The 239717-nt window shown below is 42.7% G+C and overlaps 10 protein-coding genes and 1 long non-coding RNA gene across 32 annotated transcripts; 4 read left to right on the top strand and 7 right to left on the bottom strand.

The window, feature by feature from the left end:
- Positions 1–2267: 2267 nt before the first annotated feature.
- Creba (Cyclic-AMP response element binding protein A) lies at positions 2268–37609 on the bottom strand. 2 transcript variants are annotated; one of them, XM_076824937.1, is made up of 8 exons: positions 37208–37609; positions 31538–31752; positions 8705–9041; positions 7366–7682; positions 6711–6983; positions 6483–6626; positions 3910–6154; positions 2268–3697 (listed from the first exon to the last, which is right to left on the bottom strand). In XM_076824937.1, the coding sequence occupies exons 2-7, from the start codon at positions 31601–31603 to the stop codon at positions 5969–5971; spliced, it is 1323 nt and encodes a 440-aa protein (XP_076681052.1). In that variant the 5' UTR covers positions 31604–31752; positions 37208–37609; the 3' UTR covers positions 2268–3697; positions 3910–5968. The 2 variants fall into 2 exon arrangements, with proteins under 2 accessions (XP_076681052.1, XP_076681053.1); XM_076824938.1 differs by lacking the exons at positions 31538–31752; positions 37208–37609 and adding an exon at positions 9275–9416.
- Positions 37610–40195: 2586 nt separating this feature from the next.
- LOC143376039 (uncharacterized) lies at positions 40196–44982 on the bottom strand. Of its 3 annotated transcripts, none has more exons than XM_076825842.1 (5): positions 44799–44982; positions 43308–43382; positions 42917–43223; positions 41646–42106; positions 40196–41551 (listed from the first exon to the last, which is right to left on the bottom strand). In XM_076825842.1, exons 3-5 carry the CDS (start codon positions 43134–43136, stop codon positions 41006–41008), a joined length of 1227 nt encoding a protein of 408 aa, XP_076681957.1. In that variant the 5' UTR covers positions 43137–43223; positions 43308–43382; positions 44799–44982; the 3' UTR covers positions 40196–41005. The 3 variants fall into 3 exon arrangements, with proteins under 3 accessions (XP_076681957.1, XP_076681958.1, XP_076681959.1); XM_076825843.1 differs by lacking the exon at positions 44799–44982 and adding an exon at positions 44421–44560; XM_076825844.1 differs by lacking the exon at positions 44799–44982 and adding an exon at positions 44090–44231.
- A 187-nt stretch (positions 44983–45169) lies between these two features.
- Positions 45170–46992, top strand: LOC143376040 (uncharacterized). 2 transcript variants are annotated; one of them, XM_076825846.1, is made up of 3 exons: positions 45170–46528; positions 46589–46625; positions 46699–46992. In XM_076825846.1, the coding sequence occupies exons 1-3, from the start codon at positions 46487–46489 to the stop codon at positions 46986–46988; spliced, it is 369 nt and encodes a 122-aa protein (XP_076681961.1). In that variant the 5' UTR covers positions 45170–46486; the 3' UTR covers positions 46989–46992. The 2 variants fall into 2 exon arrangements, with proteins under 2 accessions (XP_076681961.1, XP_076681960.1); XM_076825845.1 differs by having other exon boundaries at positions 45170–46625.
- A 9-nt stretch (positions 46993–47001) lies between these two features.
- Positions 47002–85421, bottom strand: Uif (sushi, von Willebrand factor type A, EGF and pentraxin domain-containing protein uif). 6 transcript variants are annotated; one of them, XM_076825837.1, is made up of 36 exons: positions 85119–85421; positions 70483–70558; positions 67776–67809; positions 64198–64279; positions 63569–63735; positions 62679–62819; positions 62369–62598; positions 61907–62260; positions 61361–61735; positions 61121–61289; positions 60522–60884; positions 60261–60443; positions 60004–60180; positions 59736–59938; positions 59031–59654; positions 58837–58960; positions 57002–58777; positions 56656–56873; positions 56322–56574; positions 55393–56234; positions 54429–55312; positions 54097–54344; positions 53886–54017; positions 53645–53810; positions 53311–53562; positions 52310–52851; positions 52018–52230; positions 51768–51923; positions 51566–51689; positions 51293–51355; positions 49979–50169; positions 49167–49804; positions 48454–48803; positions 48167–48369; positions 47982–48095; positions 47002–47921 (listed from the first exon to the last, which is right to left on the bottom strand). In XM_076825837.1, the coding sequence occupies exons 2-36, from the start codon at positions 70552–70554 to the stop codon at positions 47887–47889; spliced, it is 10698 nt and encodes a 3565-aa protein (XP_076681952.1). In that variant the 5' UTR covers positions 70555–70558; positions 85119–85421; the 3' UTR covers positions 47002–47886. The 6 variants fall into 6 exon arrangements, with proteins under 6 accessions (XP_076681952.1, XP_076681953.1, XP_076681950.1 ...); XM_076825838.1 differs by lacking the exon at positions 85119–85421 and adding an exon at positions 79849–80080; XM_076825835.1 differs by lacking the exon at positions 85119–85421 and adding an exon at positions 71085–71166.
- A 14705-nt stretch (positions 85422–100126) lies between these two features.
- Ndl (serine protease nudel) lies at positions 100127–114221 on the bottom strand. Of its 3 annotated transcripts, none has more exons than XM_076824931.1 (25): positions 113948–114221; positions 113576–113702; positions 113281–113445; positions 112063–112950; positions 111038–111703; positions 110645–110851; positions 109222–109385; positions 109021–109148; positions 107640–108053; positions 107227–107525; positions 107004–107148; positions 106674–106804; positions 106080–106346; positions 105801–105957; positions 105557–105726; positions 105372–105485; positions 105064–105250; positions 104382–104711; positions 103961–104149; positions 103743–103890; positions 102744–102906; positions 102487–102663; positions 102174–102411; positions 101867–101983; positions 100127–100617 (listed from the first exon to the last, which is right to left on the bottom strand). In XM_076824931.1, exons 2-25 carry the CDS (start codon positions 113679–113681, stop codon positions 100320–100322), a joined length of 5868 nt encoding a protein of 1955 aa, XP_076681046.1. In that variant the 5' UTR covers positions 113682–113702; positions 113948–114221; the 3' UTR covers positions 100127–100319. The 3 variants fall into 3 exon arrangements, with proteins under 3 accessions (XP_076681046.1, XP_076681043.1, XP_076681045.1); XM_076824928.1 differs by having other exon boundaries at positions 112048–112950; positions 113948–114218; XM_076824930.1 differs by having other exon boundaries at positions 112048–112950; positions 113588–113702; positions 113948–114213.
- A 1363-nt stretch (positions 114222–115584) lies between these two features.
- On the bottom strand, positions 115585–128657 carry LOC143375865 (uncharacterized). Its single transcript, XR_013086994.1, has 3 exons — positions 128558–128657; positions 128227–128480; positions 115585–117614 (listed from the first exon to the last, which is right to left on the bottom strand). It is a non-coding gene; the product is annotated as an uncharacterized LOC143375865 (long non-coding RNA).
- On the top strand, positions 120756–185448 carry Cdase (neutral ceramidase). 4 transcript variants are annotated; one of them, XM_076825407.1, is made up of 15 exons: positions 120756–120947; positions 128925–129102; positions 130618–130761; positions 131963–132139; positions 133190–133317; positions 133394–133592; positions 135341–135547; positions 173823–173945; positions 174524–174718; positions 175275–175505; positions 175679–175774; positions 176900–177070; positions 179210–179325; positions 181524–181692; positions 185211–185448. In XM_076825407.1, exons 2-15 carry the CDS (start codon positions 128956–128958, stop codon positions 185259–185261), a joined length of 2154 nt encoding a protein of 717 aa, XP_076681522.1. In that variant the 5' UTR covers positions 120756–120947; positions 128925–128955; the 3' UTR covers positions 185262–185448. The 4 variants fall into 4 exon arrangements, with proteins under 4 accessions (XP_076681522.1, XP_076681523.1, XP_076681524.1 ...); XM_076825408.1 differs by lacking the exon at positions 120756–120947 and adding an exon at positions 124395–124642; XM_076825409.1 differs by lacking the exon at positions 120756–120947 and adding an exon at positions 124815–124838.
- Positions 140009–152691, bottom strand: Cpr6 (cuticular protein 6). The gene is made up of 3 exons (XM_076825431.1): positions 152627–152691; positions 146770–147033; positions 140009–142620 (listed from the first exon to the last, which is right to left on the bottom strand). Exons 1-3 carry the CDS (start codon positions 152633–152635, stop codon positions 142336–142338), a joined length of 558 nt encoding a protein of 185 aa, XP_076681546.1. The 5' UTR covers positions 152636–152691; the 3' UTR covers positions 140009–142335.
- Positions 185449–193177: 7729 nt separating the features above from the next.
- On the top strand, positions 193178–211890 carry LOC143375857 (pyrokinin-1 receptor). Its single transcript, XM_076825411.1, has 3 exons — positions 193178–194660; positions 207084–207307; positions 208518–211890. The coding sequence occupies exons 1-3, from the start codon at positions 193817–193819 to the stop codon at positions 209109–209111; spliced, it is 1662 nt and encodes a 553-aa protein (XP_076681526.1). The 5' UTR covers positions 193178–193816; the 3' UTR covers positions 209112–211890.
- A 7447-nt stretch (positions 211891–219337) lies between these two features.
- LOC143376070 (NADPH-dependent diflavin oxidoreductase 1-like) lies at positions 219338–222306 on the bottom strand. The gene is made up of 4 exons (XM_076825908.1): positions 222166–222306; positions 220565–222028; positions 220219–220482; positions 219338–219857 (listed from the first exon to the last, which is right to left on the bottom strand). Exons 1-3 carry the CDS (start codon positions 222252–222254, stop codon positions 220257–220259), a joined length of 1779 nt encoding a protein of 592 aa, XP_076682023.1. The 5' UTR covers positions 222255–222306; the 3' UTR covers positions 219338–219857; positions 220219–220256.
- A 16-nt stretch (positions 222307–222322) lies between these two features.
- Positions 222323–233139, top strand: Trbd (ubiquitin thioesterase trabid). Of its 8 annotated transcripts, XM_076825905.1 has the most exons (10): positions 223959–224137; positions 224376–224529; positions 224668–224767; positions 225711–226767; positions 227250–227528; positions 227737–227938; positions 228017–228294; positions 228373–228602; positions 228680–229115; positions 229198–233139. In XM_076825905.1, exons 4-10 carry the CDS (start codon positions 226043–226045, stop codon positions 229274–229276), a joined length of 2229 nt encoding a protein of 742 aa, XP_076682020.1. In that variant the 5' UTR covers positions 223959–224137; positions 224376–224529; positions 224668–224767; positions 225711–226042; the 3' UTR covers positions 229277–233139. The 8 variants fall into 8 exon arrangements, with proteins under 8 accessions (XP_076682018.1, XP_076682015.1, XP_076682020.1 ...); XM_076825903.1 differs by lacking the exons at positions 223959–224137; positions 224668–224767 and adding an exon at positions 222323–222441 and having other exon boundaries at positions 224376–224638; XM_076825900.1 differs by lacking the exon at positions 224668–224767 and having other exon boundaries at positions 223958–224137; positions 224376–224638.
- Positions 233140–239717: the final 6578 nt, after the last annotated feature.

Below are 239717 nucleotides of genomic sequence, written 5' to 3'. Positions count from 1 at the left end.
TGGACGAAAATAATTATCGGAAAATCCTTTTCAAGTTATCCCCCCACCACCAATCCTTAATTTAATAATTATGTTTAAGTAGTTTTGGGGATATAAAAAACTGATGCAACTTTTGTTTAAACTTCTTTTCAATATCTCTCACCGTTCTCGAGATATTCCACGAAAAAAAAAATTCTGCATTTTTTCAAGGGGTGATTTCAGCCCCCAACACCGCACTATGGCACCAACAAAAATAGGTTTGTCTTACGCATGAACTACTCTACTTGCACACAAATCTGCATCATTTTCTGAATTTCCGGGTTGCCTAACTTCCCTTGTAAGTAGAAATGGCGCTTATGGTGTAGGCGTTGGAATTGTCTGCTCTCGAAGCTGGAACGAGGTCTGCAAAATGGGAAGAAGAAACGTGGACGAAGAGGCTATACCAACTATTTAATAGGCTCTTCGCGTAATCAAGGCGCGAATCGCCTTCGTCGACGTGATTCTGTCCCAGGAGACTATCAGTCCGAGCGTGGGGCTGGGAAATTTGATGCGAAAGCAGATAGCTTGATAAGAATCGGTGCCTGAAAAGAGCACAGATCTCTGTTGCACTAACTGGGAAGGTAGTGGAGCTATTGTTTAAAGAACAGAATTCTAAAATACATCAGGCACTATTATTTTTCAATTTACACAGGAACAACTCTTAAAAGTTTCAGTAGCCTTAATTCCCTTCAGGGACCTATACACAGTAATCGCTCGTTATGAGTCCGTTCTTACCGCACGTTGAGAGTCCAGCGACTATCCCCACCATTTCTTGGACACCTGCGGACGAGAGTGAGAGAACCGGACAACGAGCGAGAGGAAACGAAAGGGTCGACACAGCCACTGGCCGCGCGGAACCATGTCCGCAACTCGCTATGAGTTCGCCGCCAGCCCCGCTCGACGGACTCATAACGAGCGATTACTGTATAGGTACTTATCAACACCAATTCACGATTTAAACCTTTGACTATGAAAGGCGTATATATACGCTCTCACAAGTCTATCAATATATACGAAAGAAAAACTGAATATTTTTAATTTATTTGCAATTATTTATTTCCTCAACCCCTAAGAATGGTATCAATCTCCGGATACCGTTTTGGTCAGTAGGTAGTCAGTGGACAACCAGTTGCAGCGACTGATATGCGAATAGCGCGCCGTCTGTATCAGAGATGGGCAAACAATTGTTTTAAATAAAAATTTGTGTGCGAAATTTCTATTTAAAATAATTTTTTGCCCAGGTCTGGTCTGTATTGATGGTTCTCTCCGAGAGTGCGCCGCAGTCAAAAGGTTAAATTTCCAGGCTGACCAAACTGAATCAACAAATTCTAAATGCGAATGAACTGCACTCGAGGCAGAATATCCCGATCCATAAACCCACAGAAAACCCAGAGCTATTCCCACCGCGACCGATCAAATGACCGGTCTTTAAAACAACTTATATTTCTTAATATAGAATGAAGATAATAGCTAATTTGACGGAGAAAAGGGGATGAATATTCAAAGGATAAAATAAAAATTAAAATATAAAAGTGTAAATCAAAATTGTAGGGTTTTAGTTCGGGCAAAATAATAATATCGACGTGGTTTTGTCGATCGCTCGCGTCAGACTACTTATTAGCTGCCTGGGCCACGTTTAACCCCTCCACGTCTCGAAAGAGCTCACCACTAGGACGAGGAAAGGTCGCGAAAGGTTTGTTTTGACGCGCTAAAGTCACGCCACACTTGCAATACCTTTCGTTTGCAATGACTCTCAGAATTAAGTCTTCGAGAGAATACTATTACAAAAAGATATAAATCATTCAAACGGTCAAATGACCGGTTGCGGTAGGTAAGGCAGACTACATTTTTCTCAGAGAACAAACAATAAAAAAAATAAGTGAATATTGAAAAATGTATTGTACGCATATTATAGGAAAACTCGCGATGTTTAAAGACGGTGCAATTACGTTGTATATAAGGAATTCTAATTTAAATTTTAAAAACGATCATCTGACCGTGGTAGGTTTAGTATTAATTTAGAGCAGCTAGCTCCCACTATTGCCATTACTTTCATTTAATCCCGTACATTTTCACTAAGGAAAAAGTTGTTTCAAATCACCCGACGAGTCACCCGTTTCAAGGAACTCCGCCATTTTCGGGACACCCTGTAGATCAGAGAACGAGCCCCAATTTGCGGAGACTTTGGTGGAGAATCCAACCGCTCTGTCCTCTGTTCGTGAAATAAAATTCGAGAAAGCCTGCGGCGATCTGATTCAAGTCACATGCGTTTATTCCTCGTCGTACACAGCGCTCCAAGTTGTCGTCGGGCCACGTGCGGTATCAGCCACGTGGCGTCGCGCACAGGCTGCTCGTGACAATAGGATAAATCGTACAGCCTCACGACCACAAAACACGTATACTGCGTTACACGTAAAGACTCCGCGGATAAATACACACGCGATATACACACATATGCGGGGCACGAATCGCTACGTGAATGGGGCAACGAATGATAACTTTATTACGATAATGTAGTCGACACGAATGACACGGTGTGCGCGCACCCTTTCTCTCGCTCGCTCTCTTCCCTTTGTGTATGCGTGTGTGATACGTTTCTCCCGTATTGTATACATACATTATCTGCTTATATAGAAACGTCTTATGTATACATATAATATATAACTCTCTCTCTCTCTCTCGCTCTCTCTCTCTCTCTCTCTCTCTCTCTTTCTCTCGTTCTCTGTATAACCATTTATATAAAGCTTCGTCTATAGAATATATTAAACTCTCTGTTCACGGTAAAACTGCTTAAATTGGCATTTTTGTACACGAATTAAAACGATCCTTAATCGGTAACGGAAGTACGAAGCTTCGTCGCGCGGACCTGGTGCGCGAGAAACGGTTTGGACGAGGTTAGGTTGGATCACGGGACCGAATGGACGCTCGAGTGCCAGAAATCCCAAGATGGAAGCGAACTGGGTCTTCTTCTTCCGCAAACGTTTAAAATACTAAAGCGAACGTCGCTGCAATTTATCAGCATGTCTCATTCGTCCAAACTGTTCCGCGCGCTCACTCGGGAATCACACCAAGCTCTCCGGTTCGATTCGTTTGTACCAAGTTTCTGCTTTTATAGACTCTGTGCGCAGCGCTCCCGATGGACCCGATAAGTCGATTAACGGATTAAGCTCTGCTCGAAATCCAATTGCACTGTGTGCTCCCAGCCACGGGATCGTTCACGTAGGAAGGGGCGGGGGGGGGTGGGGGGTGGGGAAGAGAAGTTTCAGCTGACACGTGACGAATCTGTTGACACGTGACGCAGGCGTTACTGAGCGGCCTCGAATCGAACTTCCTCAATGGAAAAGAACGCGACGCAGCGGAGAAGCGAGCGCCTCTCTCGACAGGCGCTGTTGACACGCTCGCACGGATGAACGGAGGAATGAGAGACACGCCATGAAAACACGATCGGCGAAATGGTCCCTGTGATTTTCGCGAGATAACGCTTTTAAACGATCTAAACGCGCGTCGAGTCGAGTCGATCACGTGGGAATACGAATTCTTTTGGACCGCTTGTGTTTTACTGAAAAAATATCAGTCTATTCCTCGAAATTTACTCCGCAAAATCGCGCACTCTTTTGCGGCGATTCGATATTGTAAATGGCATTAAAGGAAAAATCGATCCTGACATTGAAGATTTGTCCTTCTTCGGTGCAGGGTTGCCAGGCGTACTGAATAAATGCCGGCGTGCTGGCGTATATGACGTCGTACATATCTTCTCATTGGTCGCACGGTGTAGGAGAAGGGGAACACTTGTATTTGGTTGGTGACGCCGTGACGTCATACCAACGCTAAGCCAATCCAAACCAAGTGACGTCATATATACCAGTACGGCGTACTGGACTGCCTCGCAACCCTGCTTGGGTGACTCATGAAACGCCAGCTCACAAGGTTCTTTTTTCTTTTCGATTGTTTTTAAGATACAGCCACCTTCTTCAAAATACTGAGTATTGTGGAAGCGGGTCCAAAGAATGGTGTACTGTTTTTATTCCACGCGGTCGACGTCGATGCACGCGATGACTCATGTGATTGCGTTTGCCAGCTACGTGAATTCGCGAACCGTCAGGTTCGTCAAACTCGTTCGGTGCCATTAGAAATTCGTGTGAAAATCATACGTATCGCAGAATTTAACGGAACACCGAATCGACTCGTGCAATTGGCGAGAATTCAAGCAGTAAAGATGCTCCGGACGATCATTAACTAATGGCAACATTAGCTTTCGAGACAGTCTCTTTAAAATCTGCCGCCGATGCTTCTCTTTGATTCTAATCGATAATATTTGTACCTAAATAGAAGCCTCGAGAAGGTAAGAAGGCGATCGTGCGCTTGCGACGTCGTTTCGTGGAATACGATGCAGCGTAATTTTGCGCCATAATTCGCAAGAAAACTCTCAAAATTGAATCATACCTGTCGAATGAATTTTTCCCATACAGCGCTTCGTTTTCGGGAAAGTTGACTTTGATAGTCGCTGCGTGCACGCTTCGGACAGTGGCGCCGCGGCGGACTCTGCGCGAACGAATTTCGCGTGCACGCAGTAACGTTCCACGGCGGTTTTCTCAAATATAAAGGCCCAAACAAGAAAATGTCACTCTACGTTATCGATCCAGTTTGTTGCACTGCACCCTTGCACCATGGTAATTCAATAAAATATTAATCGCACGTTCTGTGGCGTGCTCTTTAAAAGAAAACAATGGACGTCACCGCTATTGCACCGTTTGCGTTAAAATCCTAATGGAACGGGCTCTTCCTTGGACGCGAAGAGAACGTTTCTTTTGAAAATATAATGTACAAATCTGTGTCTGAATTATCCCTAAGCTAGTAGTAAATAGATTCTTATACATATACATATAATGCTCTGTCGCGAGAAAATAGGCTCATACGATCTGTTAAATTCGTTCTAGATAAAGTAATAACGCGCCCCTCTCTTTCCAAATTCTTATAAGCTATACGTATTATAGTTACACGCAAATATAAACACCCGTGCAAGTACACTCACTATTGGACGAATTGAAGAGCTCCAATCGCTCCCGCCGACATAAATATTCCATGCACACTCGACTCTAGCTCGAAGTGCACGACAACACTGTAAAAATCCTTTGATACTTAACAGTAACTGTCGCGTTTGTCCATTCGCTAAACCCTTTGCTAATTTTCATCGAAACGCCCACCCTCTCTCTCGTGCCAATTAACCTACTCCGCATCTTCAGCGTCGTGTAAATTACTTCCGCAAGGAATTAACAAGTACCGATCGATCCCAAATAATAATACCGAACCCGAAGATCGAGGTTTCGCCGCACGTCAGGAAGTAATTTCACGATTCTCCAACTGAAGAGAACGTTAGAATATATATCTCTGGTCGCCGTTTGATGGAAGCAGTATCGAAACTAGCGAATGAAGGCACTCCCGGCTAATTTACACCGAATTTCCTCGATTTCCCTCCAGTGGAGCTGGGAAGACGGTGCGATTCGAAGCGAAACCGCGGCTAATCTTAGGTAAAATTGGTCGTTGAACGGCGATCCCGCTCTAAAATACTTACTCCGTCCGCCTCTGCTCAAGGAAGACGGCACAGGAATGTAACAGAATTGCACGAGCTCCCTGGAAACAGGCCCCCCCCCCCCTCCTCCTCTCCTAACTCGGATCTCTGACTCAGTAACAAAGAACGAGGCACGGCGGAGACTGATTTCTTTCGAACACCCGCCAGGCGAGCCGCACTGGCGGATCGAAACAGGAAAGTACGATCCTAACTCGACGCTCGACGATCAGGAACATTGTTGATGAATTCTTGGGTGACCCAACGCGTCCCCAGTCTTTGTGGAGTAGCCAGACCACTCCTCAGTGTCGGCGGAGTGTCTCCACGAATCGATCATTTCAAAGGTTCAACACGAAGAATGTTCGATGACGAAGGAAACAAGGCCTAGGAGTTCTGCATTTCTAACAACGTCTGCAGGCGTTGCAGCTCCTTCAAGAGTTCGCGATTCTTGTCCTCGAGAGCGGTCAGCCTGTCCCTGTACGAGGAATTCTCATTCGTCAGCATGGTGACTCGTCTCTCCAGGCCGTCCATGTACTCTTTCTTCTTTCGCCGCGACTCCTGCGCGGATATCTGGAACACGAAGGAAACGATGAAGCCACGGGGGCTTGCCTCCCTTTTCTTCCTTGGTCTCAAGTTTCTAACCACGTTTGACGACACTTGCGAGCTAACGGGCGAACGCGGGACACGTCAACGCGCTATTCTTTTCTGAGTCCTAGGTTTTCGGTATCGGAGCGTCTCGAGATCTCTTCCGTTTAAATTATACTGTGTTAGAGTTGCTATCAACAGCAATTTATCCCGCCGGGGAACTTCGAATATTCTTCCCAAAGCTTTTCTTTCAGAAGATCTTCAAATGTCGCTTCGAATAATTAAACTGCGTGATTCAAACCCCGGGACTCACCTTGTTCTTGATTTTCCTGCGGACCTTCTTCAACGACTTCTCCTCCTGCTTGGTCAGGGGCAGCTTCGTGGGCACTGGATACCCCTCCGCGATCAGGGTCCTCTTCTCCTCCTCTGTCAGCGTGAGGTTCCCCGTTGACCCCTTCTGCAAAATCGATTTCGAGAAGCACGTTACACGTTTGCATCTTTAGCGTCTACATCATCGTCCTCTTGTTCTGGGCATACCCACCGGCTGGCATGAGATTAGGGGCGTGTGAATCGGCTGCCGGGTGGTGTGGTTGCTGTTTGTCACGTACAGCCTGGGCGTCAACAGGCCCCTGAGGTTCTGTGGATGCGCGGAGCCCTGAGAATCCCGCCGTTCCGGCGAACAGGACGCGGAACCAGTGCCCTCGCTATCGGAGCTGGCGCTGCTTGGCGGTGTCGGTGGCAGACCCTGACTCGGCGAGTGCAGGTTTGTCTTTTCGTCGCAGTCCACCTGGCTGTACTCCTCCACCTCCATACCCTGGGGACACGGCATCGACCACTTTAGAGCGTAAAGTTGCGTGCCGCTAGCCAACTAAGAGTATTTTAAGCTGATCGAATTTAAACACAACTAACTGGCCACAAGAGTATGTGGGTAGATCAAGTACCACCATCTAGCCATTCTTGACCTACTAGAATTTTGATCCCTTTTAGGAGTCTTTTATAGCTTTAGGATATGTGAGGAAGTTGTTAGTAAAAATAGTGCAGCTGAACTGATGTTTGTCTTTGTTTATTCTGTTACCAAGTGATAGTGATACTAGGGTGTGGTTATGCATTATCTCGAGGGATTAAGATACTTTTATTTTAGAAAGCATTGGGGGCCACCTAAGCGAGACAATGGAAGGGCAGAGGCAATAAGGTACCTGATAGTATTCTTCGTCGTCCTCCTCGCTGTCGCTGGTCTGCGACAGGTGGTTCTTCGAGAAATGAAGAGTCTGAGGGAACACCATCGTTATTGTGGTCTTGTCGTCGACTATAGCCGTTTGACAGGACTCCGATGGGCTGCTGGGCGCGCTGAGCGGTTCCCCTTTGATCTCGGCGCACCCCATGTCTTCAGGTACTAGGTCGTTGCTTCGCTTTAGGATAACGGCAGAGGTAGACGACGAGGAGGACGCCGACAGCTCGTCGCGTCCTGAGGCTGTGTTCAGCGAGATTGCTGGGAAGCACTCCTCCTCCATGTCTGAAATCACAGATCCCCATTCGTTCAACACCAAGCCTCAACTTCACAACGAAACTTCAAGGTTCACTCATCGATCACTTCATACTTTGGAGCCTTCGGTACTGAATCGTTTGCTTTGGCGAGTACTAAACGTTCCCAGAACTTGTTCAACACCTGAATTTCGGACAACGTAAAGCGGCATGCTTCGATAATAAAATGACTGTGATCGGTGAAGAGCAGCTTCAAAGAGCAGAGGAAAAATCGCGCAACTGTGGTAATCAGATCCAGCCATTACATGCTTCTGATACACCGTGACGCGCGGGCCACGGTGTCGTCTTCGGTGGATAATGGATCGATGACGTCTGTGCGGCGTATAAATCAGACAACAGTAACACTACGAACTTACTTGCGCCCGCTGGTTCCTTGAAATGGAGAGTATTATCAATCTCCCCTGTCCTGTAACGCTACACTCTGTCATTATAGGTCCAGATAGAGCAACCATCCGCAGGTGACGCTCCTCGCGATATGACATCACATCGCGGATGATGTTTCATTATATTATTAGTAATAGCACTATTTTGGGTGTAAGGGGTCTGGCTCAAGATCAGATGATTGAAAGCAGGGATGAAGGTGAATATATCTGTGTTTCAGGCTTAATATAGTCAGAACAGCAACTACTGGCTATTCCAGACTCACTTGGTGAGTCAACCTCTGCTGTGTAAATCACCCGTTCATCTCCCATCTCTTTATCTCCTTTACCTCACAAAACGCAAAACTGATAGCACATGCTCTGATAAACTATCATAACCTAAAAATGGATATCTTGAGGAATTTTGCAGGTGGGGCGAATATTTCTTCACCAACTACAATAACCATTATGGCCACCTGGCAAACCTTCAGTACCTAACAGGCTCCTTCAAAGAAAAGTAACTCGTTCATCGAATTTTTATCGTATTAAAGTTTGCATTTCTAGAACTTGCAGGGATTCAGATTGAGTGAAGGACCTTGAGGATAAGGGTGTTAAGGTGTTTCCTTGCGTTTACCATCTATCCTGCTACGAATGTCCAACGATTTATGGTGGTCCAGGTTGCTGGGGTCCATGGAGGAACTGGTATTCGAGAGGGATTGCCCAACCGTGTCGGCTGACGACCCCGAGTTGGGGGTGTGGGGGTTAGCGCCTGGTGTCGCAGGGCTAGGGGGTGGACTGGACGCCAACAAACTGTAGCTGTGCTCCGATTTTATCGGTCGAGGGCCTCCAAGAGCTGCGTCCGTCATCAAACGATCCCTCAACACCACTCCTAGCGAGGATTTGTCTCGAACGCAGAGCACGTTGCCCCATTCTTCTTCCTTCGTCCCCATTAAAACGTCCTGACCGAGGGCCTGCAAAAGGGAAAAATGTCTAACATTCACTTGAAATCTGACATTGTTTCAGCGACATGGGAGATACATAAAGCTAACATGTTACAAGCAAACAAGACACTTCGATGACATATTCTTCAACTACTGGCAGCTAAAGATGAATGATTTAGGAAAGGACAAAGGAGGCTAAGAAAACCCCAGCTAAGATCAGTTATGGAGGGAAATATAGTCGAACTTGACCAATTTCCCCTTACGTTATATTTAATCCAAAGAAGCTGCGCCATTGTACCAGGTCGGTCCTACTCTCGGTGACCACAGTACTAGCAGAGGTAACATCATGAATTCTAATGAGGAAGATTCGAGGCATGAATTCGGAATAGGTGTTTAAGCCTTCTCTCTGAACTTACAATCCTACGCTTCTTTTTCCCAATTCCCATGCCTCTTTCTTCTTACTCCTAAATGGCTGAACGACCCTTTCTTCTCATCTAATTGAAGTTAACCACAGGATCTCTACATTCCGCAAACTCTCCACCTTTCCGTTTACGGTGCAACGATACCATCCACGCGTCCAAGTCTATGGGATCACTTTTCTTCTATGCAAGCTCCCATTTTCTCCCCTAGATCGCCTGCTAGCTAAGAGACGCGCAGCGATGAACGGGCACCTTCCTCCCGCCATTGGAGAAAGGTCCCGTCTGCTGTTCACGCTCGCGCTCACGTTGCCAAGCACAAGGTGGACGAACGGTGCAAATCAATGGACGGCGGGGTGAGAGCAATGTTCGAGGCTGTCAATGGCTGCCAGTTGTCTCGAGCGAAGGTGTCAAGGACCCCGCTTCTAAAATTGTACGAAGCGGTCACGGCGCGCTGCGTCCACCAAGGAGAAGGGCGTTCTCGCTCGTCGCCCGGTCAAGTTGAAGGTCGAGCAGTTCTCAGAGCCACGGACAGGCTCGCCCTTATTCCGCAGGGGCCCATGGATCGTCGGCCCTTCCACCTGGATGAGCCTTTGCTCGCTAGCAATGCGGAACTCCCAGCCAAGGTCAAGGCTCGGGGGGCCTTTCTACCTTCTCTGCTTCTCCTATGGAGTAGAGGCGCGCTCCCTTGGGTGGTTTCTTCCTCATTTTCGTGGTTGGACCTGCCGTCGACCTCGAATTGCATCTTGAACCTATCGCTGCTTCTTTCCTCATCATCACTGTTGATAGAGTGTGACGACTCTGCTGGCTTCTTTCTTCTCTGCTGTATTCAATGGATTCTAGGTGTCTCCTTAAGGTTTGCGGGGCGCGGAGGAGAGGCCAGGGACTGCATCTACCATTTAGGTAACACGGTGGAAAGTTCAAAGTGTTTGCTCAAGGGGCTTATTAAATTTTCAGTGAATTGAATTGCGCGGAGCTCTCTGTGGGGGTCCCTCCGCTTTAGGTTGCATTAATGAGCCGCTATTAGCGATTTCTTTTCCTCCTTGTCACAGGTCGTTTCTCTAAAAGACACAACAAAACCAGCGACGTGCTGCAAGCGGGCAATTATCTCTGCCCTGGACAATTAGCAGGCAACAGCCTGAGACATCACGTCCAACGTGGCAGCCCTAGTTACATGCCCCCTCTCTGTCTTTGTTCCGCAGCAATTTCACAGGAAAGGTTCCCCTATAAAGAGGCGTGTCAGAACATTCCCCAAACAGTTAGCCGCGTTCCCAAGTCGGAAGCCGGCGAGCGAGACAACTGGATCCGCGAGATCTGTTGCGCTTCAGCAATGCGGAATTCGAAACCAAGGTCGCGACACGACTCTTCCTTTTCTCCCTTGGCTATCATCCTCGACGCTCTTCCCATCCTCTCCAGCTTTTACCACTCCCCCCCCCCTCTCGCTTTTCCGTTATGCTTCAGTCGCAGCATCGCCGCGTTTACCTCGCGTTCCACGTTTCACTTCCGCCGGAAGCCTGCCTGTAACGGGTCATTTTCTTCCTCGACGTCCGCCGAGATGAGTGCGCCCTAATGGACAGACGCTTTCTTTCTTCGTCGCTTAATTTCTAAAGGCAGGCCGCTGAGTCACGGAGAGCACAGTGTTTAATTATAGTCACACCGTAGAAAGTCGAGAAGAAACGAATTCTAACTGTGCTTCTCAAAACTTTGAGCGTCCCTTGAACCGACGGTTAAAATTCCGATGAAATTGTAGCAACCTTAAGGGAGGCATCGCATGCCTCGGCTAGCGAGAGCCATGCTCGCGCATGCGCGCTGCATACGGCAGGCAGGGCAAGCCTCAGGCCACGTTCCCACACGCGAAACCGCTGAAAGAGGTAGCTCGCTAAAAGATTCGTGAATGCTTATGCAAAACACGCTCGCGCGTTTCGTTGCTGATAATTTCTCTACGACTGAATCATCGTCGGTGCGTTATCGCGACTGTACTCGCCTTCCTGCGACATTTGTTCAGGAGATAATCGCCCAGACGAGGTGGCCGCGGGTTTTCCATTCCGTCGATTACATTTTAGAAACGAACTTGTGCCTCGATTGAAATGAATAAGGGGCTAAAGTGATTGCGCTCGATTAAAATGCGATGGGCCGCGAGGGGAAATGGTTTGTCGCAATATCGAGACGGAAATTGCCAGTTAGTAACCGCAGGTTTCTACGGTTTCGCGGAGGCACTGACACCAGAAGGCTGAGACAGCGAAATAACTGTCGGAGAAAATTGCTTAGCCACGACACTGCCGGCTTTTGTACTTCCCGTATGCCTCCTCCGCGAATTAATGCTGACGGTGAAATCACAATCGGCGCAGTCCGAGTGGAAATTCACTTTTTCGAGCAGAAGTTCGCGAGCAATTCTGGGGACGACAGTTGTCGGCTATTTGATTGTTAATTAAATATTCGTTGAGGCGACTTCCTGTCATCTTTTCAGAGGACGGGTGAAGATGCCCGAAGCTGAGAGCAAATTAAGGGGTCTTCCTAGTGTGACGGTTGAAAAAAACTCAATTTTTAGGGAATTAAAAAAACAGCTTTATATCTATCACCTTTTAAGACTGTAACAAAAAAATTGTAAGCAAAAATAGCCATTTATGGCGGAATAGGAGCATCGTGAAGAAAACAGTATCCAAACAAAGGCAAATGTTCTTTCTGTCTCGAGAATCTTACAAGTGGGAGCGCGGCTTAACGTCAGCGCTCCTCTAGTAGCGAAAGAGCAATCTTCCTCGCTAGATTTTTGCTGGAATTCCTATCCTACCGCGACATACAAATTTGTCTCATACTAAAGATTGAAAATATAATTTCTAAGCGTCCGAAAGATTATAGTCAGAAAGGAAATAAAAGCACACCAAGTTTCTTAAAATTAGCTACAAGCAAACACCGCGAACACTTTCTCGCCGATTGAAACGCAATTTTGTGAGCTTATAGAGTGACTCAAGACAAAAACAACAGTATGTTTCATTCGTGCCCAATCGCCCTTTAAGGGTGTCAACACTAACTTGAAAGTCAAATAAGCACTCCCACTTTATCGCGTATAACTCCTAAAGTACAAGAGACAGAAAAAAATGTTTCCAACAAAAGATTAATGGCACAACAAGTGCTGCACACTTGCGTCACCAAAATTTTGAAGAAAAAAAATTTCGCAAGGTATTCTTTTTAAACTTTTTTTTTTCAAAATTTTGTTAGCGCAAGTTTTCAGCGCTTAGTGCACCATTAAACTTTTGCTGAAAACATTTTTTTCTGCCTCTCGTACTTTAGGAGTTATGCGCGAAAAAGTGGGAGTGCCTATTTGACTTTGAGGTTAGCTTTCGCAACCTTAAAGGGCGATTGGGCACGAATGAAACGTACCGTTGTTCTTGGCTTGAGTCACTCTATAAACTCATAAAGTTGCGTTCCAATCGGTGAGTACGAGTTCGCGGTGTTCCCTTGTGAGGTCGACTCAGGAGACTGAAATTCTCGGTTGAAAGCCAGGAAAACAATCGTCGTCCATTCGCGCACGAGGAAAGAGCAAGTTATGCCAAGCATTTCGCAGAACTGACCTTTCCACTCGCCAGTTCGGCAATAAACTTGACTGCACCGGCTGCGAGGGCGATTGCGCGCGTCGAAGGCACGCGCGATGGAATAACGTCACGGGTAATTACCGTGGCGGGTGCAAAAAACCAAAACGATCGTAAGAAAAAAGGCAACATAACCAGCCACGGAGACTGCGAATATTATTTTTCGAATCCGCAGAACAGTGACCCAGTTGTCGCCGTTCGATGGAGCCTGGTTTCGTTTGACAAAAGCAGGGGGCACCACGGCTTGAGATTGCGCACTCTCATACAATAAAACATTTCGATTAAGCCGTTACGATCGCGATTGTTGGGTCGGTAATGTTCGTTTCGTCCGTTCGTCACGCAGGAATGACGGGCCGGTGTTGGAGGAAAACAACACGCGAGGCTGGCTGTAGGATCAGATATTCAGTGTTACAGCAATTCCTCAGATTCACGGCATCTCGTGCCAGTGGAGCGGGAATAAGGTGTTCGACAAGGAGGGGCATTCGTTCAGAAATGTGCTATGTGATTTAGGGGCACTTAACTTTCAGATTTTTTAAGATTAGAAGCTCAAAATCACTGAATTTTTAAAATCGCAAGATTTTTAGTGTTCAGTAGCTGGGAACAACCATTTTGGCAGACTTAAATTGTGAAATACAGCTTGGGATCTTAAATCACCGATTTTCTAAAATTTATGCGGCGGAAATTGTAGGACTTTCGAAATTCAGAAGCAGAAGGTACTCGAAATTTGGATATTTTTTTTTAAATTTAATTCTGAACCTTGGGAGTTCAAATGTAACTATTTCCCAAGATTTAGGATCCTTAAATATTCGAACTATAAAGTTTAAATAGTGCCCAAATCACAAGTGCCAAAATATTAAATCTCAGAATTATCAAAATTTAAATTATAGGAACCCACGGTTATCGAATCTCGAGCCCAATTACCCCAAACCGAAATTAACTAAAATTAACCGAATTATGATTCAGATTCCTCAGTATCTAGATATTTCCAATATTAAATGTTCAAAAGTTGCAAATCCAAACTACAAAGTCACCGAGTTCCTGATCCTCGAAAGCTGAATGTCACCGAATATTTTGATCCTACAAACTCACTCGGTAACCACTGTTTACGAGACGTGAGTTCACCTTACGCCCAAAATCGCTCGGCCAAAATTTTCCGCTGACTCCTCGGCAGAATCGTAAGAGGCATGCGGCCGGTGGAGGGGGCTAAGCGACCTATAGGATTCTAGTTGGCGAGAAGTCACTTTTACCAGCGTGTACCAGCCTCGATGAAGTCACGAAAAAAGGTGAACGTCCTCGAGAGTCCCATCCAAACCCCGTCACTAAGGTCTATACTCCCCTCCACCGCGTTCATCCGACTGCCAATGACGCCAACGACGAGGACGAAGAAGGCGGTGGGTCTCTCTTTACTAGCGCAAGCCGACTCGTTTCAAAACCTGATCCCCTTCCTAAACAGGTACCACTCGTAGCCATCAACTATCCCAGGAAAGTCGAGAAACTCTGGAAACCTTGAAACGCTGGAGAAAAGAATTTGTGCCCTATGCCACTTGGAGAGCCGGAAATACGCTTCGTCCTGCCGATTCAATCCTGATCCACCGCAATACCGAATATTATGTCATTTTCATGGCCAAACTGCACTAGAATTGAACTTGCAACTTCATTTTTAGTATTGGAATTTTTAGGTTCAGTCACGCGTGGTTTGGAAGCTATTTACCACTGGTCAAACGGTGTTATATGAATTTTATTATGTACAGTGTTTTGTAAAATAATTTTTATCACTTTAGCTAAATAGTAATGGCTTCTTTAGTAACAGTGCACTACCCAGGGACCTTCTGCTTTGTTTACAACTTGCTTTTTCACAATCTTAAAAAATTAACGAGTAGCTGGGTGTGATAATGATCAGCAATGAGCGTAAGTGCTCGATAAGTTTCAAGAATACCTGTGTTCGCGACCTCTATTAAGATTAGAACTACCTACCAAACCAGTCAAACTGACTGGTTTTCAATATTCATTTGAAATTACTCAAATTTATGGCTTCGCACTTCAGAAACGTTTTCATGATTTTTACTGCAATACCTAAGGAATTAAATTTATCAATTTGCGTCCCCCTCTCCCCACCCCTTTTCAACGCTCTACATCTAGATACACCGCAACCAGTCATTTTAATTAAAATTCGGATAAACGTGAATGGCGTCAAATTTGATATTGCAGAATTAATGAAACCAGTAATACTTGCGATAGATGCGATAAATATGTTTGCGGCAAATCTGCAATGTACATGCAAAAAAAAACCCCACCTCCATTTGCAACAACTGTCTTCCTTAATAATAAATTTACCATTTTTAAGCATGGAAAAAGTGTATTTCTAAATAGTACAAATATGTATAATATTACGTACACATTTTTTAACAATATATAAATTAAAAAAATATGAATTAAGATTTATTTTCCTTGCATAACGTATTTTATAAATTACCAGTCATTTTGGCTGGCCTGGTAGAAATTGATTTACAATAATAATTGCTCGTAGTTCTAGTATTAAATTGTATAAGTTTGCCTTCACATTTATCAGTAGTAAAAATATAAAATAACAAGGATCTCTATCCCTGTTAAAAATATACAGCTACAAATGCCCTGAAGAATTAGTGGTCATAATTTTGAATGGCATCGGGGATAACGATATAATTAATACTATTTCATTCGTATTCCAGTAACGAGCGATTATATAATTTCTCACCCACACAGGGCCCACACTATTGCATCCGTCCCCCGTGGGGATGCCTCGGAAGGGCAGATAGCGTCCTCCCCAAAAATCGTGGCCAAGTGGAACAGGTAGACCGTTCAACCCGAGGGAAGTGAGCAAGTCACCGTTGGCTCGTTTTACTTGCCTGCTCTCTGGAATTCAGTCGAGTTCTCACGTACCCTTCGGAATTATTTACGCCTCGGTTTTCCTCCCCGGGACTGTAGACAGCAGCGGGCAACATTTCCCCCCCTGTTACAGGTTCAACAGGTAGTCGAGGCTCCAGGGGAAATACGAAGCTTTTCATATCGAAGATACCTGGCTCCCCTAAACCGATCAGCTCCTTACGAGATTTACCTTGCGGCCTGGACACCACAGGTGCGCAAGAAACTCGAATGAAAGCTGTTCAGCGAAGAAGCTCGTTGATAAAAATGCAGTCAGGCTTGGCGTTTACCTGAATTTTCATTCACTAATCTAGTAACAGTTTAAAGCTGGTTCGAACGAAGGTTCGATGTGTTTTAAATATGCAAAAGCTGTAGATCTTTCACAAGGACCTAATGCAGTGCAGGACATAAGTACAGGGACACTTTTGAAACAGAATAACTTTTTTAAAATTGATCCAAACGACTTGAGTTTTTTTTAAGAAGCTAGAAGGATTTAAGCCGATAGATGTTGTCATAAACAAAAATTAGTTTAAACTAAAACTTTAATTTTGGGTATTAATCATATCTTTGTAAGATTTTTTTTTGAATTTTGCCTGTAAGAATTTTGTATCTATATTTAATTTACAAGATTATAGTTTTTAATTTAAACTATACAGATTATTATTGGTGATTTTATTTGTTTAGGTGTATTTCATTTTTTTAGTTTACTGATTTTATTAATTTTTATTTTGATTTATGCGTGTAAGGATAGATTAGCTTAATACTTGACGTGTTTCTATGTTTTGAAAAAAAAATACAATTGGTCGGAATAGCGGAGAAAATAGTGAACTTTTTCAAATTTTTATCTGAGTCTGCAAGGAAAATTATACATGCCAAAAATTTCATCGAAATCGGTTAACGTAGGTAGGGTAGATGTACCGTTTGTGGCCATTCCACTGTTTTTGGCCATGTGCATAATTATTTTATTTTTAAATTGCTTGCAGATCATTATTATGTGGAGAATTTCACGTGATAAATATTTTGTTTAGTATATCGCCAGAAATATAAGGTTACATTTATTGCTTACCCGGAAAAATATAATATTTTTAAGAAGTGACCAAAACTGGTACAATACCTTAAAGTGGCCACAAATGGTGCATCTACCCTATGAGCTACAAACAGTTAAAAGTGGTGGAAATCACAGTTATCGAGCTACAACGTTTTCCTTCTCTATTTTTAAATTTTCCTTACAGGCTCATGTAAAATTTGAAAAAGGGACCTTCACTATTTTCTTCGCTAATCCGATCAATTGCATTTATTTTTCAAAACGCCGAAGCACGTCACCTAGTAAACTAACCCTTCTAGATTCTCAAAAAAATTCAAATCCTCTGGACCAATTTTATAAAAGTTATTCTGTTTTAAAAATTCCTCAATAATTTTGCCCGACACTGTATGTATTGGGATTAAGAGGAATAATTTTGTAGTTTTTCGAAATCTTCTTCTACCTCCGCTTGTGCAGTTCGAATGTAACCAGCCTTTTGAAATATTCTGAATAAACCCAAACCCTTCGTGTGGATCGATATCACGAATATCCGAGCACCTCCGAAAATCGCCAGAGTGCTTTTATACTCGTTCGGTGGATTTGAAACGACGCGAGCTGCCACTGGGGAACGGAAGCACGGCACGGTTTAGTTTTGTTCGTCGATGAATGGATCAGCAGCTCGCGTGCTGTCAACTTCCGTTTCCACGGGCGCTGTTGATGCAACGCCTGAGGTGTGGGTGGGGCTTTTTAATTACTGGTATTGGTAATCGGTCGAGTGAGTGTTTAGATAAGCGTGAACTTTGTGCCAAATAGGAAAGTGTTTCTACGTTATCATCGAAAGTGGCCGAGGCCATTTTTCGCATTCTTTTATAGCACACGTGCGAAGGCTCCTACTTTTGTTCGCGGCGCGCATGTTCAGCTCGGCGTGGGCGTCGACAATTCCTCGCGCCGTGACAAATATCCGCAGCGTTAAAAAAAAAAAAAAAAACAAAAGGGGGATAACAATACTCGAGTCACAGTTTGTCGCCGACACGCCGATAGTGTTAAAAGAATATGTAAAACCTGGGAAAGAAAATGCGCGTGGTCAGATAAGCGCAGACAATGCCTTAAACACGCTTCAAACGCTGTAAAAATGTCAAAATGGTCTGAGCCGTGCGAGTAACAATATATATTATAGCACAGTGTTTCCCAAGCTTTTTTGAGTCGAGATCTCCTTTTATTGAATTCAAATAACCTGCCACCCCTTCCCGGGTGGGGTGCGACAAATTTAATGAGGTAAAAAAAAAACAGATTAAAAATATGTATTACAGAATATAATTCGAGCTTACCGATATTAAAGAAGAAATTTTAAAAACCGTGGCGACCCACCGGTTGGGAATCGTTGGTACAACAGCAATATATTTACTTTCCTATCACATTCGCAACATCGGTACCAAAGTGTCTAATAAATCAGCACACTATATTACTACCATGACACGAGTATTGCAGTATCTACTATTCCCCTCCACGATGCCTCAACACTTCCTCCAAAAGAAAATTAATTACAATTTATATTATTATTATTATTGTTGTTTCATTAGCGAGTAATAGGCTCTAGCGAAGACAGCAAAAAATATACAAATCATAAGGGACAATTAATGCGATGGTAGATATAGAATAGCTACCATTATCAACGAGATTGCAAAGTTGGCGTGGCTGATTTTTGAGATTCCTCCGGTAAATTTCTCTCGAAAGAAGTAAACAAAGTTAGCACACATGTTATTGGCATGGATACGCGCAGGATTAATGCAGCCAAATTTATCTCGATGACATAGCATTCGGCTGCAGATTTAATCCACCGGCGCGGCGACAAGAGCGGTGATAAAACTTTCCAAAATCACGGTGCCCGCTCGTACGCGCCGCTGCCGATTGCCGCCAAGGGGCGGAAAGGGCACGAAAAGGGGTCGAACGCGGGTTAATGGGCCGTGGAAAATTGAAAAGTGGCTCGATGAAAGCCGCACGCGATAGATAAGCTGTTATCGCTAGCCACGCGTGCACATGCATACGAGCGTAGTTTCGCGTTGGACCGTTCGCGACCTCTATGTTTATCAGAGTCGTGTACCTGCAACGTCCATTGCTCGCGTTCGTTACACGCCCCATTCGCGAACGAGGCAAATGAATTGCCGAATGGCTAAACCAAGGTACACCGGAGTGAAACGCATCGCTTCAACTACCGCAAATGCAGTAGGGTCATTCCGAGAGAGACGCACCTAGCGGAGAGATGCAGCACTTCCTGTTCCGGCCGCACTACATAAGTGGCAGCACTGTTTCAACGCTAAAGGAGGTATTCTAGTCTAGACACTCGTTTTCGAAGGTGATATTTGGAAATTAATTCTGGAGAACCTACCTCGCCTACAGGGCAGGAATTTTGCACACATATTTAGTAGCGTTTGATCTAATTTTCTTTTTATTGTACCTCGTAAAGACAAAACATATTAAATAGAAAACAGGTGCAAAAAATGGGGGCGCCGAAGATTTTCTTGCGTAAGGGCACCAATCATCCTCGCGCCGGCCCTGCATCCTCCCCTCTGTAATATGTGTAGAAGAGAAAAAAAAGAATGAAAGTAGGGAGAAGAGGGTACGAATTAGTAGGTGCATCGCCCCCGAATCTGAAGTGCATGTCTCCCTCAGGTCTGGGGTTAGATGCACTTTTTCGAAGTTTCTTAGAAAGCGTATTTTAATATTAAAATAAAGTTTTTATATATTTAATATGTTATTTTGTGAAAGAGATTGAAATAAACAATCGAACTACATTTACCTAAATTTGCAGTTGGGTTTATTTAAGACTTTATAAGCAATCGAAAAAAGTGGCGCGTCTCCCCCGAAATGACACTATGCACAGCGGGCCAACTTCAGTCGGTTGGTATCTGCTTCGCGAACGCCTCTACGAAATTTCATGAATGTGGTGTAGGCGGGAGCCTATAACCGGGGGATTAGAGCAGACTAATTTTTTATTTGCTCCGCTCCGACATCAAAATGCTTACTCCAGCTGCCCTTTTTTAAAGAAAAATTCTTTTAACCCTTTCGGACATCTTGGGACACATATGTTTCAGTGAATGTTTATGATCATCCGTGGAACAATACGTGCCACATATGCGCGTTGTTTTATTGTTTTTCAATTAATGCGACTATATACTACTATGTTTGATTGGCCATCATGAGAATAAGCAACATAGTAACGTGATGGAAAAGTTTTGTTTTGGCAGGGTGTCTAGCTGCAGAGTCGCAATGATAGAAATCTCGTGTTTTACACGCGTAATTGAAGAATTTTCTGAAATTTTGTATCGTAGCCTTTCAGTTTATAGTATGATATAACTGTTTTGCTTAAAAGTTTTTACATTATTATGTTTTTACTTATCTTATTGAGCATAAAGTAGTGGCTATTCCGGGACGCATATGCCCCAGTAGGTATTTTCATACTTTGTTCTTGTTTCTTTATCACAAGCAGCAACATATAATAATGTTATAAATACGTTCATATGTATGTATAATATATTTATATATAATAAAAATATATTATATAACATACCTACAGAAGATCGAAAGTGTTTAACCGGGATTAACTTTTCCGGGTCACATATGTCCCACTCAAAAAACCTACTGGGACACATGTGTCCCAATTTTTAAAATTTACATACAACGTTCAAATTTGATCAGTACCTATCCACCACTTAGTACAATCGATTTCTGCAAGAAAATATAATAAAATCCAGGTAGAAAAATGTCGGGTCGAAAGGGTTAACAGGTATTTTCAAACAGTGATCTTTCATTTGCAACAAACCCCATCGTTAAAACTTTTCATTTTCATACAGAAAAAAATTAATAAAGAATGCTTAATTCTCGGGCAAAGGAAGTACTATGCCTACTTAACACCAGGCTGCCCAGCCCTGCGATATAATAATTTTTCAATGATGAAAAATTGCGAATTAGTATTTATTAAAAAAAATTCAAATAATAAAAAAAAATTGGAGCAGTATAAATTTTTCGTGCTCTGGCTCCGCTTCTGCTCCGGGCAAAATCCCATTGCTCCACTGCTCAGCGCTCCAGCTCCGAGCTGCGCTCCAACGCTCTGCCTATAACGTGCCTTTGCTCTGTACCACGTTCGCGAAATATTGTAAAAGTGTTCGCGATGCAGATCGCAAACGTGTGAAGTTGCTGCACACTACCAGTTCAGTCGACTGTACATACCACTCCCCCTCCCAATTTGCATGCTAGTTGATAAATAATCGAAGGTAATTAACACTAGAACTGCCGTCAATTGAGGCTATCAGCGCAACAGTGGCGTAAACACAATACTTTTGTTTTGAGATTACGACTAATGAAATTATTGACGTTCAAAAATCGTTGCTGTAATTTCTATTTTTGGGCACGTAGGTATAATTTTTTTAAAAAATATAATTCCTAAGGTGTATATTATTAGTGTGTACAGTCAGAGCGTTGGAGCGGAGCTCGGAGCAGGAGCTCGGAGCAGGAGCGGACCCGGAGCACGGAAAAGTTTTGCTGATCCACTGCTCCAAACTTTTTTTTATTATTTAAAATTTATTTCGTCTTATAAGAGCAGATGAATGAAATGTTTTTAATAAATACCAATTCTCAATTATTCACCATTGAAAAAATAATATATTGTACTGCCGCGCAGCCCGGTGTTAAGTAGGCATAGTACTTCCTTTGCCCGAAAATTAAGCATTTTTTAGCATATGCAGCATTGGTCATTATTTTATACAGGGGATTGGAGCAGACGATTTGTTTATTTGCTCCGCTCCTGCTCCGTTCCAGCTGCTTTTTTAAAAATAAAAATTCTTTTAATTCCTTCGAAATAGCGAACTTTTATTTGCAACAAACCCCACCTTTAAAACTTCTTATTTTCATACAGAATTTTTTTTTTTAAAGATCACTATTTGCAACAAACCCCACCTTTAAAACTTCTTATTTTCATACAGAATTTTTTTTTTAAAAGATCACTATTTGCAACAAACCCCACCTTTAAAACTTCTTATTTTCATACAGAATTTTTTTTTTAAAAGATCACTATTTGCAACAAACCCCACCTTTAAAACTTCTTATTTTATACAGAAAGAAAAATTTATGTATGAAAATAAAAAGTTTTAAAGATGGGGTTTGTTGCAAATAAAAGATCACTATTTTGAAGGAATTAAAAGAATTGTTATTTAAAAAAAGCAGTTGGAGCGGAGCAGGAGCGGAGCAAATAAAAAAATCGTCTGCTCCAAACCAAAATTCTGAGTGCAAAAACACATTTCTGTGTTATTTATAAAATACGTTATGCATGGAAAATAAACCTTCATTCCAATTTTTTAATTTTCTAATAGGTAAACAAATATATACAAAATATTATACACATTTATACTAATTAGAAATTTACAATTTCCATACTTAAAACTGGTAAATTTATTACCAAATTTAAAACCAGTCACAGTGACTGGTCTGGTAGTTCTAGTATTGAGTCATCCATACTCGAATGAATGGCGAGGTGAAATTAATATCTCGGGAGCCGACGCTGTATAGGTAAATTAGAAGTCGTGCGAAGACACTGTAATTATTGCATCTATCAGACCCAGTAGTGAAAATGTTACTGCTTCGGTAGCATACCTCGTTACGACGAGGGAAAATATTACTATCACTGTGTGCAAGAAATCCTGCGCGCATGTTCAGTGCGTTCAGGTAATTCCCCGGCATCCAAACCTCTCGCTTTTCTGAAGGAGGACCATGTCAAGAACGCTTAAAGGATGACTGAAACTTCCGACGAAAATAGATTCTTTTGTTGACATCCGAAGGATTTTTTCCTCCAAGCCTGAAGACTGATGGGAAAACACTGTATTCGCTGGGTAGTGGATCGTAACAGCCTGCAGAGTTCAATTTCTCACGGGCAGAATCGTTCCTCCATTTTTATCACTTCCCTTCCGCCCTCCCTATCCGTCATTGCGTGATAATGTATCGCTTGTATCTTCGATTACGAAAACCGTATCACTGTATCGCTTCACGCGTCGATCCGACGTTAGAAGCGTAGATATAACGCTATAAGCAATCTTCCGCACGACGTACAATTTAATATAATTTATTTACTTATTTCCCTGGTAAACATTTACGAGTGGATGGATAGTTGCGCCGCTTCAGCTATGATGTATTGATAAATTTTTATGCAAAGTTCGGGGTAACTGTTTACACTCGTGGAATATTAAATTGTTAAGCGTGGTCGATTAATTCGCCGATCCATCCCCTTCGAGGCGATTTTAATTGCGCGCAGGACTCGCCATTCCGTGCCTCATTCTTCAGGGGAAATTAGCAGCAACCAGTCCATCATGCGTCTTGCTAATTTAGCGTCAAGTGAAAAGCGAGAAAGTAGAATTTATCCCTCGTTTCACTTCGCAAACGCTCACGACTTTTTCTGCTGTTACGTTTAATTTCACGACCTGAAACGTGGCGCTGAGCCGCTCTGGCTAACGGCCAGGGCTTGTCAATTAATTCCAGACGCCAATATCGACGTGGGAAAGAAAAATGTTCCGAGTTAATTACAGGACGAAGCATGCTGCACGAAAGGGTTTTCCACGTTGTGAAACTTCTAACAACCCCCTCGAAACTAATTCCACGAAAGTTCGTCTACGAGCGATCGTAGATTGCTGTATCTACTTCCTGAGATAAGGCTCGCCCAATGACTGATAAAAAAAAAAAGGGACAGAGGAAAATACCGTCACCGAGAACGGGGCTTATTAGTCGAAATAACACCCACGCGTTTTTTGGGACAGCTATAGATGGACGATAATAGAAAGTACCACGTTTTGATGGCACTAGTTTACAGCCATTTTGCGCAGCGGATGCTACTATTTTTTTTCTTGTGTAAAATAGCCCGCTGATTCCGAAAATAAGGTCCAAAAAAATTTCTAAGGATAAGTTGTCCAGATTTCGACAGCTGAACTTTTTACCTGACTGTCAAAAAGGTAGTCCCACTTAATTGCGAATATCTCGCGTTACGAATGTCCGATTTGGTCGAAAATTATAGCAAATTAAAGATAATAGAATCACCACAAACGTGTCTCGCAAAATTTTCAAATCGGTTCAGTATTTCGGGTGAAATCGATGGAAATATGTGAAAAGTCATTTTTCTCGACCGAAATGGAGATCGACAATTCATTTAATCATCTGGGAAAAATCGAAATCGCAACGATGGGCCCTGTTTCTCATTTCTTACGTTGAGTCTGCACTTTTACGAAGAAAACAAGCTGCTAGTGAAGAAAATCTATGGATAAATACCGAAGCTAGAGACAATTGTGTGAAAACAGTCAAATTTCATTTTTCGGCGATGGTCTTTGTTGTTTGTTTATTTCATTTGTTTACATACAAATATTTCGCAGTGCAGTTGGCGTCTTCAGAATTTCACCCCTTGCTGGCGGTTGCAATTGCGGACGCCTGGATCATGGGAAATTAATAAAAATTTGCACAAAAATTATTAAAATTGCGGTCGATCAAAGTCGAAATACCGAAACTGGCATTTCTTTTCTATTTAATCGATATAAAAAAGTGGAAAAATATTTAAAAAGTAAACATACTCGCGGCAAGCGAGATAGCCATCCTGCAAATTAAAAATATGTTTGGTTTTCTTATTTCCGATAATTCAGTCGTCGGAAATTTCAACCGCCAGCAAGGAGTCAAATTCTGAAGGCGCCAACTTCACTGCGAAATATTTATGTAAAGAAATGAAATAAACAAACAACAAAGATTTTTTCTTATATTTCAAAAGTGGTGCAATATACCCCCAAAAGTTCGAAAACGTTAAGTGTTTATATCGTTATGAAAACCATCACCGAAAAGCGGCCGAATTTTCGGCCGAGACTGTGGACTGCCCCCTTAAGGGGTTATACCTAGTCAGGCGGTCGAAAAGAGGCGAATATTTGTGAATTTTTTTTGAAGAAGCGAAAGCGTATAATTTTACAAAACTTTTTGCGTTTAAAAGAACAACATTTAAAGAACATTTGGTAATTTTTTCGTAGAAAAATATTTAGGTTTATAATAAAATAAAATGCGACATCCAAGAAGCATTTTTAAAAATTTGGTTTTGCGGTGAGCACTGCCATTCGGAACCAGATTATCTAAAATCAAAAAACAAAAAAGATTTCGTTAGTATATTAATATATCCTCAGGTTGACGGAGAGAATTTTCCGAAATATTAAGTTAAAACAAAATGGCGGCTATTTAAAGTTGAAATCCTTTTTTTTTCCTGCAAAAATCACGCGAAAAAATCAGGATTTCAACTTTAAATAGCCGCCATTTTGTTTTAACTTAATATTTCGGAAAATTCTCTCCGTCAACCTGAGGATACATTAATATACTAACGAAATCTTTTTGGTCTTTTAATTTTAGATTATCTGGTTCCGAATGGCAATGCTCACCGCAAAACCAAATTTTTAAAAATACTTCTTGGATGTCGCTTGTTATTTTATTATAAACGTAAATATTTTTCTACGAAAAAATTACCAAATGTTCTTTAAATGTTGCTCTTTTAAGCGCAAAAAGTTCCGTAAAAATATACGCTTCAGCTTCTTCAAAAAAAATTCACAAATATTCGCCTCTTTTCGACCGCCTGACTAGGCATAACCCCTTAATCAGGAGCGCCAATGATTAGTGCAGTTTACCCTATACCCCTGTGCTCGAGCACGAGCAAATAGAAATACGCGTTCGACGAACGTGTTAGCATCAGCAACAGGTGTCGATTATGGGAATCGACAGGCTGCCAATTAAAAGGTTCATTATGAAAATTAGCCAATTCGATTAATCAAGCAACTCTTTGTGCGAACGTCAGAAGTGACAATTGTTCCGCTGAAATTCGATTTTCCGCACACAGAGCTGAGACAATTATGAAATTACTAGGTCACGAGTCGGATAATTATCGGCTACTGGCGCTACAATGTCGTATCCCTCGATGTGCACGAACCGATAGACGTATGAACATTTTTGCGCGGCGGTTAGATAACGTATTTATCTTTGTGTCCTTGCGAAAGCATTCGTGGCTAACTATCGTGTCAATAATGGCTACATTTTTGCATGGAACTTTCCGAAAGCGACACTCTGACACTGAGTTTTGCAAATACCAGTCGACATTTTCAACAACAAAATAAAAACCATCCGCTTGGAAAGCAGCAGATAATAATCGCACGAGTTCATCTTAATTCATCCGATTCTGCATTGCGCTCTCGAATACTCCTGCGTCAAGCTTTTACACGTGATTTGCAAGTTTCGGTAAGTAATTGCACGAAAGTCTCCCGACGGTCGAATAATGGAAACTGTTTATGAAACGGAGGAGACACGTGCGCCTCCTCTAGGGAACGAAACGCGAGCGCGAGACCAGCAATCGAGTTTCGCGTCTAAGGAAAACCCGATACCGGCAGAGCCAGCCAACATTAGAGGCCACGGTACGGTGAACCCCTCGCGAGCAACCTTCATCCTTTCCAATTTGTTGCCACGGATTGTACTGATGCGTGACAGTGGCCAAGGAAGCGAGACGAGCGCGAAGAAGGAAAGGGGAAGGCAGGAAAAGGACGCCAGCTGAATGAATACGGTTAGCTACGAAACAGGGAATAGTCCATTCATAATTAGGGGAAAATAGTGGAATACTAATTCCCAGTCAAGTCTCGTGAGTATACAGGCGGTTGAAAAGTATCTCCGGTATGCTACCATAAATGCATGGACTAGAATAGGGCAACATCGCGTGCTTGGTATTCGTTTCGCTTATGCCGAACACGGTATAGGCGAGAGCTTACAGCGTGGCGGCGTCCTACACCGTATTCACGAAATATCAACCATGTGAGGTTAGCTTCTCAGCGAACGGAGCGATATAAACGCATGCAGACTGGTTTTTCTAACTACGAGATGTTTCGAAATTCTGACGGGATAAGCTGATAAGGCTCAGACGAGTATTACGTGTTAAAGTGATTCAAGTATTGCGACTTGATGACATCCTCTTTATCAATTGCACGGTATTTATAGTAACGGTGTTGCTAGCTACGTAAAGGGATTTTTTGTAACGTGTTTTAAATTGAAACTTTAATCGACATTACATGTACTCAAATTTCGTAAAAACTTTAGAGGAATGGTAAATTCGAAATTCGTAAAATTAAACGAACAACTGATGTTGAAATTACTCTGGTATACTATTCCCTATTACAAGCTTCTATATTTGATAATAAAAATATTGAATAGAAGCACTTGAGCTCGCAGAGGCGGATTTAAGAAAAAAGGCCCAGGTGGCAAACATTCTGAGGGGCCCAATTTTGGGAAAATAAAGAGGTACATTACTAACAACGGGCCAAGAATGGTAGTACGAAAAAATGTAGCGTTTTTATACCTATACCTAATCATAATTATTTTGGGCCTTGGGGCCCTGCAGGGGCCTTCTGTGCAGGGGCCCAGGCGGCAACTGCTCATCAGCCGCCCTGTTAAATCTGCCACTGTCAGCTCGATCGATAAGTGACCAAGTTAGAGCGCAAAGGGTTAATATAGCACCAAAATAGTGGCACAGTAGTACTAGGAGTACCACTACTGTATTACTGAATTAATACTACCACAGTAGCAATATGTAACACACTGCTATAGCCCCTTCAACTCTCCTCCATCGTTTATACTATCGACAGTAAGTACAAGCTAACCAAAACAAACGAACACAAGAAGAACGCTAAATCCCATTACGTAAACGCAAACGATTAAAGAGAGAAACTCCTTATCGTCTTTGCAACTCCGTTTTATCGAAATCGAACGACAAGTCACTGTTTCGACGTACACCGACACGTGCTCACGCGATAGCCTGCGCGCGCGCGCGCCCTCGCAGTTATACGGACAGCGTACAACGGGAAGGATAATTTCGTTGTATCGCGAGTGGTGCTGCTCGTTTCCTCCTGGGCTAACGTTTCCGCTCGCGAGCTCGGTATACGGGCATTTCCGGTTTTCGCACCAAAAACCAGCCAACTACGGCATACGTCGCAGAGGACGGCCACTGACAGTGTATGACTCCGCGCTCATCGTTATCACCAAGTAGCCTCATTAGATTAGATACTTAACTGACAATTACTGAATTTATATGACTCTGTGCTTCGCTAAACGCGCCCAACCGAATAAACGAACCTCCATTGATCGCGGATCACGCGAACGAATTGAAGTGATACTTCGTTAAACGAAACTGACACCTCGCCAAGAAGAGTTTCCGCGAAGCTGCTGCCCGCGGCTGCGATTAATCTACTTTCCATCTCCTCAAACGCCTCTTTTATGCCACCATAAAATAGAATTCTCCCGTGTTTTGTTGAACTCAGTAAATAGCCGGCAGAGCGCGTAAATGCAGTTTTGTTGCCGCCATTAGGTATAATCTCTGTAGCCGAGTCCTTGGCGACTCGGTACCCTACTTCTGCTGCAATTGGGTACGTGCGATACGTCCCACAACGCTTTAAATCGCTACAGACGTCTCTTGCACAACCGTCTCTATAAATAGCAACGTCAGGAACCAGCAACACCGAAAACAGGGGGAACGCCGTTCGATCGGCGTGAAATTAGGTACGAATTTAGCATCGGAAGATTCATTCTACGGGGCGCTAGCCTGGCATTCATATTTCACTTATCATCATCCAGTTCTTCCATCATTTTCAAACCTTACTGTACACCCAGTTCCAAGAAGAATTCAATAAACGCGGCCTATTACCTACAGAACGATCCTTCCCAAGACACTTCCATGAATACCGGCGTTAAATTAGCCGCTGTCGGCTTATAATAGTAATCCTCAATCGTCCCGTGAATATCAAGCCTGCTACCGAACGCGAGTATGTTGTGGGCAGCTGAGAACCACTGTTCATTGCCAATATCTCGCGGACGATTAACTAGAGGCGCATAGTCAGTCGGTTACAATCTAACTGAAGATGCTCTACCGAAGCAAACGAGTGGAGACTTTGAGATTTCTTTACCGAGCGATTGAGAGAAAAATCGGAGAGGCGCCGAACGACCTTGCACCTTTAAATAGTCCCTGAAAAATTCGCGTCGCAACAAACTAAACGTAGAACGATTGCTCCGCGGGCATTTCACATCGAACGCCAGAGAAATGCGCGATGAAGCGTGCCTTTAGGGGCAACGACTCGAAACCTGCGGCCGCTATTGTAGCCCCCAATCCTACGGGGTCCACATGCCCGCGGAACAAGGATCCCCGCGGACTCTTCCCCCGGGGCGATCACCGTTAAGTTTACCGGCTTCGCCCGCGCTGGAAAGTACAACTGCGAGGCCTCCGCAATATCGTCCGGGAGATGACGTAATTGAGTAAAAAGGGATCGCGACCCCCCTCCCCCAAATATGACGAGCGATCGTCGGGCCTGCGGAGGCACAGATTGCCTTTCAGTTTCTATCACGAAGATACTTGTTGCCCGGGAAGTCGGCGAGCGTTCCCGCTGATCGGCGCGTAAATAAGTTATTTCAGCGCGCCCACCAGCGGGCATCGCGAGTCTGCTCCATTGTGCGCATCCTCCCGATCGTTTTTTCGCCTGGTCGCGTAATTCCCTCCGCAAACGAACAGCACGGCGTTCTTTCCATTGTTCGTTAAGCGCCATTGTTCGATTACACCTCCGTGCGGCTGATGCCTACTAGAGCCTGCGATGCGGCGATAAAGTCACCGTTACGAATAAACGAAGGATTATTAGAGAAAGAGCACTCGCTCCTCTTTTTACCCTGCTTCTTCTTTGTTTCGGCGCAAACCTTTTCGTAACGATGTTCCGGTCGCTCAAGGCTTGCCGGCCATTAAGATACGCCTGTCGTTGCCGGGCCGTGAGTAAGCTCGCGCGGCTGTCGCCCGCGGAAACCCATGGTTGTCAAGAATGATCGTAAAAGGGGCGACAGGTCGAAAGGTTGGGAAATTACGCGATGAATATTCGATAAGGGACCGTCCACGGGTCGCTAGATAGTAATTAGCAAACAGTAATGCGATTATCGACTTAAGGGGTGCACGCTAACAGCGGCCAGTCACTAATAATATAGACGTAAATACGATATAAATGACGTAACGGGCAAACAAGGGGGCATTTACAAACATTAGCTCACAGATAATCGCAGATTACTGTGCTCCAATATCACGCTCTATGACTCGCGGATATCGAGTCGTAGAATATATACCACGGGCTTACTTAATAAAAATATATTCCAAAATGCCCCCTCCGCAAAATGCAAATACAAGTTCCCGCGGTGGCTCAACGCGCTGCTTCGAGCTAAGTAAATTGTTATTCAACCTAGCGGCTTCGACGAATGTCACTTTCACCTTGAATCTTCCTCTCCAATTGAACACCAGATCGCAGTATTTTTGGAGCGACAATTGCCACGATTAAACGCTATTCGACGATCCTTTTCCCTAGTAGCATTTCTGGTTGGCCCACAGTATCCCCAAGTTGGGAATTAGTTGGCCATCAAAATGCCAACAATAAATGCTACTAGGGTTCCTAAGTAGTTGCCCGGTCCGCTCACAATCGAACGAGCCCTGTTTCACAAACTATGATGTTAATGATCCCTTTATCGTTGTGAAACGCAAATACCGGCTGCTGGTAAGCAACTTATTTATACAGGTGAATACAACCGGCCCTAATATGCTCAGCCTTTGCGCTCAAACACTAAAACCCGTCCCGCGGAACGGTAGTATAAGCGGGCTGTACTTGGTACAGACCTCAAGAATACTCCTTTCATTATGTTTGTAAAGCGTAACTGAACCGTAATAGAACAGCAGTCCCTCTGTGCGCGCGCGCGCGTTTCGTCAAATAATTACAGCAGATATTCCGCTATAATTACGTCAGTATCGTGAGAGATAAATAGTATGGTATTTAATTGTGAGAATTGCGAAATAGAAACGTTATGGAGTCACGATTTTTATCTGCGGACTATATCGGGCGCGCGTTATTACGAGACCTAGACATTTTCGAAATATTATTCCAACTATTATGTCACGTCCTTGTAAGAGACAGAATTCTGTCGTTTCGCCGTCGAAAACTGTTTTTCGAATAAACAACAGGCGAAGCGAGGCTTAAAGCGTAAGAGACATTCTCATATTTTACTCTAAATGGAGTAGCGACAGGTTCGAATTCAGGCATTAAGGGGCCCAAAGCATTGAAAAGATTCTGAGGCCCCTGGGTGATCACTTCAGATATTAAAATTCAGAAAAATTCTATGGTCCCCTGTTTATTTTGCGCGTTGTTTAACCCTGCACAGAGTATCAAAGCATAGCGCATACCTATAAGTCAGAAGCTAAGAAACAAAAGGAGCTAAATGTTCGACGTAAATCGCGAGAGTGTTCCCCTAGAAGCCAGGCATGAATAATTACACGTTAACGAGCCTGGACAATGCGCCCGCGAGCTACCCGCAGAAACAGGAAGCGGAGTACACGAAACGACGGTTTTCCTAACGCGGCCCTCGTTTCCTTTCGTTGCCGATCGAAAACGGCCACTTTCTCGACCAAGAATGGAGCAGGCGAGAGGAGCGGTGCACACTCGTCCGCCACAATGCGGCGGGCGAAGAGAGCAGGGGCAAGCAAAGGCTGGCACTCACCGGCTCGGAGAGGTAAGACTCCCACAACTCCCTAAGGTCGCTGGTTCCCACGTCGTAGAACTCCATGATCCTAGCCTTCCTCGGTCTTTCCTAATGGCTCTGCTGCTAGCGGATGGATCGTCGCGTCTGCCCATGAAGGATGATCAGCAGAGGAACACGCACACGCTCGCTCCACGCGTATCCATCGTAGCCCGTGGACACACAGGCCCGCTGATCTGAAAGAACAACCGCCCTTTATTGAAATCGTTCCCGCGGAAATCGGATTCCCTTGCGCCGATTGCGCTGGATTCCAATTAACGCGGCCGAAGGGAGTGCGCCGCGACTGATCCGGGACGGTCGTTAACTCGCTGCTCCTTCGAGAGCCGCGATTCTGGTTTATAGGTCAACTTCGTTCGAGCGAATTCTTGCGATGTTTGCTCTCTACCAGTTACGCTTCCTACGAGCGTTCGCTACCTTTGATGCCCGTGGACGTTTCGCAGAATGGTCTTTTGCGCGCGGGCGCCCCATGATCAATATTGGAAATACCATTGCTCTGTGATACATCATTCGACAGCTATGCAGGCCGATCTATTTCGACCGGGCGCGATCTATGTACGCTCGGGGCCGAGCGTGCTCCTCTCGAACAGTTCGCCGGACCCACGCGCGCCCGCAGCGACAATGCAACATGGCGGGATGGAAATCGCGCGGCCAACGCTCACGGTTTCGCATTTAATACCTTCTGTTTGTTCTACGCGGCGGGGCGATGCGGTATAGGCGTTGCGGACCGCCGCGCGCTGCAACGAGATCAATGGACCTCTCTCTATGGGTTAAGTGTGCTGTTCGGGCGAACGGAAGGAGAACCGAATGAGTCATTAAAACGAGACGCTCTATGCGGAAGAAAAGAAGGAAGGGTTCGTTCGAGGAATATTTCACGGGCCTTCACGCTGCTCCAAGGGCATCTTCTGTAATTATTGCAGGTGCAATGAGACTTGGACTTTATTCTTCTTTTAGTAGTGTGGCAGAGTTGTATTAAATAAAGGAAAGGCGCGATAATTTTAAGGGCTGATTTCACCCCTTCGGAGCAAATCTTCTTTATATACTTCAGTATGCTCTAACAGTCACAAAGTTTCATTGAAATCAGAATTTTCGGGTTGGTAATGCTTCCTTGTGAGTTAGGTCTGTGCTATCGCTAGATCTCAATCAGTGTTAGGTCGGAACTATAACTGAGTTACGTTCAAGTTGCAATTCCAGGTTGAATCTAGCGCGGAGATTAGAGTTATATATTAGGTTGTTGCAAATGAAATGGCAATTTTCTACAATTTAAACTTTCCGGCATTGTAGCTTAGCTTCTTCCATGCAGATGGCGTTTTATTTGTAGCGTTTGAAAAGTACATATCTCACATGCGGTTAGGCGTGTATAATTTCTGTTGCATTGGTCAGGGAAAAGAAGGAAATTCGAATAATTTACTTGTATGAGTTCAAATTTGGACACAGTGTGGTTAATAGGGTTTATACAAAAGCCCACTTTTGAAAAAAAAACGGTTTTCGAATTCCACTATTCCCCCAAAACCGGTGAAACCGGTTTTCGAATTTTCACACGAAAATATAATTAAAATAGAAAATAAATATTTGTGCTTATTTTAAAAATTTTCAGTTTCTTTAATATCAATGGAATTACAAAAATATAACAAAATAAAATATACTCTCTCTATACAAAACCAAATACATAAAAAAAAATTAAAATAACTAAAATCCGTACAATTTTTGAGTTCATTTAATATTTATGGATCTACAAAAATATAACACAATAGAATACACTGCATACAAAACCAAACAAAAAGAACTAAAATAACTAATATCCGTGCAAAATATGAATTATAAATCTTTATTTAATTTAGTACTTCTCTTTCGAAAATATGATCTCATGAAGATTAGTTTTACAGTACAATATGCTTGCATCCGAGGAGATTTCAAGTCAAAAGGTTAAAGTTTTTAATTAAATAATTAATTCATTTTTACATATTAATTCTAGTATATAAAAACGATTTTTTTTAAATTTAAAAGCCGGGTTTCGAATTTTACAAATTCCTAAAAAAAAAACGGTTTTTAAAAACCGACAAACCCTAGTGGTTGAACCAACGCGGAACATAAATACTGCTTTCGGCAATGGTACTGCAAGTAATTGGACCACTAGGCGTTGGTTCGAAAAATCTCGTCTTGGTGATACAGGCCTCGAAAATGTCACTCGTGGCCATAAGCCAGCAGTTACCAAAGACACTATTTTGAAGGACATGGTTGAAGTGGATTCACGTTTAACTCTTCAGGAAATCCCAGTGAGAGCGAATATTCACTATTCGTCCGTTTCCCAACATTTAAAGGCCATATGGAAAGTAGAAAAGCTGGACAAATGGGTTCCATAACTCATCGGAAGCAACCAAATTCCTCACTTGTAGATCAGTTCTTTTTAGTTTCACCGCCATAATAAGGAAGGCATATCAAATAGAAGTTCTTCTCCACCTTCCTTATTCTCCTGATCCTTCACCTACAGACTACCATTTTTCCAAGCACCTAAGTAGATATTTTTTTAATTGGAAAAGTGTTTCGAGAAGAAATCAAACTAAAAATTGCAATCGCTGAATTTACTGCCCCTCGTTCTCCGGATTTCTTTCAGAAAGGCATAGGTGCAATTATTCCGTGTTGGAAGAAGCGTATTGAAGTCGATGGTGACTATTTCGATCGATGAAATACGTGTTAAGGGAACTAGGCAGTCGTTTTCCGCGAAAAAAAAACACTTTCTCTTTAATGTATTTGTAAAAAAAATGGAAGCAAATCCAGATGTATCTCTTACCAAATATTTATTATTATCATGGAGATTAAAAAAAAAGTTGGTATGAAATATACATGTGCTTTAAAAATGGCAGTGCTGACTGTTAAACATTTTAACGTCCTTCTGTGGTTTTGCTGTATTATTGGTCTTAAAAAGAGACGTAATCCAATTTCGAGGTGTGATTCTTGTTTGTTACATCCGTAGTTCCCCGCGCAACCAATACAAACTAAATTATTTTTAATTTTTTAATTTTTTTATGAAAATCTCGAATTCTTACGGACTATATAATAGGTTGCGCGGGAAATGGCACGTGTTTTATACATCCTGTAATTTTTTCAACTCGACCTGAACCTCCGTTCATTCGCAAATACGGCAGAACTAAGAGAGCAAAAAATTCGAGAAAAACGCGTTTAAAGTTTCCGGACAAAGGTGCCGCTGCAAGTTACCGCTTGATGTTTTTAGCTGCCAAATCAACAATTTTGCGAATTTTAATATAAACCAAACGGCATTTCATTCGGAAAAGACAGTCCTTTCGGAAAATGCAATAAGAAAATCAGAAACGGCCATTTGTAGCAATCTAATGTATCCACGTGTATCCTTGAATCTCGCCATTTTTATTAAATATTACGCCGGCCAGATAAGATCGAAATTCATTTCGTCAACTGATAAAAAACATTCACGGAGAGCAAACGCTCAGAGGGCTGCTAACACCTCGCCGCCTAGTGTTTGCCCCCCATGTTTGCACAATACCGACAATTATCAGCAGCTGTTGCTATCACCTGAAAGCTGTTTTTCGTCCCGAAAAGTGGCGCCCAAATGAGGAGACGATTAAAGTCATGTTTTTTTTTTTGGCAGGATTAACATAGATTTGTCCTCGTTCCTCGTAGCCATCGGTTTCATGCAAATTGGCACGAGCGCCTCTCGCGCGCCCGACCTTTCGCTCGACGGAGGATTCCTCTTGGTCGCCTATATCAATCAGAACCGGTACCACTCAAGGAAAATCGAATGGGAGAGGATACAGCGAAACGAGCGTGCCATGTGTGCCATTTCCGTCGCGAAACTGAGCGACACGAAGGTGCGTCGAGGAAAGTCGCATTATTGGCTCCTATCGACACGTGCTCCATATGTTAGCAATCGCATCTTAGCCAATCCCCCGATCGAGATAAGGGGGAATTACGTTTTTGCGCCAGCGCGGCTCTGGCACAAGCAACACCTTGATTGCCATTCGAAAGACGAAATAAAACGGCTCTACAATCCACTTTCTAGAGCGGATGAATTATTTTGCACAACCACAAGTCTGCTGGGCCTATTCCGAGGAACCTTGGCAATAGTAATTGCTTCCTCGGTGTGACGATTAAAATGAATCGACCTGCTCTATCATTTTCGTATAAAAAAAAACGAGCGTTTGTAGGAGTCTACGTTCGTTTATCTCGTTTGAATTCCCATCGGAAGAGAAAAGGTTAAAGAGGGTTTTACGCCCCCCAAAACGAAGCCAGATGGAAGATCAAAAGTTCTGGGTATCTCGTCCGTTAGATTCAGCTCGTAAAAATCTGATCCCGAGAGTTAATTTGCGTCCTTGAAGCGGCGGTGTTTACACTCGAGAACGGGCAAGAAGCGATGGTACCGAATTGACTTTCAATTAAGCGAAATTAATACGGTGCCGAGCGTAGTCGTTAATTGGCCCCTAAACGTGATCGAATCGCAAAACACGCCTGGTACAATAGCATCTTGAAGATCAACGATCTGTAGCGGTCGAAAGCGACGGAGAACGTTAATTGCATGCCGTTCAAATTAATAGTTTGATTGTTCAACGCGATGCAGTCTGGACCCGCCTTTAAATGCGAAAGAGCGGTCTAATAAGGGGTGATCGAGGCCTGCATCAGTTTAAGGCGCAATACAGACAAATCCCTGGCTATCAGGCGCTGATGGTTTACCAATATTGCAGATGTCTTTAAACATTTGAAATCTCGAACAGATTAAGATCGAGCTCGGTTCATTTGCAGCGAGGTACGAAAGTATTGCGCGATGTTCCTCCAGGAGTGGATAGTAATGAGTTTCCCTACCCGCATTGGGCTGCCACATAACAGCCGGCGTAATCATTAACAGTTAGTTTCACATTCGTTTTACCAGCGTGACTCAACGTGGAAAATATTTCGAGTCCTTTCCCATATCGTACGCCAATAATGAATTTATCAGCCGCAGCGGCTAATAGGAGTTAACGCGCTGAGAACTTAACAGTTCCTTCAGAGTCTGCGTTGAGTCTACATTCAATGACTAAAGCTGCGCAAACATAGTCCTCCACTCTTGCACCTAATTCAAATGTAGCATCCTATGCAGTAGGATAGTAGCGGAAGACCCAGCATTCTAAACAATGCGACAGTTCGCGGAACACTATAAGGAAAATCCTGAACATCTCTATAGATATCGCGGAAGCGAATTCTCGCGAAGCGTTAACGCGCGCATATGAGCACGCGGAAAGTAAAAGGAGAATGAAAATAATTCCACGAGAAAGTGTTTAAGGTTTGGATGAAGCAGCAGCCACAGATGGGTCCGCGCGTGGCGCGACAAGTGGCCGTCCACCCGTATGCCGTCTCGTGTAATTAAATTTCACAAAAACGTCATCGACAGGCACAAGTACGGGTCGCTGGTGCATTGTTCGCAACGATGGTCACCCCTCCGCGCGATAATAATTCCATCCGATGCGATCGAGACGCACCAGATGGAACGGAGCACACCGGCTCGGTGTGACCGACTTGTTGGGTGGACGCGCGTACACGTGCACCGGGGTGCAGTGCCGAATGCCGCGATATCGCGTTGAATTTCAAAATGGGAAGAACCGGGGGCAAGAGTGCAGCGGTACTTACCAATGAGGAAAGTCGACGGCGATCTCGTCCGGGTGGAACCAGTCGAAGGGGGATCACCGCGGGGGAACCGGGCGAATTGCACAAATATCTTGAGCGTAACAGGCCACAGCACTGATCGAACGGAGCCCGCACTGTACCATACGACGCACTGTTAGCAACTGAGGCGCCAATGAGCATACAGGAACACGGGACGACTGAGATCGATAGCCAACACCCGTGCACCTACGAACGTGTCGGGCCCGCCAATAGGGAAGTCCTACCGAAACCAAGCTATCTAGGCGCGTACTCCAGCGTCTGGACGCCTAACCTTCGATCGGTAAAGCGGACTTCCGCGAGCAACGGGCGACGGGACGACACGAGCACGCTCACGACCACCGCGTAAATGGGGATCCGGCCGCACGTGCTGCTCGAGCTGAGGTATTCGGTTCTCGCCGCTATCGACCAATCAGCGTGGACCACCTGTTACCAGCGCACTGTGCCTCGGCTCTCGCGGAAAAGGGCGACCATGCGCGCGCACCCTTCTCTCTCTCCTTCCTAGGTTATGGCGGCTAGGTTTGAATTCCATTCCCCGAGATCATTTTTATGACGGAAATTACAGGAAAGCGTAGAATGCCGAAGTAGTACGAGTATCTTATTGCTTTACGACCATTGTACGTGTAGAGCTGTATCAGGCTTACCGATTCGTGCTAAATTGTACTAATACGTGAAAACGCCGGCAGGTAGAGGTACCTACTTTCGATTGTGTGTGCACGAATCGAATGGCGAGTTAATTGAATAGTATGCAGATGGTTTATGCCCGAGATAAATCATACGACCGCGGCGAGTTCGAATTAGGCGGGAAACTGAGAGAGACTCTCTCGCGTTCCTTCCCCCTCTCTTTTACCGCGTATGCGCGCGCATCTTCCTTCTTCGCGCCACGTAATGGCGGTCGCCCGGTTTGAAATCGTGGTCGTGCACCAATTTTGACGCGTGAAATTGTACCAAAAGATGGGATACTTTGTAGAAATACAGATATAAAATTTTGTATGCTTCTTATTTAATCGTACTCATACAGCAAACACCAGTAGATCTTTCTTATTGTTGATTCGTTGATCTTTCATAAAAGAATTTTACACGTTCATTACAGTTTTCGAGATATCTTTGAGTCTTCGTATGAACTTGCTGCAAATAATTTGAAAGTCCGCATATAATTCATATTAATTGTAAATACAGAGAGAGACAGAACACGCCAGGCCCTTTCTTTTGCTATCAACTTTGCGCACGCGCATCATATTTGCCGCGCAATCGGCTCCTTACGTTTGAATTGTTCGCGCCAAAAACAGGCAGGCGTCCTTCCTCGTGGAGCTTGCAGCTGGGCTTCGTACGAGTAAATTTCTAGTGCGTACAATGAAGGTATAAGAAGATGCATAGGGATAATACAGGTATCAAAACATGCTGCTACTAATTTCCATTTCTATCGAAACACAGCTCTTTCAATTATAATAGTTTTCCGGCTGTGAAGATATCGGTACAACATAACCACAAATCGTATCCGTACAAAAGTAGCTTCGGTGAATCCTTTATACTTTACCCGGCCATTCCGCGAGTATATTCGTCGTTTAGAGTATATTTAAGAATGGACACTTTCATTGCTTGGACATTCTATTAACTATGGGCGTTTTAATTAACAATGGACATTTGAAGTCACTGTAAGCACCATTACTTCTTTTATTATATTCTCTCTTGTTGGCACTCATTGCATAATTAACGATGAGGATCTTTGTTAGTGTCTATCCTAAAACATAAATCATAGTATCGATAAACTTTTTAAGGGCAGGGATGTTAGAAAGATTATATTGAACGAGTTTGTGGATGCTTTGGCATGTTGTGTTTAAATATCTAATATTATGAAAGTGAGAACAATGAGAAGGGAATTATTTACACTTTGAAACGCTTGTCTTGTTTAAGTGTATTTATATTTATGAAAATAATGCCAGTTAAAAGATATAATTACATTTATCGAATTTATACATTGTTCACGTATGCAGCAAGCACAAATGTTGTATCTGAAAGTAAAAACGTTTGAACAAACATGGTACAAGATAAAAAATGTTCAATCAATTAGATCTACATCACTGTAAAGAGTAGCTTTACACGAAGAAACGAATAAGCATTTTTGAAGGAAACATTTTCAGTTTTTATCATTAAATTCGTTACACGAGTACAGTCATAAAACAAAATATCTGGCTCCTAACTTTCTTATCACTGTTAAAGGAAAAGCACGAACGTTGCTACAGTATCTATGAGATATACATATAATATATAATATTAAATTCTTGTATAATCAGTTACATGGATTGAATCAGTGATGTATTTTTAATAGTCTTCTAGATATGCAAATTTTTCTGGCGCTCGTAGTTTATTTATTCGCATCCGATACGGAAAATTAAGTATTGCAATGCTGGTGAATCATCGTTTTAAACAGTAACTAACTAGCACAAAGTGTTTGTTTTCGATATTTATATTCGATCTCTGAATAATATTGTGATAATACTCTATGTATATGTACATAAATCATCTCACGATTACAATCTCATTTCTAAACAGAAATTTCTGTAGGAGTTATTAAATTTAGATAAAATGTTTTTCGTTCGGATGGGTTCCTCGAAGCGTCAAAGCTTCGAAAGTCAAGAAAGTTCCGAGTTTCGAGAATTCGAAATTTTGCATTTTCTTCGTGACTCGAAACTCTCGATAACCAGATAAGGAAAATTATAAAATCAACGAATAAAGGGTATTGTTATATTTTTGTTTGTATTTTGTTTAACTGTGGTCAATAGAAATTTATGCTAAAATTTTGTTCACTGCAGTTCTTAAAGCAAGATTCCACTTACAAAACAGAATCAGTATTTCAAGTTTCGAGAGTTTCGGGTTTCGAAACTTTCAAAGCCTTACAAATTTTCGGACTCGAGTTTGGAGAATTTAAACATTAGATTCGAACCCACCCCTAAGTTTTTGCATACACACAGAAGCACATTGTTTCATGTTTGAGTACGCTAAAGATTTCTTCACTCTGAATATCTACGAAAATAATTCTCTTCACTACAAAGTAAATTTCGAAGCAGATTCTTTATTTGAAGATTATTATTGTACATCATGCCATTATTGTGCCCACACCAGTAGAAAAATTATATTCTTACCAATCATAGTTCATCTTGCCCCGACCTCTATATCTTATACTCGTTATCAGGTACAATATAAGGCTGAAGAAAATATTATGTTATCTCTTGTTCTCTATAAACCTCTCAAAAGTATATATTCTCAACTTTACCCATATTTTTCAACTGTTTTATATCTCACTTTTTTTTCAATTTGCAAGGATAGCAACATAAAATACTCCGTTACAGTAAACAATATAAAATATTTCAAGTGTACTTTGAAATACTCAAACGCAAACACTGTGCAACAAAATATTTACAGAAAACATTATGCATTAAACACGTATCAACGAATACACCTTTCCTTCGGGGAATCCTTCGCAACACCCAAAGTTCAATTACGTTTCTTTTGTTTTTTCTTCTAAACGATACATCCAAGATGAATCAAGTGTAAGCGTAACATAAAAAAAAACAAAACCCATTCTGGCGTTAATAATCGCAATGATAGAAACTCAGAGAAAATAATGCTATTCTCGTATCGCGAAACGCATAACACTTGACAAAGAAAAGACAGAAGAAAAAATAAATAAAAGGCAAATGAAGGAGTGCAGCAACGTAATCTCGTGCACGCATAACGATTCTTTCAAACAGTGTACAGGGACACTTAGAACTCTTTCTTTAAAGCTGATCTTAAAAGCGCGTTGCGCATCGATGTTACGAGTTTCTCGAGTTCCTCCACTTTCATCTTCAATATCCTATTATCCTTCTCCAGCTGGTTCGCCTTCACTGACATCTCGCTCTCTTTCGCCTTCTTGTTCATGCGCGACTTCCTCGACGCTTCGTTGTTCTTCTCTCTGGACTCCCGGTAATGCGAAACGAACGGTTGATCGTCCGAGTCAGATTCAACGTAACGCCTTTTGCTCGGTCTCCCCCGTTTCCCTGCTTTCTTGTACATCTTCTCGACCTTGCTTGCGGCGGACGCCCTTGCCCCTCCAGACCTGCGCGGGGATACGCTAGCTGTCTCCATAGAAGACGAGGTTACAGTTGACGATGCTCGATTTCGTGCACGTTTTTTGTTAACTGTCTGACTCTCCGTTTTCACTGTCACGTTAGCCTGTGTAGCCGTTGCTTGCAACTTAGAGGGTGACCATGGTTTTGACACTATCGAGGAATCTGTTGAATTGCTGCCGTCTGGAGAACGCATTTCATCCTGCAACACATACCCACGCACGTGGCCAGTTATAGGGTTACATCCTACTACAACGATGTCGGTCAAGCAGTATTAATTGCATGTATCAACTCACATCGCAGAGGTACGACAATAAATCGAACGTGTCCGACCCATTGGTCTCCATTGTGCACAACATGTCCCACGTCTCCCGTTGACTTTCCGCGGAATCGAAGGAACTCGGGCAGGCGTCGTCTAAATCGATGCCCCCTACCTGGTGCCTGGATTGCGATGGTGTATTAACGTCAGCGCTATTCTGTTTGCTCAACGAAGTTGCGTTTAGAGCGGCTGTCGCCCCTTTCGGTAGCTTTAACCACGAGTTGGATGAATTGGATTGCGAAGTACTACTTTCTTTCTGGCGTTTGCTAGTCGTCTCGGACGTTGATTGTAAGCTGTTGTAACAATTGTTGTTTAAATGCTCGTTTTTCTTAGCGGTGTCCATTTTCGTGCTCCACGCTCCTTCATCCTCTACACTCGCCAAACCACTCAATACTCCCACTTCTGAAGACAAAACACTGTTACCCTCGTATTTCGTACCTGGAAGATAAAATTGGAGAGTGATCGAAACAATACCTTCGTGCATCTGTAGTAGAGTTAGGGCTGTACTTCCGAATGGCCCCAGTGGCCGATCGACGCGAGATTTGCGAGGAGGGGTGGGGAGGGTGTTTGGACCCTAAATCCAAAATTGTTGCTTCGGGAATTTATTAGTTTACGAGATATTAAAAAAAAAACTTTTAGTCTGTCTTTTGACTTATGCCGACATTACGCATTCATCTTTCTAACTTGTTCTGGATATTAGTATTAGTTGGGGCTAGATTAGTGCGGGGGGCGCGTAAAGCGATGTAAGTTTGGAGATTTGAACCAGAAACTTGGAGATGCGATCCATCCTATTATACAGGGTGGATACCTATTACTTTATTGATAGGCAATACTCTAGGGGGTGATTCTACAGGCCAAAATAAGACGAAAATATAGAATACAATTTTTTAATATCGCGCTTCGTTTTCGAGAAAATTGGCTTTGAATTTCAGCTAAATATGGTTGCCATTTAAGTGTCTGAGGGGCACGCGGAGGTAAGGGGAACGCGTCCAGCTGTCCGTAGGACAAATTGGAGGGAGAGCAGGGTGAAACCCCGTTAGGGCTACGTATATGCAGTTCAAAAAAATAATTTGTAAAAAAAATTAACAATAATTTTTTATTAATATTTCCGAAACTAATAAATTCCCGAAGCTACAATTTTAGATTTACGGTCCACACCCCCTCCCCACCCATCCCCTCAAACTTCGTGTCGATCGGCCACTGGGGCCATTCGGTAGTATGTCCATAGTTAGATATGTTTATACTGACCTGACAGTTTAAAAGTAGGTGATTCACCTGCATGAAAATCGCATTGACCCTGGAACGTGTCCATGCACCAGTCGCTTAAATCCTGAAAGTTCTCCTCCCAAGTGGAGGACGCTGGTTTCTCCTCTTCTTTTATTGTATTCGCCTTTGGCTGTGGAAATACCCATGGATCCTTTAGTAACTCTGACTCCATGGTTGGAGTTAGTAAAGGAACCACATCCATTCTGGATGATCTTTCCTCCAGTGGCTGCAATCTCACGCCACGAGAAGCAGATGACAGACGCGGCTGACGGTTGCATGGCTTCGATACCTAGAATTTATTCTCCTTACAATTTTTTTTTCAACGCCAGTTGGCTCAGTTGTGCCCGCTTTGGGGGTCTAGTAGGACACTCACGTTAAACACGCCTCCTTTCTCAAATGAAATGTTGCTGGCCGTTGGGCGTTTGTAAATAGGAGGGATTTTGGATACCTATAAGAAAAATCAACCGTTGATGTAGCTGACATGCTAATATCCACAATGCATCCTATAATTTCAAATGCTTGATTAATAGCGTGGTTATAAAATTTGTAATTTGCATGGGTGTAGTCATAGTATTTAAAAATGTAGTATGTACTGATTTCCGTTGGGTAAGTGCAAATGTTCTTTGTTTCTCTCTGTGAACCGGGATTATCAGGAACAAGGATGGAATGATGCATCGTATCTTGACGATAGTATTTGGAGCACTAACACGTTCGATGGGTTTTTATTTCTTGTATACAAGAAGAAGAGACAAATTTCTCAATAAAGCAATTGCAAATTTCGTGTATAATTAACAATTCACACTGGCGTCTCGAGTGTTAAAATTCACGGAACTTTTGCACATACCCTAATAGTGATATAATCATTTTATTGTCCCTCAGTTTCAGCTAAGAAGCCTAATCTTATTTTATCAAGACAGATCATTGATTGTGAGCCATGAGATAAATGCTAATCTATCATAATAACAGTATTAATATTCTTCCAGATAAAAATAAAATATATATCGAACAGCAAGGTGTACGCAGACGCAAAAAAAGATCGTGATAGACGTAAAATATACCATATCGAGCCAATTAGTAGATCCAAAATATTCTAATCAATCTGAAAGATAAAACAAACGCAAAAATTTCATTATAGTAACATAAAGTCTGATATACTTCGAACGTACGCCCCTCCTACGATTGTGAACGAGACAATGTCGTTTTCCTCGCCAACGTACGGAACGGGATACGTTTGCCGAGAGCGTGCACCTACAACCTTTGCGTTCCCCGGCAATGGCATATCGACCCGTTCGCGCGTGTCACATCGTTAATCGAAAAGATATCGTGGAACGGAATCGGTCGTATCGCTCCGTTATACCGAACTGTCTGTCTCTGTAAAACGGAGCGGTACGTTTCACCGATACTTCATTCCTAATACGCTTCTTATCGCGACCAGCAAAGTCGCACACACCGGGAAACGTTCCTTCTACGTTGCTATCTGACTAACCTCGTTACGTAACAGGTCGATCGCTAACTGGTCCTAAACGAATCCTCGGCAGTCAGCTAACGTTACGAACGTTCGTTCGCCAAACGTCGAACTGACGGCCGAATTTGCGCAGGAACGCAGCAGAGACTCTCGCCCCGACGCATATATACCGATGACTCGGATGTTTGTGCAGTACTTTATTTGCACTGGCGCAAAATATAGCCGACAGTCGTGCAACGTTTGATCGATCCGCCGCTGTGCCGCACGAGGCTTACGTATTCTTTTCGTTGTTTCTGAGCATTGCCAGCAGCCGTCTCGCACCAACGACGGAATTAAACCGACCTCTGCTGTTATATAATCTACTTATAGCCCAAGTTAAAGGATAGCTTCTGCACTCACCCTCCTTGAGACAATCCGTGTTGTACCTTCCACTTGGAACGCAAAAAAACTGATTTATCGACAGCCTTGACCACAGCGAGTTGTCTTATAGTTGCTGTTTCTTGTTTCTCGAGATTTCACGTATCCGCTATCTGGAGCACGAACGATCCGCACTACGACTCGACGAACGTTCTCCGCGGAATGCGAGCTGGAACTTCGGCAGCACCGGATTAAACCCCGTCACGAGACAGTGCCCATCACGTTCCTGGCTGCGTTACTGGGGACATGCTCGTCCACCACACGTCACTTTCCACCAATGGGGGAGCGAGTGGCGTCTATTCGGACCAATGCCTGCAAGGGGGACGCTGCAGTGGGATGAGACGCGACACGTCAGACACGCGAAACTCAAGAGAAATCATACATTCCAGTCGATAACCATTCGTTTTCTTTCCTTTTTCCGCGTTCTCGTGAACTATTTTGAGAACACTACTTCTACCGTCCCGTCATTATGTAATGCTATTAATGGGACTGTCGATTAATCCTTAAACGAGACTTTTCTGAATCTGCTAGATTCGAATCTGGGTAACGCTAAAAGTTACTAAATAACGACTTGTTATGTTTCTTTCGTGGAAGATGTATGATGCAATAATCTTTGGGGTAATGGAAGATTGCGAGATGCTGGATCGATTATGATGGAATACGACACGTTTTCTTTGAGGAATTTTGGTTTAGAATATTATGCTTTACTTATGGAATGTTATCGTTGGAGTATTTTGCTTCTGCAAAAAATTGAACACTGGGAGTTCCTAGATGGAGTTGATTGTACATGTTCCGGAGGGCTGAGGTTATTATTTGAGTTGTAGAAAAGAGGAAAAGAGAAGAAGATTTAGCAGGCTTTGTTTTCGATTTCGAGGAGTTAAATATTAGAAGAATTCTTTTATTTGAAAGACTCGGAGCTATCGATTTGAGGAGTAGCGAGAATTTGTAGCCATGATGATACTCGTAGCCCTCTAGCTGCGACTACGAGAGTTACATTATATACAAGGTATCTCGAAAAGAGATGATCTCTAAAACAGAGATAATTAGGAAGGCAGAACGAAGTAAATAAAGTTCCTACGAGCATGATGCCAAATCTACTGCCAATAAAGTTTAACGGTACCATCGTTACGAAGCTATAAGAAGCTCTCTAAATCACGGCCATATTGTTAAACATGAAGATCAATACGTTGCAAAAGTAACTGTCACATTTGGTGGCGCACAATTTCGTGGTGGCCGTGATCAACTTTTCCTTTTTTTGCGAGGCACTTGTGGCTATTTCGAGAAAAGAGCTAAAAGTATCAGAAGCGTTTACCAATCCCGCATATAATTAGCATAAATCAGGCTAATTTTAACCGCCGCATAACGAAACAGTGTCTCGATCAGGCTAGACATTTTAATGACTTCGAACGGAATAATCCATCGCATCGGTTTATTTTTAACCGTCACGTGAACATTTGGGAGGGACGGTGGAACACTTGCTTGAAATTTGTCAAGATATGCAGAATCGAAACGGCGATTGGTATCGATTAAACGTGTCACAAAATGTCCTCATATGTTCTATCAAGCAAAATTCCTAATCGATTGAAAACCATGTAGCCAATTAGAGGATGAATATTTTGATGGCAATGAACCAGTGACGATTAGACCAAACATAAATACAAAAAATCGCAATGGATGAGAAAGATTCAGTAGACTTCACAAATCGTGTTGAGGTAATGATATCACAGCTCAATGACATTAATGGCAGTAACGAATGGTCCAATTCATTTCAGTTATTGTTGAGAATAATGACGAAAGAATGTACGGAAGGTAGACACATAATAAAATATTTCACCCCGTGGCGTTAAAGGACCCAAACTTTTCACGAATTTCCTTGTGATAGATTCCGAAAGTTCCAACGATTCAGATTACTCCTTCAGCTCCAACGAGTCCGATTCAGAGAGCGAAGAGAACGATGTCATGTGCCCAGATTTAAACGGCGATTCTGTGGGGAATTTAAGTAAATTCTTCGAGGAGCACGTTGAGGGCGGAAAGAAACACTCACCTTCAACCATGAGCCATGATATTGAAAATCATACTCGATCCGAGGGAAAGATGTACAGAGTTCTCCCGATAAAACTGGACGAGAAAATATTCAAATCGAAACAGCCAGTCGCTTCAAATCGAACGTAGAGTCGGACAGTGGATTATCGAAATACATTTTATTAATAAAAAAAAAAAAAACAACCGTTTGTTAAAGTTTTTACAATACAAGTGGAAAACAGCGTCGTAGGCATAGTCGAATGTACACTCGCGATGCTCTTAAATTATTCTCGTTGATTTTGATTCCATCTTAAACGGTCTAGCGTGTCGCTAAACGAATGCACAGGTGATTTCTTATGTCCGATACACGAATCGAAGTTTCAAGCTCGAAATGGTCCCTTTCCAACATGGTTCTCGCGCGCCTACGTGATATTATTTTACAGCGTGTGATATATATCTATAGTAACAAAATATGATTTCGCTTATTTATAAGGTGTATTAACATACATGCACACACTTTCTTCGCGTTCGCACCGTTAATCGTAGGAGTTAATTAATAGAATAGTCCTTAACGGCTAGGCGGTATTAAATTACAAAAAATTACAACCTCGCGCGTAGTCTTTTCCTTTTTAACCTTTATGCGCGTGGACGCGCTCCCTTTTTCTCTCGCTCCTCTCGCACTCTCGAATTTCCGCGGGACGTTGATCGATCGACGGGTGCCGAAACAACGATCTCATTGAACGTATAATGGATCGTCGTTCCAGGACTCGATTGTGTCATCGCCGATCAACGTGACACCGCTTCGTATTGTACTCTGTCGAGCACGAGTCTCAGAGATTCCGCGAGTTTGGCCCGGGGCTTCGTTTGGCAAACATCCGCAAATCTCCGTGGACACGCTGTCGGGTACAATCTTTGTCTGGGAGTAATAAATAATTGGATGGATGGAGCAACGTTCCTTGTTGCTGGTGTGTCAGAGGCGGCGACAGCTGTTTTTGATCTCTACATTGGGTAGAACACTGTCGGCCTTCGTTGTCACTGGCCCTCGCTGTCACTGTCGCTTTTGTCTGCAACCATGGGTGTCCTCTAAGTTATTTTTTGGTACACAGATGTACTGCTCATTTCATATTCAGTACAAGTACTAACCTTTTTTGCCAGGGTACGCGTGACGCTTCAATCTGTCGTAAAGATCGTCCTTCGTACCATAAATACTGGCGTTGGAACGAGCCAGGCTGTTCATTTTACCATTGTGCAGACTCTCTGAAAATGGGAAGGACGGGTCTCGTTATGGCTCCCTCCTAACAGTTAAGCTTAAGCTTCTTACTACTTACCTTTCATGTAAGTCTCGTTGTAGAAGTTGGGCATCTCCCAACCGTCCTCCTCGTCGTCGTAATAGTGAGCATAAGTGCTGTGATGGGATGGCGCAATGGACTCCGCGTACGGTGTAGGAGCGCCATAGTAGAAGTTCACCTGAGAACCGTTCTGGTCGGTTGCTGGTGTGAGCATCTTCTTGGGTTCCTTCTTCCTCGAAGCCCTATTGAACGACAATTCCATCGCTTTAAATCTCCAAATTCTTCAAGAACCCTGGCCCCAATTCCTAAGATTCAACTCTGCCTACCTGACACAGATCATCCACACCAGAAGGACGACGAAAATGATGAGAATAACACCGCCAGCGATACCGCCAGTGATGTAGAAGAACTCAGACTTCTCGGTGCAACGTTTACCAGTGAAGCTGCCGCTGCATCTGCAGGACGGCTGTCCTCTGGAGTCCTTCAGGCACACTCCTTCGTTATCGCAGTAGGCCATGCAGACATCCGTGCACTCTGTGCCCGTTCCATTATACCCTGGCTTGCACTCGCACTTGAAGTCGCTTGTTTCTGGTATCAGGAGGCAATAAGCGTTCGCGTCACAGTGCATCTCAGCGTCGCTCGTTTCGCACGGGTTGGTGCAGTCCGATTTGCTGGTCTAATAGGAACAGTGGGAAAAATAAGGCATCAGCGTGCAGCGATAATTAAAAGTAAACGTCAACACGCGAAATCTACACTGCAAGCTTGAAATTGCTTACGAACTCTGAGAAAGAACGGAATACAGTATTGTTTCGAACTGAAGACGGGGTGTCTGTCTCAAACTAAGGTGAGCACTATACCCGTTACTTCTGTTCTTGCCGCGGCGAGTGAAACAGATTGTGCATGAGCAAGAAAGATTGAGTGCCTCTCTCAGTCTCTCTTATGCTGCGCGATAGGAGAATAAAAACAGGCCGATGACTCCCGGTCTTTAAAGGAGGTGTCCGTTCGGTTCCGAAAAAATCTGTAAGCATATTCCACTTACAGCAGCGGTTCCTTTGGTGCTAGTGTTGGGTGGGCAAGGTATGCAGAAGGTCTGCTGAGGCTCTGATTGATACGTTCCCTTCTTGCACTCCATACATTCGTTCAGCGTTCCGTTCAGATAGGATCCTGGTTCGCAGACAGGAAGGGAGCACTCCTCGATCGCTGCAGACCCCATATTGGGCGTAGTTCTGCCCACGGGGCACGATTGACAGGCAGCCTGGACACCTTGAGTGCGATAGCTTCCCCGTGGACAGGGCTCACATTTCCCTTCGACGGCCAGCTGCTGGCCAGAGCCGCATTCGTCTCTGCATTCCTCGCGAGACACAGCCTCCGCAGTTCTGGTGGTCTTTCCTAGGCCGCAGAGCAAGCAAGAGAAGCTGCCCTCGTAAGGCTGATAGAAACCGTGGCCACAGCTTCGGCAGAGGCCAGCCATGTCGTCGTAGTATTTCCCAGCTGGGCAACGTTCCTTGCAGTCCGCTGCACTTCGAGCACCCGGGCCTACGGTTACGCTGGGGCGTCCAGCGATCACGGGGCAGGAGCTGCATTTCAGTTGACCTGACTCGCTTTGGTAGCTTCCCACTGGGCAGGACAGGCATTGCTTCGTCTCCTCGTCGTAGTACGTCCCCACGGCGCAGGGTACTGTGATTGGGATACAGAAACGTTATTTATATATAGCAGCTATGAGGCATTAGGCTTCTGCTTGTAGAAGCTTCAGTGTAGGAAGCTGACCTACATCTACATTGCTATTAGAGATGTTACGGGCAAGTTATTAAATATTCAATTGAAGAAAATGCAGCGTGAAGGGTGACTTACCGCAATCTGGAGCCATAACGACCTGTCCAACAGGGCAATCGTAGTCAGATTCTAGGGTCAGGGACGCTGGGTCAGGTACAGTGTTGGGCAGTATGTCGTGAACGTCGAATTGATCCTCCTCCAAGATCAACCTCTCCAATAATGTCTGAACTGTCGCCCTCTCGTTCGAGTTAGCGTTCACGATCGGATCGCTATAAAATATTCGAGGCTGTTAATGATCCGTCAGCTGATAGGCTGTCTGTTTCAGCGATAGATGAAGGAGAGTATGCGCAAGTATGTACAGCCGTTATCTTAAGGCGAAGGTAATCAGGCAGCCTTTCCATTGGATCCTCGTCAGTAGTATATCGTACCGCAGGTTAAAGCCGCGCGAAACCCTATTTGACACCTATTAATTATGTACCTATGTAAGGTTTAATGTTCAATACATCCTGGAATTCTAATATATCACATGTCTGATGCCAAGTGTCTTGTTTGGTGTTTCTTTTTAATGTTCTGTTATTGTGAACCTGAGCTGTTTGGTAATCAAGATTCAACAGGGTATGGAAGATTCAAAGTATCATGCGATCATTCGACAGACTCGTTAAGGATATTCCCTCGATCCTTGGAAAATGATGTTAACCTAACAGCTTGGTTTCCAGTCAGATGTTATACAGTTCGAGTTACAGTTGTTATTCCACTATCCACTGGTTGGTACCTGGTTAAGTACCCGCATATGATCGTGTTCCATTTATACTAGTCGGTCGTGTGTGAACAGTTAGTAGCAACGTGCATACCAAGTCAATTAAGGTCGACTTAACAGTTGTCAGGATGTCGTACGTTAATTGTTTGCCAAAATTCCTTGTCCCTGTACGCGTGAAAATATTGTTGCACGCGTAGAGCGACAATTACTCGAGATCGACCATGGTCAGTTGTCTTGTAGTACTTTGACACGGAGAAAATTCTGCGTTACGTTAGAGCATCTAGCATCTATCATTCTCTGCTTAAAATTCAGTAGAAACTGAATCCGTTGGTCCCCGAGTACATTTTCCTGCATGTGGGGGTAATCAACAGATGTAGTGGGGATAGCTCTTCAGTGTCCCCGAGGGGCCCGTAGATTCTGTTTCGACTATAAATAGTTCAAGCTCGTTGAACGCGACACGTTTCCTTTTCTCCGTGTACTCTTCATGCATCGCGCGTGGAATGGCACGTTTTATGTCGTAAAATGGGTATTTAAGAATATGAGATGATGTCTGGATAAACACCGAGCCCCGGATGACGAGAACACATTTACAATGATACGTTTCGCACGTGGCGTAAATCGATAGCTGTCCTTACTTTATCGCCGGGAACGAGATCTCCACCTCGTAGGTATCGCTGCCTTGCCGCGCTTGTCTCGTTCTACGATGCAACACAAGTAACAAAATGCTCAGTACTAATTTAATTCTTCTAATGAGAATGCTGATCGAAGGTTCAACTGCAAGCCAATGGCTAAACAATGCTAACTGAATGGTTCCCGTCGAAAGGAATGTTCCACCTCACTTACGGAACGGAATAATCATAAAAAATAATATGAGCGTATGCAGATCTGTAGGCAAAAGTGAAACTTACGGTTCGGCTGGCACTACGGCGGATATTATGTACGTTCCACCGTCCTCTTCGTTTGTTTCCCTCGTGGTACGTGCACGATGGTCACATTGAACGTCGATATCCAAGTCCTTGCACTCGCGAGTTCCTACAAACGAACACTAATAGCAATTAGACACTACACAGTTAAATGAAACATTAAGGGAAACGCAAGAAAATGGCTTGCCTTCGAAAGAATACGAGCAGAAGTTCCAGTCCCTGTTCAATGAATTCACAGCATCTCGAACTTTCTTCTTGAGCACGCCTTGGCCAGCTTCGTTGCAGAGAACTGACGTGGGGAAGTTCATTTTAATTCTGAATACGCGCTGAGCTGCTGTAGCACCTGAACGAGATAAAAAACGGAATTGTGATACACTGAAATAATGATGAAACTGAAAATTGAGAACACGAGGCGGAGAAATAGGATTGAAAATTACTCGTGCAAGCAGGGTAAACCAATGGAAGGGATGGATCATTGGTGGGCCTCCAGAAGCCTTCTGCGCCACAGGTGTAGAATTTGGGCACCTCTTGAGAGAATCTGAGCCCTGTGTTACAGAAGATTTCGCAAACCTTGAACTGGCCACCAGAGCCCCAGTCCTTGCACTGTTGGGTGCCTCCAACTGGATCAGCCAGTTGGGGACAGAAGTCGGCTAGAAAAGTGAAAGACAATTGTAATCAACGTTCCACGGTAATAGTTTAACCATCAAAATCACAGAAGCGTCAACTTACACAGCAGATAAACCTTGAAGTTGCAGCTGGCAGAGTTCCCAGCCTGATCGTAAGCCACGTAACTGATATCGTAGGTACCCCACATCAATGTTTGCCCAGACTTGTGTCCGTTCTTCTCCTGAATCTTCGCTATACCGACGTTATCGGTAAAACGTGGCTCGTCCCAGGTGACGATCGAGGAACCGTTCTTGGCGATCACCCACAGATCGCCTGGACAATGTTCCACTTTCGGTGGAATTTTGTCAGATTCCAGTTGCTGGCACTTACTGCCACCGTATCCAGGTGGGCATACTCTCTGACCACAGTGGGACGGCACCACTCTTTCCACACCGCCGACAGTCTCATCGTATCCCGCCCAAGTCAGCACTAAACTTTGATAGAGTACTGGCTCAGTGCGACAGTCCCGTACTTGCTTTTGGATTTCGTTCGTCACGTGCAGAGCTCGACTCCATATTTGAACCTTGGTCAGGTGTCCCTGGAATCCAGATTCGGTGTAGCCTTTCGAGTTTTCGCTCTGCGGCTTTCCTAGGACTGCCCAAGCACTGAAAGAAATTGTATTTTGATTGAATCAAGGTTTAAGGGTTCTGGGTTATTTATCGCAAAGTTAAATGTGAAGTGACTATCCTAGATGAAACATTCTTTTGTAGAGCAAGCTTTGAAGAATCTAAACACGCAGCTTTGAAACTATATTTGAAGGACAAGAACTTGTTTGCAAGAACGATTTTTTGGTCTAGAAACAACTTTATCGAGGAAGGCTAATTCTTGTCGGTTAAAATAACAGAAGAACGGACTTCGTGTGATTAATAGTTTTGGCGATAGAAAGTCGTTTACAAAACTTGTTTTCGCGAAAATGGGTAAAGATTGCAGACTTTGACGGTCTGTATTTTGTAAAACAATTCGGGAGTACTAAAATGAAAACATAAACCCTTCCCCTTATATTATCGCGTGGACTACATTATATTCCACTTTCATTGAAATCCTTAACACAAAGGAGTACTCACTAAGCTGGCAGAGATCTGCCGCTTCCATATCCTTCAGTTTTACTAGCGATCAGTCCTTCTGTGATAAGGACCAGTTCACCGCCATTGTCTCCATTCCATACCACGGCGACGTGATGCCATTGACCGTCATTGATCGTCGCATACTCCCTGAATGGGAGATAAACGTCTTGCAAATCGTGGAAGAGGGAAACCTGGACACCGTTACTGTGCGCCTGGACCATGAGTCTGCGATTTGATGGTACATGGGTCGAGCTGAAGATAAACCATATGTTCGTACATTAGAACGTTATACTTGAAGAATATTAACTGGAATATTTGATGAATAAGGATTTACCTGACGGCGTAAAGAGTGAAGAATATTCCGGCTTCATCTTTTTGGGTGTACTGTACCCACATAGCCACGGTTAGGCTCTTCCTTGCTCCTGTGAAGAATGGAATCACTTGCGCTGCGCTACTGCGCGCTGGATCACTGAAGTATAAGTCGTAATCAACTTGAATGGCTGGAAAGATATAAAATCTGTGTCACGCGATGATCCTTCAACTCGGATACTAAAGAAAACACGATGCACGCTTACATTTCCTACAATCATCGCCAGTTAAATTGAACGGGCACTGACAGAAGAACTTGCCAGTCAGATCGATGCACGTCGCTGATGGTGGGCACGAGTTCTCTTTGCAATCGATTATATCATCCTCACATGTTTTCCCTACAGAATAGTTACACGTATCATTATACCTTGCTCCCATTACGAACTCTACAACATTACCATTCCTCGTATAAATCACCTGTGTATCCCGGAGGACAAATGCAATTGAATCCAGAGCCTTCGTCGATACAAGTGGCTCCATTCTTGCAAGCACCAGCCTGGCAAGCGTCGTACTCGTATTGACACCCGATTCCAGTGTAGTCATCGGGGCACGTGCAATTGAGTCCCGAACCAAAGTCCTGGCAGCGTCCATTGTGCATACAAGGATTCCCAATGCAACGTTCTGGCGCTGTTTCGCACTGTTTCCCGTCAGTTCCCGACGGACATCTGAGCGCCGACATTCGTCAGAAGGTTACAGATCGAGCAGCTTTTGGCACATTCATAAAATAACATGCATGTGAGGGTACTTACACACAGAAGTAGTCCAAGAACAAGTCAACGCAGGCAGCGTCGTTCTGACAGGGATGATTCTGGCACATTCCAACGTCCATCTCACAATGGACACCGGTCCATCCTTCGCGGCACATGCATTTGAACCCACCAACCTCGTCCCTGCACGTGGCGCCGTTCAGGCAAGGATAAGACGCACAGTCGTCGATGTTGATCTCACACGAAACACCAGTGTAACCCTCGCGACAGTGGCAGACGAACGCGTTATCCAGATCGACGCAACGGTCAGTGCCGACAGGGCTGCAAGGATCACTGAGACAGTCGTCCAGCGCTCCCTCGCATTGGAGTCCCACAAAGCCGGGTCTGCACTTGCAAGCGAACCCTTCCAGCTGATCCACGCAGGTCCCCCCGTTTTGGCAGGGCTCCGTTGCACAATCGTCGATCGTGTGCTGGCACTGCTTGCCTGTGTACCCTGGTTCGCAGGTACAAGTGTACCCGTCTACTTGGTCGATGCACTGGCCGTTGTTCTGGCAAGGTTTGCCGGCGCACTCGTTGATGTTCGTCTCGCAGGCAGCCCCAGTCCATCCTGGATGACAGATGCACTCGTGGCTGAACAGATTGTCCACGCATATCCCGTTCAAACACGGATTCCCCGAGCACAGGTCTATCTTCTCGTGGCACCGTTTTCCCGTAAATCCAGGCGGGCAGTCGCAGCTGAAATCAGCCACTAGGTCGGTACAGTTAGCGCCCAGCAGGCAGGTCTTCTCAGCGCAGTCGTCAGTGTTGATTTCGCAGCTTTGCCCTTCCCATCCGGGCAGGCAGTCGCACTTGTAGCGTCCCTGCTGCAGTGCCACGCAGGTCGCGCCGTTGTTGCAGGGATTTCCACTGGCCGTGCAAGGATTGATCTGCGAGGATGTCCCGTTGTTACAAATGGGCGAAGAAACACAATGCATACTCTGATCCATGAAAGAGTTATTATACTCACCGTGATGTCACAGTCCACCCCAGTGTAGCCAGACCTGCACAGGCACGTGTGGTTGCTGAAGCCAGGCTCGTCCTTGCACATTGCCCTCTCAGGACACGTGTCGTTCATGCAGTCCGACTTCTCCTCCTGACAATTCACGCCGGAATACCCGTTGGCGCACTGACACCTGTAACCTTGCGGCAGGTCTATGCAGGTGGCCCCATTGTAACACGGCTGGGACGCGCACTCGTCGATGTCGATCTCACAACGTCTACCTGAGAACCCAGCCGGGCAGAGGCACTGGACGCCGTGTCCCATGGGCACACACAGGCCGCCATGTTGGCAGACACTGTCCGTGCACTGTACTGGCTTGCATTCCTCTCGCCCAATCGCGCCTGGCCCGTCCGTGTGCATTGCCGTTGGGCACTCGACACAGGTGGTCGCACCGTGTTGCGGCTGATAAAAGTCCTTTGGACATTGGGCACACGGGGCGAGTCCTGTGTCTGAGTACATGCCAGGAGAACACTTCGTCCTGCACCGATCGCGACCTGGCGCAGCAGGCTGATAGGTGAAGGTCCCAGCCGGACAAGTCTGACAGTCCTTATAGCCACCAACAGGCGGTTCCCCTGTGTAGCTGTTCCTAGGACACTCCAGACACGGTACCAGGCCAGTGGGCGAGTACGTGCCATATCCACAGACTGGTATGCAGTCGTCTATGCTCTTGGAGCCCTCCTCCCGAGTGTACGTGCCGAATGGGCAACGCAGGCAGGAACCTTGACGGTCGCTGTTCTGATAGAAACCTTTGGGACAGGACGTGCACTGCTTCTGTTTCTCTCCTGCGAATGTGCCAGCTGGACAGTGCACTGAAATTCAAAAGTCTCTCGTTTAGTCCCGCGTTAGAAGCATCGAAGTGGGCGAACAATTTTTGAAGATAAATACGGTGTACTCACAGCAACGTGGAACGTCGTTCGTGTCCATGTTCAGAACTTCCCCGATGCTACACGTGAATCCTCGCGTGATGGACGATTTCAGGGCTCGAAGGGGTGGACATTGGTTACCAATGGCGGAAACGTTCAGCAGGGGCTCTATTACGGCGCTGGTCGATGGAACGGACAGATCGAATATCAGATTCAACGTAGAGCCGCAGAGATCGTATAACTGAGGCTGACGTATGGCTGGTACGATGACAAGAATGAAGTCCATCTGAAATCCATGAGTTCGTTGTTACTGTCACTGTGATTCTGGTGCGTGCATCTCCCATGGTGTACATTGAAGGATACGTACCTTCAGGACGTTCTCCTCGAGCATGTACGGCACTGATTTTACAAACGACACGTTCATGTTCACGTTCACAGCGGAGCAACGTTGAGTCAGAATACTGTCCAGGTTCATGTAGTACTGGGACATCAGGTCCTGGTACTGTGGGAGACAGGACCTCGATACGGCGCCATTGGCACGATACGTCACTGCTGCGACGACGTGATAGTTCGCCTGTTGTGTATCTGTGAAAGGTGTTCAATTTATGCTAATGAATAGACGACATATAAAAAGGGACATATGGTTGATCGAAACGATGTATCAGGACATATTGTAAGATTACGTGTTACAGTCGAAGTAACCGGATACTCACTCTCAGAGACGCAATCAGGGACGACAGACATAGGGGACCAGTGTTTGTTAATGTCACAAGTGAACGTCTTCACCGGTGCACCGTCGGTGAACCTGTAACCGTTCTTGCAAGTCGCTATGCACTGTTGCCCCTTGTCGCCAGGTACACACTTCAGTCCCCCGTTAGCCGGTGGCTTCAACTCCCAGTCGACGCAAGGCGTCGCTTGCACCGACACTTGGAAGTGGCACGATGCTCTGTTTCCGCTCGAGTCCGTTGCATAGACAGTGACATTTTCGAAACCACCAATGGGTATCAGGGCCCTGTCAGGCACGAACGTGATCTTCACTGGACCAGAGGCGTCTGTGGCGTTGATACGTCTTCTGGTTTCGTTGAAGTTGACGGAGTAGCTCTCTTGCTTGTCGATCAGCTCGATCACGTAGCTCTGGGGGCAGCTGAGCTTTGGTGGTGTCACGTCAGGCACAGTGATGTTGATCTCGCAAATGGCGACGTTCCCGTCGTAGTCAAACGCCACGTACTTCACTACTGTGTCCTCGAACACTTGCAATGGCGTCCTGAAACTGTGGGGCTTGACTTCGAGGCGAGCAATGCTGCCGCTGTTATCGATAGCCGTCGGTTCCGTGAAGTTCACTGGCAATAGGCCACCGTCCGCTCCCTTCTGTACCACTATTGGCTGCTGAGGGCAGTTCTGGAACACTGGGGGCTCATTGTCCACGCAGGGGGAGAAACCGTAATCGTAACCCAACAAAGGTTCGGTCACGGGTTCCTCGCAACCCATCAATTCGAACTTGAGACAGGCGTTGTCCATGTAGCTGACGATCCCCAGTATCACGAATCTCGCTTGAACGTACTTGGGCAGGGTGATCATCGCCAGTTCGCCGTAGTTCCCAGGGTCCCGCATGGTCAGATTAAAGTTCGGGAAGTAGACCACGTAATTTTCGATCTCAGCCTGCTTGTAGAAGAATCTGATCTCCGTGGGTCTTCCAACGATGTCGTTCGTCACTACACCCTTCACCAGGATTGCCTTTACTCTGTACACAAGGCCCAGGTCTACGCTGACGTAGGTGAACGCTTCCTGCTTACCACACCAGCCAGTCACCGAGTTCAGGCGAACATTCTTCGCTTCGTAGTTGGGCCTCTCGGAGGTGGCGTTGATCGCTGAATCTGGTATTCGACCAGACGCCAGTCCTAGAGGCTTCACGACTTTGCATTCCGGCTCTCGAACGCAGACGATGGGCCGAGGGTTGATGAGTATGTACCCTGGCCTGTTGCAGCCAAACTGCACTTCGGAACCCTGCTCGTAGCTTCTAGCTACCTGGTAACCATCACTGGGCCTGCCAGGGTCCTCGCAAACGGGTCCCTCGCATCGTAGATTCCCAAAGTCCCATATTCCATTTGCCTGGCATCTGACGACGTTGTCGTGTCGATTCGTCTGGCCAGCCAGCTTGAATGTGTCTTGGCAGCCGAAGAAGAAGGATGACTGGTATTTCGTGTCCAAATAATGACCGTACTCAGCCCCAGGGGTAGGCAGAGGTTTTCCACAGTCGGCTCGTGGACAGGCTGGCTGTGCACCAGATAGCCAGTAGTCTGGTAGACCTGGTTTCGGATCGTAAACACACTGACGGAAGTCAGAGGTAGCTGTATTCCGCAGATATCTGCCATTGCTGCCGCACTTCAGCGTGACGTTCTGTTTGAAGGGCACTAGGACACTCGCTTCGTCGCTTCGGATCACTGAAAGTCCCTCGTTCTTGTCATCCGGCAGGGATACGCACTTTGCGTCTGGAAAGATATTTTCATCATTAGTCATTGAATATTGGCATTGGCTATTGATCACTCACATTGACACTCCGGCGTGGTTCCGTTCCAAGCCCCGCTGGACGTGCAGATGACGGCTGACGAGCCGGACAATACGTAGCCGAAGTTACATTGGAACCTAACTAGATCTCCGAAGTGATGCTGTTGCTATAAACAGAAGCAGAGTAACAATCATGGTGCCACTTAGCGTTAACTCAGATAGACGCTGAATTCTCACCTTGGTCGACAAGATTTTGCCATTCTCTGGCGCAGATATAGAGGGACACATGACTGGTACGCAGGTCTTGTTCTTCTGATACAGATCCCCGTCCCTTTCACCAGTTTCATACTTCTCGATGTGGAAGCCCGCCGTACCGTTGGCCCGGTATAGCTCATAGCCTGTGTTGCACATGCAAGCGTAGCTGCCAGGGTTGTTGATACACTTCTGGTGACAGGCGCCGTTGTTAGTCGCGCACTCGTTGATGTCCGTGCATTCCAACCGCGTGCAACCCATTATCTCCAGCTTCAGGCATGGTGCGCCTACGTAACCCTGTATCCTAAACCTCACGTAACGCGACTCGATAGGGAATGGCAGGTTCAGGACGGAAAGGGTAGCCTCCATGATTCTGAACTCAACCGATGTACCGTCAGGATTCGTGTACTCCTTGAATGTATCTGTCAGGTTGTCTGTATATTGGATTCGGACCGCTGACGTGTAGGCTAAGTTGCCATCTGCTCTTGAAACCACCTGGGTTCTGAAGCCACGTATGATCGTTGGTGCCTTCATATCAATCATCACCCAGTTCGCCCCAGGTTCAATACTATTGCCGCACCAACCATCGCCGTTGTTCATACGAACACCCTTAAAATGTAACGATGCAACTGTTTACGCAAAATTCAAAAAGAGTTGTCTGTTGTCGTAACGGTTGCAATTGACACTTACATTCTTGGTATACCCATTCTCAGAACTGGACACAGTGATCGATTCGTCAGGGATACCGCCATTGATAAGCCCTAGATCGCCAATGGGCCTGCACTCCATAGTTGGCGTGAATCCAGGTTTGCACTTGCAAGTGAATGCACCGGGGTTGTTGATGCACTCGGTGGAAGCCAGGTCGCATTGACTCGATGCACATTCGTTTATGTCTGAAATATTGAATCCCCGCGTAAACAAGCTGCGAATTCTAGCCTGCAAGCTCCACCTAACTCACCTTCGCATGTTGGGACGTTGTCGAATTGCTGATTGGTCCCACACTGTATGATGTTGGACCCAGAGAGCTTGTAGCCTCTGTTGCATTGAACTCTGGCCTCGTCTCCGTAAAGGTACTCCCTGGCTGAGTCGACGACAAATCCGTTCTTGATCGTGGGCAGCAATGGACATTTCGCTCCTACGCACACAGGTTTAATACGGGGTACAGGTTCTGCGGGCTATTGCAAACCTATAATTACGATGCAGCTAGGTACTCACGCGAACATGTCGGCACTTCGTCGGACCAGGTTCCGTTGCTCATACAGAGAATCACGGGATGCCCAGTTCTAACGTATCCTGGCTCGCATTCAAACCTAACGATCGTACCGTAACTGCGACCACCACCGTTTAGAATAGTTATGTTCGAGTGTGGGGCCTCGGGCAGAGGGGAACACTGAGATGCTGCAAAAGAGTGATGCATAATGTTAGTTTGCGATTAGATTGGTCTATGATGAAACCGAGATAGCGTCAGTAATTCACCCAAACAAGAGGGTTTCTTCTCCCATCTGCCATCAGCCATGCACGAGATCTTCTCTGTGGGTCGACCAGACGGGAACGCGAATCCAGCGTAACACTGATAAGTGGCGAGGCCACGGTAGGTCACGTTCGAAGATCCAATGGAGAATCCGTTGTCTATCTGGGGTACAGGGCCGCAGTAGACTTCTTGGCAGTTGGGGATGTACGTAACCGACCAGTTTCCACTTGGTAGGCACTCGGTGGTGATCTTCGGCTTACCAGTCGCGAATTCTTGACCCAGAGGACAGGAGAAAGTGACTGCTGTGCCGAAGGCAGTATCCCTGCTGGAGGCCAGCGCGCCTTCACCAGACTGTAGCTGTGGGCAGTCTGTGGACGCGGAAAAGTTTCAATAATCTCAGCAATCCTGGACACTCTGTAAGTACAGATTTGTCTCGAAAGGTGATGGTTCTGGATCAAACGTCACATTCTTTCAAGACAGGAAGGTTTGCCTTATCACGTAGAATGAAAGAGAGGGACTGAGTGTCACGCTTGCTCATTCGCTACGGCAACAACAGAATAAGTGGAGGAGATAGCGATCACCTAATTTCGAGACACTACTGTACCTGCTGAGAACTCGGCCTGCCATCCAGAACTGCTATGCAACGCGTCAGAGATGAATCGAACAAGCATCTCGCCACTCTCCGCGGTGAGTGTGATCTTTGGCCGAGTGTTGGACGTGAATCCACTGGCGGGGTGTAAACGGAGCCCGTTAGTGTTTGGGCCATCGTATATCTGTGGAACATGACCACGAATTAGGATCCAAAGGTTCCTGGGTAGAGAATCTCGTGTTGGAAAGATGTTACCTGAACGAAGTCGGTCTTGTGGACGTTGAAGCTGACGAATTTCAGAGACAAAGGACCTCCCTGTGGATTCTTCACCCTGTACAAGCACTCCTGATTATTGGGATAGTCGTTCAGACCGAATGATGGCGACTGCACAGTGCCATTCCTTGCAACGATGGTCGCCTTACACCCCTGCGTGTAGCGAATACTGAAACCGCGCCTAGAGTCGCCGAGGCTGGTCTTGAAATACAGATACAAGCTGTTCCCCGTGGACATTATCACCGTTGGGTTGTCTTCCGACTTCCCTGTCAGTCGGGCAATCGGGTTGCTCATCGGTGTGTCACCATCCCTCACGAGAATGTAGTCGCGATTCATCTCGAGATCCAAGTCCTCCACCTGCAAACGTCACTTTGCGTACAACCATCCAACTAGTTTCTCCTCCCATTAACGCGTTCATAGGGATAACCAGTGACCCTCGAACTTTTAATTTTCACGTGAACACTTAGATCTACAGATTTCTAAATAATATTATTGCCAGCAGGCATCTATTGAGACCTAGTTACACACCTCCAGGGACATAATACGACCCGGTTGGGCCTGTAGGATGTAGAGACACTCCAAGCCTCCAGGATAGTTCTGAGGGTAGCCTGGCGAGGTAAGCACCTGTCCCTGGGGCGTGGCTCGCAGCACACCGCCGCAGGTTTGGGGCTCAGTTTTCCAAGACGCCCGGAAACCTTTCCTCTCCACCGACGAGTCCGTGCTGAACTTAATGATCATGAAGTTCGAGGCTGATACGAACAGCTTGTTGCTCAGTTCCTGCTTGCCAGACAGAGTCGCGAGGTTCACGGACTTCTCCTCCGTCCTGCCGCCGACCAGGATCTGCACTATGTCGAAGCTCTTCTCCGTCTCGAACTCTTGGAACTGGACACGAAAAACGTTAACACGAATCGCTCCATTCGGATACACGCATCTGTATTACATTCTCGTAGGATGAAAGCAGGGAACACGTTCAGAAAGCACGTTCTATACCTGTAGCAGGATGTTGTGGCCTTGCGGGCCCTCCAGCGTCCACTTACAGTTGCTGAGGGGTGCATACTTGTGGGGATAATTAGGACTCTCAACGACGTCCCCGCTGCTGGCCATGTAGTACTGGCAGTTCACCGGGCATTCTATCTCGTCCGAAAAATCGCCACAGTCATCTTGCTTGTCGCACTTGAACGCCGCGTTCACGCATTTGCCGTTGGAACAATGAAATGAGCCTTGAACAGAATGGCGATGTGAGGGATGCGGTAACGTGGGAACTATTCGTCAGATTTCTGTTAGACGCGAGATGATTTACCAGCTGGACAGGCGTTGGCGCGACACATGAAAGGGAGCAGGGACTCGCACGTGGTCAGCTCCCACGTTTGTCGGTCATCCGTCAGAGCGACGTCCACGCATTCACCTGATTGAGGATTCGGCTGCCTCGACGCCCAGAAACCTGAATACCAAAACGGTTAGACGCCCATCGTTTCCTGTTTCTCACATGAGGCTTTAGTCAATCACCATTTCAGTGGGAAGGAGAAATGTTTGATCTTTCAAGCTGAATTAAGAAAGTTCAAAGTCTCCCTTGGAAAATTCTTATTCTTCTATCCTTCTGCCTACTGATTTTATCTACGATGTTCGCAGTTCAAAAGTGGTGTTCATAAATATCGCAATAAGGGCTCCAGGCGTGATCTGGCTCTAAGTTTCAAAATCCCTCTCATTTGGAAATGAGCTTCCGGTATCGAACAACATGAGGAATGTTTTTGATTTAAATGGGAAAGTTCTACTGCGGCAAGTATTTTAGAGATTCCTATTAGCTCCAATTTTCATGAGGGAGCTGAAGTGACGGAAATGTTATGCAAACATGCATACAATGGGCCAGACGGGCAAATTGCAGCTTGCGCGGCGACAGACGTAAGCCACCTCTCTGGGCATTGTTATGGGAAAAGTGTGCCTTCGTGCTGTGCACATTGTGCAGTTCCGCGTTTCCGTGACCTCGTTGGAAACCGGCCGGTGCACACACGTGCGCAAACGAGTCCGACCCGTAGAAAAACGTGTCCAACAGTCTGCGATCTTAAAAGTGTCGATTTGCGGATGAGTCTCGGGGGCCCCGCGGCGCCAAGTCGACGATCGAAATTCCATCGAAATGGGATTCACCAGTGGAACCTCTGGCCAGCAGGTGGAACGAAACATGATTCTACAAACCAGCGTATTGGGAGACGAGCATTCCTGCAGCCGATTCGAGCGTGTTGGTCCGTAAATCGTCGAGGGAGGCCAGGCCCAGCCAGTAACGATCCAAATGCCTGCCGATCATGCTGGCCGACATGTTGTTCTCGCTGTATGACTCCACCACCATCAGCTCGCTGCCGTACCTGCAAATCCCATGTTGTTTCGTCCATATTTCTTTCGTTTTAGCACGTAATAACGCGGCTACAATGTTGGACCGTGTTTACGCGGCGCAACCGCTCAAAAAAAGTCGAAGATCATTAACGCGAGTGGTTTTACTGCTCAGTATCCAATGCATGATAAGATTGAAGGTGTTGTCCGCCGGTAATAGATAGAGGATAAGTGGAAGGACGTTTTGGGAGGGAAAAGGTCCTGCTGTTTGAGGGTATCTGCAATTGATGAACCCTCGAATTTGTAGATTGTTATTTGTATAGCGCCATCTATGCTGGGAATTGCCAGGCGACCACCTCTAAAATTGAAACTCTCTTTGAACATATCGGCTAATATGCACCGTCCATCTTGAGTTATTTTGAGCGGTAAGCAAAGGTGGATAATAGTTTACGGAAGTATAGTACGCAAAAAGGGGTTCTAGCGATTGATCCACTTACCTTCTGCATAGTTCCGCCGCCTTTTCCCAGGAATGCCTGATGTTGAAGAACTTGTAGCAATGTATGCCCCTCAGTTCCCATCCTGCGCAAGAAAGAGCCACGCCGTCGTTTTTATTACGTGTCGATTACATGTACGCTTAATTTGGTAACAGTTGGTAGCCTAGAAATCTACTGACGGAATAGGAATTCAAATAAACCCTGTTGGAAAGACGCGGCAATGGTCGCTCGAAGTATATCGTTTCTATTAAACAAAGGGGTTAATCCCGAAAAGGAAAGGTTTGCGTGGATTGGGTGGATCGGTTCCCGACTGATGAAGCCTTCAATGTGGCGTTCGTACCGGAAACTCGGTTTAGTGACCTGTACAGACAGTGACGGACGTTGACGACCTCGATCGTTTTTAGCGCAACTCGCGGAGTCAAAGGTAGGTCGGTGGGTAAACGGGTGACATTGTAAAAGAGAATCGGCGACGAGTGAAACGTCCTCGCGTGCTGTTGACCGTTGGAATTGAGAAGTTGAGGGAACAGCCTGGCGCATTCCTCGGTTCGTCGTCGGGTAAACAGAATTTTGCATTCCTCACAGGGAAGCTCGTTCTGCCGGGCGACCATCTGTTGACACTGGTGGCCATTTGCAATTCAAGCGCCCGTCCTCTGACCAAGAATTTGGCAATTCCTTCGGGGTACTTGAGAAACCGTGTTCCTCTGAGGGAATGGCAAAGTGATGGTTGCATCGATCTCTGATGGACACGTTGCGCATGGACGTCTGGGAGACTGGCAACTCGGTGTGGGCTACCGAGAAATCGATTGGTGCCACGCGAGATCGCCTCAATGACTACCCTACTTGTGTTCACCATTTCTTGGGAAAATAACGAAGTTTCGTCCTACTTGTGTTCGTCGTTTCTTGGGGCAGCGGATGCATTGTTTTCTTGAAATAAAATGTGCCGAGAATTATTGTATTTTTTGGAATGGAATGTCTGAAAAATCTTCTGCGTCCGTGGAATGTAATAGCTTTGTCATTGATACGAGTATTTAAGCATTTGTATATGATTCAGACATTTCTGCGGGATGAAACTACCTCTTCGTGTTCCTCGATGATTCCTCGATGCAATTTGCGTTGGGGCTCGCTGAGAAAGACGCGATGACGGCCTTCCTTTCTTTTAAAAGGTCAAACGGCCATGTTCTTACCACGTATGCTGTTCCCCTCGTGTCTATTAGCATTTCTTGCTGGGGTTCCAGCATGCGTGGCATATTTTGCGGCGATATTAACACATGTGCGATGCCTTGATACGCCTCCTCATCGAAGCTTCCTATCATTCAACGCTTGCAAACTATTCTTAGAAGGCGGGAGAGCTAGCCTAACGTCCTTTTAGCCTTCTATTCCTTTCGTTCGTACAGTACTTCCACAATACATCATTGCAATGACTTTACACCACGATTAATCAACGAAAATCTTTCGATATTAACTTACTATACAATTAAAATGGTCAACATAACGTAAGAGTAGTTTGAGGATGATTTCAGACACCAACTTCATATCGAAACCTACGGTACTGGATATATTAATTCCATCACTCTCAGATTTACGCAGTAAGATTGATAAAATGATACGTATCCAACTTATTTTGGCCAATATAGTGAGTCACACATTTTCACAATAAATAATTTTTGCGATAATATTTTCCTAGTAATCAAAATAAAAGAGGTAACAAGTGATAACGTGTTTATTCGAGCGATGCAATAAATATTTCAGGTATCTACAGTATATCTCGCATTTTGTGGCGCCCGTTAACCATTTAACCTACGACTTTGAAACGCCCTGTACAATTGACCAATATGAGCCCCGTTTATTCCCCATCGCTCAAGTTACAATTCCATCCGCGTTACTCGCGGTGCCACTAATATTCGTCGATAGTTCCATCCACCGATTACTGTACACCATGCTAAAGAACAAACATGGCGGGAGGACGCGCGGTTTACGTGCATAGACCGCCAAGGACGATCGGTCGCGAGCACGTTGCTAGATGCTCCACATTTTGGAATCCCGTTCGAGCGGTCGATATATGCGCGCTCGGTCGAGTTTCCTCGCGGAAGGTGGATAAACCGTGACGCGAATTCACGCGGTGGTATTTTTAGGATCGCGTACGACGACGCGCCAGAGGCTGGCCGATGGACGAGAGGAAGGAGAAGGATTCACGGTTTAGGAATGCCGTCTCGTTTCCTCGCCCCCTTGACTCCTCTGTGCCACCTGTGCGTGATCCCCACCACGCCGGTGCGTCGTCATTGTGTGCAGAAGGTCGAGGATTTTGGGCCAGGTGCCGGGCTGGGGCCGTGCGAAGGCACGGGTGGGAGGTACACCGAATTTCGAAGAGTCCTGGCGACTTCAGGACTGGGGTCAAAAGAAATGTGGCTTGAGGCTGGTCGAGTACTCGAGGAGGGAGATCTCATTTGCCACGTGTTGGTGAAAATAGACGAGCTACTGGAGAGATTCGGTCGGCTGCGGCGGGTCTACTGTACTTGTTCGGGGAAATGGAGTAGCTTCCAAGTTGGGGGCTTAATGTCTTGGATGGGAGAGTCCGCGAATTGGATTAACGGAGTTACAGTGCCGTTCCTAGGGTTTATGTCTTTGCTTCGGGCAGTATCTCCCTTGCCAGTTTCGAGGGTCGACAGCGGGAATCGAGCAGGTTTCATTTTTTCCTCGCCAGTTATTCAGACCTTCGTAGATTAAACGCCGAACTGAAGACCCCGCGCTCAAGGCCTCCGGCCAGAATAACAGATTCAAATAAAGTTGTTTTCGATGCCCGGCGGTATCGTCTCGATTCAACGCGAAATATTTTACAACGCACGCGACAGAACACGGTTAACGATCAAGGAGATCCGTACTGATACGTGCAGCCTACTTAATTGCACCGGCTGCAACGAGGAAAAGTGGAGCAACGTTACGAACGGCCGAACTCTTATTCTCATTGTCCGTCACGTGATTTATTCCCTGTACGCGTCTTCGATATCTTCGTTTACTTATTAAACTGTACCGGGTGATTTAGAACGAAACCGATGAGGGATGATTCTTCGTGAAAAAACAAGTCGAAAATGTGACATAAGGTTTTCCCGTCAGGGCGTTAGTTTTCGACAAACAGGAGTTTCAAAGTTTCAAGAGTAGTTGCTAGCGTGCTCCGCCTGGCGCATGCGCGGCAGTGGTTCTCGGCGCGCTGTCATGTGCACGCGCACTCTGCGGACATTCAAATTCAATTTTCTCGAAGATGAGACGACGTAGGAAATAAATGTATTCCACAATTTCGACTTATTTTTTAACAAGGAATTGCTTTTCGTTGGGCCTCTTGCAGGTATTTTGCCAGGCTTAAACACGATTGACGTTTAAAAATAGTGTCCAAGGAAAACTTGGTTCGCGGGAACGAATTTCCATATTGTGAAAGGGGCTGAAACCATTTCGAAGCACGACCACGGTCCATGCGTTTGCCGGTCTACCTGGCCCAGGTATAGGACCACAAGACACGTCCTTTTCAAGGTTCGGCCAGACAGTTACTTGCCCCGATGACTATAGAAAACTAGGGAAATGTTACTCACCGTTCGGACAGGTGAAGACATTGGTGGCAGGAACCTGCAACAAAGAAACGGATGCATTGGAAACGGTCCATGGAAGCTACTTTACAACAGTTCCTTTCAATAAACAGGCGGAGCAGGATGCGGTAGGCTTGAAGCTTTCGTTACAGTTGCGAGCTGTAAATTTCCACTCGCTGAGTTCCTCGAATCTTCCCTCAACTATCAGTGCCCGCATTCTTAAACAGCTAACCGCTTTTTCTCAAGATACTAGAGGCCCAAGAGTAGATCTCTGACAGAGACTGGAATAAGGATAGATGCTACTTTCACAACTGAAGCCAACGAAAACATAAGTAAACGCGTTGAAAAATCTTCAGAAGGAACTCAGACAGCACGTCGATGTTAGAGGGAGGGCCCTCTTGTGTTCTTCCCTCGTTAATCATTCAAAGATTAAGGACGAACCGAAAGAGGCTTAGAAAGGAGCTTAAACGAGAGTTGTTCCCCGTGGAATGGAGGCACAGTAATTGGCGCGCGGTTCCGTGGAATTTCAGCGACCTCGGGCCTTCCTGCAGCCACGACTCGCACCTCCTTCAAGAATGCAGTCACCGTTATGTCACTGATATTCCGTTGCGCGGCTGGATGGAAAGCAGTCGATGGTGCCCGTTAGGGCTTTCCATGCCCGCGTCTGGCGTTTTTCCACCCGAAGATCAGCGCGGAACCGAGATCCTCTTCACTTTCTCCCTTCCAGGAATAACAATGCGCGCGCCATTTTGTGTCGAACTACGCGGACCCGCGCCATTTCGCGCTTCGTGCTGCCAGGCCCTGTAGGAGCTACACTCTCGTCGCTTCGCAGAAAAAGGCCCACTTTCTTCCCCGTAATTTACCGCCGTCGTGCTCGACGACACTGTCGCACCTTTTGCGTAACCGCCGTCGTAATTCAAGCTGATTTCCCGCGATTAGGGGCTTGAATTCAGTGTCTGGTCCCACGTTCGCGAGCCCAGGGTTCGGACGTCTCGTCGGTTGGCTAATTGCGCTTGGTTAATTACGAGATCGGGCATGCGCGTCCTTATAGGGGCGTAATGGAGATTGCGCCTTTCTTCTCGCGGGAGAAATCTGTGCCACAAACGCTGCTTCAATCACGTTAAATGGTACTAATAAGGAGGAAAGAACGTGGTCAACCTTGCTGGGCTGCTCGACTTCGCGGGCAAGCGTTAGCCTCGATATTCTCGACAGTAATCGAATGATCGTCAGGTACACCGATGGTCGGAAGATAGTTGGACCTGGTATTTTTATAGGAATAGCCTCGCGTAAGTAATTTAATTAGGACGAATATTGACGCAGGAATTTATGGTTAAGAAAGTATAAAAAATAAAATCCAAGTGCCATTTATCTTAAAATTCTGGTTAAGGAGAGTTATATTCTAAGCCTTGCAAGTCTTTTCCCAACTCCTGACACTTCTTGCGCGCAAAGTGTTGCGACCGTGCTGCGCAGTAACATCGTCGGCGCGTCGAACAGGGCGCGCGCGTGTACCCGCGCTGAAATTCACTTTCACCTCGCCAACACACGTCCCTGTGCGACCTGGTGGGCAGTGGTGGCTCCTGCATGTAGCCAACATGCCAATTACTTCATAATTCGCGGCTCAATTTCCCAAGAACCCTAGGCAGGAGCACGGAGAACGCGAATTCCCGATTCTGGCCACCGTTCGCGAATGGCAACTGCGCTTGCGCGCCGCGTTTCCACGCGAATGAACGAGTTTAAGATTGCAAATTGCAACTGGGGAAAGAATATCCTTTCCGGTCAAAATTTCTTATAGCCCCCACATGATTCTTCACGAGTGTATTACATTTTCGTAACAGTTTCTATATTTGGGTTCTACTATATGATCCTTATCAACTTCAAAAGGTTCGTACCAGTGGCGTACCCAGAGGGGGGCTAAGGGGCCCTAGCACCCCCCCCCAAAGAAAAAGGGAAAAAGGGATTAATATAACCACGACTGAAGTAATTCAAGAGCTTTATAAAAGAAGAGAAAACTGGATTTTGTTATGTAAATAAATTTTTATAATCACTTAATGAATTTTATTGATTTGCAGTGAATATATTTTTACTCGTTCAACTCAGCTCTCCCCCAGTATCAAAGGGCTTTTGTTAATAAAATTATTATTATTATTATTATTATTATTATTATTATTATTATTATTATTATTATAAAAAAATTAAATCCTGAGTGAGCCCCTAGTTTCTCTTGAACAAATTTTGCATCTCAATAATCTCGTGTTAGGATCAAATTCGTAACTAATACCTTAGCTTATGATTTTGTTCACACGGGTATTCGGAATATTACGCACAGTGCAGGCGGACATCTCGAACATCCCTTTTATAAATACTTCCCTTGACGAGCTGCATATTAAATTTTCAAACGCGGCTGCTCGCTTCTGCGAAGCTTTTCATACCGAAGTATTTTAATCGGTATGCCAGCGAATGTCTCGACGGAGACCTTTCGAATTCTTCGCTGTGGCAGCTCGTGTAAGATCAGTTCGCTGGTATCGAGTATCCCAGCTATTCGTGGGGGATTTGTAAAAAGTCGGGAGGGAAAATCGCAATGGCTGTCGATAATATCGGGTCACAAAGTCAAAGCACCGTGAAACGATCGACCGCGAGGTGGAGTTCACAGATGAAAGAATGGCGTCAGCGATGCGATCGACAAGCCATGGCGGGATAATAATCGAACGCTCACCTGAGACTCCGTTAGCTGAAGATGGCACAAGAGGACGGCGACCCACGCGGCCGCCAATTCTCTTATCAGCATATTCCTGCAACAGAAAAAAAAAACGGTCTTCTTTAAACGGAGCGCTTAACATTACTACTCTACTTCATATTTTTAACAAACAAATGGAAGAGAAAAAAGTTAACGCAAACCTAACCCACATCTTGACACTACAGAAAAACACAATGAAAATGGAATTCAGAAGTTGAATGGAGTTAGATATTCCAAGATCCCTGATACCCTAAGATCTTCTATTCTTCTACTCTATCAAAATAAATACCTAGAGAAAACTGATACATCATGAAAGAAAAGTTCATAGTTAAAAAGTCGTTAGCCAGATGGGATCAGTTACCAAGAGCGGTTGCAGATTCATCAAGGAGCCCTGGAGTAATTGCGGAAAGTGAAATCGTCTCGTGCACCCGAAAGATCGTGAAGCAATCTTCGCGGTGCGGTGGTGAAACGAGGTGTAAAAGGGTTGAGGGAGTGGTGAAAAGCAGACGTGCGTACAATGGAATCGTTAATTGACATCTATGCGTAACGCTGGCGGTTCTCAACGATGCTTTTCGTAGTACCTGGAAAACATGCGGAAGATAAGGTCGTTCTACTCTCTGTATAGGATGTACACACCGGTTCCCATCAAATTCCTTACGGTTTCTGCGGCTGAATTGTGGCACGCCGGTTGCATACCTTGCCCCGTAACCGAGAACCGTGATAAATCTCTGCTGACGTATAGTTATTATTTAATGACGTTGCACTATGCCGTGCACCGTCGTCGATGGAAAGAGGTTAATCTGATCCGCCAGTCAGTAAAATGAAAATTTCTCCTGCGCTCGCAGAGAATGGAATACACCGGCTTATTTACAAGTACTGCACACGTGTCCCACCATTTTTTGCGCCTGTCACCTATCATTTTTTCAATTTCCCGTCGCTTAAACGTCTCTTTCTTTTAACTAACAAAACTGTTACGAGGATGCTTGTGAAGTTCGCGATACTGTTCACCTTTTTCCATTCAACCAGTGCTGTAGTCTTCGCGAAATCGTATTAGTTTGTCGATGGTAAATTGTAGTCTTTTATCCTCCCCAAGGCTGGATTAATCAGTAAGCAAAATGAGAATTTTGTTAGAAAGACTTTTTAGCCAAATTATCAGAAATACTTAAGAAATTACATTGCGTTGAATTGATCACCCTGTATAAGGGAGCCTCAAAATCTTTTAAGTGCTTAGGGCCTCCAAAGGTCTCAATCAGGCGTTGATCCTCCGTATAAACCTGATATGATTTCAATCAAGTGTCTCAAGAGATTCTTAAGCTCTCAGTCTTAAGTTTGGAATCACTTGCTTCGAATTATTCTGCTCCTTCATGTCTCACATCAAATCCAAAGTACCTTCCACTTGACCTTCCCCACTTAAAACACCCAGCCCAGGTGCTGCTTACTTAAAATTCTACGCACCTCCAACCCGAAGGCTTTGGTCTTCATGGTTCGAAATGCATGGAGAGTTGCATACCGGCGGCCACGCTGAGGAGAAGACGCGAGCGCCGCTGAATAGCCCTCGGGGAACCGTTATGCCCGTACGGTCGATTATCGAAGAGTCACGAGGTGAAGGTGGCGCGCACGGACACGTTTAACTCACATACCTAGTCCTGTTGGCCAGATTTCCGCGCCAGCGTAATCGTAATCGCGGCGTGGCCTAGGCGAGGCAAGCTTCCTGCCGATTCCGCGGCTAACGGGTCTGGCCGAGCGATAATCTCGAACTCGTCGAATCACCGCGCACCTGGGAGTGCGAAACGTGCTCCTTGCAATAAGAGGACACGAATCAACAGCTGAATCGGTGATTAGAGGATCGACCTAATTACACCGAAGCAACTGTGCCTCGCCTCTTGGTACCGTTAGCGTCAGCGAGGTGTCATGCCGTCTCATCTGCTTCTATTTAATTATTAACGTTCCTGGTGCATGAATAATTAAACTGAGAACGGTGAATAAGAATACTGGATTGTGGTTAGTGATAAGACCACTGGGCTGAGATACGTAGGACCACCAATGTTCCTATATAGAGCAAAGAGGAACAAGGAAACGATGATCCAACGCGGAATGGAGGAAGATGAGTACTTTTCCACTTTGCAACTTTCATCATAGAAGGTCTCTAGATTAACGCTTTGAGTGACGCAAGATTTTGAAAAATGCTCGCTGCTGCTGAGGAAGAACGTGGAAATAGGTTAAAATCCCGGGGTGGTGTATCCCTCGGTGTGAACACACGACGACGTCACACAAAATCTTATTCCATCCCAATCTTAGTACTCTACATACGGAAGCATTAGAACACGCTCTGTCGTCATAGTTCGTCGCCATATCCTCAGATAACTGGTAGCTCCAGATACCAATACCCCCAGAACAACGAACTCCATCTATCTACTCCAATCTCCACGGAAGTTCCACCCTAAACCAGCCTTCGCTAGCTAAAAACGAAATTCAATTCATGTACTGCGAACTGTTACCCACTTTGAGGGCGCACTTCCTTGTGGTGCATGTTTCGCCACGGTCCCAAAACGGGCATGTGTGCAGCATAATGTGCACTCCAGTTGCCTGCATCGAGGGCAACGGTGCCATCGCGATGAAAGACAATGGAGCGTTGCATAAAAGCGACCGCCTAACGGCGACGGACTCCCCAGCCGCGAAATAATAAACTTTCGCGATCAAACCATGGTTTCCGCGAGCGTCGTAGATGTGCGCCGCGTTTCCCACGAGTTCGCTAGTCAGGTACTCGGTTGCGTCACTACGTATCCATCGCAATTAGCCCCGAGCCCGTCGCGCAAAGCGTGCGTACAGCGCGCACGTGCAATCAGCGACGGTCCGTTCCTGTTGAGTTCCCGCCGAGATCAGGTCTCGTATCACGGCTGCATGCGCAACAGCCTGTTTTCAGGCTATGTGTACTGCCCATTGAAAGTTCCAGTGCGTCTTGGAGACGTGGAACTGTTTCGAATGAAGCTGGCAACTTTGTAACGATTACTTCGCTTGCTTTTATTCCATGAACTCGCTTGGCCATGTCTGAAATGGTACTGTGCCTTGGAAAAGTGTAGTGAATAACTTGGGACCTACTCGAGGAGACTGTAGAGGGATATTTTTGAGGTTATCGACCACCAAATGTGTCCTTCGTCACCTATCACAGGGCTCCACTTATTTGGTTATGGTCTTAAAATACTAGTGTTTATAGAGGACCGTGAATACGTCCCTGGATTCTTGACTCGAGGGAAGCTGTAATCGTGGGGGTTGCTACGGAAATATTTGGTTGGATGAGTGCAAATATACTTGCTACAAGTGTCAAGTGTACAATTTAAAGTTTCTTTAAGCCGGGGGGTCCACCTGAAAGCTAAGCTATGCTAGACTATGCTATGCTATCCTATGTTTTAAAAATTAGCTTCAATACATCCTTATGGAACGGTTCCCATCAAAAGCTAAGCTTCACTATGCTATGTTTTTTATGTTCTTGAAACTAATTTTTTGAAACTTAAGCTGGGGATCCACTTGGAAGCTAAGTTAAGCTAAGCTAAGCTAAGCTAAGCTAAGCTATGCTATGCTATGCTATGCTATGCTATGCTATGCTATGCTATGCTATGCTATGCTATGCTATGCTATGCTATGCTATGCTATGCTATGCTATGCTATGCTATGCTATGCTATGCTAGACTATGCTATGCTAGACTATGCTATGCTATGCTATGCTATGCTATGCTAGACTATGCTAGACTAGACTATGCTAGACTATGCTATGCTAGACTATGCTAGACTATGCTATGCTATGCTAGACTATGCTATGCTAGACTATGCTATGCTATGCTATGCTATGCTATGCTATGCTATGCTATGCTATGCTATGCTAGACTATGCTATGCTAGACTATGCTATGCTAGACTATGCTAGACTATGCTATGCTAGACTATGCTAGACTATGATATGCTAGACTATGCTAGACTATGCTATGCTAGACTATGCTAGACTATGCTATGCTAGACTATGCTAGACTATGCTATGCTAGACTATGCTATGCTAGACTATGCTAGACTATGCTAGACTATGCTAGACTATGCTATGCTAGACTATGCTAGACTATGCTATGCTAGACTATGCTAGACTATGTCTATCTGTGCTATAAAACCTAAAAAAAACATAGCACAGCTTAGCTTAACTTTCAGGTGGATTCCCGGCTGAAGCTTCCACCTCGTTTTGGGATTCTGCTGAACCTGGCGTACCTAAAGTTGTGACTATATTTCGTCCATCCTCGTATCCTCTTTCGCTGATAAAGTGATCGAGATGCCGGCAGAGGAAACGAGCCAGACTCTAAAAATGGAAGTTTATAGAGTAGAAAAGGAGCAGATCCCCCGCGGAAGGCATCGCGCGTTAACCCAGCGCGGCAATTAGACTATGTCAAATTAAGACCCGCGTTCTTCTTCGTGGCCGTTGCCACGCTCCTTTCCAACGCGAACGCCTCGATCTGCACGCGCAGCGGTTTCCATTGACGCCTGCCGTCGATCGTTTACACGTACGCCACTGGAGTCGCTTTAACGGGAGGATCGCGCGGAAAAGAAAGATCCCGCCGGGCAGGGGAGGGCTGTTCCGTAACAGAGGAAATTTTGAAACAACGCTAACGAGGGAGCGCGGGAAGGAGCGAAGTAAAAGCTAATTAAACCGCGGATAAGGCGGTTTGCCTCACGGTTCATTAACGGAGCGCGATAATCGCGGCTCGTTACGCCGAGCGCGGGGTGGCACGCGATAAAAGGAGGAAAGAAAGATGAAATACAGGGGAAGGGACTCCTAGGATCTCAGGCTGTAGGTCAGTACTAGAAAGTATTAACATTTCCTGGTACGCAAACGCGCGAAACGGTGCGTGCAAAAACCAAGCAACGACTCCCGAGCCGCGGCGAGACAGTGGAATGAAGCGACGACGCTAATGAAACGCTCATTACTGCTTCGTTAAATTCGGAAAACCGTTTTGAGGTTAGGTGCGGACTTTTTGAAATCTATCAACTTACATTGATCTTATAGTAATTTCGGAGACGAGGTAGCTAAACTGTTGAGAACGTTTGCTTTGGAAGGGTGGCTCTGGGCTAGGTCTGGGTCTAGGTCATTCTAAAATGATGAAGTTAAATCCGTTGGGGTAGAATATTTTAAAGCATTTACTCGAATGAAATTTGTCGGTGAACTTTGACAGGTGAACTTTGAGTTCTCAAATTATATGGAATAATTATCCGCCCTCGTTTCGAAGTGGTTGCCTGTCAAAGCAAAACGTACGGTCGTGCTGGAAGCGCTTGTCGATTGGGCGCTCGCGGCGTATCGTATCCACATCCTGCGGGGAAACTTATCTCTGTAGACACTGTGCCAAATAACGGTTTCAACGTAACCAGGAAGTGCCTTGGTAAAACGGTAATTACGATGATACTGGAAACATACTTTCTAACTGGATCCCAGCGCGATATAATTTTAACAGCTGTTACGTTGGCGCAGATAAACTCGTCGAGTTAATCAGTCCTCCGTTTACTAGAATGGACGATTAAAGATCTGTTCTTCCACACTACTATGTCCGTGCATTTAATCGCGAAAACGATTAGCAGCAAGAAATACCTGCGCAATTTTTTAGACGCACGAACATTCTCCGTTCGAACCTACGCGATTGGACAGTCACAGTGTACTTTCTGTGCTTTTAATCGTGAAAGTATATTAGCGATATAACGATCCGGTATATTGTTGAATTAATAGCAGCCACTGAGGGTCGCCTTGTTGCCCACTTTCCCTCTATTGCGTTCCCAGACTGTGGTCCATTCGTTTTCACTACACTCCTGGCGAAAAATGACGACAACAAGCTTATTCTGCATTGTGGTTCTGTTGCAGATGCAGGGAACGATTCGTCGATCAAGAATAAGTAAAAACTGTGGAACGAAGTTTTCTCGTACGAGGCTTTCTTTTTGGAAAAAACCTAGCCAAAAGTCCGCCGCTGGTGGCGCATGGCCGACAGTGGCTTTCCCCGAGGTTCATTATTTTCTCTCAATGGAATGCGCATTAAATTTTCATTAATCTCAACTAAAATTGCAAGTAATTACTCGCTGCGCTGAATTGTATGAAATCACTTCTACTCCGTTGGCAGCACCTGCGCCATTTTCAAATTCGTTTCACTAGAAAACGAAGGCTCCGATTGGGAAGAAGCGCTCCACGGTGTTCGGTGGTTTCCTGGCGACGGAAGGATCGCCGTGACAAGTGAAGCATCTTGTTTCTCAAGTTCCTCAGCTGTTACTTTAAGGAGTCTTGCAAGGATTTACGGCGGGAACAGTGTCTCCTTGTTCGATAACGCTCGTTATCTTATCCGACTTGGCCGATATGGTGATCACGGAACGGAGTACCGGTCGGTATTGTTCGACGATGGCTTCCGCCGTCGTAGATGGACTTTCGCGGCGACTTCCGCTCCCGGACGAAATTGGTAATCGATACAATAGCCTGCTCGAGTCGCCTGTGTCTCGATTCGAGGCACGGTCTTCGTGGTGACGTTTACGTAATCCATTACGGGTAACGAGCCACAGCGGCGAGTTTTTAATTGAATCATTAACAAAGCAGCTTCCAATCTTGCCCATCCGCAGCGCGGCGCTGCGTTCGATACTCTTACCCCATTCGGACCGAACGGCAACCAGTACTCGCTCTCAATTATCAGGCCATAAAATCTTCGCTCCGAGAAATCGCTTTTTAAATCAGGTCTCTGTATTATTATTAAGCGTCTTTAATGCACCAACGAAATAAGCAGGACAAATGAAAAGAAGAACAAGACTATGCGCAACCTAACCTCAACACAGTCTAACCTATCACGTGTCACGTGACGATCTGCATCGCGAAAGTTTCGTACAAACCAGTGAGAATGCTCAAAGTCAAGATTCAGGGACTCTAGCGCAATACTTTCGGTAGTGCTCTTCAGAAAATATACACGTGGAGGCGCGCCAAAGCCGTACGTAAATGCGCAGGACGCACAAGCCTGGGCATGTAAACACGCCGACGTCAGGCAAAGCGCCGAGGTGATTGGAATAGGTGGATTACTGTAAACGTGCGTCTTGCAGCCATCGGATGGGAGTAGTCGTGTGGCTCGTTTACGTAACAGCGAACGGTTTTTAATTTCATTCTCTGCCGGGTGAACGAACAACCGACAAAAGGAAGGCGCCTGTTCACTTTCCTCGCGGATATCGGCGCGCACATCCGCCCGGGTATCGATATCACGCTCAACCGCTAGAGCCGCGCGTAGGGTGCCGTCCATTTCGATGGAATCCCCGAGATACAGCTTCGCTTAGTCGGATGAATCCTCGCGATGGATCCGGCTGACGTGCGCCGCGCAATTTGCAAAACCGCGAGGGGTATTTGCATCGAAGGATATCGCTCGATCTAGGTAGACACGATTAACGCGCAACCGTGAGACCCTCCTCCATTTCAGGGCAACGCTTAACCCCGATATTACCTCACAATATGCAAATTCGAAGTCACGGGACGCGGGCATTTGAATGCCTCGTTACGAGGACTTCGCGCTTCTTTCGATGAATGGGACGACCTGGCCTAATTACACCGTGTAACGACCCGGCGAGCGCATGCGCGGCTCCCGTCATGGCCATGCGAGCGACCCTCTACGTCACAGGATGTGATCTAATTTCCGGTTATCATCGATGCACACTCGATCGCCGTGTCGTAGGACTTCTTCTTATGCGCGCCTAACGGGGTCTCGTGGCCCCTCGGGTGATCATTAACAAAAACGTGCTTCTTTAATGATACGCTTTGAGGCAGTAACGTTAGCGCAATTAGAATGCCGTCGTCCTCATTGCGGTTATAGAATTATTCGCCTAAGTAGTAAACACGGTTCTTTGGAGTTACTTTACTGCTTGCGTTTAACTACCTTATCGGGTTTTTCTTGGGGTTGCTGGCGGAGGAGGTCCGCCTTGCCTTGGATTCTTATTTGCAGGTGGAAAAAGTATGTTTGTCAGCTGGAAATGGCTTTACATTCTTAGCGCTTCTTATTTGAGACATTTAGCTCTGTAAAGAGCAGAGATGGCCAAAAAATTTATTTAAATAAAAATTTCGAATATCGAATAGAAGTTACAAAAATTATTTGTCACCTGTCGAATAAAGTTAACCTAGGTAACTTTTTAACTTCTATTCGTTACTCGAAATTTATTTAAATACAAATTTTTGCCCATGTCTGGGTTAGGTCTCACTCTCTGGGACTTAGAATACAGTATGTGTTGTCTTTCTCAAAGAGAAGCGCTCTTTCAGCATAATCTTTTGCATCCCTGAGATTTACTCAAGCAACAGAGATTCTTCAGAGCAGTACAGGGCTGAAGCTTTTGATGGTGGGTGTACGTTTCTGTTTTCCTTGTGGGAATTGTACGGTAAGAGGATGTTTGAGGCGACCCGCCTTTGTGCAAGGAACCCCCCCGTGGCATCTTATTACTCTGCCCTCCCCATAGACGCTTGCACGCGACGATTCACTCAACCTTTTCATCTGACGTGCCTGTAATTTCACCATGGGGTCGGTGTGTATTCAGATTAAACCCGTACTCACGCGAAACTTTCTCGCTAACAACCACCCATCGATGGCGGGTTCCGAATAAGGCAATATAAGCCTCAAATTTCGTTATGGAAACTTGAAATGAAGTGTAGGCGAAAAAGAGATCCTCGGGCGATGGGACTCGAACCCAAGGCCTGCGGGTCCTCTGCTTACTGACCAGATGCGTTACCAATTCCCCCAATGCCGCAGAGTGGGATGAACTGCACTTTTTGCAGTCAAACTCGTAGAACTTTTGATGGCAATAAGATAGAGGGATGAATCTTTTTGCAGGTTAAAGCTAAGACGTTGCAGAATAACGGGAAAGTATGGAAAAAGAATGGCAAACAAGTTTTGTTATTAAAAATCTATGTCAAAAAATCCCGAAGGGCAATAAACGTATAAAAATTTAAGGAAAACTTAAACTACACATCCTGCAATTTTCTTTGAAAATGTAAACTTTAGCATAGATTTTCAAGGTCAAAACTTGTTTGTTAAACTTTTTCAATATTTTCCCCTTATTTTGCAACATCTTAGCTTTAACCGCTAAAATCCTCCTTAGCCTTAACCTCCAACGTTACTCTAACGCGAACTCTACAGATCCCGAAACCAACGGGGCGCCACCTACATGCCAAATCCGACGACTTAAAAGTGAAACAGCAAACCGCCTTGAAATCACCATTTTGCGCTGGATGAGAGCAAGACTCGGCGAGCACGAGCAATTAGGATTCAATTCAAATCGTCTACCCAGGAGTTCAGCCAAGAATTGTGCAAGCGCATACCTTGACTCACGCTCACGGTTCAGAGCTTGCCTGCCAATGGCAGCCCGGCTATCCTCGACTTCAGCTCGACCATTTCGCCGCGATCTGTGGGATCCCACATGTAGTCATCAGTCAGCCCGATCCGTGTCCACGCATCCGGCTGGACCGTAGCTCTTCCACGCCAGGTTAATTAGATAATTGGGCTCCCATGCGACAGATAAATTCTCGGTGAATTCCAGCGCGTAATTTATCGAGGCTCCCTGGACTCCAGCTGCGTTACGTGACCGCTAGGGACGTCGGTTTGGCTTTCGTCGGGCACATGCGCGGGCGCCGATTATCCGTTAAAGACATTAACATTCAGCTCATTAGTGCGACGGGTTCGACGTGATTATCGTCGCGGCGGCGATCGGCCCTCCGTTTCGAGAAGGTGCGATGAACCCCCGGCGAACGTGCTCGAAGACCTCAAAGAGTGTTTCCTGCTTGTTTAAACGACTGTTACTGGCGTTTTCGTTTGGGACCGGTGGTATTTACCGTTCGTCCGTGAATGTCGAACGCACATGGCGTTAGAGAGATAAGTACCCCGTTGGAAATTCAGGGTCGAGGCCCGAAGCGTGCTGCTTTTTACCATGCAATGACCCGTTTCGCTCCTGCCCCGTGATTAACGAGTTTCACACGGTGATTAGAAAAATCCTGTCCACCGCAGTTGAGAAACGTTCTCTGTCAAGCTGCTTCCTTCAAAGCTGCGACAAGTGTTTCGACGATCGAGCCTCGATCGCGAGGCGAGGCTCTGAATTTCTTCTGCCGGACCAACGTGCCGGGAGCGCTGTCGAGTTGAACTGGCGTTACTGGAGCGATATTACCCAAACCAGTGATCTAAGACGCAACCCGAAGCCCTTTTCTACGATCCTCCGCCCACGAGTGTCCTCTAGCAAGAAACCAGCGTCGTGTTGCGGGTATAACACAGTTATCAGCTGCAAGATTACGTTATCCAGGTCTTTTACATTTCTCGCGGTTCGTCGAGTCGATAAACCCGCTGCTAAAGCAGCCACGTGGATTGCACAGCGAAGAAAGCCGCGCACCGCCCGGTGCAAAGGACAAGGAGACGCAGAAACGCAGGAGGAGTGCCTAGGCTCGAATGCCGTGCATATTATACAGGGTGTGTCCGGATTGCGTCGCGATGCGGTCTGACCGCATTGCACTTTTATCTTGCAAATGTATTTCGTAACCTGGCCTGTGCATTTTCTGCAGCCTTGGTCATTAGCACTTGCCTCGATATCTACGAAACCGTCCAAGTACCAACAAACTTGCCATTATGGGATCTCTAGCAAATAGCGCCGTTCAGAAGATCCCCGCTCTGCGCTAATTAACGAAAACCAAATGGAAACTGTTGCCTGTAACTTTCTTGCCCTGTCGAGCAGCGATAAGGCTCGTGAATTTACGATGGACGCGGCACAGTTAGGTCTGATAGATAGTCTGAATAGCGCTCTAGTAGCACACAGGGCGTGGCCATAGTTGCGTGGTACCACGGAACAGCTGTATCGCGATCTCACCAGTGAAAAGTCCTCGTGGACCGTAATTATTCACGCAACGGGAAGCTGTGGGCCAGCACGTTCGAAATTTATATGTCAGGTTTGGCCTCACTTGCTTCCACGACCGTAGGATTTTCTCTGCAATAAAACCCTTCGGCGTGAGTGAATTCATACGTTGGGGGGCAAGAAGGGATGGCCGATGAACGGCGGAACGAATGGTTGAATGCTTGCCTGGGGACTCGGTTCTGAACATCGAAATTTGTTACGCGATCGGAATTTCTTAGGACGACCGTCAGATCGTAACGGTACTCGAGCAAGTTACGCCTTGATCGGCGTGAATTCGTTGTTCAGCCACGATCCACAGAGGGCATGCTAGCCTGGTCGTGTCTAATTCCTTCCCTTATTTCCTTTGAACGACGAAGAAACGCGGCTCGCAAACGTGTCACCGATGATACGTACCCTGAGTCACGTGATTGATTCAAGAAAAAGCACGTGCTTGGAGTTCAGTGGACTGTTTGCAAATACTCGGAAGTGTAACTGAATGGTTCCAGGTAAAGCTTGTTACGATCTGTCAGAAAGAGGTCGTGCTACTTTTTAGATTTCTGCAAGAATGTACAATTTCACGTGGGGCTTTGTAATTGTACCTCTCTTGATTCCCTGCTTCAGATCTCACTTTTCAACATCTCCTGCACTCTTATTCATTTATATATCCAATCTTCAGACTCCAATTTCTAATTATCTCTACGATCTGAATCTACGAAAGCAAAACTTTGGTAAAACTTGAATCGAATTGGTGACCCATTTCATTAGCGATCCTCCCAAGTTTCTTTCGTTATTGATGCTGGATTCCGCAGCAGGGGAATCGAGTGCAACACGTTTATTACGAGTTCTAAGTACTTTCAAAAAGTTTTTATTCAAAAGTTTTCGATCGGCGATTTGACAGAGTTTCCGCTCTTAAACTCTAGCTATGATCTCATCTTAGGATTTTGGGACTGGGTTATATATACAGGAGTTGTGAAAGAAGGGATATGGATGACGTGGGAGGAACTATGGAAGGCACAAGGGTCGATGATGGTGACTGAATCTGTTATCGCTGTACAAAGGATTTCGCGAGGGTACCTAGTAGGGTGGCCCTTATTTTTAACCTGCGATTTCTTTTGCTCTTCTAATATGGTTCCATTTCATATAAAAAATAGTCCCTGAAAAAGATTATTGCAATCGAACAACAGGAAACTGCCGACCAGGCCTTAAAGTTTAGAATTCGTCAATGGTTTGAAGTTGAAGAATTTCTCAAAAATGGTAAGCTCTATCGAAATTTCGTTAAAACAATATTAAAAGAGCATTCAATTTTCTACAATTACTGTATATATAATTTTTTCGTGCTTCCAACCATTTTTTAGATAATATCGTTTAAATATAGAGAGGTCCGCCGTACAAGAGGGACGCGCGAAGTGCAGACTTCTCTATATTCAAACGCTATTATCTGAAAAATGATCGGAAGCACGAGAAAATTATATATACAGTAATTGTAGAAAATTTAATGCTCTTTTAATATCATTCGAACAAAATTTCGACAGGGCTTACCATTTTAGAAAAATCCTTTAAATCCAAACTATTGATGAAGTCTAAACTTTAAGGCCTGGTCGGCACCCTTTCCTGTTGTCCGATTGTAATAATCTTTTTCAGGGACTACTTTTTTATCAAATGGCACAAAAAATAAATAAGGGCCACCCTAGTGACTAGGCGCTGGCATGTGTTCAAGATGTTTGTGATGTATCTCTAGCTGGCATCCAGCATTGAAACACGCTAATTTCCTCGAGCAACGTCCAAAATGGCCACAGAGGTGCTCTTAACAAAGGAAGCAGCATGGAATCGCATTTAACGCTGAATGCTTCATGAAAAGCTTGATAAATGGGATCGAGGCCCTCTTTACACGAGCTCCTATTGCAGATCCACCTACACAACGGTCGTATATTTCCCTACCTGCCTACCCACCTATCGACCTAACCTAAAACCTGCATAATCCTATCTTTCCTGCGACTGCCTCGGACAATAATGGCACCCCGTTGCCCACTCCGTAGGGATATCGAGCTACGGAATTCCAATGCAACTTATGCGCCGCCATTGCTCGTAGACCCATTTTCCCCCGTCTGTTATTATCGGTCAGGCTGGTGGGCGCATTCTCAACGATCCACAGTCGATATCCACAGCGACGAACGGGGGGCATACCGGGAACGTGGCCAGGATACGAAATGATCGGCTCTAGTATCGGCACCGAAGGCATTTTTCGCGCGAGATTACGCGCAATTTTCTCGATTTCCATGGCCAGTTACCGGTTCACGTGGCGATGGAACGCAGAACGCCCGCGGCCACCTGGGTTTCGTTGCTCGAGGAACGAGCTTTCTCTTCCATAAATCCAGCCAGGCCATTCTTACCGCTGCTCTGTGCCGCGAATTTCATGGGTTCGAGTGGCTATGCTTGGCTGGCGGATGGTTTCTGGTCGACAAGACTCTACAGGGCGATTTTAAGAAGGTGGTGCAAGGGTGTACAGTAGCCACAAAAGTGGAGCTGGAAAAACAATTTGATGGAGATGCAAGCAAACTATTCTGTTTCAAATACTCTGGACTCCCTTCTTGGGGATCAGACGAACAGTTTAGTTTCTTTAATCAAAGTTGGTGTTAGGAAGACTTCCTGGATTTTTTTATGATGTATGGACGTGCGCCAGAGGTCTAGGAAAAACTGATTTAACGAGGGATTGCTGGGGGAATCTGAGACTTCCGTTTCCACCGTCTTGCATAGCACGGATGGATGTATGCGACAGCTCACTGGGTAGAACGAAAATCGCATAAGTTCTGCGCTGGAAGAAGCCGAAGGGAACTGAGTACCGTTTAGCATCGCTCGCTCGACCGCTCGGAATAGAACGAAAGGATAGATCAGAGAATATTACGCCTTGCCCGCCGTTCTTTCTTTCCATCGAGATCCTGATTATTTGTAGTGACTTTCAAGATCTTGTTGCGAAGAAGCAGCAAACTGTACGTTGCTCTATCTCCTTTGAGGAAATTGAAGAGGAACTGCAGACTTTGCTGGCTTCCTCTGCACTTTTAACAGAATTCCAACAGAACAGGGATGCAATTCACGCAATACACTTTTTAAGATTTTACTTCAATCCTACTCTTCCCAATTTGCAGATCACTTGAAGTCCATCTTTCAAGCACATTGCTGGGCCAGAAACGAACCTGGTAATATTAATCTACCCCGCGATCTCTGTTCAGTCCCATTAAAGAAAGAAAACGGCCGCCCAACTCGCGTGCTCCCCTCGAAACACCTCGCTCATTAGAATCCTCGGTCGTTACCTGCTCCCAATTAAACCTTAATAAAACGGGGGCCGCATCTAGCCAAGGGATCGAGAGCTCCTTTCCTCAACAACACCACCAATGGGTCTCATAATTTCCATAGAACTGCCCAAGAAACCCTCTCCTCCAACAATAACCCTCCAACTGCCTTTAAATCTCCTCAAAACACCTTCCTCGGTCTCTTTTCAAGCTAAACATTCTGGGAACCCTGGTACAGCCTTCGATGCTCCCCGGAAAGGCTCAAAAGTTGAATTCGAAGCTGCTTGAAACGGGCGCATGGAACCGAGCCACGAGCGCCGCTCAGGTGTCGATGAGGAATAGAAGCGAGGGACGCGCAGGTGTTGCTCCCCGAGCGGCAGCGGCTTGCGCGAAGGAACCAACACCAAAGAATTCTATCCCTGGGACTTACGTTTGTTGCTCCTACGTACTGCTGCTGGATCCTTGCCCTGGGCACATGAACACCACTGAAGGTCCACCGCGCGACGACGTTTCACTTCACAAAAACCGCCGGGAGGGTAGGAATGTCGCGCGAGGCACAGGATCGCGGAGTTGAGCGGGTCGGCCCCGAAAGCGTGTGCGCACAGTTTCGCGATACGGTAACTCGATAAGCCGCGGCGAAGATCCGGGCGGCGACGACGGAGACAAAAGGGAAGAGCCAGGCAACAGGCAGAAAATGGATTCAGGGTCACGGAGCTCCTTCCCTCCGGCCCACCGTTTCGAGACTGAAGACCCGGTTCTCTCTCTCTCCAGGTGAACGGCGCGAGTTTACCTGAGCAAAGAAGCCGTCTCCCGCGGGGGCACCGAGGGGGAGGAGAGGGAAAGAGAAAAAGGAAGCAGACGAGAACGTAGGCGAAGGAGGAGAAGCCGCGCTCGGCCGGTGTCGCCCGGCGAGCGAGGAGAACCGAGCGCTGGCCCGACTCCTTGTTTGTTTATCGCGTGGAACCGTGCTGGGGCTGCACTCCGCGATGCGTTTTCAACGTTTCCTGTCGGATCATGCGACGCTCTTGCGCCCGGGAAAGGCGCAATAAAAAGAAAATCGAAGCACTTTCGAAGTGACGTCGGCCATTGGGAAAGTCGAACTCCACGTTCTCTCCGGAGCGGCGGATCGATGCTCCGACGTGGTTTCTGTGTTTCAGGAACCACCCCCCTGAATGCTAGACAAAGAGTGCTCTTTCAAAGAAACCTCTATTTATTTAAATCCCTGGTCTACGAATCAGATGAAGGCTTCAGCAAGTCCTCAAGTTAGAATTATACCTGAATGATACGCAGATTGTCGGGAGCCAGCTCTAAGGCGTGCAAGCCCTCCGCTAAATAATTAATACGGTGTTATCTGGGTGGCTGTAGGCGGTGGTTGGATCGCGAGAAGCGAGCGCTGGACTCCTCGAATGGGAGACATCGACGCACTCACAAGAAAGGTCGTCCGGTGAGTTCAACGCCAGTCACGCCACGTCGCGATACGATTCACGCCGGATTTCTTTTCCTCCCCTGGACCTGAATGAAAGTGGCGATCGAACGGCGTCGAGAGTTTCGCCAGGCCTGCCATCGGTCATCCAGAATCGCGATCGCGGGTGCATCGTTGCACGTACACGCCAACAGCGTCGTAAACAGCCGTTGGCGAACGCCAGATGCGCGCGGACACTTTAACCTAGCCGATTAATTTCTGGCCTAACAGGATACCTAGCCGTCGCTCGGAACACGGGGGTGACGAGATGCGTGGCATTATAATTGCATAACGGGTAGGCGAGTTTTTAAGGGGGTTGATCGATGCGAGCTTCGCAAGCGTGGATGTAGAATGGTTAACCCTTTGGCGTGAGAGAGGGTTTTAAAGATGTGTAAATTGCGTTGACCCAATTACAGTGGGCGTCCGATTTATGTTTGCAATTTAATGGGCAGCGGGAAAGTTAAAGGAGACTGGAAGTTAGTGTGATGTTGCAATCTCAACATTCGGGTGCTCATATATTCAAGAACCTGAGTCGTTAAGCATTGTTCTACTTTGAGGGTACTCACCCATCAAATCACTCAGAAAATAGGTAATTTTTGGGATTTAATTTAAAGAAAAGTAAACGTCATATTGGTAAAAAAAAACTTTTAGGTTGTGTTTGTACATCGTTGAAGAGGTAATACAAATTTTCTTTTGTGTATTTTATCTAATACTGCTGTCTGTTGGTGGCTGTGACTACCCTGGTGATACAAAACATGTTCCGCATTTGCGGTATTTGTGACGCCTTGTAGACTTATCCGAAATCAGCAAACAGAGAAAATTCTTCCAGTTTGTAGGAATGTACAAATACATATAGCCTAAAAAGTTTTCAACACTACGACGTTTACTTTTTTTTAAGTAAAATCCTAAAAATGACCTGAGTAGTTTTGGAGTGATTTGGTAGGAACGTACCCTTAAGTAATTCTTTATGAATTTTTTGTACAAAAATACTGCGACAAATTAATTTGAGGTTTGGCAGGCCATTTTAATTTACCTTGAACTATTGTCTTGAATTTTTATGTGACAGTGAAGAACACACGGCAGATACAGAGAAAGCGTGTAAGAGTTATCTGAAACACCAAAAGGAAAAGAGATTCTTATTGTTTTATCCGTTACCGTCCCTTTTTGTATTTAAAGAAGTTTTCCCTATTTTGAGAACCTGCAATTCTGAAGCGGCCCTCTGAAAAAAGAATTGATCCAAAATTATTAAAATATCGACCAGGAAAAACCCGATTTTCGGAGTGCACAGATGGCTATTTTTTTTATCTTGGAAACCAGAGCTTTTACACTTTATACCGAGGTACACTCTAAAAAGGAGTATATTTTGAACATGCTGTAAAAATATCAAGTCTATCCGAACCGCGTTTTTTTCGCAATCACGGGAAAACCGCAGAAGAAACGGCTACACATCGGACAACTGTAGCGCCGCCATGTACACGTATATATTATATAAAAGCTGTTCACAATTTATAGTATTAATAAACATTACCCAGATGTCACAATTTGTATTCATCTCCTCGTAATTAATTTGCAAAAAAATACTTGATCTTCGAGCGATTTGACTGCCTATTAAACGCTGTAGCCTTCGCTATCGCGATGCGCAAATTAAAGTATAAGTACTCTAAACAAGTTCCTAGCCTCGTGAGCTGTAATGTAAAGCTGGGTGTGAAAGCAGCACGAAACCGGCCATTCCTTTCAATAAACTCCGTTCGTACTCTTCGGTATCGACAGTTCCAATTAAACCCAGCGTATCGATATCGCTATCGGTAAACCCCCTTGAAGCTGATGGGAGCAAAGTGAAAACGAGCCGAGGAAGACGCCAGCCATGCTCCTCGAACGGTGTTTTCTGGTTCGTCGATCTGCTTACGGCAGGCGGTTCCATTTTATTTATAAACTCCGGGGCGATGAGAATCGTCGGTGTCTCGCGTGCGCGCAACGAGTCGCTGGGTTGAACGCCTCCGAGTGCAACAGACCCGATAAGACCCTAACGGAATGCACTTTTCCGCGCAGCGCTCTGTCGTAAAAGTGTCCACCGAGTGTATTCCGTCCGACTTCCCTAGCGCTCCACCGTCCTCGGGATCGACGTCTCTCTAAGAGCCGTTAATTAAAGCTAAAAACGATCGCGCTCGATCGCGGCCTGCTGAGCACGATGCGCGCGCACGCCCGCATCCTCTTGCATAACTGAGCCGGCCTCTGCTTGCGCCCGCGGAAAAAAAGTGTTACGCCCGTTGTAATTAGAACGTATAGGAAATGAACTTAACCGAACCTTGACGGGCGTAACTCGATCGTAGATGCTCCTTTTCTGTTTGTCGCTCTGAATTCGACGTCCCCGCTGCAGATCGATGTCTTTGGGACTGGTAACCTTACACTAGAGGTGCCTTGGGATGGGCAAGCTTCGGTTACTTCTGCTTGCGTAGAATCAGGCGGGATGTAGCCCGGTGTGCATGCTTTGGGAGAAGCGTGCTCATTATGGAGGAGTCAATAAGTTTCACTGTTAAGCCGGGAATCCACCGGGAAGCTAAGGGATGATCCCGAACCCGAAAATTCAAAAAATTCTGAAACTTTGCGAATATGCTGGGGATTTCTTCCTGATTAGGACCAAATTTTTGTTTGCTGCCCAAATTCGCCCGAAGCGGGTGAAATTAACCCCTGGAAATTCGGCTATTTTCAGATTTTGTGTTACAACTCGCGAACTGTAAGAGATGGAAAAAAAGTTTCAAGACAAAAGTTACTTCTTTTAATTGGATCTAGCATTTGGTGAAAAATTATTTTACAGTTTTTGAGTTATAACACCAAATCGAAAAATAACCGGATTTTCGGGGGTCCAATTACACCCCCTTAGAGTGAGTTTGGGCAGCGAAGAAAAATTGAGTTGTAATCAGAAGGAAATTCCCTACATATTCACGAAGTTTCAGAATTTTTTGAATTTCCGGGTTCGGGATGTTCCCTTGTAGGCTAAGCTATGCTATGCGATGCTGTGTTTTAACGTAGCTTTTGGTGGAAACGGTACCATAAGAATATATTGAAGCTAATTTTTTTTTAAAACTTAGCATGGTATAGCATTGCACAGCTTAGCTTAGCTTCCCGGTGGATTCCCGGATTTAGTTGGTTTGTAATACAAGTGGACTCGAGTGAATTGCTTAACGAAGTAAGGATTGGTGTTGGAGGTAACTTGGAAAGTATGGATGTTTCGATAGTTTTGTTTAAACTTCTTTTTTTATGTCTCTCACCGTTCTTGAGATATTTCACGAAAAAGAAAATTCTGCATTGTTAAATAATTTTACTTACGTATGCTTGTTTTTTTGGTGCATGGTTCAAATCTGACAACTCAATTTTCACCCCCCTCAACCAGTTCAATTGTCTTGAAACTTTGTGGGCGTGCGTGGGTGTGATGACAATACAATTTTTTCACTAAAACGCATACAAATAAATTAGAGTAAATATTTTTTTTAAAAACAATCTTTTACTTTTAACTCCACTTGTTAGTTCTTTATTTGTATGAACACTAAGAAGCATAGAATAATTCATAGTAAATTTTTTTTAGTAGTAAATAGGTTTATTTTTTGCCTTTCGGCCTCAAAATGGGGTTACACGTGTTATGTGTGTAAGTGTTTCTGGGACTGTTAACTCAAGATTGTGCTTTCGTTTTGAGTTCTTCCTTCATCTTGTTCTTCTCTTCTTCCCCCTTTTCCCAAAACCATACATAGTAATTTTTTTAAAAATAAAACTAGCTTTTATTAAGATGTATCAAGAAGAAAAAAATAATTTTGATACCTAAATGACAGCTTTAGAAGAATTCCCTCATATTTCCCTTTTTAGTACATTCTAACAGAAGCTTGTGTTTAGAAAAAAATTGTTTTACTATAAATTTTTCCGAAAGCATAGCTCTTGGGTTGAAAGTCTCTTCTGTCCTACTCCATCGATCTCGTTCGACAGTTAATCGCGCTCGATACGAGTAGATCGCGCGCTTTCTCGACTTCCTTCCGTCGTATAGATGGTGCAGCTGCGATTCTCGACCACCGATAAAGTAACAGAACAAGACTCGGGATTCGTTTCCTGCGTGGCCGTCATAAATTCGACGAACGTGAGCTGGAAACGCTAGGAAATAGATCTTTTCCCTCGATCTCTGCGCGGAGGATCTTAATTGCACCAAGGATGTTGCCTCCTGTCTCCCTTGCTCTCTCGTGTCCTTGCGTCATCTTTGCCTGAGATTTAAATGAAGCTCCGTGACTCACGTGCGTTCCTTTCCTTCAAGGCTGCGCGCCTCGACGAGGACATCCGGTATGGAATAAGTGGGAAGTTAAAACAAGTCGCCCTGCAACCACCGAAGTATTTATTAATCGTCAGCCCTACCGCGTGAAACTCCTGGTACCTTTTTAAAAGGATCTTGTCGCGCACCGTGTGCAGCGTTTAAGGGGTCATGCTCAGTCAGGAGGCCGAAAAAAGGGTGGTCTTTGGAAATTTTTTACTCAAAAGCTATAACACATTTCTCAAAAAATCTTTTTTCCTTTCAAGGATTGCATCCAGTACCTTGCACCGTAATTTTTTCATTTAAAAATATTTATCAATAACGAAGTTATTGTCCATCACTCGAAGGTTCTCTAAAAAAAGGCTTCTGCGGTGACCACTGCTTATAATAAGTAAATTCTTTTGAATTTTTTATTTTACTTATAATAAGTAAATTCTTTTGAATTTTTTATTTTACTTATAATAAGTAAATTCTTTTGAATTTTTTATTTTACTTATAATAAGTAAATTCTTTTGAATTTTTTATTTTACTTATAATAAGTAAATTCTTTTGAATTTTTTATTTTACTTATAATAAGTAAATTCTTTTGAATTTTTTATTTTACTTATAATAAGTAAATTCTTTTGAATTTTTTATTTCAGATGATCGACTTTCGAGCAGCAGTGGTCACCGCAGAAGCCTTTTTTTAGAGAGCCTTCGAGTGATGGACCATAACTTAGTTATTAATAAATATTTTTAAATGAAAAAATTACGATGCACGATACTAGATGCAATCCTTGAAAGGAAAAAAGATTTTTTGAGAAATGCGTTATAGCATTTGAGTAAAAAATTTCCAAAGACCACCCTTTTTTCGGCCTCCTGACTGAGCACGACCCCTTAAACGAGTACAGGAATCATTAAGAATGATAACCGACGCTTCTGCACAGATACAGTTGCCGGTTTTCGGCGGGTCGACAACCTTTTTTGACTGTCCTCCGCCATTAGTACAACGGGTTCTTGAATGCTTCAAAGGACGCTTCGCAGAACAAGCTTCTTCACTTTTTCGACGTTGAAAAGCGTTTCGCTGACTGTACCGAAGGATCGTTTATGGTAATTAGAAAAAGCTGTTTACCTTTTTCTGTGATTTCTATTCGCCAGCAATTGAGACGAATCTCGTTACACTTTCTACATTATTGAACGTTCCGCAACGAGTGGGACAGCGGCGCAATTAATCGCCGATTCAAACTGGCAATTGATCTGGACGGTCGTTATCTAACGCGTGTTAATGAATATTACAAGCATTGGGACATTTCTAGAAAGTGTTACACTTCGCCCGAGCGGAAAGTGCACCGCGGTTTGCCGGTCGTAGAAGGAAACGCCCCGGGATAATTCAATCTCCGCGGCTAGACCGCTCGGTCGCTGGGATAGCAAGATCGCCTGAGAGTCTAATTTATCGCAAGGGAAGGGAACCGATATCCCTTTTCAGTATCTTTCCTGGCTGGCTCCTTCTCCTCTCCTGGTCTAGTCGTAACAAACGTTTTCTTCTTAGTAATTGTCTTTCATTATGGGGCATTAATAATTCATTGCTACGTCTGGCGTTATATTATACGAGTTAGGCGCGAGCGGCGCGGCTAGAAGTAGTAATGAGTTACAATCAGCAACTTTTTGGGGACATTGACCTGCTGTAGGATTTCAGCTCTGATTTGCGATAAGATTCCATCGCCGCACAGGGGAAATGATTTTCATTTCATCAAGGCTCTGGGATTCGCAGACCCAACTCTTCAGCCATTACAAAGAAGAAACTCAAACGTTGTTTGTATGGGGAAGAACGGACCAGAATTGGATATTTTTTTAAGTTGGAATATATTGTTTTTGTACACTGGAAAAATAACTTTTGTAAGTACTAGGTAATTAGGCCAAGACGAAATAAATTTTTTTAAAAGCCTCTTTGATGATCCAGCTGCCGCTTCATCTATAATGCATATTTTCGGTGAAAGAAACATGCTTTTTTTTAAGTTTATGATGTTAGTAGACAAGTCTCAGTTTCAATTTATTCCTTTGTAATTAAGCGAAAATGAAATGCTTCGTTTTTGACAGCAACGACTGCCTGGTACACTTAAGGGGCGACCCCACCCTGAAGCCACTAACAAGAACAAAGTTAGGGATTTTTTTGGTCGTATTAATAAAAATATAGGGCTTGGATTTTGATATAGCTTTAAAGTAATCTTTATTTTGCTAGGAATTTTATTTTAAAAAATTGTGCAAAATGACTTCCTAGAGTACTGCAAAAAAATTGACTCACACTCCCGGGAATGAGTGGATATGTGAGAAGGAAATACAAAAATGATATTTAAACTGGAATATATTATCTTCCATGTAGCGTAGGATTTTTTTTATATTTCAATTATTCGATTTTTTACAACCATTTCAGTGCAAATTTTTATTTAAAAAATTAAAGTCAATTCTGCAAACTGCTATAGTTTCCAAAATAATTCAAAATACAGAAAAGATATATAAACTGGAATATATTATCTTCCATGTAGCGTAGAATTTTTTTTATATTTCAATTATTCGATTTTTTACAAACATTTCAATGCAAATTTTTATTTAAAAAATTAAAGTCAATTCTGCAAACTGGTATAGTTCCCAAAATAATTAAAAATACAAAAAATATATATAAACTGGAATATATTATCTTCCATGTAGCGTAGGATTTTTTTGATATTTCAATTATTCGATTTTTTACAACCATTTCAATGCAAATTTTTATTTAAAAAAATAAAGTCAATTCTGCAAACTGCTATAGTTTCCAAAATAATTCGAATTTTGAGAAAATCCTACGCTACATGGAAGATAATATATTCCAATTTATATATCTCTTTTGTATTTTCTTCTCGGATGATCCAGTCATTCCCGGGAGTGTGGGTCAGTTTTTTGCAGTGCTCCGGGAATCAATTTTATACAATTTAAAAAAAAAAATCTAATAAAATAAAGATTGCTTAAAAACTACATAAAAACTCCAAGCTCTATATTGTTATTTATACAAACAAAAAAATCCCTAACTTTGTCTTTTGTTAGTGGCTTCCCCCCTTAAAATATCCAAATGGGCCCCGTCCCCCTACAATAGACTCAGTCCATCTTCTAAACCAAACAAATGCATCTAATCCATTCCATTCTATATCACAAGCTGATCCCTTCAACGCCCCCAATTCAGTAAACAGAAATTTAAAAACCGAACCACCTCACCACGACCACCACTTGTCGCCAACTCCTGGAATCTCGAAGAACGAGTGAACACGGTATTACAGTTTCTGTTTAACCTCTCCATAAGTAGCTCACCGCTCATTGCCCGGACACCGTCGTTACTAAAATTCCACGGCACCAAATTCCATCCAGTTCCTCCCCAAGCTCTCCTCATCGAACCTCCACCTCATCTTCCGCGCGGTCCAATCCGCACCCCTCCGTGGAGCCCCGCATCTCTTCTCTAACACGGCGCCCCTTGACGGCAGAGTTCGACTTCGAGGCGCGAGCGAATGGGCCTATCGTAGTCCGAGGAAGGATATCAGCGCGGCAGAAACGTGACACGAATCTCCGCGCGAGTGTTGGGCCCGCTCCGAGCAGCGACACGATTAGGCAGTTTTGGCAGGACGTCGACCCGCGCGAGAAACCGTTGGACGTGTTGTCCAGCCTGCGCGCAGGTGTGCGCGTCGTCGGTGTGACGCGCGCCACCTTGGTGTACAGGGTTGCGCGAGAGAGCCGCACCTCCTGCTGTCTCTTCCGTCGTCTCACCTTGCCTCCGTGTCCTACAAAACTCTTGGCAAATTAACGTCGGGGCATTTACGACGACCTCTTTATTCCGGAGTACATGCATGCGCGCCGCTCGTCCCCCATTGACACAGCCGCGCGCGATTCCGTCATTAGACCCCGACAGATCGGGAATCCTGAAAATATCGGACGGACAGCGAGGCATCGCCTGGGCTCCCCGTTGATTAAGAGAAAATATGGTAATCGTCTCTCTGCGTGCACTGCGAAATGCGTAGAAACCTAGCGGCCACGCTGAACAAAGCGCATCGCCATTCGAAGCGCGGAGTTATTAAATGCGGGGGGGTTGGGTCTGGCCTGCAACGCGCGCTAATCGATTCTACGTTCGTCGACGGCTGAATTCAACTCCGATCTGTCTACCTCCGTTCCGTTCCAATTCCAAACAGCCCGCCTCCATTAGCATACGGCCACGCGCCTCGAGAAAAGCAAAAAATTTCGCATTCCAGCGGCCAGCGGGCGTTAGCTTTCAAATCATATCGATTATCCCCGTTTTTTGAAGCCTACTGACGTCGTCCTCCGCGACTACCGGCATTTTTACAGTGCCTATCCGAGATATAGTGACTTAGGTGTGAAGTCCCTTAGCGGGGCCTTACCCGACACCCGGCTGGGTACTGGCCGCTAAACGTGGCCCCCACTACCTCTTGCAGGTCTGTGTTTAGGGAAGATCAGGACAAAACCGGGGCCCTATAGGTTAAGTGTTACAACTTCAATTTTAATAAAATAAAGCAGATATTGAAGATACTGTTTATCAGTATTAAAAGACACCAATTAAGCTTTGCTACTGGCTATTAAAAATTGTCTCATTGTCAGTACATATTAAATACAAATCCATTTCAGTAAGGTATATGTACCTACTGCATTACATCAGTAGCAATATAAATTATTTTATATCAATAACTTATTTTACCCTTTAGGGCCCAGGTTTTGTCCTGGTCTTCCCTAAACACAGTCCTGCAAGAGGTAGTAGTGGGGGCACGTTTAGCGGCCCGTACCCAGCAGGGTATCGGTTAAGACCGCGCTGGGTACCTCACAGCTAAGTCACTATAGCTCGTAGAGGCACTATATACGCGAAAGTCCCCTATTACCCCTATTCCGACCACTGTGCGGCGTGAGAACGCGTCGAGGGACTTGCACCCTGTGACTTTGGCGTGCTTTCACGTTCATATTTCCTGGCGGATATCGAAAGTATTCCCGAGTGTCTTCGAATGTTTGCTCGGTGCAAATTAGGCAAAACTTTCTCGCTAGTAGAGACCTGACCGACTTGAAGAGACATTTTTGAAAATCTTGCGCCTGTCAGAGTCTTAATCGCATCAGCTCTCGAAGCTAAACCTTATCCGTCATCAAATGCCACTATATGGCGTTATCTAATACTCCCCTCCCCCCTCCATCCCCACGATACTTTCCCATTCACTTATCAGTTGAAAAGCATGACTTCGCAGATAATTGAGGAGTTGAAATGGTAAACGATATAAGTGCCAAAAAAATAAAAAATAATTTTTTTAGTAGAAAAGGATGTGTGGCAAAAGTTATAAGTGCTTCAGAACACGGTGGCAAAACTTATAAGTGCTAAATAGAATAATTTATTTTAACTGTTAGGGCTATCACAAGATAGAGTTAAAATCGTAAGTGCCAATTTCGCTGTGGTGAAAAATGATGAAAGTGCCAGGAATCTTCACGGTCGTAAACTTTCTACTTCCCTCTAAATCTGTAAAGATGTTACACGCTGAAACCCTATAACGATAAACGATCAAGGACGAATCCCACTTACGCCCAAATCGCCCGAAGTCGATTTTCTCGAGAATGAAGCGCAATATCAAAAAACTGTATTCCTTTTCCTCGACGTATTTACTTGATATAAGTCGAAAAGAAAGAGTAACTTTTTCTCCTATCGCGCTTCATTTTCGAGGAAATCGACATTGAAGTTCTTGACGATGCGTTCATTCGCGTATAGAATAACCTAACGCGGGCGTTTTGGGCGTGGGTGGAATTCGCCCTAAGTTTATCTAATCATTTCCACATGAACGGGAAAGACCCATTTTTGCCAGAAGAGGGTGTAAAAGGCGCAAAGTAGAGACACAGCGTTACAGCAAAACAGAACAGAAGAAAACAAAACCAAATTGAAACTAAAAAGTAACAAAATATAAAAAATTAAAAATTGCTAAACATGACTTAAGTCCTAGGTATATATCAGTTGAGATAAACGAGGGATAAACGATGTAAGCGCCAAAATGAGCAGACATACCTCTTTTGTCTCTAGTGAAAATTTCAACTACTGACATCGTTTACCATTTCAACTCCTCGATTATCCACCAGCTATCTTTCCGAAAGAAAAGTGTCACACGGATGTCCATCACCGATCGGCCGATATGGCACGTTTTTCCAAGTGCTTACGGAGCTAGACGCGCCGAGAATCGCGCCCAACCGCCGTCGAGCGTGCAGCGGGCGTTCGTGATAGTATGGTCGAAGGGATTACGGTATACGCGGTATCGCGCACGCCGGCGCGCGAGTAGGTGACAATGACGATACCGAAATGGCACTATAAGTATGCAGAGGAGAGACGAGCAGCGCCGATGGAGGCCGCAGCCCGCGCGGGCAGGAAGCTGCCAAGTGTAACGGTATCGGAGCCCGGCTGCTCCCCGCCGTCGCGCGGGGCCTTCACGCATCGCGAACGATTTCACGTCGCCGATGAATATAGGTAGGGCAGCTTTTCACGTCGGGAGCTTTTTTTCTCGTGGACTCGAGCGGTTCACGGACCCCCGTCGTTCGAAAGTCAGCGGTCCCCAGGAGCTTTCAGCCGCCGCGGCTGCTCACGGGCGTTGCGCAACGCGGATCACACGCCGCGCGCGGCAGGACGCGACACTCGGTCGATTCCGCAGGGCGAAGCGCGTCGGAAACGTGGAAAGAAGTTTCCTCCCGCAAAGCTTCGTTCCCGAGGAAAACGAGACCGAAGATGAGTGCGCGTCCTCGAGGCGCTTCTCGGTGGTTCGTAGGAGGATACTGTTACAGTCTTACGCAATTGACGGAACGCGTGGATTATTCTAGCGTGCAAAACCTGCTGTATTCTGTTGTCGATGGAAATTCAAGTCGGTATTCTGTTCAGGTATGGAAGTCACTGGGACGCCATTGCTCTAAGCGTGCTCCGCCTGATTTTACTGAAGCGGACTTTCTCGAGGGCAGAGCTTTGTATGGAAAAATTGCGCTACACACTTTCGATTGGTTTTTAGGCGAAGAATCGTATTTAATTATAAGTTGTATGAAATACGGAAGGATCGAGAGAGGTGGCTGAGGTCGTTAGTCCCAAGTGAAAGCTGAGACTTCCTTCAGAAAAATGTGGTCGGTTGTGATTAATCAGTCGTAAGTGTATCTAGCGGTAATCACTACTTCTTTGCGGACGCTAGCGGGATACTCGAAAGCAGAGCTATGTATAATCATCCGCTGACACAATTTCGCAAAGGAAACATTGAAACCTAGAAACGTCCGGTGGCTGTGACTAAGGGGGGCAAGAAAGATGAAAAGTTGCGCGCTCGTATCGCCTTTAGGTAAAGAGCGATGGGTTTGTTTTTTAATAGCGGACGCTCGTAGAAAATGAAACTGCGCATGCCCACCGCGACAGATGCTAAGGAGGAAAACTATAATAGACACGAACCTGGGTAGAGGCGAAATTGAGCAACGAACACAAACGGAAGAAGGTTTCAAACGAAATCCAGTACATTCTCGTTATAAGCTCCACACTCGGGGCTGCCGGCGAGCTTACAACGCACAGCGTCGACTGTTCCGAGCCGCCAATGGGAGTGTTGCTCTCGACCGAAGGGTTCCCAGAAATGATGGGGAAATGAGCTTATAACGAGTATTTACTGTATCTTGATTTCCTCATCCACGTGCTAATTAGGGATTGCAAACCGGTAAATCGGTAAATCGGTTTGAAGCTTTTTTCACTGATAACGTAGTAGATATTGACGGAATTATGCGCTACATATTTTTACCGGTAATTCGCCAAATTTTTACCGGTAATTTGATAAATTACGTATTTCTCGCGATCTACCGGTAAATATCGTGAAATACATAATTTACCGGTAAATCGATTTACCGGTAAATATCGAGAAATGCGTAATTTATCGAATTCCCGGTAAAAATTTTGCGAATTACCGGTAAAAATTGTATGTATAGCAATGTAGCGCATATATATAGCGCATAATTCCGTCGATATCTACTACTTTATCAGTGAAAAAAAAACTTCAAACCGATTTACCGATTTACCGGTTTGCAATCCCTAGCGATAATGCCCAGTTATTAGAATTGGCATCCTAACCCTAGTAGCATTTATGGTTGGCATTTTGATGGCCAACTAATTCCCAACTTGGGGATACTGTGGGCCAACCAGAAATGCTGCTAGGGAACCTAGACCTAATCAAGATCTCACCCGAACTCAACCTACACAACAAAAGCAAAACCTCCGTCAAACTCAAATAAATTTAAATCCCTGAGACAGTGCACGTAACTCCATCTACTTTAGCTGATTCAAATACCGCGCGCTTTCGCTCGCAGCGCCGCGAGCGTCCCAAAATCGAAGCTACCAGTGGCTCAGACCTTCGTACCACAACGGGAGGCGACTCCTCGTCGCGCTCTCTGGACGAAACATTTTTCATCGCATTCTTCTCGCGTTACCTCTTCCCCCCGTTGTCCGTTCTATCAATCCTCTCCGCGGCGAGAGAGAAAGAGACGCGCAGGCTCGCGATATCTCACGGACGCTGCAGAAGGGAACGAAGCACCTCAGGCGGTGAAGCGAGCAGAGTCAACGGTACTTCTTGGAACGAAATTACACGTATACTCATAGTACGCCGCGTTGATTACATAATCGACCGCGCTGCACGAACGATCGGGAGGTAAGGTTCGATCGTCGTTACCGGCGGCCATCTTTTGCGGTTGCGCGGAGGCGCTCCGGGATCATAGACAGCGTGTTCCCCGCGCCACCGTCCCCCTTTTTCTCGCGCAATCGGCGTTCAACGAGCATGTAATGCGATTCAAGATCACTGCACTCTATATTATTTCGTCAGCAGCATTTCAACCCGAGAATCAATTGACGAACGTCTTCCTCACCCGGCAAGCGTGATATTCTACTTGGCAACCTTTGGAGAAGGAAATCGCTGGGTGGGAATCACTCTGTCTGCAAACGAAGAGAAGATAATGAGTTCTCCGAGTTCTCAAACATCTAAGGTCCTCCGAGGAATTTGTTCTTCCTTAAAATCAGAATGATACTTTAATTTGGTCAGAAGGAACTTGCTCCGGACCCCTGTCCATAAGTCGAGCGCTTCGGTATGCCTATACCGAAACTGTGAGCTCGGTTACGCAACCGCGTCTACCAGCGGATAAAAAGTGCGGGGTTCAGGCGCTGCGTGGAGGCAGCAGTATTGAGTCGATGCGGGACACTTTCTAGAGGAGTATAGAAGCAAGGAAAGGACAGGGAAGGGGCGGGAAGAATGTCGCAAATGGGGTCGCAGCCGTTGAAGGTAAACGACTGTCGCCTGCTCCTCCTGGCGGACTGCCTTCGGACGCTGTCGATCGGAAACGCTTGCCCATTCACATTCCCTGGGTGACTAATCCGTACGGTTATCTCGAACGTGACACATGCAGTAGCTCGGCAGAGATTTGCCGAGCGATTTTCAACTCGCACCTGTATCGTTTTCCGAACCTGGTGGTTCGACTAGATTGTATTGGATCGCAATCTTTGCTGATAAAATTCGCCCGATGCCACGCGCACCTGGCGCTGAGATAAGCACAGCGAAATTAGTGGCTAAACAACTTAACGTCGTAAATAAGATCGCTGATAAGCTTCCAATCGCACTTTTACGATGGGGGATAGGATGATTAATTTTCTGCTTGGAAATAGTTATTGGATTTGTCTTCTCATAGGCGCGGAAGTAATATACAGGTTTATTAAAAAATAGTTATATTACAGTGATCTTCCCCTTTCTCAATAAATAGTTTCGATGTTTCTATACAGCCCGACAGTTATCTCGTTAATAAATATGAAGTTGCGTAGATTATGCTTACTCCAGTGCTTAAGTATTAATAGGAATGTGTTACACGCAGCTGATGAACGCTCGGTGACAATTTGCATCGCCCTTGACCAAAGATATCACTGGCTTATCGTCTTTCAGAGGCAACCACTTCCAGTTATTTATCTTGACCATGTAAAAGTTATCTTGATTAGGGACCATAGGCTCCTCCGTGGGGACAGCATCGTTATTCACACTCCCTGACGAGTAGCCCAACGATTTGCACAATGTGGATACCTCTTCTTCCGATGTGACTGGGCTTGGGAAACATTCTGAGTGCCATATTCCGTAACTTCGACGAACTAATTCCCCAGATCCAACTCTATAATTCGAAATATCTCACGTTGCTTGCATCGACTAGAGCTTGGAAGTCAACTACAGTCAGTTACAAATTTCTCTTTAAATAAGACTGTTATATGCACTCGTCTAGATCACGTAGGTAATTTTATTCTCTGTATCGAAATTTAAAGCTACACAGATAGGAGCATAGTAAATTTCAAAATCTAATAAGTATTTGTTACCATTCTTTTTTAACAAATCTGTTGGTGACTGTATGTCGAAAGGAATAAGATAAATTGAAGACTCCTTGTAGAAAACACTAACAAGGGAAGATCCCGAACACCAAAAAAAAAATTCTGAAACTTTGTGAATATGCTGGGGATTTCCTCTTGATTACAACGCAATTTTTGTTTGCTGCTCAAATTCACTCGAAGGGGGTGAAATTACCCCATGAAAATCCTGCTATTTTCCGATTTTGTGTTGTAAGTCGCGAAGTGTAAGGGACAGAAAAAAAGTTTCAAGACAAATGTTACTGCTTTTAATTTGATCTACCATTTGGTAAAAAAATATTTTACAGTTCACGAGTTATAACACAGAGTCGGAAAATAATCGGATTTTCAGGGGTCAATTACACCCCCTTAGAGTGAATTTGGGCAGCAAACAAAAATTGCGTTGTAACCAGGAGGAAATTCCCTACATATTCACAAAGTTTCAGAATTTTTGAATTTCCGGGTTTGGGATGTTCCCTTGCAAGTGTCAAAAATCAAATTTTATACTATAAGTGAAGGGGAGAAAACGAGGAACGTCCATTTTTGTAACCCCAACTGGGACTACAGAACTGTCGAACCACAAAGAGTTATAAAGTTCAAATACTCCCGTAAGATAACGCTAAAAATTTGGTATACTGATTAAAAATAGGAAATGGTCACAGTGTTCTGAAACAAAATGCAGACTGTCCTCACTTTTTACCTAAGCATAGGCTTCAAGCTTCTGTCGTTAAGGTAAAACAGGAAATTATTTAAGAAAACAATTATATAAGAAAATTAAATTCATTGGACCCTGCTTCTTTACCGGTGGCCTAAAGGATTAAAACTTAAATTTCTCGATGAAGCTGTTTTGTGACATTCCCTGCTTTTCCCCGTGCCCTTCAAGTATAGTATTAAATTTTTTTAATTTTGGCACTTTCAGTATTTTCTACCAAGACTCTTTAATTACGGACCGAACTTCAGAGGTGAGTTTAGGATATAAATTAATAAAGAATTAGTTAGCAATATTAATACTCTACAACTCACCCGTCATCTGGCGATTGTTTCAACGCTCTACACACCCCCTCGTCCTCACCTCCCGCACAATCCTCGCTCCCATCGCATACGAAGTCTCGAGGAATGCAAAAATCGTTGCTGCTCGTGCTATTCAAGGAAGAAATTCTGAATTCAATAACTTAGTACACATTTCTCGCCTACTCAGTTGGATTAATGTCAACATCGAATTGAATGAATGGACAAACTGTTTAGAGCACTTAAATAATTAATCCCAGAGTCAGTAGATCTCCCTGAACTCCCATCTTATAAATAAATATTTAAATATAATCCATTTTACATGTTGCACTTAAAGCTGGTGTCTGTGCAGGGGCAAACCTCTGGGGCTTCGTCAGTCTTATCCAGACAGTGTTGCAAACCGTCGCACAGTCGCTCTGGCGCTGTCAGAGTCAAATATTCTGCGCATGTGCATTTCAAAGGCTCGTCCGACGCATCGGTGCAATCCTTAACTCCGTCGCAGAATGCGCTTTTATCAACGCATTCGCCATTTTTGCAGCGCAGCTCGGACCTCTTGCAATCTATTTAATCCTCCATATTTTAGAAACAATGCTTTCTCGCTCATAATTTCGCCCGGTATAGATTTTGCTACTTACGGCAACCATCCACGCTGTTTTTGCAGTTTCCACGAATCTCCTCGCAGTACTTTGGATCTTCGTCCATACCGTCTCGACAGTCGGGCACACCGTCGCAGACCCGATTCTGAGGAATGCATTGGCCGACCTTGCATCGAAAACCATCGCATCTTGCTTCTACCGAGGATCTCGCGCCATCTAGGTTCGAGTTAAACGAGCTTTCATATAGAAATTGTAAATTCGTTTTATAATAATTCTCGAACTGGGCGCGAATTTACCCATGGCTTCCATCAGATAAGGGTTTATGTGATCGATGCTCGTTAAGGCCTGCGTGTCCTGGAAGCTGCAGTAGCCAGCTTTGTTCTGAAACGCGGCTGAGGGGTACCATCCTTTCTTGCCCAGGCAGAATATCGTTCCACTCCAATCTGACGTTTGATTTCCCTGAAAAATTATAGAGAGTGAGTGTCTTCTCTGAGGACGGTGGTCTTTAGGAAGTCGAAGCAGTATATTATTGTTATTAATATTATTATTAATATGCATAAATGGGTTTAAAGCCATTACGTAACAAGCATGCGTAACACTTTGTGAGAAGAAAAGAAATATATATAAATACATAATATACCAAAAATACTCCTATGAAAGAAAAATGAAAATGGAAAATTCGAAATGAAAAAGTGGAAAATGAAAAAAATGGAAAAAAGGAGAAATAAGAAATGGAAAAAATGAGAAATAAGAAATGGAAAATAGGAAAAATGGAAAAATGGGAAAATGGGAAAATGGGAAAATGGAAAAGTGGAAAAATGGAAAAATGGAAAAATGAAACATGAAAAATGAAAAATGAAAAATGGAAAAATGGAAAAATGAAAAATGAAAAATGAGGAATGAAAAAAAGAAAAATGAAAAACTAAAAAATTAAAAATGAAAAAATGAAAATGGAATAAAATTGAAAATAAAAATATATCATTTCAGTTCAGTCGTGTAATTGTTTAATGCAGTGATTCCCAACCTGTGGGTCGCGAAGTGTTGCCTGGGGGGTGACCACGGTCAATTTTACTCGACAATTTTCATCACTTAATTATTTTAATACGGTTACATTACCATATTTTATTAATAACGTAACACTGATTTTTCATAAATGAAAGGAAGGGAATATTTACCTTACCTTATACAGAGGGAGGGGGGGTGGGGAGGGTCACAGGTTATTTGAATATTATAAAAGAGGATCGAGACTCAAAAAAGGTTGGGAAACACTGTTTTAGTGATTGGAGAGACTTTACCGAGCATTCCGATGTCGAAGTGTTAACGAAGCATCGATGGCAGCTCTGGCAATTTTGCAGGACAGGTCGCAGAAAGACGGATTTCGTCTCGAGACGATCGTCAGTTCCAACTGCCACGCAGGTATCGTTCACCCCCGGAGGATATATCCTGAAATGCGCTCGATAAATAATTCTGTGCAGGATTTTGAGAAAGACAGTCGGCCTCTGTGTCCACTTACGTTTTCTCGAGGAACAGAGGTCGAACGTGACGAGTGACGTTCACCCGGTGCTTCAGATGCAAAAGAACGGACACTGAATTATTCACGTACTGCACCTCATCGATTATCGACGCCTGCTGATGAGGACCGTCGACGTATCGGTATAGGGGACCGTAACCAAACACGGCTGACGTATAATTCCTGTCCAGCCTGAAAATATTTCACACTTCATTCACTGTTCTCTAACAAATAAACTTTGAATAAAAAAACATGGTCCGTGAAAATTTGAAAAGTGTTCGACATTAAACACATCCTCTGAGACCTAAGTGCCTGATCACGTCAAGTTCCAAGAGAGTTCGCGTGGTATTTTCTAACTGAGAAGTGTGACATCCGAGATCCCGGGACATCAGGGAATTCTAAAGTGAAAGATAACTGCACTTGCCTGACATTTTCGACGCATTTCGCGGAGGAAAGCAGCCAGTCCCTGTCCAGCAGTATCGCGGAGCAACGATAACCTCCATCAACAAAGATGGCGGCCAGCCACGGCCACAGGTAGACATGACTTCCGGTTGCCTCATCGACAGTTAGGTGTGTGCTCAGACTACCGTTCAGAACCGGTCTGCAGCGAATGTACAGCCCGGTACAGGTTTTATCATCGTTATTTAGAGAGGTCGCTGATGGCTCCTCCTGATGCGTCGCCTCTCCCTTCTTCCAAGCCACAGTCTCCAGCTGAGAATTCTTCACGTTGATGGACTCCGACGACAGCAGGTTCCTTGAAAAACAACGCGGCTCCTGGAGTCATTTACTTGCAACAATTTCCAAAGCATACACCAAGTGAAACTTTGCTTTTGAAAATCTGTACAGTTCTGCCGATTGGCACTTGATCCCTATCGGACCATTTTTGATAGGTCAATATTCCCCCCGTGTCCTGTATTTACGGTGGACCATTTTGCATTTACAATAAACTTGTACAGGAAAACACGTGGAGTTGGTTTTTCGGCAACTTCCAGTGGAGAACCCCAAAATGAATTTCATAGTATTCTAAGAGTTAATGTGTTGTCCATTCCCTATCATTAAAAGTAGCGAAGGATTTCAATGAAAGGAACGATGGAGACCACACTTACGCGAATCCAAAGTACTCGCACATGTGCCGGCCGATCAGCGTGACCGTGGATTGATTTTCTTGTAGCCCCGGACGGTGGCACGTCGGTTGCCATGCACCGTTGACGTATCGCGTGAGGACCCCTTGCATGTTCAAAAATGGCCTGTCATCTGCGTCCAGGTACACGGATCGGCCATTAGTCAGCGCGACTGTGAATAGAATACAGCAACCTTTAGACATCCCATCAGCCTGACACTCTAAATCGTTTAACACACTCCCACTGTCAATTAGCCCCCCGAGATAACGAAGAATTTAACGAGAATAGCTCACAGCAGTCGAGTTCGTCCTCCTTGAATTTACAATCGAACTGTGCGTCACACTTCTTGGCCATCGGGATGCAGGTTCTGCTGTTTCTGCAGAAGAACTCGTCCTTGGAGCAGATCTCTGTAAAACGAGCAATCAATTGTCAATCGAAAGTTCTCTGGAATATTCGTCAGATTCGAGTAATCGTTTACCACAGTTCTCCTCGTCCGATTTGTCGTCACAGTCCACGTGGCCGTTGCATATGGCGGTTGGCTTCAGGTTCAGTAAATACTCCCTGCAGGTGCAATTAAGTTCATCTGTGCTGTCCTCGCAGTCCACCACTCTGTCGCACCTTCTGTCTATCGTGATACTTTGGAGCAACCTGTTAATTTCGTGGGTATGAGGAAATTTGCCTGAAGAGACGTTTGGGTAGCTTCGTTGGAGGGAGATCTTCACCTTGTACAAGTGAATACCGTAGGGGTCACTGCGGTTGTTGGTAAAGTGTCGGTGCTTGTGTAAGTAGAGGGATCTGTCGTTGGATTCGGATCATCCAGATCATTAACTCCTCCCTCCGTAGACGCAGGATGATCAGTTGCATCGGGAGGTGTGGTGTCTGAAGCGGAATTTGGTCAGAGAAAAGATAAAGTCGAGTCCTCAGATTGGGTGCCCCTGGTTAAGAGGAAGCTGGATCGAAGATGAATCTATAATCGTGCTAGGTGTTTGTGATAGACCCACCGTTGCTCAGCGGTTCCTCAGTCACCGTAGAAGACTTGCTGGTCGGAGTAGGCACGAGTTCAACCTGGGAGCTAGGTATGCTAGATTGCCTGTGTGCAGAATAATCTGGGTAACGATGGCAATTAACTTCGTCGTCCCCATCCAAGCATTCGACTATTAGATTGCAACGCGACTCGGCAGGCAGGCATCTTCCTAAGCCTCCTCCGCAGCTGAATCCAGGACACTTTTCCAAAGGAGACCGCCTCAGAGGGGGCACACCTTGGCCACCTGGAAATTGGAGTAGTTGGTAATTTGGGTGGGTTCGTTGACAAGCACCTCCAGAGGACTTTTCATCAGTCCCTATTTTCTAATTCAGCCTAACAATGGGTTTCTTCAAACCTTGAGACCTTTATTCGAAGTCCCAAATATGAAGCAGAGAAGTCGTAATCTGTACAGCCTGCTTTATGTAGTACTCCTAGGTATACATACAGACAGACCACTTAAGTAATAGGACTACTCTTGTCCAATATCAAAAGACATTCATCCACAAAGTAGGCCCGGAACTCGTTCCGATTTCAACCACCGGGTAATAATAATCAGATCGAGATGTCTTACTGGTGATTTCTTGAATCCACTCCAGAAAGTAGCTGACTTTCGTGTATGCACCCGGTTCATTTGGTCGACCACATCCTTCCCCGTGGCTGACTATGCCGGCTACGTACCATTGCGACTCTGAATACGGGTTTCTGTACGTAACATACACACAACAATTTATTAAGTTGCTTAAATGCAAATACCTATAGTAGTAGGATTAAGTAATTTGTTCCTCAGTGCTAAACAAATGAAAGCTGACCCTTTCGAACCACCCCTTAAAAATCCCCACATCGAAGAAACCCTAGCATACCAGTTTATAGTATGAGAAATAGCGAGTCAATCGCCACGTACTTGCACATAAGTGGACCACCACTGTCCCCTTGGCAGGCATCATGACCTCCCTGAGGATACCCCGCGCAAATGGCCGCCTCGTTCTTGTCGACCTCGTACTTGCAATTCTCCAATATAGGCACCTCGACTTCCCTCATGTGGTCAGCTGCGAAGAAATGCGAAAGTCAGCCCTAGATCAACCTAACTCATCTCACGGAAACTCCAAATTCAAAGTGTCCCTCACGATCTGGCCCCTGCTCCCTCGTGGCGCCCCACCCTATAGCCACGCAAGTGGAATTCGCATCCGGCTTCCGTCTCCACATGTAGCCCAAGATGTCAGCCTCGGGGAGGCAAACAGGTCGCACCCACCGATTGAAGCGCAGAGGATCGTCCATCCTGATCATTGCGATGTCGTAGTTCATGCTTTCGGCGTTGTACTGCGGATGCGGTATGGTGTACCTTGCCCTCCTGGACTGCGCCATCGGGGAGAAGGAAAACCGACGCAGCAGCCCCGCGTGGATCTCATAGTAGTGGTGCATGTACCTGCGTTTCGAGAGAATTCTGTTGTTAAAACATCAAGATTCGATAGATGGCTAGGATCGCCCACCAAATCCTTCTGCGCAAACAGAAGCGCGTATTGTCGGCACGGATCCTTACCCATCGAGGCAGTGAGCGGCAGTCAGGATCCACAGTTCGTTCAAGATGACGCCACCGCAGTAAAATTTACCGTCCTTGTAAATGGCCACCATGAATGGCCACGCTTTCGGTTGACTAGCGCGTCCACCGACCACGCGCAATTGCGAGCCAACCATGTCCTCCTCGGTACCGTTCCTGCCATTTTCCTTCATTCTCAGACCGAGCTCCTCTGTAATTTCGTTGAACCACGGCGGGGCATACAGGTCCTTGGTCTCGGAAAGGACTGTAGTGCCGCAAGGAAACTGTGGGCATCGTACGTAGACCGCGGTGTTCATGCAGGATGGGATTAGCTTTAATTCTTTGTTCACTTCCGCCAGGTATGGGCCGTGGTACATGTTGCTCGGCAGAGTGTGGATCTTTATTTCTGGTGCCCCGCTGTAACGAGATTTTGAGGTATTTGTGGTGTATCTTGATTTCAGGTTGCTATTTGGAGGCTGGGTATGCGATGGGTAGATGAGATTAAGTTGGGGGGTATTATTTAAATACCTCCCAACTTGATCTCATCTACCCATGTAGTCGTAGCTTGAGGGTTTTAGACATTTTTTAGGCGCCGAGGATGCTGAGAACTTGAAGCATTAAAAAGTACTCAGTGATCCTAGGTGCTTTTAGAAATCTAAGGAACTGTATTAATTATTAGGGTTTTGGAAGTTTTTAAGTTATTGAGTGGCTTGGGGGTAGTAGAGAAACTAGAGGTTAACAAAAGTTGTAGAGATGTTCGTGATATTAAAGTTCAATCTATTTTAAAAATTCTAAAATTCTAGAATTCTAAAAACTTTAAAATTCTAAAATTCTAGAATTCTGAAAACTTTAAAATTCTAAAAGTTGTAGAATTCTAAAAGTTATAGAATTCTCTGGTTCTCGAATTCTAAACGTTCTGGATTTCTAAAAATTCAGGAAATCTGAAAATTCTAGAATTCTACAAATTCTAAAATTGTAGAATTTCGAAAGTTCTAGAATTCCAAAAGTTATACAATTCTCTGATTCTGGAATTCTAAAAGTTCTAGATTTCTAAAAATTCAAGAAGTCTGAAAATTCAAGAACTCTAAAAATTCTAGGATTCCAAAAGTTCTAGAATTCTAAAAAATCTAGGATTCCAAAAGTTCTAGAATTCTAAAAATTCTAAGATTCCAAAAGTTCTACAATTCCAAAAGTTCTGGAATTCTAAAATTTCTAGAATTCTAAAAATTACTTCAGAAGTTGGAAGATCTTAGGGAGCGCAGAGGTTTCAGATTCGACAAAGATCCTAGAGTGGTCCCAACAATCCCGTTTCTAAGTGTTCTAAGGGACTAGAAGCTCAAAATTGATAGCCCCCACTTAATGACTTGGGTGCTTAATGGCGTACCTCATTTCTGGCCCAATTTCAGAGACACAAGCATCTATAGCCGAAGAATCACTGGATGTGCAAACAGGATACCACTGACCCATGTAATTCCTGTGGAGGTATCCCTCGGTGTAGCCAATCGTGAATACCTGGTGATTATAATTTTATTGAACAACACTAGAAACTTACAGATTATTATCGGTGGAAAAGATCGTTGCTTACGTTTTTCCCCTCGAGGTACGTGGGCGTGAGTATGCTACAGTCCATTTCATCCTTTCCATTGGCGCACTGCTCAATTCCATCACATCGTTGAAAAATTGGAACGCAATTCTTGGCGGAGTATTGCCTGCTCCAATCGTTGCAACTGAATGTCGTGTTTGGGCAACCTAAAGAATCTGCACCTATAAAGAAACCAAAACAGAACAAATTCAATATAGAAAACTGCGAAAAATAAGCTTTTAGAAAATATCTTTTTCAGGCAACAAACTTCGTTTTCAGAATTAAATGTTTTTGATTTCATATGTCGCGCTCGTAAAGTGCGCATTTTCTCGCAGATAAGATAGCTCTGTGAGGGAAATAAAATCGTGATGGCTGGTGCCATCTTGTGCAAAGCATGCACGATCGATGAGAGACTACCTAATTTAAGTGTGTGATTCTTCTCCACGCTAAAATTTGTTCTGGCACGTGAAGGAGGCTGTCGATCGATGGTTTACATCTTTAATAATTCATGTTTGGACGTTTTTTATAACATTATTCGATGTTTATATGGAAGGAGTTGCGAGTGATGCTAATTGTAAGTGCTACTCCGTCGATGTTGTAGAATTCTATTATGTACTTTTCATATGGACGACAAATTTTAGCCACGAATACATGAAAATTGGTTGATCATATTTAATTAGAGTATTTTAATATTGGAATTATAGGATGCCGTGGTTTATAGAATGCTAAAACCTGAAATTCGAGAATACTAGACTGCTGTATAGTATTTTAATGATCTGGAATCCCAGAATCATAGACACCTAGAGCTCTAGAATTTCCTAACCCAGACCTTCTAGAATCTTAAAGATCTGGAACTTTAGAGTTGTAAAAGTATAGAGGTCTAGGGATCTACAATCTTACATTTCCAGAGACATACATAGAGCTGTAACGCCTTAAAAACCTACAGACCTGGAGGTTCTATAGTTTTAGAGTTTTGCAATCATAGAGATTTGAAATTCGAGAGTTCTAGGATCTTAAAGATCAGGAACTTTAGAGTTGTAGAAGCACAGAGGTCTAGGGATCTGCAATCGTACATTTCTAGAGATATAGAGCTCTGGAGCCTTAAAAGCCTAAAGATCTGAAGATTCTATAACTTTAGAGTAGCATAGTTGCTAATCATAGAGCTTTAGAAACATAGAGTCCTACATTTCTAGAGATTTGGAGTTCGAGAGTTTTAGGATCTTAAAGATCTGGTACTCTAGAATTCTGGAGTTGTAGAATCACAGGGATCTAGAGCCCTATGATCCCATATTTCTAGAGATTTTGAGTATGGATTCTAAACTTTAGAGCTTGAGAATCCTGCAACCGCAGATTACTGGAGTCATAAGATTCTAACACGCTACAGTGCCACTCTCTTAAAATATCACATTATCACTAATACTCTTACCCACGCAGCCCAGTTCATCTTCCCCTTGAGGGCAGTCAAAGTATCCATCGCAATGTCGGTCTCGAGAGATTCGATTTCTGCAAGAGCACAAAGTCTCGTCGCTGGCGTCGTTGCAGTCCACCTGACCGTTACACCATTCCGATCTCAGTATGCATCTTTTACCATCGCGACATCGAATACTGTCGAAGGGACACGGCTGAGAGTGCTCTGTGCAACACAAAGAAAACTCCATTGTCCGAAAGAAAAGCATTCACCATAACACATTCATAACAAAATAACAAACCACGACTTTTACCGTTTAAAGACCCTCCATTCAGTGCTACATTGCGAAAGGGTTAAACCTCACTAGCAACACCTAAACCTCTAACATATCACTACGAAGACCATCCTTACCCAGTGGCTTCTGATCGTCAAAAGCGCTCTGCTCTCCAATACCCCGCGCCTCGCTCTTCTCCCCAGAAGCAACAGCAGACTTCTGATACTCTGACACCCCAGGAATAGGTGGGAACTGGAACGTCGGCGCAGGGATATAAGTGCAGTAATATGGAGACTTCGTAAAGCTACTGCCACCACCGCTAGCAGACCCCTGGTTCCCAGGGAACATGTGCATATTCTGCGGTCCAGGTCCCGTTGGCCCAATTCTCTGTCCACCAGGCAGCCCAGTGTACCCTGGGTACCCCTGTGGCGTCGGCAGGATCTGCACCGACTGCGCCTGCACCTGCATATAGTTGGGCGCCTGACTGAAACCACTATGCGGTCCAGGTCGTTGCTGAGGCATCGACACGGGGTAAGGGGCGCCTGGCGAAGACGCTGGGAACATGATTTGCCCTGGGCCAGACTGCTGCGCAGCACCTCCGTTCGGCTGTGGCCCGTAGAAGCAGACCTGGTAAGGCATCCAGGACATGGTCGGCGTCAGTTGCAGCTGCTGAGTGGACTTCATCGTCTCTGCCGTGGGGATCACCTGGGTGTCCCTGTTCCCCAGCATCTGGAAACGATCACTGGAAACGATCCTCCTCTCTGCTGTATGAACACCAGCTGTCTTCCTGAGAGTCTTCACACCTGGAAAGGATGCTGAGATAAAGCTTCCCCGAAAAGAGACCAGTCAGTGTTCCAGACTTTTCCAACAGCGCAATTCTTAATCCTCGCCTAGCGAGCGCGGGGTCCATTTTGACCCACGCGGCTCTACTTACGTCAGCCAGCGTCAATTAGCTTCGCTACTTTGGGAAAACAGACTCTATATTAGAACAAGTTCTGAAGCTACTTCTGGGTCAAAATGGACCCCATATAAAAGGAACAATAGGGACTTAGATGTTCACAGCAATGCGCCTACTTTAGCCGTTCTAAACGCGCCGGAGCGTGATAAATAATGCATCTGTCGTCTGCAGCTTTCGCACTCGACTCACTCTGTTCCGTCTGACCTTGCACCGAAGGATGCACGGAAGGATGCACCGCGTCGCTCGCCATTTTCGTCACGTTGCCTCTGTCTGGCGTGCCAGTCGCGTTCGTGGGTGGCATAGTCTGCTCCATATCATCGATTCTGTCCGCCTGATTCGCCGCTTCTTCCGCGTTCGACGATGCCGTTGCATTAATCACCTCCATTTTGGCGAACGCTGATTCGTACGCGGCGACGTCGGCCTTGGTGGGTCGCATTTCCACATCCTTCTGACTCGGGACCTGATGGCTATCGAGAGCTGACATGGTCGGTTCCTGAACGATCCCGCGGGTATGCTCTGTGGTGGGATTAGGCTGTTTGAAGGTGTTGCTCGGATTATTCACCTTGTCCTTTAGCAAGTTAGTGACGACGTCGACGTTGTTCTCGATTCGACCATGATCGGAGTGCTCCACAGTCACGGGATGGCCGTCGTTCCCGGGGCCGGACTCGTCGACGAAGGTTATAGAGTCGTTCTTGCACTGCAGACACTTAACCAGCTCCATGAATTCTGACTTGGACTCATTCGAGCTGCTGGAGAAATTTGTTACGAGGGCCTGCAGGTGAGGCATGCTGTTATTGACGATGCTGACGATCTTCCACATCGAATGGATGACCGTCTGGCAGTGCTCCTTGTTCTGCTGGCAAGGACCCGCCTCGACGTTTCGTTTCCGACGATTCCCGACTGCGTCTGCCGCAGACTTCTTGAACAGCGATCGCAGTTCGGGGCTCCAGTTCTGCACCTGATTGCTGTAGAAGAATTTGTATAAGTCGTCGCGTTCTGCGTCCAGCTGTTGGTTGTCCAAAAGCGACACGTCGGGCCTTGAATGGCCTTGCTGCATGATCTCGAACATTGGTTCGCATCGCTGGAAGTAATCTGTGAAAGATTGAAGTGGGTCGTGGCTTAACGCGTTCTATGAAACTTGCAGAACGGCGGGATATTTGTTATTAGGAGGATTAGAATTGTGACACGTTCCGTAAAGGTCTTGAGACTTGTTCATTTTATTCAGAATTATATTTCTACTGAATGACGATATATTTTTTTAACATTTATTCGTTATTCGAAATTTCATTTAAATAAAAATTTCGCCCGCCTCTGGACATGGTACATAAATTAAGAATACTGTAAAACTAAGGTAGCGCGTAACTTTAGAGCAAATTGCGGTCACTTGGATTTGTTGATAATTTATTAGAATCGTTCACAAACCTGATGTCATTGTCAAATATATCACCGAGGCAGCAATGAACACTATCGATATCCCGAGGAAAAGATGCGTCATGAATTTCAGTCTGTACTGTTTGAAGAAATCCCAATGGTCGCGAACGCTCAGACTTCTGTCTCGTTTCGCGTTGACTCTTGAATCAGCTGGACCTATTATTTAATGGACGCAAATCGAATGTATCATAAATATTTCATAAACGTCAGGTCGATGTGAATGCGAAGCGTCAAAGGACCGAAGGGTACGCGCGGCGAATAAATGAGACCAGTGAAACTGATCGACGTATTCCCGTACCAGCTTTCGGCGGTGTCAAATTCACGCAACACTGGGCCTCTATTCTCGGCAGCTTTTCCAGTTTCGAGGACGAAGTCCTGTATTCGCCGTCCATGATGAAGGGCTCGTGAAAAACCTGTATCGAGACAAGGGAAACGTGACGATATTATCAACAACTTGGCAAGGGACCGTGAATAATGGACCCCATGGTACTTTACAGTGACGTTAGAATTCAGTGGTCGTTAAAGTATCTGTATCGGAAAGTACGCTTCCCAAGGTACTAGAGATTTCAAACTGCTTGTAAAGATGCAGCGTTTGTGCATCGTTCGATTCCCGTTCCGATACATTGGCCGGGCAGAAGAAGTTGCAAACGGTACTTACGTACGCAAGATCCTTAAACCACCCTTCTTCACCGAGTCGTTTCCATTCGATGGCCCGTGGATATCGGTCGTTCTTGAAGCAACCACGGAGCGTTCCTGGGAGGGCTGTTGCTGCACAATGATCCGTGCGCTCGATGCCTTCGACGTGAAATAACCGCGGGGCTCGATGGGGCGTACCAATATTTTGCGGATCGCGAGCGTGTCAGCAATAACGGCGACGAAAATCGGCGCGAAGAAGTTTCATCATCGCGAGAAAGTGAATGACCCGTGCGACCACGCACCGTACGCTGACCGGTCGGTTGCAAGTGGATGGGGGGTTCACACTTGCAAATGGACTTGAGTTCGTGAGTTAGTAATTCGTTCGGTTGCGATTTGGAGAAGAATCTTTATGGGTCAGATGAACTCGAGGATGTGTGCCCAAGTGACTGAGATACTTACCATTTGAGAAGCCCAGTTCATGAGTGCTTGGGGTGTAGAGTGTGAGTCTGAGTATTTGAGTCACTGAGGAGTTGAATACTTGAGAATTTAGGTATTGGAGGCCTGAGAGTGTGAGCGTCTGGATATTGGGGACTTGAGTACCTGAGCATTTAGGTACTGGAGAGTTGAGTATCTGAGCGGTTAGGTATTGGAAGCTTGAGTATCTGAGCGTTTAGGTATTGGAGGCTTGAGTATTTGAGCGTTTAGGTGCTGGAGGGTTGAGTATTTGAGCGCTTAGATATTGGAAGCTTGAGTATTTGAGCGTTTAGATATTGGAAACTTGAGTATCTAAGCGTTTAGGTACTGGGAACTTGAGTATCTGACCTGTTAGGCGTTGGAGGATTGAGTATCTGAGCGTTTGGATACTGGAGATTCGAGTATCTGAGCGTTTAGGTATTGGAGGCTTAAGTATTTGAGCGTTTAGGTATTGGAGGCTTGAGTATTTGAGCGTTTAGGTACTGGAGGGTTGAGTATTTGAGCGCTTAGATATTGGAAGCTTGAGTATTTGAGCGTTTAGATATTGGAAACTTGAGTATCTAAGCGTTTAGGTACTGGGAACTTGAGTATCTGACCTGTTAGGCGTTGGAGGATTGAGTATCTGAGCGTTTGGATACTGGAGATTCGAGTATCTGAGCGTTTAGGTATTGGAGGCATAAGTATTTGAGCGTTTAGGTACTGGAGGGTTGAATATTTGAGGGTTTAGGTACTGGAGGGTTGAGTATTTGAGCGCTTAGATATTGGAAGCTTGAGTATCTGAGCGTTTAGGTACTGGAGGGTTGAATATTTGAGCGTTTAGGTACTGGAGGGTTGAGTATCTGAGCATTTAGGTATTGGAGGCTTGAGTATTTGAGCGTTTAGGTACTGGAGGGTTGAGTATTTGAGCGCTTAGATATTGGAAGCTTGAGTATCTGAGCGTTTAGGTTACTGGAGGGTTGAATATTTGAGCGTTTAGGTACTGGAGGGTTGAGTATCTGAGCGATTAGGTATTGGAGGCTTGAGTATTTGAGCGTTTAGGTACTGGAGGGTTGAGTATTTGAGCGTTTAGATATTGGAAGCTTGAGTATCTGAGCGTTTAGGTACTGGGAACTTGAGTAGCTGACCTGTTAGGCGTTGGAGGATTGAGTATCTGAGCGTTTGGATACTGGAGATTCGAGTATCTGAGCGTTTAGGTACTGGAGATTCGAGTATCTGAGCGTTTAGGTATTGGAGACTTGAGTATCTGCGTTTGGGTATTGCGATCTTGAATATCAAAGCACTCAAGTACCTACACATGCAGTGTATAACTTAGAATCCATACAGCCATTAAAAATACTAGACAATAACATATAATTGTTGCTTTAAATATTTTGCAATACCAATTTCGGGTAACTTATCAATATCTAAGGAGAAATCACTTAATCCACTACCTTAAAATTATACCAGCGTCATAAATTTACAGAATATTATGGGAAAGGAGCGTTCATGGCCACGGAATAAAATAAACCGGCTCTGAAACGCGAAAAAGTTTCTGTTCGGTGGCGAGCTTGAGATCGAATAATAATTCCTCCGGTTTTCTTTTATTGTGAAATCTCAACTTTCGTAAATTGCAACGGATGCTCACACGCAGTTAAAACGCTGCGTTCACTTCTGACAGAGGAGGCTCGGCTCGCGGAAACCTTTGTTATTTCCGCCACATTTTCAGGTGTAACAGGATCCACGGTGTCGTCGACTCTTGCTAATTATTGCGTACACGCAATGGAATGTGCACAAGTGTCACATTTAACGACGCCGGGAGCTCATTCGCATCGATATTAAGCTCCACACCTGTGTATAATTTCCTACGAACAAAAACCATGCAAATTACAAAGCTCGTAAACTTTCTGCTATAAAACCTCACAATCTACTTAACGCCCAAAAAAAAATATCACCTACTTAAGAGTAACATATTACACAACCACTACAATCGCAGAATTTGTTGCTCCTTTTCACCCTCTGCAAATAAATGTCACATCCAATTACAAATACAAGTACCTGGAGCTCGTATCAGTATTACTTCAGAATGCATTACCAATTGCGTAATCACGCTCCGGAGGCTCTCGACCGGCTGATGACACAGCTGTAATTAAAAATCGAGCGATCGCTGCCATCACCAGAAATTATCAATGCAAATTCCGGATGTTATGATTGCCACAGAGAAATGTCCCCAAAGCTCGTGTTCCTGCATAAACGAACCTAATTACCGGGACAATTGCAAAACAATCGCCATTCCAATTAACTAAAACTAGCTACCTACCTTCCACTGACACAACTCAATTCTTCTATCGCTTCTATTGAATCACTGACAGGGTTACTAAACCGACCAAAACTCAGTAGGTTAACAAACTATCCCGCCAATAGGCTACTCATCGAATTCCTAATTAGGCTACTGGACACACTACCGCCTAGCCCACTAGCTACCAACTGGGTCATCTTATTACCCACCAGCCGCTAACCGAATCGCTAATTAGCCTACTGGACGAACTACCAGCGAAACCAGCCCAATCGACGTCCAATGCCACCCAGTGCCATGGTGCAAATAAACAGTCGGCCAGCCAACTATGACCACTCTCGTTACGTAGAAATAATTTCAGCCGCTGTAACGCGGATCATTGCGCAATACTCGTCTCTCTTACTTTCTCCTGCAAGTGGCCGGCTCGCTCGGCCGACAATCGATGAAAGTGACAGTCGTTGTTCTATCGTTAGCTCTGCCACGCTGGCCTAGAGACTCAATCCACCAGCTTCGTCCTTTTCCTTCGCCTCGATAAACAGATCCTTCCACAGGGATTCTTACCCACCTCGATCCAGTCGGTCTGATCGTGTTGTTCCGCAGTGCCGTTGTGCCGTGCCAATCAAACGTGACCCAGAAACAGGAAACTTTCAAAGCTACCGAACCAGTAACGCCCGTGCTGCCGGAGCTACCAGCGACCTAGTGCTCCTACATTGTACTCGCCGAAGGGTTCTTGTACAGTGATCGAGAAACGGCATTACAGTTGTTTCGGTATAATTTTCGGCGGTCACATTCGGTCTACCGAAAGTTCGGTGAAGGTTGTGTGCGCGCTTTGGTTGTTTCAATGATCGCCTCTGCTATTGGTGCTAGGCTCTGCGATGTCCTTTCGCGCGTCACCGCTGGAGATCCTCCGCGGTCCCATCTCTCCACGACCCCTCGCTGGATCCTGCGAGCGTAGCCGAGATGACGCGACGGTAAGACGCATTCCATCGAAAGTGCAGGGGTATGACTGAGAGCGGTGCGAAGAAAGTGTTGTAAGTTTCGCGTGGAAAGTGGCCGCGTTATGAGAACTGGTCGTCTCGCGGGAGGAGGATCTATGAGGACGCCGTAGATGCTGGCAGGCTTTCGCAACGCCGGCTTCTGATGACTTCGGTAAGCATCGTTTAACGAACGTCCCAGTTCGCGCGGCTTCTGAGCGTAAATCTTGCTGATCGCGGTTATAAATATTCATATAGGTGAGGCGCTCGGGCTTCTTGCAAATTTCATTCATAAACACCGCGGATTGCGATGTCACGAGATCCTGAAGCGATTAGCCTTCTCGGCGGAGTGGCAAATCACGCGTAGGAATTGCAAATCATCCGTGAATGAAGCGGTGCGCGAGAGAGAAACGGAGCCAAGGAGAACCGGCAGCTGAGAAACATATTTTGCCGACGAAGTTGTCGGAATTTATGTTTGTGCTCTTTGAGCCGCCTCGAATAGGCAATCGTTTAAAAAGTTCCTTCGGAGTGATTTGCATAGGGCAGCTTAGGTCTTGCTGGAAATGTTTTTTGGTTACGAAATGTCCCATTCGGAGATGTCATGTGGACGTTTACGAGTGGAATAGTGGATGAGTTGCTTTATGTAAGGGATCCTGCATGATACTTTGCTGATGCATCATTGTATCCGTGAAAGGGGAATATTAAAAGAGAAAAGAGGGACTCTGGCTGCACAGCAGATTCCTCTACCAATTGCACCTTCAATTAGAAATACCTGAGGCTTGCCCCAGTTCTTTGGATTACCGAATGCATAACATAATTTTGTAACTTTGTACCGGTATAAAATTATACCGGTGGTAGCTACTTAGTGCGGAGGAAATAGTAATGATAAGTAATAAGGTTGCTAGACTTGAAAGTCCTCGAGAAATATTAATAGCAACAATAATAATTATTTTGCTAATTATATAGAAGAAGCATACCTCTTTACTTTTCAAGATATTCGCAAGAAATTGTGATCGGTAGTTGGTTTGGGTTAGATGGTTCAACGACCCCCTCCCAACTTCTGGGAGATTTACACATTTTTTATCTTAAGGGGTTACACCCACCTAGAGGTCCAGGAAAAGCATGCAAGTACAGGATTTTTTGGGGGGAAAAGTATAAGTGAAAATCATAGACAATGTTTTTCTACTAAAAGATACACCTTTTAACTATATTATTCGAAATTTTCGTGAGATATTGTTATTAACTAAAGAAGATATCGGCTTGGATATGAGTCGTGTTTTTTTTTTAAGCATTAGCTGGTGGACATTCTCTAGGCTAAACGATGCATCTGAAAGCAAAAATTCAAATAGATTTGAAAAATAAATATCTTTCAAAAGTACCTGGCGTTCTCATATTTTTAAATTTTGCTTTCAATTTTGCAATATTGGAAATACTTGCAAAGCCTTCTTGGAAAAAAGAAAAAATTTATCCACGAAACTCGATATTTCAACTTCAAACGGTCGCCCTTTTTTACCAAAATACAATATTAAAATTCGGAGAACGTCAGGTACTTCTCTAAGTTATTTATTTTTAAAATCTATTTGAATTTTTTGCTTTCAGATTTATCGTTTAGCCTAGGGAATGTCCACCAGCTAATGCTTAAAAAAAAATACACGACTAACATCCAAGCCGATATCTCCTTTAGTTAATAATAATATCTCATGAAAATGTAGAATAATATAGTTAAAAGATGTATCTTTTAGTAGAGAGACATTGTGTAGGATTTTCACTTACACTTTTCCCCCCAAAAATTCCTGAACTTGTATGCTTTTTCCGGACCTCTAAGTGGATGTAATCCCTTAAGGGGCCTTCCTAATCATGCGAAATTTGGGATTTTTTTAAAACAAAACTATTGAATAAAATCATCCGTTGTAATTGTCTGAAATAGAAAATTTAAAATGTTGTGTAATCTGTATAAGTGTGGCTATCGTCTGAACTAGATTACATGAGAAATAGTTACTGAAAACTAAAAAAAAAAATGGCAGCTTCTAAAACAGACATCGATTTCTGCAAAAAATTCGCTGGTTTTTTAAGTCGCAAAATTCTGATTTTGCAAAAACCGACTTAGTTTTAGTAACAATGAGAATAGGACATCTACTGAAGATATGTACCAAGTTTGAAGTAAATCGGATGATTAAATTTTTAAATTTCATGCTTACCAATTCGAACAACACCGTTTTGAGAAAAATGCGTTTAAAGTTTTAGGTACCCCCATTTTTAATTAATTATTTTTTTAAATGTTGCCTAAATATGTACAAATACAGACACAAAGTTTTCAATTAATATAATTTGAGAGTTTCTCTTAAAAAAAATCCCAAATATCGCGTTCCTTTTCAGGCCGTCAAAATAGGGGACCCCTTAAATCTCCCAAAAACTGGCGGCCCCCTCCTGGGGGGAGCTAACTAACCCAAACCAACTACCGGTCACAGTTGTTTTACAAATAATTCGAGAACTAAAGCCGAGTAGCGGTAACATGTCTAGTACAAATTTGTTCAGAATGTTAACTATGACAACATATTTCAAGGTCATCAAAACCGGTGAGGTATGCCCTCTTCTATATAATCACCCAATTCCCTCACCCACTGAAATTCTCCAAACAACTCCAATACTTCTTACCCATCGGACATTCAAGTCCCCAAAGCCAACCCGTTAATAATAAACTACCAACCGATTGGCGCCACCAGTTTCAACCCGAAACACAATTTCCCCACCCACCGAAATTCTTCAGGCCCATCCGGCTTCGTTCGATATTCAAGCCTCATCTCTCAGGCTGAGCCGTCTCCACTGATCCCCCGACGGACGGCGCATTAGCTGAGCTCGCCTCGTGGGTCAGATAGTAAGCAGAGATAGGGACAGCGTTAACGAGCCGGTCGGACTCTATGGATCTCCTTCAGCATCCCCCCCTCCCCCGAGGAGAAAGAAAAGCACAAAGGAAGAGAAGGAAACAGAGCGGGAGTCGTTCGTGGCTCCGGCGACAGAGAGCGAGACACTGCACCATGAGAATAGCCGTAGGACCGTTTCCGTTTTCCCCCCCTCGGGCCTCGTGCCGCGCTAAGTCCGAGCGTATTTGATGCTCGAACCGAGTCATCGTGGTGACGGCCTGGCGGCCCGGTTGCTGCTGACCTGCTGTTTCATCCGTGGTCGTTCTCTGATCGTCGGCGCTTATTCATCCACGCTTTTGTTCGCGATCCACGGATTCCTCTGCCTCGCGGTTAGTCGTCTCACCACGCGTTGCCGATCATGGGCCCGGGACAATAACCAGCGTAAGTACTTCTGGTGAACGTGGCCGAGGAAGATGGTGAGAACGTGTTCCCGTGATAATCGTTATCAACGCTGGATTGAACACCACTCTCCGTCCCGGTAGTGGTCCCGGTGGTGGTCGCTCTTCAACACCGCAGTCCGCCAATATTTGAGCAACACGCGTCGACCATGTGTTTGCGCGAGCCCGCGTGAACGATGATAAGAGTGACGGTCCCTGCCACGATACGACGGGTCCACCTGAGTCCACGAAGATTACGCTCCTTTTGCATAATATCGACACATCGAGGATCTGTTTCGATCGCTCTGCTTGAGCCGTTTCTGGGTCACGCGACGATCTCGGCCTTGGGTAACGTGGTCCCGCTCTTTCTGGCATATTTGCGCCATTCGTTTCTGCTCGAACTAGGTGGCTCGCCTTTCCTGGACCCTCGCAGTGGATGCTAGAATCATCGATTGTGAGCTAGATTTAGCTGCTAGAATGTGTGACTTTCTTTGTTAAGGGGAGGTCAAAACGCTTGAACAAATAGGTGATTTTTATGATTTTTTTACACGAAGAGATTGTAATATATTCTAAAACTTGTTTTTGGTTTTTATTAATACACTCTTTAGGGTGCGCGACAAATTTTTGTTTCACGTTTTCGGTCTTGTTGCAATTTCTAGGTGGCGCATATTGTTAGCGCATCGCTGCCACAAAGAGATGCCTAAACGGTGACCGCGGTTTCAGAAGATCTAATGAACCGATTCAAAAGAACCTTGAGGCATTTGATGCGCAATTGGACTCGCTATCGCGTCATCATTTAACATTATTTTTTCAAACACGGGTCTCTTTTTTATCTGCAAATTTATGCGTAAAAGTGGCGATTTTTGCACTATTTCGTTCAAATGCGATAGCCATTGATATCGATTTTACGAAATTTTTGGGGTTTTAGATTTTAAAGGATCTTGTGATTAAATTTCGTGGTTACCGTATAGGCATTCTCTTTTTGGCAGCGCTGTATTAAGCGCTACCTAGAAAATCCATTAACACCGAAAACATGAAATAAAAAAATTTCTTTTTACCCTAACGAGTGTATCAATAAATGTCAAAAACATTTTTCAGGATATATTGTAACGTCTTCTTGTAAAAAAAATCATAAAAATCACCTATTTATCGAGTGTTTTGACAGGAGGGTCCCTTTAAGTGGGTACAGAACTATTGGACACGTAAAATCGATGGTTTCTTTTGTGTCGGATTGCTTATGTAATCATTATAACCGCACTTTTCACAGTTTATTGTGGACGCGTTTCCGAGTAATTGCCAAAAAAAAAAAATTGTCAGAATGTTCAAATTTGTTGACATTATTAAGCGCTGAAGACGATCCTGCGCAGTGCGCAGCTGTAGTCGGTGTACGTAGTATCAGGTGAACCAATCATCTGAAAGCAAAATCCTTTCGGATGAGTAATTTATACACCAAAATCTACAGCATGGAACTTGACTGGCGAATTTAAACAAAAATTGTGAAAGTTACAGACGAATCAATTCTTTCCACATTTTTACGGAAGAAAATCGTGTTTAATCGTTTATAAAAAAATTGATAAGCATCCAATGTTGACGCGGAAATTCCATGCTATAGAGAAAGGAATTCTACATCTCCAGTTAAAATTTCAAGCGAAAATATTATTTCGTTCAAAAGTTATGATGTACGCGGTGATGTACTCAGTTACGTTTAGCGCTATAATTTCCATAATTATTCGAATTTCCTCATAAAACTTGTAAATGTTTGCAAAGGATGACACTTTCAGAATTGATAGTAATTAAAAAATCGATTTTTCGAGATTTTAATAGTTCTGCACTCCCTTAAGGGGTTATGCCTAGTCAGACGGTCGAAAAGAGGCGAAGATTTGTGAATTTTTTTTGAAGAAGCGAAAGCGTATATTTTTACAGAACTTTTTGCGCTTAAAAGAGCAACATTTAAAGAACATTTGGTAATTTTTTCGTAGAAAAATATTTACGTTTATAATAAAATAACATGCGACATCCAAGAAGCATTTTTAAAAATTTGGTGTTGCGGTGAGCATTGCCATTTTTGCAGGAAAAAATTAGGATTTCAACTTTAAATAGCCGCCATTTTGTTTTAACTTAATATTTCGGAAAATTCTCTCCGTCAACCTGAGGATACATTAATATACTAACGAAATCTTTTTTGTTTTTTGATTTTAAATAATCTAGTTCCGAATGGCAGTGCTCACCGCGAAAGCAAATTTTTAAAAATGCTTCTTGGATGTCGCATGTTATTTTATTATAAACGTAAATATTTTTCTACGAAAAAATTACCAAATGTTCTTTAAATGTTGCTCTTTTAAGCGCAAAAAGTTCTGTAAAAATATACGCTTTCGCTTCTTCAAAAAAAATTCACAAATATTCGCCTCTTTTCGACCGCCTGACTAGGCATACCCCTTAAACAGAAAACAATTGCTATAAAAAAATTCGCTAATCGAATTTGTAACTTGAAATTCGTGGAATGGGACATTGTCAAATTCAGTCCCCCAATTGACATCCACGGGATTAAATGGGCTGCATGGTTCCTCCAAGTGTTCCACCTCGAAACCGAGAGTGCTCCCTGTTTCGAAGCAGGTGGCCACTCTGAAGGTCGTCGAAAAAATTTGCACGGTCCCAGTCGCAAGATCGCCTCTGAAAAGTGAAAGCGAAGAACACTGTCGAAATTCCCCAGCATCCAGCCGGCAAGCACGTTCGATCTGCTCAGTTGATCGCCAACCGAACTCCGTGATTCGCGCGCGAGAGAAAACGTCCTCCCTCGATTGAAATCGAAAGCCACGATCTAATCCTCAACTATCCCGAAACAGTGTTGACACACCTGAAATTCGGGAACGAGTAACGAATTCGATCCTCCATCGCAGAAAATTCGGTTCGACCAACCGAAATCGAATAAAGCACAATTCCTCTATTTACGTAATTCTCCTTCATTGTGCTACCGATCTTTAGCTTCATCTTTCACGTATCAAAAGGCTGCCGTTGACAAATCCATTTCCCAGTTATTATATATTATTATAATATACAATATCATATTTATTTATAATAATAACGTGATCTCGATTTTACTATAAACTTAACGAAGGCTATCCAGTGGATAGGTTCTCAAGGTTTCCGAAATTCGTTTCCCTGTTAACCGAAACGAAGAATTCGGGAGGTCAGGCAGCAACTGTTTTCATTTCCGATTTTCTGTATCGAGATACCGATTCTAAAGCCTTTCTAAGTTTCGATAGAGATCCTAGGGCCACCTGCACAATCGTATTGTTCGCTGATTCGCGGTGAAAGGTGGTGCAGTAGGTCACTCGGTAGATCGCACCGAACGAATCTCCCACCGTTGGACCTTTGAATTCTCGTTGGAGGCTCGAGGTTGCACGTCGATCGTCACGAACCGCGATATCGTCCGAAGAAAGCAGAGACCTAGAAGCTGCGCGTCGGTTGTGCAATATAGACCGACGACGGTGTCGTCTGGATTAATTCGGTTTGAATGGCGTAGCTGTGGCGGATGCAGCCGCAGAGCGTTAGGATCGAGCTGAAACGATGATTCAGAACGGAGGAAGCGTGGCGCAGTCTCTGACTAATCGCGTCGTAAGCCGTGATCTCTCCTGACAACAGGACTCGCTAAAAACACAGTGGAGGTGCGCCTGACACCCTTCGAGACTTCCTAACTCGGTGAGTCTCTCGTCGCACGAACTCCTCTTTCTATTTGCCGATTTTTAACAACCTTCCTTTTCATTGGGCAATGAAAGAAAAAGTGTACACTGATGTGGCGAGCTTCGCGCGGAGATCGCAGCTGTGCAAGCGTAGGGATTTTAATGGCAGCGAGAGTGTTTGAGCTCTTCGTTTGCAATGCTGTTGTTTGGAGTAGGTATGTAAATGCCGATATGTTTGATGCGATAAGGAATCATTTTTCTCTTTGCTTCGAGGAATGATTAGAGTATTGCGATTGAGAGTAGCTTTTTTTTTTAATATTCTGAATTTTCGTGAGGGGATTCGATTTCTTGTGGTGGAGGATGTATATAGTACCTACTGGATGTATTTGTTGCATTGCTTTCTAATTTATGTGGAACACAGTTTTCGTAGCAATATGATTGTTAAAATGATTCGTATCCAAATTGTTTTGATCGAGATAGTGAGCTACATATTTTTGCAATAGTATTTTCCTGGTAGTCATAATAAGAGAGGTACGTGTAAGTGATAACGAGTGATGCAATAAATATTTCCGCTGCTGTAGGTCGTATAAATAGAGGCCGAATTGCATCATTAGGGTGATTAGAGATCGAGAGGGAAGTGATAAGGGAAATTGCATGGTGCCCCTTGGCGATTTACCATCACGTAGTAGCATTGTGCCCTTATCCATGATTCGACCTGTATGTATTTCTTTTTTTTTTTAATCTTTGTCCCCGCATAACTTTTCAGCATATGGACCGATTTTGATGATCTCTTTTTTATTCGAAAGAGGGCGATGCCAACTGGTCCTTTCCAACTCTGCATCAATATTGGCTAAATGCTTTGCCAGTACTGGTTAATTCAAAATTCGCCTCGTTACATAATTTGTATTTCATGTGTTATCGCATTTCAGAGTTTTTCTGCGCATTGAGTTGTAGACCCGATATAACGAATTTGAGACGCTTATTTTTGGAATATTCCGATTCTAGCGCACGGTTCTTTTTCGAGCAGCCCTTTGTGTAGGTCACCTCATAATTTTTTACATTTATATTTTTTTAAAGTCGGTTTGAATTTTTAAATTTTTTTTATTTCTTACTTTTTAGTTCTTTAAGTAAAGTTCTATTAAATATAGTTATATATAACTTTAAAAAAATAAAAATGCACTGTATAGAATTATACTTAAAGAACTAAAAAGTAAGAAATAAAAAAATTTTAAAAATTCAAACCGACTTTAAAAAAAATAAAAATGCACTATATAGAATTATACTTAAAGAACTAAAAAGTAAGAAATAAAAAAAATTTTAAAATTAAAACCTACTTTAAAAAAATAAAAATGTACTAAAGGTAACAATATTTTTTCCCTTATTTAATCTACGACTCTCATTTTTTTTGAGTCGGCGCCAGATTTACACACTGTAAATGATGAGGCGCTGACATAAAAAAATTGAGAGTCGTAGATTAAAGAAGGGAACTAATTATTTTTTACTTTTTAGAGCATTTTTATTTTTCTGAAGTCGGTTTATTTTTTTTTTAAAGTTTTGCTTAAGATGCTAATCACAGCTTTTTCATTATTTGCAACTTATACAGTCCTTGCGAAAAATGATATTCGTTTCAAAGGTAGATACATTAATATTAGTTTTCGCCTTCATTTTCTTGTCTATGCGCAGCTTAATATTCGTTAGTTTCGTTCTCATTTCAAGTTCCGATTTCACTAAAGCAGCAAGTTATTTTCTTCCTACGAAGGCATTCCAAGAACCCTTCTCATTTTCCAAGCAACCAGAATCGTCAGCCCAAAAACAAAACTTCAAACAGTCTACTAAAGGAAAGTAATGTTAAGTCGCATTCCCACATGCGCCACGAGCGCTTTTCTATATCCTCAGGAGCACGATTTCAAGCGAAACACCCGATATAAAGAAAATTTTCAAATTTAAAAATAAACTATCGGCGTGAAAATTCCCAGATAGAAGGCATGCGAAACAAAGTGCATCGGGGCGTGAAGCGCGACAAGGTGTGGAATTTCTGGTAATCGTGCGTCAGTGTCTCAAACAATGGACATTCCTTCCGACAAAGAGCGATACGATTATCCGAACTGCAGGTGCAGACAGCGATTGTCACGTGACACGATCCTCTGGGACACTTATATGGAGTGTATCGCGAATCGTCGACCACGTAATCCGATCACGTTACGGTCTGCTTACGCAAAATTGTCCCAGACAAACGTCACGCGATTTTTGACCGTTCCTTTGGCCGTCTGGCGCCTCCTTCTAATACAGTTATGGCGGAAAGTGTTACGACTAACCGTGCCCACCTCGACGGACACTAATGATCGCGCCGAGACAATGTCGTTCGACCGACGAAATGATTGTCCAGTTATCGTGTGAGCGTAATAGCTGTGCACGATAAGAAATTGCGCAAGTAAATTGCTTCAAACATGCTTGTCGGTGACGAACAACATCGAATGGAGTAGTAACATATGAAAGCTACCTATCCACCTAAGGTAAATTCGTTTAAATTTTGTGTAAAGTTTCTGTGGTTGCCGCTGCGTCTGAGAAAGAACATTTTCTAAATGCTTTGTGTGCGCAAGTGGGGGCGCGGCTTAAGACTGTTCGACACTTGAAGTTGTTAGGTGGAGGATCTTTAGGGCGAGGCTCAGACAATAATTCTGATGCTCAGATAAATTTACATTCTGTTTTTCAGTCTGTATAGCTTTGGAAATACTGAAACCTTAAGCCGCGATCCCACGTGTGTAATGTAATACGCGCAATCCACTTCGGACACCCGTTTCCTGGTCGATTTTAGTACTCGAAAGTCGATCGAGTAGCGAGATGTGGTTACGTATTCACTGTTCGATACTTCGACGAATTATACTTTCACGGATTTTTCATTTTTTAAGGGAAGATCCCAAACTCGGATTTTTAAAAAATTCTGAAACTTTGTGATTATGTAGGGGATTTCCTCCTGATTACAGCGCAATTTTTGTTTTCTGCCAAAATTCACTCCATGGGGGTGAAATTAACCCCTGAAGATTCGGCTACTTTTCGATTTTATTTTGTAACTCGCAATCTGTAAGAGATTAAAGAAAAGTTTCAAGACAAAAGTTTTTTAGAAATTACAGTGTACATATATTGTACATATTACTAGCAGTATACAGTAGATACTAAATGAAGGGTAAGGGGAAAAAAAGAGGAATGTTCATTTTTTGTGATTTATAGCATATTTTGTTGGTGGCAACTGGGACTACAGAAATGTCGAATCACAACGGGTTATAAAGTTCAAATGCCCCCGTAAGATGACGTTAAACTTTTGGTATATCTACTGGTTAAGAACAGCTAATGTCCACTCTGCCCGGGAACGAAACACTTAATTTTCTCGATAAATCTATTTTGTAGCATTCCCTGTTTCTCCCCATATCCTTCAAATGTAAATACAGATTGTTTTAATTGAATTTTTCAATTATTCTTTTTCATTTTAAATAAATCGTGAATATTTTTAACATTTTTAAATAGTAATACAACCTTAATTTTAGTTGCATACAGTAATAATATTGGAACGTCTATTCTATTCTCAAGCTACTAAAAGGTCATTACCATTTTTAACATATGCTGGGCAACCTGATACCCCGACCAGTCCTCCACCGTGTGGTTGAATGTTATTTGCTTTCCTAGGACAGTCTTGAAATTAGTCAATCGATACTTTTACTCTAGGAGCTGTCCCTTTTCCCAAGCCCCTTCTGTTCTCCTGGCTAGACCCTGTACCACCCTTAAGCCACGTCCCCACGTGTAAAATGCGTACCGCGTTTGAAAAGGGTTCCCCGTCAATTGCTTCATTTGTACCCCTCCACCTGGGAACAATTCCGCTAATTACCACCACACACACATCCCATCGTCCACCCACTCAATCTCCATTGAATCTCCATACAAATTGGCAGCAGGACAGCTGTCCCCTTATCACGTCGACGTCCTTCCGCGCCTATCCCCCGTCGTATCTAATTATAAATAACACAGCTGAGGCATCGAACACGCGAACGATAAGCTCGATTTATCGGTCGCGCGATCGTAAATATGGCCAAGCCCGAATAATTCGCTCCCCGCCTCTGGTTATCGATGGCGTACGTGTGTGAAACAGAAAGAAAGAAAGAAAAAAAAAGGAAAAGGGGAAAGGAGGAAAATAAGACTCTCCTCTATCGACCTTCCGTGAACGATTCCCCTTATCTTTCGCGCGATCGGCGATGGTACTAAACACCGTGGGAAAGGGAAACGCGACACAGTCGATTCTTTGGTTTCAGCGCGATCAGAACGACGGGGCAAGAAAGCTGAATGGATACACAGGCCGCCAGACGATTGCAGATCCTTGGCCTGATCTCGCTATGGGTCCTCCAGGCCGCAGTGCCCGGTGCGGATGCGTCCTACAGCATCGGCGTAGGCAGAGCTGACACCACTGGGCCCACTGCTGAAGTCGTTTTTGTTGGTATCCCATTCCAGACACCTACCACTGATTCTTTTGCCTCGCTGGTCGATCTTGATCGCCGAAACTCGCCAGCAGCGCATGAGGCTATCAGCGCAATAGTGGCGTAACCCACGATTTTGGGTAAATTGATATTTCAGCCTGCACCACTTTTTATACAGCAAAATTTTAATTCTATAGCATCCTGAGCAACCCTACAAAAACATACGCAAAATTGAAGCACAAAAACGTGTTTTTCCACTGAGCATTTTGATGATTTACGTCGCAAAATACTGGCCTGTGCAGCCTTGGTTATTAGTATATATACTAATAATATACACCTTAGCAATTATATTTTGTAAAAAATCATACCTTTGTACTTGAAACTAGACCTTTTAAGCAACGACTTTAAAACGTCAATAATTTCATTAGCCGTTATCTGAAAATTAAAGTTTTGGGGTTACGCCACTATTGCGCCGATTGCCTCATATAAAGTTTTTTTTTCATTTCTGTACAGGTTGTTAAAAAAGTGGTGGTCACTACTTTCAGGGGTGAAAAGCTTGCTGCAAAATTGTTTATACCGTTTAAAATGATTGTAACCCTTCGTGGTTACGCCTTCTTATAATCACAAATTGGCCACGTGGAGTTCGCGGAGATTTTGAGTGCCATTTTCGTATTTTTGAATCTTTTAACTTTTCAGTGTTAATTGTACATTCGTACAGATTAAAAAATCGTGCTCTAGTAGTCTGTTTCTAGCAATGTAAATTTTGATGTGATGAAATTTGTAGGTGAAAAAATAGTTGTGGAAAAAAGCGATTTTTTTTGTTAAAATTGACTAAATTTTTAAATTTTAATATAAAGGTATAAAAGCTTACAGAAATATTGGCAAAGAATAAAAATTGACTGGGGTGCGATGCACCCCGTGCGACCACGAAGGGTTAATTTTTTTACATAGCCTATTCTGCTCGCTTAAAGGAGAAAAAGTTTAAAAAGAACCATACGTCGCAAACACATCGTTTCCTAAACAAAATTTGATAATGTTGATATAAAAAAAATAACTTTAATTTTCAATGATATAAACAATTTGGCAGCAAGTTTTTTACAAATCTCCACCGATCCAGAGGTGTGGATTCACCCCTGAAAGCAGTGACCATCGCTTCTTTCAAACCTTACACAGTGATGACAGCAATAATTAAATTTGATATTCGTTATCGCGTGCTAAGTAACTTCCAGTGTCAGCTTCAGGTATCATGTTGGAATATTTAGTGTGTTCTGAGACTTCTGAAGAATCCTATGACTGTAAAGCTCGTTTTTATCAATTTATGGTTTACTGCAAATCATCAGACAAATATCATTTCAAATTATTGTTTAGTTGAATGTCATTGATCGTACCTCTTTCACCACAAAGCTAAAGGAAATAACTTCTAGCGAGTAGAAGGAGCAGAGAACGACGTAGGAATGCGCAAACAAAAGAATCTTGCCTTCCCGTTGCGGGTGGCTAGCGGCAGGCTTCGAAAGAATTGTTTGCTTTCCAGATGGGCTACGCGAAAATCGATCAGAAGGGATCAGGACTGCATCTGCGAACATTCTCTCGCGCGTTCATCATAGACGATGGCGAGCAGAGGTTCGTCTTCGTCAGCGTGGACAGCGCCATGATGGGGAACGGCGTTCGCGAGTCGGTAATCCTCTGCTTCCTCTTCTTTTCTTTCACAGATTCGTCGATTTCACTAAATCGTCCCTCGATTTGAACGTCTCGCGTCAGTGGCCTTCGATTAATTCTCTGCCCTATTGAACCGATCCCTCGAGAATATACCTTCGTTTTCTGGACAATTGCCTTACGGTATGGAGCCTAACAGTAGCATTTAATCAGGGCTATAAGCTACCCCGTCACTTCCCATCAATTTTTTAATCGAAATTTAAACACTGCCTGCCCTCACAGATTTTGATGGCCTTGAAATATGTTGTCAGAGTTGACATTTGGAACAACTTTTTCCTATACATGCTACCGTCGCTCGGGTCTAGTTTTCGAGATATTTGCAAAACACTGTTTTCGGTAGTTTTCGAGATATTGGCAAAAAACTGTGATCGGTGGTTGGTTCGGGTTAGATGGTGTAGCCACCAACAAGTTGACAGCACCCCAAAAGTTGACAGCACCCCAAAAGTTGGCAGCACCCCGAAAGTTGACAGCACCCCAAAAGTTGACAGCACCCCAAAAGTTGACAGCACCCCAAAAGTTGGCAGCACCCTGAAAGTTGACAGCACCCTGAAAGTTGACAGCACCCGAAAGTTGGCAGCACCCTGAAAGTTGGCAGCAACCCAAAAGTTGGCAGCAACCCAAAAGTTGGCAGCAACCCAAAAGTTGGCAGCAACCCAAAAGTTGGCAGCACCCCTCGGGGGGGCCGCTAAATCATCTAAACCTAATCCAAACCAACTACCGATCACGATTTTTTGCGAATATCTCGGCAACTAAAGCCGAGTGACGGTAACACATATAGGAGAAAGTTGTTCAGAATCATGTCCCCCGACAATATATTCCAGGGACATCGAAATCGGTGCGGTCCTTTGGTAAATAATTACCAATGGTTCATTTGGTAATAATTTCGTTAGAGAGAACCAGCAGTGATATGAATCGCCATCAATATTTGTTTCTGCTTTATTGATCAATCTATTTATCTCCCCTCCCCCCCCCCCCCCACCCCCCTGAATGAAGGAACATAAATTTTTATCGATGACACGTTGCCAGCTGATAAAACAAGATCGCAACAGTTCGAAAATGCTTAGATATTCGAGGATAGGTTTAAATTGAACGCGAGTCATTGAACTTCGTTGACCCAGTGACATCTCGGATGAGTTATGATGACACTGTCCTTATTGCCTCAGGTGCTGGACAACCTACAAAAGCAATTCGGCAATATCTACACAGAGAAGAATCTGATGATCAGTGGCACTCACTCGCACTCCACCCCGGGTGGCTTCATGCTGGACCTGCTATTCGATATCACGGCCTTCGGCTTCGTTCAGGAAACGTTCGATGCGCTTGTTAAAGGGATAACAAAGGTGAGCGTCACGCGAACCACGTTTGCTTGTATACATTTTAGTAAAGCAATAATTTCACGTCGACGTGTTTTCAGCACAGGTGGTTCCTAATCTAGTGAACCCACAGACACATTTATTGTACCATTAAATTTCATTAGTATCAGAGGGTTCGTTATGAAAAATCAACCCCTTCTATAATATTAGGTTGGTGTATATGAAATTGCCATTTTGGGTAGGGAAGTTTGAATGAAAATATTTTTTGCCTTTTAACTGTTTTATCTTTTCTGAGGTTCAGTGACATTTCTCGAGTTGTAAACCAGCATTAGCGATTGAATACCAGGTGGGAAGAAAACGTTTTTGTTACAAATCCGGAATTTCACAGGAGAGCGTTTTAAAGATTCTCAATATATTATTAATAATTATTTTTAATAATAAATTATTATTAATAATAATATTATTATTATTAATAATATTATTATTATTAATAATAATATTATTATTAATAATATTATTATTATTAATAATAACCGGCGGGAAAAACAGTGTACCTATGTTACATTTCACAAAAGATTTTTTTTTATGAAATACCTACTAGCTTTACTACTCGGCTTGGCCCGAAATTTAGATTCGGATTTTTTTTAAAAAAAAATTTATTTATTTTTTGTCAAAATAGTCACATTCATCTGGATTACCTAGGCATAACGAGCTAGGACACATTTCGTGACCCCGGAGTTTACCGTTCGGAAGGTTTTAGCCGACAGACAAACACACAGACACTTCCTGCCTTATATATTAAGATTCTTATTAATATATTGAGAAAGTTTAAAACACTCTTGTGAAATTCCGGGTTTGTAACATACAACATCTTTACCGCCAGGTATTCAACTGCGTTTGTATCCCTACCATAAGAAAGGAACATTTGCGGTATCTACAATAGGCAAATTCATATGCACCATCTCAATATATTACTTCTTCTCTATCATTATCAAATAGCGAAATATAAAAGTGTTTTAAGATCGATAGACTCCATTCTTCCACACCAGTTCCAATGTTAAATTGTAAACATTCCAGAGCATCGAACGTGCCCACGATTCCATCGTGCCAGGTCGGATCTTCGTCAGACATGGGGAGGTGCTCGGTGCCAATATCAACAGAAGTCCTCTGGCTTACCTCAATAATCCGAAGTCAGAAAGGGATAGGTGAGCAGTCACACGCACAGACGAGCCAACGGACTGTCCTATCGTCGAGAATTTAATTCATCTTCGTTATCCTCAGGTACAAACACAATGTCGATAAGGTCCTGACGCAAATGCAGTTCATCGGGGCAGACGACAAGCCGTTGGGTGTGATCAATTGGTTCGCAGTGCACCCGACTAGCATGAACAACACCAATCACTTGGTGTCCAGTGACAACGTTGGCTATGCCTCGATCCTCTTCGAGAAATCCATGAACAAGGATTCCTTAGTTGGCAAGGTGAGGCTGTTCTTGTGGTGTGCTAACTTAAAAGGTTGTGCAATGATTAGAATGGGATAGTGTAGTAGCAGTAGTACCTACAGTGGGTAGTTTAGACATTTTCCAACTGCATTGTTAGAAGGAATTAGGGAGAATGAATAATTATTTGAAACCTTTGAAGTTTCTAAGAATCTTAAAAGATCTCAGAACTGGTAGGGACTTTTGTGAGCAGATCAGAGACTTAAAGGTTCTCTAGGGTCAGTGTAATTACTGTGATGATCTATCGGTTACTTAACTTCGTCAGAGGCCTGAGAACACACTGCTATCATCACCAATAATGATTCACTGACCTGGTGATCTATTATTCTATTGATCACTCTCAGATTTAATTACGAAATCAGATGCACTGTGGATGAAACATGCAGAAAATGTATTTTCTGACCTCAGAAGGGAACACCGCAAATCCTTACTCGCCGATTGGAACGTAACTTAGTGAGTTTATAGAGTGACTCAAGACAAAAACAACGGTGTGCTTCATTCGTACCCAATCGCCCTTTACGGGTGTTAAAAATAACCTCAAAGTCAAATAGGCACCTCCACTTTTTCGCGTATAACTCCTAAAGTATAAGAGACAGCAAAAAATGTTTCAAACAAAAGCTTAATGGTACAATAAGCGCTGCAAACTTGCGTTGACAAAATTTAAAAAAAAAAAAATTCGGCAGGTATTTATCTTTTTTACACTCTTTTAAAAAATTTGTTAACGCAAGTTTACAGCGCTTATTGTACTATTAAATTTTTGTTTCAAACATTTTTTTCTGTCTCTTATACTTTGGGAGTTATACGCGAGAAAGTTGGAAAACCTATTTGTCTTTAAGGTTAGGTTGCACACCTCCGAAGGGCGATTGGGCCTTCTTGTATTGGGATCTGACATGGTGGCGGGGCCTAGCCAAGATGGCGCCGGTATGGGTACAAGCTACATGTGTAGTAATTGCAATAATGTAGTTTTTTGCGGAAATGTTCCTTTCTATGCAGAGTATGTGTGATTGGGTAGGTTCATATCCTGCCCAGCGGAATTTTATGCAACGGCACGAGGACGGACAGGGATTGATGTGTACCCAACAAGCGCTTCTACTTTCCGCCACCAGATGTCATGGTGACGGATGTCAGGTCCCAATAAACCCACAAAGTTGCGTTCCAATCGGCGAGTGCGGGTTCGCGATGTTCCCTTGTCAGCTTCAGTGAGCCATAGATAAGTTCCTTCGAGTACATCGCAATAAAAGTTTACCCGTGAAATGGGAAAAGGTTTCGCTAGACCAGATACACACAAGCCCATGTCGCGAAAGCGACGCCCAAAATACAGTTGCCTCTAACCGTTTCAAATTCGCCTACAAACCGGTAGGACACACAGTTCACGTCGGAATGTCGAGCGAATCGTTTCGTCCATATTTCCATACACCGTAACGCAACTTCATTCGGAACTTTGTCAAGCCTGATCCATTAAGCCCATTAATTCCCGGCCAGACAATTACTCGCGCAGCTAGCAAAGCGACTTTAACTTTCCACTCCCACGAAGATGAATTAAATTTTTCATCAAACTTGGAAATGACTTGTCCGACTGTTACCTGGAGTTTCAAATAAAGTTCCACCAACGCTGAGGGGTATATTGGAAACAGCGAGCGCGAATGTGCTTGTGCGTCGCGAGGAAAGTTCGCTGAAAAGGCGCCCCCCCAACTGGAAGCTGTAATAGCGACGTATTCGTTGGAATTTAGGGGCCATTCGTGGCTGCGTTCGCATCCACCAATTTGGGCGACGTTTCGCCCAACACTCGTGGCCCCAAGTGCGAGTTCTCGGGGAAGAATTGCTCGGAGCAGTACACTTGTCCGGGGAAGAAGGAGATGTGCTTCGCCTCAGGACCCGGTAGGGACATTTTCGAGAGCACCAGCATCATCGCCAACAAGATCTTTAAGGAATCATGGGTGAGTCTGTGCTCTTGCATGCTCTTCTCTTTATATTCGTAAGTCTGCTTTGAATCGGCGTCAGCGTGCCGCGATATTTATTATGAAATAGATTAATTAGAGCGAGGCAGTGAAACTTTCAATCGAAGGAATGAAGTGTATTTGAATTCAGCGTCGAAATTAAAATATAAGGTAAGGCAAAGATATCATTCCTTTCATTTATGAAAAATCAGTGTTGCGTTATTAACAGACTATGGCAATGTAACCATATTAAAGTAAAAAAAGTGCTAAAAATCGTCAAGTAAACATAACCGTGGACAGTGTCAGTTTTAGCACACCGGCACCCCGGGCTAGATTATTATAGCGCGCATCCAAGTGCTCGAAAATTAATTAGCAGCGCCACCAGCGGCCGTAGCCGTGATGGAAAACACCGGTTCTCGTTAGATCACCGAAGTTAAGCATCACGGGGCGGTGTACTGGGGAAAGATGGGTGACCACCTTTCTCCCGGTGCGCTGCTGCTGCTGGGACCCGAAGGAGAGAGGAGGGAACAAAAAAAATGGGACTAATAGTGTTCGTTGGGCAATGTAAGCAAAAATAAGCTTGAAACGCCATCCTGCTTAAAACACAGGAAAACAATAAAAACAAACAAACATTAATTAGCAGCTTTCTGCTTGACGAATCTATAATATATAAATAAATGAACAGGAGGGGGAGCATTAGTTAGCGGCGCCCCTACAGATTTCGCGCCCCCGGCGATCGCCCAACTGGCCGGGCCCTAAGTCCCTAAGGCCCAAGTCTCGTTCGTGCCAAGCTCGCCGATCCACGTCCCGCCTAATTTCACCTTTAAACCGGCACTGACCGTGGCGACCCCTCAAGAAACACTTCGTGACCCACTTGGGTCGCGAGCTACAAGTTGGGAATCACTGAACTACTGCTTTTGTGTAATTGAATATCGCAATCTATTCTTCTTGTTGCTTTCTATAATCCAATACAGAGAATTTTCACCGTGGCATGGAACGTGTTAACTGTTCGGAATTTTGAAAAATTATTATAGAAACCCAAGTTCATTTATACTTACATAATCGTTGTCTCACTGATTCATCAACGTCCAGCCCAAACCCCTGACCCTAGAAACATGAAATCCGGAGGATATATTCCTTCTGCGATGTAGGTGCTCCATAAGAAGGGATTTTTTTAAATTCCAGCCCAAAGGGGGTAACATGGGGTGAAATATGTTTTCTCAGACTTCTTATTATTTCTTAGGCCCGATTAGATATCAACTTGATTTTTATTTACAACGGTTACCCACCTAAATGCCTAAAAACCAATTTCAGGATTTTGTCCTAATCAACCCCTAAGGGGTGGTGAAAAGTAGTGGAATGTGTTTTCATTCAGTCCTTAATATCTCTTTGGCCCGAAGCGAAGCGCGGGGGTAGTTTGCTAGTTATGTATAAATCTATCGCTACAAATTGTCAGCGAATGTTTGATACACTGCCATAAGGATATTCGAGAAATATTTAACAGAATATATTCATTTTTCTGCCACCTTGCTTTTACGATATATGTACATACGTATACAAAAGAAGTTAGAAAGCTGAATTGCTTTCGTATCCCCCCTTTAGATTTTCTATATATTAGTATTAGTTTTTTTAAAGTAGAATGAAGTACAGTTAATTCACTCCATTCGTTAGAGATGTCATTCATGAATTGCTAAATCCAGCATTTAATGTTGAATGGGAAAGTGTAATATCGCAAGTTGGATCTGCAGAGAAGAATATTGCATATGATACCTGCAAAATGGTGTCTAGATGTATCTCCAACTAAATTAAATCTAACCCGTTTAATCCACGAATGTATCAGCCTGTCTCTGCATAATTTCTAAGGAACAATGCATTCTATTCAAGACTTGTGCTAGTTCTAACTCGCTCCAATTTACCGTTTCTGAATTTAATGAATCCATTATGGCGCACACAATGGAGCTATCCCTAACAGGACACCTTGAATACTGTTGATATATCTCGCTTTTTTTTATATAAGATAACACTCTAATTAACAACCTGTCCTTGGTAGATTGTGCTCAATGGCCATCACCGAAAACTGGATTTCGCCTGAATAATTATTAGACCCAACCCAGGGTCGACTTGTCTTGGAAATAAAATTAGTAAAAAAAATAAAAATGGCCCATTCTAAGATATTTATGTTATATACGTTATGGCATGTGTACCTAATTTAGCTCATAGGTAAACTTAACCCAGACCTGCTATAAGGGGTTGCATACTTCCAGCCACAGCGAAAAGGAATGACTTTAGGATTTTTTTAAAGGTTTTAATAAATAAATAAAACAAAATACTTATTACACATGATTTCTATGTCAATGTAGTGCAAGGAAAATTATTTACAATAATTTTTGTAGTATTATAAATTATTTACAATAATTTTTGTAGTATTATAAATTATTTACAATAATTTTTGTAGTATTATAAATTATTTACAATATTTTTTGTAGTATTATAAATTATTTACAATAATTTTTGTAGTATTATAAATTATTTCTGATTTTTGAGGTTCTTTAGATCACTACAGGAAAAAATACCGCTTCATGGTCGGCATGATATCTCCTTGAAACATCGATGGATCTGAAGAATAAAATGAGATTTTGTAAAATAATGTTGCCATGGTAGTCTGTCGAGCCCAAATTTTTAATTTAAAAGAAATAAACAATTACCGAGTGAAATTTCGCATGAGACAGATTTCTTTAACTTTAAAGTGTCATAAATTGTTTGTTTTCTTGAAATTAAAAAATTTCTCCCGACAGACTATAATGGCAACACTATTTTACAAGATTCTGTTTTTATTTTTCAGATTCATCGATGTTTGATGTATTTTTTCCGAAGTGATCTAAACAACCTCAAAAATCATAAATAATTTAATCCAATAATTATTCTAAATAAATGTTGCCTTGCACTTTGTGGACTAATAAATCATCTGTTATGGAACTGATATGAAGAGGGAAATAGGAACCGTAACCGAAACAGGTAACAGTTGGAAATTTCGGTTCTTCGTAACAGTTATTTGGAATAAAAGTTCCCCATAACCGTTTTAATCAGAACCATTATATAACAGTTTTAAACAGTTATTTTCGGATCCGCTTCAAGCCCTGGATCTAGTACACACGATTACCCGAAGAGTTCGTTATTTCTTCATCGAAATATTAGGTACGAAGTTCCATATTTCGTAGCGTTCCACATTGCCAGCTTTTTCCCTACTCATGGTAAGCAACACATGTAATTTTATATTCAGGATGGCTGAAAATGGACCCACGCGACCCAAACGCGTCATGTCAGCGATTATAAAGCATATGCGTACTAATAGGAATTCAGAAAAAAAATATTTCGAGTCGTAGGCACCGCAAAGATATGAATCTTAATGGTAACGATAATGCACCACCGACCGGGCGCCAAGAGAATGGCTAATTACGTTAAAGCACGCCCACTCTAATAGACCTCCTTCAGAGAAATCCCGCAATTAGAATAAGCAGACCGAATTCGTTAACGAATAATATCGCAAGGCGTAAAAAAAAAAAATGGCACACACCGCGAGGCTGCCGACGAAGTGGCGAGCAGCGTATGCAGATAGCGATCGGTGCAGTAAAACAAACACGCTGCACTTCAGCGGACCGTAGACATCTCCGTGAATTAGTGATTAATTAAAAATTAATGAAACGGCCGGAACAAACGCTTGAGGCATTAATCGTTTAAACAACAGGAAAGTCCTGTTTCTTTTTCCCTCTTCGTGGAAGCGGCTCAAAAACACCTCTGTTACTCTGGCGTGAAGATTTTAATGGCAACAGAAGCGCGCACTCCTTGAATAATTAATATTCAGCAACTAATTATTCTGCAGCCATTTAGCAAGCCTTGTAATACTTCCTTCGCCTCTCCACTCGTACAATGTAAGTACTTGCATACCCAGTTCGACGAATGCCGAGATAAGCAGTGGAGAATCAGCAGTCAGGTACTTGTTAGAAGCAGGCCTCGGATAAAGTTGCCGTAGAATATGCCAACGCCGCGGTAGCAGTGTTCTCGTTAGAGGAGCAGATTCGATCTCTGCAACTCTGGCGCGACGATCTTTTCCCCGTTTCGCTGGTTTAATTGTTAACAGGAATGGCAACCTTGGCTCGAGGCACAGAGCACGCGGATGCTTTCGTCGCCTCGTTAAGATGTCTGCTGAACTCGATTGCTAACGAGTTATTGTGCCCGGGCATTACCATCGAAGGATCCTCGGGGTGGCGTTCATTGTCCCCTAGGGCCCGCGCGTCTTTCCTGCTCCGGGAGACGAAACGAGGGGCGCGCGTAATGCACGGAACACGATCCCATCTAGCTTACTTATTAATTGCCTCGAGGGGCTAATTGCCGCGCGCACAATCCGCGGTTCACCGCGGATTAGAGGAGAATCGTTTTCCTACCAGCGACCTAGGACGGAAGAACCTTTCGTACAATCGCTTTTATTGTGTACAAGCTTAGTTTCTATTTACAGAAAACACGTAGTTGGTCTTCTACATTAAATGAGAAGGGACGTAGATTCGGGGTTTTCTTTTGTGGCGTGTCTTTAGCTTTTCTTGGTTCGCAAACGTGGCACTGTTTCTTTCACTATTCTAGTCACTAATCTGATAGCCCCACTCTCTGGCATTTGTAAAGGTATTTGGTGGACCTGCTAAACTCTATTTTCGATCCTCTAGTGCCTAATCATATCAGCAAACTTAGGGGGATATTCTACTTTTTTCGGGATTTTTTTTATGGACTTAATGAAAGATGTTTATGCTGGACTTTTTACTGACTGGGGCTAGTTGATACGTTTTTCAGTTTTCAATTTTTTTCATTTTTGTTTGAATTAATTATTTGATAACAAGTGTGCTAAAATATACTTTGGTCTTTCCTCTTTAATATATCGTAAATGAAAAGTTGAGAAAATACATGCAAAATGCATGAAATAATGTTATTTGAAAGATGGTAAAATGTATCAATTTACCCCACTGCGGGGCTAGTTGATACGCTATTCTGTTTTCAATTTTTTTATTTTTTATTTGAATTAATTGCTTAATAACAAATATGCCAAAATATACTTTGGTCCTTCCTCTTTAATATATAGTAAGCAAAAACTTGAGAAAATACGTACAAAAATGAATGAAAAAATTGGATGTATCCAAACTATTTACTTTTTCTCTATATAAACGAAAACAGTTAAAAAACGATTGTTAACGTCAATACTCGTACACACACGTACGCTGGATCGTAGGAAAGAATTGGACAACAATCACCATATATCTCGCTCAAATGGAGCACATATACGGTGTCGAGATAATTCGTCTGTATCAACTTGCCCCCTGTATCAACTAACCCCGGTCTCCCCTACATCAATTATATCTTAAACTGTGGATAAATATTTTTTTTGGTTGAAAATATGAAGTAAAGGTGGCGCCACAGCCCATGGAAGTCGACCACCTCGACAAAAATGGCTCGATTTGTTGCCAAGATTCTGAACATTCTGTTCATCCGAAATGAAAAACCCAAAAAGATTCTTAAATTATTCGGGCCTGACTATCGTTGATAGCAGATTTGGTTTGTAATTTCAGAAACTCTTAAAATAGCTGCAATTTGAAAATTAAATGACCACTTTTGCAATTTTTCTTCGCCTTTTTCGGGCTGTGAAATTAAAAAAAAATTAGAAGAAAAAAATATTTTGGCCTAATTCTGTTACGAACGATAGACACAAGAATTTAGAATATCGTAGCAACCATTTCGTAAAACACCGTTTTGAGAAAGACGCGTTTAAAGTTTTGCAAACAGTTTTAGCGAAGAAGATTCTACTTACACCTAATCTGCCATTAAATCTTTCATTAAGTCCATTAAAAAAAAAATCCTGACAACGGATAAAGAAATCACCAGTCACAGTAGAATACCCCCTTAAATTTGCTAAATTCGGTGTCCATTCTGAGTAAATTATCTGTCACCTATCCGGACGAGGGAAGCCCACCGAGTTCTCCACTGTTCCGCGATGGCTGGGAGAAGTATCGAATGTAACTCGATGGAAAGTGTGCTCGGGCCTGGATCCTGCAGTAATTTTCAAGCGCCAGTTTTCCCTACGTCTCCGAAGCGATCCTGCTTTCTACAAGAAGTTAACGAACAGCAAACGCTCGTTTACATATTTATAATTGCCTGGGCGGCCTTCGAAGGATCGTTTGTTGGAACAGAAGTTCGTGCGTGCATGCAGATTGTTTCCTCGAATGGAAATCAGGATGGAGCAGAGCTACGCTCTTTGGTTCTTCTCTAGTCACGCTGATGTTACAGGCGTAGATCTTATCTCGGACGTGTAACAAAAGAAACTTGCGCATACAGGGTGATCGAATAACTGTCAGCAGTCGAGCATTTCCGAGATCGCGAATCAAAAGAAATTTATAACCAGGCGCGAAGGCGGCCTCTACTTTCTGCGTATCACCGTCGATCATCGGTCAGGTACATAAAACTACAATGAAAACGGAGAAACGAAGGAATTACTGAAGGACCTCCAAGCGGGACAGAATTCGAGAGTCTCAACTCTGTGAATTGAAATTGAAAATTTCGGGGCTAAACTGCGCGTTTAGGATCGTATAGTAATGGAGGATCGGTGAGGGTGTGATACCGATCTTCGATATTCCCATTATTGTATCAATTCTTCCACTAATATATCGTCAGTCGCCTTGTTTCTTCATCTTTTTTTTTTATTTTTTTACTATTTTTTTTGTAATTAACTTATTCGTCAGAAACCTACGGGGCTAATAGTGCTTCTCGTACTCGTCGTAACTATTGAAATACGCTGGCGATACGTATTTCGCCACGGAGATGGGCTTCGGGTGTATCGCGGGACCAACTTTCTTCACGACAGCGTTGAAGCCGTTGTGGTCGTCAGCTGTGTACTCGACGATCCTGACGCTACCGTCGGGCTCGTTGACGCTGTAGGATCCGTGGACCACGTCCCCGTCGCGCACTTCGTGCTGGGTTTTGACATCTCCTGTGTGGGGATCGTGCACGCCATAGTTGAACGTGTACTTGGGATGGGCCTGGAAGAAGCAAGGGGCATGCAAATTATTCTGTTCATTGCCTGTGGATTAGATTATTGGGGGTACCTATTAAAGATTAAAGGAAAAGATTTGGGTCTATGGCGGATACTGGGTCCATTGTGACCATTAATCTCTCGGCGTAAAATGATGTCTGAGACGTTATAGATATTTTTGTTTTTTTGTTCTTCCTTTTGTTCTTCCTTTGGTTTCTTTTTAGTATGTTTTGGTCAACAACCTCGGAATTAAATTGTAAGGTAAGGGGTTAAGACTATTTCATTGAAAGAAATGGGAGAATAAGGTTTCGTATCAGATGAAGATATTGTAGGGATTACAAATCCTTATTTTTGAAACTTGCAACTGTGATAGTAGTAGATAATAAAAGTAGTTTTAGATAGTTAGTGACTACTAGTATCAGTGAGGTAAGTTTCAAAAGTAATATTAGAATCTTATAATTTACTCGTATCACTGACGTAAGTTTCAAAAGTAGTATTAGAAACTTATTGTCTACTAAGTAGTATCACTGTTTTAAGTATTGAAACTAGTAGTAGAAACTTATTACCTACTAGCATCACTGACGTAAGTTTCAAAAGTAGGATTAGAAACTTATTATCTACTAAGTAGTATTACTGTTTTAAGTATCAAAACTAGTATTAGAAACTTATTACCTACTAGCATCACTGACGTAAGTTGAAAAGTAGGATTAGAAACTTATTGTCTAATAAGTAGTATTACTGTTTTAAGTATCAAAACTAGTATTAGAAACTTATTACCTGTGAGCATCACTGACGTAAGTTTCAAAAGTAGTATTAGAAACTTATTGTCTACTAAGTAGTATCACTGTTTTAAGTATCAAAACTAGTATGAGAAACTTATTGTCTACTAAGTAGTATCACTGTTTTAAGTATTAAAACTAGTTTAAGAAACTTACTGTCTACAAATACCACTGTAGTAAGTTTCAAAACTAGTTTAAGAAACTTATTGTCTACTAGTATCACTGACATAAGTTTCAAAAGTAGTATTAGATATTTATTATCAACTAGCATCACTGTCCTAACTTTCAAAAGTAGTATTAGGAACTTATTGTCGACTAAGTAGTATCACTGGTTTAAGTATCAAAACTAATTTAAGAAACTTATTGTCTACTAGTATCACTGTAGTAAGTTTCAAAACTTGTATCAGAAACTTATTGTCTACTAGTATCACTGTACTAACTTTCAAAAGTAATATTAGAAACTTATTATCTACTAAGTAGTATCAGTGTTTTAAGTAACAAAACTAGTATTAGAAACTTATTGTCTACTACTATCACTGTTGTAAGTTTCAAGATTAGTATTAGAAACTTATTGTCTACTAATATCACCGACGTAAGTTTCAAAAGTAGTATTAGATATTTATTATCTACTAGCATCACTGTCCTAACTTTCAAAAGTAGTATTAGAAACTTATTGCCTACTAAGTAGTATCAGTGTTTTAAGTATCAAAACTAGTATTAGAAACTTATTGTCTACTAGTATCACTGTTGTAAGTTTCAAGACTAGTATTAGAAACTTATTGTCTACTAATATCACTGACGTAAGTTTCAAAAGTAGTATTAGATATTTATTATCTACTAGCATCACTGTCCTAACTTTCAAAAGTAGTATTAGAAACTTATTACCTACTAAGTAGTATCACTATTTTAAGTATCAAAACTAATATTAGAAACTTATTGTCTACTAGCAAGTATCACTGTTGTGAATTTCAAAAATAAGGATTTGATATCGTAACACTATCAAAATCTGATACGAATCCTTATTCTGGGATCTGTTTGAACGAAATAGTGTACATAAATATTAAGTGCAAGTGGTATCAGAAACTTGTGTAGGTACATGGTGGGTCTAAATGGACTCCATAGCCACCCTGGAAGGATTAAAATGAATCAATTTCTTCGAGATAGGTACACGAAGTTTCTTCGAGCCGCAAAACGAAACACACAGTACCTATACATATTCCGTGTCGTTGGCCAGGAAGAAAGGCACCTTGAAATTTTATCAGTGTCTTTTGCCGGCACTCACGCGCTCCTGAAAATTTCGTAACCGATCCGGTTAACGAACACCCGGACAAGTAGGAATTAAGGCGATCTTAACGAGCAGACGCCGCGAGAAAGCGACTGCACGGAGCGTCGCGGAAACGGACGCGATAATGGGACACGTCGCGGAAGGAGTTTTTAATGCCAAGCACCACTTTTCACAGCCAAAGAATTTCAATTAACGCACAGGTGACGCGTGGCTGAAGCAACGCCTTGATGCTCTAGACTATTTCACGCGACTTTAGATGCAAATCGACTCTTACTCGGTACCTGCACGACCATTAGACGCATCGACAACGTAATTTGCATGAATTTGCCTCACCCATCGATTCTAACGCGCATACGTGACACTCCAACTGTGAAAGTTTTCTCGACGGACGTTCTTGTTGGAGGAAAATAATCGAGGACATATCAGATCGCTTGAAGTCCCTTCGTGTGACTTTTTCTGGGAGCACATAAAGTGAATCAGGAAATTATCGAGATAAGTAGAAAGGGAAGACATTAATTCACGTACAGGTACAAAAATGCACCTGTTAAGTGACGTTGCACTTCTTTTCTGAATGGAATCACGCGATTCATTTCTACGCAGATCGATTCACGTTTTGCTATTCTGGATGAGTTTACAAAGAAATTCAATGAACTTCACTGGATTAATTAAAAAGGTGCACTTGGAACTTCAAGTGACAAAGGTGAAGACGCTTAAGGGGGTATTCTAGTCTAAAACGAGTTTTTTTTACACAATTTTTGATATTTTTTTATAGAGCATCTATACAATTGTTTTCGTCAAACTTTGGTTCATATATTTATCCATGTTTTAGTAATGTTTACAAATTTTTGTAGAGAGAACCAATTCAAATTTGTGGCAGTGCAAGCGTTTGAACGCATTCGTTAAAAAAAAACAAGTCTTCCCACAGTTACCGTAATTTCGACTATTCTGTTCATTTGAAATAAGAATGCCGAAGTGATTCTTAATTAGGACCAGTTTGGCTGTAGTCGGTACCAAACTAAAGAAAAAAATGGCGGCACTTTCAAGCGTGAGCATTATTTTTTTTTCATGTTTGTCGTACCTTTCGCGGACTAAAAAACCGAGGAACGAATATTATTAAGTATTAATTTTGGTACGAACGATAAAGACGCGTGCAATGAAGATACAAAAAAATCTGAACTCAATCTGTCAAGTAGAGCTTAAGTAATTATAACAACCATTTAAAAAATATGGTTTCGAGAAAAACGCGTTTAATGTTTTCCATATCTCCTTTTTCATAACTCATAATTTTAAGAGTTCAAATATAGGGCTTCGCACATACATTTTTTAAACAAATTTTTTTTTAAGGGGGGACCCCACCCTGAAGCCACTAACAGAAGACAAAGTCAGTGATTTTTTTGTTCGTATAAATGAAAATATAGGGCTTGGATTTTTATATAGTTTTAAAGCAATCATTATTTTGCTAGAATTTTTATTTGTTTTATGACAAGTTGTACAAAATGGCTGCGAACAAATGGCTTTCCAGAGCACTGCAAAAAAACTGGCCCACACTCCCGGGAATGACTGGATCGTCTGAGAAGGAAATCCAAAAAAGTGATATAAACAGAAACATATTATCTTTGACCGAACGTAGAATTTTCTCAAAATCGATTTATTTTGGAAATTATAGCAGTTTGAAAAATTGACTTTAATTTTTTATATAAAAATTTGCACTGAAATGCAAATGTGACTAAAAATCCTACGCTAGGTCAAAGATAATATATTCCTGTTCATATATCTTTTTTGTATTTCCTTCTCAGATGATCCAGTCATTCCCGGGAGTGTGGGCCAGTTTTTTTGCAGTGTTCCGGGAAACTATTTTGTTCGCCACCATTTTGTACAATTTTAAAAAAAAAAATAAAAATTTCTATCAAAATAAAAATTGCTTTAAAACTATATAAAAAATCGAAGCCCTATATTTTTAATTATAAGAACAAAAAAATCCCTAACTTTGTGTTCTGTTAGTGGTTTCAGGGTTGAGTCCCCCTTTAATACAATGTAAAAAAAAAATTGATTTTCAAAGTAGAATACCCCTAAAAGGAAATCGAACACTTACGTAGTAATCGTGATCGTGATCAGCGTGGTGCTCGTAGCCATGCACCCCATGGTCGAGGGCTGCACCGAGGTGCACTGGTGCGGCGGAAACAGCGTGCACTGGAACCGCGACTGTAGGCAGTACCGCGTGTCCTTCGTAGCCAGTGGAGCCCGAGTATCCTTCGAGAGCCTCGTAATCGGAGTAAGAGATCCCATGGCCTCCGTTGTAGCCACTTAAAACCACGGCGTTGCAGCATGCGATCGTGGCGCAGACGAAGCACAGAATCTGAAAGTTGAAAGGAAATTTACGCCACACTAAATCACTGCTCACGCAGAATTAACCCTTCGTTGACACTCTGGGTGTGAGCCACCCATAAGTTGATTTTGATACTCTGTACCTTCTATATGCAACATAAATAGTTTTTTTCCAAAGCCGACGGACAAACTATTTTCTCTCTCAAAGTATTATATCCCAACAACAACTGTGTAAATTTGTAGCTTCTAATATTGAAATTTGTAAAAGTTACAAATTTTTAAAGATTTTCTTCGTGTTTTTTCGACATGTGGTAATATAGATTTTTTTTTTACAAAAACTGCGATAAAATTTCAATCAAAAACCTATTGGAATATATTAGAATATATTAGGATATAATCCAATAGGTTTTTGATTGAAATTTTACGGCAGTTTTTGTAAAAAAAAATCTAGATTACCACATGTCGAAAAAACACGAAGAAAATCTTTAAAAATTTGTAATTTTTCAAAATTTCAATAAAAAACCTATTGGAATATATTAGAATATATTAGCATATATTCCAATAGATTTTTGATTGAAATTTTACCGCAGTTTTTGTAAAAAAATAATCTAGATTACCACATGTCGAAAAAACATGAAGAAAATTTTTAAAAATTTGTAACTTTTACAAACTTCAATATTAGAAGCTACAAATCTACAGAGTTGTTGTTGGGATATAATACTTCGAGAGAAAAAATAGTTTGTACGTCGACTTTGAAAAAAAGAGAGACCTTGCAATTGATCCATGATTTTTTCCATAATAATTGGATTCTTTAGATAAGAATGGCAGTCGTTCGAAAATTTCTCTGGGTGAGAGCCACCCAGGTATGTCAAAATTGATCTAAAAAGGAGGATGTGTCAGCGAAGGGTTAAAACATTGAGTATCCACTGAGCTAATCAGAGTGTCGAGTATTTCGATTAAAGTTCCGAAAATACGAATCCAAATTTTGTATAGTGGCTACTGAAATCTGGAATCTTTTGCGAACGTTCGACTAGTATTCAAGCTACTACGCAGAATAGAGCGCTCCTTGCTAGGAAGACTTTGGAACTTCTGAAAGAATTTAGGAAAGCTCTTTGGAAGGCTCTGCATACGCGGGAGCACGTAAGTTTCGCTATAAAGGAGGTCGATGATGAATCGATTTCCTATTAACTGGGATTCTTCTCTCTGGAAGCCGCGGTCGGAGCGGATTTTTCTCAAAAATGTCACCCACGGAGTGGTAGTATATCAGAAACGTAAAGGCCTCGTAAAACGAAGGGGATTGTGGCGAGCATTTCGCCGGATGATAGCGGCAATGTAAACGCAAGTTTTGTAATAATGATCTTCCTTTTTTCACGCCTCAGCGGGGAGAATGATAGCTTAGTGCCTCGTGAATGACTCTTTAGAATAGCTTCGGCACATCATTCCACTGATCACGAACACTCCATCAAATTCTAGCACGGGAAGGGTCGCGCGCAATTATTCTTTTACCTGTAAATGGTAATCGATACTTGAACTGGATATATACTGCGACTTCTCTAAAGTTTCCTAGGGATAATCGAGAGGTAGATGCTGAGAGTTATAACACAGACAGCCTGAACTTAATTATTATATCGATAATTTACAAGGGAGGCTAGGCAACCCGGAAATTTAGAAAATGATGCAACTTTGTTATACGAGTGAAGTACAGACAAGTACTTTTTTACTACTTTTTTGGTGGTGCCATAGTGCGGCCTTAGGGGGTGAAATCACCTCCTAAAAAAATTCAGCATTTTCCCCTTTCGTGAAATATCTTGAGAACGGTGAGAGACAGTGAAAAGCAGGTTAAACAAAAGTTGCATCTTTTTCTCATATCCACAAAACTGAGTAAAAGTAATTATCGAATTAAGGATTGGTGGTGAAGGTAACTTGATTGTTTTTACTCAGTTTTGGAGATATAAAAAAGACGCAACTTTTGCTTAAACTTCTTTGCAATATCTCTCACCGTTCTCGAAATATTTCACAGAAAAGAAAATTCTGAATTTTTTTCAAGGGGTGATTTCAACCCCCTAGAACCTCACTATTGCGCCAACAAAAAATAGATTGTGCCACCGACTATACCTATGTATATGTACAATAAACCAGATAAAAAAAATTTGAGTAGTACTTTGATCATACCTTAATATGCAGGCAAAGCGCCAGCTAGTATAAACTTATAATTTTTGTTAAATAAATTCCCGAAGATGGCGTTGCAAAATGGGCAGTTACACTAGAGTACCCCCTTAAGGGTACTAGGCAGTCGTGTTCCTGTCTAAAATTAAGCATTTCTGTTTCAATTAATTACAAAGAAACCAATTGAGACTGAGACTTGTTCTTTGGCATGAAGTTTATTAACATCGTAAGTTTTAAAAAGCATGTTTGTTTAGTAAAAAATATACATTATATACGACGCTAAAGATGGATCATTAAGGGGTTATACCTAGTCAGGCGGTCGAAAAGAGGCGAATATTTGTGAATTTTTTTTGAAGAAGCGGAAGCGTATATTTTTACAGCACTTTTTGCGCTTAAAAGAGCAACATTTAAAGAACATTTGGTAATTTTTTCGTAGAAAAATATTTACGTTTATAATAAAATAAAAGGCGACATCCAAGAAGCATTTTTAAAAATTTGGTTTTGCGGTGAGCATTGCCATTCGGAACCAGATAATCTAAAATAAAAAAACAAAAAAGATTTCGTTAGTATATTAATGTATCCTCAGGTTGACGGAGAGAATTTTCCGAAATATTAAGTTAAAACAAAATGGCGGCTATTTAAAGTTGAAATCCTGATTATTTCCTGCAAAAATTACGCGAAAAAATCAGGATTTCAACTTTAAATAGCTGCCATGTTGTTTTAACTTAATATTTCGGAAAATTCTCTCCGTCAACCTGAGGATACATTATTATACTAACGAAATCTTTTTTGTTTTTTGATTTTAGATAATCTGGTTCCGAATGACACTGCTCACCGCAAAAGCAAATTTTTAAAAATGCTTCTTGGATGTCGCCTTTTATTTTATTATAAACGTAAATATTTTTCTACGAAAAAATTACCAAATGTTCTTCAAATGTTGCTCTTTTAAACGCAAAAAGTTTTGTAAAATTATACGCTACCGCTTCTTCAAAAAAAATCACAAATATTCGCCTCTTTTCGACCGCCTGACTAGGCATAACCCCTTAAATAGGCTTTTGAGAAAAAGTTTCTTTTGTTTTGCAGTGATAACTCAAAAACGGAGGTTTCAATCGATTCAAAACAAATTCGAGCATCTTCACAAAATGTGTAGTTTCGGACCAGACCTAAATTAAAGTTAATGAAAACTCTTATTCTTTATGAAAATAAACTAAGGCCTCACCTTTTGGGGCTTGGGGGATGGTAAAACCTCATCAATGGGGTCTAAATGGGGTTTCAGTTTATTTTCACAAAGAATAAGAGTTTTCATTAACTTAAATTTAGGTCTGGTCCGAAACTACACATTTTGTGAAGATCCTCGAATTTGTTTTGAATCGATTGGAACCTCCGTTTCTGAGTTATCCCTGCAAAACAAAAGAAACTTTTTTTAAAAAGCCTTTTTTAATGATCCATATGTAGCGTAATATATAATGCATATTTTTGATTACACAAAATTTTTTTTAAAGCTTATGATGTTAATAAACTTCATGCCAAAGAACAGGTCTCAGTTTCAATTGGTTTCTTTGCAATTAATTGAAACAGAAATGCTTCATTTTAGACAGCAACGACTGCCTAGTACCCTTAAGACACAATCCTTTCTAATGGAACTATCTTATTTCTGTTGCCGTTCACAGTTTAAACGTTCTTCCCACCACTACCATACCCCAGTTCCTGATCACTCAAGAGTAACTACAGCGGGTTTTTAAACGTGCAAAGGGAAGACTTAACCAAATTTAAAAGATCTTTTGTTATTTCAGCAAATCTATGTTTTATCTTTAATTTGGCATTTAAAAACAGTGCACACGTAATGATAATTATTTTACAATTTAACTTTGAAAGTGAAAAATGCAAAGGGAGCAGTTTCTGATCACATTCGCACGTTTTACTATGAGCTATCAAATTTTGCGTATAAATTTTAAAGTACTTCATAATTATTTCGTAATTTGTTAGAATAAATTTGTAGCAAAATAAGCTAATTATTTGGTTTATTTTCCTAAACTGATCAGGAATTGGGTTCTGATCAGGAACTGGGTCCTTGACGGTGCACCTAATCCTCATCAACTGTACACCAAACCAATCCAACTCATTGTCAGCCCCTTCAAACTACATTCCCACCTAACGTGAACCTAATCCCAAAGTAACTCATAACGCATAGAGCTCAGACCCTGCTGTCTCACATGTAGATAAAATCTATGAATTACTCCAATTATCCTCCAATGCAAATCTCACCGAAAGCAATCTCACACTCGCCCCTATCGCCGCGAATCCTCCGTCAAACATAGATGGACGTAATGTCTCACGATTTCGTCCCCCCTCAATATGGATGCTGCGAGCCGCCGCAGCCTCCAACCCTCCGCTCGGTTCAATTACCGCCAACATCTAGCCCCAGCAAATGACCCACAATCGGCGGGATCGACATTGTTTTCGACAGCAGCGGGAAGAGTTTGACGAACGGGGAACCGTGGGGGAAGTCATCGAACGGTTCGAGAAAGTTTCTCGTGTTTCGTCCTCCGAGTGTAGGCTCGGCTCACCCGCGCGTCTTCGCCCCGGAAAAGTGTCCCTTTTCACTTTCTCGCTGACCTTGCCCCTCGAGAGCCACCACGAGCCCACGGAAGTGATCAGGCTCCGCCGCCGCTGCTCTGCCGCGTTGCGTGAATACCGGCAGCAAGACCGCAGACGAAACTCTGCTCGTTTTGCCGGTCTACCACTCACCGAGGTGTCATTAATCGTACAAAAGCAAAACGGTGCTTTTTAAAACACAAGAAACCGCGAAACGATCTTACCCGCGTTCATCGCCCTTGGAAAGCGCAATCGAAACGCCACTGCCTTTGCAAATGAATACAGCAACGAATACCGCAGTTCGGTTACCGAATTTCTGACGAATTCCCGATGAAACGCATAGCTGCAGAGCTGGACAAACACAGTCCGATTCACCGAGCAATTAAAGAAGCGTCTGCTCGCGAAACACCGAGATAAGTATCTTAAGCGGGCAATAACGACAGAGTCCGCGGAGGATCGATCGACGTAGCCTATATTCGTCAACCGAAACTTCATCGGAGCACGTGTAACGTTCCCGTTATTTATCGAATCGGAAGGAAGATAGTAAGGAACACAGTCAGCCTGTTTATCCAGCTATCGGAAAGAAATACCAATCTCAACCACCTCCACTGCCACCCCCCTCTCTCCTAACCCCGCCCCACGACACCCCCGTAAAAGTTAGGGGTCCCGAGCCTTCCTCGGAAGGGCTGAAGAGTTACGACCTCGTGGAAGCCCTCAATAAGGAAAGTTAGGAAGAAACATCCAAGAAGACGCGCGATGATATCAGGCACAGGAGTGAAAAACGAAAACTTCCCCGGCGCGACTGTCACGTGCGCGCGTGCGCGCACGCCACCGCTCGCCCGGCTCTACGGTGTACGTCGTACCTTCTGCATTGTTGCTCGAGGAAGGGTGTCCCGTTTAAACTGGTATATGCGAGAAACAGCGCGATACTCACTGATTGTCGTTATTCCGGGACGATCGCCTTATATCTATCTCCCACCCAGCTGCCATCCTCTGCAAAAGCTCCCGACCTCCTACTGTCTGCCGCGTTCCCCTCCGCACGGCGCCCCCCTCCCAGCTGGCCCCCGTAGAGTCCTTTTTGCCTGTGAGAAGACGGCCAACAGACGGGCAAACCGCACGTTTGTCCACGTGCCGGTTTTTTTTTCTCTCGAGCAGAGACAGCGATAGAGCGCGCGCACGGTCGCTCTCTCGCGGCTTCCGGCAGGAACCGAGGTGCTTGCCTTCGCCACGGGTCGCCTCTAAAGGCAGAGGTCCCGTGGAAATGTACGTACGGGGATCTTTGGGTGCTGGATTCTTTTGGTGAAGAATATAGCGCCTGACTTACGAGGAGAGTATTTTAGGTACCCGCCTCTGATTATTTTGATTTTTGGATATGTTATAGAGGACCGAAAAATAAGAAATACTGTTTTTTTATTTTTCCCTGTTTTCATATTTGGGGGGTGAAAACTGCGCTCATAGTTGGGGTTGAAAAATCATTTTTGTGGAATATCTCGAGAACTATTAGAGATAGGGGGATAGTGTCAATGCACGAATTTTGTGTCTTTGAATGCGAAATATGACTGACTCACCAGATTTTCAAAAATCCACAAAAATGATTTTTTCAATCCTAACTTTGAACGCAGTTTTCACCCCCCCCCCCCCCAAATATGAAAACGGGGGAAAATAAAAAAACATGTATTTCTTATTTTTCGGTCCTCTATAACATATCCAAAAATCAAAATGATCGGAGGCGGACACCTAAAATACTCTCCTTGTTAGAAAAGGAACTTTGGGGCACAGTTGTGGATTCAGATTGATAAGTGGAGTGTTGCTGCGACTGTAGCTTTAAGGGGTCATGCCTAAGTAGTTGGCAGGCGAAAAGGAACATGATTTTCGGGAATTTTTCATGGAAAATCTAATGTATACTTTTTGCAACTATTTGCTTATTGTAAAAGTACATATATTCAGCAAACCTCGGTGATTTTGCTGTGGAAAAATATTAAAAAATTAACGAATAACAGCCACTCTCCTGGGACAACTAGCCATGACCCCACCTGTGAAGTCTGAGAAAACGAATTTATTTTCGGGATTTTTGGGGGGCAAAACTGGAAGACTTTTTTTAAATAAGTCTTGTGTATTGGAAAGTATATATTTCAAGAGCTCTTGTAGTATTTTTTGCAATGCGATATGTAAATAAATAAAGGAATTATGAACGATCTTCTGGGAGCGTTTTTTTAAGTTCCTTGCAGCAGAGATGGGCAAAAAATTATTTGAAATAAAAATTTGCGGTGGCTACTGTAGCTCCGAGATGGTTCATCTGAAATAAAAATTCGACCAAATTTAGTTCGTATATTAGATTATCTAGTGCCCGATCATTCCTTATCATGGAGAAATTAATTTGCTACAAAATGACAGCTGTTCATAGCAAACGCATCGATCTTCGCCACAGAATCGCTCCCATTTTTCATCTGTAAAATAAAAACTACGCAACGGAATTAAAACAGCCATGATCGAGCACTAGATAATCTAATATACGAACTGAATTTGATGGAATTTTTTATTACAGATGAATATACTAAGTAAACTTTGTCGAATTTTTTATTTCTAACGAACTAGGTCAAAGCTACAGTGGTCACCGTAAAGTGCTTACGTAAAGAAACGCTGCCGGGTGATCGCCCATAATTATTTTATTTATTTATATATTGCATTGCAGAAAATACTACAAGAACCTTAAAGTATATACTTTTGAATACACAAACAATTATTTAAAAAAGTTTTCAAGTTTCTTAAAAAAAAAATCCCGAACATACATGCGTTTTCAGGACTCAGTAACTCTACTTAGTGTCACTGCCCGTTTTTCAACGCCATCATCGGGAATTTATTTAACAAAAACTATAAGTATATACTGTCTGGCGTTTTGCCAGCATATCAAACTATGTTCGAAGTAATACTTGGATCTTTTTGAGCTTCCTCAACGCACAGATATAGCCAGTGGCACAAGCTTCATCCAAAAATTGATTTTGCGATCAGCCAATGGCGTGGGGACTGTTATACTCATCTAAACTTGAAAAATTAAGGTTTACTTTCTTTATTATGGTTGTCTCCACGGTTCGAACCACGGAGGGAGTTTCTATCCCGTAAAAAATCAATTTTAAAATTCGCACATTTTTTTCAAAATGTTGTTCTGCAAATTTGTATTATTAGAAGCCTTGAAGAAAACTGAGTGGTTGATACAGTTTCAAGTCTCTTCTAATCTGTCATACAATAATTTTTAATCCATGTCTTCTGAATTGAGCTGAATTTATAATTTCGGTTCTGACTCTCTAGCTTTTCATTCGACTTTCACATGTATCATTCACAGGAACAAGAAGGTTAGAGTACTTTTGCGTGGCGTTGTACAGCACCGAAGCCGCGCGAGTCCAGTAGAACGGGACGATATTAATTCGGCAGGGAATGGAGGGCGCTGAGAGAGGCGTGGTTGTTGGCTCTGTTACGTTAGGAAGTGTCGTAATGTTTAGAAGAGTCGGAACAAAGCTCTGCTGTATGCCCCTGCGCATAGCTAATGCGCCTTTGTACCTTGCACTAATCCTCTTGCACTCGATGCAACCGCAGAGCCCCAGGTTAAATAATTCCCTCGTCGCTAATGACGCTAGACCCTTTATCTTGTTTGCCTTCAGGTACGTACGTGTGAAGTCGGGAAACGGTGGCGTAATTCCCTGCTTTCTTCCAGCTCAACGCTCCACCCAAAGCCTGGAGCGAATTATTTACAGAGAAAATCGGAGTCGCGAGCGATATTGCCATTAACAACAACCGACTGCTCGCGCTGGAAATGAATTTATACGATCAGAGTTGGGGTCCGAACAGCGAGGAACGTTCGGAATAGGAAATTTCGGCAGGGACATATTCAGCAGGGGACTTTTACTTCGCTGCCCGATTCTCGCAGCTATATTCTTCCTCTTCGCCAATCAGACCGAGGAAAATACCGAAATTCTCTTGCACAGTAGCACAATTTCGTCCCCGGAGGGACATGGTTCTGTTGTTTAAATGATGCAACCGCGGAGCAGCTCGGAACAAAGCCTGCTTCTCTACCTGAACGAATGACACTGTTCCATTGCACATCGACGTGCATGGGCGTTATGCAAAAGCGACATTAAAAACGACAATTTCGCTCGTTCGTCGCGACCAACTATGTCGGTCAAGAGCGAACGATCCGAGGGAACGTAGCTCTGCTTCTTCCTCCGCCTTCCTCTACGAGCACTTTTCCGCTTAATTGCTTTACTTTCTGTTCGTACAAGACGGCGCGGTTACGTAACCGAAATAAAAAGAAAAAAAAAGGGGGCGCACGCGAAATGGGTATTCTGTTCTGTCGCTTAATTGAAAGTTGAGTCGTTACATCTGCCGCCGTAATATTTCTTTCGGAGCCCATTGCGTGGCCGCTATTAATTCGTAATCGTGACATCGGGATCCATAAAGTCGCTGGCGATACAAATTGAGGTACCGTTTTCTGCATTGCGGTCGCTCCGTTTCTTTTGGCACCGGCGTATTCCCATTTCTCTGTGACCACTTCGGTATCGCGTCCCACCGCAATCAATCACCGACACGATCCAAGGAAAGCAGGTTAAAAGCATCGTAAGGTTCGGCAATCTTGTCTAGTATAACGATTGGTGGGCGAAGATAAAAAACCCTTTCACCCTCGCCCGCCGAAAATTATTTTAGGATTATTCTTCTTCTCTGTGGGCTGAGTATCTCCGCTCCTTTGGATGCTGTTGGTAGCGAGAGACTTTTTAAGGGGGAATCCTATTCTTTGGATTAAAAACATAGGAAAATTTGGGATTTTTTTTTTAAGAAACCAGCGATTCGATTCGTCTGAAATTTGGACCATGTTTTGATGCATCTTTGAGGAAGCTGCAGTTTTTTTTTTATTAATTTTTAACCACAAATATAGTAGTTATGCACGATCGACCGCCACGCCGCGCAAAAACGCGGAAGTAAGAAAATGTGACTTTTTTTAAGTAATGAAAGAAAGAAGTACTCGAAGTGCTGTGCTGTGGATGGATTTGAGTAGCCTGAAGAGAATGGAGCTGACTTCACTAAATCTCAGGACGACCGCATTAGACGCCGAAGATCCTTCAAACGTTCAGCTCAGAACCGATCTCTCTTTTTTTGCGGAACAGTTGGAAGTCGCTCAGTCCTGCAGAAGGACCTTGCCCAGCCGAGGACGTGGCTTTACGGCCAGTTAAACCAGATAATGCCCTGGTCAGACGGCGTGAAAGGGTCATTAAGAAAGAGTACCTGTTACTCGAGCCGCGTGCAAAGCGACAGATCCCGGGAGAGACACTGTTTCAACGCCTCCAAGTGTCTTTTTATATTCCAGCTCTGATACGGAGCCGCCTTTTTCTCGTCCAACAGGTCCTTCATTGCACTCTAGGATAAATTCAGGAGAAACGCCACTCTTTTTGGTTGAGAATCACTAACAAATTTGGTTTCGTTTTAATTAAAATGATTTATTATCGAAAATACAATTCGAAACTAAAAAGAGGCTCCAGATAGATTTCTTTCAGAGATGAGCAAAATTTTTATTTAAAAAAATTTCGAATAACGAATAAAAGTTAAAAAAATTATTGGTCATGTGTCGAATAAAGTTAACCCGAGTTAACGCGCGCCAGAGAATTATTCGATACTGAAATCATCGTCGAATAAAGTTAAAGTTAAAGATAAAGATAAAGATAAAGATAAAGATAAAGTTAAAGTTAAAGTTAACGTTAAAGTTAAAGTTAAAGTTAAAGTTAAAGTTAAAGTTAAAAAATTTATTTGACGCTGAAGTTGAAACTCTCGACGAATAAAAAAATTAACTTTGTTCTTCGAATATATTCTCATCGAATAAAAAAATGAACTTTATTCGTCGAATAATCTAAAATTAAAATAACTTTTATTTGATCCTTATTTAAATAATCGTTTATTTAGTTAATACCCAACTCTGATTTCTTTTACGGATCGGAAGATATTATAAGTGTGGCGTCTCTCCTGAATTTACCCAACATAGGAATACAGGTTCCTGCAACTTTTCATCTAACAAAGGTTGAATCAAAATTCTCCTGAATTTAAAATTTACATAGGTTCAGCGCTCATTGATCTCTATCAAAATAATCGCTGCCCATCAATTGCATCACGCCTCGTTAACAAAGTAACACAGGTGAATCATTTTAGTAATTAGTAATTTCGTTTGAGGAACTTGAAGGCCCCCGTTTCCTTTCTCTCTTTTTTCCTTCAACAACCTATTGCGAAATTTCGTTGAATACATCGCGGATGGTAGCCGAGAGAAGTGAAAGCATTTTGCCAACTAGATCCCTTCCGATCCCGAAAAGAAATTCCAGCGACACGGTGCACGCGCCGCCTCGGAACTGGAAGAGGCCCAGAACTCGTCTCTGTTACGATTCTAACAGCCGTGAAACCGTGAAAGGTTGGTTCGTGACCGTAATGCCGAAGCGGGCAGGCACCGCGCTAGCCACGCTAACGCTCCGGCACGATTTCCGCGCGTCCGTTTGCCGCCCGTCGTCGCGACGCTATTTAGTATGGCTGGCGCGGTCGAAATGGCAGAAGGAACGATCACGGAAAACGGCTGACACACTCCCACGATAGGGCGTACCTCCTGGTCGTCGCCAATTTCCGCCGCAGAATAATATCTGCCCCGTCCGCTTGCAACTTCCAGGCTTTCTATGGAAACTTCGCTCCGCAGTGGGCTGAATAGTGAATGGCCCAAGGACTTCCGGTTTACAGTGGTGTTTTTGACCATTCTCGAGCGGCGTGTCGCGAGCCAGGACAAAGTGGCGGGTGGCAATCAGTGTTAAGGGGGTGCGAGAGGTAAAGTGATATTTTTGCTGTTAACAATGAGCGCCGCTAGATTTTTGAAAATGCACCTTGAAGCTTTAAGAGGTTAGCCATGTTGCAGGCCTAAAAGACTGGGTATTTTTAAATTTTTTTTCCTCGGGTAATTTTTCACTGAAATATCGAGATTTTTTGGGAGATGTCAGGCAACATTTTAACTTTATTTTCATAAATTAGAGTTTTAAAATGGTGGAGTTATATAACATTGGCTACCGCCATGTCTTGTCAGCTGGCCCCCAGCACCAAGAGCGACGGGAACATGAAGAATAAAAGATTCTTATGTCAACTTAAAGAGAAATAGATTGGGGACCACCCTTAAATTACGTAAGGGTAATTTTGGCGAATTCTTATCCCCTCCCCCAGTATAAGAATTCGTAAGATTTGACATTCCAACCCCCTCCATACGTTATATTTCTTACATTCAATTTTTTCAGTTAATCAAATTATTTTAAAGGTTCACTTAATTCATTTAACTCGGTTTCGGGAAAATTAAACTAAATCTACCTTTCTGGAACATTTATGATAAAATTTGTATTTATTGAAAATTAGGTTAAAAATATTACGTAAGATGCTACCTGACTCCCCCCTTCCCCCGAAACTTTTTTTTCTCACTGGGAAGGACAACTTTGGAGAATTATAAAACTTCAAAAAAGTACAATATGAGAAAAATCGTACGCTACAGTTTTCTTAAAGTTGAAATAATAATTGTTTATTTTTTATGTTCCAATCGCTTCTGGTGCTTAGGGCCAGCTGATAAGACATGCCAGTGGACAGTGTTGTAAAACTCCGCCCCTTTAAAACTTTAAGTAATAAATAATGTATGAAAATGAAAATAAAATGTTACCTAACATCCTAAAAGGATCCCGATATTTCGCTGAAAAATTATCTATGAAAACAAATATTAAATTCACCCCTTCTGTTAGGTCTACAAGATGGTGTACCCCCTTAACTCTTGGAGAATACTTTCCAAAACGGCGCGCAGGATCTAAGTCCCTCGGCGTGGAAACACGCCGACGCCAGTGGAAGTGTGCAGGGACCTAGTAGCGCGAAACACTGCATAAGAAAGTGTTTAACAGATTTCCTGGCGGATGAGTTGAGGCATTGAGAGGCCGAACGGACTAACCCACATTGAAAAAAATATTTTCCCTATTTTATATGATTAGTACAGCCTATTGGAATACATTATTGCTACTGACCCAATTTCGCAAAAAATGTGGGTTAGTCCGTTTTTGCTCTCAACTTTTTAGGATGGTATCCTCAATACCTGCAAGCACATCTGTTTCCTTATCAGTGAAGCTACCTTTCGAAGGTTCCTAGTCGCACGTATATACCTCAGTTGCCCTCCTCCTGTCGCGCCTCTGTCAATCGGTCCCTCGTGACGCAACTCATTGTTTACGAGCGGCATTTCAATACAATCGTGTGAGAACTCTGTCTGCAAAACGTGGGGAAGACATGCCTTAGCGTATCCTTGGCACACCCCGACACACGTACCGTTTGCCTGAGCTGGGCCTTGCTCGCGTGGGGCCCCTTTTGCCCCACACGGAACCGCAATTTGCTCTCGTTTCTTCCACCCTACTATTTCCTACTCGTTCCTCGAGACGGTGCGCTCTCTGAAGTAATACTCTTTTCAGTTGTAAATGCTAAGAGAAATAAGATCAACTATTCAGATCTGAAAACTTATTTTTAAATTTTGGAAAAAGGGTTTTTCGCCTGGTATTTTTTTTAACTCTTTTCAAAATTTAGTTCAAGCAATTTTGCAGCGCATTATTATACGATTAGACTTTTGTTTGAATTTTGAGAAAGTGCCTATTTAACTTTGAGGTTAGTTTTCACACCCTTAAGGATGCATTGGACGTACAGTATTAGACAAAAGTATATGAAATCTGAAATACTTGAATATCTACGTCTTACGCATAATAAATCCAGATGTAAGGAACTCGAATGACAGTTGGAGTCTTATTCTTACTCCTAGAAATATATTTTTCACTTTACAAATGTTTTTTCAAGCTTGATTTGCTAAAATGTTGATAGTGGAAATGCCCTGAATTCACAATTTTCTCAAGTTATAATTTATTTCTTTGAAACGGTGCAGTGAAAACAATTGGAACTCGGCAGATATTTTCATCTATCCATATACCACAAGTACAAAAAAATTGAAAACATTGGTACCATTTCTTCAACATCGTTTCAGCTGTTTTGTCTGCCAAGATGGTCTCGTTCCATAAAGGCTGGTGCAGAAAAGTCCAGTGATTCAGTCGAGTAGCGAGTAACTTATTAATTTACCATGTGTGGACACTAAAATTTAGTCGAGTAGTTTAGTAAAACAATGGTAAATTACTAAATTACTGAACGCATCTGGATCAGCCTTAAGGGTACGTCTAAAATCAGTGAAAATTAAAATCGTTATAACTTAGCAACCGTTCACTGAATTCGTTTAAATTTGTTAGACCAGATCAGGAAGATTAAAAAGAACAATCACACAAATTTTCATCAACTTGGTACTATTTTGAAGACAGGTCCTTTAACAACCTTAAAAGGCGATTTTGCGCGAATAAAACATACCGTTGTTCTCGTCTCGACTCGCTGTATAAACCCACAAGTTTGTGTTCCAATCGGTGAGTACTGTGCCCCGATGGAAAGAAGTCGGTCGAGAAACTCTAGGGTCCCAATATCAGGTCCGAGTAGTATGTCCCTATTGGCCGGCGCGACAACGTCGACGAATCCAAAGCAAGCAAACGGGACACGGGTGGGGGGAGCCAATGCGAGCGAAGAGCCCCTCTTGCCCCTGTGACATTCCAAGCGTCTTCTTCCCATCGGGCCACAGTACGAATTCGCGGTTTTCCCCTGTTAGTATTAAGTTACTTCTGCAGACGTGTTAAAACATGAAATTTAAACTAATTTTGGACCACCACCGTAGTCGATTCGTGAGTCGAATGTACTGTACCCAAAGAAGCTCAAAGTGTTGTTCAAAGTGAGCTGCACCCTCAGTGGAGAAGCTTAGAAATGGAGCAGAAGCAGGAAATATTCGACACTGCTGAGCAGAGGCTCATGGGGCAGGAATGGAAGAAGATCGACGCGATTAGAAGTCGCTACTTCGCGTTACGTAGCGCGGAGGGGCGAGGAACGAAGAGCAAAGGCAGAAGTGTCTTCCTGATGCGACGGGCAGCAAGCAGCGGCCAAGAGCATATGCACTTGTCATTCTGGAGCAGTAGAAACGAAACTTGGAATAGCTAAGCCGGAGCGCATTTGGATTTCACGCGCGGCGCTCCGTGGCAGACGGAGAGTGAAACTTGTTCGGTTGAATAACCGTGTCGTAACTCAGAAGGAAGCTGCCTTTTCCCGCTTATTTCGCTCTTTTCGCACCACCGCTGCTTTCTGATGCACCCGATTCGAACGAAATGAAGCACCGGCCCCGATTGTCATGGTAATGTGCCGCGTATGGAGGAAGACTCTTGAGCTCTTGACTTATTTTCTCCTTCTTGCATTTGGTTAGCACACATCACGCGAGATACTAAGGCGCATTCATCGAAACTGCTCGAGGGAATTGAGTTTTATCGTGGAAATAAGTGACGATTAAGAAAATTTACATATTCGTGAGTGAGTCCAAAAGTTAGTTCTGTTTTGAGTTAAGTTTTTAGAAGATTTGTGATAACAATTAGCCGAATGCGTCAATTTTTACTCAGTTCACTCTTCTTGAACTCAATCACAGATATATGCTTGGAATTAATCTTACAATTAGTGGATAACTTACAAAGCTTTCAAACGGATTTCCTATTTGGGGTCGGCTTTAAATTATGTAAGGCTTTTTGAGGGTGGAGAATTTCTTACGTTTTCTTACAAAGGGGGGGAGGGTTAGCGTCTTACATAATATTTTTTTTAACTTAATTTTCAATATGTGTAGCCTAGAAAACGATGGTTCATCGCAAACACGAAATCGAGTTAAATGAATAAAATTATAATGACCTTTTAAAAAAAATTTAATTATTGAAAAATGTGAAAAATATTACGTAAAGGAGGGAGGGGTGGAGGGTGTTGGAATATAAAATCTTACGAATTCTTGTACTGGGGGAGGAAGAGGGTAAGAAATCGCCAAAATTGCAGGGGGTAGTGGGCAACAGGGTAGAGCCCGAAAAGTAAAGGTATTTTTGGAAATTTATTAAAAGCAAACTACTTAATTAACCTTTTTGAGTCTTTCAGGACTTCTAATTGGATATTTAAGTTACACGAATATTTTTTCTGAAATTTATTTAAAACAGATTTATAAGCCGCGGCGGAATTAACAGGGCGGCTGATGAGCAGTTGCCACCTGGGCCCCAGCCCCCCAAGGCCCCATTCTTAAAAAAAAATTGATTTTATCCAAACTATATTTTTTCTGTATTATTACACTGAGCCCGTTTTTCAGTAAACTACCGCTTTATTTTCCCGAAAAATGGGGAACGGCTTTCCCTGCTCATAAGACCCCCTAGGGCCCCTGCCTTAAAAATATTACGATTTTATTTGGATAAAATTAGTATATTTTTTTCTATAGTTTTCTGTACACTTACCCCGTTTTAGTAAATTAACTCCTCATTTTCCCCAAAAGTGGGCCCCTCGGAACGTTTCCCACCTGGGCCTTTTTTTTTAAATCAGCCACTGTTTATAAGCTGTGCAGGATCAGTAACTTAGCGCTACAAAAAGCCTCGTTCACCGTTTCCGGCGAAACGGTTCTTCTAAAATCAAAAAACCAAAAAGTCTTGGAAAGTATATGCGCATGGGTATGGCGCGACGGAAGGGATTTGGAAAATTTTGAAAAATAACAAAATGGCGAACCTGCGTAGAAAATTGTGAAATTTGGTTAGAAAATTACCTTCGCCATTTTGTTATACCTTGCAATTTTCAAAATCCCACCCGTCGTATGATAGCCATGCGCATATAGTTTCTAAAACCTTTTTTAGGTTTTTTGGATTTTCGAAGCACTGTTTCGTCGGAAAACTGCCAATCATATAAATAACTAATAACAAAAAAACTCACACAAAAATTTATAAATCTGCTTTAAATAAATTTAATAAAAAAAAATCATGTAACTTAAATATCCAATAAAAAATCCCGAATATTTCAAAAAGCTTGAATTAAGTAGTTTCCTTTTAATAAAATTCCGAAGATACCTCTAAGTTTCTTGCATTTACCCCGTTGTTCCCTCTCAATTTAAGAGCATCCCCTTTGGAGCTCCGAATGACACCAACGAACCTTGCGCGCTGCCCTTACCGTTACGGTCGACCAACCGAGGAATCATAACAGCTTTCATCTGCGATCGAAACCGCCGGTTTCTAAAGTCTGGAAAGTGGACATTGTTACGCACGTTCCTCTCGCATCTAATTAAAAGATAATTGAAGAGTTACGCAAGCGAAAGGATGGCGAAAGGGGGCCATAGTTGCGCGAATTGCGTCGCAGCGGGGCCGCCACGCCGGGTAGCTTACTCCAATAATCCGATTTTGCAACGCCGAATTTACGAGCAGTCCCATGGTCAGCCAGGATTAGCGATTCCGGCAACATCCGGCTGATTCACTGGCTGGAACCCCTGAATTCGACTGTTGCCAGTCGGTTGGTTCCGCTAGCTAAAGGGAAGTTGACGTTCTGGAAGCTACAAAGATTGCTTCCTCCTTTGGCCCCCTCTAATAGGCCCGTCATAAAGGAAATCATTCCTTTCGCAAAAATACGCAATCCTATTAAAGCTACGAATCCGCGTACCCACGGAATAAAAATTAAAAAAATGAAAAGTAACTCAACAGTCCACCCCTGCAATTACGTTCAGCAGACTCGCGTTTCATCTCCACTGACTTTCACGTCACAGTGGCGGATTCAGGAGTCTTTTTTGGAGGGGGCGAAATATGTAAAAGTACATAAGTACATTTTTTAATCTTCCTTTACAAGATTTAAAATTCCCTTGTAATTTATATTTTAATATCACTAGCTGCTACTATAACCTAACTAATTACATTCACATTAATTATTTATACAGAATAGTACACAGTGTCGTAATATTTTTCTTTTATTACTCTTGGGGAGGGGGCGCGATCGCCCCTATCGCCCCCCTCTGGATCCGCCCTTGGGAAGTCGGAACAGTGGAGAACAGAGAAGGGAAACGAGATCCATGAAAGTAAGAATCCTCAGTGACGACCAAGAGTGCCATTTTTAGTTCAGACACGTCCCCGCTTGAATCCCCCGTTATTTCATTCGGCGATCTCTCGGCTTGAAATTTCGACGCCTCTGAGCAGCCCAAGCGCAGCGTCAGGCCGTGAATCCCCCCGGGGATCGAGCGGTTGCGTTTAATTGCCGGCAATTTGGTCCCACGAAGACAGAACATCGCGCCGCTTGTGCAAGGGTCGATCAGCACTCAGGGGCGTTGTCGGCGCGGAGGGAGCACAGGGAACCAAAGGGGAGGCGTGTGCGCGCACGAAAAGTCAACGGCGGAGGTGCGGAGGGGTGGGGGGAGGGAAAAAATGGAACGAGCCCAGGCTGCACGGTGATCCACGTGTTTACACGTTCCTGTTCCCACGTCTCTGTTGAGGCAGGACTTTGCAATCGCCGTACTATCTCGCCTCATTATGCGGCTTATCTCGAATCGCGCGGGACACGATTCTGCTTCCGCGCAATGAAAATCCCGTCGGTTAACGTCGTGCACGTCGCGGGATCTAGGCGCCCCGGCGTTTTGTTATGAATTAATGCCTGTTGAAGAAGATTCGGGGATATTGGGGTGGGAAATTGGGAAACTGGAGGCTGCCAGATCTGTAACACCGAAAGACGAAGAGTAAGGGTAAGTGTGTGGTTTAACACAGTGTTGAAGGGTCACGAGTTTACTCCTGTTTTCATGCACAAATGTTTCTGATCGGTGACTGATTAATTAATATTAACCCTTCGTGGTCACACGGGGTGCATCGCACCCCAGCCAATTTTCTTGTAGAGGTGTATGTCTTTGCTAATATTTCTGTAAACCTTTGGGTCTTGATTTTAGAATTGAAAGATTTGGTGAATTTTAACCCTTCGTTGACACTCTGGGTGCAAGCCACACATAAGCTGATTTTGACACTCTGTAGCTTATGTATGCAAAATAAATACCTTTCCAAAGCAGACATATGAACTATTATTTTTTCTGAAAATATTATATCTGAATAACAACTCTGTATATTTTTAGCGCCTAATATTGGAATTTGTTAAGCTCACAATTTTTTTTATCATTTTCTTCGTTTTCTTCGATATATGGTAATCTAGAAATTTTACACAAAATTTTTTATTAAAATTCAATAAACAATCTATTGGAATACATTCTAGAGACCTTGAAAATGACCCATGATTTTTTTCATAACGATTGAATTCTTTAGATGAGAATGGCAGTCATTGAATAATTGCTCTGGGTGTGAGCCACCCAGGTATGTCAAAATTGGTCGGAAAAAGATGTGTGTCAACGAAGGGTTAACCAAAAAATGGGTCTTTTTTAACTTAGGAATGCTGTACAAATATATATCGTTGAGCTTTACATTTAAAATCAGGAAACGAATTTAGCCCTCGAATATCAAGTGGAAGGGAATTATAATAGTGAGCAGAAATATAGGCGAAGGAGGATTCAAATTTAGATGTCGAGTGTGCTGGTGTACAAAGGAGATATTGGCACTTGTATTTTAGGGTCCATTTGATTTTTCACTTTGCTGCGAATTCCTTCACAGCTAGAGAAAATTGCTATGGCTAATATAGACACAATTGGTAGGGCTCCTGCAGATTCCTGAAAGATTGGATATCGAGGAATTGAACTGGGTGTCAAATTTGAAAAAAAAAACGTCTTTTGGTTTGGTACATATAGTAACATTGATAAGTAACACATCTATGTAACCCATTGAGTCTAAGAAAACCCGAAAGGGTGACAGCCCAATTCACAAGGGAAGATCCCGAACCCGGAAATTCAAAAAATTCTGAAACTTTGGGAATATGTAGGGAATTTCCTCCTGATTACAACGCAATTTTTGTTTGCTGCCCAAATTCACTCTAAGGGGGGTGTAATTGACCCCTGAAAATCCGGTTATTTTCCGATTATGTGTTATAACTCGTGAACTGTAAAAAATTTTGTTCACCAAATGTTAGATTTAATTAAAAGAAGTAACTTGTGTCTTGAAACTTTTTTTCCATCTCTTACAGTTCGCGAGTTATAACACAAAATCGGAAAATAGCCGAATTTTCAGGGGTGAATTTCACTCCCTTCGAGTGAATTTTGGCAGCAAACAAAAATTGCGTTGTAATCAGGAGGAAATCCCCTACATATTCACGAAGTTTCAAAATTTTTTGAATTTCTGGGTTCAGGATCTTCCCTTATCAGCCCAAGAATTACTAAAAATTATGCCCCAAAAAGGTGAAACTTTGAACTCGATTTTCCTGAAAATTCTTGAGTAACTCCCAGTTATTATAAGCGTCAAAAGGTGAAGCTAATCGAAACCTCACCCACCTCCACGTTATAAGTTTCTAAACCAGGGAAAAATGTAGCGCGGTATTCAGACATCAAAAAGTGGCACTGCGGCAAATGGAAGAACATGACGCGTTGCTTGCACCATGTACCAGCCCGATGTCACGCGATACAGCCGATGGAAAGCACCGTGTCGATAGATAGTCGATCCGGTGTCTAGTGGGAAAGTGCAACCGAGCCGAGGTTGGATCGCAGGTTGCTTCCACGATTCTTCCCAGAAAACGCCACACCCTTCGGACTCGGCGAATCACGAGGCACGATTCACTCTCGTGGATCGCAAGGACATAGTCGTTTCTTCCTCGAGCAGCCTTCCTTTTTTTCTAAAAACCTCGTGAATCACGCCGCGCCAAGAGGTTCTCACACGTCCCGCGAGAGCGAAAGGCCTCGAGCCCGGTACCTGTTGCCCGGGACTAACTTTTCAGGACTCTAAACGGGGGGACTTATATTCCGCATTATTCGATATTCAATGGATGACATCAGTGAAAAGTACTGATATTTGATTTAGTCTCGTTGATTACGTAGAAACGCGGCGCACAAATTGCAGATTAAGCGCGTGTATATTTTCGAGGGCGGAGAGGGGCCGTAATGGAATTTGGAATTTCAATTTAATTTCGACGATGCGGTTGGTCAATAATTGCAGCGGTTGCCGATAAATTTCGCGTTCGAGAACCACCGAATTAATAATGAACGACGGAGGCACGTTCCAAATGAATAATTTTATTGTTAGTCACGCACGATTATTTCCGATCCTAGACATCCGGTGGGCAATCTTGTTACAGCAACCGCCGAAGTACGCAGGGCCTCCTGATTGCGTTTTCGTCATAAGGTTGCTGTTAATTATGTGCATCCGTAATGAAGTGGGAGCAGACGCGTTTCTACGTTCACACGCGTTACAGTTATTGCTGGCGGAATGATTTAATCCTTCCGTCGATCGACATTGAACCATTTACCGTTATGCCTGATCTCCATGCAGCGTGCTGAGTCGAGTAGGCACAGCTCCAGGCACGATGACGATTCAGTTTCATTCAATGATGGAAAAGGGTGCTTGCTCGGTAATAACAATTTTATTAAGGAGGCTATAGAAGTCTCTAAATAGTTGAGATCAATTTTAAATTAATATGGGATGCTTATTACGTGGCTTCTAGAGTGCCTTAGGTTCTGGTTAGAATCAAGGTAGAGTTACAGTGGGTGGCCAAATTATTATACTCAAACAAAAAGGTTTAAGATTTTGTAAGGTTTAAGCGACGGAATGGCTGTATCTGGGCGAAGAATATTTAAAAACGCATTTTAAGTTAAAACGTACTCGGATACTCAAGACTCGAATGCTCAAGACTCGGACGCTCAAGACTCGGACGTTCAAGACTCGAATGCTCGAGACTCGGACGCTCAAGACTCGGACGCTCAAGACTCGAACGCTCAAGACTCGGACGCTCAAGACTCGGACGCTCAAGACTCGAATGCTCAAGACTCAGACGCTCAAGACTCGAATGCTCAAGACTCGAATGCTCAAGACTCGGATGCTCAAGACTCGGACGCTCAAAACTCGAATGCTCAAGACTCGAATGCTCAAGACTCGGATACTCAAGACTCGGACGCTCAAGACTCGAACGCTTAAGACTCGGACGCTCAAGACTCGAATGCTCAAGACTCGAACGCTCAATACTCGAATGCTCAAGACTCAAATGCTCAAGACTCGAATGCTCAAGACTCGAATGCTCAAGACTCGGACGCTCAAGACTCGGACGCTCAAGACTCGGATGCTCAAGACTCGAATGCTCAAGACTCGGATATCCGTAAATCCGAGAAATAGTAAGAGCCCTAATTTTAACGCTGGAAGTTTCTAATTTTTTAATCAAGGACTCAATTTTTTTTCATCCATTCTGAAACTGTTTTTTCAAGATGAAGTGTAGGAAATGAAGTTTCAGAAATGTTTGCCTAGTTTGAACGTATGCACGGGCCCAAAAAAATTTTCCGGTAAATATAACGGAGCTCTCTTATAGGGCAAACATTACTCTTTAATTTCGTTTTTTTTTTGGTTTTGCTGTATAATTTTTATTGACCTAGTCATTCGCGATCAAAGCAAAAAAGGTACTTTTGATTTTGAACACCTATAACTTGCGAACTCATGATCGTAGACAAATTTTCATGAGTGTTTTGGAAAGCTAAGAAAGTTTCCTTCCAGAACATTTCGTTGCCAATTTAAGATTTTTTTTAATCGTATTAACATGATCCCAAAAATTGACGAAAATGTTTTGAGTATAATTATTTGGCCTGCCTCTGTAATTTCTCGTGAAATCTTCGATGAGATTCTGTTTTTTGTGTGAAAATAGTCACATTAATCTGGATTAGCCAGGCATAATGAGCTGAGGTACATTTCGTCACCCCACTTTCGTCTACCATTCGAAAGTTTTTAGGCGACAGACAAACACATAAAGATACAAACTTTCTGTTTTATAGTATAAGATTAAATCTGGCTTATGCCACTATCTTGTTAAACATTTAGATGCAATAGAATTATTTAGCAAAATACCCGTGCTTCGCTGCGGTATAAATTAGACTTTCCGTTCTCATTTAATTTAACGTTTCATTTGAAGAGTAAGTGTAGGGCCCTCTGCGCATGGATATTGGAACTATTCTATAGCCTATAGCAGGCCCACTAAAACAAAGATTCTTCTGGCATATGGTTCATCGAAATCGGTTCAGTAGTTTTTGAGTTTTGCGCTTTCAAACGTACATGGCACGAAGATTTTTATATAATGGTATAGATGATGAGAACAATGCATCTCTCAACTGAATAGCATCAGAAAACCGCCCATTCGATGCTTCTTATCACTAAGAATCGATGCGATACCCGCAGCCCAAATTTAATTAACTCCGAATTCCTCGGTGCAGAACTCGAAGGCCGAACGTATTATTTCGTTAACAGCCTAAATTAATCTTGCCCCACTGTTTCTGAAGTATCTCGATCAATTATCGGTATTTTGACGCTCGCCTCGGAGGTATTCATGAATTTATAAGCTTCCCCTGTACCGAGCGAATTGATTGATCCCCTTCCTTCGTTGCAAGTTCAGCTTTAGGGTCAGACCCCAAAAGTGAACCGACAACATGCAGCCAAGGAATGTCCATTAACTTAAAAGAAAAATCCTGACTGTGAATGAAGATTTAAAATAAAATTAGAATAAAAGATACGGTGGTAAAAGCCTTCAACAATAATATTTAACCTGACGTCAACGTTCCAGCAATCAATTATTATCACAGACGAATCGTTTTGTAACCGTATCCAGGCGCCATCCCCTGTGCCAGCCTAATTTAATTTTATACTACTGTGTCGCTCGCTGTCTAGCACCACTGTCTCCTTCTCCCCTCTAAGATCACACTTTCCACCCCTTCCACGTCCCTACGATTACCCTAAACCTGGGGTGGCAAACCTTTTTATCTGCACGTGCCAAAAATTTATACAAAATATTTTATCAAATTGCTGATCTACGGGCAGTTTTTAATAGGGGAAAAAATTAATAGAAAATTAATCATTGCTACATTTTTTTGAGACAAGTTTAAAAAACAACATAGAATTTCATACCTTGACATACACATTGTCGTATACTGTATAGTAAAAGCTGGCCAAAAGTATTTTAGTATATCTAATAATTATTTTAGATTAATATACAGATTTTAATGATATCATTGACGTGCCAGCAAAATTTTCGTGCGTGCCATAGTTTCGCCACCCCTGCCCTAAACCCTTCTACTCAACCTTCAACCCTCGTGTTTTATCGCCGTTTCACCCTCTGCGAGTTGAAGCGACTGTATCCCTCGGCTTCATTGCACGCTGCGTCGTTTACCGCCGGAGATCTTCATCTTCGTGCACACGCAACCCTACCTCCCGACACTTTCCCTCGGTCGCGCACGTAGAAACGTGCCAGTGCTCGCGAGGCCACACGAACGGGTCCTAGATTACGTGAGCGCGGTCAAGAACACTGGACCAAGGTAGTTTTATTAACCGGTTAACAGGGAAAGACAACTAGCTATTCGAAATTCCTCCGCGTTGGAGAATACGAGTCGAGGAAGCTTCAAGATTTTTACCTGTGCGAAGGAGGAAATAGGGTAGCAGCATCGCGCTTATTCAATTACTATTTAGCTTTACTACTCGGCTTCGCCCAAAATTTAAATTCTGATTTAAAAAAAAATATTGTGAAGATAGTCACATTCATCTGGATTAGCTAGGCATGATGAGCTGAGGCACATTTCGTCACCCCAGAGTTTGGGTACCGTTCGAAAGTTTTTACGCGACAGACACACACACAAACACTTTCTGCTTTAATTGCTAGATGTACAAGTTTAAATACACCGAAGGCGACTAAGGCTTTCGCTGCGAGGAAACTTATGTAAAATACGCGATGTGTGAAATTGCGGATGGGGTTTGGCAACCGACAAAAACCTTTAGAAACTGTTTTTTGGGGGGATGAATTTGTAAAATTCGAAAACCATTTTTTATAATTAGGTAATAACGCTGATTTACTGCAACAACGATATAACTAAAAATTCACCATTTTTGAGGAGACGGGTTCAAAAGTTTTGTTAGACAACAACCGCTTCTTCTGTACTAACAATTCAAAAACTGCAAATTTTTAGTTGCGTCGTTATTGCAGGAAATGAGCGATATGTAAAAATGAATTAATTATTTAATTAAAAACGTTAACATTTTGACTTTAAATCGCTTCGGGCACAAGCAAATTGCAGTAAAATTTTACTCTAAAATTAATCTTTATGAGAAAGATTTGTAATTTATATTTTGAACAAATTTTATTTTTTTTCAATTTTTTAACTGTTTTTGTATGGGGTATTTTTATTTTGTTATATTTTTGTAATTCCATATATATTAAATGAACTGAATAATTTTGAAATAAGTATAAACATTTTTTACTGTTTTAATTATTTTTAATTTTTGTAAGAATTCGAATCCGTTTTTTTCTTCAAAAGTCGATTTTTATAAAAACCCCAATTGCGGTGTCCCTTTTGATAGAACCGAACCGAAAGCAATAGGTATTCTGGAGTCAAAAATGAACGAAGATTATGCAGTCACTTATTTTCGAGGGCGATACTGTTTTGGATAAAATTAAGCTTGAAGTTTATTGGTAGCATTTCGAGATGGTTTCTCTAAAAAAAACGAGGGCACTGACGGAAACATTGGACATTCTTCACGTAGGTATACTTACTCACGAATCATCCCCACCTCATTTCATCGCGAAAGAGACTATATCCCTGAAATCCCAATTCATCTCTCGCTGCCCGTGATAAAACCAGCGACACCGAGCACGTACATGAGGATCTTCCAGAGGGTGCCTTAAACTTCTGAAACTTGAACCGAAATCTCGCACTTTCGCGGTTCTGCGATGCCATTGGGTAACCGAAGGGGACTCGACATTTTCCAAGGTCAAACTAAACCTTGGAAACCTTCTTGGTCAGACGAATGGAAAACTAAAAACGAAGTCTGAACCTCGAAGTCGTGTTCATCTTTCGCAGATTTCCATTCGGAGACTCGAAAGTCGAACTCGGTGACCCACCCCCAGCTCCGCCGCTGTCCGAGAGTTTGCAACTTCGCTCGAATATCGTCCCGAAAGCGGTCGACGATGGGGAGGGCGAAATTAGCCGAGCGCTTCTTAAGGGGTTATGCCTAGTCAGACGGTCGAAAAGAGGCGAATGTTTGTGAATTTTTTTTGAAGAAGCGGAAGCGTATATTTTTACAGAACTTTTTGCGTTTAAAAGAGCAACATTTAAAGATAATTTGGTAATTTTTTCGTAGAAAAATATTTACGTTTATAATAAAATAAAATGCGACATCCAAGAAGCATTTTTAAAAATTTGGTTTTGCGGTGAGCATTGCCATTCGGAACCAGATTATCTAAAATCAAAAAACAAAAAAGATTGCATTAGTATATTAATGTATCCTCAGGTTGACGGAGAGAATTTTCCGAAATATTAAATTAAAACAAAATGGCAGCTATTTAAAGTTGAAATCCTGATTTTTCGCGTAATTTTTGCAGGAAAAAATCAGGATTTCAACTTTAAATAGCTGCCATTTTGTTTTAACTTAATATTTCGGAAAATTCTCCCCGTCAACCTGAGGATACATTAATATACTAACGAAATCTTTTTTGTTTTTTGATTTTAGATAATCTGGTTCTGAATGGCAATGCTCACCGCAAAACCAAATTTTTAAAAATGCTTCTTGGATGTCGCATTTTATTTTATTATAAACGTAAATATTTTTCTACGAAAAAATTACCAAATATTCTTTAAATGTTGCTCTTTTAAACGCAAAAAGTTCTGTAAAAATATACGCTTCCGCTTCTTCAAAAAAAATTCACAAATATTCGCCTCTTTTCGACCGCCTGACTAGGCATAACCCCTTAATATTTCTAACATCCCCCTCGAAATTCACTTTCCCTGAACAATCGCGGACGCAAGAGCACGATAATTACCATACATTTGCATGCTCTCGAACCGTGACGCGGTCGGCGATGGCCCCGCCAGGGTTTCGAGAGGAGGTATTAGCATCATAAAGCTGAAACACGGAGGAACGGTTTCTAGCCGAGCGTGGCGGACGCGTTTCGTGCGTGGCCGTCCCGCGTATACACGCGCGTTGTTACGCTGTATCCCGCTGCATCACGATTCTACATTCCCGTTCCGTTGCATGGCGATTGCAGAGGCTCTGGCAGGATGGGAACGCCAAGGAAGTGATCGGCCCCCTTCTCGTGGCGCATCGCTACGTGGACATGCCGAACCAGGCGGCCGAGTACTACAACGAGACCACGCGGACGACTGAAACGGTAATCAAGATTCTTTTATTCGCGTTACTTTGATGGACGTATCTCTGGTGGCCGGGCAAATGATTACAAGTCGCACTTTACCTCGAGCTTAACCCGTATCCGTCCCTTGTGTCAATCTGACTGTAAAATAATTCTATACACCACAGTCGGAACTTTATATCATTTATCGTAACGTAAATCCATGTAAATTCCCCATTTTGTACCACCTTTTGCTTTCATTTTGCTTATTTTGTAATACATGGTAATATTTACTTAAATCTTGTCTCATTCTGTTCGAACCAGTCTCTACCAAAGTACTACATTTTGATAGGGCAACCTGTACAGGTTGTAGACGAAAGCCGTACCCCAAAACAATCCTGATTTTTTCATTCAGAACTCTGTTTAAGTAAAAAATTACAACTGTAACCTTATTTTGAGTCCCAGAAGGTTAGCTTTGAGCAAAACCAAGTAAAGTGTCCGCTTTCTACGCTTTAGACAAAACTTTTCCAATAGAGGTGGTCGCCCGATGTTAAGAGTCCTTTTCCAGTATTTTGTGCCACTTGAACTGCCCTTCATCGATCTTCCTTACGATGTAACAGGTTCGCGGCTGTGTGCCCGCGATGGGCTACAGTTTCGCCGCGGGAACGACCGATGGGCCTGGTGCGTTCCCGTTCGAGCAAGGCACGACCACGGCGAATCCCCTGTGGAACGCTGTTAGAAACTTATTAGCGACTCCGACGAGTGACGATGTCAAATGCCACGGCGCTAAGCCGATTTTGCTTGCCACTGGCCGCGTAAGTTGCACCCCTCGCCTACCACTTCAATCAAGGGATGTTCGGCAACTCGAAAATTCAAAAAAATTTGAAACTTTGCAGAAACGTAGATCAATCGATGCTAACTACGTAAGCATTTTCTGTTTCTACAATGAAACGGTCCTGGGGGTGGAAACACCCCCTAAAAGAAATTATAAGTTTTCATATTATCGTGAGTATCTGCGAAACCGTAAAAGATATCGAAAAAGAGTTCATTTCAAAGTTTTATAATTTTCGATATCCTACCATATGGTGCCAAAGAATTTTCGAAAAAAAGAGCGGTGGGGATAAATTTTGAAAAAATTAATTTTTCAAAAAAATTCTTTATCGCCATCTTGTAGGATATCATAAACCATGAAACTTTGATTTAAACTTTTTTTTTATATCTTTTACGGTTTCGCAGATATCCACGAAAATACGAAATCCCACAATTTCTTTGGATATCCGAAGTTGCAGAACATTCCTTGTGAGCACGAGAATCTTGTGGGATTCTTTCGGAGTCACATTGTTCCAACGGGAGTATCTGGGTGGGTTTCAGATGCACCTGCCATACGAATGGCAGCCGAGGACTGTGTCGACGCAGGTGGCTGTGATCGGGAACGTTGTGATCGCTGGCGTACCTGGGGAGTTCACAACAATGTCCGGAAGAAGATTGCGAGAGGCTATCAAAACGGTCATGAATGACGTGCCCGACGACGAAACGTCCGTTATAGTCGCCGGTCTTTGTAACACTTACACCAGTTACATCGCCACGCCGGAGGAATATCAGGTAGATCGTAGATTACTCTTTATGTTCTTACTCGCCGCGGATTCCAGTCGTTCTCTGCCTTTTGGAAATTATTAACATCAGCGCCGCCTGTCCTCGACTCCTTCAAATTCCTCGAGTATAATTTGTGGGAAGTTTATGTATCACTTACGGTCTGTAAATTGCCCATTTCGCAGATTCAGAGGTACGAAGGCGCGTCGACGATTTTCGGACCATACACGCTCAGCATATACTTGAAAATATATCAGGAACTCGTGACAGCTGCTATTCTTGTGAGTATAAAGGATTTTTCTCCGTTATACATATGTAGGATTAGGTTTCGTAATTCCTGTGTTCGGGAGCCACGGAAAAAAATACCTCCCCCGGCACCGGGATTCGAACACGCGATCTTGCGGATCCCCTGCGTACTGGGCAGCCGCCTAACCAACTCCACCGAAGTCGATCCTCCGGGGTCTTACATTCCGGACTCCCTTTTAAGGTGGTTCTTGATCCCACACATATGTATTTGTGTAATTAGGCTTCTTTTTTTAAATATTTCAGTATTTCCAAAAAATATTTTTTAAACACATTACGGGAGGTACAAATGTTATTTTTTCAAGTAATTCTGATGTATTTGAATAAGATGTCATTTTTAAATGATTTTACTTATTGTTAGCTTCGATCCTCTGTAGGTTTGTTTGGTGTATAGTTCAAATCTGGTAACTCAATTTTCATCCACTTTCACTAATCCAATTGTCTTGAAACTTTGCAGGCATGTGTATTTTGGGTGACAGTACATTTTTTTTAAAGAGTAAAAATAAAAAATATAAAAAGGAATGCATAAAAAATCAAAAATCTTGAAACTAGAAAAATATATAAAAAAATACAAACCACAGACACTAAAAACTAGAAAAAAAATATAAGAAAAATAAAAATATCCACAAACACTAAAAACTAGAAAATAAAAACATAAAAAATTTTAAGTTAAACAAATTTACTAAAAATGAAAACTAAAAAATAATTAGTTCTTGTACTATAATTTCAATGGTGATACGTGACTTTAAATAAAATCATCCAAACTCTGCGATTATCCTGTAAAATTATTCAAATCAATTGTAAAGAAAAAGGATAATCACAGAGTTTGTATGATTTTATTTAAAGTCACATATCACCATCGAAATAGTACAAAAAAAATAATTATTTTTTAGCTTTCAGTGCATTTTTAGTAACATCGTTTGACATAAAACTTTTTTTCATATATTTTTTATTAATAATAATAGTATAGTTCTTGTGGGCTAGAAGTAATGGTACGATTTCCCTTTAACAGAAACTTCTCAGGAACAGTGGTTGCATTTATGGAAACCCGCGTTGTTATAATAGAAGGCCTTGCAGCGACAATGAGTTTCGTATTGTTTCAGAAAAAGAACGTGCCCCCAGGCCCGAGCCCTCCAGATCTCAGGAAAAAGAATCTGCTCACCTTTGTGCCTCCTGTGCTCTACGACACGCCAAAATGGGGCCAAAATTTCGGGGACTGCATCAAGCAGCCTCAGAAAGTCGCCTCGCCTGGCGATATCGTCACTGCTGTTTTTGTAAGTGCAACAGAGCATCCGATTGCAATTAATATTCCCTGGATAAATAATTAGATATTGTCGGGTCTTCAAGGACACAATACACTCATCCGCCATTTTGGAACCGAAAACCTTTGACTACTCACAAGGGAACACCGCGAACCCGGACTCACCGATTGGAATCCAACTTTGTGGGTTTTTAGAGTGACTCAAAATAAGAACAACGGTGTGTTTCATTTGGGCCCTGTCGTGCTTTAAGGTGGTGAAAACTAACCTCAAAGTCAAATTGGCGCTTCCACTTTTTCGCGTATAACTCTCAAAGTACAACAGACAGAAAAAAATATTCCAAACAAAAGTTTAATGGTGCAATATGCGCTACACACTTCCGTTAAAAAAATTTTGAAAAGAGTTAAAAAAAAATATATAACTGACGAAAAAAACTCTTTTCTAAATTTTGTTAACGCAAGTTTGTAGCGTTTATTGCACCATTAAACTTTTGTTTGAAATATTTTTTTCACTCTGTTGTACTTTGAGAGTTATACGGGAAAAAGTGGAAGTGCCAATTCGACTTTGAGGTTAGTTTTCAGCCCTAGGCGATAGGGCCCAAACGAAACACACCGTTGGTCTTGTTTTGAGTCGCTCTAAAAACCCACAAAGTTGCGTTCCACTTGGTGAGTTCGGGCCTCGCGATGTTCCCTTGCCAGTTAATAGTTTCTATTGATTAAAATTTTTTTAAGTATCGACGAAAGGGATTACCAGTTTACTTTAGAAGATTCAAACTTTCACCCTCTCACGATCTCGACAAGTGTAAGACAAATCTATCTAGGTGTCCCTATTACTGCCACTTTATTTATTTCGCTTATTAAAAATGTAACATAAAGAATAGTGTACAACAATAATATTAATAATAGTAAGAACAGTCCCAACTTAATAATAATATTTTTTGTACACCATTCTTCATACGTTGCGTTTTTATTAAGTAAAATAAATAAAGTGGTAGTAATAGGGGCACTGGCAGTAATTGGGGCAACTACCCTATCTATATTATTAATATATATATAACAAAGAAGTCCTGACTGACTGACTGACTCCTCAAAGCTAATTGCTAAAATTTCGTAGACAAAATCATGTCATTGCAACCCCCAAAAATGACAGCCTAAACGGTGTTCGCCCGACCTTCAATTGATCCTTCAGACCCCTACGCCCAATCACACTTCCGCTGATCTGTTTTCACGCAAATTGAACGTCCGACGGTGGCCTTCATTTTAACCCAACACGGCTGAGCTTATCGGATTCCGAACACGAAAGCGCGTCCATGACCTCGCCAACGCGACGTATAAAGGCCCTAACACCCCCTCCGGCGTCGGCGTGTTTCCACGCCGAGGGATTTGCTTCGTGCGCGCGGTCCTTTAGCTTGCTTCCACCTCGATAGTTTCTGCGAAACAATGAAAGTATGGTCGTAGAGTCTCCGAACGATTGCCCGAAGCGAGATAAACGAAACTTTCTCGATAAAAGCGACCATTTTGGTAAAGCCTGGCCGATTGCCACGGGGCATTGTTTAAACCCTTACCCCGCTCAAAGTGTTAAGGGAGACATCCGAAAATCGAACGCGGGTAGGGTCTCTCGCAGGGTTATGCAACCCTCGGAATTCCATCTCGGGAGCAGCGTTTCAATAGTCGGCGCCCCATTGATCGTCACCCGCTGCAAAACGGGCGATTTCTATTCGTAACATGGCAGTTTCTAAACATCCAGCGACGTAATGGAAATGCACTGTTGGCGCGATAAACGCCCAAGGACAAATCCGCTCCCCGACGGTGGAATTAATTTTCAATCCTGCTTCGATGAATGCAACCCCCCAAGTTCTAGTACTCCCGAGGACGCATTCTTGCCACCAAAGTGGGGGATGATTTTGAATTAAACGCTCGCTCTTCTGCGACCCTGTGCCTCCGCTTTTAACAGAACGCGACTGCGAGGGGCAATTTTATTTTCCGGCTTCGAAGAAAGGGGCAAAGCGATTCGTTTCGGTACGTTGAACCACCCTGTGTTCGAGCACAACCGTAGAATCTTTGAAGCGGTGGAACCCGCTCCGTGGCCATGAATATTCATTCGAGGATTCGCCTTCGCCTAATTTCGTACCATTTTCCCATTTTCCTTTCGCAGATTTCTGGCCACCCGCGTAACAACTTGATGACGGAGAACACGTTCCTGACGGTCGAGAGACTGACGGACGACGAGGTGTGGGTTCCCGAAGCCACCGATGCCAGCTGGGAGACCAAGTAAAAATAATTATAATAATAGTAGCCCTAAGCACGCGAAGCTTTCCAGTCTACTTGCAATTCAGATTAACGTCGTGAAATCTAGGGTAGGTGTGCCGTTTGTGGCCATTGTACTGTTTTTGGCCACGTGCATAATTATTTTATTTTTAAATTGCTCGCGGATCGTTATTATGTGGAGAATTTCAAATCGTAAATATTTTGCTTAGTATACCGCCAGAAATATGAGGTTACATTTATTGCTTACACGGGAAAATCCTTACCTATATATAAAAGTGAAACGTTGCTGTTTGTTTGTCGTTCTTTCACGCCCAAGCGGCTGAACGAATTACTTTGAAATTTTTAATGTACATTACATACGTCCTAGATTACATTATAGGCTATTTATTTTTCTTGTTTAGGCTTTTTTATTTTTCGAACATCATAAATAATTGCCGGGTGAAACCGGGTAATGGGTCAGCTAGTATTATATATTTTAAGAAGCGGCCGAAACTGGTACAATACCTTAAGGGGAGGTTCTGGTCAAAATGTCGATTTTTTTTTATTTCATTTTTCGAATGTTCAATCTTTTAGGAAAACGTGTTTAAAAGGATTTGTTGAAATTCGTAAAATTCCCGAAGTTATAGGCATTTGAGTAGCGGCAAATGCATGGGCAACAACCGTCCACTCCGGCGCTCATGTAAAACTTCAAATACGTTTTTCTCGAAACAGTGTTCTCAAAACGGTGGGACCTGTATCTTCAAAAGTTATTATCCGATTCGACTGAAACTTTTTTTATTTTGAAGAGTATACTTCTGGCTAGGGCAGATACCAGAAAAAATACAAAAATTTGAAAATTTATAATTTTCTAAGGCGTTGAAAGGATGGAAACTATAGGGAAAAAGTGATTTCAAACTTCAAGTGTCATTATTTTCTAAAAAAATGTAATTTTTGTAATTTTTTTAGTTCCCCCCTAGCCAAAAGAATAATCTTCAAAATAAACAAGGTTTCAGTCGAATCGGATAATAACTTTTGGAGATATAGGTCCCACCGATTTGGATCAATTTTTTGACGCCTTGACTTTAACGACTCCCCAAGGCTGTCTGCAATGATTTATTATAAAACAAAAAATATATTTCTATAGCTTAAGACATCCTTAATACAATGCAAAAAGTCCAATGAAATTATATGTAGTAGTTTTCCTTTAATTAATTCCTAAATATCACCTATTTTTTTGGGCTCTAGACCAGAACCTCCCCTTAAGGGGTTATGCCTACCAGCAAGGTCTGAAAACACAAGTATTTTCGGGATTTTTTTTAAAACACTCGAAGACTTTTTTTTTAAATAAACCTTTATGTATTTGAAAGTGTACATGTTAAACTACTTGTGGTAATTTTTGCGATGGAAAATATACATAAATAAAAAAAAATATTAGCAATCTCTCGGCAGCGATTTTTCTTGTCAGTAGTTTGCGGTGAACATTCTAATTCTGACCTGGTTCATCTGAAATAAAAAATTCGCGGGAATTTAGTTAGTATATTGGATTATCTTGTCCTTAATCGTGTATTATCCCAAGATATTAATTTGCTACAAAATGGCAACTTCTCTTAGCAAAAGTATCGATTTTCACCACAGAATCGCGCTCATGTTTCATCCTTTTCCATCTGTAAAATAACAACTACCCAACGGAAATGAAAAACCCACGATTAAGGACAAGCTAATCTAATATACTGACTAAATTTGGTCGAATTTTTTATTTCTGATGAACCAGGTCGTAGCTATAGTGATCACCGTAATAAAAAAAGCGCTGTCGGGAGATCGCTTATAATTCCATTATTTATTTAGTTATCGCATTGCAAAAAAAACTACAAGAACTTTAAAACATATACCTTCGAATATACTACCGTTAATTTAAAAAAAAGTCTTCAAATCGAAGAAAAAAAATCCCGAATATACTTGCGTTTTCAGACTTTGCAGGTAGGCATAACCCCTTAAAGTGGCCACAAATGGCGCATCTACCCTATCCAATTACGGAAGTATTTGAATATATCCATGGAACGAAACTGGGATGCTCCAATTTCTTTACTTGGCGGAGGGGGTAAGTTTTCGCGGGAAGTTTCCGCGAGGGCTGTTAATATGGGTTGCGGCGAAATATCGATCAGTTAGTGTGAAGGTGACGGGGACGTGTAATGATACCAATGTCGTTGGTGTCGTCGATACAGATTCGAATGGAAACGAACGTCCGTGGTGCTGGGGTCGAGTCAAGTGACCATTACGTGGCAAGTCCCAGAGGACGTCAAACAGGGTGAATATCGTATCAGGCACAACGGCTACTACCGCTACATCCTTGGCGGAGTATTCCCTTACTACGGTGTGTCGAACCACTTACAGGTAAATTGAAGGATTCACTGGTATTTCGAATATAGTCACACTTCCTACCCTGTTCAAGATTGTTTTCCTTTAATTTTCCAAACGGAATCCTTTCCATGTTATTTTCAGTTTAATAGTGTAATCAATTCTGGGCTAACCAGTAAGCAAATTAAGCACGTGCTTAGAGTATCTGGAGAAACGGAGGCGCCATAGAAATTTTCTGAATTTTAAAATCTACTTTTCGTTAAGGGGGTACACGGGTGTTGGAAGGCTAAAATGAACGGTTCCTTGTGGGTTGGATTGAAGGACGACTAATAATTCATTCCATTTGCACGTTTTGCAACACTTTATTCTGGATATAACGCGTATTTTAAGACCAGGAAACCTGAAAAATATTAAAAATTAAAGGAATTACAAAGCGTCAAAGTGGGCGCTGCGCAATGCACGCGTTAAAACTGTGAACGTCGTAAGTCGAGAACGGATTAATATTTTTAGTTGAAATTTTAACTGAACTTACAAAACACTCTTCTCCACGATGTGGAACTCGGTCGAAAAAGTTTAATAAAAATTCACGGAGTTATACAACAAATATCCACTTTGAAGGATTTTATTGATAATCTGTGATAAATGTTTTCTTAAATGTTGTTAAAGTTATGCGATCTTATTGAGTGAGTTCCACATTGTGGAGAAAAGTGTTTTGTAGGTTCGGTTAAAATTTCAGCAAAGAATATCGATCCGTTCTCGAGGTACGATGTTCACCGTCTTGAGAAACATAGATTTGAGAAAAACGGCTTCGAAGCCTGCTGTGGCGCGTTTACCGCCATCTGTTACTTTTTACGTTGTAACTCCCGCAACTTTTCGAATTTTTCAATGAAATCTTTTTTAAAATCCTTCTAAGACTTGTGGCATACGGGGTGATCACTTCAACGAAATGTACAATTTCTTAGGTATTTCCGATAATTTGACTAAACAGTGTTTTTAAGGGGGTGTTTTTTGTAATTATCATAAACTACCGATTTTTTTCAATTTTTTGATCCCGAAATACCCGTGCACCCCCTTAAAAATACTTTTGTTTCAATTTTATTATCATAAACTACCGATTTTTTTTCAATTTTTTGACCCCGAAATACCCGTGCACCCCCTTAAAAACACTGTTTAGTCAAATTATCGGAAATACCTAAGAAATTGTACATTTCGTTGAAGTGATCACCCTGTACAAGGGGGCCTCAAAGTCATTTCAGTGCTTAGGGCCTCTAAAGCTCTTAATCCGGCCCTGAGTGTAACAGGTCATAAACAACTGAACAATTGTTGTATTTAAAGTTTTGTTCTATCTCGCAACGTTACAAAGTATATTTGTGCCGGTGATTATGAAAGTCGCGTAAGTCGAAAAACCCCAAAAATTGAGATTCCTTTTATTTTATAGTGTATTGATCTATATTTCAATATTAATAAAGAATTACTGCAAAATAACCAGCAAGTGAGTCATGACATGATAATGTCACTTTCATAATGAGCCGCGACAGTTTCACGTCCATTTCGATAGTGGTGCAAGTAATTTGTCAGAAAGGAAATAATTATATATTTTTGTATTGACCTTAGATATGGGTCATGGAAAGAAAACGCGAAATATACTTAATTATGCTGACAATATGAGAGAAATTAAGAGAAATAGTGGTGAAGAATACATTACCAAAAATGGTAAATTGTTAGTGGCAAAGTATTTGAAAATAAAAGTTGCTTTTGTTCGAAAAAATGTTTGAATTTATTAAGTTGTGAAAATCGAAAAACCACGTTCGAGCACTTTCGGAATTTCGGAGACATTGAAAGGTTTCAAAAGCAAATTTCCGTACAAGTTACATACTCGTAAAATTTTACAATGATAGATAAGTTTGACATTAGAATAGCATATACGTTGAGAAACATTTTGTTCGATAATAGAAAAATATTTTTTAATACTCCCAAACGGAACAGTCTCAATATCTCGAAACAAAAAACAAATGACTCACAGCACTTTCGTAATCACCGGCTAATTTAAAAAAAAACGCGATTACATTAAGGGTTGATTTCACCCCTGCAGAGTAAATTTCTATAGAAAAGCAAATTGCTCCCTGCATACCCCAAAACGAGGTTTCATTAAAATCCAAATTTTCGGATTAGGGATATTCGCTGTAAACATTTATCACTCGACTCGAGGGTTTTTTTTATATATTTTATGTGCAGATTGTTATCATCCATTTTGTTACTTAAGTGTCTTCGATCGCTGTTCCTTTTTCATAGCAATTACACGAGCGGTGTGTTAAGCCGGGAATCCATCGGGAAGCTAAGCTAAGCTATGCTATGCTTGACGTTAACAAATTTTTTTTTTATAAATTATTTCTTTTTATAAATTCTTTTTTTTATAAATTCTTTTTTTTTTTAATTGGGGGAAATCTTCAAATGGCACCCCGACTCCTCCAGAGGGGAATCCCCAGTGGCCCCAGGGTAGTTTGAACGTAGCTTTTGGTTGAAACGGTTCCATAAGAATGTATTGAAGCTAATTTTTTTAAAACGTAGCATAGCATAGCTTACAAGGGGAGGACACCATGTGGTAGACATCGATTTTGACGAGCCTTGGCACGATGGATCTATGTCGAAAATAAGTAAATAGGTGTCCGAGATAATAATAGAGATATTTACATGTAAATTATTAAAAATTTCATAGTGGCCGTGGGGTTTTAGTGGGTAAGAATCCCACAACTACCCTGGCGCCAATGGGGATTCCCCTCTGGAGGAGTCGGGGTGCCTTTTGCAGATTTCCCCCAGTTAAAAAAAAAAAGAATTTATAAAAAAAAGAATTTATAAAAAAAAAAATTTTAACGTCAAGATATCATCAAAAGACACCCTGACGCTTCCAGAAGGGAATTCCTCGCGGGCGCCAGGGTAGTTGTGGGATTTTTACCCACTAAAACCCCACGGCCACTATGAAATTATTAATAATTTACATGTAAATATCTCTATTATTAAGGCCCATTAGTAGAAACGCTCGAAAACCTATTTACTTATTTTCGACATAGATCCACCGTGCCAAGGCTCATCAAAATCGATGTCCACCACATGGTGTCCTCCCCTTGTTACCTATTCAATGCTACGTTTTAAAAAAAAATTAGCTTCAATACATTCTTATGGAACCGTTTCCACCAAAAGCTACGTTCAAACATAGCATCGCATAGCATAGCTTAGCTTAGCTTCCCGGTGGATTCCCGGCTTTACTTGGCTTTAATGATTGAAGTGGGTAAAAGTAGATGTAGATTACGTTGTACTGGAACTGGTTTAGAATTAGGTCACATCTGAATTGGCTGTTATTTTACTTGAAAATTGTCGACACTGTCGATTTAAGAATTTATACAAATGCAGGCGTTTCGTATTTCACAGACATGCTCCGTTTCTCTATATTTTACCAGTGATTGGCTAAATCCCACGTGCATTGTAGTTCGTACAGTTTCGTGCTGGGCATCGATTGCTCCACGCGTGTGCCTTATGTTTGGAATTTTCTGTTCCAGGTGGTGGTCCCCAGTGAAATCACGCCGTACTCGCAACTGAATCGGATTTAATTCCGCAGCGCGAGCTATGCGATGTGACGTTCTGCTCTGTACAGTTTTCTTTGCCTCCATGATCTCCTTAAAGCGGGCCCGCGGTGTCGATTTTCTCGGATCGAGTTGAAAGACGTAGGCTGCTCGCAAAGATGTATAAAAAATGTGATTGTTTAACGGTATAATGAATAAATTAAGGGTTATCGAATTGGACTCGCAGCTCATTTCACAGGCTACCCAGAGGGAATGTTTCACGGGGATGAGAAGGGGACATTTTTCGCGTGGCGAATTCAAGATCCCTGTCGTCTGAGAAGTTTTTAAACCTCGTAACGTCCGAGTTTATGACACAAAGTTTCGGGTGAAAGTCGTCCGAAGATATGTCGGCCATTGTGCGACAGTTTGTGCGCACAGACACGTTCGTTTGCATAGAGACGGGGTGGTAACAGGCAGAGAAGTTGCCTTTGCGAGGGACTTCGGAAGGCTCTGTCCCGAAAACCGCAAAATCTAGGAACTCTCGTCGGTGCTTCCTGTCGAGAAACGTGGGTCCCGTTTTATGGTGCCCCATTGGAGACTCCAGTGCGATTAGACGGGGGTTAAATGGACCTTGTGCTTTGGAAATATTCGTTGTGCTGATGTTGAGTCATTGAATTTCACAGAAAAGAATTTTCTGATTGCTATGAAATTTATTAGAATTTATCCTAATTTATTTTAAATTAATTAAGTTTCGAGGATGGAAAAAAAATTATTAGAATTTACCCTAATTTATTTTAAAATTATTAAGTTATTAGGATGGAAATAAAATTATTAGGATTTACCCTAATTTATTTTAAAATTATTAAGTTACTAGGATGGAAATAAAATTATTAGGATTTACCCTAATTTATTTTTAAATTATTAAGTTACTAGAATGGAAAAAAAATTATTAGAATTTACCCTAATTTATTTTTAAATTATTAAGTTACTAGGATGGAAATAAAAATATTAGGATTTACCCTAATTTTTTTTTAAATTATTAAGTTATTAGGATGTAAATAACATTATTAGGATTTACCCTAATTTATTTTAAAATTATTAAGTTACTAGCATGGAAATAAAATTATTAGGATTACCCTAATTTATTTTAAAATTATTAAGTTATTAGGATGGAAATAAAATTATTAGGATTTACCCTAATTTATTTTAAAATTATTAAGTTACTAGGATGGAAATAAAATTATTAGGATTTACCCTAATTTATTTTAAAATTATGAAATTATTAAGATGGAAATAAAATTATTAGAATTTACCCTAATTTATTTTAAAATTATTAAGTTATTAGAAGAGAAATAGAAACATTAGAACTTTATCTACATTTATTTAACGCAGAAGCTCCATTTTAACCTGGCACAACGAAGATGCCCGATTCTAGCAGCCATTATTCTTCACTTCCCAGGGGGAGGAAGGTATTCATAATGAAGGGTAGCAGGTTTCCCTATTAAACGAATCAATTTATTTAAAAATCGAGCTTAAGATACTGGTTTGCATGCAGAGTAAACAGGATATCGAAGTTTCACCGCCCGTTCCAGAACGAGGGGATTAACGTAGACGTCCCTCGGAATTGCTTTCGTTCGAACGAAATGCTCGCTGTGGTTGCGTGAGCCGCAGACTCGGGCGAATTTAATTAATTTTTAATATAAAAACCCAGTTTCCTTTCTTTCCTTGGCCTGCATAATCGGGCAATCACGACTCGAAGGGTGTTCAGATATTCCAGGACCAACAGGTGTCTAGCTTCGAGGCTCGATAAAACGATGAAACCTAACCTTAAAATTTATCACATCCTTCCTACTGTATTTTAATAATTCTTTCAGCATTTTTTAACCATTCCACCTAGACATTCTGACAAACATTGCCCACTTCTCAGTTATAGAAATCGTACCAGCAATTTTCGTGAACTTAAATACAATAATTGCCTTCAAACATGATGCTGACCTAGTTTCAAGTTTCGTCACGAAAAGCTCACTCTGTCTGTTAATGTTCTCAGAATTAATGCCGCTTAGACATGCCACAGGAGGTAACGATAGCCCTGAGGAAGATAGCCACGAAATCTGTAACAGTTTCTTTCGACGGTTCATAACTGGGGGAATACTAGGTGGACGCTATAAATGGGACGTCCTGTAGAAGTTTACCAGTCCCGAGGTCAGGAAACTCGACCAATAATCACTGACGAAGGCCAGTGGGAATATTTTCTCGAACGATACATTATTAATGAGCGCCTCTTTGCCGTGTAAAGTGAGCAGAGGGGGTAGCAGGGAGCGTAAAGTGCATTTAAGAAGGAATGCGGTCGAAGATCGCGTAAAACCGATGAATACATTCACGTGTACCCAATTATGGTTACGTCCGGGTTCTGCCGAAAGGTCCACTCGATGACCGGCATAATTCCAGCGCTGGTTTTCGATTACTGGAAGCCGTTTTGACACAGCGGTACATTTAAGCGGAGCAAATTTTCCTCGAATGTGGAGTTTGGACGGGGGGAGTACGCATTGAAATATTAAATTTGTTGGGGGTTGCTCCTCCCTGGCTGGAGACTAATCTTTATTAAGTTTTTGCTAAAAAAAATATAAAAAAATATTTTTAAATTTAAATTTTTAATTAAATTGGCCAATTTTTAAATTTTTAATTTGACCAATTTTTACAAAATGGGTCAAACAAGTAACAGATCGTCGCCTCTTAAAAGAAGTCTGCAAACGCTCTTAATTTCAACAGCCTAAAAAAGAGTAGTATGCAAGCAAAGAATAAAAAATGGTAAAATACCTTACGAATTCCTGAACGTGGAATTGCACACAGCAAAATCTTAAGTATGGAATACTCCACACATTCCAGACGACGATCCTGGGAACATGCGGACTAACCAAACCCTGTAATTGACTGTCTGGCACCGCTATTCAGAATTTAAAGATGCCTGCAATCGAGGAGCATTGGTAAACTAATAACGTGCAGGTTAACGTATTTTATCTTCTTGATATCTTATTGGCGAATGAAACAGTACTGAGGGACCTGTTTAACTCTTCATGTATAAACATGAGACGTAAATTCTATAAAGTGGCATAGAGTAGGTACGAATATTAGGCACCCAACTGTAAGTCACTCTAAATTTCGCATTACGCAATGAATTCGACAAAATCGTCAGCAACTGGGAGATTCTTAGTTTTAGGTTCTGTTGGGTCATCAGCAAGAAATGAGGCGCCATAATACTGTGTTACTGGGAACAGGATTCTCCATGTTAATTTACAGTGTGAAGTTCGTGTTAAAGACTTTTAACTGGATGAAGAAGGGTGCTATGAGGCTTCGTATAATTTCAAGGGCAGGAGCGGATTTTGAGATTTGACGCCCCTAGGATAATAAGCCTCTGCCGCCCTTTCCGTGAAATATCATCAAATATTTTAATCGAAAAGTGTCGAGACAGTTTCAAAATTAATTCAATATGGTTATTCATATGTGCGTTTTTGCTACTTCGCTATATGAAAGAAAAGGAAATTGTTTTTAAAAATGTTTCAAGCCTCTGTGTTTGAACATTCTTCCAATTTCTTTTGCTCAAAATTTGTCGCTCCCCAGAATTTGATGCACCCCAAAATTTCTCGCTCCCCAAAATTTGATGATCCCCAAAATTTATCGCTCCATAAAAATTGATGCCACCCAAAATTTGATACCTCCCAAAATTTCTCGCTCCCCAAAATTTTATGCTCCCCAAAATTTGGCGCTCCCCAAAATTTGATGCTCCCCAAAATTTGCCGCTCCCGAAAATTTGTTGCCCCTCCAAATTTGCTGCCCCTCAAAATTTTCTCCCCCTTGAAATTATCGCTTACTGTAATTTGCCGCTGAAATTTGCCGTTCCCCAAAATTTGCTGCCCCTCAAAATTTTCTCCCCCTCGAAATTATCGCTTCCAATAATTTGCCGCTAAAATTTGCTGCCCTTCAAAATTTTCTCCCCCTCGAAATTATCGCTTCCAATAATTTGCCGCTAAAATTTGCCGTTCCCCAAAATTTGCTGCCCCTCAAAATTTTCTCCCCCTCGAAATTAATACTTCCAATAATTTGCCGCTAAAATTTGCGGTTCCCCAAAATTTGCTGCCCCTCAAAATATTCTCCCCCTCAAAATTACCACTCCCCAAAATTTTCTGCTCCCCAAAATTGCCGCCCCCGAAAATTTTCCGCCCTAAGCTGCAGCCTACTTAGCCTATACACAAATCCGCCCCTGCTCAAAGCAAATGATTCTAAAGTGGAACTCCTCACTGCATTCCACATGCCACTTCAGCTCCCACCTGCAGATTTCTCTCCCTAAATCCTCAACACATTCATCAACCACCTTCAACCCTGCTACACTCAGTCGAGCCCGAATTCCAAAGTGCATTTCACTCGCAGAATAAAACGAAACACCAGGCATGGTCCTCTTCTAAGGCACCCCAAGCCACCCACAAATCACAGCACCATCCCCCAAGAAACCCCCCAAAATGTCTATAAACGCAGCCCTTATTTGCACCGAGTAATTCACGACCCGCCAACTGATTCGCTGCAAGGAAGGGACTGGAAGGAAGACCTCGTAGCTGGAGACTTCGAAGCCCAAGATTTCGAAGCTCGGGACCTCGAAGTGCTCCCTTGTCGAGGAGTTAAACGGCGCGGACTGAATTCGATACTTCTGAACAGGAGCCCCAAACCGGGAGCTGCACTGTTCTCTTTGGAAGCAATAAGATAAAACTACGAAGAAGCGGGTGGCCCAAGGATCGCGGAGGGTGGAATGGCGCTGTTTCCCGCGCGAAATGAAGCGAGCACTGGCGGAAGGGGTTGCATCGCTCGCGAAATATCCCCCAGAGCCTCGTTTCACGGGTCCAAGGTCACTGGTACCAGCTAGGAACGATGAACCGTGAACGAAAAGCGGGGATTCGTTTGAAGATGTTCATTCTATGATGCGAGGGTGATTTGAAAACTTCGCTTACCAACAGAGAAGGAATGTATTAACAATTTTCTCTTCCATTATTATTCAACATTAACCTCCTATCTCTGCGCTAAGTAGATCCATCGCTGTTCCAATGCCAGGGTCCCGGTCTGGTAAAAGTTCTCGTCCTTGTCTGTAAAGCACCCCTTTACGGCCGGCAAGGCCGCGAAGTTTTCAAATCACCCTAGTATATCACCCCATCCCACGTTTCCCTTGACTCTACAGTGACTCAAAATTCTGTGATTTCATTCCTCGCATTGGATCTGGAGAAACTGGATAACTGTTTGCTGTACCAGCTTCAGAAGACGCAGATGTTGATTGCCACGATTAATTATCACTGATCGTTTGTAAGAGCAAATGAGTCACGCGTTAACTAGCTTCCTATGATCTAATAGCAGACTTCTAACATGAAGAAGCAGAATATCAATACTGATTGAAGAGTCCCTGTAGGAAACGCTGAAAGTGTAAAAATTAAAAAAAATTATTGGAAAATGTTTAATGTGCCGATAGTAATATTATGGTATAGAATTTTAATGCAAATTCTGTTTGTAAATAAGTTACCAATAGTGCTAAAAGTGATGCTATTTTAGAAAACAATGTAAGAGACAATTAGCTAGGTACAAACAGGATTGGCACTTACAGTGCTTGAAAATTTAAATGAACGGCACATTCAGTTTTTCTAGAACTAAGTGGTGGCATATACAGGCTTTTCTCCAAATAGATTTCTTCTTTTCATGAATTTTGACTATATTAATGCGAAAAATAAATTTTTTAGTATTATTATTCATAAACGAGTTTAAAACCATTAAAAGCGTACATAACACTTTGTGCATGCATAGATTGAATACGAAAATAAGCATGCATATATACATAATATAAAAGAAAAATGGAACATGAAGATGCAAAATGAGAAGTGAAAAATTTTGTGTTATTCTATACTTGAGCATATTTGGGCCTATTCAGTTATGCAGAAAGCTACCAACCCTCAAAATGACAAAAAATTAGTTAAACGCGGTATGGATTCCATGAGTTTGTGATCTTTATTTTGCAAAAAATTACTAACCCATAGAACAACTGTTACATTATACAATTATTAAAACTACCAAGCCATAGTTCCATTCTAGGCTTAATTAAGAATAGCTACAGAAAATTTAAAACAATATTATTTAAACAACTGACTATTAAATAAACCAATAAGAAACATTGTAAAACAATAACAATAAATAAAATATACCCAATTGTAATGAAGCTTCTTTTCCTTAACAATTAAAATCCCCAAACTAAAATTCACTGTCACACCATTGAGGGTTGACAGCTTTCTGCATGACTAGGCCTATTTAGCAATCACAAGTCAAATTTCGTAGGTACTTTAAACCCAGCTAAATTTCTTCTCTCTCCTAAAAAAAGATCGATTTTTGGCAGTTACAGTGTTTTCTACAAGGACTCTCCAATTGCATGCAAACACGAGAGTGTGTTGCATCATACACGTGGAAATCGCGGAGTATCGTTGCGGGAACAGCGGTGCCACCTATCTCCGCGTAATTGCTCCGTTTAATCGTGACCAGATTATTAGCCTAGAGGTACGCCTACGCGGCCGCTATTATGAATCATTTTCACCTTGTTATCGCGTTCGTCGCGTGGGCACGGGAAGATAACAATCCATTTTTAATATGCTGCTCCACAACCCCGAGTTGAAAATGTCGAGGGGGATGTTGACAAAGGTTACCGCTACTTAATGCTGCTGAGGTGGCCGCTCGAGATGTACTTGGAAGTTTATGATCGCCGAGGGTTCACTGGGATGCGGAGAGTACTAACACTGTATATAATGTAATTCTAATGGAGGATTCATAGTCTGGCGTCCTCCTGGGAGCTTCTGGTCTCCGCGATTTCTCGACTCGTTGCACCCTACACAGGATCAACCCGAACACCGCGGCGTCCGGGGGCAATGCTTAATCTGTTGGATCATACTAAAAGCTGTTCGGGAGGCGAATTCGAGGTGGTAATCGATACTCGACACAATACTCTCGAGTTTATGCGGTAGGTACATCAATTTCAAGTGCCACCTCGCGTTTAGGAAAATTCAAATATTAATAGCGGCGTGCATACGTGGTTACTTTCAGCATGAAAGATCGTTTAAGGATGAATTAATGCACTTTGAAAGCTACACACTCGATTCTAATTCACAGTATCAACTGTCACCTCCCCATCGCAATAAAATTCATCTCTCCTACCAAAGTTGGGCATTAACTGACTAAATAATTACTTTCGTACCTTTAAGTTTAGATGACGCGACAAATAAAGTCGACGAGAATTTCTGCGACGAGTAAAGTTCATTCTGTTATTCGTCGAGCATTTCAACTTCAGCGTCGAATAAATTTTTTAACTTTAAATTCAATTGTAACGGTAACTTTAACTTTAACTTTCCTCGACGTCGAATAACTTTCTGGCGCGCGTTCGAGCCGCCGAGGATCGTCATTGGGGGATACTAAATTTCTGAGGCCGAGCCTCGACTCCCCGGTTCTCGGCGCGAATTAATTCGACGTCGAATAAAGGTAACGTTAAAGTTGAAAACTCTATTCGACGCTGAAGGGAAATTAGCCGACGAACAAAAAAAAAAATAACTTCATTCGTCGAATGAAGTTAACCCGGCTAACTTTATTCGACACGTGACGAATAACTGTTTAAATTTATATTCGCCCATCTCTGTTTCCTACAAACTGAAATTCACCGAAAAGAACAATCAACTGTCTGCAATAATTTTTCATTCGATCCGAAGCGACTCTATCGCGTCATTCCGGCTCGTCACACCTCATTTAAATATCAAAACAAACATTCATCATCGACTTTTTGCGAGGCGAAGGTACCAATCCAGTCTGAAATGAACTGTCATCCCGTGCACAGTGATTGATCTACCGTCTCGTTCGACTGCTCGCATCACCAATCCCCTCCACTAGCGAAACTAAGTAGAAGCAACATTTAACCATACTGTAAAAAAAAAACGAGAATAACTAAAAAAGAAAGCGAGGAAGAATGCCCACGGCGAAGGAGAGACCGAGGCGCGAGGGACACTTCCGTTGATTGGTGGCGCGCAGACGCGTCGGTGACCGGCGTCGTTCGTCGCGACGGAGGCTTCCGCAGTCGTGATTCGCGCGGCGTCCGTGCAGGTTCGCCTTAGCCGCGGCAGATTCAAACTTTCGCACTGACGAAAGTCGAATCCCGTGATTAACCCACGCCAAGTGTCCCTGGTGCCTACCGTTCGCGCGAGTGCCGAGAGCCAACGTGGACCCGCCTCGATGCCTGAGTCGCACAAGGAAAAATATAAGCGAGAAAAAAGAGGAACCAGTTGCCGTCGGAGGGAAACCGGTAGCCAGTGCCGTGGCCCCTAAATGGACGGAACTCGTTCACCCTTCCATCGCCCGGAACCTTCATTCTTCACCTGTCCAACGATCGCCCGGCAAGGTGGGCAGCGGGAAATAATGCGTCCAAGTGGGAGCCTACTGCGGGAGCGCCCGGTGGGTCCAGCGAGGAAGAATTAAGAGGATCGATCAGTACAGGATGTCCTTTGACCGCAGGGGGCCTGGACAGCGCGTGGAGTGATCCGTTCACGATGGATGACCAAGTAGAAAGCTTCTCCCCCAGCCTGCTGAACAGCACGTACACCGCCATACAGGGGTACGTTGAGGATCTCGCGAGCCTTCACAATGGCACTCGGGACAGGGACCACTCGAGGGACTCGTACCTGGCCGGCTACCCTCGCAGGGACCCCCTGTACATCGTGGTGCCTGTGACCATCATCTACGTGTCGATCTTCGTGACGGGCACGATCGGGAACATCAGCACGTGCATCGTGATAGCGCGCAACAAGTCGATGCACACGGCCACCAACTATTATCTGTTCAGCCTGGCGGTGTCGGACCTGTTGCTGCTGGTCTCCGGCCTGCCGGCCGAGATCTATCTGGTCTGGTGCAAGTACCCGTACGTATTCGGCGAGGGGTTCTGCGTCCTGCGTGGCCTGGCCGCGGAGACGTCGGCGAACGCCTCTGTTCTCACTATCGCGGCGTTCACTGTCGAGAGATACGTGGCCATCTGTCATCCGTTCCTCTCGCAGACCATGTCCAAGCTGTCCAGGGCGGTGAAGCTGATACTGGTGATCTGGCTGGTGGCCCTGTCGTTCGCACTGCCCCAGGCGCTGCAATTCGGCGTCATCCAGCACGCGCTTAATCCTAATATGGTGATGTGCACCATGAAGAGGATCCTGCTGCGGCACTCCTTCGAGCTCTCCACGTTCCTGTTCTTCGTGGTGCCGATGAGCCTGATCACCGTGCTCTACGCGCTTATCGGGCTGAAGCTGAGGAAGTCGAACATGATGAAGAGGAGCCACGGGAGGGAGCAGGGTGGCAGCTGTAGGCATCACCCCGGAAGGTCGTCGAGGAGGGTGCTGAAAATGCTCGGTGAGCGAGGGTCCGAGGGCTCTCCTCTTTATCATATTTCACGATACCGCGTCGTTTGGGGCGTGGGTTAGGTCTGTGCCAGGCCTTGGGTGGGTCTCGCAGAAGGGACCACGTGGCTTGGTGTAAGTGGGTGAAGTAGTAAAAAGTATCTCACCTGCGCCTGGTCTTTCGCCTGGGCACTCGATACTTCCGGGATATCTAGCGGTAAGGGTGCTGGTTTCCTCGCCACTTCCAGAGGTCTAGCAATCTCGATTCCGTGATTCGTTTCAGTGCATTATTACTCTCTCGTGTTGCTTCCATTGATTTGTACGGTAAAACGTACTTACTTTATGGTGACGGCTCTTTTATTTAAATAGACTTTCTCGTCGTTCCAAAGCAAACGAAGGAACACTCGCGTAGTTTAGTAAAAAGTGTAGTTCAAGTATTTCTTGAGTCAGCTTGAGGTTTGTGCATCTTTTCGTTGCCCACTTAACCCAAAGCTACTGTATTAATCATTGTAAACCTGTCCTAGGTCACCCAATACCTAGTACAGTCACATAAAAGGGAACCTAAACCCAACTCTTCTAACATGTTAATTAAGTTCTCGCTAACTTCGATGTAGTCCTCGATCAACCTCACCTCAGACTTTGAAGAAGCATTCCACCATACATCACACTTGTAATTACCAAATACACGCTCCCTCAGAGTACACGGGAATGGAACCCGCTTACCTTCCAGAGCATGTACTATCTTTTTCAGCCTTATCAGAAACATGCTCGCTTCCCTTCCCAGTGTTCCTCATTTTCAAGCTTCTCAGGTATTTGACCTCTTTCATCCCTCCTCGCTGCTTTACATATTGCGGTAGCGGTTGTAGGGATTCCATAAGGGATGAAGAAGCTATTGTATGCTGGCGGAGTAGTATACTATCTATAGATTCCCGTCCCTGATACCCACGTGGGTGTCTAGTTCGTGACAGAGCTTAAATAAGCACGAGCCTCAGAGACATATTGTCGCCGGCATTATGTCAGTGGGGAAATTCAGGTCCAAAGACTTCATCCCGGTCGTAGAAGGCGGGAAACTCGGGAATAAGGTTCTGCCTCCGGATTCCCTTATTTTCGGCAGCCGTATCTAGCCGCGCGATGATACGACAACTGGGCTCAGCTCGATACACGCCCGTAATCTCGACGTTCAGGGGCACATATCTCCATTTAAAAAGGTCAGAGCGTTTCTTGAATCTCACGGAAACACCCTCGGAAAATATTCCTCCACCCCGTCCACGTATCCCCGTTCGTATCATGCAAATTCCAGCTGACCAGTTTCTCATCGCGGATAAATATCGCCCGCAGGCATCGCAATGGTAATTCGGAGGATCGTGCTGCATATTTATCTCGATACCCATCCCGTGCCATGAACGAAAATTAAAGCGATTTATGGTAAATTGGCCATCGATTACAGTGGGCGCAACTGGGTTCACGGGTTGAAAAAAGAATATTTCTCATGGATTTCTTTGGTAATTAATATACACTTGGGTGGGTAGAGATCCTTTGACCTTGATCTGGAAATTGAAGGTCAAATTCTGCGCAAAGAAAAACTGTCAAAGGGAAGAAGCGTCAAAACCACCACACCCAGTAGAACGCGTAACAAAAATATTTCGACCTTGAACTTCGAGGTCAAAATATTTCAAGTGATCCCAAAAATTTACGAAAATGTTTTGGGTATAATAATTTGGCCACCCTCTGTATTTTTAACCGTTCAACTCGGCTCACCCCAAGATGAAATCCTGAATGCGCCACAGCCCTTAGATCTCGAGAATTATACATATAAGTACTCATAAATCGACCGTTACTCTACTTTCCCTCGTATCGATCAGTATACTTCAACCATCTCTCCCACTATTCTAGAGACGGTGCCCCTTTTTCACTCACACCAGTCGCTCACGATAGCACGGCTGGTTTAGGATCTCGTCCCGAAGTCTCATCGATCTCTCTCACCCGGCCTACAGACGTCAACGAACAGCGAGGCGCTCGCAATCACACCCACATAAAAAATCGCGCAGAGTCGTCGGTGAGGACCCCAAAGAGTACAAGTGAGGTATCCGTGGGCGAGATTATTCTCGGAACGTTTAAGAGGCTGGCTTGGAGTACGCGATGGTACAAGAAACCAGAATTACCAGGTCGCTGTGGCAACAGGGGGGTCGCGACGATGAAAGGTATCGGTAAATGGCAGAAACCAATCAGACTCGTTTCCCAGGACGGATGAATGCAGTGGAGGATCGAGCAAAGTTCTTGCGGCCACCGAGCATTCCAATTTTGACTCGTAGAATCGCCGAGCGATCGCGCAAAAAATCGAAACCTTTGTCACCGACAGTGCCAACGGAGATCGCACAATCTGTCGAGTGTGGGAATTGGACTACGGGTTCGTCACTTCCTTCGTTTGTGCGGCGTGCAAGTTATCGGTCGCGACTTACCTTGAACCTCAGTTACCCGATGCTCTTCCCACTCGATTAAGTAAACAAGCTAGTTTCGTTGCGTGACAAATCGCCGAAAAACAACTGCCTCCTTTGTTACCCGGCTACCAAGCAACTTTATTCCGCATTCAACAAGGACGATGGGAATATTCCTGCGAGACGCTGGCGGAATATTAAGTCTGCGAGCTGGCTACTAGGAAAAATTTCGGATCGTGCCTCAGTAAACTGAAAAGGAACTTTTTTCTGCTGGCATTCGGTAGTTTAGGAGGCTTTAAGAGTTAGCTCGATGTACACGTGGGAGCGCGACCTTAGGCGGCCACCCACGTGCGTTCGCACACGTGGGAGCGCGACTTAAATGGAAGAGCGATTCACTGACAAGGGAAAATCCCCAACCTGCAACTTCCAAAAATTATGAAACTTTGGGGATGTGTAGAGGATACGTAGGTACCTATTACGCAATTTTTTTTTGTTCCCAAATTCACTCTGTGGGGGTGAAATTGACCCCCGAAAATTTGGGTATTTTGCGAATTTCTGTTATATCTCGCGAAGCGTGAGAGATAGAAAAAAGTTTTCAGGCAAAAATTACTTCCTTTAAGGGGGTAGTGGATTATTTCAGCTTCAAAAAATCGATTTTTATTTTTTACTGATTTATGTCTCACCCTTCGTGAGCATTTTAAACAAAAATTCATGAAGAAATTCAAATAATTGTAGAAGTTATAGCAGCGGATGTAACTGAGTGCACTTGAATAACGGTTTCGCAGAGCGTATTGGCATAGGGGACTTAACTTTGAAGCCGTTTTTCTCGAAACACCATTTTCAGACACGGTGTACTTCGTAACTGTTGAACCAATGAATATTTTCGCTTGAAATTTTTACTGGATGTGTAGAATTCCTTCCTCTACAGAGTGGAATTCCCCCGTCAACATTGGGTGTTTGTAAAACATTTTATAACTGATTATAGGTGATTTTTTTCGTAAAATGAGGGGGGAAAATTGGTTCGTGTGTAACTTTCACAATTTTTGTTCAAATTCAACGGAAAAGTTCCACTCTGTAGATTTTGGTGTACACAGTACTCACGCCAAAGCATTTTGCTATCAGATGATTGGATTTCACCTGAATCGATACACCACCTGCAGCGGCGCGCCGTACAGGGCTGTCTTCGACGATTAATAACTTCGACAATTTTATACATTCCGACGATTTTTTTTTTGGTAATTACTCGGAAACGTGTCCACAATAGATTGTTAAAAACACGACTATAACGATTATTTAGTATCAAAGTAATTTAGCGTCAAAGAATCAAACGATTTTATGTATCCAATAGCCCACTACCCCCTTAAGGGAGAAAACCACTGTGTCGGGCAGAAAAGTAAGTCGTTTTTAAGAATTTTGCAGGATTAATTGACAGTTTTCAAAGAAAAATTTTATTACCTACCCTTAGTACACTGTCTTAAGAGACTGTACAAAAATAAATAAATAGAAAACATCCATAAATTTTAATATATTAATTAATCTTCTAGACCCCCACGCGAGCTAGTTGAATGTGTAACTATGGAGCAGCAGGTCCGAAATCACATTACATTTTTTTTTATAAACTATATGAGTGTAGCTTTCGTTGTATGTACCCATTTCTTAAACAAATTATTTTTGTAAAAATGGTGTGCTTTAGAAGAAAAGTTTCGGAAATCCGCGAATAAGATGGACAGTTTCTCAAACGTATTTAAAAAAAATTGTTTTCAATATAATTTATAAAAAAAAAAATGAAATTTGATTTCGGACCTGCTGTTCCATAGTTGCACATGGGATTTAGAAGATTAATTAATATATTAAAATTTAAGGATGTTTTTCTATTTATTTTTTTGTACAGTATCTTAAGACAGTGTACTAAAAGTAGATAATAAAAATTTTCTTCGAAAACTGTAAACTATTCCTGAAAAAAATTCTTAAAAATGGTTTACTTTTCCGACCGTCACAGCGGTGTTCCTCCTTAACCTTAATTAGGACTATCATTAGGTAAAAGTGATGCGCGAGTTATAACACAAAATCGGAAAACAGCCACATTCCCAGGGGTCAACCCCCTCCATCACCTCCTCAGACTGAATGTGGGCAGTAAAAAAAATATATCCTCTACACATCCCCAAAGTTTCATAATTGTTTGATTTTCCGGGTTGGGGATCTTCCCTTGCGAGTATGTTACACGGAGCTTTCACAAAAGCCTTCACGACGCTGAAATGACTTTCGTTTTCAGCTGCTTATAAAAAGCCCTCTCTTTCACGTGGAGAAGAACAATCTCGACCCTTCTTAGCGGAATAATCAGCGCTGTAAGTCGAGAAACCTTAAATTGTCCGTTTCATAGATTTCGCAGGCCTTTCGGGATATTATACTTAATCTAAGTAACTTCGAACGAGTTTCGACATGTGATAGTATCGAGGATATTAGGAGCCACGATTGATCCGTGGGACTACGGTGCCGGAGAGAAAGGAAACATTAGGGAGCAAGGGGAAAGGGTCCGTATATGGCCAGACGCGCCGTGCAACTTGATTAGAGCTATATTCCTCTGTAACCTCCGCGCGCGTGCGTCACTTTGTACATTCTTTCCAGCAAAAGTTGTCCGTATTGGTCGGCCCTGTAGATCCGCCCACGAATTTTCCAGAAATCGGTCGCGAGGTTGGAAATCACTGGCGCAGTATTATTGGCCACGGTATTACGATTCAGTGTGCCGCTGCAATATCTCCGATGATTAAAGCGCGTATTATCTGCCCGACCGGCGAGCCATGCGTTCATTATCAGGCGGACGATGATAGGGCGCGAAGAATTGATGATCAGCAGGAAGGACATGGGCGCCACTCTCGCCGGGGCGTGTGCGCTTCCTGATCTATATTACACGTGTTGCAAAGTGAAACGCGCATTCCTTGGATGTGTAATTGGCATGTGCGATCGAGACCTCCCGCGGACGATCGCGGATGTAATTCCAACGTGATTTATTAATAGCTTCCTTGGGGCGGCGAAGAAAAAGCGCCGTGCATTTGCAAACGACCTGTCACTTAAGTACAGGCCGAATGCAATCCTCGCGGGGACCTTGACCTTAATTTAGATCGATGTTATCGTTAGGGAGTAGACCGCGCCGTCCGAACCCGGCTTAAGTCCAGCAGTTACCGCGCCAACCGGATCGGAAGATAAAGGAAACTCATAGGTGCGAGCAAGGCTGCAGGCGAGGCAATAGATGAGAAGCAAGAAATGGCCTGCGTAATAATTATGTCTCGGTAAACGATTCACGGTGCACTCGTTTACGGCTTTATTCATCATGGCGGACGACTAACGGCTGCAGTCGATTAAACGGCCAGCTAATTTCAACTTTACGATCAGTAATCTGTAACGGTACTGACGCGTTTCTCATAGTCACGCGATAAATAACGAATTCTCCATAACTTCGAGTAATTGTGACCCATTTTTTTTTCTTTTTTTTAATTCTCAACTGGGTGGTAATTTCTGGTTAATTGATGCAGTAATTATGGACGTGGAAAGGGTTTTCATAGGAGGCTGTGTGCTCTTTGTTTACAGAGGAAAAGTACATAGTCTATTTTTTTCTTTTCTACTTGTTGGTAGTAATGGGCGACCTTGCTTCTTCCTTTTTCAGCTTCCCCGCTAGCTCTCTGTTTACACAAGGTAGCTTTATCGATGCAGAGAATCAAATTAATTCGGAGATAATTGCACTGCACCATCAATTACTTCGCTAATAGTTCCCCCGCTACTTTTTTTTTTGTTGCAGACACAGTGCCACGTACCTTGTCGACACCTATTTACGAGGTACTGCGTCGATTCGATCGTATATCTTATCGTTAGGCTCATAAGCACTATTCCATTAACAGGGACAAAAAATGATGCGCGAAAAAGGGGGATTATATTATCGCTTCTTTGCCCTTCGTAATACTGAGAATGCTTTCCATAAAGAGATGATTAGGCTTTATAGCTGGATGCTGATGCTCGTTTTGAGACATCCAACTTTAAGGGGTCGTTCTGATTAGACGGGTTGAAAAATCGATTTTTTTTTAAAACATTTTTCGAAAGTACGTATCCTCAATAATGTACTGTTAAATTTTCATGGAAAAATTTCGATTATTTTAGCATATACAGAGGCATTTCGTAGGGAGGGCAGATGCGAGGTCGCTACAGATGAAAACTTTAAACGCGTTTTTCTCAAAATGTCATTTTTTCACATTGTGAAGACAAAATCTCAAAATGTATCGAACCGATTGCTTTATAAATTTTACTGCTTATTCTGCACACCTATGACTCTCGCAGGGACTACATCCAAGTATTTTCATTGAGTCTAACCTACTTTTAAAATCGAAAATAGCAAAGAAAAAGTCGAAAAACATTTTTCTTGCATTTTGCCCGCTATTTTTTGCTAATTTTGAGGATAAATCACTAATTATAGTCCGAGCGATAGCGACAGTCATGCTGATCAAGGATCTGTTTGGATTTTTGGGTTCAGATAAGTCTAACAGCTAGAATTGCCTGCACGAGCGAGGCATGAATTTTTAAACATGTCATCAAGACTGCTTTCAAAAGCATTTTAACAGTAATAATTGTATTACGTTTATATTTTTTATTTACTGTATAAATGCAGTTTAATAAATAGAAAAAAGTTTTACTCCATTAATATAATTCTTTTCGTCGCAATAAATTCCTGAAAATCGCTGAATTTATCGGCGCGTTAACCGGAATGACCCCTTAAGGTGGGAATCCTATTTTTGGGGCTAAAAACATAGCAAAGTGAGGGATTTCTTTTAAGAAACTACCGATTCCATTCAAGTAGTATAGTAAAGAGAGTTCTAACCCAAATTTGAGTTTTGCGTTCAATACACGTTCAAAGTGGTACGATAGACGTTCAATACACGTTCAGAGTGGTACGATAGACATTCAATACACGTTCAGAGTGGTACGATAGACGTTCAATACACGTTCAGAGTGGTACTGGCGCCATATGTGTATCGAACGTCTATCGTACCACTCTGAACGTGTATTGAACGTCTATCGTACCACTCTGAACGTGTATTGAACGTCTATTGTACCACTCTGAACGTGTATTGAACGCAGAACTCAATTTTGGGTTAGAACTCTCTTTACTATACTACTCATTTATGTGAAATTTGAACCATGTATTTATGCATCTTTGAAGAAGTTGCAGTTTGTTTATTAATGTTTAATAATAAATATAGAAATTATGCAAGATCCACCAACGCGTTGCGTAAAAGTCATCGTCCGCTGTTATGCATGATATTTCCATATCTCCCAGGTAATCAGAAACAGAGAAATGAAACAGCGTTTTACTTAATACATATGTAACATCAGTTTGATGAACTGTTACGAACCTTTATTTACGCACAAGTGAAGTGAAAATTAAAATACCGATCACCATGTGTGTTTTTAAGGAAAACTTGAAAAAAAAATAGTATATATTATTCAAAGATGTGCCTATATTTTTTTAAAACTTTTAATCGAAAAAGTGGTTTTGTCACTTAGTAAATATTTCCTGATCCGGCGAAGGTGCTCCAATTTTTAACAAATACTAAACACTCCAAAATTCCGAATCTTGCAAATATCCCAGTCCTCTGTCCCCATCTCTGAACGCTCCAACACCCCAAGTACCGTCACACGAAAAATATCTCAGTCGTGGAAATTCCCACTGAATATTTATTCTTCCACGACATTCTCGTTTGAGAAACTCATTTTCAACTGCAGCATCAGCGGCAGTGCAGCACATTTGTAGTGGAAAGCGTCAGACGAGCTTCCTGAGAGCTTGATTTACCTCGCCGTTTCTAGAGCAAGCGTTTTCGATGGCTCCATCGGTTTTTCAATACCGACCAGCGGAATTTAGACGAATCAGGGGACTCACCAAGTAAACAAGATATCCATCTCGTCGCTCTTTGAGCCGCAACCCACCCTGCGGGTACGATCTTAATTGGTTTATCGTACGTTTGACTTTTGGCTAACTTTGGACGTTCAGTCACGCTTGGATCAGCCAATCTAAATAGTCAGTTCGAGGGAGCTCCATTGGGTACTCAGTTGTTCAAAGGGTCCTCGGATATGCGACCAATCGATCCATCTTCATATTTCTCTTTCTGCAGTCCGAGGAGCACTTTATAATATTCTGCTCTACGTAGTGCTTATCTCGGAAGATTTCACATGCAACCTAAAAGAAAGCTGCCTATCTTCATTTTTTTTTTCAAGTCAAAATCCTTCGATCCCATGAAAGATCAGAGAAACTCGCGGAAACAGTGTGTCGATGACAAATTGGGCCACGTTATGCAGAAAGCTACCAACCCTCGATGATCTAAAATTGAGTAAAAGGTTGAAGATTTTAATTTTTAAGAAAAAGTAACTTTATTTCTATTGGATATATTTTATTTCTTGTTATTATTTTAAAATGCTTTAATTAGAACAGATGATTTCGGCGCACTGGTTCGGTCTATTAAATAATTAAATAAAAGCTATTTTGCAATTTTCAGAATTTTTATCAAATTCCAACGTTTCGGTCAGTGATTATGAGCATTCTCAAGGAAAGTTTGATAAAAGGAAAAAATACTGCGCATTCTTTTATACAAGAAAATTTTTCTTTTAAACAATTATCACGTTCATTGCTTTTATTTAATTATTTAATAGACTGAACCAGTGCGCAGAAATTATCTCTTCTAATTAGAACAATTTTTACGGTCGAAATTCAAATTATATTATTTAGAACGTTTTGTTATGGGTTATTTAATTGTTACTAGTTTAATTAACATTATTTTAAATTTTCTGTACTTTTTGTTTTTTAAACCTAAAATGAAACTATGGCTTGGTAGTTTTAATAATTGTATAAGGTAAAACTGCGAACCCACGTGACAGATGAGATTTTTGAAAATACATCATGAAACTTGTCTCGTGGGAGTCTAATTTCATGAAAGTAATGGCAAAATAATTAAAAAATAATGAAATAATTCTCTCGTGAAATTAAAGTATTATGTGAGACGCGATATTTTTAACTCATCGTGGATTTGCACCTTTAGAGTTCTTCTATGGGTTCGTAATTTTTCTGCAAAATAAACATCACAAAATTATTTTGCCATTTTGAGGGTTGCCAGGTTTTTGCAGAACCAGGGCTCAATCTAGCTCTTCCGCCGTTCTAAGCAAAAATGATTTCTGCCACCCTTTATACTTAATTGTAGGTAAATAATTATTTTAATATATAATTTTGTACAATTTTGTAGGTATTTGTTGAATAACAAAAGCCTTTTGTTTTATAAAAAAAATGTGATTTAAAACCAATTTATAAGTTTGATACTAAATTCAAACGTGTACCTATTGTCTAATTTTTTACTACTTTTTTTTAAAAACTTCTAATTTTTTTATTGGTTTTTATAGATTTTAATTTTCTCTTTCTAGCAATTTTTCATCCCCCAAATTTGCCACTCTGGACAGTTGCCCCCGCTTACGCCGTTAGATCGGGCCCTGTGCACAACTTGTCCCAATTGTCGTTAAGGATGTATCGAACGTACAATATCAGACAAAAGTATATGAAATTTGAAATACTTGAATATCTACGTCTTACGCATAATAAATCTAGACGTACGGAACTCGAACGACAGTTGAAGTCTTATTTTTACTCCTAGAAAGGTATTTTCCACTTTACAAATGCTTTTCCAGGCATAATTTGCTAAACTTTTGGCAGTGAAAATGCCCTGAATTCACAATTTTCTCAAGTTATAATTTATTTCTTTAAAACGGTGTAGCGAAAACAATTGAAACTCGGCAAATATTGTCATCTATCCATATACTATACGTACAAAAAAATTGAAAATCTTGGTACCATTTCTTCACCATTTTGGCAGCAGTTTTATCTGTCAAGATCGTCTCTTTCCATAAGAGTATGTGTAAAATCATTGAAAATTAAAGTTGTTATAACTCAGCGAGCATTTATTGAATTCATTTAAAAAATTTTAAGCACACCAGGAAGATTAAGAGGAACAATCTCACAAATTCCCATCAACTTGGTACCAATTTGAAGATAGATCCGGTACATGCTTAATTCATATAAACTCATTTCCCTTCGAAGCTGAAAAACGATAGCTGTCCCTCGAGCTCAATATAAATTACCGCGAAAAAGCGAACGCTTAGCAGCCTGCAGAGGGCGCTATTTCCGCTCCGAACGTGGCTGCCGGAGTAGGACGATGATAAAGTGAAAAATAATTCGCGTAGCCATTAAACCTCCGCTTTTTACAATCTTGCTCCACGTGTGTATTTAAAGCTGAAGCCAAGCAAGCCTCCCATAGAATTCTATAATTCCCAAACCATGGTTCCGGAGAGGTACTAAAACATCGAGCGTTTCCAAGCGCGAGCCCCGAAGTATAGAAACTTCTCTGAATCCCCCGACTCTTCGAGTTAATTAATTAACGAAAGAAGCAGACTAATGCCGGGTATTACTGTGACAAAAAGCTGCCATAAGTTCCTAGCCCGCCCCAATCTCACGGAATTAGGATGATCTCAGAAAGATGGCCGCCTATACGTAATGCTGGGGCAGGGGGTTGAGCGTAATTCAGCGAAGCAGGATAGACTGGGCTGCTAATCGGTAATAATCGCTGCTCCGCGGTGTTTTCCGATGAATTGCAATTGAGAAGCACTCTTTGGATCTCCCGGGGCTGGTTATTAAACGCCCCGGCAGTTACGGCGGGGAGTAAATGCGACGTCGCGACCAACGAAAGTACCATTATTTATCCCTTTGCCGGGAAGGGAGTAATTTCGTAATTGTGAGGGTAAAGGGGTTAACAAGCGCGGAGCATTTCTCCTGGAACTAATTTGTGTGCCCCGGAGAATGATAACGCGACATCCGTGGGTTCCGTAAATTACTGGCTCCTCGGTAGAACACGATTGAAGAATAACACCCCTTTCACGTTCTACCCCTTTTCGTTCATCATAAATGCATGGAAACTGTGAATCCGTCGTAATCCTCTTCAAACTCCCGTCAGGCGATTATCATGAATTTCTTGACACACGGTAGACTATCCCACCCAACTTTCTGCGCTTAAAGCGCGTTCGAACTTCTTTATTCTACCTTGGGATATAATATTAAACATTTCAGCTGAGCGACGCCCCTTTTCCGAAGTACTTATGTGTGCTTGACGTGCTCTGCGAAAAGATGCTCCCGCAACATCGCGTGACTTGGCTCGATTTCCAAGACGTTCCACGGCGAAGAAAACTTTTTCCCGGGCTGAGTGGGACTTCCTTCGCAACATTCTGTTTGTACACTGTTTCCCCTGTAGCTGGACGTTTATATTTGTTAAATGCAAAGAGGGCAGTAGAAATCGTGGGAACCCTGTTTTAGTACCTCCGCGATAACGACCACGAGGACACTTTGAGATAAATTGATCGAAAGAAGTATAAATACTTCTTCTTCTTCTTTTAAATAACTGCAGCACTGTTACGACAGAGTGCACCCTCCCTGCAACCGTGATCTAAATGGTACCTCCCCCACAAAACAACTGCAGCTGATTGCGTCTGAGGCGAAGAAATGCCACCGTTAATTGCCCTCCTGCGACCTGGTCGTAATTGCTTCGTTAATTAAATTACTTCTCTTTAACTTCTTTACAATATTTTGCAATAAGTTTCTACCTGCTTCGTTAAACTCTCCAAACGTGTAACCGGTAATTAACGAAAGGTTAAAGAGAAGGAAGTGGAAAACATTAAGAAGTCCTCGGATGTAGAGAGATGATTATTATGAGGGGAATAAAAGTGTTTTAATTAGTTCGTTGGTAGTGGAACTTGGAAGGCCAGGGAGATAATTATATTCGCAGAAGCTTCATCGCGTTCGGTATCAAATGACTCACTAATTGGACGTATTCTTTGAGAATTTTTCTGCGGAAGGATATCAAGTCTTGGTGAGCGTAATATCGACGATCTTGTTTAGTCTTAATCGAATCCTTTGAAACTTGTTACAGTCGCAGTGGTGATAGCATTCTTCATCTGCTGGGCGCCATTTCACGTGCAGCGGCTGATCGCCATTTACGGGACAAACTCGGACCACATAACTTCCAACAGCAAGTGGATAGAGTTCCTCTATCTTCTCATGACCTACATATCTGGTGTCCTGTATTACGTGTCCACCACGATTAACCCGATTCTCTACAACATCATGTCCAATAAATTCCGCGTGGCGTTCATGGTAAGTAACTTCGTCCCTCTAAACAAGGCTCTAGTTGGGGAACAAGCAGACTTATTGTAAGTACAGGGTGATTACATTACGTCATACTTCAAAACGGCACTGAGAAGAAGTGCTTCTTTTCCTGTCGTTTCTTGAATGGCTAGTAATGACTAGATTAAATTGAATCACCCTGTATAATCAAAACAGTAACTACCCTTTCCTCAGAATATCCCCAGATTTTTTTAGAAAATTCATGTATTTTCTGTGGCAGTGGAAATTTATGGGATGCACATAGACTCCCATTCTTCTGCCTACCTCTTTCTAATCCATCTGGGATACTCAGTCTTTTCTTATAACGACTACAGAATCCTATAGCACAGAAACATCTGCCCCACATTTCAGTGTTTGATAGCTGTAGATCCACTTTCCTATGATCCACAAGAGGGCCGGAAAGGTGCCTGGGTCTTTTCAGACCCACGCGCAACGTTACCGAGTGTAATAGCGTAACAGTAGAGAAAGCTTCAGAATTCGAAGAAATTACTTCTCTACTGCTCTAATCCGATTATTTTGAAACTGTGCAGGTTTGTAGAGGACTTCGATACAAGTATCAGGCAATCTTTCGATGGTACCCACTTTCGGTTCTTCAGAACGAAAACACCTCTTAAAGGTTAATATGTGATTTCGTACCTTCCTGTATATCTTGTAAACTATAGTCGATATAAAAAAATTATTATAATGAAAACCCAACGGCTATTTATGCTCTACAAAACTGTGTAATCGAATTGTTTAAAATTTTGAATGTGGAACGATTTTTTATTTAAACTATAAATTTTAAACAATTCGTTCGAATAGTTTTATAGAGCATAAAAAGCCCTTAAGTCTTCGCTCTAATAATTTTTTTATATCAACTATAATTTTCAAGATATACGGGAAAGTAGGAAGTCACACTTTAAGGGGTGTTTTCACCCTGAAAACCCGAAAAGTTGCCTGCTACTTCTGTCGAGGTCCTCTACAAACCTGCACAGTTTCAAAAAGATCGGAACGTCCGGGTAACCGAACGACCCTAAGATAAAGTACCTATAGCAGGATACTTGATACGAGTCGAACTGTCCCAGACGCCCACTTCCATGTAATCACTCGAATCATCCTGGGGTTAACTCCTCCACCCAGTAAACCCCCAATAGCTCCTATAACCCCCCCATAACTACGGGCGGTTATATTGTTTTCACAGGAAACACTGTCGAGAAGCTGCAGGATCCCAGGGCTGGCGATCCGCACCGAGCAGCGCTCCTACTCCAGCCTGTCCAGGTCTCAGCAAAGAGCAATGGGCGCTTACGGTTCGAGGACCGCGGGCAGTGGAGGAACAGCGCTCGCCCATGAAAGCACCGACTGCTCCGGGAACTCCGGCAAAGAGGAGAGCCCGAGGCAGACGACGTCGTTGGTCGAGCACATCGCGATGGACACGCAAAACATAGCCGACAAGTCCATTGAAAGCAGAATCGGCAACGAGATCAGGAACTTGGAGGCGCCATCGAAAGAGGCGCGTGACAACGACGGCTCTACGAGGGATCAGAGGAGCAGAGAGACTGGCAGATCCGTGCCAACCAAATACGCAGCTGTGAAGCTGTCGAACGTGGACGGGTCGGGGAAGAAGTGGTGGCGGTTACTGAAGTGGTTCCCAGGCTTGGAGTCCTTGAAACTCGCGGGTAGGACCACCTACACCATGCCAGAGAACCGTATTTTGGATAACTCAGAGGTCCGTAGAGAGGAGTTCTCTATGGCCATGTGGAATGTGCATGAGGTAAATGATCAGAGGCCAGTTTGAGGGCTGGTGGACGGTCCAATAGGTAAGAAAGGCGATCTCCACTGTTTTTCATCGCGCTGGTGTGGGCATGGTAGTCTTGAGTGGAATACATTGGTACGTTAATAAGCTAGCTTGAGACAGTGTGGTATGAAGCTGCGGCAGTGCCAACAGAAGTGGACGTTGTATGAAGCTGAGACGCAGGTGGTAGTATCAAGTTGATTGACGGCTCAATTGCAGTAGCCACAACTGTTATGTAAGGAAGACGTTTTGTAGGAGCAAATTACTCCAAGATTCACATTGTATCATAAGACATTAACAACTAGCGGAGTGGTCTCTCACGTCACAGCTGAACTTTGCCTAATGAATACTTTCTGTCACACAACCCACAATTCCTGAACCATCCCAGACAAATGTTTAAGCGAAATCTATCTTTATAAAGCATTCTGTAAAGTTTGTATCTTTCTACTCGAACCAAAAGTGTCATGATAGTTCAACACACTCTCCATAGTCTTTATGGACTATAGACCTACATATGTTGGGTCGCTCAAAAGTTTGGGTACACTTACCATACTTGCATCCTGTATCTAGAATTAATTCTAGCATTTAATTTACTTCCCTCTGCAGGTACTAATATCTTATGTCCTTTTATACAACTCTAACAGGAATGCCAAGACTGTAAAATAGCTGTATTGAGAAGAAGATAGATATTTTGATAAAGAGGAGATTTTATAATAAATGGTGCCCGTTTTAAATATCCTGTGCGTAACTTATAACAGTACCATATTTCCCATTGTCTACATGTATTAACCCAAAAGTGTAGAATACTGTTTTTGATTAACGGGTGTGTCCAAACTTCTGAGCGGTAGTATAGACGGTGACTAGATAATACATGTGTCCCGAAGAAAAAGAGGCATTTGTAGTAGAAACGCTTAGCAACTAAGCTCCAGCTCATCGTGAAACGGTTAGAGCTTCACTGTTGCGATAAAGTTGGCAGCATTTTTAACCGGGACGTGACGTTCGCGCGGACTGCGTTAATCCCGCCCAATTGGAGAGAAACACGAGCCCCAATTTACACTCCAAGTTTTATCGGAATGGATCCGGTGGCTTAACCCAGGCCGTTTTGAACGTCAAGAAGACTGATCCTCATTAATTATACTTTTCATGAGAACAGCGAATTGTGATTCTCGATCGTTCGCAGGAGCACGCGCCCTTCTCGTCCTTTTTGCTTGCAATTGTCACTCGATAGTGAACGAAAAGAAGCTTCTTTTCGATCATCCGGTAAATAAAAATTGGGATGCTTAACGGAGTGGACCAATTTCGTTGTATCGCGTTAAAGTTTGTTTAATTGCTGGGGGTACCAACTGTGAAAGCTGGTGGGCATTCCTTTAATTACTTATTCCATCTGCTCTGCTGTATTAATTAACAAATGCTCTTTCCTGTAAGGCCAAACGTAGTTACGTAAATAAAGATCGACGATTCAGTCGGATTCGATAAATCTTGTCCGACAGGCGTTATGTAGATACCTGTTTCGTGATAGATCGCGAATAAATCGCGTCTTGTATATGAATGACTGGAAAATTCGTGGGGCGCAAATAAAAGGAGGCGGTGCGCTCCGAATCATGGCCATAAATCGAGCCGAAATATATTCCTGTCAGGTTCGAGGGCGGGCTGAAAAGGGTGTCTACGACACGCATCCATCCCTTTCCTGAATCGTACAAATCTGAAATGAAGAGGCCCCTGGCGTGTTGCGTTGGGAATCTCTTAATATTATCTTCCAAGAAGGAGGAAGGATATATGAAATTGTTGGGTTGAACGGACGTAGGAATTGACACCGCGGGGCAAAATGATAAGACACAAAAGTGAAAGAGCCTCGAAAGTAATTGCACCTGAATGGAAAGAGCTTTGGACTCTACCGATAATGCAGTAGTAACGGACCTTTTCAATTCTTCACAACAAAGTCCATCTCAGTCTTTCCATGAAGGGGTTAGAATCTATATCATATCGTTAAGAAGGTATTAGGATTGCCAATCGGGTGATGTTCCTTGTTAGTACTGAGGCAGCACTTGAGATTAATGGAACGTCTTGTCACTTTATCCCGCAGTAAAATAAATTGTACATAAAATGGTTGAATATGTGGCTAAACTGTACATAAAGTAGTTATTGAAAGACGAAATTCGTTGGGCTTTGCTATGAAAATACAACGAACAATTCCATGTAGAGCATATTATAGTATATATGTGTATATCCCTATATGTGACTAACAGAAAAATGTACATACAACGGACGAACATTGAAGAATTCTCAATCTTGCTAAATGCCATGGATACATTAGATACCATCATCATACTGCTATAAAAGAGGCGCATGCGGTGGCGGATTTAAGAAAAAAGGCCCAGGTGGCAGACGTTCTGAGGGGCCCATTTTTGGGGGAAAATGAAGAGGTAGTTTACTAAAAACGGGCCAAGTGTAGTAGTACGTTAAAAATGTAGTGTTTGGATACCTATACCTAATCATAATTTTTTTTTGGAGATGGGGCCCTGCGGGGGCCTTCTGTGCAGGGGCCTAGGCGGCAACTGCTCATCAGCCGCCCTGTTAAATCCGCTACTGGGCGTATGTGGAACGTTTAAAGCAACAGCTGAATCTTAAGAATGTGATATTATTTATTGCGTAACTGTGAGAACTGTATAATATCCGGTGTAATTAATTTGACTGTAATTATTCGTTTAGTCCCAATTCTGTGCTCCCTGTTTGTCTGTAAACCAACATACTTTCATTAATAATATTTTTGATAATTATAGAACTGAATCGTGATTTATTATCACCCAACTTCGATCCCTTTCTAAAGCTGCGGCTAGAGCTACTGTCGTGACTGCTATTTTCTTCTCGTCTCACCTACGTTACCTACGTTTCCTACATTAACCACGGTAGCTACACCAATTAAGTTACCTACGTTAACGACGATACCGGCAGTTTGCCATTCCTACAAAAACGTCACACCGAAATGGCCGATATTCCCAACGTTGCATACGATACCAACGCCACAGACGAGGTATAGAATAGACCTATCAAGCAATGTATTTTTGTGTCGCCGGTTTAGGGGGTCCTAGGACCCCCTTGCCATTTTAGTGTCGCATGCAACGTTACCGGTGAAGTCTCAAAACAGATTGTAACGCTACGCGTGGTAGGAACTAGAATTAAGCACGAGTAAAACTAGTTTATGTTTTGAGAGTTAATGCCCGCGATTTACAAATGTTTCTGTTAGAGTAACAATTTAAAAATCGTCTTATGAACATATTTCGTTCAACGGAAGAGAACGGAGGAAGAAAATAAAACGATATCACATTCGTCTTTTAACCTTGCTGTCCTATTCCGGTTTATTTAACGCAAAACAAATTTATTTAACATACAAATTTATATAAATAACAACATTACTTGTGGAAGACATGCTTTCATGATGTAACGTGGAATACCTCGCAAAGGAATTGTAACTTTGTATATTTCAATAAAATGCTGAAGCAGAGAGGACTTTAAAAATTGTGAAAAACTCAACAGTTCCAGTATCTGGCTGAAATATTCCAACTTGCACTTATTCTTCCATCTTAACACTATATTCGTATTCTGGGGTTCGGTAGGAACAATCGAACAACATTTTAAGTTACATATTTTATTCTTACATTCTGCCATAGTATTGCAAGTTAAAGAAATTCTTATATACGACTAGAATATTTGACAATCGCAGCCATCGGCTCGGTTCTCACCGATTATCAGGTCTCACCGCGAGGAGGTTGCTGCGCTTGGAGACCCGTAGAGAGATAGATGGAATCAAAGTTCCATCGATCTCCCTGTACATGAAGCCTACTAAACCAAAGAGATGGATGGAAACAAAGTTCCATCGATCCCTTCGGTTTAGATATAGAATCTAGGGAACTGCCAAGCAATCACTCGATTAAAAGAAATTCAGGAAAGAAGGAAAGGCGAAGGGTAAGCATGAAACAAGTATTGGACGGCGCAGTTCCTACCACCCTGCTGTCCAAGTCAAAAGGGAAAAGCGCTCGGCGCCTCCCAGACGATTCCTGTTGCTCCGATGCGACTCGTCAGGAGCAAACACTTGACCTGACTCAAGCCGTCCAACACTGAGATTGGGTAATCGAACCGGGTGACTTACGCAGGCAGTGTACCAAAAGGTGCGCCCCCTACGCCCGAAACTTTTCCCTTGGGACAAGAACACCAAGGGATGAAACTGATCCACCCATACCGATTCCATGCTCAGTCACTTGCTTCCGCAAACGGAAGCAGCGGTAACCTCCTCATCACAGATGAGGAGCCAATAAACGAACAACAAAGTTAATGATTTAGTGACTGCTTGGCAATTTTACATGGGACCTTAAATACTTCATACTATAATAAATTAGCCTAGGCTTCCTTAGATGTCTTCTTTCACTGTCACTTTGCACGATCACTTTTCACTATCACTTTTCACTATCACTTTTCACTATCACTTTTCACTATCACTTTTCACTATCACTTTTCACTATCACTTTTCACTATCACTTTTCACTATCACTTTTCACTATCACTTTTCACTATCACTTTTCACTATCACTTTTCACTATCACTTTTCACTATCACTTTTCACTATCACTTTTCACTATCACTTTTCACTATCACTTTTCACTATCACTTTTCACTATCACTTTTCACTATCACTTTTCACTATCACTTTTCACTATCACTTTTCACTATCACTTTTCACTATCACTTTTCACTATCACTTTTCACTATCACTTTTCACTATCACTTTTCACTATCACTTTTCACTATCACTTTTCACTATCACTTTTCACTATCACTTTTCACTATCACTTTTCACTATCACTTTTCACTATCACTTTTCACTATCACTTTTCACTATCACTTTTCACTATCACTTTTCACTATCACTTTTCACTATCACTTTTCACTATCACTTTTCACTATCACTTTTCACTATCACTTTTCACTATCACTTTTCACTATCACTTTTCACTATCACTTTTCACTATCACTTTTCACTATCACTTTTCACTATCACTTTTCACTATCACTTTTCACTATCACTTTTCACTATCACTTTTCACTATCACTTTTCACTATCACTTTTCACTATCACTTTTCACTATCACTTTTCACTATCACTTTTCACTATCACTTTTCACTATCACTTTTCACTATCACTTTTCACTATCACTTTTCACTATCACTTTTCACTATCACTTTTCACTATCACTTTTCACTATCACTTTTCACTATCACTTTTCACTATCACTTTTCACTATCACTTTTTCACTATCACTTTTCACTATCACTTTTCACTATCACTTTTCACTATCACTTTTCACTATCACTTTTCACTATCACTTTTCACTATCACTTTTCACTATCACTTTTCACTATCACTTTTCACTATCACTTTTCACTATCACTTTTCACTATCACTTTTCACTATCACTTTTCACTATCACTTTTCACTATCACTTTTCACTATCACTTTTCACTATCACTTTTCACTATCACTTTTCACTATCACTTTTCACTATCACTTTTCACTATCACTTTTCACTATCACTTTTCACTATCACTTTTCACTATCACTTTTCACTATCACTTTTCACTATCACTTTTCACTATCACTTTTCACTATCACTTTTCACTATCACTTTTCACTATCACCACTTTTCACTATCACTTTTCACTATCACTTTTCACTATCACTTTTCACTATCACTTTTCACTATCACTTTTCACTATCACTTTTCACTATCACTTTTCACTATCACTTTCACTATCACTTTTTCACTATCACGTTTCACTATCACTTTTCACTATCACTTTTCACTATCATTTTCACTATCACTTTTCACTATCACTTTCACTATCACTTTTCACTATCACTTTTCACTATCACTTTTCACTATCACTTTTCACTATCACTTTTCACTATCACTTTTCACTATCACTTTTCACTATCACTTTTCACTATCACTTTTCACTATCACTTTTCACTATCACTTTTCACTATCACTTTTCACTATCACTTTTCACTATCACTTTTCACTATCACTTTTCACTATCACTTTCACTATCACTTTTCACTATCACTTTTCACTATCACTTTTCACTATCACTTTTCACTATCACTTTTCACTATCACTTTTCACTATCACTTTTCACTATCACTTTTCACTATCACTTTTCACTATCACTTTTCACTATCACTTTTCACTATCACTTTTCACTATCACTTTTCACTATCACTTTTCACTATCACTTTTCACTATCACTTTTCACTATCACTTTTCACTATCACTTTTCACTATCACTTTTCACTATCACTTTTCACTATCACTTTTCACTATCACTTTTCACTATCACTTTTCACTATCACTTTTCACTATCACTTTTCACTATCACTTTTCACTATCACTTTTCACTATCACTTTTCACTATCACTTTTCACTATCACTTTTCACTATCACTTTTCACTATCACTTTTCACTATCACTTTTCACTATCACTTTTCACTATCACTTTTCACTATCACTTTTCACTATCACTTTTCACTATCACTTTTCACTATCACTTTTCACTATCACTTTTCACTATCACTTTTCACTATCACTTTTCACTATCACTTTTCACTATCACTTTTCACTATCACTTTTCACTATCACTTTTCACTATCACTTTTCACTATCACTTTTCACTATCACTTTTCACTATCACTTTTCACTATCACTTTTCACTATCACTTTTCACTATCACTTTTCACTATCACTTTTCACTATCACTTTTCACTATCACTTTTCACTATCACTTTTCACTATCACTTTTCACTATCACTTTTCACTATCACTTTTCACTATCACTTTTCACTATCACTTTTCACTATCACTTTTCACTATCACTTTTCACTATCACTTTTCACTATCACTTTTCACTATCACTTTTCACTATCACTTTTCACTATCACTTTTCACTATCACTTTTCACTATCACTTTTCACTATCACTTTTCACTATCACTTTTCACTATCACTTTTCACTATCACTTTTCACTATCACTTTTCACTATCACTTTTCACTATCACTTTTCACTATCACTTTTCACTATCACTTTTCACTATCACTTTTCACTATCACTTTTCACTATCACTTTTCACTATCACTTTTCACTATCACTTTTCACTATCACTTTTCACTATCACTTTTCACTATCACTTTTCACTATCACTTTTCACTATCACTTTTCACTATCACTTTTCACTATCACTTTTCACTATCACTTTTCACTATCACTTTTCACTATCACTTTTCACTAGTTTCTTTTTAAATATATCGTGTTATTAACTCCATTCCCCGAGTAACGGTGAACCTGAAAAGCTGAAACAATCAACTACTATATGTTAGTAACGGTGTGGTCGGCCTGGAAATAAATTAAGGAAAAGCTTATTGAGTTGGAGACGATCGAGATAATTTCGACCAACAGCAGAGCACGCACGAGCATGCAAAACCACCGCAGAGATAAGTACTTGAAGGAAAGAGCAGAGAATGTAGACCCATCGATGAGATGCATGACAGAGTGACAGAAGTCACAAAAAACCATCGAAGACATAGACGAGATGAAATGAATCAGGGAAAACCATCGAAGACATCGACGAGATGATATGAATCAGGGAAAACCATCGAAGACATCGACGAGATGAAATGAATCAGAGAAAACCATCGAAGACATCGACGAGATGAAATAAATCAGGAAAAACCATCGAAGACATGAAATGAATCAGGGAAAACCATCGAAGACATCGACGAGATGATATGAATCAGGGAAAACCATCGAAGACATCGACGAGATGAAATGAATCAGAGAAAACCATCGAAGACATCGACGAGATGAAATAAATCAGGAAAAACCATCGAAGACATGAAATGAATCAGGGAAAACCATCGAAGACATCGACGAGATGAAATGAATCAGAGAAAACCATCGAAGACATCGACGAGATGAAATAAATCAGGAAAAACCATCGAAGACATGAAATGAATCAGGGAAAACCATCGAAGACATCGACGAGATGAAATGAATCAGAGAAAACCATCGAAGAAATTCACGAAAATGAAATAAATCATTTAAACCCATCGAAGAAATACATCAAATAAAATAAATCATGCAAACCCATCGAAGAAATACACAAAATAGAACGACTCGCGCAAAATTCTCGAAAGTATGCATGGAAATAGGACAGATGATGGAAAACGACCGAAGAAATCAGATTTGATATTCGCAAAACAATAAAATTTTAAATGACTTACCGAACCCCAAAATTTCATCAGCACCAAGCGAATAAACGAACCCAGGCCAGAGGGGCGAGAGGCTGGCGGAAGAACCAGGGTTGAAATCCTGACCAGGTCGCCAGCAAGTTCAGCAGTTCCGAATGGTCCAGGTGGCTCGGCAGCTCCGGGGGGAGGGGGAGGAAGAACCAGGTCCCCAGGAAGTCCAGTGGATCCAGGTGGCTCGGCAGCTCCAGGTGGGAGGGGAAGGAAGAACCAGGGTTGAACCCCTGACCAGGTCCCCAGGAAGTCCAGTGGATCCAGGTGGCTCGGCAGCTCCAGGGTTCCCGGAGGTCTTTCAAACCCGGAGGACCGACGACGACTGAGTACATGAAGATCTGTGAGCTCCTTATGTAGACTTCGAGGAATGATGTCCCCCGATCAAAACAAGGTCGACGGTTAGTTACAATTGCGAAATCCAGCGAATTCTTCGGCAAAAATGGATTTTCGGCTAAAATATCCATTCCAGTGGCTATTGCTGTGACAAATAATGTTAACAACATTTACACTAACCGCCCAGTATAAATTATTATTAACTATAATCGATAGAACTCGAGATATCAAGTAATTTGTAACATTTGGCCTTGGATTTGCAAATGATTTTCTGCGCCGACTGAATTCTCTTTTATTCTCAATGTTTAATCGTTCGATACATTAATGTTAATGCTTATACATATCACGTAGTATTATTTATAATGTATAAATACGTTTTAGTTGAACTTAGTGTAAGTGAATAGTTGCAGGAATATTTGGAGAAATATGAGTGAGATACTTGTTTCTCCCCCTTAGTTACTAACATCGGCGAAGTATAGGCTAAAACGATAGACCTATCACCTTATGGGAATTCGCGTTCACATCACTAACATGTAGAGGCACGGTACTCTATGAAACACTTTTTGGCAGGCACAGGCACTGACTCTACAATCGCGTTGCACACGATTACAAAATCATTTTGTTTTTAAACATCCTTCAGTTTCTGAAAAAGTCTTCTAAGTAACGGGTATATCTGAATGGAATCCTGTTAAATTAAAAGGCCTCCCACATGGTCCAGTAATCGATGAAATTGATGCGCGAATTGAGAAATCACGAGATAATATGCACTATGCCATGCACACACTTCACTGAACCGATGAATTTCTCAGGGCTAGACAAACTTTTAAGACACTCATGCATCATGCAACTTTCTGCGAGACTTTTAAAATTAGATTTTACTGTAAATTTCAGTGTTGGCGGTAAACTAATATTAGGGGCAAACGGAATCCAATTATTATTACTTCACTGGAATGATTAAACAGTGCATTAGAAACTTGTGGGAATATCAGTAACAGCGTGAATTTTTAATACTTTTTTCGGCGCACGATACGTAAGAAAGGGTTCGCAAGGGTACGCAAAGTGCTAATAAACAATGTCATCTTGCAATTTATAGCTTGCACGGGCTTTGAAGAAATGCCATTTCTGAAGAATTTCGGAGAGAAATCCGCGTGAGTCGTTGACCAACCGAGCCAAAGCATACCGTAACAAAAGCCTACCCTCTTATGTCAAACTCTCTCTCTAAACAAGTCACACGTATGCAAGTACGCACACACCTTTCAGCATTTCAACACATTTCAGAGTAGTTGCTGAGTTGGACGCTGTTCATGAACAGAGGTCGCTAAATTCAGTCCTCAAATTATGGGTCGGTAACACAGATTGGGTGGCGACACGAAGTCCCATAAGGTGATAGGTCTATTCTATACCTCGTCTGTGCCAACGCCACAGACCATTCGTTGATAGTTACATGTATTCCACGGCTTTATTCTATCCTCTACCACTTCCACTCAATTATGTAATTTTTCAGAGAACTACGATTCTTTTTCGTTTTTTAAATTTTAAAAAAAAAACCGCAGAAAAATTTGCTTAATCCCCATTCTTTATAACTCGACGAGCCGAGTGGAACTGAAGTTAAGGGCCGATTAACACTTTATTTATGTACAGTATAAAATATACAGTTTCACTTTGTTGTCTGTATAAAAGTACTATTTTCTGGTGTTTATTGTTGATGTTTTTAGCGGTCATCCATGTTCGAATTCCACTTACGCCCAAATCGCCCGTGATTTTCATTAAGGTAGGTTTTTCTATACGCTACCAGACGCAACGTCAAGAATTTCAAAGTCAATTTTCTCGAAAATTAAGCGCGATATGAGAAAAAGTCACTCTTTCTTTTCTACTCATAACAAGAAACTAAGTCGAGGAAAAGGAATAAAATTTGTTGATATTGCGCTTCATTTTCGAGAAAATTGACTTTGAAATTCTTGCAGATGTGTCCAGTCGCGTATAGGGAAACCTACCCTAATGAAAATCACGAGCGATTTGGGCGTAAGTGGAATTCACCCCATTATATCCATCATTCGACGTGTTTCACCTATAACAAGAACAAAAACACACTTTCGATTTTTACACAAAAAATATTATCAGTATTTCAATGAAAATTGTAAAATAAAGAATTAAAATATTTTCATAACTCAACTTTCAATTAAAATACGTATAAAGACCGTCGCGCATTTTGGCGAAGCGAAAATAAAAGTTGATAAACAATTAATTCTTATGGAGCCGCGCAGACTAGACCGAAGGGTAGCGACAATTAATTAATTACTATTAATTTCTTCGATACGCTTCGTCGCGCCGCGCTTCGCCAAAATGCGCGACGGCCTTAGACACTCTATAAAGTTAAAAGAATCAGACAAAAGGTGAACATATAAAATTATAAGAGATACATATAAAACCTTTGAATGATCGTCCAGGCTTGAGATGATACGTTGCATCAACCCCACGTTTCAACTTGATATCGATTTCCCCTTTCTAATTGTTTAATAAACTCTTCCGCCTCTCCTTCGGTTAATTCAGCTATTTCTTTGACTAAGGTGACGAATTCTTCGCGAACAGAATTTGGCATGTTTTTCGAATTTCCCGCTAAATAAATGTTACCGCCTCTGCTGAGGAAATTCCAACACAGCTGCCTCTGATTGCGTATAACGTGTTGCACATATCTGAAACGTTCATGAACCACAGAGTCATACAAAACATAATCGTACATACAACGGAACCTATAGATTTTAAGAGCTAGCTTACACCTTACGCTCTTGATCTCTAGAAAATGCGCAAATTACACGCAAATGCTTTCGCTCCGCCAGATATTCAAAATCACTTCTGCAATGATAATCCTTCTCTTTGTTTCTACAACCGAAAAAGAGAACACAATCGCTCAGATCGTCGTGCAACGCAGACTTGTCCAATAGAACCGAACGAAACGGCGCGACGCCCGTCCCGGGACCAATGAGTATCATTGGTTTGTCATACGCAAACTTAAAGGTTCCCTTTTGTATCCAAAGTATTACTTTATCTCCCTCTGTTAACGATGCCAACCAATTAGAGCACAAACCATATCTCGGCTCTAGCAGTTTCGTTTTGTACTTTACTACAGCCACCAACAGATGAATTTCATTGTCAGTGACCTTTAAGCTGGAAGCTATACTAAAGGCACGAGGTTTTATGGGAGCCATAATCTCGAATAACAATTTTATATTCAATTTACTAGTCGTATGAGGAAAGTCTGATAGCAGTTCTAAGATATTTCTCCTCGGTCTATTAATATAATTAAATAGTTCCTCTTGGCCGCTCGAAGTCGTGAATTCCTGTAACTTCTCCTTTTCCATTTCATTCTCGCTTATAAAAGACAGCACCTGCATCGTAGATCTCCGCGGTTTGCAGCTTAAATCCCAATATTGCTCTACAATCTGCCCCAAAGTCGAAGTTCCCTTCAGAACAGTAGGTACTTTGATTTCTCTCTCGGATATTTCAATTATCATATCTGGATGCAATTGCACGTTATTACGATTCAATACGCTAAAGAACTTCTCAACTTGCTTCTTACAATTCTTAGGTCTAAGATACACTACATCCCCAGGCTGATAACTAACGTTATCCAATTGAATTTTTATTAATCTGACATCCTGAAAATGATCGTGCACAGTGGTTCTTTCATTTCGGATCACAGTGCCTACTTTCATTTCATCGTTCGCTAGCGCTTCTTTCATATAAATATCGTTATTCGAGCAATCTTCGATATTTACAGAATTCTCCTTTATCTCGGAAACGTTGAATCTTTCAATTATCTTTTCCTGATCGCTGGCTAAGTCTATGGTAGACACAGAAAATGTATCCACAATCTTTGCCCAGAATTCCATTATCCAAGAGTCGACGGTAGCATCTATGCCTAAATCGTGCTGATCGTCAGCCAACCCGATAGAGATCAGTTCCGTTGCACCTAATTGCATCAACCTTTTGTTTAACTTCTTCGCAGCGAAATTGAACTTCTGGTAGGAACTGTCCCCTAAGCCTAATACGCCGTACTTTACGTTAGCGAGCAGGGTCGCTGGAAGATTCCTCCTTAATAGAAGCTTCCAAAAGCGCCTCATATTGTTAGGAGGGTCCCCTTGGCCTGTTGTGGCGACCACGAACGCTATTAGTTTCTCGGAACCGAGGGTCTGAGTGTCGTAGTCATCCAACGCGCAGACAGTGCTGCGTAAACCTTTTCTAAAACCAACATAAGAACACTTCTTTAAAGACTTAAATCGATACTTTCGATCGAATATTGAGATACGAATCGGATATTAAAGACAAAAGAAACTGCGTCGCCTTTATACGAGCTAGAGAAAGAATAATAACAAAACCTTTTGGCAGTTTTCCAAATCTGTTCGGCTACGTCTTGAGCAGTGCCGGTTTCACTGCCGTACAATATCGTGATATGCGGGCCGTTCATATTCCAACGTTCTTTCGCCGTGCGACAATTTCGAGCGGCAATTTATTTCGATAGGAACATATCGCGTCGGGAGTGAGCCTTATCTACATACGAGCGGGCCTGTCGCTGATCTCCAGCCGATACACCGTGACGTCATTGGCTGCTCAGCAGACGATACCTGAGAAAACCGCTACTTTCGTTCGGCAGGGTACGTAAATTCCCAAAAGTGACGATACTTCTTTTCCGCGCTACATGTACTCACGTGGGCAGTAACTGTCGCAGTCAATCAAATGTCAAGGGTAGATGTCTAGGCTAAGTCCCATTTGGCGCGAGACCCGAGATATTTATAAATAAAAAATTCTTTCCTGCGCACGCTGCGTGAACAAAGTGATTCTTACGTGCTGGGGGTTTTAGCATACCTAGGCTGTCATAGTACAGGAATTTGTGCTCTGGCAGATCTACGCGAGGTTCCCTTAAACGTCAGATAATTGAAGGTCCTTGAAATCTCTGCCAAAATGTCAAGGACGGGACAAAGAGATGCGCGTGGCGCATCTTAAAAACCGGAAGCGGATACGGTGCAACCAGTGTACGAATAGTACGGGGCGATTGAAGGAAAGTTCGCTGGCTTTCGTGCCTTTCTGTCGCGGAATTGCTCGCGTTAATAATTCTAGTCACCTTCAAGGGCGAGTTAATTTACGAAGGAATGAACGAGGCCGTGGTTAACAACCGTTCAAAGATCGCTGTGACGTAACCGTGAAACCGTCGACTTTTGACAAGGCGACGTTAGCGAATGAAAGTTTGGCAGGGGGGTAGAACGGGGGAAGAAGTTATCTGGTTAGAAATCGCCAGGAAGATTACCCAGAAGTCCGCGTCTAAAGACGGTGGGACATTCGAATGCGAAATAATTCCCTATGCATAGAAATTGGGTAGATTAGGCATTCGCGAGAATTAACTGCAGTTTGTGGCCCTCTGATTGTAAATATTGAAACTAAAAGAGGTCCCCCTGCATGATAGATTTCCCGCGATAATTTTAAACGTGGATAGGAACGCCTTTCTCCGGGTGCCGTTTACTTCTGGATAGGTGTTGCATCTTTATAATGGCTAGATTTTTTGGTAGCTTCTTAATAATTTGACCGTGTAGTGCAGTGTTTCTCGATGTGAGCGCTACTACCCCCTCGGGGGCGTTTATATTATTTAGGGGGCGGTTAGGATTTTAATAACATTGTAAAACTGTAAATGCATATGCAGAGTTGGTTATATCAATAGAATATTTTTTATACCAATTATATCATAATATTCAACGGACTGTAACTTTAGAAAGCTCGGAATTGTCGCAGGTTCGGATTAAGACTTTTGGGGCCCGGGGCTATCAAACCTTCGTGGGCCTCCGTGGTTGAAAAGCCATAGATAGAAAGAAAGAAAGGTATTACGGCGATAGAAAAATAAAGGTATACATTGGGGACACCCTCTCTCTTTCTTGTGCCAGGGGAGGCAGTATTTTTCTTTTAATGTTAGAAAGAGAGAGGGTGTCCCCAATGTATATCTTTCTCTTTCTACCGCCGTCTACATTTTCGCCCATTGCATGCTTCCTCCATGTTTATATGCTCTAAGGAAAAAGGATTCACGTGATTTGAAGGAATTACCATTGCAGAACTTGCGAGAATCGATCGCAGCGCGTAGCCATCTGGCGGCAGTTTCAAAAGCGTCTGTCGCGCGGTCACATTGGCAGCCCTGTCGTCTGTTTGCGGATGATTGTCAAAACCTACTTTCCCAGGCGAGATCCGCAGTTTCGCATGCCAGTACATTACGCAGGAAAACACCATGACTGCGTTTGACTCTTAGAAGGGAAAAGGGCGCAGAGTGCAGCCGCGAGGAAGACCGTGCGTTGGCTATCGAAGGAGTGAGTGAGTGCAGAGAGAGAGAGAGAGAGAGAGAGGTCTCTTGTCTGGTTACGTTCGTCGCGTTTCACCCGTGCGACGAGTGACGTGCCTCGGGGGGGTCTTCGTCGGTGGGGAAGAAGATTAACAATTCGCTAGAAGCCGCGAGTAGGGAAGTCGCGCGGGTCCCTGGTCCTCGCGAGAGATTCCGTCCGCAGCGTTACTGCGCCTTTAATCACGAAAGCTTGTTTGGATCCGATTGCAGTGGGCTGCTGGCCGTAGCGCGCGATTTCTCTGATCCACCACCACGTCTGTCCCCACGTCAGAGTCTCACAGCGATCGGCCGACGCATCGTACTTCGATGGAGCTTATCCGCGCGTGACAACAACTTTCGGGACACCAGGCTCGACGTACGCCAGGTAGCCCCTCTTCCGATATATCACCTGTACGAGGCTCCGCTTTACCCCCGTGAATCGTGCCCACCGTTTCTCCTTCACGCGACGCTCGCACGACGTAAAAGCACCAGAGGTCAGTCACGCTTCAAACCTCTCTTACAGTTTGCCGCGTTTCGCTTCTAGAACGCCCGCAGTGGGAGATTGCGATCTGGGGAAGCCCCCCTCCGATGAAGACGGGCAGGAAATGTAGAGGCTGGCGAATGTAAGGGGATAATAGAGTACTGTGCTCCGATGGAAAGAAGTCCCTTGAGAAACTCTAGGGTCCGAATATCAGTTCTGAATAATATATCCCTATTGGCCAGTGTGACGACGTCAACAATTGCAAAGTAAGCGAACGGGACACTGGCAGCAGGAGCCAATGCAAGCGAAGAACCCCTCTTGCCCCTGTGACATTTCAACCGTCTTCTTTCCATCGGGCCACAGTAGTAGTCGAGTAATGGTTCATCGTTGCGAAATAGAGAGCTCTTTCAAATATCGCAGCTCGATCGTCACTCGGTCGACTCAGGCTCCTCTGCGAACAGTAGAGCTCGGTGAAAAGCGTAAAACGAGTTAAGATACAAAAAGGGATATGATATGAAATTATCGTAAAAGTATGGCCTTAACTTTGTTGCGGTCGGAGGTTCTTTTGGAGTTGTCTAATATTTGTGAATATTCTTCAGCCGCTATGTTTTAGGATGTAATCTTCTTCTCTTGTTAGTTGCTCCAAAGAATTCTATGTAATTTTTTCTTATGAATATTCAATCATTCTTTGCGATGATCCCTACGTGTACTGTGGTTTGCTAAAATGTTGACGAGCAGAAACTTGCTGGTCCGATCGAGCATATAGGCTCACGGTTCTCTAACACAGTGGTAGAGGTAAGGGACATGTATTGTCGCTACCGCGTGATGAAGAGAGCAAGGGATGCAGCACGTGCCGCTAAGAACCTAGGAGTGGGGAATTGGGGAGTTCGGAAGCAGAGAGTGGGGCGGCGGGAGCGAGCTAGCCCCCTTGCCCTGCTCAGCATCCGGCCGTCAACATTTTTGCAAACCACAGTATGTTGCTCGTTCACGAACTTAAAATCTTTTGTTAGAGTTAGCTTCTTTGTTCGTTAAGAGTCGCAGTGTTTTCCAACGAAATTTATATCCTTTCTTCTTTCTCTTTGCAGATTTTGGTAGCTGTCTACGTTCGCATCGTTGTGGCAGCTTTTATTTTCCTAAATACAATCGACATGCTCACCACATGACACGAAACCTGACTTTACAAGCAACCAAATAATATTGTCAATATTTATGGAAACTAGCTTCGCCTAGCGTCCTGCGACCGCGCGAAACAATGCAAATTTCTATCATTATGTGCTACAGTAACTTGTCAAATATTTAATATAACTTTTAACATCACGTCTACGCTTTATAAGTACATTCGATTCGAGTGTTGATAATACACTGTCTATGCATTAGAGGGAATAGGATCTGAAAGATTAAGAGCCATACAGAGAAAATGAGTAGCAGGCTCGAAGAACAGGAGTCGAAATGGACCTGTGAATATTGTACATTCGAGAATTGGCCTTCGTCATTGAAGTGCACGATGTGCAGGAGTGCTAAGCCTTTGTTAGGGGAGGACATTTATCGTCTACGAGATCCGAGTCCACAGAGGTCTGGATCGAACGTCGCGTCTGGTCCAGTAACTCATTTAAGTCCTACGGATTCTTATAATCTTAGTCCTCAGAATTATAGCCAAAATGTACCATCGGGTGGAAAGTGGTCTTGTACAATGTGCACCTACATTAACTATCAATACACCACACGTTGTGTTCAGTGTGGGAATAGAAAGCCTATGGGTCTTAATCAGTCGATACACTCCATAGCCTCGAATCTGCACGAATATCTAGCACCTCTCAGACTAGGAGATCCGCCACCGAATTCGGGATGCAATCCCCCGCCGATAAACTTACATCCAGAGAGATATTACAATCTGCAAGCCAACTTGCACCCGGAGAAGTGGTCTTGTCTGGTGTGTACTTACGAAAATTGGCCGAAAGCTACCAAGTGCGTGATGTGCGGCAATCCTAAAGATAAAGACAGAAGAGATAAATCGACCAACAACGTGGCTGTTATTCTACCAAGTCCGGAGAGAGATCACAGCCAACGTAACTTACCATCTCCCCCTCACACACCGTACATTCATCAAACCCAGAGGGATGAGAACTTGGCCATAGGGCGAAGGTAAATGTGCATCTTCGATGTATAAGACTAACATCAGCTGTAATTTGCGATGCAATTTTAAACTCACGAGGGAAGGTCCCGAACCAGGAAATTCAAAAAATTCTGAGACTTTGTGAATATTCACTCTAAGGGGGTGTAATTGACCCCTGAAAATCCGGTTATTTTCCGATTTTGTGTTATAACTCGTGAACTGTAAAATATTTTTTTAATCAAATGATAGATCTAATTGAAAGAAGTAACTTCTGTTTTGAAACTCTTTTTCTACTTTATTTTACAGTTCGCGAGTTATAACACAAAATCGGAAAATAGCGGAATTTTCAGGGGTTAATTTTACCCCTGTGAGTGAATTTGGGCAGTAAACAAAAATTGCGTTGTAATCAGGAGGAAATCCCCTGCATATTCACAAAGTTTCAGAATTTTTCGAATTTCCGGGTTCGGGATCTTTCCTTCTCAGCTGTATCACGAGTTCTCTTACGTTGTAGGAGCTCGCATAGATACCCCGATAGCAGAAACGACGGCTTATCAACTCCTCAATCCCCCAACAATTGCGACTACGAGCGTAGAAAACAATTAAAGCGTCATACCGATTGGTGCTGGTTGAACGCGTGTCTCGGCATTGTGGAAGGTGACAATGCTCCTGTGGAGACTTACTTGGCAAGTGGTGGCGATCCTGCTCGTCAGTTGACGCATTCGGAAGTCCTGCTTCTAAATAGAAGTAGCGCCTTCGATGTCGGATACACCCTAGTACATTTAGCCATTAGGTTAGTGGGAACTAATTTTTGACAAAGGATTTCTTTAAAGTTATTTTAGCGAACATTCTATATGTTTATACGAGCACGGCGTACGCGAGCCTTGGCTGCGTTTCAATTTCTTCCTTACGCGTGCGGCAGAATAAATATAATATTGTCGCGCAAGAAGGACAAGGCTTTCCAAGTATTTCTCATTCAGCTCTTTCGTGCTTCCCGATAGATTTCAAAGAGAAGATATTCTAGCAACGTTATTGTCGCAAATCGAGGGTTCTGGATCTGGAATAAAAAGGGTACCGAGCTACGTCGCGCCAGATTTGGCTGCTCAGATACGCAGACACGTTACCAATAGTATCCGATTACGCAAGGATTCTTTACCGTGTTATTTTGTCACCGACATAGCTACATTCGCGTTGCCTGCTGAGGTGATTATTACGGCACAACTCTTTCATCGACGAGTTTCAAATTATGTATATTATACGGAACACGGAATTGATTATTAGGTGGAAGATTTGCCGAGTATCGTGCAGGAGCAAATGTTGGAAGAGTTATTAGACAAGGAAGCGCAACAGCAGCTAGAAGGAGGAGGCGGAGAACCTCCGGCACTAAATTGGTCCTTAGAAATTACTGAACGTTTAGGAAGTCGTTTACACGCACTATGGAATAGATCTGCTGGAAATTGTCTATTAGATTCTGCAATGCAAGCTACTTGGGGCGTCTTTGATCGAGACAACGCTCTAAGAAGGGCTCTATCCGAGTCTTTACAACAAGCCGGCCAATTGTGAGCAAGCTCTGCGATTAATAATTCTTCGCAAATCAACCAAAACAAACTACTAACCCGTGTCTTCCATCGTTTCAGTTTCTATCCTCGATGGAGAGAGTACGAAGCGTCGCAGGCATCCAGGATGTTGGATTTTACGCTAAAAGAGACTCAGTGGCAAGAAGATTGGGAAAGTTTATTAGCAACGGCTGCTCAACCGGGAAGCGCTTTAGAACAATTGCACGTGTTTGCTCTTGCGCATATTCTGCGGCGACCTATTATTGTTTACGGGGTTAAATACGTTAAAAGTTTCCGGGGCGAGGATATAGGTAGGTTATACTTTGCCGGGAAGATAATTCGTTACGTAAAATTGTTAATTGACTAAACGAACGATACTTTGCTGCAGGTTACGCAAGATTTGAGGGTGTTTACCTTCCGCTTTTATGGGAACCTTCGTTTTGTATTCGCTCGCCTATTGCTTTGGGTTACACCCGCGGCCATTTCACAGCTTTAGTACCCATCGAACCGTACGCGTCCTCCAGGATACCACCCCTTTCGTCTCACGGCGGCGTGGGCTTGGGCGGTGGTAATTGCCCGCTCCAACAGTTGCAAATACAGATGCAAACCACGTTCATGCCGCTGATGGACCGGGAGCACAAGCTCTTGCCGATACATTTCCTGAGCCCGGAAGAGGTGGGCAGGGAAGAGTCTATTTTGAAAGAGTGGCTCGACGTGTGTAGAACCGAAGGTGGGATCTTGGTGGCTCAGCAGAAGCTTCACAAGAGACCGTTGCTCGTAGCGCAGATGCTGGAAGAGTGGCTGAATCATTATCGAAGGCTCGCGTGAGTAACACACAGCATTGTTCCGAAATCCTCGACGCCTTCCCAAGCCGCTCCGATTCAATGATAATTACCAACGTTACAGCCAAACCAACAATGCCCCTTTCCTGAGACCAGCTGTTCTGCAAGACTACAGCAGCGACTGCGACATGGAGGACGAATAACGAGGTGCAATCGATTGAGTTGCTAAATGTACTCGGGAAGACTTTTCTCTATAATTTCGCTCGGGGGCTGCAATCGCAACGCAAGATCCGCGAGATCGGTAGCTTTCAAGGACGCGCGACTGTAGAGGTGTACGGGAATTACGATACACTCATGTTTCTTGGCAATGTATTAATCCTGCATGATCTTTGTACATTAACATCGGTCATCGAACCACCAAACATCCGTGATCTTATTGATTCGTACTATTAATTATATCGGATGTTTATGAATTAATACCTGCTGTATTAATTTATCAAATAGTCGTCGCGCACGAGCACCGAACTGCGCGACGAGCAATCGTTACGTTGCCAACGTACGAATTCCCCGAGAGACGTGCGGTAAGGTAACGGATGGAAGTTTTGTTGCGGCCAAAAGCGGCGTCGAGCATTGGTCAATTTCTGTTTGATAAGTTGGATGCACTGCAACAGTACCACGCTGTACTATAAAGGATATTTAGCATTAATCTTCATATGTTTATAACGAGGAATGTATATTAAACACTGTTAAAAATAGTTAAAAACAGATCATTGCCAGTTTTTTGAATATAGAGTCCGTAACGGTGGAAGAAACTTAAAGTCGAAATTAAAGCAAACTAAAACATGACAAAGCGTAAGGCGGTTGACTAGTCTCTTTTCTTTTCTGCACAGAAGGATCTATTCGATGCGTTGTACTCGCGCGAAAAAAACAAACAAACAAGGAATTACGGATTAAAGGATTCTCGTTTCTGTTAGTTGGCGAGAGAAGAAAGGGAAGGACAGCTATTTTGCTCGAGAAAGGTAGCGTAATTGTAAAGATTTGTTAAAGGCCCGTTGGTCTTTGTACGGTCAAGTGCGAGGTCACTTGGGGGACACTGGTACAGACCACGTGATTTCTAAAGATACTAAAGTAGGAGCCAGGAGAATTCTATAACCGTCTTTGGAATCACTTGTTAACTTTGAGCTGTGTTAATTAGCGTAAATGCGAGAACGGGGCGTAGCCGAATTACAACGACACCTTCCTCTGGCGGGAGACTAGGGCTGAGCGTTGTGTTTTTTCTCTGCGGCCGCTTCCGGCGTGTTAATATGTAACGATAACGATGTTAAACCAGTTAAGTTGTACTCTCCTCTGCGCCGAAAGCAAGGGCAGGAAAAGGAAAGAATGGGCGAGGAACGGGAGGCGAGCGGATCGATCGTGCGGAGCCGCGTGTGGCCACCGCGGTCATAGAAGCGATAGAACTTTTATAAACACGAAGGAAAGAAGTGTACGAGGATAGGGAAGCAAGTGCGCAGTACCGATTTAAGCAACAAGATTACGCCTGGCACCGCTGCGATCGCAGGCGGGGAAAGATTCACGGTGAATGGCGCGGCCAAACGATGAACCCTAATCAAAAAAGTACAAAAAATCGTGCGAGAGGGTGGGGCGGGGGGTTTTGGGGACGAGGTGTTTCTTTACGAACGTGTTAAGGTGCGTCTACACGACGACACTTTTGTGTCTAGATCAAGTGTATGCGACACTCAAAAAAAAAAAAAAATTCCGGAAGATTGGAAACTGCCCAGAGCAGTCCGCGACACTGAGTTTCACCTATCCTCGCGGGGGTTGCAGCTAGAGCTAGACCGAAGACACTGCAACTAGCTCTAGCTAGACCCAAAAGGCACTTGATCTAGACACAAAAGTGTCGCCGTGTATACGTACCTTTGCGAATGGTTCGCTTAACATATTTAGTCTTCGTTTTTACTAATTCTGTAATGTAGCTTCTAGTCCTTTTCAGCACCGTCGTTTTTTCTATAATCACACGCGGCATGTGATTTAATTGCGCGATTACCTAAGGGCTCGACAATGTTCAAATACGGAAAACAATATTTCAAGTCAATTCCAAGAAGAAAACGAATGTTTCGCCCAAGTGCAGCGTTGTGTCCACAGAGCTCCGCCTTTATTTCTCCCCTTCTTTTTTTTTTGTTTTCTACCCGGTATGATTTTCGTACAAGCCCGCGACGGGGGCGCAAAGTCCGCGCGGTCACTCAATTGCGATTAGCTCAAGGAAAAGAGAAAATATATCCAGCGCTCTCGGACACGGCGCTCGCGACGGAATTATATAAATGTAAAAAGAAGATTGACGTCGCTCTGGTGGTGTATTTTCCTTTCCCCGTTAAATAAGTGTTTTCTCGCTCGTGTTTGCCAGAATCTACTCGGCAGGTGATAAGAAGAAGAAAAAAAGAATATAAAAGATTTAAGAATTTAATTGAATCAGATAGAAGTCTATATTAATATAGAATATATTAAAATAGATTATATTAAATAATATATCGATGTACAGTAATTCTAAATGACGATTTATTATTATTATAATTACTATGATTACTATTATATTATATTATTACTGTCATAATTATTAAATGCGTAATACGAAGTATCGAGCTGGGTTAATGAAATTCAAGTTACTTTGTGCCCTTCGAACACCAATATCCTCGTGCTTACTCGTGTTTTAAAAATCGATTTACTATACTGTCCGACATGATATTTGTAAAACGATCCAGCTGGTCCCTCGACGCGGGCGTGTTTAACGTGTAAGAGAATCGTAACTCCGCTGAGCACTAAGACTTCTTTTTTTTTGTTTTTCTTGACCGAAGCTCCGCAAGTATCATTCGCATCGACGGATCAAATTGGACGACATTACCGTGAAAATCCGTGCAATGCGCTCTTGTACTATTTCCGTTTCTCTTTACGCAGAGCATGCGGTATTGTATTCAAGCTGTCCGCCGCGAAATTCGGCAGCCGAGTTTCTAAGGCTGTTCGATCGTGTATATATGTATGTATTTTGCTACTCGGGCCGAGCTGTTTTACGGGGAAATCGCTCGAGGAAGCACAGCTGATTTAAAGCAACCCACGAGAACAAAAGACAATCCACGATGCAAGCTCGGCGTAATCTAATTGATGTACTTACGTAAACCATTCAAGGGGCTTACGTAAAGCGAGTATGTACCGAGCACGGCGAAACCCTGTTCCGAAGTGGCTTTGTAATCTCTGTTATTGTTCCATCCATAAAGGGCTTATTTCTTTCTTTTTTTTTTTAATTTTATAAAGGGGGTTATTTTCGGTTGTTAAATTCCTTTGTTCGACGTCTGTTTCTTCGTTAATTGCACACTGGATGCAATTGCGAGCGGTTAACGAGATTTCGAACGGTTGCGAGTTGTATTAGCGAGAGTACATCGACAGGCAGAGCTCTCCTAGACAAAGTTCTGCTCGTTTAGACGAGCTGCGTTAAAAGTCTTTTTAAAACCTTTACAATACACCGTTTTGATTAAAGTTTATTTTTTTTCTTTTTAGTATATTTTTGAATGCGACGAGAAGATTCCTTTCCGTTGAGCGAATTTAAACAGGAGATTGTAAAGTTTTTCTTCTTCGATCGGCGAAACGCTGTTTCAATGGTCGGGTTTACAAAGAATGATTATAAGTTTTATAAAGGATTGTATATAAAGTAAAAATAGCGAGAGCAATTACCCCTCCGTTCTAACACTTGCGGTGCTTTGTTATACTTGTAATTGGCAATATATCGTATCACCGTTATGTCTCGTAATGGGGTGAGCTTCTCAAGTATCATGCTGTTAATTACCGTTATCGAGTATAGCGAGGGCGTATTTAAGGTGGGGACACTTCGTGCCGTCTAAAATTAAGAAGTAGTTGTTAGAGGAAATTTGCAATTTTAGTTTCTCTAGAAGAAGCTGCTGTGATTCCTTTCTGTTATACTTTCCCACGAATGTACATGTAAATAGAGTTTGGCGTATGGAATTACGCGAATACAGGGGCACTTAATAAACTGCATAACAATAAAACTTAACACGTAAAAGCTTGTTAATTCTCAACACTCCATTTAACACCGATTCTACAGATTTTACAGGGTCTGCGATTATATCCCCGGGCTTGCTAAATCACTCATGTAAAGTACACCCCGTACGTACCTACCACCCCCCGTTCAACTTCTTCGAGCACGTCCCAGGAATCCCGCCAGGAACAAGCTTCTTCAGTCCCTCGCAACGTCCAGTTAGCGAATTTTCCTCGCACCGTACAAGTCGAGAACGACTCGACGAACAATTGTATACACCTTTTGCAGAATTGTATAATAAATTTCTGATATCAAGAGATGCTTTTATTGCTTGAAAACTAGGTCCAGAATAATTTAGAAACTCTTCAGCTGAAAATGTCGATATCGATCACTGGCACATTAATAGCAAGCCTGACGAAATATTTTATTAGCACTGCAGTTCCTTGGAATTCTGTTATTCCCTTTGGCAGAAGCCTGGAACATTAATACGTTAATGGGGGATTATTAAATATAGATCGAGCAGTGTCAGTCTCAGACGCCTGTTAAAGTAATTTCATGCAGAATAACTTTCTGCACTGCGCTAAATTAGTACGCTTCCTTTGACGTTGTTTATGAATATTTTATGGAACCAAGCTGTTATTGAATTCCCAAGGTAATCGGTGATATAATTCTAGGCCGAGATAAACTGTCGGCAGATATAAAGCTAACGAAATATTTTCTTAAAAAGCTTCACCGATTTTTATCAAACTCTTACCACGTTTTTTTTATTAATACATAATTCTCACATAATAAGGAGTCTGGAATAAGAGAATTAGGAGGATCGACTTTGGCAACATTGGTAAGGCGACTGGCTAGTAACGCGGAGGACGGACCCCAAAGGTCGTGGGTTCGAGTCCCATCGCCCCGGGTATTTATTATTATTTATTATTTATTATTTATTATTTATTATTTATTAATTTTCCGTGGCTCGCGAACATGTAGAAATTAAGAAACCCTAATTGCTACAGTATAATATTAATATTATTTCATAATTAATATTTCCTCTACAGGTATTTTTCAAAAGTCTTTAAAGAGTAATTAAAATCCCCTCAGCTCCGCGGCGCTCCCCTGGCTCCTCCGTGTATTATAGGAATCTCGGGAGTCGTGATTGGATAGAAGGGATAGAAGACGATTTTCTCAAGGCAACTAGAGAGAAGTCAGTCGTCGGTTCAACGGTGTTCAGCTTTAATTAAAGCCGCAATTACGTAAGCTTAACGAACCAAGTCGATCTTTCCATGCTCGCCAATCACGCGTCCACTTCTCTCGAATGCTGTTTCCTAATCCAAGAGTGGCCCTGGAGAATCTCGTAATTACTGTCGCTTTAATGATGGCCCACAGTTCACGCCGTCGACCCAATTCCTGAGTGGTTCACACCGTTGTTTCCCTCCTCTTTCCCACTAATGGGATAATTCACTCTGTTGTTCGGAGTGTGCTGGGCGACTCATTCGGTTTGTATAAATGCCAGAGATCCGTCTCGGCCCTCATGTTGTTTCAAGGGCTCTACGGCAAAGGTGGCTGGAATCCGTTCAATATGTACGACAACTCCAACCCCCTTGCCCTAGGCCCACTTTCCTGCATCCTTCACGACGAACTTGACGAAACTGTTGGACGGCGAGGGGCAGTTTTATCAAGGATGGAATCGTGGCCAGAAGTTTCGTTCGGAACTAGAGGCTCGTTGCAGGGCAAAAGGATTCGAGGCCTCGAGTAGAGGTCCAACAACTCCGGAGCCGGAGTCCCCATTCAGCTGGCACGTCGAGAGCAAAGGGTTGGGAACTTGTCCTTTCGCCGTTCATTTTGGAAGCCGAGTGAAATGCTCCGTGGACTCCCGCGAAACTTCTGCGATGAGCAACGGAGTCGTTAAAAATGATTTCAGATCGAGTTAAGGGGGAATCCTATTTTTCGGGTAAAAACATAGCAAAATTTGGGATTTTTTTAAAAAGAAACTAGTGACTCGATTCATCTGAAAATTGGACCACGTTTTTATGCATCTTTGAAGAAGTTGTAGTTTTTTTTATATTAATTTTTAATAATAAATATGGGAATTATGTATACTATAAAGACTAGAAAGATAGTCAAAAAAACTGACCGATCGACTTTTCCCGGGCCTTTTTTGTTAAATAAGGACCAACCATCGTCGACGAACTAAAAACATTAATGATAGAATAAAATTAAACTCAAAACCGTAACTTTTCCTTTAAAGTTCCGCAATTTTGTCAATTCTACACTTTTTCCTGATGTTTTTAGTTCATCGACAATATAAATTCATGAAAACTAAAAAAAAATCGGTTGGTTTAGGATTTCGGGTAAAAATCAAAGGCTCCATTTTTCCCACCATTTCACAATTCCAGCAGCGAGGCACATCAATAATTAATCACTTTCGATGAACTTGAAATTTTTCAATTAAAAATTTCTGCTCTGTTGTACAAATATATATTAAAATACTCCAACAGTTTTGGAAAGATCGACCATATTTTCTGTCTTAAAAAAAAATTGCGAAAATCACCTTTTCTCAGCGTCCTAAACCAGCTTCTCCCCTTAACCCTCGGTTGTCACACCTACTTTTTCGAACGTCGTTGTCACACTGGGTCAATTTGACCCTGCCAATTTTCAACAATTTGTTATTTAAAAACTATTTGTTAAATTAAGTCACAAAAATTCTAAAATAAAGTTCGAACATTCTAGAATATATGCCCATCGTTGAAAGTTGACATTTAAAATGTCATCGTGCTTAGAAATAATTCGAATCAATAAGAGTTCGGACAAAAAGTTTTTTGCTTAAAAAAATTTGCAGGGTCAACGCAGTGTGACAACCGAGGGTTAAAGCGATCGAATCGAATTGAAATCGAATTACTCGAAAGAAACTGATTCGCAAGTACCTACTTACCCCTGATTTCCACCACCGACAGCGTTATTGGCCACGTCCTCGAAGGGATATCACAATTTTATCTGCTATTTAGCGTTGAATGCATGTTAATAAAGTTTGTTGTTGAATACTACCCTCCGTTCTATGCACCGCTCTGAAAGGGTCTGTGCGACGCGTCGATTAATACACTAAACCGATGGCCGAGGTAAATCGATGTTCAGGCCGCGATAAATTCGCCTGACACGCTCGAAAAACCTACCACGCCATTTGAATTGATAAATGACTCGTGATACGACTGTGTTCGCATGCAACCATTTTCTATCTCCCCCTTTCACGGAGTTTAACGAGCCTCCATTCAATCCACGTCGTAGGGGAAGTTGCCATGAATTCGACGAATTAAATATTACGGACTCCGCGACTATCTCCTAGCTTTCTTTCTCTCGTCTCTCTTAAACTGCTATTAATTTCTTGATTACAGTGCTCGATCCTTGTAAATACGAAGATTCTAAAGTACCTACTCCTTTTAATCGACCACCCCTGCAGCATTGAAGAGTAACTGAAAGCTTCAGTGAGATCAATTAATACATCCATATGGCATTTTATCGACGGAAAAGGGGGTTGATTCAATCAAATGTTTCGCCCTTCGAAGTGGATGAAATCGGAGAGGGGGTGAGAGCGTGATAGAGATCCCGAGCTGCGCTAATTGCCTAAACGAAAGGATACAGATATTTGGATTGTCCCTCGACGCAGACAAACGAAATAAACGCGTGATTTACACACGCTATGATACTTTTTTTCTCTTCTCTTTTTTGTGAGTATAGGGTAAAATCATTGAAAGCCTTTTTTATTGCAGGAGAAGATGAAAGTTTTCTTTGTTGTGAATATACGATTTTTTAAATTCTTTGATAATACTACTCACTATTTAATTCTCCAATTTCGTTACTTCTTCAATTATCTGCGCATAAATCCGCATTCGAAAATGCAAGATTAAGGGGGTATACCCGTTTGAGCCCTCGGAAAATGTGTACATTTTCTGGATTTTTTTACAAGTCAACGGCTTCATGAAAATTTCCCGTTTTTTTAGTATCTTTACACAGTGTTATGAACTACTTAAAAAAAAAGTTTCAGTTAAAAAACTATTGTTTTTCGGAAGTTGTGCACATATATCCGAAAGTCTCTCGATTTTAGACGGTTAAACGGTGGGCCTGAAAACAGCTGTATGTCGTGTCTGAAATCAAAAACAATAAAATCTGCTTATAAAGTATGTCAATAGCTATCGTCCAACGGGGCCGATTTTGAAAATTTTGAAAAATAAAGAAATGGTGAGAGATCGAAGGTAAAGATACATTTTTCTAAGAGAAAAGGCCAACTTTTTTCTTTATAAATAATAAACGGGGAATCGGAATAAAAAAAGCCCTCGTTGGACGATGTGGAATCTTATTACGTTCCTGCGTGCAAAATTGGAAGTGAATTGGTTGAACGTAGCGCGAGTTTTACCCCCTTAAGATAACGGTGAGTGTTGCAAGGAATAGGTGCGTTTTTCGTTGAAAAATTTCATGTCAATTGTGCAATAAAATTTATTAAATTTAATAATATTATTCCGGATTGAAGTCCATCCATAGCGTAATTTTATTAAAATCACAAAACTATTTGTTTTCTTTTTGGTTTCAGGCCACTACAACGGACCCTAACAACTTGGCCGCTCAGAAACACTTGCGCCATTTGGAATTGCCTCGCTACTTTTGCATCGAAAAATGTTTGTTCACTTCTTGAAATACATAATAATATATCCTCAAAGTTTTAAAAAGATTTCTTGTATAGTTTCCCTACAAAAAATTCGCCAAAAAGAATCTTGATTTCTGCCGATTACACCGGGTCCGAAAATCATACATAAACTTAAGAATTTTCTTGGGGTGAAATTAGAAAATAAATGAAGAAACTTTTTTAAGAGCTACATTCTACATGCCTTATAGTACATAAAAAAATTGTAACTATTCTTTTTTTCAACAAAATGGCATTGCTGATGCTCTTCCATTCTAGCAGTTTTTGAAAAGACGCTCCCCACAGCAAGCAGTAGAAGTCCCGTATACTTAGACGCAGAATAAAAAACCAAAAATATTCACTATTTATCAAAATATTGATTTTTATAAAAATGTTGGATATTTTAATAAATTTGTAAAATCCGCATGTACTTCTGTAGATAATCTATTATAGAAGATGCTATAAAAATGTCAAGTGAATCGAATAAAAATTGTTCGACTTATGCTGCTAGCCAATTTGACAAAAATTAATTCTTTACTGACCTTTAATATTTCTGTACAATATTTATCCAATATATTCATTAACACATGCCCTAAACATAAGAAGTACTTGCAGAAATAATTTTCAACCACATAGTACCATAAAAAAAAATCTTCTAATTTGGTTCCATTTTGAGCGTCTCAGGGTGGCGCAAACCCTTAATTCCTCAGCCCTCCTGCGTTCCAGTTCCCGAAATTCCCCAAACCTCTATCGGTTTAACCCGGCGCCATCATACTTTCCAAACCACCCCCAGCTCCGTTTGATAAAACGCACGTGCCAACGTTGTGCAAATTTGCCGCGAATCGATCGCGAACCCCGTCCGCGTTCATACAGGCAAACACCCGTTGGAAACGAAGCCTGCATCTTTTACATCCCACTCGCAATGATCTCCCATTGCTCGTGCCGATGCTCCGCCGTTTCATCTCGTATGTACATCGTCGCGTGGCGAGTAAACGTCCCAGTATAATCATCCAATCTCAGTTGCGAGACGCACGCTCGTCGGAAGAGAGCCCGCCTGGCGAGACAATTAAATGAACTGAATCCGGAAGAGCAGTGCATCGGGGGCTCCGTCGTCGACCAGGACAGGGTAAAGGGGGCGGAAGTTGCGGTGCAGTTCGAAATGGCCCCGTTGTTTTCCTTTCCCCGTGAAGTGCAAGGGAAGGGCCGCTCCTTTATTTGCAATTATCTGCTTTATCGCCTCCGCTGACGCGCCCGTGATTTCTGTTCAGACTTTACAGCGTCGCAGAAAGGATAGGGGCGTAGGAGGCTCCGACGTGGGCGCTGAAAGTTGTGAATGAAAGATCAAATGAAGAAGGTGGGGCGCGGAGATCGCCTGGAAGCGATAGAATCGGCTAATACCCCGCGAGATCCATAAATTAACAATTTCAGTAGGTAGGTGCGCAGAAAAGGGTCGAGGAGATATGGAACTCGAAGATGAATCGACGAGATCCTGGGATCTGCCACTTTCAACTTTTTAAACCCGCGCCATCTTTTATTAAAAAAAAGCCCCGATAATTGAACGAACCTGGTACCACGAGCAATTTTTTTAAAAGCAGGGAACCCAGCAAGTCTTTCACGAAGAAACGTAGTCCAGAACTGAAATAGCTGTACGTAATAAAATATCTCCTTTTCACGGAAGGTCTCTTGCGTGGAAAAAGGTCACGGGGAAAGAGCTAATACGGCTTCATTAAAAAGTGAAAAGTACGTCTGCTTCTCAATTCTGAACAGATAATTGCAGCACCGAGACTTTCGTGCATCTCTTTTGGTCACTCGGAGCATTGTTTAGAAACGTTTCTACCTCCTAATAATCATGTAACAATTTTATTTTATATTGAAATCTCCCTCTCGATTCCTAAATAATCGCCAGACCAATGTGCAACGGGAAGGCTTGTACTTTGCG

Source organism: Andrena cerasifolii, chromosome 13 (genome assembly GCF_050908995.1).
Source record: "Andrena cerasifolii isolate SP2316 chromosome 13, iyAndCera1_principal, whole genome shotgun sequence".
Classification (NCBI taxonomy): Eukaryota; Metazoa; Arthropoda; class Insecta; order Hymenoptera; family Andrenidae; genus Andrena; species Andrena cerasifolii.
This window is presented reverse-complemented; position numbering and strand designations above follow the sequence as displayed.

Coding starts and splice junctions, on each gene's coding strand:
- Creba (XM_076824937.1), bottom strand. CDS start 31,603: ATGGAGTTCTACGACGTGGGAACCAGCGACCTTAGGGAGTTGTGGGAG. Junction 6,984..7,365: donor ACGACGAAGAATACTATCAG/GTACCTTATTGC, acceptor CCGTGTCCCCAG/GGTATGGAGGTGGAGGAGTA. Junction 6,627..6,710: donor CCCTAATCTCATGCCAGCCG/GTGGGTATGCCC, acceptor TCGATTTTGCAG/AAGGGGTCAACGGGGAACCT.
- LOC143376039 (XM_076825842.1), bottom strand. CDS start 43,136: ATGGATGTGGTTCCTTTACTAACTCCAACCATGGAGTCAGAGTTACTA. Junction 42,107..42,916: donor ACCTACTTTTAAACTGTCAG/GTCAGTATAAAC, acceptor TTTATCTTCCAG/GTACGAAATACGAGGGTAAC. Junction 41,552..41,645: donor TATTGTCGTACCTCTGCGAT/GTGAGTTGATAC, acceptor TATGTGTTGCAG/GATGAAATGCGTTCTCCAGA.
- LOC143376040 (XM_076825845.1), top strand. CDS start 46,487: ATGGATGAGAAAGATTCAGTAGACTTCACAAATCGTGTTGAGGTAATG. Junction 46,626..46,698: donor GACGAAAGAATGTACGGAAG/GTAGACACATAA, acceptor TCCTTGTGATAG/ATTCCGAAAGTTCCAACGAT.
- Uif (XM_076825835.1), bottom strand. Junction 62,599..62,678: donor CGCCAACGCCTGTCCAGCTG/GTAAATCATCTC, acceptor ATTCTGTTCAAG/GCTCATTTCATTGTTCCAAC. Junction 60,181..60,260: donor CGAAGTGCCGACATGTTCGC/GTGAGTACCTAG, acceptor CTGTGTGCGTAG/GAGCGAAATGTCCATTGCTG.
- Ndl (XM_076824928.1), bottom strand. CDS start 113,681: ATGGACGGCGAATACAGGACTTCGTCCTCGAAACTGGAAAAGCTGCCG. Junction 109,149..109,221: donor CGTACCTCGAGGGGAAAAAC/GTAAGCAACGAT, acceptor TATAATCACCAG/GTATTCACGATTGGCTACAC. Junction 102,664..102,743: donor TTATCTGATGGAAGCCATGG/GTAAATTCGCGC, acceptor ACTCGAACCTAG/ATGGCGCGAGATCCTCGGTA.
- Cdase (XM_076825407.1), top strand. CDS start 128,956: ATGGATACACAGGCCGCCAGACGATTGCAGATCCTTGGCCTGATCTCG. Junction 173,946..174,523: donor CCACGCGGACGACTGAAACG/GTAATCAAGATT, acceptor ACGATGTAACAG/GTTCGCGGCTGTGTGCCCGC. Junction 174,719..175,274: donor TTTTGCTTGCCACTGGCCGC/GTAAGTTGCACC, acceptor GGTGGGTTTCAG/ATGCACCTGCCATACGAATG.
- Cpr6 (XM_076825431.1), bottom strand. Junction 142,621..146,769: donor ATCACGATCACGATTACTAC/GTAAGTGTTCGA, acceptor TGCTTCTTCCAG/GCCCATCCCAAGTACACGTT.
- LOC143375857 (XM_076825411.1), top strand. CDS start 193,817: ATGGATGACCAAGTAGAAAGCTTCTCCCCCAGCCTGCTGAACAGCACG. Junction 194,661..207,083: donor GAGGGTGCTGAAAATGCTCG/GTGAGCGAGGGT, acceptor AACTTGTTACAG/TCGCAGTGGTGATAGCATTC. Junction 207,308..208,517: donor AATTCCGCGTGGCGTTCATG/GTAAGTAACTTC, acceptor TTGTTTTCACAG/GAAACACTGTCGAGAAGCTG.
- LOC143376070 (XM_076825908.1), bottom strand. CDS start 222,254: ATGAACGGCCCGCATATCACGATATTGTACGGCAGTGAAACCGGCACT. Junction 222,029..222,165: donor ATTTGGAAAACTGCCAAAAG/GTTTTGTTATTA, acceptor TGTTGGTTTTAG/AAAAGGTTTACGCAGCACTG. Junction 220,483..220,564: donor AGAGATCAAGAGCGTAAGGT/GTAAGCTAGCTC, acceptor TGAACGTTTCAG/ATATGTGCAACACGTTATAC.
- Trbd (XM_076825903.1), top strand. CDS start 226,043: ATGAGTAGCAGGCTCGAAGAACAGGAGTCGAAATGGACCTGTGAATAT. Junction 227,939..228,016: donor CATTCGCGTTGCCTGCTGAG/GTGATTATTACG, acceptor ATTGATTATTAG/GTGGAAGATTTGCCGAGTAT. Junction 228,295..228,372: donor TTACAACAAGCCGGCCAATT/GTGAGCAAGCTC, acceptor CCATCGTTTCAG/TTTCTATCCTCGATGGAGAG.